A 281454-nucleotide genomic window follows, 5' to 3' on the forward strand; every position below is an offset into this window, starting at 1 on the left:
CGAACGAACATTTGTATAATAAAGGCTTTGGCGAACTGTAATTGACTTTACAAATATCTGCCTACAAGTTTACTTGTGTTTAAATTTAAATAACTTAACTGTATTATCATCATCTGATATGAGAAACATCATCTGATATGAGAAGTTAATATATTAACTCTAGATGATTTACGCGGTCGCTTATGAAGAGATTTATGAGATGGGTGAAGGTTTTTGCAAGCAACTGTCGTCAGTGCCGAAAGGTTCCTGTGTTAGGACTATAAGACGGTATAATATCATAAATAATTTGATATAAATTCCTAAACGGTTGTACAAAATTTACAAAGATTTATGGTGTAAGTATAAGTATATTTTAGAGTTTGATTCCGAAATCTGTTCAAGACAAAATTATAATAATTATATACATATATATATATATAGCTTAAAACACTGATGACAGCTATAAGAGAGTGAATAAAACAAGTTACATGTAGGTTATTTTAAAAAGTTAATAGAATGCCTAATGTTTGTCCAGTGCTTGTGTTTGGTCTAAGTAACGTTTTGTTAAATTTTGTTTTATTTGATTTTACCTCGCTACTTTCGAACTTTTTAAGGTATACATATATATATATATATATATATATATATACGTACATAAAAGTCTCTTTAGTACCCTCAAAAGAATTTAGACTTTTATTTTACTTTTTATTGTATAATTTATACAATGATAAGTTATTTTCAGCCGATGAATGTTCACTGCAAGACATAGATCTACCCTCAAAAATGGCCACGATGACCTGGTCTCCGCTTCCCACATCTTGCGACTTCCCGCGTCTTCAGCTATATCGTCGGTCAACCTGATGGGGACTTACCCACATCACGTCTACCACCCATGCTTTCCATTACCAGTAATTAATATATACAACAGAAGTGTATTTACTCTGATATAAAACAGGATATCAAACAAGAAACACATGTTAATCCATATCCTGTCTCGTCTGGAATATATAACTCTACGAGGGGCGGCAACGAATTCGTTTCCAAAAAACATTTTATCTAAGAGACGTATATTAACAGAAAGACGCGTATTTTACATCTACTGTACTATATTTATACTGTATATATATATGTATATACTGTTTGTTTGTTTGTATTTAATACTATCTGTGCCCGCGACTTTGTCCACGTGGAATTTAACAAAGAAAAACTAGTTTCATATTTATTTATTTCGTTAAATAAACAAACATAATATAAATATATAAACCATAGTCTGATCCCTGTTTAGTAATGTTTTTATTTGTTTTTTCATTGTTTAACGATAAATCATTATATGTTCTCAGTGAGATAGTTATAAGGTAACAACTGTAAATAATTTTATATTTCTAAGCTTCTAAGTTTGTACTTTTTTACTGCCTTTTGTTACTGTCTATCTCCAATAAAGTAAATAAATAAATCATTTTTCTAAAATAAAAGTAGTCTAAGTTACTCCGTATTACATCACTTACCTGCCAGTATAGATCCAGTCAAAATCGGTCCAGCGATTTCAGAGATATGACACACAGACAGACAAAAATTTTAGAAAAAAATATTTTGGTAGATATACACAGTATATATACCAAAATAATTTTTAGGTATGTAGTAAAAAACGGATTATTTTAATGATACAAACAGGCACTCTGTTGTATTTCTTTGTATAGTATTGATATACGATTTAAATTAATATATATTAAATAAATATAGGGTGAGAGGTTGTAAGTATAAAAGCCTTAAAAGTTCGAATATATTTGCTATAATTTAATACAGAGAACACCCTGTACAAATAACAATGGTTGCTGTAATAATAAAAAACATAATGAAAATATTGTAAAGAAACGGTTGCAGGAACAATGTGTTCTGACCACTACACTTCAGATGAATTCTTTCTTTTTTTCGACAATTCTTTGAACTACATATATAACACAAGTACAGGAACCGGTATATATACGTTTGTTTATATTTGATCTATGATTTGCAAGGTAATTATAAAATCATAAGACGGCTTGTTGCAGAACAATGCGCTAGTTAGGCAAGAAATAATATCTAATTACTAGACTTCTCTTTGCTTAATTAGCTGTCTGCAAAACTATGTACACATCCGACGTATCTTTCGAGAAACTCTACTAAAATACGTGAGGGGCATCGGATGGTCATAGTGGCAGCTCTGGGTTAGGCTCCAGGGAAATCGCTGCTCACCAGAGCACTAGCTAAGACTCAAAGAGTCCCTGAATCGACTCTTAGATAAGTTAAACAATAGAATAAGACATATATTCTTGTATAACTTTTTTTAAAGTCTCAGATATATGAAACCTAACTGTGTAGTGTATAAGTGTTTCATTTATTTATTTTTCTCCGTGGTCACTTTCAAGAACCTATCAGCCATAGAATGCAAAAGAATTCGACCTCTCAGTGAGCTAGAAACACAGAGTGACCTTGTGTCTCCTTATCCATAAGTCATCACTGACAACACAGTGGTCAAAGACCTTCGTTCATTGCAGTATTTTGGACAATTTGTAACGATTAATAAACTAAAGTTGATAAAATATTAGTAAATGAATAATGACATCTTGATAATAAAGGTCACGTCTTGTTAGTTGCCGTAAGATGTATTGTAAAATTGATAAATGGCGCTCCGGTCAAGGGTTTCTTGATTTAAAATAAATTGAATTAGCGAATGTTGGATGGAGAACCAGATATTGGCGTAGCTTCGAAGTCCAATTTCCGATTCGAACGACGCTTTTCCACCCACGCGATGATTTCTAATTAAAATTTACTACTCTGAATTTATCCTCACAATTTCATCTATAATATTTACGAGTATTTATTTTCTTAACATACATACATATGTAACTCAAGAAAAAAAACTCTCGGTATGATGACGGCATATAAATAGATATATCATCGTTGTCGTTTCAGCTGAAGTAACTCCTCTTCTTGTCGTGGACCTCTCTCATAGATTCCCAATAGGAACGCTAGGAGACAATATGCAATCAGCTTCTTTAAACGACGCTACATTTATCAGACAGTGTTCACTACTCCAGAATCTTAATGAGTGTTAATAGCATAATAGATAACTAGTGTTGTACAAATAAGAATAACTATTATATAAGCGCAAAATAACAATAGATACTCGTATATTAGATAGGAAGGAAATGTATAACTTTAAGAAATTTAATTGTAACAGAGCCGACGGCGGGGGGTTTTAGTCAATAAGAGTCTGACACTACCTGGGCCCTCCATTTCCAGGCGTCCATTTGAGGATTCCCCCCCCCCCCCCCGGTATAGAAATTGTAATTTAGAAATATAGGCTCTGACTATGCTAGAGGAAAACTTTGTAATATTAAATTTAAAAAAAAATCTTAATGAGCATTCATCTGTTCCACGTGATATGTTAACTATATCATCACCATCATAATTTCAATCGAAACCTTCATCTGATCTTAGCAAAATCATCTGTCCACCATATGAGTGAACATCTAACATTGGACTTGCCACGTTTCAATTCATATCAGCGTGAACTATCACGGCGATATATGAAATTAATTAGAATGACAGTGGCGCAATCTATTGAAAATTGATTATACCAACATAGAAACCTTTATAAGTTGAGGTACAACAACTTTGTTAAAGACCTTCACATAATCAAATGCATAGTTTATAATTCTATAAAGGACATACAGACTAACGTTCATTTTTTATATATAGTTCACTTTATCGTACATGTTTGTGTGTATTTTATTAATGTTTTCAATGTTGTCATACTTTTCTATCTGCAGACATCTAATAACTTTATTTTTATGTGAAAGTATAAGGAAAATATCAAGGAGTATATAAAATACAGTACTTAAGTTATAGAGAAATTAGCATTTTAATAGACACACTCTTTTCCACTGCCCTTCTCGTCCTATTCCTCAATTAAGATCGTGCTTCTAAGTTTAAAGATATTAAAACAATTATCATCCTAGGATCAGCAGATAGATGCCCACTCTAAGGCATGGTTCTTCCCCAAATATCTCCGCAATGGTTTTGCACTACCTGCATTCAGCAACTGCTCGAGAAATTTAATAATAATAATGAATAAATAAATAGAAAAAAAATTAGAGTTTAACACACGTTAATTATTGAGAGAAAAATGAAGAAACCACATATAGATATTCTACAAGAGAACATTAAACCAGAGGAGCAATTTAAAACGCACTGATTTGAACGAAACGTAAAATTTTCGGGGTAAAATCAAACGAATCGTGACAAATTGCAGCCGCGCGGACAGCGAGCGCAATTCGCGCCGTAATGGACCAATTAAACCCCAATTGTACGGGGAGTCCCCACTTCGGTTCACTGTAAATCATTCGATAATGTGAAAATTTGCGAACGCCGGAAAATTGGTCTTAAACCTGACCGCGCCGCATCGGAAAAGTGGGTAGTTTGTGAGGCAAAAATAAAAGATAATCTGAGTTATTGTAAATTGATATTTTTCGCTCTAGATCTACACTACCACAGATAAAGTTGGGGGGATTACCCCCCACTAGATGTCAGTAGGATACGGCAGCGCACGACCGATCATCTTGGCAATTTTTTAGAAAGGGCGTCTTGCAATGAGCGTCTAGTGCAGAGTTCCCCAAATTCTTTTGTGTCGTAGACCCCTTGCCATGTTTTTTCCGTGTTGGGTAGACCCCCTACTTATCTGATATTGATTTCCTGTAAATTTCTAACTATAGTGAAGTTTAGTGTTAAAAACTTAAAGTAAAATCACGTGTTAATTTATACATTTATTAATTGAATTTAAATTAAAACTACACAAAATAAAATTTTGTATCTGTTATGTAAAATATACGTAACATTAAATAAACAAATTTTTTACTTCATAGGTACTTTTATAAATAATGTAAATGTTTTGATATTATAAGATAGTATGATATAAGTAAATAGGTACTATCAGTGTATGTGTTGAGATCCACTATCATGGACCTCCCATTTTCATTTCATTAACCCCCAAAAATTTTTTCGCTGACGTAGACCCCTTGCAGGTTGTCATAGACCCCTAGGGGTCGAAATAAACCACTTTGGGAATCACTGGTCTAGCGCAGCGTTTCCCAACGCAGGGCCCACGCTCCACATATTTTTTTAGTTGTTAAGAGACGCAATTCAGAAATGAACTCGACACGAGTGTAGTCATTACGCTTTAATATAAATAATCTTTTATTAAAAATTATATAAATACAAGGAAAATCATAATAACTTTAAAATGGGGCATGTCAAAAAAGGTTTCGAAACACTGGTCTAGCGGCTGTAGTAATATAAACCAGGGGTGAGCAACCTTTTTAATCAAAGTTCAATTTAATTTATAAAATTGTTTTATATGCTGCACATAAAGTAACAATTATTAATAATCCACAAAGCTTTATTTTATAATAAAAATTACACTAAAAAGTGTAAAGTGTTGATTTACAAAATCTATTCCAAAAAATCGTCACAAATGAAGTATTGCGTATTACCATTTTATTATAATAAGTTTTATAACAATGTATTGTTGGGAGAGAGTCGATAAATTTAATTAAATTTTTGAAATTCTTGGTGTAGATGATGTGTGAAATTTATTGCAACAACGGCTTCACATCGGTATATAAATATCCCATAAGAATAAACATCTATTAAAACATTAGAGTTCATATCATACATGATATAGGAGCTTTTGACAATTTTTTAATGATATAATGGTGATGTTTTTGAATCATATCTTATATATATACATATATATATATATATAAAGTAAAATAATATATATGTATATATATAACTATACGTTCACAAAATAAAACCCGTCCGACTTTGTTGCGGGTTCTCCTTAGTCCAGGACGCGTTTGGAACCCTCGTACTTTAAGTTGAAAAATGCTATAGAGGTAGTTTAAATTGAATCAAGTTTCTTTTAACTTAGGCAGATCTTAAATTCTTATCATAACTTAAACAAGTTATCACTATAAATTATCTTAAGTAAGTAATGATATGATATATCTTCTTTTTCTTTCTCTGTACTATGAAACGTGATCATTTTTGAAAATTTTGTCGCACACGTTACGCCACCGCCAATGCGGTGTGTATTTCTTCGGCTACTGTGGTATCGATCGTGGTTTAGATCAGCGCATGCATGGTGGTGACCGTCCGTACATATATCTTCTGATCTTAAAGGGTTTTCAAAATTGTCATTTTTGTTGTACTACTTGTTTTTTCAGCCGATGAACGCCCATTCGAACACATAGACTAAATATCGACATTACTTATACTACGACACTAAATATCGATTTCTCGTGACCGAAACTATACCGTCGGTCAACCTAAAGGTCACTACGTAAGAAACTTTTATCCCCAACGTCCTATTTATTGAGAAAAGCTATTCTTCGAGCTACATCCGCATCCGCAGAAGAATCAAGATCATCTTAATTCTTCTGCAGATCTCTTGATTTCTGCTTCGATCTCGCAGCGAAACGAGCAAACCCCTCTCCATTGCTCTCTGGGCTATCTTGAGCCTTCTCATGAAGCTCATCGTCGACCACATCTCACATCCATATCTGAATAATGAAGTACTATTACGAAATATATTTGAAGAAGAAGGTGTTTTTGATATGTATAAAAGAATATATTAACAATCACTGATAGAGCATCCTCTAAATAAATGTTTCAATATTCAAAAGCGCTTTAACATTCAGAGCACGCTGTATATATCAAGTTGAATATATTTAGTGGCATCATGTGGAGAAATCGTTTCAATTTCGTGCGAAAAATGTCACGATTTCACGTCTAAACGACCCAACTTTGTACTCGCCGGAATTACCACGGGTCGTCGAATTTTTGATTTAGTTTATTCGATAATACATGGTAACTAAAATAAAGGTAGGATTACATGTACTAGAAATGAGGTTACTTAAAATATTATAATGTTTGATAATTAATAAATTACTATAAAAATAGTTAATACCTTACGAAACAGAAACATAATATATATTTTATTCTGACCCCATTTTCAAGTTAATATTAGCTCGACAAGTCAAAAAGTAGGCTGTTCTCCTGATTTCGAATGAATGTAACTGTCATAGGCAACTGGATTGGCAAGTTGAGGAGGTAGCTATATATATAACTACTAGAACTGACGGCCTGGGGTCTGAAGTAGAGATCGTGGACCTCCAAGCGCAGCGTTGGACATTCACTCCTAAGGCACAGGTTACCTCGTAAAGCGTAGTTAGAGGCTGTTGATGCAAGTCACTTCTACCCAGCCTTACTGGAAATCTACAAGGCAGGCCTATGACAGTCTATGGCTTGAATGACGTCATAGTCTACTTTGCGGGAAGTCCCTGGATGCTGGCTTTGTAAGATCGGTTACTGTAGCGATTTTTGGTGAAGGTTTATTTGCTTTGCAGTGGACGTTTAGTTGCAATGAATGAATTTTATCTTTTTATCTTTAATTTGATATAATAATCATTTTAGTTTTATAACTATAATTCTAGATATACATATAATTTAATTAATATTAAATTTAGTAAATATTGTAATACAACATTCGAACAAAAATTTTAAATGTTTTTTAAGTTTTCTTCCGAAAGAGATTTTCACTGGGTTTATAATAAAAATTTGTTGTCGATCCACTGTGATTCCGAGTTCGATATGGAAAAAAGGATCGTAGAAGGCAGCATCGTCTTCCTCATGGGCGAAGACAAATATCGCCCTATATCCCTAGAGTTCTCAAAAAAAAGTAAGACAATATGCAATAGAAAAAATAAGTCTCAGAAGTAATTAAAAAATGGTTGAGTGAGATCCCAAGCTAGTCATAAATAAATCTATAAACTTTTAGTAAATAAGAAAAGATAATTTAAAGGCCATAACTGTATCAAAATAAAACAAGAAATAGAAATTACAACAAATAGTCAAATATAAATGAAAAATTGAGTCAAAGCTGTGATAATGTAGTAAACTGTGATCAAAGAACGAAGATGAGAAAAGAAAAGTGATGCATGGGAGTCAATTCGAATCGGGAAAAAGATAGCTATAGTGAAGAATGAAAGGAGAAAGTGAAAAAATTATTTAACCAAGCTGTAACGTCTCTGCCCCAAAAATGCCAGAGAGGAACGAGCGGTTCCCAAAAAGGAAGGCTATTAAAACTAAAGAAAAATACCTAGCTGGTGAACTTCGGCTTAAAACATTAGCCGCCTAAGTAAATTAAAAATAAATAGTTATCTTTCTCTTTCGTACTATGAATTGTTACCTGTTACCAATCAGGATATTGTCTTTCCCTGGAAAGAAAAAAAACAACAACAATCCAATATTTACGACTCAACAACCGGAAAAAGGCTAGTGCAGATTTCCTCCCACTAACGATGTTTGTGTCTATCTGATATATATCCACCGGAAATACATGGACCCCGACAAGCGTACAGCGAAACGGAAAACAGAAAAAATACATTTCACGTTCTGAAAACGACCGTGCAACTAAATACTGTGGCAACTAAGCTGGGAATAAAATGTAGAAGAAAGAAAAATAAACCATCTCTAGTACATTACTAATGATTTATCATGATAGTAATATTAACGCATGTTAAACTTGGTAATAAACTTCTTTTTCAATTATAACTTCCTTTTAAAACACGTTTGATTAAATTGAATACAATAAAACATGTTTGTGAGCAGTAGAAAACTATAGACAAATAGTGACTTGCAATTTTTGGTCACGGATTCAATTCTGTGCATTGTTTGATTGTCACTACTTACTAACAAGTTTCCAGAGAATGGGCAGAAGTACCCTCTGCGTATTTAATGGAATCAGGCGTTGTTTTACGGAAGTCCATCCTAATTAAAAAAAGGTCCAATATTTAGCCACTTCCGCACATGCAGTGGTAGTCGTGCAACAATGTGCACCGCCTTCCAGCCGGCTGATAAATGCGCATGCGGCTAACAATGCGAATTACACAACGACCACCGTTAAATCACTCAAGACATGTTTCACACCTCCACGGGGCATCTACAGGAGTTATGTTACACCGATTAGTTCCAAAAACACAGTCATCTGACTCGACTACCACTGCATGTGCGAAAGTGGATAAATATTGGACCTTTTCTTACGTATCCTCTGCGTACCATATCACGACATTGCTAACATCAACCCGTTTGCGAAGCGAGGCGATTATTGTATATCCTTCCATAGATATCTGTGGGAGTAGCTTTTGCCTTGCAACAGGATCTATAGGATGTAAAATAAAGAAAGAGCTTCCCAATTTCGAAGTGAGAAAATACGTTTCAGTGACGTAAGTTATTGTAAATTACTAGCATGTAGAGATGCATTATTAATACGATCAGTAAATAAATAGCTTGCTATTAAAACTTGAATATATCTATATTCCACACATATTAGCGTCCTTGCCTTTATTTTTACAATCACATTTAATATTTCCGAATCAAATTTTTATACACGTTTTTTTCATGTAACAGTGTTTAAGTAAAAAAGTACGTATCTTAATCTATTATAACGACGCCATAACACTGTCGAGTTTTTAAAATTACGTTTCGTGCAACCACTTCCTCATCCCTACTCCATATCGGCATCTTCAGGCTGCTGCCAGTGTCTGCGGCGGTTGTCGTATTCACATCGATGAACCTTGCGATCGCATCTTGAGTCTCGTCCGTGCGATACACGCGCGAGTTCGTGTGACGTGATATTGCTACCACCACACGAACACTATTATACGTATGATGTCTGTTATATGCTCAAACCATCCATCCAAGGTATATCCCTTCATAGATATTTTCCGGGAGGTCTATGCAACGATCATTATGGGCTGTAACGAATAAGACGTAAGACAATCGTAATAAAAAATGTGATTTCTCATTGTCAGTATCCTTTGCATAAAATCGTTAAAAGACCTATGGAGAAGAATATACTTGATATTTTGATTTATTAAATGTAACCTTGAATGAGGAGATTAGATAGACTAATGTAGTCAACGTATAGCGCAGAGGATTTTTTTAATGGCGCACGATACAAGCATAAAAATTATCAGATAATATAATTAAAATAGTTATATAACAATGTCTGTAGAGATCACGGAATAGATCACATTGGTATTCTATTCAACTATAGGATCTAAATAAAATGTAAATTTAAAAAAACCAAGCGTGTTTTTTTTTAATTGCGCCGTTTTACGGGGCCGTATGTCCAACTCCTTTAGGTGGACAGTGTGTTTATTTACATTTCCATTCCCATCTTCGTCCTTCTTGATATGTTTCATTCCTTTCTTAACTTTCCTTCCATACATTGCATCACTTCCTTTGCCTTAAATCCAAAATTTATTTCTATTCTTTTATTTATTTATGATTTTTTATTCTATTTTCCTATTACCTTTTTAAATAACTCACTGTTAGATACAAACAGACATACTGAATAAATCCAACTTTGAAAAAGAAGTCAACTGTCATGTCCAATTCGGAGAAACTACGAGGTATGATAAAAAATACATTTAAAAAACTTTTAAGTTAAACGGATTTTTGATACCCATATTGTGGTGGTTGTGGAACTAGTCCGCCATATTGGAACTGCGTCCATCTTGAATTTTAAATTTTGACATAATCATCGTGTTTTACTAGTGTAGCCCTTTCATTTGATACCCATATTGAGGGGGTTAAAGAAAAATACGAAATCCGCCATTTTGTATCGGCGGCCATCTTAGATTTATAATGTTATTGATTCTATTATATTGTATTGTCATCTAAATTAAATGTGTGTACCGAATTTCAGATCAATCTGACAACGGAAAGGTGCTTAAATTTCAATTTCTAATTTTGACCCAAATAAACAAATTCCGTACGGGTCGAACTAAATAAAACCGTTTAAAAAATATGGTGACCAATTTATTATGAACAAAATATTAAGTCTATATACAATTCAAATTAATCACCTTAAAAGTACTCTCCTTGGGTAGCGATGTTTTTATCCCAACGTTGGTTTCACTATTGGAAAAACATTGAAATGCTTTTTCCGGAAGGCGATTCATCTGCTGTCTTAGCTTCTTCAATGTCGGGATGTTTTCAAAACGGTTTCCATTTAGATCGGTTTTTATTTTTGAGAACAGCCATAAATCGCTCATAGCTAAATCCGGAGAGAAAATCGAGTGTAGATAGACAGTCATATTGTTTTTTCCACAAACTCGTTGGCAAATTTTTAGGTCTCTTCTGTATATAATCTTACAAACGTACTCTCAGTACTCTTGTAATATGTAAAAAAAAAGACCAATATTTAGCCACTTCCGCACATGCAGTGGTAGTCGTGCAACAAAGTGCACCGCCCGCCAGCCCGCTGATAAATGCGTATGCGGCAAACAAAGCGAATCACACAACTGCAACCGCCAAATCACTAGACACGTGTTTCATACCTCCACGGGGCATCTTCAGGAGTTATGTTACACCGATTAATGTCAAACACAGAGTCTCTGACTCGGGCTGGTGCACTTTGTTGCACGACTACCACTGCATGTGCGGAAGTGGCTAAGTATTGGTCTTTTTCTTACTTAGGATGGACTTCCGCAAGGTAACGCCTGATTCCATTAAATACCCTTGTAATATCTCTTTGAACTTAGATCGCACTATGCTCTTTCTATCAAAAAGAAACTATAAGGATGACCTTGACTTGTAGTTTACTTTTTGTTTCAGGTTCATAGTCCTGTATTCTGGATCTTTATCAAGACAATCCATAGAAACCGACGCAATTTTCTTTCTGGTCTTCACTCAAAAATCTTAGAACAGGTTTCGTACAGATTCGTCACATTTGAATATAAGTTAAAATGCTTTGCACGAACACATACGAGGTGTTTAGTTAGTTGTAAATTCTCGAATCGTCTACCGTCTGTTTGTTCATACCATTTATGCAATTCTTTGCACGTTTTTGTTAGTTTTTGAGCTCGGTGTAGGCTCGATCTTTTTTCGTTCTCAACTGATTTGTTTCCTCTTTTAAAACGCTTGTACTTATAAACAGTCACTATAATATCACCAAACACTAATTTTAACATTCCATAAGCTTTATTTTTGCAACTTAATATAAAATACAGCATATATGACCTCACTTTTCTAGCTGTGGAAGCCGATAGACAAGTTTCTGTTTATTCGAATCTCAATAAATCATACCATCGAACGTATTTATCCAAATGAACGTATATCACATCTCATACGTAACATCTTCTCGTTAAACGTTCCTTTAGTGTCTTAAGACGAAAATCTAAAACCATATTGTCTTACAGGCGGTAATATACGTAAAATATGGTCCCATTCTGAGCGTTATAACGCTTGTTGTCTAATACTATCAATATCAATATCATAGTTGCCCTATATATAGGGACGGTTGATTTTAGCCGACATGGTCTAGCTGATTGGTAAGTTTTTAGCACATATACTACGGTATAGATGACCAGTGGGGCTTTAAAGTTCTGGACTATAGAACACTAACCAGTAAAGGCTTTTAAGGACATTATAGCTACATCAACTGACTGCATATATTACTACGCATTCCAAAACCAGCGTTCCTATTTGTGTATACCGTTATATATACCTTTCTCTATTGCACATATCTTCTATCGCTCTCACGCACAGTTGTGATTGGTTATAAAGTAATAATTGCGATTGGTTGAATAAATATAGTTTTAGAATTGGTTAACGTATCAAATTCAAATTAAAAATAGCTTTGTCCAATTAGGCATTTACTCGTCGATTATTTAAAGATTATCAGTAGTAAGCTGCCAGCTGCTTTTTCTAGATTAAATTTAACAATTTTTCATCTGTATATTATAATATTAAACATGTAAATAAGTCAACAAATCAAATTCCACTACATCGCAATCAGATAATAACTCTTGAATGCTATAATAAGATTTATTTAATAACATACTTTTATTTTAGATTTGAAACTAAGAAACGGAAGGTAAAAATATACATCTGGACCCAAGAAGGTTTTATTAACTTTTTGTTGACGAAGTTTTGGAGTTAAAATTCTATTTTTATATCTGCATTTATAATGTCTGTCATAATTTTACAAGATTTTAAATTATGACGCATAAATAATATTGTATTAAGAATGTATTTCGAAATAAATGTTAGAATATTAATTTATTTAAATATATCTCTCAAGGAATATTTTAAGTTATAAATAGCCTTTATAGCTTTTTTATGTAAATTAAATATAGCATTATTATAAACAGAAATATATATATAAAAACATAGTAAAAGGTTCTCTCTTCTATAAAAATACATATACTCTACCATCTATAACTTAAAGTTATGCAGGGAGAGTACGAAGTAACAAACTCAACTCGCTCTTTTTTATAAAGCCTTCACATTAAGTTTCATTACAAGATGTATTATATCTTGTAAGCATATGGCGTAGCGAATTGTATTAAATAATCTTTATATAACAAATGTACTTAGATCTTGCAAGTCAATGCTTTTTGACTAACATTTTTAATTACTTAGTGGAGCTTAAACTTAATAATCAAGTTGTAAAAGCTTAGATTGATAGAGGTAGTATGGCAACTAGAAATAAAAAAAAGATTTCTGACCTCTGCACAAGCGGTGAGGTTTATCTAGTATTATATTATATAGTATTATAATATAGTATTATATATATATATATATGTGTATATATAATTATTATTTTTATTGAAGCCTAGAGAAATGTATAACAACTTTGCTTATGCATCTTAATATAACATTTATTATAACACCGTTCTTTAAAGAGAAATATATTTGTAGAACCCTTTCCACTCCAATGTCGAGTGTCACTCGACACTGATTTTGTTCCACAAGCTCCACTGTCGAGTGATACTCGACATTGTGTAATAATTATTTTTGCGGAAAATTTTAAAACAGGAAAGATTTTTGTTACTAAAATTTTTGAATCACGAATGAATGAAACATTTTCTACAATCGCAAGATACTATAATGCAATTAAATTGTATCGATGCTACATAACAGCCTTGGAGTGGAAAGGGTTAATATCAAAATTTATTCAACAATTTACGTTTCGAACTTTCTCCATATTTAATCCGGAAGCTACAAGACAAGGTACTGTGGAAGTCCAGTCTTAAATTAAAAAGTTATTTACCGAGCGTTAATCTGGTACTTGCGTTACGATTGAAGGTATACAAGGTTTTTACTTAAAACTTATCTAAGTAATTGATATAAAGTACATTTAAATATGCAAGACCAGATGTATTGGCTTCAGTCTATATACCCACTGCATGGTAAAGGCCTCTACCAAAGATAATTATGGAGGGATATATTAGATTCTACACACTTGGTAGGCGGGTTGGTGATCTAACTAACCAAATAAAGTCGAGAAATTTGTATGAAAACATAGTTGATATATTATCACTATTTTTAAATAGTTTCCTATATTTTTATGTTGTCTTCAGTTTATCTTAATGGTAACTAAGAAACGGTTTATAAAATACGCATCAGAAATTGATTTAAACTATATTTATGTACTAATAAATAAAATTAATTCGAACATTTAATTAGCTATTCCTATATATCTAACGTTGTACGGTACAAAACAGTCTGATGTTGTCTCTAATTTCTTCGGAAATAAGTTCAAGAATTTTAATGAACGAAAACTTATAAATAGAACCTATAAATGTTAAGGTTGTTTACGGCGGGGCTCATAAGGTTCAAGATCACCCAGAGCAAGGACTTTCGTTGCGTGGTCGAATCAGTAATGAGATTAGCAGAATAATAAATATCACAGAAGTAGCTCGAAGAAATAATTGTCTGAAGTAGCAGTAAGGACACATCTCTCGTGGAACTAATGGCCTTTGGAATCGAAAGGCTTTCTATAAGGACGTGTTGAAGACAGGCCATCATTTAGGTTTACATTGTTCAAGTAATCGTGGCAATCTTTAATTGATGTATATGGTGGACCATAAATTTTTGCACTTTTGAAACATGTGTATAAATAAAAGTACAAATGCTATTTTGTTTATGATTTATTTACCGTAATTATCATTTATTAAAATTTATTTTTTAAAATTTACATCTTCGAGATGTGCTCCGTCTCGCCGTTGGCACTCCTGTAATCGACTATTGTTTGTGTGTCGTGTTGCTATTTGCAAAAATTTTTGACCCACCCTATATATTATATGAAGGCATATATAGGTTCTACAGGTTAAAAATAAAAAATTTTATGTGTTCCCATGACACGGTTCGTTAGAAACACTATCTTTAATATACAGGATACAATTATAAGTTAATTAAATCTAATTTTATGTTTATATCTAATTGAGACCTAGCATTTTTCAAATGACGTATGGCACGAATATGAATAAATCACATCATACTGTATAAACGTGTTGTGTTACTAGTGATAAACCGTTAAGTGTTCAAGACGAGAAGGAAGGTAAGGTATTGGAAGGTACATGAAAATTATAAATTCAGTTGACCTTATTGTGCATATTTGGACAGGAAAAAAATCTCATTTATTGTATATGTTATACCAGTGATTCCTAAAGTGGTCTATATCGACCTCTGTGAGTCTATGACAACCTGCAAGGGGTCTACGTCAGCAAAAATTGGGGGTCCATGAAATGAAAATGGGGGTCCTATTTACTTAAATCATACTATCTTATAATATCAAAACATTTACATTATAAAAGTAACTGTGAAGTATATATTTTATGTTATTTTATTTATAGTTTATTTTATGTTTATTTAATATTACGTATATTTTACATAACAGATACAAAATTTTATTTTGAGCAGTTTTAATTTAAATACAATTAATAAATGTATAAATTAACATGTGTTTTTAATTTAAGTTTTTAACACTAAATTTCACTACAGTTAGAAATTTACAGGAAATCAATATCAGGTAAGTAGGAGGTCTACCCAACACGGAAAAACATGGCAAGGGGTCTACGACACAAAAAAGTTTGGGGAACTCTGTGTTACACCATATGTCTTGCGCTCGCAACGTACTTCCTATATAACGCGTTTTGCAAGGACATATAGATTCCATTCTATTTTCGGACATCTCGATGTTTAGTTGTCTTTAATAACTTTTTAATGATCTTCAGATTATTTGTCTAATTGGTCTTACCTCGCCGACTCGCAAGTGATTTATTTAATATCAAAACTATTTCAGTGATTATAACGAGAAGTTCACCCCGGGAGCCTGTTAACAATTCTTCGAGTAACACTTCATTGTAAGTAAACTATTGCTAGATCATCTGAAACATAGGTTCTCAATCTTTTAAAATACATCATCATCAAATTTTATACTTTGCAAAGTCATAAATAAAATATAATAAAAAAATGTTGACTTTTAATAAGAGTTCAGTTGAAAGTTTCTAGATTAAATAAATGAATTTGATTTTTATCATAATTATTGCACCAGTAGAACATGCTGTATATAGGTCTCCTCTATATATTTAAATAAATTAATTGTATTTTATCGTCATTATTGCAACTATAGGACATACTGTATATATGTCTTCCCATAGGTTTAAATAAATTCATTGTATTTTTATTGTCATTATTGCAACTATAGGACATACTATCTATCTATCTATCTATATATGTATATATATATATATATATATATATATATATATATATATATATTTCCCCACTGGTTTAAATTAATTAATTTTATCTTTATCATAAATATTACAACAGTAGAACATGCTTTATATTGGTCTCCTCTATATATTTAAATAAATTAATTGTATCTTAATCATCATTATTGCAACTGTAAGACATACTGTATATATGCCTCCCCCATAGTTTAAAATAAATTAATTTTGTCTTTATCATCGCTATTGCTAAATTAGAACATGATGTATATAGGTCTCCCTCATACATGTAAATAAAATAATTTTATGTATATCATCATAATTGCTACTTTAGAACATGCTGTATATAGGCCTCCCCTCATAGTTTAAAATAAATTAATTTTGTCTTTATCATCGCTATTGCTAAATTAGAACATGATGTATATAGGTCTCCCTCATACATGTAAATAAAATAATTTTATGTATATCATCATAATTGCTACTTTAGAACATGCTGTATATAGGCCTCCCCTCATAGTTTAAAATAAATTAATTTTGTCTTTATTACCGTTATTGCTAAATTAGAACATGCTGTATATAAGTCTCCCTCATACATGTAAATAACAATTATTTTATGTATATCATCATAATTGCTACTTTAGAACATGCTGTATATTTGCCTTCCCTATAGTTTAAAATAAATTAATTTTGTCTTTATCATCGTTATTGCTAAATTAGAACATGCTGTATATATGTCTCCTGTATATATTTAAATGAAATTATTTTATGTATATCATCATAATTGCTACTTTAGAACATACCGTTTTTATGACTTCCCATAGATATTCTACCAGCATCTCGAATCATCATTGAGTTCCTCTGACATTCTCATATATACGAAGTGAATAGTAATGTGAATAAATGTACAAAAATATATTTATTATTTGTACTACACAGGCTGTTCTAAAATAGATGTAAACGCTTTCAAAAGGTGAATGTATTACTTTGAAAAATTATAAATTTTATCTATAATTCAGTATTAAATCAATTAATTTCTTTATTATTATTATTTCAAAATTCTTTTACTCTGTAATTGGATCCTGCTATAAACATTTTGAATTATGGATACCAAATTCATAGAGAGAGAGAGATTGTAAAATCGTCCTTGAAATAGGTAGTAGTTTTATCATCACCATATCAGCCGATAGATCATCACAAATCATAGATCCCTCTCTAAAACATCGCCACGATGACTGCTCTTGGGATGCGCGCATTCATCGACAAAAGATAGAATTCATTTATTCAATATTGAAATTTTTAACAGAACTCTTCTTGATCGTCAACTTTTTTAAAATCTATTTTATATTTTGACTCTACTCTGCAAGATTTTGAGAAGAAGAAGCAGGAAGAAACTTTACAACAAACACATCTTTGAATAGTTTAACAAAACAGATTTATACACATACTCTATCAGATATAGCCTAAATAAATTCAAAATAATTAAGCGATATCACCACCAAGGAGTCTTGTCATTTAAATATTCAATGGAATCAGGCGTTACCTTGCGGAAGTCCATCCTAAGTAAGAAAAGGACTAATAATTAGCCATTTCCCCACATGCAGTGGTAGTCGTGCAACAAAGTGCAACGCCCGCAAGCCCGCTGATAAATGCGCATGCGGCAAACAATGCGAATTACACAACTGCCACCGTTAAACCACTCAACACGTGTTTTACCCCTCCACGGGGCACACAAAGGTAAACACACATGTGACATGCAGAAACGTGAGCCAATAGTAATCGAAAATTTTCCACTTAATTGTTAAACATTAGGCACTGATTCAAATGCTAATGTCTGAGGAATATGGAAGAAAAAAATACTTAAATATTGCAGTCAACCAACCAGTTAACTTGTTCGTAACTAGAAATTCAATTATCAAAACGTGTTTTGAAACACAACTGTTTATTACACAGTCCGCTCGCGTTACTTGGTCGTGTTTTAGTGTGATTTATTGTTTTTTTAACGCCAACGGACTATTAATATGCGGCACCTTAGTTGAACTAGTGGCCAATTCCGGAAAGCTATGTACGTAAAGTGACTTTAGATGAAGAAAAAATGTTTTAAATTGCAAAAAACATTATACGATCAACAACAAGCTATTAATCCGGAAAAGGATGCAATAGAATCCGTCCTTAAATTCTTCAGGAAATTTGCACAATATGTAATTAGGAATAAAACATAGTTAAACATAAAATATTGTAAGTCTTATTATATATTTAATCTTATTAAGATGTACATGAGAAAAATAAATAAACTAAATAAACCTGTGATACTGTAATAGAAAAAACAACTGAAGTGTTTGAGGATGGATGAAAGGAATGGAATTATTGAGAAATGAAGATAGTATTATGGAATAATAGAAGGAAGAAAAAAAAGATATTGTGAACTATGGAAGACGAGGACGAAAATAAAAAATTCATGTGAAAAAATTGTTAACAAATAAAAAACCCTAAGTAAGAAAAGGACCAATATTTAGCCACTTCCGCACATGCAGTGGTAGTCGTGCAATAAAAAACCCTGTTCCCGACAAAATAGGGATGGAAGGAGAGGTCCCAATAGCGGAGGCCTCATAAAAAAAGCTATTAATCCAAATAACTGTAATGTGTTCAAATATTATTAACGTATTCAAATACCCGTAATGCATTCAAATGCCCTTAATGTATTCAAACAGTGCACACAAACGCTTTACGTCATGCGACCGAGTGCATGTGACAAATTTACGGTCATCATTCGTCGCGAACGACGGAGAGTCGGCCATGAATATTGATGTGAATGCGCGAACAATTTCACGTCTACCTGCTGAATTTCGGCCCGCTGTAAACGTAAACGATAATAATATATTTTTAACGTTATTAAGACCTCTTTTTAGAAGTCAAGTGACATATTTTAAACTGCTTTATTTAGTTCGACCCGTACGGAATTTGTTTATTTAAGTCAAAATTAGAAATTGAAATTTAAGCACCTTCCCGTTGTCAGATTGATATGAAATTTGGTACACACATTTAATTTAGATGACAATACAATATAATTAAATCAATAACATTATAAATCTAAGATGGCCGCCGATACAAAATGGTGGATTACATATTTTTCCTTAACCCCCTCAATATGGGTATCAAATGAAAGGGCTACACTAGTAAAACACGATGATTATGTCAAAATTTAAAATTCAAGATGGACGCCGTTCCAATATGGCGGACTAGGTACATATTTTTCCACAACCACCACACTATGGGTATCAAAAAACCGTTTAACTTAAAAGTTTTTTAAATGTATTTATTTAATTTAACATCTTCGGTGTAGCATCATCTAATTCTACCTTTACGTACTATCTCTCTTTACTGTAAGATGTGGCCCTTTTTGAAAAGTTTATCGTACACTACCTTTGCCGATCTTGAGCGGTGTATATTCCTTTAGATATTGTGGTATTGACAGTGGTCGAACCAGGGCATGCTAAGGCCTTTTGGTCACCGCCCGTATATATTCTCAGATCCTAAAAGGGTTTCCAAATTGTCATCGTCCTGGCTTCGTTACTGCAAGACATAGGCCTCCCGCAAAAATTGCCACGATGACTTTTTGCGATCTTCACAATGTCGTCGATCCATCTGATATGAGATGACGAATGTGCCATCAGAGCACTATTTGTTATATACTTACGTTATCTGTGGTATTTAAACATACATATAAATCAAGATTATTAAATCAACCGTTTAAATATAGAAATCTATTTCATCGAAACTAAATTTAAAAAATCAAGTAATATATTTTTGGCCATCTGACATAAACATTGTTAGAACAAAAAAAACGTATTTAAATTTGGAACGTCTTATTCTTATATGAATTTTAATTTTGTTTTCGTAATTCCGCACCAAAACTTGTTCAATTTTTTGTGATGTTAAAATGTAGATGGGTGATAATAATATCAGAATAAATTAAATTTATTTATAAAACATTACAAAAAAATTCTTTAATCAAATAACCAGTTTTTAAACCAATTCACACTCTCCGGTAATAAAATGATTTGAGAACATGTCAAACTCATTGAGAAATATTTCTAAATAATAAAAAAAAATAAGAACTTGATATTCTTTTTGTCTAAATTTAACATGACATGTGTCTTTTATCTCGTATTTAAATATGAAACTTTGAGGAAATGTTCAAAAATATTGGCTAAACCAACACATTATTTATTAATAGTTTTGTACAAAACGGCAGCGATGTAAATTCTAGTAACTTTTAATTGATTTCATGTTGCGTCTCGAAGACATCTTAATCATCAGCCGCAAGAAGGCCACAGCTAAACATAAGTTACAAGTAAGAAAAGGACCAATATTTAGCCACTTCTGCATATGCAGTGGTAGTCGTGCAATAAAATACCGCCCGCCAGCCCGCTGATAAATGCGTATGCGGCAAACAATGCGAATCACACAACCGCCACCGCCAAATTACTCAACACGTGTTTCACCCCTCCACGGGGCATCTTCAGGAGTTATGCTACACCGATTAGTGCCAAGCACAGAGATCTCTGCGCATGCGCATTTATCAGCGGGCTGGAAGTGGCTAAATATTGGTCCTTATCTTACTTATGATGGACTTCCGCGAGGTGACGCCTGATCCCATTAAATATAGAACATAAGTCACGACCAACTCGAAGTGGTCAATGCCCAGCGTCTTTTGACCTTAACAAGGTTGTCTGCCTTGGACCTTGAACATCTCCAATCTAGAACCTTCAGGTCTGCCCACTGCTATTTCAACTTGCCAATCCCCTGGACTATGTAAAGTTTAGTGAAGTGTGTGACCTATTTCCGCTGTAGCAAACATATTATTCTTCTTCTTTTCAGCCGATTTTGTTATCTGTTCACCTAGTGAGAGTCTACCAACGCCGCGTCTTCCTGCTAGTGGTCATCACTCTAGAACTCTTTCGGTTTTAATGGCCATCGTTTACACAAGCGATGAGTCCCTCCCACTGCCACTTCAGACAAACAGTTCTTGGTTCCATGTCATCTTGGTTCTCCTGAGGATCTTCCTATTTCTGATTCCTTCTCGCAGAAAAATTCCGAACTTCCGAACTCTTAATAATTAATATCCTTTGTATTCTATGTTGAATGCGACTCTCTAGTAGGTCCTGGAAGATTTTCCCTCGGAAACAAATAGAGACGCATCATATTTAGGTAGGGATAGTCTTAAAAAGTTTCATCTAGCTCATGCAAAATATGGCAGGTAAATTTTAAATCGCATCGGATCCAGAGTCCCAACGGCATGGCGCAATAATGAGAGTTCCGTTCCACTTCGCTCCGGTGCCCGCGAGGCGACGTGAATCGAAATGAGATAAAATCCAATACAAAATTTCACTCTTCATAATACAATCATAGAGAATATATCACATTGATCTGTGTTATCAGCTGTGAAAAAATTCCCCGTCTTTCGGGAAATTTTTGATATCAACTCTCTAGTCCATGGATGCACAGACCGCGGCCCGCCGGTCGAATACTGGTGGCCCGCCTACAACAAAAATAATACTCTTGTACATTCGAAAAATATAGAATTCTATTCCAGAATAAAACCAAAAAAAATTTAATTACCTATACTTCTGGCGGCCGGCCCGCCATCAGTTCATGATTTGCCCGAGTGGCCCCTAGTCTTAATAAGTCTGTGCAACCATGCTCTAGTCAATGTTGTAAAATATAATTCTATATATACCACTACAGACAGGTAACTTTTTTTATTACTCTTCCTAATTAAAATTCGTACTGCGATTTGAAATCTGTAGCTAGCTGTGAGATGAATTTTGAAATAGTATTTCGGCCAGTCACAAATATACACTAAGAAAGAAGTTCTTATATATTTGTGCACTGGTAATATTTCATCAGCCAAAAAAAAAAGTTTCCCTGACACTACAAGATTCTTGAACTTCTGGTTCCTGTATTACTTGCAGTTAAGGCAATGTCACACTTATGCTAACTAAGATAAGAAAACATGACCTTTATTAATTGTGACATAAACATAAGATAGATCGCATTAAATTATTCAATCAACAACTAAAAACAACTTAATAAATGCATAAACAGATAATTAATAAACAAATTAATAAGGGTATCTTTATGCCATACTCATGAACCCGCTTATCATATTTGATTAGTTGGTAATAATTTAAATTCGCATTTTAATTTCGAAACGCATCGGGGACCATTCTCAATTGTAAGTACACGTGTACTTTATAACATTGATGTTACAATTGTGATCGAGGTGTCCACACATGTGATAGCGAACTTAGGTCCGCCAGCCACACTATTTTTCTAAGAATTCCTCTAGAATATCCACCAGAACTAGACAAACCAACATAGGCTATCTAATCGGCAAATTGCGCTGAACACACCGAAAAAACAACAAGATAGCGAAATTCTTTCGGATATTTTAAATAAAACACCAAAATAATATTACTGTCCATTCACATTAGAGATAATTTTATCATTACTTGTGTAAACAATGGCTTTGTATCTAATGACATAAATGTAAACAATGTTTATCACGTCTGTTTGTATAATTTTATTAACAAAGCAGCATAGAAGATATACAGAGAATCTTGTTAGTTGTCAAAAATTATTACTGGCCGCTTCCTGTCCTATTGTAAATCTATGAAGCAGTTCCATGTCCAACCGTGGACATCTTTGTACCCATGAACGTAATAAAAATAAGACATTTATTATATGAAAAAAATCATAGCTTTAGTTGTTTTTAAATGAATGTTTTATAATTGTTCCAGATGCTAATACCGTTGCTTTCGACGGCGATTGTTCTGCTGGTGGCGTGGGTGGTGATACGCTGGTACAAAGTGAAACGGTACTGGGAAGAAAGAAATGTTCCGCATAATCCTCCGCATCCGCTGTTCGGAAGTCTGACCTTCTTGCAAAAGAAGAATCCTGTAAGAAATTCTAATACATTGTCTTTGTTACAAACAACTTATTTTCGTAACTAACCAATCTTGCGTTGGTGTTGGTTTAATGTAACCAACCAAGGAATCCAAGGTGATCTATGGAAAGATACCCAGGTGAACCAACTTCGGTGGTCCTGTATCTGTACGGTGTAACATAACTCCTGAAGATGCCCCGTGGAGGGGTGAAACACGTGTTGAGTAATTTGTTGGTGGCGGTTGTGTGATTCGCATTGTTTGACGCATACGCATTTATCAGCGGGCTGGCGGGCGGTGCATTTTATTGCAAGACTACCACTGCATGTGCGGAAGTGGCTAAATATTGGTCCTTTTCTTACTTAGGATAGACTTCCGCGAGGTAACGCCTGATTCCATTAAATAGTCCTGTATCTCTCCATAATCTCCTCTCTGTAATCTCGTCGATAACTGGGCATAACATCAAAATTAATTAATTTTCGTTTAAAATGCCACGATCAGTTAAAATATTCGTGACACGGATTCTAAATTAACATAGGCTAAATGATGTTGTTAGTGGAAAAATTTACTTTTGTTATTGCGACAGAACTAGAAATTGAATAAGAAATAATAAACTTTTTTTAAATTTAAAACATTATATGTTATATATAGATGTATATATAAATAGATGGAAAAGGTATTATGTGAGTGTGTGTATATATAAGTATTTTTGTATAAATTTATGTTTGTATGTACACCCAGAACTGCCCTCTCATTCATGTCTCTCATCTCCATCCAAAGGTTGTCTGGTAGAGATCGCCTCGAGCGATAAGACGACCTCTTGTGCTTCTATATAATTTTTAGTTATTATCTATGTACAATGAAGTACAAATAAATAAACATTCCCTTTAACCTAGACACGTTACGGGTGGAGGTGAATTAATTTCTTAAAGGCAAAATAACCAGTGCTTTGTATTTTTTTTACAAAATCGACCCAAATGTAATGACAGCGGTCTAATCACTCATGGCGTCTGAACTCAAACCCGTTCCAAATTTAAATTCAAACGCGAGAAAATTAATTAAAACGAAAAACATTATAACCTTAGTGGCCAGTAATATCAAGTGTTCTTACTTCAACGCTGCAATTTTGTAGCTATTGGGCCTATTGCAATTATATCAAAAATTTCATTTATTAAATTCAAATTAGATAAATGTGTATAAACAAACTAATTAGAACCTCCTTGTAGAATCACGATAGTCTCTTTCGACAGTTTAATTGTATGAAAGAGACTCAACCAGAATGAACCGAACCAAACATATCCAAACCAACAGGACTTTATATAGCCTCTTTCTTATCATTAACCTCATGTTTGGAACTGTTAGATGCTGGTAGCTGAGAACTTAAAGTTCTGGAGTAGTGACCACGAATCAAGCAAAGTATACGACGTCCACTAATAGAGAGACAACCGCAATACAAGCTTAGTCAATACCTATTTTTAAGAAAATGGTTAAGAAATATTTACTAGACCTATGATTATTTATTTTATTAATTGTATTTCTTTCTCTGTTTCTTTTGTATATATATATATATATATATATATATATATATATCCAATCTCCAACGTAGACCTCACGACAGCAGATCAAACGCCGCAAATGGAACTGGATAGGCCACACGCTCCGAAGGGACCCTGATCATATACCGAGGCAAGCCCTAGATGGAATCCTCAAGCAAAGTGGAGACGTGGCCGCCCAAAGCAAACCTGGCGGCGAACGATCCTAACAAAGACGACCTTAACAAGGTCATGTATCTAATGGCCCCAGTAGCTATCATAGGTATAGGCTTCATGTTTGCAAGCTTTCGAGATATCGGCATTTTTTGAAAAGCTGATTCGATACCAATACCTGTAGCAAATGACCCTTATCTAGCTTCTTCCAGTGACCTTAACAAAGTCATCCGTCTTATGCCCAGGTAGCTATTAGTCCTAAAGCATAATAAAACATCTTCTATGTGTTAATTAATCTTTAATTACAATAAATCAAAATGATTGTATATTTATTTTTCGTAGGCGTTATGGATGCGTGAAATGTACGAAGAATTCCGTTCACCTTACGTCGGAATTTGGCTGTTCTGGCGTCCGGGACTTATCATCAATTCACCGGACATAGCACGCAGAATCCTCGCCAAGGATTTCTCAATCTTCAGAAATAGGTTTCTTAGCTCTGGAACCAAGGATCCCATTGGAGGAAACAACTTATTTACTGTTAATGTGAGTACTTTTTAATTACCAGTTCCACTATCATCGTTATTTTTTTTTATGACCCCCGCTATTGGGGGCCTCTCGTACCCCTATCTTGTGGTGGGACAGGGTCTTTTTTGGGCAATTTTTTTTTTACTTAATTTTTTTTATTTCCGTTCTCTGCTTCCATTCCATTCTTTTATACCACATTTCTTCTTTCTTACCCTTTTGCTCTGTTCGTCTATCATTCTTCCCTTTTTCTTTTTAAATTTTTTAATTTATATTTTTATTTTACATTTTTTTACACATTATTACTTATTCTATAATTATTTCTATCACAGTTTTGTTTTTATTTACGTTTTTAATCAATTTATCTTTTTATACTCTGTTTGTTTTATTTCTTTCTATCGCCCTTTGGGCAAACTCTTTACAAAGGGATATGAACGCCTGTTTGTCATCGCCGCCTATCAGGGAGGCTATCATCGTCATTAGCCGTAGATACCCACTACTGGACATGGGCTTTCTTCACAGTATTCCAAAACGACCGCTAATAAGCGGTCTGCTTACATAGTCTTCGGTTTAACATCCTACGCTGGGCTTGCAAGTCTGTTGACTCTACTTCAGAACTTTAAAGTCCCTGCGGCTATCTTTTCTGTGTGTCATGTCCACTGCCACTTAGACCAGTTAATCCGTCTAAAGTTCGGAATTTCCGAGATGTGCGAGTATGGCCTTTTTTGAGATGAGGATGAATCTTCAGAAAGGATACAACATACCATGCTCTACTGAGAAAAAAAAGCTTGATGTGGGAACTCTACCCACTAAAACCACCTTGGTAGTCATGTTTTGTACCATTGGAGGGGTCGTTGGATCTACAGAACTCGCAGTTCCTTAATACTTTGCCAAGACACATCTGGTGAGGAAGTTGCGCCTCTTCCGGCATCCTCCTCGTACCGCAGCAACACGAGACCTTTGCGTGTCAGTGAAATCTAGAGTAAAAAATTACGTTCCAAAGTACAAGAAAGGAAGGCAAAGGAAAACGCTACTCTCAAATAAAAAAAATCTTTTCTGTTCTACTTATGTTAGTTTAATTTATACATAGATGCATTAATATTGTTTTAACATAATGCTATTAATAACTGCTCCTATATACTATTAATAAATATAAATCATCGTCATTTGAAATATTACAGGATCCGATATGGTCTGAAATGAGGAAACGCCTATCAGGAATGTTCACGGCAGCGAAACAGAAACATCTACATTCTTTTATGTTATCCAAAAGCGACGAACTGGTTGAGCGAATCAAAGCTGACATGAGAGAAGAAGGACGCGTAAATCTCAGGGTAATTACTAAGTACTTAAATTTAAAAAAAAACCGTAAACAGTCGGGGGAAATTTCGGGAAGTCGGCGAAAGTTGGCGTAAGTCGCGAGAATTTGACGGAAGTCGTCGGAAATTGGAGGAAGTCGCTGTATATGGGGTTTCTTTAAAAATATTAAACAAAAACTAGTAATAAAATCCTAGTCCAATTTCTAGTTACATTTTACTTTATTGACTTTTTTTTTAATTTTAAAGTGATAAATGTGAAGCCGATTACAAAAAAATGGTCAATAATGGTGACTTTTCTGGGATAAGAGCGCGTTTGAATATCTTGTGAGTTTAAGTTAAAGAACGTTTCATAATACATATGAGAAAAACACCAGACCCGACACTCATAGAGAGAATTCCATTCGCAGTGCCGGTCTCGCGCCGGTGCGTGACATTTTTGATTTTTTTATTTTTCAATTTAAATTGCCTTTTATATGCAAATAGTACTTAATTGATAACAATTAAATACTTTTTAACAAATAAAGAACAAAAAAGATAAAAAGATGGCTTAGTGATGCAATTAAGTTATGGCGACGTAATACGACAGAAGACGCAACTTAGGTAGGTTCACCATTACATAAACTGACGACCAAGGGAAGGTCGCGGAAGGTCACTGGATGTTGGCATCCAAGACCAGTCATAGTTCCGATCTTTGTGGGAGATCAATGCCTTGAAGTAAGGCTTTATAGACTGATGAATTGGCATTATTAAAGCATTCAATAGAAAACTTAATGATAAGTTAAGGTTGTATTATTTTATCAACAACATTATCGTTTACCTTCACAGGAAATGTTCAGCGATTTTACCACTGACGTCATCGGTACAACCTCCTTCGGCGTAGCAAGTGACGCAACTCTGACCGGAAATAGTGCACTCAGAACTGTTACAAGAGAGTTCATGAAATACAGCTTCTTTAGAGGATTGTGTTGGTCCAGTATCTTTTTTTTCCCGGAACTTGTCGACATATTTGGGTAAGGGATTGATATAAACGTTTATGTTTATCCATATAAGAACTATAGTCACTGATAGCTCGTAGAATTGCTCGTCAAGTGACATTGGGTAGGTTACATCGCTAGTGCGACTAATGGTGGTTGGGGCCGCGGCGTTGGTCCCCCACTAGCTGAGCTGATGACATGGGTCGTTGTAAATAGCTGAATGCGAGCAGCCAGTCTTGCAGTAGGCATTCTTCAACTGAAAAGAAGACGAGAGAAGTAGAAAGACAGTAGTAAACATGAATCGAGTGATTTAATGGAATCAGGCGTTACCTCGCGGAAGTCCGTCCTAAGTAAGAAAAGGACCAATATTTATCCACTTCCGCACATGCAGTGGTAGTCGTTTAATTTATTGTATGTATCAGAGTAAATTAATAAAAAATTTATGAAAAAAATTCTCGAATTTGAAAGAGTTAATTAATTATAAAAGTTAATGTTAATCGTTTTTATACATATCTAGATTTTTTAGAAAAAAAATTTAATTTAAATTTTTTTTATATAATTTTTATCAATTAAATTTTTATTAAAAAATATTTAATATTTTAAGGGATAAGCTTTAAAATAAAATATTATAGTATGGTTAGGGTTAATAATTTAAAATTTTAGAATTTATATTGTTAATAAATTATAATTTTTTATAAATAATTTAATTTATTTTAAAATTTTAAATTAAATATTTATTATTTAATTAAATATTGAATATTATATATATATATATATTTATAATTTATTGCACGACTACCACTGCATGTGCGAAAGTGGCTAAATATTTGTCCTTTTCTTACTTACGATTCGAGTGAGTCAGAAATGGATGTCTGAGTAAGACATTTAATAATTTATTATTATCCACATAAGAACCAATGTCACTGATACAGCTCGAAGGATTGCTCGTTTAAAGTGACAGTGGGCAAGGTAAATCGCTCATGACAAATACAATGTTTTTAAATGTTGCCTCAAGTCAAGTTTCAGAAATCCAAGACGTCTTTTTTTATGTTAATACAGGAATATATTTCTTATTGTACTATTTACTTATCTAAGACTCGATTTGGGGACTTGGAGAGTCTGAGGTGGTGCTCTGGTGAGCAGCGATTCCCCCGGAGCCTGACCCGGAACTGACACTGTAACCATCCGATGTTCCTCACGTACTTTATTTAATTTTCTTATAAAGGACTCGGATGTTTACATTATTTTGTCGACAGCTTATTTCGCAAAGTAAAATCTAGGAAATAGAGATAACTTCTTGCCTAGTTTACACATTATTCAGTGATAATCCGTCTGTTTTTTTATAACTACCATATATATTTGTTTATTTTAATACTAACAATTATCTACATTACTAACTAAATAAATTAGACATTATTAATAAATGTCAATAACAAATAGTTCCTATAACACTTTGTAATTTCTTTTTTTTTTTCTTTTTAATTTAAACACTTAAAAAGGAATTTTTTAAAATAGTTCTTTATGTGAAAAGAAATATCCGCCAAAAGAAAACACTGTGAAATTATTTTAACTTAAGTTTCTGTATTCAAAATCAATATTTTAATTTTAAAACTGGAAGTTTTTCGCTGCACTTGAAGCTTTGCAAAGTTTAATAATAATTTTCTGGAATTTTCTTAACATATACAGTTGATCACCGTAAATGATCATCGTTTTAGCCGTAGAATGTTTAATGCTGACCAAAGGATTCTTACACAGATATCCAATAAGACTGAATTAAAGCCTCCTACTTCCAGAGTAAGCCTTGTAGTGGAGGTGTTACTCTTTGTCCGAAGAACCTTATAAGCCTAGCGGCCATCTGATCTATATGACCTGACCATTTTATTGTGTTCATTTCAGATTCAGCTTTTTCCCCAAAAGTTCTATAGACTACTTCAGACAAGTCTACCACAAGATCGTAGCCCAGCGTGGGGGATACGACAGCATCAGCGAACATAATGATGTGATCGATATGCTACGAAAAATTAAACAGGATTATAATAAAGAAAATAAAGGTAATATATAATATTTCATTTATTTCTGAATATATTTGTAGGAGTGGTCGTGGTACGGTAGCTTCTTGTTCTTCGGTAGATTCTTGTGCTTCGGTAGTTCGTCGGTTGTATCTCGTTCGTCGATTGCTTCTTGTTCGTCGGTTGCTTCTTGATCTTCAGTTGCTTCTTCCTGTGTTGACCGCACCTCCGCTAGCTCTTATAATGAGCGCGGAGACTCTCAACAGCGCGATGCAGATTTTCGTTGCGTCTACTGTGGCGCCATCTGTCATGTATCTGTTTCACTGCCGCCGCCGCCATGCGATTGACGGTCACGTGGGGAAGAGCTTGGTGTTTGAGTGGCGCGCGATAAGCACGCCACATATTCAACTTAGTTATTCACGATCTTGATAAAGAGACATTGGATGCAGGTGGATTCTAATCGTTCCTTCTGGAAATCTATGAGGAAATTCGATGTCGTACGGCAAATATGATAATCATAAATAAGTTAAAAAGCTGACTACAATGTTGAAATTATTTACAACATATGAAGAAATATGGAGAAATGTTTATTAGATAAATATAAATTTTAACTAGAATACTAGATGTTTGCATAATTAATAAATGTCTTTTTTTTAGAGGGAGCGTCTAGTTCTCCTATCGTATTTGGGACAGAGACTATTAAGCAATAATCTTTTCATTGTTACTATTTTATTTTCTTCCTCCTTTCTCATCCTTCACAATTTCCGTTGCTATATCCTCTTTTATTCATCACCTATACTTTGGTTCCGTTCCTTTTATTCACATACGTTCAAGCCGTAATATATCTTACTGTATTGCATATATACATATATATTCGATTATTATTGGGAGCTATGAGTACATCTCTCATTAACATCTTCGTAGGATTCAGACTATTATACGTAATTAATCCTGACTTAACTGTGTTGCTCTTGTATGCAATAATCCTTGTAAAATTATACTGTGGCTTTGGACTAGTAGCGCCATCTATTGGATTTATCAGTATCACTCATGACAGACTACTGCGGGGCAGTCGACTACTAGCGCCATCTACTGGCGTTGTCTGTAGTACAGGCGGTTTATTGCCATTTTTATACGTACAATTTGATATACAAATTGATGACTTATCTGGCTTAGAAACTTTTAAAAAAGAATTTGTTGGTGCTGTCAAATATTTAGAAAAACATTTTTAGAAATTAATGAAGACGGTGACCTAATATAACATTTGCAATGTTCTGCGTTGCCTGTCAGATGAGCAATCCCTTACTACTTTATGTATGTAAGCATTTTCGGCTTTGTGCAGCATCATCATAATTGAGTTCACGCAAATAAAGGTCCATTAGCTGAAAACTTTACTCTGGTAAATCGTAATCCAGTTACAACGCAAACGTTTACTCGAAAATGGTCTATACCTGTGTGAGTGTATAGTGTTTTGACTGTAGTGTAGGGTATAGTATATATTTTCGAAGCGAGGTCTACGTGGCAGTCGGGAGCAATCCGACCCTGACCGCCCCACTAGGCCTCCAGACTGCCATTTATACTTCCGTACTATTGTTCGCCATCTAGATGAACCCTTAAAAGATTTCTTTCTAAATATTTATAAAATAAATATTATTAGTTTCAAATTAAAGTATTATTGGACAATTGTTCCCCGACCTTTACCCCCGCATTATACTTGCCAGAGCACTAAGAACTGTAAACTGAGCAGAAAAGCCTACAAGTCCTTAATTTTTTAATTTTCGAAAGTTTCGCGATCCCGAAAACTAAGCGCGGAAGGAAAAGAATCCTTCCTCAAGTTCTGCAGGTTGGTGGCAAAAATTGTGATAAAAAACTAAACAGACAAAAAAAATGAGAACCAGAATTAATTATCAGGAAAAGTGAACATGTAAGAAATAAAAACTCAGTAATCGTGATAAATTAAAGAACTGTGATATTATAAATAGTAATTAGTCCTAACTGCAATGATTGAGGATGTATAAAAGGTTTAAAGGGCGAAAGAGAAAAAAAGAATGAATTATTGAACGAAAGAAGAAAAAAAATAGATATTATGAGGAATGGAAGAATAGAACAAAAATAATATAAAGGAAAGTGACAAATTTAATATAGAAAATCAATTGCTGTTCCACATAAATAGGAGTGGAACGAAAGGTCCCCAAAAATGGGGACCATAAAAAAATACAAAGCGCCTGCGTTCAAAAACGTCAGATTAATTTTACTAAATATATCGACATATAGTTTGTATATGGACTGTATAGTACGAGAGTTGAATATGTTCTCCAAATGTAATAAAAATTATCTGCCATACCAAAATTGTGATATATATGTATAAGAGAAAATTATAAACAATAATTTGAAAAAAATTGTAAATAGTAAATAGACCTTACTGCAGTACACCAATACCTCGCTTTGCGTCGTTTCTTTTTGCATTTTTTTTAAATTGCGTCGCTGCTTAATTAGTACTTTTTTTTCACTGTGCGTCGTTTGATTTTCGAGGTTGCGTTGTTTTGGGTTAGAGTCTTTAATTTTTTTTCCAAAAGATGGCAACACCTTCGTTTCTAATTGCGCCATGTCATTAAAACTCGGGGATTCTCTTTCTACTTCAAAAACGCCATTTTAATACAGTTTTATTTTCACTTTGTTTTGCTTATTTTAGAGTTCAGTTTCAATTACGTGGTGTGTTGTGCTTTTTTTTAAAAGAAAATAATATATCTATTAAAATTTTAAATTGTTGTTTCTGGTTATAAAAAAGGTATATATTTTTTCAATTTATTTATTGACAGAGTTATATTATTTTTGTTTTTTAAATGTTTACTTTGTTCAATTTTCTTTTTATAAAGTAGTATTTTCGTAACCCTGGAACCTATCTTCGATCTTTACATGGTTTGCTATGCAAAATCTTAATTTATTTGCGGCGTTTCAATTTGCGTCGTATTTTTTGATACGTAACCACGACGCAAAGTAATACCTCACTTTGCGTCGTGATTAAAGATGGATTAATAGAATACAATGGAATATAGAGAGATAGAATTGCAGAGTGAAATAACAGAAAAACAGATAACGTGATGCATGAAAGAAGAGTACGGAAATAAAATTGGAAAGGGGATAAATTAATAAGAAAAATAAAAATCCCTGTACCCATATAAATATGGTTGGAACGCAAAAGAATAAAAGAAATGTGTTCACCACGTCCAAACGGCATGGAGATGGATTGAAAGTTTTTGAAACATTTTAAATTATCTTTTAATAACACGAGAACATAAGGTACATGTCGCTATGTATTTGAAACCATAAGATGTTTATATCCCTACAGAACTATAAAAAAACAACAATAAATCATTTATACTTAGTACAATTTTTTCTATTCCAAAATATATATCGTATCTTTCAATATAACCTATCGTATATGCATGTATGTAACATTTTTTATCACTTACTAGTCCGCCTTTGACCACCAACTCGCTTGTTTTAAAACGTCAACGTGGTCATAAATAACACAAGCAGACGCAATAATTACCTGTTCTTTTTTTAAATGGCTTCCTTTATTGGGGACGTCTCGTCAACCCCTAATTTGAGAAGGACAGGTACTTTTTATTCTATGAAATGATATTTTCACATACTTATTTTTATTTCTCTTTCTCTATTTATATTCTTGACAATTTCTTTCATTCGTCGTCTATTTCTCTTTACAATATCTTACTTTCTCCTGGCTTACTTGTCTCTTTATACTCCACCTTCATTACTTCTGCTCCTAAAATATTACAGTAGGGTACTTCTTTATATCACAGTAAGTAATTACATGTTTACTCTGAACTTAAAGAGACCTGGGTCATTCCATGTGGTCCATGTTCCATACTCGGACTATCTGGATCAGAAATATAGAATCAAAATGCTTAGTACGCTTTTAAAAAACTTCTACCTTGTATGTTAGATAGTGGGTAGTGTTTCTACTCATCCCCCTATAGGAGGTGGCGTAGTTAGATCTTCCGCTAGACGACGACATAGTTTAAGTTGCAGGAAGTCACAGGATACGTGAAACGCAGGAACGATCATCGTTGCGATCTTTTTAAGAGGCCTATACCTTGCTATAGGCTTCTATCGGCTAAAAAGGAGATGTACTAATTCGTTACGAAACTATTGATTTTAGAATAAGATTAGATTTTAAAATTGAGCCAATTAAAAAACATGTATATTTCGATGTAACTTCTCCTATGTATGTATAATATAACAATTTTTTTAAAGAAATCGACGAAGACATATTAATCGCACAAGCAGCGATATTCCTGCAAGGCGGTTTCGATACGACATCATCCGCTCTGGCGTTCTGTGTGTACGAACTGGCTTTGCTACCGGAATTTCAAGTAAGAATGCTTTATTACTACTGCGCTGTAAAACAATGTATTTAATAAATTAGACTACAATACACCTAAAATAGTAATGATTTAACTATTTTTTTTCCTTACAAAAACATTAATACAATTCTTGATAGTAGACAATAATTCACGACAAATAATTATTCACGTAATTTATTTGCCGTATGTCCATATTCATTTCAATTTGACAATCCACTGGGCCGTGTAGATGATTTTTCTTGTTTTTTTTTTATTGGCAGACTTCTTTTTTACATTTATATTTGTTTCAGGTACTCTTGTTTTGCATACTTCTTTATGTCTACCATTCGTTCCCTTTTCACTTCACATTACCTTTCATTTCTTCCCATACGTACATCGTTTCACTTTATTCGCCTTCTCCCCTGGATTCTAAACTTACATTTATTCATTTGATTAACTTGTTTCCTTGGTTTTTATATATTTAGTTTGATTTTTTATGTTAATTCTTATTTCTTAGTAAGAAAAGGACCAATATTTAGCCACTTCCGCACATGCAGTGGTAGTCGTGCAACAAAGTGCACCGCCCGCCAGCCCGCTGATAAATGCGTATGCGGCAAACAATGCGAATTACACAACTGCCACCGTTAAATCACTCAACACGTGTTTCACACCTCCACAGGGCATTTTGAGGAGTTATATCACACCGATAAGTGCCAAACACACACAGTGTTTAAAATTGCTGTGGCTATATATTGGTCCTTTTCTTACTTAGGACTTCCGCTAAATAATGCCTGATTCCATTATATTTTTATTTCTATACTATTTTTACTTTTAACAGAAATCTAGTAAAATCTGTCGATGATCCTCATTTCTTATCAATGCGGCGATGTTGTCCTCTATTCTCTCTGCTAGCCGAGACTGGCGTTCCATTCTTAACAACCTGAAGACGAAAAAGCTGGTGATCATATACACCACAGTCTGGTCCACGTTCGAGTCTTAGATGTAGAAGGGAATCTCCTAGAGCTTAAACCTGTAAAGGTACTCGGAGAATTCCGCGTGCCCCGAAAAAATTTTAACCAGTCTCATGCCTATTTTGATTCGACGTAGGACTCAATAGGCTTTGACGGCATCCAGGAAGAACTGTCGGTTAATTTCATTTATAAACGAATATCTCCATTGATTTGATCTTGCAAATAAATCCTGTGTAAAATCCTCTCCATATCTAGTTGAGTAACTGCGAACTTGCCAATAGGCAGGTTAGAGAAGTCTGTCCACTAGTGAACATAAATCCCACGGATAGTTTAGGTCTCCTTAAACACCACCAACTTCTGAAGTTATCACTTAACTTTTGTTATATTTTTCAGGAGAAGCTTTATAATGAGCTGAGAGAAGTTCAATTGAAGAAAGGCCTGGAAGATTTTAACTCATTGAATGATTTGATACACCTAAATTGTGTTTTAAAAGGTATGATGCAAATTAGACGTATGTCCAAAAAAAAACATTACTAATTTTCTCAAGATGATACTCATTAAACGTACTAAAAGCAAAAATAATTTTATGTATATAAAACACAACTTCATAGAGTTAAAAAACTTTTAAATCACGACTTCACATCTTTACCTTAAATTGCGAAAGATTTTTTGCAACATAGGATTAATAATTGTTTCAGTGTGATTTTTGTTTTCATTATTTGCTACACTATTTCTCATTTTCCTAATACGTTTATTGGCTCTAGTCTTATAGTTTTACATTTTTATCTTAGTGTATTCTAGTCAAATCTAATTTCTTATTATTTAATAATTATATTAAACTACTTTTATTTTTACATCGTTTATCTATTTATCTGCTTTACATACTAGTGTGGAAAGCCTTACGGCTTTTATGTCTACTTTACCACATACTACTTCATCTACCTTTATTATTATATTATTTCTGTATTTTTAATATTCTTATGTGTTTTTCATCTGTTCCCAAAATAGAAGAAGTTTGGTTTACTGTTGTATCTATTTTAGTTGACTCTTTCTTATTCCTATTTTTAATTCCTTCTTCCTTCTTCCTTTTCATTCTTTCTAAGTCCTGCCAGTGCTCGTGTGCAAGATTCTGTCGTTCTTTTCCAACGTTTTTGGGATTTTCTTAATTCATATGCTTTTGCAATAGGATCCTAAATAAATATTAGAAAACTTACTATACTAGATTTTATTTAAAAATTTTTTTTATTTAAAATGCAATAAATTGTTTCAGTGCGAATTGCAATTGTTTTCAATTTTAATAGCTTTTATTTTTAATTTTTTCTAAATCGCTTCACTATTAGGCACTTGAAGATAATCCATTAATCATGGAACACCTGTATAAATGGCGTGACTTCGTTGATTGACAGTAAAATAAATATTTTTATTATAAAATTGTTTAAACTGTAATATTGAAGGCATTACGGAAATTTATTAATACGAAGTTTTAATTTCAGAGACTCTAAGAATGTACGCCTCAATGGGGTGGTTGGACAGGGTGGCTGCGCATGACTACTGGATTGATGACAACTTAATGATCACAGCTGGAACACCTGTCTACATCAATGCGTACGGCATGCATTACGATCCAGATCTATTTCCAGAACCTACGAAGTTCAAACCTGAAAGATTTTTACCTGAAAACGAGAGTAATATTCAACCTTACACTTATATGCCATTTGGTGAAGGTCCTAGAAATTGTATAGGTAATAATATTTCTATTTTTATTATTCGACAATTAATTTTTTGATACAATAAGAATCCCACAAAGTAAATTGCTTTGTTTTAATACGGCTTTCAAAGTTGTTTAAACTATTAAAAACAATTGTTTAAGATGATCGCCGAAAAACTGTACAGTGCTTATTGTGGGCTTGAGTGTTGAATGATGTTATTATCACCGTCATTATCATCATTAAGTTCATGGATTTAAGTTCCTTGCCAATCGTCAGCCTTCTCCAAACTTAGACTTGACTATGTTGTAATTTATATATAATTCTAATTTATGTTAAACCGAATAGTGTGTGACACTAATCGGTGTAACATAACTCCTGAAGATGCCCCGTGGAGGGGTGAAACACGTGTCGAGTAATTTGGCGGTGGCGGTTGTGTGATTCGCATTGTTTGCCGCATACGCATTTATCAGCGGGCTGGCAGGCCGTGCGCTTTGTTGCACAACTACCACTGCATGTGCGGAAGTGGCTAAATATTGGTCCTTTTTTTACTTAGAATTTAATGGTGACATCACTTTACCCATCAATGTAGGCAGATAATATTTTAATAAACTAAGCAACTTGTAAAATCTTGTCTATTCGATATTTAGTACAACATGTCGAGACTTGTTTATTCAAATGTGCAAAGGGATAAAATATGACTTGCAGTGTTCACCAAACTCTTTATTTACACGGTAGATACATTCCTTAGAAAAACCTGCAAAGAATAGTGTAAAAAATACGTACACCAAAAAAACACTAACAAAAGAAGTATTTATTAAACGTAAACGATTTATTTTATAACGAAAAAAAATAATTTTAGTGTGCAATGGAAATTCAGTACATATTAACAAAATTGAAATTGAAATTAGGATGTATGTGTAAACTTTGAGAATAAATCATTATTGTCATGTCAGCTGACGTATGACCACTGCTGGGCATAGATCTTTTCCAAAGGTAGCAAAGGTCGACCTAACACTGCCTAAATTCAGCGACTTCCTGGTGATCACATCATGGTGCAGTTAACACAGCGAAAGAACAGGTAGATATATAAGCATTGCTGTAACTCTATCATCATCATGACAGGATCAATGATCACCACTATATCTAGCACTGCCCAAAACCAGTGACTTCCCTCAACTATAACATCCAGTGGGGGGGTTACCTTTTCCACGTCCACCGGCTTGTAGGTGAAATAAATTTCTAGATTATGATTACTAAACAAAAACCTCTTTTCAGGACGTCGTTTCGCATCACAGAATTTCCTCACCGGTCTATCTAAGATTATTCTTACATATAAGATCGTCCCAATGCCTGATTCGAAACCGCCATCGGATATATCGATTGAAAAGCGAGGACTGCTGTTGGCGCCTGGCGAGGAGATTCAAGTGAAATTCGTGCCTAGATGTACATGATAACTCGTGTTCATCGTCATATTAGCAGATTGACGCCCCCTGCGATGTCTCCCCTTCCTCGAAGATCGCAACGCTGACTGATCTTGCCCTACCCACATCAAACAACCTCTCTTCCTCCTTCTCTCTAAACCCTCTACAATAAATACTCTATTACAACAAGTTCCACTATATATTCATGTTCTTTATCATCATGGACCTGGACCCCTTCCTTTTGTAAAATGGAAGTGGCCTACATCTACCATCTTTACTTCATCACCAAACTTGTGTTAGTGATGTTGACATAATATAGCATGTTCAACATAAAGGCATAAACGGCATATATGCCGTTGTAAACTGAAAAACAAAATTATTTACAACTAAAACATAACATACAAATATATATGACACAAGACTGGATGCTGTGGTCCTTTCCTTCCTTCCTTTATGTTAATGATTATCATATTATTACTGTACATGTACACACACACATACACAACGACACGATATGTATATATAGATGTGTGTGTGTGTGTGTGTATGTGTATGTGTGTGTGTAAATATGGTGTCGTTGTCGAGTCTTCTTTGTTAATGTCGATTGCACCGCGCGGTGACCCTTTAATAAGTTTATGCTGAAAATATTAGCGCCATCTGTCGACGTCTGCAGAAACTATAGAATTCAAAAATATACATATATATATTGGAACTCTATACTACTCGCACGAATAAAATCGCTGAACTGCTTGCACGGGGTCCGCGGTGACCCTAATTTGTATGGATGAAATTTGATGATTCCTTTTTTTAATGAAACAAGCGAATAGTAATTATGAAAGTACTTTATTCAATCTATAACACATAAAAACCACAACTTAAAATACAATCTTCTAAGGCATAAAAATAACTAAAATATAAACTTCTACAATAATGAACATTTTTGGCACAACATGAGATCATGCATTAAAATTTCATGAATATTTAGGAACTATTGCAATCATCGTTGTTGCAGTTTTGGCAGTAAACAACGAAGTGCTCATTACACAAAAACTTTTTGCATTTACTGCATTTTGTGGATACTTTCCTGTCACTCTTTCTCGGGCAATTATAGCACCGCCCACGTTTAGTGGTAGATGGAGCAAGTGGGGTTTCTAAATCATGTACTTCCAATAGCCGCTTTTTTACTATTTTTGGAGTTGCGCTGACGTTGGTTCGACGTTTTTGATGACTTTCAACAAGTTCCGTTGCAAGTTGTCGCAAGAATACACGCCTTACGTGAGTACGTACATTATTTGTGTTCGCTTTGTGAACAACCAATGCATTTATGCATGTAACATTCAAAAAATGAAAAAACAATGCTAATGGCCAACGTTTGGTTCTCCTTCCAACATTATATGTCCCACACAATTGGTCAAGTTGTACACTTGTATACGAATTATCTGTGGTAATATTTCGGCCACTACCTTTAATTGGTTGTACAAGACGTTTTACTATGTCGCTTGGGCTATTAGAGACCTGGTAAGATCCTACTGGTTGTTTGCCAGAATAAACTTCAAACCCAAACAAATAAAAAGTTTTTGAATCCACCAGGGCCTGGATTTTTATTCCGTATTTATTCGGCTTATTTGGCATATATACTTTGCCTTTGAATCGACCACGGAATGCAATTAGCTGTTCGTCAATTGTTACATTCTCACTCGGTATATAAGCTTCTTTATATTTTGTTTGCAACATATCGCATAGCTCACGTATAGGGGCTAAATTGTCAATCTTTTGACGCTCAGATCGAGTTGCTTTGTCGTCAAACCGAAGCACACGTAACAAAAAAAGAAATCTCTGAGAGTTCATAGTTAGGTGAAACATCTCAATGCCACTACCATCAATTGCCCATAGATCTATGTAGTTTAGATGCGACGCTCTCAGTAACCCAGCCATTATCAACAAACCTAATAACGCTTTCATTTCTTCAACATCTGTACTCTTTGCATCTCGGTCTCTTTGAAATTGGCCTTTGATTTCTTCAATGTATTTATTTGTATTCGTAACCAGTAAATTTATAATATCTTCGGTAAAAAATAAACTGAAGCATTCTATTGGACTCTTTGCCCACTTTGCCGCTTGTTTGACACTCGGCAAATGCAATATGATGTTATGTGCACGGGTTCTAACTGTATTTGAGAGCGGCTCCTTATTACGTTTATGTTTAGGGCCATTTCTGTCATTATGTCTCGAAATATAAAAATTGTCACTTTGATTTGTAGAGTCATCTTCGTCGTAGTTCGGCAATTCGTTTGAAATTTCCTCAATTTCACTAGCTGTGTCGTGTTCACTATGAAGGACTTCCTCTGCTTCCGACTCTGAATCCGAATCCCCAACATCCTGTTCTTCATCAGGTACATCCAGTAGCCAATGCGCAATACGCTCGTCTCTTGCATCCATGTTTGATAACTGAGGAATAAAAAAAGACCTATGTAAGTAATATATTTGTACGAAAAATACAAAAAAAAAATTCTAAACCAGTAAAACGATAGAAATTATCATTCACCTATAATATTTCATTCAAAGTTATATCAATAGAACATAAAAAACTTACCTTTCTCAAAAAAGTTACGTATATACTCGCATGGGGTCACGGCTCGAGAGAACAGCGGCGTGACCTTCGCCTGCTGCGGCCTAAACGGTACTAAAGTATGTACTTTAGGGCATATTAAGAGGCTAGCGGGCGCGCGGGGAGGTTCCAACCGTTGCAAAGGCAATTTTTCGAAACGCGAAAGTGCGTTGACCCCATGCGAGCAGTTAAGGGTTAAATATATATATATATATATATACTAGCTGATCCCACAAACGTTGTTTTGCAAAAAAAATTAAAGTTCTTAATTAACAAATGTAAGATAAGGGTTGATCGTAGAGGGGTGAAAATTTAGGTTTGTATGTATTTTTGTATGCTGTATCATAATAAAATAAAAACCAAAAAAATTGTCTTAAAAATATAAAATAAAATTTAGGGGTGGAACACCCTTATCACTTAGGGGTATAGAAAATAGATAGTAGCCGATTCTCAGACATACTGAATACGCATATTAAATTTGGTAAAAATCAGTCAAGCCGTTTCAGAGGAGTTCAAGTTCGAACACCGTGACACGAGAATTTTATATATTAGATACACAATTATAAACAAAAGTAAATATTAAAAATAAAATAAATGTAAAAAATAATATTCTAGAGGTGAAGGCAAAGTAAGGAAAGTGATGTAAGAAAGGTAATTAAAGTATAGAAAGGAATTAAAGATAATGTGAGGAATAACAGAAAGTTGCGAGGAAGATTTGAGAAGGACGAAAAAACTCATTGAAAAAATAATGTCCCTGTGTACCCAAGACAGGGGATGTACGATAAGTTTCCAATAAAGGAACCTTCCGGCGCAAAACCACTTCGTGGTAATCTTTGGATAAGGCTTCTATGCCTTGCAGTGGGCGCTCATCGGCTGATATAACAAGGCTCTATTCAAAATTTAAGGATTTTAGAAATTATAGAAATTTCGATTTATTTCGGATTACTTCATATCAAAATTAATTACTGTTTGCTATCTATTCCTGTAAACTTTTTATATATTTAATGGAATCAGGCGTTACCTTGCGGAAGTCCATCCTAAGTAAGAAAAGTACCAATATTTAGCCACTTCCGCACATGCAGTGGTAGTCGTGCAACAAAGTGCACCGCCCGCCAGCGCGCTGATAAATGCGTATGCGGCAAACAATGCGTATTACACAACTGCCACCGTCAAATCACTAAACACAGACTTGCCTATTAGTGTTCTGCACTAATCGGCAACTATGTGTTTGGTACACTAATCGGCAACTCTGTGTTTGGCACTAATCGGTGTAACATAACTCCCGAAGATGCTCCGTGCAGGGGTGAAACACGTGTATGGGTATATGGCTAAATATTGGTCATTTTATTAACTTGTTATATAACATATATATACTATTGCAGTGTGAGATACATAAAACATATTCACGTAAGTGATTTTTGTTTTTCGAGACGACAATTGATAAACTGATCGCTCCGAAATACGTTCCCTTCAAACTGATAACAACTGTAACAATAGTAAATGGTTAGGAGTTATCTCTATATGTCGCATGTGAAAAACATTATCAACTTTTAGATTATGTATTAGAAACATTTGAATAAAAATTATCTAAGATACAGGATGTTTATGTTTGCTTTTAATGTTTAATTTAATTTTGAAATAGCAACATTATGTCATTTTCTGTTTAACTTGAATTCTCTATTTTTTGTTTTTAATAAATAAGAAATATTCAATAAGCTGTTTTATTTTAAAAAATGAAAGTATTTACTTTCTTCTTTAAGTCTTATTTACATTCTTACGCTTTTTTAAAACCTTTTATTCCCCCATCTTGTTTTCTGGACAGGTATATACACCCTCCTACTTTTATCCTGCCTCTCTCACTCCTTACAGTTTCTTTATTCCCTCATTCATCTTTCATGTTTTCCATCATTCAGTTTCACGCATCGCCCATCCCTCACCACACTTCGTGTTACACGGTTTTGTTTTGCCTAATTACGTCACCCACCACCCTCCAACAAAACCGCAGGAGAGTGTGACTCTCCTCCTCTTCCAAAAGGGAAGTGATGGTGCGGACAGTGTAAGGCCGTTTTGGCTATTTTGAAATCCTTGCAGTGGGCGTCCATCGAAAAAAGAAACGTGACCACAAATAAAGCCTATCTGAGTTTGAGTTTGTTTCTATCGAAATGGGCTTTTGACTGGTACTTCTCATTACATAAGTGTTCAATTTAAAGGTAGCATCTTCAATAATAATTCATGAATAAATACCAAGTTTTTTTTATGAATAAACCGATGAATAACAACCGCTTCATTTACTCGAAAAGAAACACCAAAAAAGATACGCAATAGAACAGGCTGTACCACTGAGAGAAATCCACAGTGGATCCACTTACTATATAACCGCCACACGTGTCGTGCTCCGCGAATATTTTTTTTTCAAATTTAAATTAACATATATATATTACATTCGCCTTGATAATATATTACATTGCTTCTAAATGTTTTTTACATTATTAACAAGTTTAACAGTGTTGATTGTGTTATGGATTTTCTGGAAATGGAATCGAACCCGGAGCTATTGGAGGGAGAGGAATGTACCTCACGATCCTCCGCATCCAGTATTAGGCAGCCTGACATTCCTTCTCAAACAGAACCCTGTGAGTACAAACGTATATGACAGTACACGCTATAAATGTTCAGTGATACAGTATGTTCGATTACAGATGTAAAAGCAATCAAAATCACACATATAGAGTGATCAATCTTACATATGTTACTTCATATACTTTCTAGCAGTACAAAGATTGCAAGGGCAGATATTGAACAATTATTAATTTTAATATGTAGTAATACAAATAATTTTATTACACTTTGTTAATATATTGTAATTAAGTTATTTATTATTTCTGCAAAAATACTTTCACCACTTTAAAGTTTTCACATCTATATGTAGTTACTCTGTTTGTGTAGATTTTAAAAATGCAGGACAACAACTCAAAACCCGTTTACCTTAAAAACTTGTTTTTTGGTACTTGTAAACATTGCGCTTTCACTTTTATTGTATTAACTAACTGTATTGTTTGTGTAGCTGTCAATAAATAGTATATATATATATGTATGTATATATGTATATATATACATGATTAAATTAAACGTATTTTAAAGACCAATTCAATGTCACTATCGTGAATTTTATTTGGTATGGACTTTCAATGCTGCTCGAATGGCATTTGCAGTTTCCGTTGGTTCGAGGTGGCAGGGTGCAGAAGGCGCCTAACCTTGTACCTCTTTAGGTAGCGAAGCTCGACGGCTCCCAGAGGTGCTTCGGCTCAGTGTGACTAGAGTCAAGGTTGTCCATGAGAGGATCTTGGCTACGGCTGTCATGCGTCGACAATACCCGCTTAGCGTTCCGACATAAGGCCTTCTAAGAGGGCTGAACCTCGGCTTGGGCGGTTGCTATTGCCTGCCTAATATCACTACTATTTCGGAAAGCCAAGAAGAAGTAGCGAAAGAAATTCCACCAACGCTTCTATCTAGAATAATTTTTCACAATTTCAATGTTCTTTTTAGATAAAACTAAAAGATTTATGTAATCATGTTTTTTTCTCAATTATTTCTATTTTTTTTGTCTACGTAAAAACTTGTGCGTGTAAAGTAAATTCCAACCGGTATATCATGACACGTTTCTGTTGATAAGATAAATTCATATCACGTTTTAAAAAGTTAATTAACATAAACTATATACATAAAAAACGTATCGTTAAAACTAGTTGAGAACGAAAACTCCGTAATGGGTAGACCGGTACATATTTCTATTTAATTATGGCAATAAATTTCACATACAAACTATAGAATAAATTGAAGTGATCATCATTTCTACCATAAGACGTCCACTGTTAAATAAAAGCCTTCTTAGATTTACCAACGACCTTAGCGAGGCGATAGACCTTATGAGTGGACCTGTGCTCAAGCTATGTCTAATAAAGTGTATATTTATAAATCTGTGTCAAAATTTTATTAAAAGATGAGTAGTTGCGGAGTTTCTTCCCGTTCCGAAAAGAAAATATAAAAAACATATGCATATTTACATACATGCATATATATATATATATATATATATAAATATATATAAATATATATATGTGTATTTATATATATATATATATGTATTTATATATATATGTGTATTTATATATATATATATATATATATATATATATATATATATATATATATATATATGTTGTGAATCAAATATTGAAAAGGACGATAAACTCCTAAAAAAATAATGTCCCTGTGTAACTAAGACGGGGCATGTATGATATGCCTCCAATAAAGGAACCTTCTGGAAGTGAGCGGCGCAAAACCACTTCGTGGTAATCTTTGGATAAGGCTTCTATGCCTTGCAGTGGGCGCTCATCGGCTGATATGACAAAGCTCTATTCAAAATTTAAGGATTTTAGAAATTTTGATTTATTTCGGATTACTTCATATCAAAATTAATTACTGTTTGCTATCTATTCCTGTAAACTTGTTATATATCTAATGGAATCAGGCGTTACCTTATGGAAGTCCAAACTAAGTAAGAAAAGGACCAATATTTAGCCACTTCCGCACATGCAGTGGTAGTCGTGCAACAAAGTGCACCACCCGCCAGCCCGCTGATTAATGCGTATGCGGCAAACAATGCGTATTACACAACTGCCACCGTCAAATCACTAAACACAGACTTGCCTATTTGTGTTCTGCACTAATCGGCAACTTTGTGTTTAGCACTAATCGGTGCAACATAACTCCTGAAGATGCCCCGTGGAGGGGTGAAACACGTGTATGTGTATATGGCTAAATATTGGTCCTTTTCTTAACTTGTTATATATATATATACTATTGCAGTGTGGGATACATAAAACATAATTGATTTTTGTTTTTCGCGAAGTCAATTGATAAACTGATCGCTCCAAAATACGTTCCCTTCAAACTGATAACAACTGTAACAATAGCAAATGTCTAGAAGTTATCTCTATATGTCGCATGTGAAAAACATTATCAACTCTTAGATTATGTATTAGAAACATTTGAATAAAAATTATCTAAGATACAGGATGTTTATGTTTGTTTTTATTGTTTACTTTAATTTTTAAATAGCAACATTATGTCGTTTTCTGTTTAACTTGATTTCTCTATTTTTTGTTTTTAATAAATACGAAATCTTAAATAAGCTGTTTTATTTTACAAAATGAAAGTATTTACTTTCTTCTTTAAGTCTTATTTACATTTTTACGTTTTTTTAAATCCTTTTATTCCCCCATCTTGTTTTCTAGACAGGTAAATACACCCTCCTGCTTTCATCCTCCCTCTTTCATTCTTTACAGTTTCTTTATTCCCTCATTCATCTTTCATGTTTTCCATCATTCAGTTTACATTCAACATTCATTCACTCACATTACATTCACGCATCGCCCATCCCTCGCGACACTTATTGTTACACGGTTTTGTTTTGCCTAATTACGTCATCCACCACCCTCCAACAAAACCGCCGGAGAGTGTGACTCTCCTCCTCTTCCAAAAGGGAAGTGATGATGCGGGCAGTGTAAGGTTGTTTTGGTTATTTTGAAGGCCTTGCAGTGGGCGTCCATCGAAAAAAAAATGTGACCGCAAATAAAGCCTATCTGAGTTTGTTGTAGACGATTCTCAGATCATAGCTCGTTTCTACCGAAATGGGCTTTTGACTGGTACTTCTCATTACATAAGAGTTCAATTTAAAGGTAGCATCTTCAATAATAATTCATGAATAAATACCAAGTTTTTTTATGAATAAACCGATGAATAACAACCGCTTCATTTACTCGAAAAGAAATACCAAAAAACATACGCAATAGAACAGGCTGTACCACTGAGAGAAATCCACAGTGGACCCACTTACTATATAACCGCCACACGTGTCGTGCTCCGCGAATATTTTTTTTTCAAATTTAAATTAACATACATATATTACGTTTGCCTTGATAATATATTGCATTGCTTCTAAATGTTTTTTACATTATTAACAAGTTTAACAGTGTTGATTGTGTTATGTATTTTCTGGAAATGGAATCGAACCCGGAGCTATTGGAGGGAGAGGAATGTACCTCACGATCCTCCGCATCCAGTATTAGGCAGCCTGACATTCCTTCTCAAACAGAACCCTGTAAGTACAAACATATATGACATTTCACGTTATAAATGTTCAGTGATACAGTATGTTTAATAACAGATGTAAAAGCAATCAAAATCACACATATAAAGTGATCAATCTTATATACTTCATATACTTTCTCGCAGTACAAAATTTGCAAATGCAGATAGTGAACAATAATTAGTTTTAATATGTAGTTATACAAATAATTTTATTTCGCTTTGTTAGTAAATTGTAATTAAGTTATCTATTATTTCTGCAAAAATACTTTCACCGCTTTAAAGTTTCACATCTATATGTAATTACTCTGTTTGTGTAGATTTTAAAAATGCAGGACAACAACTCAAAACCCGTTTACATTAAAAACTTGTTTTTTTGGTACTTGTAAACATTGCGCTTTCACTTTTATTGTATTAACTAACTGTATTGTTTGTGTAGCTGTCAATAAATAGTATATATATATATATATAATGTATTTTAGAGACCAATTCAATGCCACTATCGGGAATTTTATTTGCTATGGACTTTCACCGCTGCTCGAATGGCATTTGAAGTTTCCATGGGTTCGAGGTGGCAGGGTGCAGAAGGCGCCTAACCTTATACCTCTTTAGGTAGCGAAGCTCGACGGCTCCCAGAGGTGCTTCGGCTCGGTGTGACTAGAGTCAAGGTTGTCCATGAGAGGATCTTGGCTACGGCTGTCACGCGTCGACAATACCCGCTTAGCATTCCGACATAAGGCCTTCTGAGAGGGCTGAACCTCGGCTTGGGCGGTTGTTATTGCCTGCCTAATATCACTACTACTTCGGAAAGCCTTAACGCTGTGACGTGTGTAACGATACGTTTTTTATGTTCATAGTTTATGTTAATGAACTTATTGAAACGTGATATGAATTTATCTTATCAATAGAAACATGTCATGATATACCGGTTGGAATTTACTTTACACGCACAAGTTTTTACGTAGACAAAAAAATAGAAAAAATTGAGGAAAAAAAAATGATTACATAAATCTTTTACTTTTATCTAAAAAATTCATTAAAATTGTGACAAATCGTTCTAGATAGAAGCGTTGGCGGAGATTCTCTCGCTACTTCTTCTTGGCTTTCCGAAGCAGTAGTGATATTAGGCAGGCAATAGCAACCGCTCAAGCCGAGGTTCAGCCCTCTCAGAAGGCCTTATGTCGGAATGCTAAGCGGGTATTGTCGACGCGTGACAGCCGTTGTCAAGATCCTCTCATGGACAACCTTGACTCTAGTCACACCGAGCCGAAGCACCTCTGGGAGCCGTCGAGCTTCGCTACCTTGAGCATACACTATCATGATGCCATCGTCCTTAGTAGACGTGGTTTATAATCATCACGGACCGCGGAGAGTGCCCAAAGTCCCCTTACTCTCCAAGCGGAAAACGCATTGTGCCGAATTGATGGTAAATGGTGAATGCCAAGGTGACGAGTTTGGGCAGCAATCACCGGGGGCTCGACAGCAGCGCATAGAAGACGCTAGTGAGCGCCTATTTCTGGCTTAAAAAACCAGCAATCAACTCGTGCCTCCCGGTCGGTAGGGAGAGTCGAAAGACCTAAGCCCGAGCCCATTACAATGGGTTTCGCCCACCGTTGTCGTACGCCCAACCCGAAAGCAACGGCTAGACTTGAGGGAAACTTGTGCTCCCTCATCTGGGCTATCCGAGCATTTCAGAACTCGAACCTGGCACGGGTCACGCTTCGCCGTGAGGCTAAGCGCTCGCGCATGCCGGGCGAATCCAGCAGACCCGCTCACAAACCTGACTAGCGCCGTAGGTCAGAGACAAACAGCACTAGTGGAAAATGCGCTTTTGGTCCTCGCACTGTAAGAAGGTGCCAGTAGGATGTAGTCCTGCAAACAGCCACCACCAGGACTACTAATTTAGGTCCTCCCCCCCTTCCGGATTAGTCGAAAGCAGCGGCGCCTTGTGCAGGCCCCGGTTAGGAGTTGAGAGAAAAACCTCCGCCCCACCGGAGAGAGACGGACGCCCGAATCCCCGTTGCTAGCCCCGATACGTGTAGTTATACTAGCGATCTGAGGCCGGCCGTCGAGCCCCGATCGGCTACCGTCCCATGTATCGTGAGCTAAGAGCAAAAATGTCGTCTCCGCCCGTTAGAGCCCCGGCGGTGAAGGCAGTTAAGAGAGTCATCTCTCCCGCCTAAAGAGGTATAAGGTAAGCGCCTTCTTTACCCTGCCACCTCGAATCCATGGAAACTGCAAATGCCATTCGAGCAGCAGTGAATGTCCATACCAAATGAAATTCACGATAGTGGTATTGAATTGGTCTCTAAAATACGTTTAATTTAATCATGTATATATATACACACATACATATATTTACATATATATATATATATACTATTTATTGATAGCTACACAAACAATACAGTTAGTTAATACAATAAAAGTAAAAGCGCAATGTTTACAAGTACCAAAAAACAAGTTTTTAATGTAAACAGGTTTTGAGTTGTTGTCCTGCATTTTTAAAATCTACACAAACAGAGTAATTACATATAGATGTGAAAACTTTAAAGCGGTGAAAGTATTTTTGCAGAAATAATAGATAACTTAATTACAATATATTAACAAAGTGTAATGAAATTATTTGTATTGCTACATATTAAAATTATTTATTGTTCACTATCTGCCCTAGCAAATTTTGTACTGCGAGAAAGTATATGAAGTAATATATGTAAGAATGATCACTTTATATGTGCGATTGTGATTGCTTTTACATCTGTAATCAAACACACTGATTCTACTCTCAACTAATCCGAAATAAATTGAAATTTCTTATGATTTCTAAAATCCTTAAATTATGAATAGAGCCTCATTATATTAGCCGGTAGACGCCTACTGCAAGGCACAGAAGCCTCATTTCCAGAAGGTTCCTTTATTGGAGGCATATTATTTTTTTTTAGTTTTTTTCGTCCTTTTCAATATTTGCTTCATATCACATATATATATATATATATATATATATATATATATATATATATAGGAACGCTGTAGTTTCGGCACACGTCGACAGATGGCGCTAATAATTTTCCGCATAAACTTACAACTTATGTACATATATATATATACATATATATATATAAATATATGTGTGTGTGTGTATATATATATGTATATATATATATATACATAAGTTTTTTAAATATTTTATTTACGTCTCTTCTCTTCTCTGCCCTATGTTATAATTGAAAAGAAACTTTGACACCTAACCTAACCTAACCAACAATAAAGTTTGATTTATAAACATACACTTTATTAGACATAGCTTGAATAAAATCAAAATAACTGTACATAACTGTAAATAACTGTTCTTTGATATGAAAATTTAAATGTAATATTTTAGGAGAGAGACGGAAGTAGACGGTGTGTTTTAGAAGACAAGTAATCCAGGAGAATGTAAGATATTGTACAGAAAAATGAATGACGAATAAATGACATTGTGAATAACGTTTAAAAAAATCTCTAATTCATTTGTAGTAAACGGAATCAGATTTTTAATAAAAACTCGCAAAACGTTATTGGACTGCCATTTGCAAAATTCAAAATACTTGCTAAAAGTAAATTGACAGAAAAGGCTTATCATTCAACAAACGAATATTTAAACGACAAGAATCCTTGGCAGCGATGTCGCCTGCTTACTTTGATTTTATTCAAACTATGTCTAATAAAGTGCATATTTATAAATCTGTGTCAAACTTTATTTAAATATGAGTAGTTGTGGAGTTTTTTCCTGCTTCTTCTCAATTATAACACTTTACAGAGCAGAGAAGAGACGAAAATAAAATATATAAGAAAAGGTGTACGATCAATAACAGTTCTGTAAAAGTTCCAATTTTGAATAAATTAAATTTATCTTTATCTTCATCATTGCCGGTGATGACAGTCGTGGCTGTAACTTGCTAACAAAATTTCTATATTTTGATTATCATTGTTTCAGCTGCAGAACGTTCTTTGTTAAACATAAGTTACTCCCATAGATTTTGAATAGAAACGGTTGAAAACAATCTGCACCTGGCGTCTCCTGATGACTTTAACCAAGTCCACCATGTGGGTAGACGTCTTCCGCTGGGCTTACCGGTCCGTGATTTCCGCTCTAAAACCTTAAGGCTCCAGCGGCAATCTATTCTGCACTATATTGCTTACCTTCTGCCAATTCAATTGGCCAATTTGAAGATGAGGAAAGAAAGGCGATGAAAGCAAGAAGGAATGAAAGAACAAAAAATATTGCAAGATATTGTGAAGGATAAAAGAAATTGAGAAGAATGAAAGTGAGTGTAGAATAAAGATAAAACCCTGAAAAAATTATTCGTAAATAAAGTCCATGTCCCAAACAAAATAGGGGTACGAGAGGCTCCCAATAGCGGGGGCCATTAAAAAAAACTGACCAATTTGTATATCACCACACCTACGAGAAAAATTTGACTCTCTAACAGACAGTAAATTCCACAGGGTATTTGGATGCGTGAAGTATATAACCGTTTCAACACTCCGTACGTTGGTATCTGGCTGTTCTGGAGACCAGCGCTGATCATCAACTCCCCGGATATAGCGCGTCGTGTCCTCGTCAAGGATGCAGCACTATTCCGCGACAGATACCTTGCTGGTGGAAAGAATGACCCCATTGGATCCCTGAATCTATTCACTGTTAAGGTATTCCTCTTCTTTTTAATTACAGCCGTTGATTTTTTTTAAACTATTTGCAGTTAGATAGATAACGGTTGGTATCCTAACAAGCAAGCATTCAATCATTCTATCGATTTATTCATCAACATCATTGCTGTGAAATCTAAGAACGATTGTTAAAACAACATACTGAAAATATATCAAACAAGCAATGTATCTACATCATGAATGTCAAAACATATCGACATCTGACGTTATTTATAAAAATTAAGACGCGTTCACTTTATAACTAAGTAAAAAAGGACCAATATTTAGCCACTTCCGCACATGCAGTGGTAGTCGTGCAACAAAGTGCACCGCCCGCCAGCCCGCTGATAAATGCTTATGCGGCAAACCATGCGAGTTACACAACTGCCTCCGTTAAACCACTCAACACGTGTTTCACCCCTCCACGGGGCATCTTCAGGAGTTATGTTACACCGATTAGTGTCAAACACAGAATGAGCTCAGTCCGTCGCCGCTTTTTTATTTATATGCCACCTTCTCCCACTGTTGCACGAATATTACTGCATGTGCGGAAGTGGCTAAATATTGGTCCTTTTCTTACTTAGGATGGAATTCTGCAAGGTAACGCCTGATTCCATTAAACACTTTATAACATTACTTTTGAGCCTCGTGTTATATAAAACAAAAATTCTCAGCACTGCAGTTGTTTATACTCTTCCATCTAATGAGATTTTTTTTATGTTTGTTGCACCATCGATACAGGATCCGCTATGGAGTTCGATAAGAAAAAGTCTGACTCCTGTGTTCACGTCAGCGAAACTCAGAAATTTACAAGCCCACTTCAGCAACAAGAGTAAAGAACTTGTTCAGCGGATTAAGATGGATATGAAGAAACATCAGCGAGTCAATATAAGAGTGAGTTTGTATGAAATTGCTAACAAACTAACATCTATTCACAATGAATATATCTCTTTCTCTCTACTTTTCATACGATAACCAGCTTATAAAGGCAATTTGGTTGCCTTCGAGCTATGTGGCAGAAGTAACCGGTAGGAGCAGATGCGATCTTGAGTAACGTCCTTCGTCAGCACCATATTTTAAGTGTCAATCTCTCTTCGCTCTGCCATGCCAAAAAAAAAATATATATATATATATTAAATTGCTGGAATACTCATTGAAGTCTCATCATTTGGAGACTTCTTTATTAAAACATTTGTTAAATATTATGCATGTTGATCTTATGTGCCGATTTTAGGGATATGTTTCTAATGGAGAACGATTCCTTTTGAGTGAATCTTGGGGCTCTATTTCACTATGTAATGAAAATTGTATAACATTGCACGCACTGTCACGAATCGAAAATTTTAAAAGCGTGAAAACAGTACGAAATATATATATACATATAAATTACAACCTCCTACAAACAAATTGATAAAATTTTAAAAAGCGTAAAGTTGTAAAACAGGATTATATTTTAAAACATCGTAGTACTATATATTTATTCTGGACCTTATCACTTGCTTTTTTTATTTGTTGTCCGATATATTGGTTTTGACTTGATATATATACATAAGTAAGTTATAATAGAATTTGAGAGACGTCCAGTAGAAGGCATACGGCTCATTTTAAATTCGTCTCAATGACCGTTCTTGCTGTACCGCCTTTGACTCTTTCGTTGGCGCATCTAGTTCGAAGTCTACCTACTCCACGTCCACCAGCTGCATTGTTTACAAGAGCGATGTTCCACGCTCATCTGTAACTTTGACTTTTCTACGGATCTCGTCAAACTCCTAGCATGTAATTCCGATATCACTTAAAACTCTCATACATATAAAGTTTACATCTCTGTGGCTAAATAGCAAATTGCAAAACGATATGAATTAAATAAAACTGGATTCACTGAAACATGTATACATTTGATATTACTTTCTGTTGTAACTATTTCAATCATTGACGAATAAATATCAATATAAATTTTATTTAAATTCCGATGTAAGCCGACACATTTGATAATAAATCACGCTGTTAAAATTCAATGATTCGTGACAATGCGTGCAATGATATACAATTTTAATAACATAGTGTGCTATCATGTATAATTCGTGTTGCAACTAATTATATAAACAATATGTTAGGACGGAAACTAGACGCATATAGTTCCCGGATTTCAAATCTCAACTTCGTGTCGTTTATTGAGTCCAACGCTAAATTAGCTGTCCAATAGAACAAGTCCTGTCATGTGTAGAATAGTGTAGCCATGTGAATAGATTGGTGAAGTACCAGCTCAAAGCTTGGGACTCCAGAGATAAGCCAAGAGGTTGGAGCATCTTTGCTTGGACTGCATTTTGGACAGATTCCCCCATCTCCTTTCTTCCATCGGACAAAAACACCCACGGATTCACGACATACGTACACGGTTGATATTCCTTCCACCTTTACTAAGTGTTTTGCTACTACTTTCATAGTGCAAACTGCTAATTAGTAGGACAGCCTATTGGCGTCATTGTTTCCAAACAATTATAAATTACGAGTGTTTAAGACAAGAGTAAATAGATTTTTAAGGCAAGCATATATCACCTTAGGTCTTGTCACTTGTAACTTCAGATGAGACACGAGTTAAATGCTTCGCCTGTTATGGATAAAAAAAATATCAATAATTCATTTAGGGTCTAGAATAGTTCTTATAGGTGAAATAATTAAAATAATGCAAGGAAAATATTAAAAAAAGTTGTTACAAGAATATCTATGTAACACTTATGTAGTTCCTCTATTTAATACTAGATGGCGCTAGTTGTGTTTAAAATTCGCCTGGTCATTGATATGCAGACCGTAATAACAAACTACGCAAATTATATAATATTTCGCAGCATAAACGAACTCTTGAGTATATTTTACGAATCTCTGAATGTGCAAAACTATCAAATCAATGCATTAATAACTAGATTAGACATTTTACGACACTTTAGAGATGTTCTAAGGTGGTTTTTTCTTGCCATAATGTCATTATTACGAAATTGTAACATATTAGCTCTATTTCATATTACCGTTATATGTTTAATAGCGTTTTTTTCGTTATATTTATATATTAGCTAACTATTGCGCCTCCGGTCGTATTCCACAGAGGCTTTCACTTTAATATTTAGCGGACTGTAATGTGACACGTGGTGTTAGCTCTTAAAAGAAACTCGCAGGACGATACAGTTAAGACACTCCTTTAAATACACGCAAGAATGAATTAATACAAACTAAATATGCTATATCACGAGGTACCGCATCCTTTCTTAAATCCACTATAGCCTTCGCACTAGTGGGAGAGATCCCGTCTGGTCATTTCAGTGAATCTCTCGCCTGGGACGTGTCTTTGGGTTCCATATGCACGCGTATAGTCAAATACACTTAATTCTATACCATATATGAAACTTATGTGAACTTCCATACAGGTTTTGTTATTAAAGTGCATATTTAAAATAAATAAATTGCTGGAATACTCAGTCAAGTTTTATCATTTGGGCATTTCTTTATTAAAACATATATTAAACACTATACATGTTGATGTTATGTACCGATTTTAGGGCTCCATTTCTAATGAAGAACGATTCCTTTGATTAGATCTTGAGAATCTGCGAGTATAAGCTAGAGCTCTGGTGAACAGCGATTTCCTGGAGCCAATGTTAGAATTGACTCTATCATCATCCGATGTCTATGGCGTTGTTGACTTATTTTTCTTGGACATAACGTAAATTTACACCATCTTACTGTCAGCTTACACGCCAAAAAATTCTAAGACATATATATTATCTCTAGCTTAATTTAAGCATTAATCTGCAATAAGCCAACATCTGTCTTTAAAACTACCTACCTTGTATAAGTGGTTCCTCTTAACTAATTTACTTTTTCAGTGTGCATTTATTTTCTTTTGTTTGTTTCACTAAGACAAGAAACAAAGAATATAGTTTGACTACTTCGCGGCATAAAAGCGCTATGTTATTTTATGCTGAAAACTGCGGCGCGGCGCTTTTGCGCTGCTAATTTTAAAAAAGGATATTATATTCAAAACATATTTTAATATCTTTTTTATTACACCTCTACTTGAAACCATCGTTATAATAAATCTTATGTAAATAATTATTTAAATTAATTGATATTTTTCTAAATGAGAGTGTTTTATTTGACAACATCAAGTCGAAATATATTTCGCAATTTTGCTTAGCTGTCAAATGGTTAAAAGAAGAGTTCTTTGTTTCTTGTAAGTTCTCCTCGGACTTGGGCGCATTATGAATTTTAATTTAAGATGAATAATGCAACAATAGTGGTTCAAAAGGATTTTGAATTTTTCCCGTAAACGTGTGGTCACCGTAAATGTTCCTATGTGAATAATAAAAAGCTAATCTATTTATACTAGATGGTAATTACTGATTTCACGACGGATGTGGTGGGCAATACGTCGTTCGGAGTCAAAAGTGATGCGACCCTCACTGGGGAAAGCCCACTTCGGACCATCACCAAGGAGTTCATGAAGTTCAGCTACATACGAGGCTTTGCCTGGTGCAGCATATTCTTCTTCCCCGATTTGGTTGACATCTTTGGGTAAGAATTACAACCTATTTGGTAACTTACACGGAGGCGTGCGAGATTCGAATTATTTCTGTCAAATTCAAATTCAAAGTACCTTTATTGAAGTATGCATTAACACAATTGATGAAAACAAAATAAATAAAAATTATTTTAAGTTTAATTACGTGAATTTATATAGTTATAATTTTAATAAAAATATTGTCGGATCCGAGTGGTCGGCACATAGCATTGGGTGGCAAATTCTTAGATCCGAGTGCTATTTGTATCGCGAGTATGTTTTTGTTTACTAATATGTCAGAAGGTTGACAAACCTGCGTTTTTCTATCAAATTCCCTATGGCGATCTAAATTATTTGACATAAAATTTTGAATCGGCATTTAACTTACCATTATAAGTAGTAAACTATCAACTGTCTGGAGTGCTGATTTGTTTAAAAGAGCGAAAAACTTAACAGATTGTCTTCTTAACATGGTACTGTTTGCAGGCGAGTTTCAACTAGTAAATTGTGAGGTCATACAGACCCTAAGAGAAGGTTTCATTGCGTCGTGACACTGTCAATCGATAAATCATTTAAACATTATTGTTAAACGGTTTTATATTTAGTTCGACCCGTACGGAATTTATTTGTTTGGGTCAAAATTAGAAATTTTAATTTAATCACCTTCCCGTTGTCAGATTGATCTGAAATTTGGTACACACATTTAATTTAGATGACAACACAATATAATAAAATTAATGACATTATAAATCTAAGATGGCCGGAATCAAAATGGCGGATTACATATTTTTCCTTAACCCCCTCAATATGGGTATCAAATGAAAGGGCTACACTAGTAAAACACGATGATTATGTCAAAATTTAAAATTCAAGATGGTCGCCGTTCCAATATGGCGGACTAGGTACATATTTTTCCATATCACCACAATATGGGTATCAAAAAACCATTTAACTTAAAAGTTTTTTAAATGTATTTATTTTAATAAATAAACATAAATAAATGGAACAGTCATCTCTTTCTAGTTCAAAATAATCACTAAGATATTGCTGCCGCAGTGAGGGGTGAACGCTAATTTTCTCCAAGCACACGACGCAAGATATGCGTGGGTCAATATGACCACGTGCAGCTGTAACCATGTTAAATTTAATTTAATAATTTTCTAAATGTACATTATAATATCAAGTCAACAAATCAAGTGTCCCACATTTAAACTTCAGCCTGAAACTCGAGTCACTGAAAATCATTTTAAATGCCTAATGTTACAATATTATCATGAAATTGTATGAGAATGTAATTAGACAATTAAGAGATATATAACTAAAGAAGAATTAAATCGTACTGTGATATAAAATTAACTGCTGTGATATTTTAAGAGAGAAAGAGAAGCAAGAAAGGTGATGAATAGAAGAAGACAAGTAAGTTAGAAGAATGTGAGATATTGTGAACAAAAATAGAGAAATGTCTGACTGAGACTGTACGGTATAAATAGAAGTGAAAATATTATTGAATTGTAAAATCCCTGTCCATTCAAAGAAAAGGCACAAGATGAAGTCCTCAATAAGTGGGGGGGGGGGGGCTGCAACATAAATAAAACAGATATGATCATTGAAAATATGTTATATTTCAGATTCAAGTTATTCCCGCAAGCAACGACAAATTATTTTAGAAAAATTTTCCAACAAATCGTATCTGAACGCGGAGGGTACGAAACAGTGTCTGATGATTACAAGGATTTATTCGAAGCACTTTTGAAGATTAAACAGGAAAGCGACAGGAATAATGAAGGTATACCAATATTAATTGACCACCAACTTGTCCTTTAATAGACCTGTACCATTTAACACGTTCACTGCGGCTTGAGGTCGATTCAGCCTCATGGTAAACTTTGCACTGGTGCGGCGCGTAAAACTCGTGTTTTCTCTCTAGTGCGGCTGTTTACACTCAACCGTATGAGGTATGACAAAGACAAATATAGCTTTCTTTATGTCTGCGAAGCATTGACTCAATATTGTAAAAAAATATTGATGAACATGAGGCAGAAAAGGCCTCAACCGCACTACTAGGAAGTTCAGCTTGAAGCTGATTCGACCTCAGCCGCACCAGCTGAAAGTTCTTCAAAATTGGGCCCGCAGTGAACGTGTTAATGATAAGAAATGTGGTGAACATGGCGGAACACACACACAGACACACACACATCGCACACAATAGACAACTATAGCCAGGCCACTTATACAGGCTCGTGGTCGTGGTGAACCTTTCCGCCCCAATACCCATCAGTTACACCTTGTACCCCGCCCGCTACTCTAATAAACAATTTTTCTAGCTACATCGATTATCTTAGTTCTTTTACGGATCTCCTCTGGGTGACTCTGTCTTTTTATGAGTCCTATCACAAGTGACCACGTTTCGGATCCGTCATAAGTCAACACGATCTACTACGCTCTAATAATGAAATAAATACAAGATTATTTTTAGAGCTACCCGAAGACTTGCTGGTGTCGCAAGCACACACACACATTGCACACAATATACAACTATAGCCAGGCCACTTATACAGGCTCGTGGTCGTGGTGAACCTTTCCGCCCCAACGCCCATCAGTTACACCTTGTACCCCGCCCGCTGCTCTAACAAACATTTTTTCTAGCTACATCGATTATCTTAGTTCTTTTGCGGATCTCCTCATTTCTGAAACTCCAAGCATAGCCTTCTCCGTTGCTATCTTGGTGACTCTGTCTTTTTATGAGTCCTATCACAAGTGACCAAGTTTCGGATCCGTCATAGGTCAAGACGATCTACTACGTTCTAATAATTAAAGTAATACAAGATATATTTTTAGAGCTACACGAAGACTTGCTGGTGTCACAAGCAGCTACGTTCCTGCAAGCCGGATTCGACACAACCGGATCAGCTCTAACGTTTTGTATTTACGAACTAGCACACCAACTCAGCATTCAGGTTATATTATAGATTTAATTAAATATTAAATATACCTAATATCTCTATGCACTTGTGAGTGAATTTTACAGTTAAGTATCAAAATAATCGTAATTAAAAAGATAATTAATACTTTATAGGAGAAAGTGTACGATGAAATAGTTGAACTAAAGAAAAGCATCGGGGATAAAGACTTCGACGCGGATACATTAAGAAAAGCTACGTACTTAAACTGCGTTATAAAAGGTAAGTATGTAAATATAAACAGCCTTATGCGCAGAGATAGTATCTCCTGTCATCATCATACCAGCTGATAGACGGCCAATAGCTGATAGTCCTCTTCCAAAGATATTTATGGGAGATATACGGTAATAGCCACGCATGGCAGGTGAATTGGCGATCACAGTCTGGTATTATAGTACGCAAAGGACGATGTTGTCTACCCTTAATAACTAATGTACAGTGTCAAAATTATACATAGCATAGAATTATACATAGTCCCCTAGTCATCCCTACTGCCGAACGTGGCTACTATGATATATCTTCCCATAGATATATTTATGGCGTATGCCTTGCAGAAAGCCTCTATAGGTTGAAACGACTACTATATTTTATTATAATTGTGTCATCGGTTCTACTAGTAGATAATAATATAACTTTCTCGTAGCTAACTTTGCAAGAATTCCATGGAAATCTAGTAATTATGGCAATTTTTGAAGGAGGCCTATACCTTGCAATAGCGGTAAATCTAAAAATAGAAAGTATATAGAATGGAAGATATTATGAAAGACGTGAAGTGAGAATGCTAAAAAGAATTAAATAGAAAAATTAATACGGAAATATTCCCTAAGTAAGAAAAGGGCCAATATTTAGCCACTTCCGCACATGCAGTGGTATTCGTGCAACAAAGTGCACCGCCCGCCAGAGCAAAGTTACACCGATTCGGTGTAACATAGCTCCTGAAGATGCCCCGTGGAGGGGTGAAACACGTGTTGAGTAATTTGGCGGTGGCGGTTGTGTGATTCGTATTGTTTGCCGCATACGCATTTATCAGCGGGCTGGCGGGCGGTGCACTTTGTTGCACGACTACCACTGCATGTGCGAAAGTGGCTAAATATTGGTCCTTTTCTTACTTAGGATGGACTTTAGCAAGGTAACGCCTGATGCCATTAAATAGAAAAATTCCCTGTTATACCTATAGGATAAGGGAACGAGAGGCCAAAGAGCATATTTAAAAAAACTGGTGGTCTACCAGGTGATACGACGATAATGATATTAATTATATAGTGTGATTTCTTCTTCTCGGTTGCTTTTTCTTATATTAACTTTAATAATTATTAATTTTCTTTGAATAAAATTTTGTAGAAAGTCTGAGGAAGTATCCACCAATGGGTTGGTTGGACAGGATAGCGGCAAAGGATTATGAAATTGACGAAAACCTCACAATCCCGGCCGGGACGCCTGTTTACATTAACGCTAACGGAATGCAAACGGACCCTAATTATTTTCCAAATCCGGAAAAATTCGATCCCGAAAGATACTTGCCAGAAAACGAAAGAAATATTAAACCTTTCACCTACATCCCGTTCGGCGAGGGACCGAGGAATTGCATTGGTGAGATCATGAAAGCCTTTCAACAATAAATACAAATGGTGGAGTTACACTACTGGGTATTCTCCCCCCCCCCCCTCCATAAATCGATAAACGTCGATACAGGTCATTGTGATGATCAATCGGCTGACGTAATGATGATGAAATCATGTAATAGAATCAAGCGTCACCTCGCAGAAGTCCATTCTAAATAAGAAAGGAACTAATATATAGCAACTTCCGCTATGCAGCAGTAGTCGTGCAATAAAGTGCACCGCCCGCCAGCCCGCTGATAAATACGCGTGCGGCTAACAATGTGAAACACAACTACCATCGTTAATCGTGTTTCACCCCTCCTCGGGGCATCCTGAGGAGATATTAGACCGATTAGTGCCAAACACCGAGTCACTTCATTGCACGACTACTGCTGCATAGCGGAAGTAGCTATATATTAGTTCCTTTTTAGATGATGAAATCAAAATACATTAATGATAAAACATTACATACGTTTCCATAATGTTCTTCTTTGGTACCCGTGATGTATAAAAAGATGTATAAAATATAACGTATAGGTAAAATAAGTATTCATGAAGTTAGAAAAAAATGTAAATTATATTTCAAAGTGACATCTCTAATTTGATTTTGTTGACTACAAACACGCTTCCAATAAACACAACACACATTCGGTAATAATTATTATATATATTAAAAAAAAATTGCTCCTTTATTCTAAATATCTTCACATTAAAAAAATAATGATAATCAAAAATATTAAATAATGTCGTGATTAATAAATCGTTGCACCTAAAATCAATTGACTTTCCGTTCTCATGTACTTTTGCGCGAGCATACATAATAATTTTAATATTTAATTGTAATAAACAAGGATTCTTTTAAATTTCTCTGAGACTTACTAAGATATATACCTTTTTCTTTCTTTCAGGCGATAAATGCCCACTGTAAGGCATAAGGATCTTTTAAAAGTCTTCACTTATATATAGATATATACATTACCGTTTCTCATTTATAATATTTTGCTTTAGTTAGCTCAAAAATATTCCAAAATATCAACAGTAAAACCTACAATAGATCTATACATGATAGAATAAACTTAAATGTATTTCGTAATTTCAGGTTACCGATTCGCAATGCAAAACATGCTGAACGTTTTAGCCAACATTATACTGAACTACAAGATATATCCACACCCAAACGGACCATTGCCGAATGATGTCAAAATCGAAGAAAAAGGGATTTTCCTGTTCCCAGGAGAAACACTCTACACGGAATTCATCGCTAGAGAGATGAATTTACAATAAATAATGATAATGTATGCTTATTAAAATCGCTATATTTACTGATCATCAATTCTTGACATCACCCACAGGCATATGCCTTCTATAAATATCACCACTAAAAACGGTCATCATTATCCCCTGACTTTGAATGAATGAATTTAAATAAAATAGTTATTTAAATATTTACGATGTACCATATCAAATGTTTTACTGAAATCTAAAATAATTGGGATTTTATTGTTATTAATTGATTTTATTAAATTTTTCAAATATTTTATTGATATTAATATTTTTTTATTTTTCATTTCTAGCATTATGTTAAAATTAACATATAAACTTGTTATGTTTATATGTTTGTTTTCTTTACGCTCTTCTTACGTGCTTAGCTGTTGATCATGAGGAACCACCCATGCACTTGTTTTGTATCATTCATCGACATGGTTTATTTACATGTATCCCCCTATTGGGGCCCCCGTCGGGCGCGATACACCTGCCCCGTACCCACACCCATGCGAGGGTCAGGGTCTACCTGCATTGCTGCCAACCTCCGAGTAGTCCTCCCTTCGCAAACCAATACAGTCACAACACTATACACCTACTCAGGAATAGTACAGTTTCTCTTCGTGTAAACGTCATCATTTTTAGTTCGTAGATCTCCTGTTTCCGCAAACTCAATTTCGATGATTTCATCTATCACATCTATGGCGGACAGTCCCACTACGTCGGACTGTCCTGTCCGCGGCGGCAACATGTGCGCCCTAGCACATGCACACGCAAGCCCACTGTAATAAACTCTCGCTCCGACGCGCCTACCTTTGTGTAGTGGTCGTGTGAACAATAAAATAGGATTTTCTCAATTGCATCCGTTTATTTCATTTCACCACCACACATCAAATGCAAATGCAATTACATATATACATAGACTATTTACAATGGTATACTGATTACAATTGATCTGAACATAATAGCGAATATCTCACTGATGCTGTTCTAATTCTGCCCTGAATTATTATGAGAGAATATATTGCGGTATAATCACGTGAGCTCTACAAACAGTTTTAATTATCCATATATGCTATTGGAAATTGCGAACTTTGCTATGCTGGGGAGTGTAATCATGCTGGTGCTCCAGCTTAAGCTTGAGGTCCTTGACAGTGTAACGGAAGGACGACACTTCATCATCTGCTGGCAGTTTGCAGACGGGTTCTGCGTCCATAGAACAGCGCGCAATCATCCGTCGGTATCTTGATATAGTGAACCAGCACACCGCTCTGCGGTGTGGTCTCGAACCTTCGGGGAGGGGGGGCATATGACTCCAGCTGGAGAGTCACTCGGCTTCATAGTTGCCTGGACTAAAGTACTTTGTCTACTGCATGAGTGGTTGGCACTGGTCATTGGTGTTGGATTCGTAGTGACTATTTGGTTAACTCCAGATGTTAGACAAGTTCGTTTGCCTGGTTTGGTCTGTAACTGGACGTCACGCGTTGTGGGTGGTCGCCTTCACTGGCGAACAGGCCACATGGTGGGTGTGTTGCAACGGTATGTTGCAGCTTGGATACATGCAGCTCAGGTATATATGCTGGATACTATCCACTGCAGCCGTGTGTAGTTTAAGCTGAATCCCGTGATGAAAATCGGGAATTGAGTGTGTCAACAACTCAGGTAACATATCCAGACAATAAGAGAGTCTGGTGTCCCGGATGAGGATTGAATCGTTGGTGCGTTCTTGGTGACGTGCAGGAAGTGAGTGTGCCTTACTCCATCACCTACTTATAGAGTGAGGCAATGCGTTCACACGTGTAGCACTAACCTTAAAGAGTACTGTTATCAAAGATGGTGAAAGCAAGACGGGTTCTATTATATATATAGAAGGTGTGTTCCACAGACGTTAGCGTCCGTGCCTTTAATTTTACATTTACGTTTGATATTTCCGATTTTTTCGCCCCTTTTTTACAAATATATATATGCATATATATATATATATATATATATATATATATATATAAATAAATAATATATATATATATATATTTGTGTGTGTACAATGTTTCAATCTCTTAATTTTTTCTCTTAATTAATGCGAATTACACAACTGCTACCGTTAAATCACTCAACACGTTCTTCACCCCATCATCTCCATACTCGCATTGTTTGCCGCATACGCATTCATCAGCGGGCTGGCAGGCGGTGCACTTTGTTGCACGACTACCACTGCATGTGCGGAAGTGGCTAAATATTGGTCCTTTACTTAGGATGGACTTCTGCAAAATAACGCCTGATTCCATTAAATAATTATAATGATTTTTAAAAAAATCATTAATGTCTTCTTGTTCGTTCGACCACTTCACCATCCCTACTCCATATTGCCATTGAGTTATGCGCCAGCGTCTGTGCGGTTGCCGTATTCACATCGATGAACCTTGCGATCGCATCTTGGGTCTCGTCCGTGCAATACACGCGCGAGTTCGTGTGACGTGATATTGCTACCACCGCACGGACATTGTTATACAGCCCGATGGTGTCTGTTGTTCGAAAAACAGTAAGAATGGATTTTAAACTTCCACACTGTTTCTGGTCAATCTCAACATAAAACTATTCTGTAGTTTTCTGTTAGTATCAAAATATAATCACCATTTTTAATACCATACTAACTATAATTGAAATACAAAAGTGAAGAACAAGAAATGAAACAATTATTATTGTACCTAATACCATGAATCTATTTCTATGAAACTATTACATTAATCCCTTGTTATAAAATCAACGTATAAGTTCTGACCGGGCCCTATGAGCAATCCGTATTTCTGGAATCCGATTTTTGATGGCAATTCGGCGTTCTTTTTCGGCAATATCTTGTAATTTAATAACACATGAGCAAGAACGAAAGTCATTGTCTGTATCGCAAGATGCCTAGCTGAAAGGAAAAATTAACATTTAGTAATATTTAATATATTAGTGTTCTATATGTGTAAATTTATACATAAACATCTAAAAATATATAAATAAAAGAAACACTATGTAGTTTGTAATACTACTCCGCTAGCTCAATGACCCAAAGTGGGTCTTGGCCTCCGAAGCGAGAGACTTCCACTTTCCTCTATCTTGCGCCATCGTCTGCCATTGGTTGACATTCAATTCGCGCAAGTCTGCCTCAACGCGATCGATCCAGCGATACCTGGGTCTACCCACTGGTCTTCGACCCCTCGGTTTTTCCAGGTACGCTACCTTCACGCTCCGATCTGATCCCATTCGCTCCAAGTGACCAAGTGACCAGTTTGTAATACAGTAAAAATTTTATAAAACTTGACTGTACACATCTCAAGTGGCGTGAATTTGTGGAAGCGCGCTATTGACTTAGTGAACCTTTGTTTATAACAGACATTTTCAATGCACCTGCTTGCCGCAGGACGAAGATTCATTACCAGGGAGAACGATCCTGGCTGATCGTGTTCACAATCTACGTGACGTCTTACACGCCGGCGCTAATATTTATTTTCACTATAAATTTTTATCTCGGTATTTCAAATTTTACCTCGGGGCATTATTAAATTGACACCACAATCTTTGTATCGTCTCGTACCCCGATAGGATTTTATTATTAAAAAGCCTATAGTCATTGAAGTCGATTCCGCTCGTGCATCGCACCAGTAGGAACGAATTCTACCTTAGTAGGAAAGATGCGCTGATAGTCCAGCGCTCCCCGTGCCGACCTGCTGCCGCCTGACCAGTCTCGGGAAACCGTGTGGCTTCCTACCACCACCATCAGGGGAGTACCGATCTATAGTCCAAAATCAGTCCAGGCTTTCTGCCCACTATCCTCTTTTTTTAAATATTTTCCGAATTCACTGGTTTTTTTTTTACCTCATCATACTAAGAGCAGCGAACCAGTACAAGATCTTTTTAACAAAGAAAGGGACTAATATATAGCTACTTCCGCTATGCAGCAATTTCACATTCACTCTACACGTGTTTCACCCCTCCACGGGGCATCCACAGGAGATGTTACACCGACCATTGCCAAACACTAAATCACTCGGTAGAGTAGATTAACAGTGGTAGTTGTGTTTCGCACTGTTTACCGCACGCGCATTTATCAGCGGTCTGGCGGGCGGTGCACTTCATTGCACGACTACTGCTGCATAGCGGAAGCTAACTGGACTAACTATGTCTGAGATGATGTTCAACAAAACATGGTAACTCACCAATACAACTCCTTACTCCTTCTCCGAATGGAAGATAGGTAAAAGGTTTCATTCTTTTCTCGTTATCTGGTAAAAATCTATCCGGATCGAATTTATTAGGGTCTTTGTAATAATCGGGATCGAAGTGTATTCCAACTGCATTTACGTACACTGGTGTTCCAGCAGCTATAGTTAGATTATCGTCAATCTTATAATCCTTGGCGGCAATCCTGTCTAACCATCCCATCGATGAATATTTTCGGAGGGTCTCTGAAATTTGAAAAATTTTCAGGATAGGTGATATACATTAGCACAATTGTCAGCATAATGCTTTTACACCTCTTTCCCATCACCCTTCATCTAAAATTATATTATATTATATTATATTATATTATATTATATTATATTATATTATATTATATTATATTATATTATATTATATTATATTATATTATATTATATTATATTATATTATATTATATTATATTATATTATATTATATTATATTATATTATATTATATTATATTATATTATAAAAAAACAAACCTTTAACAACGCAGTTCAGATAAGTAGCCGTTTTAAGAATGTCCATGTCGAAATCATTATCTTCGATCGATTGTTTAATTTTTACAATTTCATGGTATACTTTCTCCTACAAAAATTATGTTAAAATAAATGTATTAGAAAATATCTTAGGTAACGCAAGCCGTGAGGTAGCAGGGGTGTTCCTCTATCAGCCTTCGACCATCGTTCGATCTGCGCAAGCAAGAGAGGGGTAGGTTGTCGCTGTCCGAGTGTCTTTTTAAATCATTTAACCCGTGTTTACTAAAATATGGCGGTAAAGGTATCCCCAACCTATATTAAAAGGCAACTAAAAGAGAAACTACTGGCACAGTAAAATTTAATTTCACAAAACAGCAACCGTTGAATTCCAGCCGGCTCTTCTCGGCAGAACGGTATTTCAACCCAGTGGTACGTCATCAACATTATCATCTTTTGTTAATCATCATCATTATTATTTCAGTCACAGGACTTCCACTGCTAGGTATATGCCACCACCATAGAATTTCAATAAGACCTGATAGAAGCGTTTTGAGTCCATTATCTTTCCGTGACGTAAAATAAAAATGTAAAATGAAAAAATGTAATAAGAAAAGAGGAAAGAATGATAGATGAACAGAGCAAAAGGGTAAGAAAGTAGAAATGTAGCACGAAAGATAGATAATAGACCGAAAGAGAAAGTAAAATATGAAAGAAGAGAGAGAAAATAAAAAATCATGTGAAAAATTAAATTGCAAATAAAGTCCCTGTCCCACCATAAATAGGGGTACGAGAGGCCCCCAATAGCGGGGGTCATAAAAAAAAGAACCTAAAATTAAACTAAAGAATACAATATAGATTAAAAAAGTAAATATCACCTGTAAGTCTGGCTGGAATGCTAATTCATATACACAAAATGCTAATGCAGTTCCAGTTGCATCGAATCCGCCTTGAAGAAACGCAGCCGCTTGTGCGATCAGTACCTTCTCTGGTAAATCTAGATTTAAACATAAAATTTCATAATCATATTTCAATAGAGTCCTTTAACAGTAAATTCCTTCCGAGTCGGCTCCGAATGCTGAATAGGCAATAAAATCTGCTATCAAAGTTTCTAAGAATATGTAGAAAAATTGTGATAAACGTAATAAAAACAAATGAGAGTCAATAATCTGAGAAAAACGTAGATGAAATAAAACGAATAAAGGCAAAATAATAAGTATGTAAATAAATTATGTAAAAAAAACTGGGAAAGGAGGTGATGCATGAAAGGCATCGGAAAAGAGGGGAAATGGAATGAAAGGGCAAGACAGATGAAATATAGAATGTAAGGAAAGAATGAAAGATCTTAACCCTTAATAACCTAGATTTTCAATTTTGATACCAATCTTTTAAACCGAATGTTCACATTACTATTAGTTTTAGTATTTTACTGTTGTATAATATTCTTTCCAACGAGATTTAAAAAAATATCTATTTTACCCTTCATCTAGACCCTCAAGCAAACACAGTAATATTAAAAAAAATCACTTTAGTAAATCAGGCTACTAAGGGTTAAGATGCATGGAAGAAGTGAGCAAAAATAAAAATATTATTGATTAAATTATAAAAAAGAAATATAATGTCTTTAGCCCATAAATAAGTTAGGGGTACGAGAAGCCTCCAATAGCGGAGGCCGTAAATAGATAAAAAAGTAAATTCTTCGGGAGTTTCTATTACTCCTTCAAAAGTACCACAGATAAGGAATTTATTTATTACAAAATAAAGTTAGACTACATTCACACACTCATTAAGTTTTGTTAATTATATATATATATATATATATATATATATATATATATATATACACACATATATATATATGTATATATATATATATATATAGACCTTGGATAAGCCACTAGCTGAGAAAATGATACATATATATATTTACATATATAAATATATGTGTGTGTGTATCTTTTTCTCAGCTAGAGGATAGTCAAGAGGATTTTTTAACCCAACAGCCATCATTTATAAAATGTGATCTGAATAATATCATGGAAAACAATATAATTAAATATCTAATATCACTTCACCTTCTTTATTCATGTCGCTTTCTTGTTTTATCTTTCGCAAAGCATCAAATATGTCTTTTCCCTCGTCAATATTCACATCGTAACCGCCACGTTGTGCCAATATCTTCTGATATACTTCCTTCAAATAACTGGTCGCGCGTTTTGGGAACATGGTGAACCTGAATGTTTTAAATATTATCAACAAAGTTTACAATATTCACAATCATTAGGAACTAGATGGCTTGTTCGGGTATCATCAGAAATTCAAGGTAAGATGCTAAGTCGCTGCCAACTTTTAAAAAGATGATAAGAGAGCAGTTCTATTGACTCTAAAATAGAATTTCGTGTAGCATTTGTTATTTATTAGTATTTAGATAATACCTTTTCCATGTGAAATATATGCAAAAAAATATTTTTAATTTTCAATTTAAAAATAAGGTTTGATCGTAGAGGGGTGAAAATTTAGGGTTGTATGTATTTTTGTATGTTGTATCATAAAAAAATAAAAACAAAAAATTTCGTCAAAAAAATAAAAAAAAATTTAAGGGTGAACAACCCTTATCACTTAGGGGTATGAAAAATAGATAGTAGCCGATTCTCAGACCTACTAAATACGCATATAAAATTTGGTAAAAATCGGTCAAGCCGTTTCAGAGGAGTTCAAGTTCGAACACTGTGACACGAGAATTTTATATATTAGATGTGTAGTATGAATAGTAATGAATGTATTTGTATGTATGTATATGTGTATATATGTGTACAAACTGCACTCTCCTTCACGTCTCTCATCTCCAACCAAAGGTTATCTGTAAGAGAACGCCTCGAGAAATAACATTACCTCTTATATTATCTACATTATTTTGTTACATTTCTTTTCCGTTTTTTATTTCTTATATATAGTTTTGGTGTACCATAATAAATAATTCAGCGGTAAAATACCTAAATAAAAATTCAATTTCATATTTATAACTCAAATTAAAATTCAAATTCAAAAGTCACATTCAAATTCATTATTTAAATTTAACATTCAAAATTCATCATCGTATTAAAAATTCAATTCACATTCAAATTCTAATTCATAATACTAATACTCATTCAAAATTCAAATTCAGAATTCTTATCCAAAGTTCATTATTCAAATTCAAAATTCGAATCTAACATTCGAATTCAAAACAACTTTATTTAAGTAGGCATTTACATGCACTTTTGAAACGTCGATTACTTTAACATTATAATCAATAAGCTACCACCGACTCGAAATGTTAAACTGCATAAAAGCAAGTCAACAGCTGTACAGATTTTTTAAAATTCGAAGGGGCTGACATACACGTCTTCCCACTTGTGGGTTGAGATCCTGTTCTGCGTTTGATAGTCCAAGATCTCCACTTCAGATATCACACCCTAGCGGTCTTCAGTTCAATATTAAATTTAAAAAAAACATACTGTATTTCTGAGTGATGAAAGATTTTTAACAAACAATTATGATTTAACAGATTCATAGTACATTTGCCCCTACCTAACATACACACAATACACACACAAATTTTAATTTTGATTGACATCAAATGTTTGATAACTAAAGACATTTGATTAGTTACCTATATGTTATCCTTCACTTCCCACCTTCATCATCAATCCAGCCTTAAAAACAACCTTAACCGTGTCGCCTGTCTGCACTTTTTTTATTAGGGACCTAATGTACAACCTTTTGTCTTTGATACAGAAGTACTGCTTTTACTTAATCTTCGTTTTTTACTATCTCACTTTTATAGTTCTTAGTATCTCTATCTCATTCTTCTTTTATACGTCGCAATATCTTCTATTCTTTTACCTTTCATTTCTCGTCTTTCACCCTTTACCGTTCTTCCTCCATTGCTTCTTTACAGTTTTCAATGTATGTATTTATTTATTTTGCATTTTGTTGCATTCTAATTTATTATTTTTATTGTTTAACTTATCATCCTGCCCACAGGTGGACATATTAGACTGCGCTTGCAGATCTATGGTCTCCACCCCAAAATCTTAAATCCCCAAGACCATCTGTTCTGCCATTTCAACTTGCCAACCCGCTGGACTATATCCACTAACTTAGTTCGTTAAGGGATCTCCTAATGCAGATAGAAAGCAATTCATACCCGAAGACGTCAACCAGTTCAGGAATGAAAAAGATGCAGCACCATCCAAAGCCGCGGAACAAGCTGAACTTCATGAAGTCCTTGGTGACGGTTCTGAGTGGACTCTCCCCGGTGAGGGTCGCATCGCTGTTCACGCCGAATGATAAGTTGCCAATGACGTCAGTGGAGAAATCAGTGAACATCATCTGTTGTAAACCATGTTAATCATTTCATTTAATCATCATCCGTTAGAACCCCACTACAAGGGATGGGCATCCCCCAAAGATCACCACGTTGACCTGTCGTGCGCTGCACGTATCCATCATCTTTCAGCTACCTTGACTATATATTATGAACGTTTTTTAGTTCATTCGCATTAAAATCTGCCGGATTAGACACTATATATCAAATTTAAATCGTATTTTTCACCGATAACATTGATATTAAAATATAAAGTCAAAACTTAGCTAATCATGATATAATATTCTTCATTATTAATCTATTTATTATGTTTTGTTATTCAGCAATTTGATCTCAATAATTTAAAAAAAAATTTAGTTTTGGGAATGCTGTTAAACGTTCTCAAAGAAGCTCACGTCACTTTTGCAACCGACGCATGTGCCGTCAGATTCTCTAATTGCCACCACAAGCTGGTAAAGGTAGTGGAGGTAGATCCCCCCCTAAATGCATTGACAATACAGCTAAGTTCGCTGAATGTTGGCAGCGCAGGAGCCGTCATCGTGGCGATCAGCCTTATATAGATGTAAGAAGAAACATTTAATGCAATCAGGCGTTACCTTGCGGAAGTCCATCCTAAGTAAGATAAGGCCCAATATTTAGCCACTTCCGCACTTGACTCTGTGTTTGGCACTAATCGGTGTAACATGACTCCTGAGGATACCCCGTGGAGGGGTGAAACACGTGTTGAGTGATTTGACGGTGGCGGTTGTGTAATTCGCATTGTTTGCCGCATGCGCATTTATCGGCGGGCTGGCGGGCGGTGCACTTTGTTGCACGACTACCACTGCATGTGCGGAAGTGCCTAAATATTGGTCCTTATCTTAAGTATGAAGAAACATCTTACTCTTATGTTCACTTGCTTGTATTTCTCCATGTCTATTTTTATTCGCTTCACGCATTGCTTACTCTTGGAGCTGATTTCTCCTTGAATATTTCTTAGTTTACCCGTCGTGAGCTCTGGAGAGAGACGCCTACGGATTGCACTCCAAAGGGGTTCCTGGATACATAAAATTTATTAATTTGTTTTACATAGATATTTCGACAGATATATGATATTTAAAATGTATGTTTATTTATTTCATTTAATTATTAAATATGTTTACTTATAAATGTACATAGCCTTGGCTAGTTACTGCCTTTCTTTGTTTTTTTTTTATATAGCCCCCGCTATCGGGGGCCTCTCGTACCCCCTATCTTTTGTGGGACAGGGACTTTACGGGCAAATTTATATTATTCACATAATTTTTTATTATTTACTTTCTCTTCTTTCATACTTCACATTGTCTTTCGGTGTATTCTTTCATGCCACAATTCTGCTGTCTTTCCCTTTTGCTCTGTATCACCTTTCATTCATTCCTCTTTTCTTTTTACATTTTCATAATTACATTGTTATTTTATATCACATTTTTATTACTTAAATTGTATAATTATTTTATATCACAGTACTGTATATTATTTTGCTTTTTATTTTGTCTCTATTTATCTATTTATTTGCAATATTTACGTCGCCTTTCTTTGTTACTTACTTAACTCTACATTAAAACCCTATGAATTAAAAAAAAAACATTTTTTTTTCAGCAAATGGATCTCCAGCAAGATATAGAGCATAGTTGCACAGACTTATTAAGACTAGGGGCTACTCGGGCAAATCATGAACTGATGGCGGGCCGACCGCTAGGAGTATAGATAATTAATTTTTTTGGGTTTTATTCTGGAATAGAATTCAATATTTTTCGAATGTACGAGAGTATTTATTTTGCTGTCGGCGGGCCACCAGCATTCGACCGGTGGGCCGCGGTCTGTGCATCCATGGTACAGAGCAGAGTTCCCCAAACTTTTTTGTGTCGTAGACCTCTTGCCATGTTTTTCCGTGTTTGGTCGACCCCCTACTTACCTGATATTGATTTCCTGTAAATTTCTAACTGTAGCGAAGTTTAGTGTTAAAACTTAAAGTAAAAACACATGTTAATTTAATAATCCTACAACTTACACAAATTTATAAACATATACAATTATTTTTTTACTTCATAGGTACTTTTATAAATAATGTAAATGTTTTGATGTTATAAGATAGTATGATGTAAGTAAATAGGTACTATCAGTGTATGTGTTGAAATCCACTATCGTGGACCCCCATTTCCATTTCATGGACCCCCAAATTTTTTTTCGCTGACGTAGACCCCTTGCAGGTTGTCATAGACCCTTAGGGGTCTATATAGACCACTTTGGGAATCACTGGTATAGAGTCTCCCCCAAAGTTACGCTACCGGTCTTACGCTCCCCTCATCCAGCTACTTCCAGTGAACTCTACTATCTTCACCGCGTCTACTGACTTGTGATCACCACTCGAAAACCTTCCAGCCCCTTAACACGTTCACTACGGGCCCAATTTTGAAGAACTTTCAGCTGGTGCGGCTGAGGTCGAATCAGCCTCAAGCTGAACTTCCTAGTAGTGCGGTTGAGGCCTTTTCTGCCTCATGTTTCAATCTTTTTTTTTACAATATTTAGTCAATGCTTCGCAGACATAAAGAAAGCTATATTTGTCTTTGTCATACCTAATACGGTTGAGTGTAAACAGCCGCCGCACTAGAGAGAAAACACGAGTTTTACGCGCCGCACCAGTGCAAAGTCTATCATGAGGCTGAATCGACCTCAAGCCGCAGTGAACGTGTTAAGCTGTCGGTTACACGAGTGATGCGCAGCTTTGATATTCGCGTATATTATATTCTCCCCATCCGTGATTATACAGACATCAGCGATCTAGACATCGCTGAAACCTAAATAAACTTGAACGCCTTCAAAACTACTGTATTCGTTTCATATTTGAACTCATATATAATTATGTTTCGTAATTTCGCGCTAAGATCAATTGGTTACCCATAAGGCTTCGTTAATTCTCACATCCTTTATCTACTAAATAATATCCTTTTCAATCCGCTCACTCCTTATCAAATCAGGTTTCAATTTTTTCATAATACACAAAGGAGAGTCTTTGATATCATCATAGAATCTGAAATTAAAAATGCCGGTGCGTTCTTCTAGAGCCAAATCTTTTACTACAGGCCGTTCGATTGTGGAATGATTTACCGCTGAATAAAAGACGTGCTAATTCACTACCTATTTTTAAGAAAATGGTTAATAAATATTTACTAGATCTATGATTATTTATCCGTTAATTTATTTCTTTTCCTTTCTTTATTTCTTTATTCGTTCTGTGGCACATTTATAATATATATATTTTACTATAATATGCATTATACATTATTTATTATAAATATATATGTTATGTACATATATATGTTTTGTACACGTTAACTACTCGTTCTTTATACTTCTACCTTTTTACATACTATGGTTATATGTATGAGATCACCTCGCTTGATAAGACCGTCTATTGTACTCTTTTGTTTATTATATTTACTACTTAAAAGTATCCTAGCGTGTACAATAAATAATATTAAGTAGATATAAAATAAATATATGAATATATATGTATATGAATGAATATATATGTACGAACGTACTTTAAGTGTAAATATGTTGGTGCCGGTGGGGTCGTTCTTCCCAGCGCTGGCGAACCTGTTCCTAAACAGCGCCGAATCCTTTACGAGAACTCGACGCGCGATTTCCGGCGAGTTGATGACCAGCGCTGGCCTCCAGAACAACCAGATGCCCACATAAGGTGTCTTGTAGCGGTCGTATACTTCACGAAACCATATAGCCTGTTCACAAAGATTTATTGTATCATTTGTATGTTATTATTAGTATGGTATATATAGGGATTTCACTTAAATATATGACAACACTTTTAGAAATTCACCAAAATGACAAGCGATGTTTAAGACAGTCCGGAAGGCTGGCAAAGAAATGCTTTTCTAACGTGCTTCACAGAGAGCTGCACATGTAGTATATATACATACATATATATATATATATATGTGTGTGTAGGTATATACATGCATATACATATGTATGTATGTGTTATATTACTTAAATTACATTACAGAGAGAGTTAAGTAAATCGAGTCGGAAAGGCTATATATAATACTTTGATCAAGAAGTAAAGTCAATTTGTTCATAAAAACATAAAAAAATATTTATTCCTCCAAATCATTCTCATTCCCTCCAAAGCATCTCTGTTCGATAAAACACACTTTTGCCAACGATTTTTCAAGTCTTTGAAATAGTCGAAATAGTCTTTTGCCGGTATAACATGTAAGACATTTGATTCTATTTTTATCTCCTCAATTGCTTCAAAATGACGTCCTCGCATTAGCAAGAAAAGAACCAATATTTAGCCACTTCTGCTTCCACTTCCAGCTGAGCGTGCTGGCGGGCGGTGCTATTGTTGCACGACTACCACTGCATGTGCGGAAGTGGCTAAAAATTGGTCCTTTTCTTACTTAGGATGGACTTCCGCAAGGTAACGCCTGATTCCATTAAATATGTCCTCGCGTTAGCCTTGTGAGTTTGTTGAAAAACCGAAAATCGCATTAAGCCCAATAAGGCCACCGTATTCGGTGTTTACGGAACGATAAGTTTCAAGTTTTTGGCATAAAGATACCGAAGAACTAATGCAGTGTGACATCGACCAATCGAGAATTGATGCGTTTTAAACACAAAACATCCTTCAAAATGGTTTGAGCTGAACCAAATGATATTCCAACACTTTCAAGCACCAAATCTTCGTCTGTTTTTACTAACGATTGCAACTTACTTTTTGGTCACAGTAGTATTATTATTAAAAGTATTATTTTTAGTATGTAAAGATATGATTTTTGTTATTGAGTCTGTTCATTTTTCATTGCCGTTGTCGTTATGTGGTGCTGTTGTCGTTATGTGGTGCTGTTGTGTCGTTATGTGGTGCTGTCTTCGTTATCCTTGTCGTAATGTCTATGTCGATGTTGTCTGTCCATCTTTATGTTGGACTATCCAACAATTTTAAGTTATTCACTCTACCCCGGACATGAAGTCCATCTATCTTTTGTATTTTGTTTTTAAAATCAAATTTTCTATCAAGTTTGGCTGGTCAAACGTGAAGTTCCTGGAGAATGGAGATATTAACGCACAGCTGAATCTTCAATATTTTTTTAATCACCGACAAGTGTTTTTGTAAATCTATAGAGAAGGCTGATAAACACTTTTCATATGAAAATATTACCCTTTTTATAAAATCAAATCAACTTCAGCATACTTACAACGTTTTTTCTAAACAGAAAAGTCATGCTGCCCAGAAACGGATGCATTGGTCCATGCGGAACATTTCTTCTCTCCCAATATTTTCTCGTGTGATTCCATTTTCTGAACAGCCAAAACAATCCCAGACCAAGTAGACACGTAAATAAAATGAGAAACATCTGGAAAATATGGATATACAGAATGATTGGTTATGATTATCAAAGATTTAAAAGGGTCGGTGTGTATATCATTTGTCATCAAAAAGCTTCTACGCCTATTTTCGATCATTCTATATGTAAACACATTTAAAAAACTTTTAAGTTAAACGGTTTTTTTGATACCCATATTGCGGTGGTTGTAGAAAAATATGTACCTAGTCCGCCATATTGTAACGGCGTCCATCTTGAATTTTAAATTTTGACATAATCATCGTGTTTTACTAGTGTAGCCCTTTCATTTGATACCCATATTGAGGGGGTTAAGGAAAAATATGTAATCCGCCATTTTGTATCGGCGGCCATCTTAGATTTATAATGTTATTGATTTTATTATATTATATTATCATCTAAATTAAATGTGTGTACTAAATTTCAGATCAATCTGACAACGGGAAGATGCTTAAATTTCAATTTCTAATTTTGACCCAAATAAACAAATTCCGTACCGGTCGAACTAAATAAAACCGTTTAAAAATGATCAACCAAAATACTTAATTAAGGTTCATAGATTACCACTGTAAGGTGTAAGTGGTGTGTAATTGCGTCTTCTCCAAAGATATCTATGGGGGGATATACAATATTTAATGGAATCAGGCGTTACCTTGCGGAAGTCCATCCTAAGTAAGAAAAGGACCAATATTTAGCCACTCGTTGAGTGATTTGACGGTGGCAGTTGTGTAATTCGCATTGTTTGCCGCATACGCATTTATCAGCGGGCTGGCAGGCGGAGCACTTTGTTGCACGACTACCACTGCATGTGCGGAAGTGGCTAAATATTGGTCCTTTTCTTACTTAGGATATACAATAGGACGATGACGAACAAGAGGACGCTGCTAACCTCTTCAATTTTGTTTATGATCAGTGGTAATCCCATATAATTAATGCACAAAGTTTGAATTATTTAATATTGTATCCCGGGAAACAAAATCATGATCTATGATCGCAAGTCTAATGCCTCTACAGTCAAATAATGATTTCGAAGTACTCACCGTAATTTTGTATCTGCTTGTGAAATGATATGCGTATAATAATAGATAACAGTCAACCCTTTGAAATAATATACGATAATTTAAAATTAAAACAAGAATAATTGTCAATTTAATCTGTAAATAATCTATCGAACACAGTTAGACGAATGAAAGAAAGAATGGAGAAATGCGTTAATAAACACAAGATGTTTTGTTGTTTATTGTATTCGTGTATATCACGATGTAATTATAAAATAATTAAAAGTAACATAATACATGCATGTTCTCCAAGGTAAACCGCAATTGCATAAAAATATATATCTCGTTTGGCCTTTGGTATATCGCCTTTAAAAAAGGAAATATAACCTTATCGAAATTCCTTTTTTAAACAAAAATCTGATATCTGTATTTATAGTACGTTTTTTTATATCTACGTTTCTGTTTTTAAACCGGACTACCACTGCCTGCTTAAGTGGCTTTCACAATTACCACGTCAGTATACAGTGAAAGCGTAGCTTAAAACCTCTTTAAAGGTAACAAAACTCTAAAGCTCCCGATGGTGCCTCGATTTTTGTAGTTACATATCGATATTTCGGATAAAAACATCATATATATAGTTGACCTATAAATATTATGAGAAACATGCCAAAACTTGAACGAAAGTATGTATAAAACAAATCTTTGAGTCTACCTTCTCCCACTCAAATCCCTTCATAGCGAGTGCTACTCTCAACTCAAAGCAACATAGATCAAAGCCAAAACACGACGACCTTAAGACGTCATCTTAACTCCAAACTTATGGTTCCCACCATCCAACCACACACGCAGTAGACACTCACAACACTGCAAGCGCTAACAACACAGCATCAACAGCCGCTGCACCTACAATACCGCACACTACACCATGTTCTTAACAATAGACTATCACCCACCACATCACACGATCCGTATTGAAGAAGTTCCTCCCGCTTCTTAATCACAAACAGCGTGGGCGATCCGGAAACGGATCCGGATCTTTCCTTGGGTAGCCGAGTGGCCCACTCTGCCGTTCCAAGCCGCAAACACAACAATCACACTACACACCTCCACACAGATAGAGCGCCTTCTTACGTACGAGCGTCATCGTGCTATTGGAATGTTCCGCCCCCTAATTGCGAACAGCGTGGGCGATCCGGAAGAGAATCCGGATCCTTTCTTGGATCGCCGAGTGGATCACTCTGTCGTTTCAAGCCGCAAACAAAACAATCACACTACACATCTCTACACAGATAGAGCACCTTCTTACGTACGAGCGTCATCGTGCTACTGGAATGTTTTTCCCCTTAATTGCGAACAGCGTGGGCGATCCGGAAGAGGATCCGGATCCTTTCTTGGGTCGCCGAGTGGATCACTCTGCCGTTCCAAGCCGCAAACACAACAATCACACTACACACCTCTACACAGATAGAGCGCCTTCTTACATACGAGCGTCATCGTGCTACTGGAATGTTTCGCCCCTTAATTGTGAACAGGGTGGGCGATCCGGAAAAGAATCCGGATCCTTTCTTGAATCGCCGAGTGGATCACTCTGCCGTTCCAAGCCGCAAACACAACAATCACACTACACACCTCTACACAGATAGAGCGCCTTCTTACGTTCGAGCATCATCGTGCTACTGGAATGTCCCGCCCCTTAATTGCGAACAGCGAGGGCGATCCGGAAACGGATCCGGATCTTTCCTTGGGTAGCCGAGTGGCCCACTCTGCCGTTTCAAGCCGCAAACACAACAATCACACTACACACCTCTACACAGATAGAGCGCCTTCTTACATACGAGCGTCATCGTGCTACTGGAATGTTTCGCCCCTTAATTGTGAACAGGGTGGGCGATCCGGAAAAGAATCCGGATCCTTTCTTGAATCGCCGAGTGGATCACTCTGCCGTTCCAAGCCGCAAACACAACAATCACACTACACACCTCTACACAGATAGAGCGCCTTCTTACGTTCGAGCATCATCGTGCTACTGGAATGTCCCGCCCCTTAATTGCGAATAGCGAGGGCGATCCGGAAACGGATCCGGATCTTTCCTTGGGTAGCCGAGTGGCCCACTCTGCCGTTTCAAGCCGCAAACACAACAATCACACTACACACCTCTACACAGATAGAGCGCCTTCTTACATACGAGCGTCATCGTGCTACTGGAATGTTTCGCCCCTTAATTGTGAACAGGGTGGGCGATCCGGAAAAGAATCCGGATCCTTTCTTGAATCGCCGAGTGGATCACTCTGCCGTTCCAAGCCGCAAACACAACAATCACACTACACACCTCTACACAGATAGAGCGCCTTCTTACGTTCGAGCATCATCGTGCTACTGGAATGTCCCGCCCCTTAATTGCGAACAGCGAGGGCGATCCGGAAACGGATCCGGATCTTTCCTTGGGTAGCCGAGTGGCCCACTCTGCCGTTTCAAGCCGCAAACACAACAATCACACTACACACCTCTACACAGATAGAGCGCCTTCTTACATACGAGCGTCATCGTGCTACTGGAATGTCCCGCCCCTTAATTGCGAACAGCGAGGGCGATCCGGAAACGGATCCGGATCTTTCCTTGGGTAGCCGAGTGGCCCACTCTGCCGTTTCAAGCCGCAAACACAACAATCACACTACACACCTCTACACAGATAGAGCGCCTTCTTACATACGAGCGTCATCGTGCTACTGGAATGTTTCGCCCCTTAATTGTGAACAGGGTGGGCGATCCGGAAAAGAATCCGGATCCTTTCTTGAATCGCCGAGTGGATCACTCTGCCGTTCCAAGCCGCAAACACAACAATCACACTACACACCTCTACACAGATAGAGCGCCTTCTTACGTTCGAGCATCATCGTGCTACTGGAATGTCCCGCCCCTTAATTGCGAACAGCGAGGGCGATCCGGAAACGGATCCGGATCTTTCCTTGGGTAGCCGAGTGGCCCACTCTGCCGTTTCAAGCCGCAAACACAACAATCACACTACACAACTCTACACAGGTAGAGCTGCTTCTTTCGTGCAAACGTCATTGTGCTACTGGAATGTTCCGCCCCTTAATTGCGAACAGCGTAGGCGATCCGAATGCGGATCCGGATCTTTCCTTGGGTAGCCGAGTGGATCACTCTGCCGTTCCAAGCCGCAAACAAAACAATCACACTACACATCTCTACACAGGTAGAGCTGTTTCTGTCACGCAAGAGTCATCGTTTCACTGGAATGTTCTTTGGACTTCTTTCTTCTTCTTTGTTCACCGAACTCAGTTCCGATGAAGCTGTAAAAGCCACCGGGGTAACAGCATCAATATCTACTGAAATCATTTTATGTATTTGTATTTAGATGTCATCAACATTGAATAATAATTTAGTTTCTTTTTGCCTTTATAACAGTTGTAATTAATTATGCAAAAATAGATTAAAGAAGTAATTAACTGACTGTATATTTAATTAGAAAGTTCGCTCGACAAATGAACCACAAATAAATACAGCCTTTTACTGTATAACGAATATTGTAGAATCTTTCGAATTATAATTGCAGAGACATTTTGAACGTTGATAAATAGCATCACTGTAACGTTGCGCGCCGTTAGAGGTTTCATAATTAAACCGCAACATTTCGAACGTAGGCTTCGCTTGCATTTGATTTTATGTGAAAATATTTCATCCGTTGGTGAACACATTAATTCCGATATTTGCGGTGATACGTGATAAGTACACAACCAGAGTAATTTGTTCATACGTTCTTTTTATTCCCGTTGTCCTTACTTTATTTGGGGAAGGGATGTTACAATGCTCTTTCTCCTTTGTTTCCTCACAAATTCTTTGTCTCTTATCCTTACATTCTTTATGTTTTGTTCTTTTGATGATTCGTATCTTTACCATTTCGGTGATAGCTCACGGTATTAAAACGCGGTTTCGTCACTCAGGATATGATTTTTAAGCTGAATCGTTCAAAGAGACACAAAGAGCACATGGCTCAGGATTTCTCTAGAAGATTGATTCTAGTATGAGGAATGTAACGAACGTACTTTATTAAACACAAACCTATCTTTGTATATATATATATATATATATATATATATATATATATATATATATATATATATATATATATATGCGTGTGTGTGTGTGGTGTATATATATATATATATATATGTTTTGTCTATACGTACAGCTTAACTACCGCTTATTAATAATTCTACCGTTTCCATACTATGGTTGTCTGAAAGAAATTACTTTGTGTGATAAGACTGCTCATTGTACTTTTATCTTTACTATTATACAACAATACATATATATATATAAACAAAGAAAGGTTTGTGTTTAATAAAGTACATTCGCAATTATATCAAGTAAACACAATTATTTTGAAGAGAGATACGAACATATACCAAATTCTATTTAAATATCGAGATATGTATATTAAATCTTCAACGAATCCGGATCATAGAGCATTGTTGTTCTCAGCGGTAGACTTTCTATGGCTGAAAATATGATGATGATAGTGGTAGTAGTGGTGATGATGGCGATGACGGTGTAATAAAAATCATGATGATGGCGGCGGTGATGATGATGGTGATAATAACGATATTATGATGGTGGTGATCGTGGTGGCGGCCATGGTTGCGATTATGATTATATTGGTGGTGGTGATGATAATGATGGCGGTGTTGATTGTAGTGGTGGCTATTATGATGGTGGTTATTTTGATGGTGATGATGGTAGTGGTAACGGTCATGAGAATGGTGGTGGTGTTGGCGGTAGTAGCAATTATAATTATAGTGGTGATGGTGATAATGATTATGATCATGGTGCTGGTGGTGGTGGTGGAGGTGATGATGAAGATGTTGGTGGTGATGATGGCATCGTATGGAACAGTCATACGTCACTTCACAAAAAGATGTTACATTTCAGTATAATGAGATGTGTCATATAAAATAAGTCGCAATTGTAAATAAGGTACAAGCAAGATTTGTTCCACCAGTTCAGACGGTCATATTCAAATTTTTACTAACTCACGTTGATTTTAGATTTTATGTTTGTTAAAAAAACGTCTGTCAAAAAGACATTCTATACCAGAATTTATTTTATAAACATTTTATTAAAACTTTAATATATTTTTGTTCTGTCGTTCAACCTCTCACCCCTGTGGCAGCGTCTTCATTTACATAATAATTATTTTTAATTCCATACTCATGTTTCATCTTTCTCATTGTCTTTCATTATTTCCTCTAATTTTCTTCACAATGTTTCATTCTTTTCTACATCCTTCCATAAATCGCCTCAGCTCTTTGCACTGTCATCTAAGTTAAGAAACTATTTATATCTTTAATTTTAATCTTCTGTTCAATTTTGATCTGTACTAATTAATTTTTTGTGGTCATTTGAACAATATTTTAAAAAGTACTAGAGTCATTTCCAAGCTCTTTTAACAATAATAACTGTATTAATATGTAATTAACTTTTTAGCTATTTTTTTAAATGTACTTTTTTAAATATAAACATAAAGTTCGCTTATTCAACATTGGAACTTTTAACAGAACACTTATTGATCGTCAACTTATTATCTATTTATTTATATAATATATTTTATATATGACACTACTCTGTTTTGTAAATGTTATAGTTGTGAAGAAGAAGCAGTAACAAACTTAACAACACATCTTTTAATAAAGTTTAACAATACACATTTATACACATATTGTACAAAATCAAAATAATCAGGCGATATCACTACCAAGGATTCTTATCATTTAAATATTCGTTACATAGCTATACCTACTTATAAAATAGCTTGTTGGAATATGAAAAAACTTTCTTGTAACGACGGCAAAGTTAATAGTTATGGCCCCGGAGGGGGAGGGGAGTCAGGCCTAGGGTACGCCCCTGTCTCTTCTTTAATGCATTTACTCCTGTAACCAATTACCACGAATCTATTTATAAACACCAACTTAACCTCTTTTTTATAGATATTTCTTATATATTTGTTTTTAGGTAAAGTAAAATTATAAATGAAATTATCAATTCACGTCGAACGTGATCCATTGCCGCTACCGCAACGTTGCCAAAGTCGTTACTAGCTAACGCGACAGATAAGGTAGGTTGCTTTTTTATGGCCTCGCGTTCCCTATCTGCATTAACAACCTCCTCGGGTAATGGAAAAAATATCATCAGTAATAAGTATATCTAAAGTAAAACCTTATTGGCGGCTTTTAAAAAATATATCGTCAATTACGTAATTTCAGCATTAGAATGGTAATTACCCCCACCACAAGATCGTCTGCCCTTCTGGTGTGTGAATAGATTATCAATAAGATAAGTTAATTTACTACAATAACTTATATTTCGGTAGAGAAGCGACAATTGCGAAGAAAAAAAATTATTAAACTGAAAATTTTTTGGCCCAATAAGTTTCCTAACCTAAATAAATACATTTAAAAAACTTTTAAGTTAAACGGTTTTTTGATACCCATATTGTGGTGGTTGTGAAAAAATATGTACCTAGTCCGCCATATTGAAACGGTGTCCATCTTGAATTTTAAATTTTGACATAATCATCGTGTTTTACTAGTGTAGCCCTTTCATTTGATACCCATATTGAGGGGGTTAAAGAAAAATATGTAATCCGCCATTTTGTACCGGCGGCCATCTTAGATTTATAATTTTATTATATTGTATTGTCATCTAAATTAAATGTGTGCACCAAATTTCAGATCAAGCTGACAACGGGAAGGTGCATAAATTTCAATTTCTAATTTTGACCCAAACAAAACCCGTACGGGTCGAATTAAATAAAACCGTTTAAAAATGTTTTTTTGTTTCTTTTTTATGGTCCCAGCTATTGGGAGTCTCTCATACCCCTATCTTATTTTTGGGATAGAGATTTTTATTTTCATTTAATAATTTCTTCATTTAATTTTATTTTCGTTCTCCTTTCATACTCAGTTTCTTCTGTTTTTCACCTAAAACATGTTAGGGATGAACAAGAGATTCTCTAAAACGGAGGCAATGTAAAAAACCTAGGCAGTGATAGCACAGTGGTAGTGGACTGAGATTTGCGATCGTAGGTCGCAGCTTCGATATTCTGTTTACTATCTTATATAATTCAAACTTTTTGCATTAATTACTTATGCCACTGTTTACAGACAAATTTTCGGAGAAAGGGCATTAGCGTTCTCTGCATAAATACACCACTCTGCGATCGCCAACCTACCTATCAAGTGTGGCGATTATGGTATATATCCCCATAGATATCTTTAAGGGAGGTTTATACATTACTGTGGGTATAAAAGGTTAAAATGAACAATACTTTTTGAATGAATTTACAAAATAGATTCTAAGAATTATATTCGACCAACAGAGTAAATACGTCTTAAAATATAACGATGTAATTCCTGTCTTGTTTCGTCAGTGTTTCGTTATTTATATGACAAACATTACATTTGTTCGTCTATCCTTTATAATTACTTTTACAAAGTGTACACGAAATACATGTCAACCTAAAATGAATTCATACAATTAGCCGATTTAACGTGGCGGTCACGATGTACGTTTTTTTTGTCTCCTATATTACGAGATAAGATCCAAATTTAACATATTCTGTGACCTCTGCTAAATTTAATTTTTATTTTGAAACACATGTAAATTCCCTTCCATTACTAGAAAGGAATCTTTTTGCAATTATATTACAGATGATGTTATGTAAGATATTCATAATGAAAGGAAGAAAAAAAATTGAGAGCAAATAAGATGTAGTAACAGAAATTGTGAAGAACGAATATTTAATGGAATAGGGCGTTACCTCGCGGAAATACATCCTACGTAAGAAAAGGATCAATATTTAGCCACTACCACACATGTAGTGGTCAATGCCAATGTGCTCACTCTGTGTTTGGCACTAATCGGTGTAACATAAATCCTGAAGATGCCCCGTGGAGGGGTAAAACACGTGTTGAGTGATTTAAGGGTGGCAGTTGTGTAATTCGCATTGTTTGCCACATACGCATTTATCAGCGGGCTGGTGGGCGGTGCGATTTGTTGCACGACTACCACTGCATGTGCGGAAGTGGCTAAATATAGGTCATTTTCTTACTTGTGAAGAACGAGAATGGAGATCGAAAAACGATTGCAAATTAAGGTCAGGTCCCTTAGACCAAGAAAATTATAAAGGATACAAGGTATAAGGTCGGATAAAATAAAGTAAAAGTAAGAAATAATTGAGAAGAAATTAAAAAAATAGGAATTTTAAGTTATAATCTAAGCGTGATACCAAAGAATGTGGTGAAGGAAGAGAGGTGATGTGTGTAATTCATAATGAAAGGAAGATAATAAAAGAAAATGAGAGCAAAGAAGATGTAGTAACAGAAATTATGAAGAACGAAACTGGAGATCGAAAAACGATTGCAAAATAAAGTACCTGTCCTGAAAATTTAAACCACGGATAGGCAAATGAAGCAGGACGTGCATACACAAAGTGAAAATTACATCTAGGCATGGTCGTCGGAAGAGTCTGGAAGCATGCCGTTACCTAACGATCTAATTTGAAATACAGGAGACTTGTCAAGGAAGGGACATTTTCTTGATTGAAGCGATTGAATTGGTTGAAAATAAATAAGCATTGTAACTAGCGTAAATAATTAACTATGTACACAAAACATTGTGTTACAAAATGAGTTTTATTATTAACGTTATTAGTATCATTGTCAATAGAACTTATGTCATGTACAGTGTGAAACTAAGTTTAGTTACACTCACCGTTGAGTATATATTGCAGCGTGAACTAACCACGTACTATGGATCGCCGCACTCATACGTTGTGTAAAGTTTGAAAGTAAATTGTCTAACTAAATCATCACAAAGCGGATGCGATAGATATACTGCACCGGCAACAATGTGTCATAGTCATTAAATCGGTTTAGTCTGTGAGATAACGCGCCAATTGCATAAGTAGTGGGGGTGACCTTGTGAGGATCTATTATGGTAGACATACGTGACGGAAGTCGGGCAAAATGCGAATTATTTATGACCTCTGTATTTTGGGGATCCTCTCTTGCTTTCCCGCTGCAAGCTTGTCACTATTTACAATAAATTTTTTAAAAAATAAATTGTAATTTACATCCCTCATTTCTTTCTTAAGATCTTTCATTCATTCCTCTGTTGTCGTTCTCATTCTCTTCCATTGCTTTCCATACCTTGTTACCTTTTATATATCGCATCTCTTCCTTTGTCATACAATTCATGTTTGTTTCAGTTTTATTTTCTATCCATCATTTTATTAACCTTTCGGATCTACTATGGTAGACATACGTGACGGAAGTCGGGCAAAATGCGAATTATTTATGACCTCTGTTTTTTAAGGACCCTCTCTTGGTCTCCCGCTGCAAGCTTGTCACTATTTAAGATAATTTTTAAAAAAAAAATTGTAATTTCCATCTCACATGTCTTTCTTAAGATCTTTCATTCATTTCTCTGTTGTCGTTCTCATTCTCTTCCATTGCTTTCCATACCTTGTTACCTTTCATATATCGCCTCTCTTCCTTTGTCATACAATTCATGTTTGTTTCAGTTTTATTTTCTATCCATGATTTTATTAACCTTTCGGATCTACTATAGTAGACATACGTGACGGAAGTAGGAGAAAAATGCGAATTTTTAATGACCTCTGTTTTTAAGGACCCTCTCTTGCTCTCCCGCTGTAAGCTTGTCACTATTTACAATAAATTTTTCAAAAACTAAATTGTAATTTCCATCTCTCATTTCCTTTTTAAAATCTTTCATTCATTTCTCTGTTGTCGTTTTCATTCTCATCCATTGCTTTCTATACCTTGTTACCTTTCATATATCGCCTCTCTTCCTTTATCATACAATTCATGTTTGTTTAGGTTTTATTTTCTATCCATCATTTTATTAACCTTTAGGATCTATTATGGTAGACATAAGTGACGGAAGTCGAGCAAAATGCGAATTTTTTATGACCTCTGTTTTTAAGGACCCTCTCTTGCTCTCCCGCTGTGAGCTTGTCACTGTTTACAATAAATTTTTCAAAAAATAAATTGTAATTTACATCACTCATTTCTTTCTTAAGATCTTTCATTCATTTCTCTGTTGTCGTTCTCATTCTCTTCCATTGCTTTCCATACCTTGTTACCTTTTATACATCGCATCTCGTCCTTTGTCATACAATTCATGTTTGTTTCAGTTTTATTTTCTATCCATCATTCTATTAACCTTTACAATTTTATATTTCTTTATCACAATTTTAATCACGGTTTTTTTATATATTTGTACACAATATTTATCTCTTATACTGACCTTCTTATACTTGTAACTGTTTCGATTACCCTCCCACATTGCTCCAGAATGTTCTTTCGTTCCTCCTTTTGGATGATTAGCAAGACAATGTTACTTTTCTCTATCCTATTGTGCAATCGACACTGACAATCAATTCGCGGTCAAAGGCGATTTGAACTTCATCAATTTTCCTAACTATGGAACATTACGGTAGGCTCATTGTATATTAGATATTAATATGAATCATCGATTTCTACCTTAAGCTACCAACCATCATCATTTTAGGTGAAGCACATCCATTGGTGAACATAAGCCTGTCCCAAAGGTTTCATCAGCTACCAGCATCAGCAATCAGCCTGAATCCAGTTTAATGTCTTTGGACGTGGAGGTCTTACGTTTGCTGGTGCGTGGTCTCTACTCCGGAAAATTATAACCCGTGCAGACATCTGAATTGCGAAAGGAAAATTCCTTTCAAATTTTTCTATATTTCCAGACTTATTGTGACGGGTCAGCGAATAGGTGCAAATAGCTTTACGTGAATAGGTGATTTCTCAATAAAATTTTTAAGGCTTTTATACGTATTTTCAATCAACCTGTATAAAATGTTTATTCTGAAATATGTTACAATTTTTTATATTGGTATGCGATAGGTCAATGTCTTCAGTACAAAGTCTGCAGACATATAGTTAACAATAATTCATTTTAATATGTATAATAGTCATATGAATTTTGATCATACATTTTCTTACTATATTAATAAATATATATATATATATATATATATATATATATATATATATATATACGTGTGTGTGTGTGCGTGTGCGTGTGTACGTGTGTGCGTGTGTGAAAAGAAGGGAAAGTATGCGAGCATTATCATTACGATATTTACATTTGAAATCATTGATATTTGGAAAGTATGTTCGATGCTTTATTAGTAAACGGACTATATATTAGTCTTGTACGAAAATAGTTTAATGGAATGCAAACACTATACGATAAAATTCGGGAACGGAATTTTCTCTAGTAGTCATAAGAGCAATTACGATATTATTCACAGGAAAATGTTCGATAAGTTACCTGTAATAGATGTTACTGACTACTCTTGTACTTTATTAAAATATATTTACAGTAACTTGTTACCACCATGATCTATTTTAAAGAATCGATCACAAATTAAGTCAATATCTCGAAAAAAAAAAACTGTAAAAATCTTTGCATTGAAGTTGGCAGAAATGTACACATGAACAATATTGTATTGCAGTTGACAGTCAATATCAAATTCCACACTAAAAACATCGTAAAGGAAATTATTCTGAAAATCCTTTAAATCTATTTACCGTAATAACTCAGAAAATATTCAAGATCACCGCCCTTTGTATTTAATTTGTCAATTCCTTCCGATTTATTTTTGTTTCTTGTTTGTATATAATAAAAAGTCAATGAATATATCATATGTTTTGGTAGAAAGATCGACGTTATATATTTATCGTCTTAGGAACGTTACAAAAACTCTTTTTTCCTTATGAAAAAATATCAATTTAACCTCGGTAACCTTTAACAACTAGTTCTTGTTGAAACCTAATCAGTATATATTGCCTGTTATACACGACTGCGTAAGGAAAAGTGTAACAGCGGCGTAACATATAAATAAAAATAGAACGAATAAATAAAATAGTAAATAAATAAAAATTATATACATGAATGCAGAAAAAAATTAGCTTTGATTTGATATATAAATGAACCTTGTATGTTGAATATAATAGAAGTTATTAAAGAAATTAGGTTTTTTGTTTCTCCTGTGAAATCAGGTTTTTGCGATAACGGATTTATTCGGTGCTTGGGACGATGTATCGCAGTTTAATTACATCAAACCATTAGACATTATCTTGTAACCATGTATACAATAAACAAGCTTCTAAATATGAAAACAACGCTAAGAAACTATAAATAGTACTAGCTTTAAAAAAAAACAGAGATCGTATTTGAAAGTTTGTCTCACAAATCTGCCGGCAAAACATTTAATATAAACCCTTTCCACTCCAATGTCGAGTGTCACTCGACACTGATTTTGTTCCACAAGCTCCACTGTCGAGTGATGCTCGACATGATGTAATACATCTTTTTGTGGAAAATTTTAAAACTTGAAAGTTTTTTGTTACTAAAATGTTTGAATCACGAATAAATGAAACATATTCTAGAATCGCAAGATAATATAATTCAATTAAATTTTATCGATGCTACATAACAGCCTTTGAGTGGAAAGGTTTAAAACTAGGTGTATGTACATGTTCAGGCGTTGTGCTATGCATCTAATTTAAAATAAATCTCAACAAAAAGGTAGCTTTGATACGGCAATTAGAATTTGTAATCTATCGAGCACAGACAGACATATATTTATTTTTTTATATATATATGGTCTTAATATTATTCGAAGGCCACACACGTATAGCAACAGTAAACGAACGCAAATAATTAACATGTATTTGACTTGAATCGAAGTAATTTAATTGTAAGATATCTCCGGTCATTTATATTGAAACATTTAGAGGTCATTGAAATTGTCATTTCAGCCGTAAGTCGTCCACTTGTGGGCATAGACCTCCAAATTGGACCGGTTTTAAACAGTCGTCCATGGCAACCTTGACAAGGTTGGTTCTGGTTTGCATATGCGACCCCAAGGTGCAGGAGCCGATACACTAGGGCTATCCGTCCAGGCAGCATGGGGAAGGCCTGGAGTCAGAGGTGAGGAGAAGGTTGGACCCGGAAGACTCAGATCGCTCCTTCTTGCTTTCATAGACCAGTTCATAAAGGATTTACTGGCAAGGAATAATAGCACAAGGTTTTCTATAACTAAGCCGCTATGAATTAAGCAAGAAAAGGACCAATATTCAGCCACTTCCGCACATGAAGCCAAACACAGAGTCCACTAATCGCATTAATGGCACTAATCGGTGTAACATAACTACTGAAAATGCCCCGTCGAGGGGTGAAACACGTGTCGCGTAATTTGGTGGTGGCGGTTGTGTGATTCGCATTGTTTGCCGCATACGCATTTATCAGCGGGCTGGCGGGCGGTGCATTTTATTGCACGACTACCACTGCATGTGCGCTGAATATTGGTCCTTTTCTTGCTTAGGATGGACTTCCGCGAGGTAACGCCTGATTCCATTAAAAAGCTACGAGTATGAATTAAGGTTGCATAACATAGGTAGATAAGAAATTAGTACACAAGACAAAAAGCTAATGTGAATTTTATGTGAAAACGGACTTAAGTCAATAGATGTAAATTAATTAGATATAGATAAGTGAAACAAATAAAACAAGCTATACAAGCACGCCATCTTAGACTAATTGATGCCATGCATAATTATGTACTAAAATTAATATTCACATAAAACAAAGATGAATGATAAAGTTAATTATGTATAGCAAGTAGGAGATTAAGAAAAAAAAAGTTGTAAATTAGTTAGTAAACGATCTTTGCCGTGTAAAAAAATAAGATTGGAAATGCTTTTACCGATCCATTCCAGGAATGACCCAAGGTGCTTTCAGTTCCATGCGCTATTTACCTATATATGGTTGAGTATGCAAACCTCGCATTGATTTAGGAAAAGATATAAAATTTTAACTTCTGATAGTGTTGTTGAAAACCGATAAAAATATATTTCGTCCTTACCACAAAAACTATTATGTAAAATGTTTATTCATATTTTAAAAAATAATTAATATATAACACCTCCAAGTCCACGATCCAACGATAAAACATTTATAATTCGACATGGACTCTCCGTGGAGAACCGTGGCTTCCTTCTGTGATACCGTCATGATCCAGAAGGAGGCTGTCGAAGACAGATTCCACTTGGATGCCGTCAGCGCAGGCGCAGGCCTCGTGATGGTCATCCAGAGCATAATGAGCTCCTACCAGAAAAGGGGTCTTTGGAATCACGGCTGTTTACGATGGAGACCCTAAACTGGATGACCCTAGCTTCGACGACTCTCTCTGTATTCTGGTTGATGTTTCCGTTGTTAGCCTTGTGGGGTAACAACTTCCACAACTTCGTCAGTTTCAGGGTCTTCACGGCGACTCTAAAGCAGACGATAATTGGAAATACCCTGGATGTGCTATCAAAAAATAGCAGAGTGTGGGAAATTGTGGAAATGATAAAAAGATTGAGGTAGCGCAGTCCCTCATGAAGAGCAAAAGGCTACCAATGGGTAGGATTTCCAAATGACCTTGTACCATAAAAGCAGGTGTCTTGAACATCCGGAAAATTTGACCCGTAGCCAAAAAAATCCTGTTCCCATAGATTTTCAATAGCACCTGTTGGCCTGCAACCAGGTTCTTCCAACCCCAGATCGGATTGATAAGACTCACTGGAAATAAGTAAAACTGCAATATAAAATATATGTTTTTTAAAAAGAAATGTTTTAACTATCTATTATATCTGTTTTAACTAACTATCTAATTGTAAAAACATAGTTAAACATAAAATATTGTAAGTCTTATTATATATTTAATCTTATTGAGATAGATTTATTAAATTAAAATAAAAAATGGAAAATTGATGTACATGAGAAAAATAAATAAACTAAATAAAGCTGTGATACTGCAATAGAAAATACAACTGAAGTGTTTGAGGATGGATGAAAGGAATGGAATGATTGATAAAGGAAGATGGAATTATGGAATGATAGAAGGAAGAAAAAAAGATATTTTGAACTATGGAAGACGAGGACGAAAATAAAAAATTCATGTGAAAAAATTGTTTAGAAATAAAAACCCTGTTCCCAACAAAATAGGGGTGGAAGGAGAGGTCCCAATAGCGGAGGCCTGATAAAAAAAATCTTATTGTAAAACTAGAAATACAATGTAATATAAAAATTAGTCATAAAAATCTGCGATATGTTATGTAAAATTGTGAACAAGGAATGCAGATGAAAGAAGAAAGGCGATGTATGGAAGAAGATAGAAAAGATGGTACATGTGAAAAAAAGGAAAGCATAAAGGATATCATGAAAGAAGGAAGAAGTATGTTAATAAAAATAAAAAAACTCATTTACATGAAATGTAACGTCCCTGTTCTACACATGGCATCCTTCCACTATGTGGGAAAATGTAATATATGCATAACACAATATTAGATTCTACTTAAGACGTCAAACTTACACATACTTGCTAAATAGTAATATTTATGATTCGGATTTTTCTGTTTACAATTACATTGTTTGTAGACGTGATCACGAAACCACCTTCAATAGTTACTAAATATTATTTTTGTTCTCTTATCAGAGTTACGCGAAATACAACACTGACAAGTTCTTTTTATAATTTCTATGTCTCTTGAATGTTAAAGATAAATAAAATGTATATATTCAAACTTTCAACAGAAGTCTTATTGGTCGTCAACTTATTATCTATTTAGTTTTTAAATCTATTTTATTTTTTACTCTATCGTGTATTATAGTTGTAGAGAAGGAACAGGAAGAAACTCCACAACAACACATGATTTTAAATGCTTTTATTTAGTTCGACTCGTACGGAATTTATTTGTTTATTTGGGTAAAAATTAGAAATTGAAATTTAAGCACCTTCCCGTTGTCAGATTGATCTGAAATTTGGTACACACATTTAATTTAGATGACAATACAATATAATAAAATCAATAACATTATAAATCTAAGATGGCCACCGATACAAAATGGCGGATTACATATTTTTCCTTAACCCCCTCAATATGGGTATCAAATGAAAGAGCTACACTAGTAAAACACGATGATTATGTCAAAATTTAAAATTCAAGATGGACGCCGTTCCAATATGGCGGACTAGGTACATATTTTTCCACAACCACCACAATATGGGTATCAAAAATCCGTTTAACTTAAAAGTTTTTTAAATGTATTTATGTTTACACATATTTAGTTTAACAATACAGATTTATACATATACACTCTAACATATAGCCTACATGAAATCAAAATAATCAAGCGACGTCACTGTCAAGCCTTTCCTGTTATTTTACTTTTTTTGTTAATGTCAGTCCAAAAATATGTTTTGCGGAATTTAATTAAAAACCTGATTCTGTTTATAACAAGTAATTGGAGACTTTTTACAGTTGTTACTACAGTATGGACGTCTTGTATTTATTATTTTAATTTCCTACAATTTTTATAAACATACAAATTGTTATCATAAATATATTGTGCGGCCACTGTAAGGATATTGATTTAATATCTATAAAAAAGTAAGGGGATTTAGTTTGTGTAAAATAATTGTGGATTACATATAAACAATAAAGTGTTCAAGCAGACCGAATCAATGGTTTTCCTAGGCCTTACTTTGAATAAGAAGCTTCTGAGGAACCCTCATCTTTAACACGCAGCAAAATCATCTCTACTGAATTTACAATTAAAAAAGTAAGTCAAATAACTAACGTTAATACGACTCGACTCGTACATACTTTTTAAAAAACTTTAACATATATTCACATCTTTAAACTAGTACATTTGCTGCTATTCAACATATAGTATACTCTTCATTTAGTCACTAGATTGGTCGATGATGCAGGCAGTGCAATTTTTAATTAACAAATGTAAGATAAGGGTTGATCGTAGAGGGGTGAAAATTTAGGTTTGTATGTATTTTTGTATGCTGTATCATAATAAAATAAAAACCAAAAAAATTGTCTAAAAAAAATAAAAATAAAATTTAGGGGTGGACCACCCTTATCACTTAGGGGTATGGAAAGTAGATAGTAGCCGATTCTCAGACATACTGAATACGCATGTAAAAGTTGGTAAAAATCGGTCAAGCCGTTTCGGAGGAGTTCAAGTTCGAACACCGTGACACGAGAATTTTATATATTAGATATATATATATATATGTATATATATATTAACATAGAAAGAATAAGTGTTTTCATAATTCAAATTACTACTTATTAAAATTAATTATTGTTACCATCTGTCCTTGCAAACTCTGTACTGCCTGAAGGCATTGACCTATCGCATAGCAGTATAAAATATATTATAACATATTTCAGAATAAACATTTTATACAGGTTGTGACGCACACACGAACACACGCACACATATATGTATATATATATATTTATTAATAGTAAGAAAATGTATGATTAAAATTCATATGACTATTATACATATTAAAATGAATTATTGTTAACTATGTTTGCAGACTTTGTACTGAAGACATTGGCCTATCGCATACCAATAAAAAAAATTGTAACATATTTCAGAATAATAATTTCATACAGGTTGATTGAAAATACTTATAAATGCTTTAAAACTTTTACTGAGAAATGACCTTTATATTCACGCAAAGCCATTTCCACCTATTCGCTGACCCGTGATGATGTCTCTGGAATTATAGAAAAATTTGAAAAGGAATTTTACTTTCGCAAATCAGATATCTGCACGGCCTTTAATTTTCCGGAGTACAGACCACGCACCGGCAAACGTAAGACCTCCACGTCGAAAGACGTGAACTGGATTCAGGCTGATTGCTGATGCTGGTAGCTGATGAAATCTTTGCGACAGGCTTATGTTCACCAATGGATGTGCTTCACTTAAAATAATGATGGTTGGTAGCTTAAGGTAGAAATCGATGATTAATATTAATATCTAATATACAATGAGCCTACCGTAATGTTCCACAGTTAGCAAAATTGATGAAGTTCAAATCGCCTTTGGCCTCGAACGGATTGCCAGTATCGGTTGCAGAATAGGATAGAGAAAAGCAACATTGTCTTGCTAATCATCCAAAAGGAGAGACGAAAGATCATTCTGGAGCAATGTGAGAGGATAATCGAAACAGTGACAAGAATAAGAAGGTCAATATAAGAGATAAATATTGTTGTACAAATATGTAAAAAACTGTGATTCAAATTGTGATATGGAATTATAAAATTGTAAAGGTTAATAAAATAATTAACACAAAAAAAAACTTAAACAAACGTGAATTGTGTGACGAAAGACGAGAGGCGATATATGAAAGGTAACAAGGTATAGCAATGGAAGAGAGTGAGAACGACAACAGAGAAATTAATGAGAGATCTTAAAAAAGACATGAGAGATGCAAATTACAATTTGTTTTTTGAAAAATTCATTGTATATAGTGACAATCTTACGGCGGGACAGCAATAGAGGTCCCAAAAAACAGAGGTCATAAAAAATTCGCGTTTGGTTCGGCTACCGTCGCGTATCTATGATCCGCACAAGGTCAACCCCACTACTTGTGTAATTGGCGCGTTATCTCACATACTAAACGGTTTGATTAGTACATTTTTGCCGGCGCCGTGTGTCTGTGTCCGAATGCTATTCGTTTTGTGATGATTTATTAAGAAAATTTACTTTCAAAATTTATACAACGTATGACTGCGGTGATACATAGTACGTGTTTAGTTCACGCTACAATATATACTCAGAGTGTTACTAAACTTAGTTTTCACACTGTACATGACGTAAGTTCTATTGACAATCATACTAATAATGTTAATAAAACTCATATTAGTCTAAACTTAACTCGCTATTGGGGGCCTCTCGTACTCCTAACTTTTTGGGAGCAGGGACTTTATTGCTCAATAATTTTTTTTTCAGTCTTTTCTTTATTTATCACTCTCTTTCACGCGTCACAATATCTTTCATTCTTTACTTTTGTCACTTCACAATATCTTTTGTTTTGCTCTTTTATACCTTCTTTCTTTCCTCGCCTTCCTTCCATCATCTTCTTACTCTAAGGTGGCTAGGTACATTTTATTTATTTTTATTCCTTAATTTTATCTTACATTTATTTTATCTTTATTTACACATTTATTTTACTTTCTTAATTCTTTAATACACATTTCTTTTTCTATTTCTTATTATTAGTTAACAAATTTATTTTGTGCAGAGTTTATTAAGTACCTTATTCTATACAGTTTTATTTCTTTCAACCATATCAATCGCCACCCCACGAGCGAAAGATAGGAATGATGGGCGAAGGTTGTCGTCGCCCATTATTACGGCAATGCTCTCTATGTCTATCTTTAGCTTTGTTTCAGTCTCTAGGGCACTGCGCATACGCATGTGCGGGACATTAGGCCACAAGATTGGCCACGGTCTGGTCCACGCTCGGTTCGCAGTAGCACGAGGGGTCCTCCTTGAGCTTGAACCTATGAAGGTACTCAGAGAACCCCCCGTGCCCCGTGAAGAGCTGGGCCAAGACCGCGTCCACCCCGACCTTGCGGAGCACGCGATAAGACTGCGATGCTTATTTATTTTCAACTAATTCAATCGCTTCAATCAAGAAAATGTCCACTGCTTGGCAAGTCTCCTGTATTTCAAATTAGATCGTTAGGTAACGGCGTGCGACCAGATTCTTCCGACGACCATGCCTAGATGTAATTTTCACTCTGTGTATGCACGTCCTGCTTCATTTGCCTATCCGTGGTTTAAATTTTCAGGACAGCTACTTTATTTTGCATTCGTTTTTCGATCTCCTGTCTCGTTCTTCACAATTTCTGTTACTACATCGTCTTTGCTCTCATTTTCTTTTATTATCTTCCTTTCATTATGAATTACACACATCACCTCTTTTACTTCACCACATTCTTTGGTATCACACTTAGTTTACAACTTCAAATTCCTATTTCTTACTTTTACTTTCTTTTCATTTTATCCGACCTTATATCTTGTCTTCTTTGTAATTTTCGTACGGTTTCTAAAGGTTTTGTAGCGGCATTCTTTATCTTCCATTAGGGTGTCCAATTTTTAATGGCCTCCGTTTTTGGGGACATCTCGTTCTCTCTGTCAAGGGCAGAACAGAGAAGTTACAAAATTCAGGTAAAATAAGTTCTACGGTTTTAATTTTATTTTATACTACACTTTTTTTTAACTTTCACATTATCTTTTATATCTTCCTTTCCTCACTAACAAATTCTCTTTCTTGCGTCGCCTTATACTAGTTCCTGTTTGATAAAGTTATGAATAAAATTCGAATCTTATAAATTTTGGACCGTCATTATCTATGATAATGTTTTACATGTTTTTATTTCACTGATTATATTGATACGTGAATGTTTATATCGCATTCTCTGCGTACCATAATACCGAACTGCGATATATACGCCTGCCTTTATATAATATCTTTTGGGAAGGTCTATACTTTGCACTAGTCTGAAAGCTGAAACAGTCTGAAAAAGTCGAGTGTTATTCTCAACACAACTCGTGTTATTATATCTATACAAATAAATAAAATATAAATGTCTGTTTGTAATATTAATATAACTGCTTTTTACTACATACACTATTATATTATATATAATACATCAATATTATATATATTAAAGGTAGATACATATAACAAAATTGTATGTTATATAAATTTTTTGGCTGTCTGTATGTTTATTCCGGCTAAAGGCAAAAAAAATTAGCTTCACGAGTGAACACCAACATTTAGTTCCACGCATAAACATAAGTATCGAATTCTTGGATAGAATAATTATTTTTTCGTTAATTATTAATTTTTATTTTTATTAATTCCTCCAGTGCCAGATCTGAAAGTACTTTATATAATATGGAATTTTATTATGTATACGTATAAATGCCATAAACGATTTGTTACATTTTTGAAAACAAAAAGTAGAAGCATATAGCTTGGAGCAGCATATAGCATTTATATTTCTTGTGTTAACACTGTGTCCATCAGTTTTTTTTTTAAATAATTTTGAATGTTTTCCAGATATATATATTACACATAGTTCATATAAATCATCATTCTTTTGGAATCCCAAATGGAATGATATGATGAAAGACTGGAAAGATGATGGTTTCAAATATTAGAAATTATTATATTGTTCATTATTTTTGAAAACATTTATTATTAAATAGTGTGTTTAACATTAATCGAACTTTTATAAACACAATAGTGTAACACGCTGTACATAAAAACATTGTTGGTAAATGTAGTTTTTAATTCTACCTTCTAATCAATATATTTCTTCTCTTATCAATGTAATTCTTATACATAAAAAAAACAATTATTATCTTTTTAAATACGTCCACAGATAATATAAACAGTTATTCTGGCGATAAACACAGTTATTATTAAAAATATCACTTTTAAATTTGGAATCATAAATTTTTAAATTATTGCTTTTTGTTTTCTTATTTTTCGCTAATATATATTGTGAATACAAAAAAAATGTTTGTGTGCCGAGCTATTGATGCCACCATAGCATTCAATATATAAAGTTAAATGCTAAAATAAGATAATATACAATTATGTGATTGATATACAAATGTTTGCGATTGTAGAGTTTGGTAAAGTTTCTGGCCGACTCTTCTTAGCAGATCTGCATTCCAAGCTAGTGATAGCTTACTCTAATACTGACTGATCATTTAAAAAAGTAAAAAAATAATTAGCGATTCAAAAATGCATATAAATGCCAGTAACACAAAATGATAAACAGAATCCATCATGTTTATTTAAAAAAGGAAGATGAAAGTAATGTTAGATCAAAAACAAAGGCGTGAGGTTGAAAGGCCGCAAAATCACTGTTCCACTAATCGGTATGTAATATGATTTCAGATGCTAGTCTTTCTGATACTACTGCTGCTTGCGCTGGCAGCGGCTTGGCTGCTCAGCGGCTGGATGCGCACGCGCAAGTATTGGAAACAACGCGGAATACCCCACCAACCCACATACCCGCTCATCGGTAGCTTCACTTTCCTACTCCGGTACAATCCCGTGAGTACCTTGCCTGTGTTATTGGACTAGTATATATTGTCTGTGTTGTTGGACTAGTATTTTTGTATTGTATTTGTATTAAATGAAAAAAAATATTGTCTCCGCTATTTGGAACGTTTCGTTCCACCCCCTATTTTGTTGGGATCAGGGTTTTGTTGGGGCAATAATTTTTTCAGTTGTCTTTCATTTTACATTTTTTTTTCTCTTCTTCCGCTCATTAACATTTTTCCTATTATATTTTTCATTTATCTTTATTTCTTTTATTCATTATCTTCTATCCTATCCTCAGTCACTATTATCTAGGCATATTTTATTGTTACAATGTATTACATTTACATTTTTACTTATATTATTTACATATGTAAATGTGTGTGTGTACAGTTTTTTCTTCAGACTTTTATGCATTCAGTATTTTATTTACATTTAGTTTTGTTTCCTTATTCTGTATAAATATTATTATTCACATTTACATTTTTATTGATGATTATTTACTATTAGCCGACCGTTCTAACCTAAGTTTTATTTCTTTCTATAATATTTTCTAGGACCCTCCTACAATGAAACATATTTAGCATGTCTTTCTTGAATACGATAATTGAAATTGACCCAAGAATACTGCCTTGAGCTACATAGCATCTTACAAGCAGTGCGGCGCTGAGATTTGTACTTACCTATTTTAATACATTTAGACATATAAATAGCCCTGAAACTATTCAAGAGCGACAACCCTGAAAATACTATGTTAGGAGTGCTACGGGATATCAAAATTTTTATGTTTTTTTTTTTTAATGAGAACAATTACTTTATTAAAAGGACTAATGAGATGTGTAAATAAACGTTAACAACCTTATAGCTATTCATAGCTATTTGACTATATATATAGTAAATCAGCCCCTTCTTTTATCATTGATTTTTTGTCCAAAATCAAATTGGTCTTTTTAAAACCATTTAGGGGCCTCTCGTACTTCCCTTATTGGGTACACAAAGACTAATTTCATAAAATATATACATATTTCCATCATATCATTTATATTCTCATCTTTTTTCTTTCATTTATTTTTTTCCTAATCCTTTCATTCGTCACCTCCTTCTCGTCTCCTTTAGTACATGTTTATATTTTGTTCCGTTTTGTATTATCTTAATTTCTTTGTATGCTTTATTTTTACTTTTACATTCGTTTATAATTCAATTCCGACTTTCCTATTTTCATACTTCATTTATTTTTTTAAGTATTTATCTTGACTGTCTTATACACTTTTTTTGCCATTTATTTTAATAGTCTCTCCTATGATCCTTCTGAGATCTAGAAAGCTCCGCGACGCTCCTCATTGTCCATAAGTGAAGATATGTTCCTTTCTTAGAGTCCTTGCTGCAACAAAATTGCAATCAATAGTTAGAGAAGGCAATGTGGGTCGTGCATTCATAAGGTTTACAGGTGATCCTATCAAGGTTGCAGAAAGACTGTAGTCTGTAGAGAAAGAGAGTTGAAATGATGAAGATGATGGTGATGTAGCTTATAATGATATATTTCATAGTTCTGATTGAAGGTTAAATAAACAAATTTATATCAATTCACACATTAAAAAATGTATTTATAAAATTCTCCTTATTGTCTGCTTATAAAATTCCATATCTACCCAAATATCAGAGAGGCAAAAAACAATCTCATTTTGTTAATTTGCTTATCATTTTCATATATCCTCTAAGCGGGTAACAACATCATACCTTATCTCGAAAGATGATATAAGTTCTTGTACGGAGTAGGAGGAGTAAGAGGGTGATGTTTTGTGCAGGCAGTATGGATGCGCAAAGTGTACGCTCAGGGCACAGAACCATACGTGGGCTGCTGGGTGTTCTGGCGGCCGGCGCTGATCATCAACGATCCAGAGCTAGCGCGCCGAATCCTCATCAAAGATGCGGCTGTGTTTCGAGACCGTTTCGCCTCTTCCCGACCCGCTGACCCAATTGGCCATCTCAACATGTTTACTGCTAAGGTAAGAGAAAACAAATTCCAGTCAAACATGCACAATAGCGCAGAATACATAGCCTTAAGGTTTTGGAGACCTCAATGACAGATGACCTTGCTATGACCGACGGGAATCCTAAGCCTAGACCGCTTTCTACAGACCTCATTGAAAATAAGGTAAGACCTGTGTCCACCTGTGGGCGTTCTACGGCTGAGACGATTTATATATAGAAGCTACCATATAAACAATGGTTCTCTTATGTGTTCCTTTATTGGTGACACTACATTAAAAACTTATTTTATACAACATTGCAGAAAGATCAAACCGAATCAAATGAAAATAAATTGATTGAATAAAGATAGAAGAGATAAGTGATCGCACGTAAGAAACATCTGACTTAAGACTTTAAACACCAAGAGATCTCTTACTTTGAAAATGTTTCGTCAAGTGCAATCATCTTCAAGACTTATGATGATGATAATGGTACAGATGATCACAATAGAAACAGGTTTCTCTACAAACAAAGTCTCAGAGTAAAAACTCGAATATCATTGGCGAATATAAAGCTCAACGAATCCGCTGGCTTGGTCACTTGGAGCGAATGGGATCGGATCGGAGCGTGAAGGTGAGGGGGTCGAAGTCCAGTGGGTAGACCCAGGTATCGCTGGATCGATCGCGTTGAGGCAGACTTGCGCGAATTGAATGTCAACCAATGGCAGACGATGGCGCAAGATAGAGGAAAGTGGAAGTCTCTCGCTTCGGAGGCCAAGACCCACTTTAGGTCACTGAGCCAGCGGAGTAAGTAAGTAAGTGAGTAGTAAGTAAAAACTCGACTCCATCATCTTGATTGTTCACCTGTAACGTCGTCATCATCAGGGCAAGCAATGGTCGTCGGTGCGACGCCGGTTGACGGCCGTGTTCACCAATGCAAAGATGAAAGGCCCGTTCGACCTGATGCGCACCAAGTCAAAGGAGGTGCTGCAGAGAATTGACGCTGACATGAAATCGAAGCAACGTATAGAACTCAGAGTAAGTATACGGATAAAATTATTTATTTTATATATTTATTGTACACGCTAGGATACATTTGAATAGTTGCATAATAATATAATAAACAAAAAAGTACAGTGGGCGGTCTCATCACAAAAGACGATCTCTTACAAACAACCAATGGGTAGTTAACATGCATAAACCATACATATATACTTATAATAAATAAGATATAATACATATTATAAATATAATACAATAATAAATAAAAACATGAAACTGGTTTGGATCACACTTGCCTCAGAAATAATAAAGAAACATAGGAAGAAAAAATAATGAATTAACAGGTAAATAATCATAGTTATTTAATGGAATCAGGCGTTACCTTGCGGAAGTCCATCCTAAGTAAGAAAAGGACCACAGGGCATCTTCAGGAGTTATGTTACACAAAGAGCACTCTGTGTTTTGGACTAATCGGTGTAACATAACTCCTGAAGATACCCCGTGGAGGGGTGAAACACGTGTTCAGTGATTTGGCGGTGGCGGTTGTGTGATTCGCATCGTTTGCTGCATACGCATTTATCAGCGGGCTGGCGGGCGGTGCACTTTGTTGCACGACTACCACTGCATGTGCGAAAGTGGCTAAATATTGGTCCTTTTCTTACTCAATAATTATAGGTCTAATAAATAGTACTTAACCATTAAAAAAATAGATTGAAATTAAAAAATAATTAGTGTTTTTTATTCAATAATCAATCATCCGGTATGTTTGTGTTAACATTATTGACTTGCCTATAACTATTAACAGTTCCATTACAAGAATACTTTTGTATCGATTGCAGACGATGTTCACTGACTTCACGACAGATGTGATCGCGGGTTCTGCCTTTGGTCTAGCTGGTGATGCAACGCTGACAGGGAAAGGCACGCTACGAGCTGTCACCAAAAGCTTCATGGAGTTCAACCTGTTCCGGGGACTGGCTGGGCTCAGCATATTCTTCCTCCCTGAACTCATCGACGTTTTTGGGTGATCAATCATGTTCCTCATCATCAGTCTCATCATCATCTCATCAATCTTTCTCAAAGATCGCTGTAATGACCGGTCTTGCGCTGCTCGCTTTCAGACACTTCCCGCGAACTGGACAATTTCGTCCGGTCTAGCAAGGTGCTTGTGTTCTAATTCAAGTATACCTATCCCCCGATTTACACGGTAGATACGTTCCTGAGAAAAACGTGTAAATCGAAAATTTAAAATTTTCAAGTCAAAACCGTGTAAATCGAAAAACTTGCAGAAAATGCATAATTTTGCTATTTAAAAGTTGTGATTTTTTTTTTCAATATTTTTTGGTGTACACAGAAATAAAAATAAAATGCATTGACAAGTTAAAATATTTAATATATTAAATATGTTACAGAAGAACAAAAAATAAAACCAAAGATGTTTTATTATCCTTTATCACTGTCAGAAATTACTCTCATTCTTTTTTTCGGAATCGAAGGTTCGAATTCACTTTCATCACTCGAAGTTATTTGTGCCGATTCGATGTTTGAAGCAGAAATATTTACATTATGAGTGATGGTAACAAAATCGGTTATTAAAACAAAAAAAACTTATTTCGAAAACCGTGTAAAAGCGAAAACGTGTAAAACAAGTACCGTGTAAATCGGGGGATAGGTGTATTATTAAAGTTTAAGCTGTATGTCTACTACTGGATATAGATAGATCTCCCCTATAGATTTGCAGTAGATCCGGTTTGAAAAAGGCATCCAGTACCTTCCGACGATTTCACAAGGTTTTAAACCTTGTAAGTGGACGTGCTACAATACGTTTGCCGATATTGATATGTATTTCTTTATCAGACATGTAGTCAAAGATAGAGTAATAAATTTTAGATACGTTTTATTAATAAAGTTCTTTTCATATCCGATACAGTACGAGTACAATTCGATCGAAACAGCGTATTTAGAATAAACAACTAAGGAAAATTTTTCCAGATTCACAGCGTTCCCGAAAAACACAACAGATTTGTTCAGACAGATCTTTAGCACTATTCTCCAGCAGCGAGGAGGGTATGAAACGAAGATAAAGGAGAACAGAGACCTCTTTGATGCCCTCATTAAGATGAAACAAGAGAGTGCAGGAGACAATGAAGGTACGAACTATGTTGTTCCACCCCTCAATCATTTAACTGTGATTTATCCTCTTTGTTGACACAAGCAGAAGCGAATCAAGTATAAATTGTTACAAATTATGATTCTAAGGAAGAAAGCGATTAAAAGGTACATTTTTACCTCCTTCTTTTTAGCTGATGAAGACCCACTGCAAAATATAGGCCTTTTTTCCCCCAAGATTGCTTTGCCAAAGATTGAAAACTATGTACAGTGTAGTTGAGATTTCTCATTTTCTCATACATCTTCTTTTCCGCCGATGGACGCCTACTGCAAAACAGAGGCCTTTTTTTCCCTAAAGATTGCTTTGCCAAAGATTGAAACCATGTGCAGTGTAGTTGAGATTTCTTATTTACTCATACATCTTCTTCTTTTCCGCCGATGAACGCCCACTGCAAGGCTCCTCCTCCTCCAAAGATCACCCCGATGAAAGGTTCTGCGCTTCCCGCATGCAGGCCTTTTTTTCCCCAAAGATTGCTTTGCCAAAGATTGAAACCATGTACAGTGTAGTTGAGATTTCTTATTTACTCATACATCTTTTTCTTTTCCGCCGATGGACTTCCACTGCAAAACATAGGCCTTTTCTTTCCCAAAGATTGCTTTGCCTAAGATTGAAACCATGTACAGTGTAGTTGAGATTTCTCATTTTCTCATACATCTTCTGCTTTTCCGCCGATGGACTTCCACTGCAAAACATAGGCCTTTTCTTTCCCAAAGATTGCTTTGCCAAAGATTGAAACTATGTACAATGTAGTTGAGATTTCTCATTTTCATCACTCGAGAACCTTCCTGAATTATTATCCTAATGATAATGATAGAACGATTAAATCAGGAAGGAATGCTTTCAGAAATGAGCGAGGATATGCTGGTGGCACAGGCGGCGATTTTCCTGCTGGCGGGCTTCGATACCACCGGGTCTATTCTTGCGTTCTGCGCATACGAGTTGGCGTTCAACCAGGAAGTACAGGTGAAACCAAAACTGTTTGTCTTTTGTTGACGATTGAACGGAATTGTTGAAGCAATATTTAGCACATCTTCTGTGTCAGTATACGTATATTTGTAGTTAGGTATATCTGTGTATTCCATAATAACAAGTGATGAACACATTTATTTATTTTACTATCCAAATTGAATTTTATATCGATCATCATCGACATTTTTAGTTATATAAAAACAAAATAAATAATATACATATGCAAATTTTACCCTGTTAACGTATATATATGTAAAAACATTATTAAATAGAGTAGATCAAACCGACTGTTTAGATCTATACGCGCTTGGAACCTTGTAGATTTATTTGAAAGGTAAATATGGAGTATAGTTAACGAACGAACATACATATCATTTGACTTCTTATTAATATTTGTGACCCTTGAAGACTTCTTCATGAGGAACTAACGAAATGTCTACATAAGGAAATTTTGAGGCTAATTCTATATTGAAATGTCTAATCTAATCCTGTCAATGATTTATCCCAGGACAAACTGTACAAGGAACTGATCAAGCAGAAGGAAAAAATCGGTTATGCCGACTTTGATGTCGAAAGTCTCAGCGAGCTGAAATATCTTGATTGTATCATAAATGGTAATTGATTTTTATTCAGAATTTGAAATTTCCTTTATCACGCCACAAAACATAGAGTTCGTACAAGACAAAATTCTCTGTGAACTTGATTCCTCTTTTAAACCTGGTCATTCTCTTCCAATTGCAGATTCTATTGATTTTTTATTATGGCTTTATTTACCTGTAGATTACTGGTTGTAGATTTTCTAATTAGGTGCTTAGATATCGCTAGATTAAACCTAATTAATGACATCTTCCACCGAAGAACAAGAAATCCAAACGAAATCCGTACGAATTCATGAAATCCGTATACGGTTGAAATTTCTCCCACCTGGACTAAGTGTTTTGCAAATACTTTTATAGTACTAACAGCTGAGCGAAACAACCTACAGGCGTCATTGTTTCCAGACAATTATTACATATGAGTCATCAAGTCAAGAGTGAAAAGGTTTCTAAGCAAGCATGGAGCATTGTAGATCTCGTCATCGCTTGACATCAAGCAAGACAGAGGTCAGATGCTTAGATAGTTATCTAGAGAAGGCTGTAGATTCAAGTTTAGATATTCACAAGCAATATTTTAATAAGTTTCAAACCAATTACAGAGACACTGAGGAAATATCAACCTATGGGATGGCTAGATAGGATAGCATTGGAAGACTATAAGATAGATGACCACCTAACTATTGAAGCTGGAACACCTATCTACGTCAACGTCATGGGTATACATTACGACCCCAAGTACTATCCGGAACCGGAGAAGTTCAATCCGGACAGATTCCTGGACAAGCAAGGAGATAACACGAAGGGATTAATCTTTGTACCATTCGGCGAAGGTCCCAGAAGCTGTATAGGTATCTTTTTTATTCTATATCTTTTGTTTTTGTCGCCCATTATTGCTTGGTTTTTGGTTTCAGTTGAATTTATAGCTTATTCAGAACTGAGTTCAAGAAGCATAAGGAGCTGTGAACTTATACCTATTATTAGCGACCTCTCATCCATCCCTTGTCTTGGGTAGATAGACATTATTTTTCTTAATAAGTTTTTCAGTCATTAATTCTATTTTTATCCTGATTTTTTGTCCTTATACCTTCAACACATCTTTCTTTTATTAGTCACATAATCTATCATTCCTTTCCATACTATATTTTCATTTCTTACATCACCTTCACCTCCAGAAGCCTACTTCATACATTTTTATTTTTGCTATATACATTTACTTTTGTTTTTTATACACGTCGTATCATAGTCGAGTCTTCTTTATTTATGTCGGTTTTACCGGTATACGTTAACGAACAACTAGCGCCATCTGTCGGCGACGGTCGATACTACAGAGTTCCGACATATATTTTATTATGTTTACTTCTATATTCCATAGTTTCCAAATTTATACCTCGCTCTGTTTATGGGTGAGATTTAACTGAAGTATGTCATCACTTTGTAAGACGTCCACTGATGGGTATAGGCCTCCGCTATTTATTTCCAATAAGACAAGAAACTAAAAAGCTTAGGAAATGTGCATTTAATTTAGAACCGTCTTGACTAGCTGTTTGTAAAAAATAAAATAAACCACAAATTTATCCGTTAAAAATAACTAACTTTTATGATGGTTGATTCATATGTAATGGAACATTATATCTTATCACAGCACCATAATTGTGATGATTCTCATAGTAGAATATCATTTCAATCCAACGAGACATCATCTATAACTCTGTAATATTTTTTAAACAATGATCCTTCACAATTTCATCATCGTAAACATTTTAGTCATGGGTCGTCTGTCTGCTGAACATAGACCTGCCCATCCTCCCCTCTCCATAAATTTTCAGAAAAATTGATTGAAAGCGACCAGCTTTCATCATCTCCAACAACCTTAAGATGATTTTAACAAGGTAGATCTTGTGGGTGAACGACTTACCCTTCGTCTACCTATTCTACCTCTTCTACTGAAATACTCGGGAGACATTACATTGAATTTGTTTTCCAGGTAGACGCTTCGCAATGATAAACCTCCGTAAGGTGTTATCAACAATATTCCTCAACTACGAAGTTCGCCCTCTACCGGGAACCAGGAAACCGACAGACGTGGTGATCGACTCTAGAAATCTCTTCCTATCTCCGGGAGAGCCTCTTCTAGTAGAGTTCGTTAAGAGAACGAGTTAAGATTGAATAAAATACATACTAGAATTATAGGTATCCATGCGATTTATGAAGGCAATAAAAATATCGAAGTAATAAATATATATACATATATATCGTTAATATACTTCAAATGTTGTATATGTAATAATTTTATAAATATTACGTAGTTATTTAATTTCTGATTTTTTCTTTTTTTACACTCAATAACCATTCAACAACCTGTATAGGTAACGCATTTTATAATATATTAAAGGGACCAGAAAGTAATGTCGTTTCTGTCGACATATTTTACAGAAAAACCGATTGATTTGTTACCGCTCCGGCATTGATTTTGTATACTAGATGTCAAAAGGTTGTCGATAACGAAGGTGAATATATTGTTGATTAAAAATAAAAACTTAATAAAAATGTAGTTGTGTGAATTTAACTTGACAAAGCGAGTTACTTTTCGGTCCCCCTGATATATTATATGATTTAAAATATACTTAATTACTTATTTAATTATTACTATATATATATATATATATATATATATATAGCGTGTGCCGTTTAAAGAAAAATATATATATATTTAATTAATTAAGGGTAGTGAATGTTGGCATTAAAAAAAAGGCACACAAAGAAAAATATATATGTGTTTAATTAATTAAGGGTAGTGGGCAGAAGGCCTGGTCTAATTTTACACCGCAGCTCGGTACTCCCCTGATGGTGGTGGTGGTCAGCCGCACGATCTCCCAGGACTGATCAGGCGGCTGCAAGTCGAGAGCAGGGAGCGCCGGTAGGTAGCAGGATGTGATGGTTCCGGTGAAAGTTGATATGAATTTCAACAGTGTAAAACTCGAAGCGTAAAACTTGCAGTATAAAAGTCGTAGTATAAAACTCGCAGTATAAAAGTCGCAGCATAAAAGTCGCAGTGTAAACTTTGCAGTGTAAACCTTGCACCTGTGAATTAATGTCACAGTTATGATATACATATATAAATATGTGTACAATTTGCTCTGCTGACAGTAAACCCGGAGATGGCTTGCGATGAAGTAAGGGCAGAAACCGAAAGCAGTTGATGTGATTGTTTACTGTCAGAACGGAGTTACAAAATGTAAAGCATGTAAAACAATAATAGGAGAGATAAACAAATTAAAAAATAATAATGAATACATAATGATGGAACTATGGACACAGACAAAATGTTGAGCTCTAACTTATAGATAAAGGCTACCTGATAATGATGTCTTTATAATATTTGTTCAACACTTACCCCTTGGGGTGCGAGACGATGTAAAGGTTGTGGCGTGAACTAAATGATGCCCGGAGAATGAATAGGACCAAGGCGTGAATTTATAACGTAAATTCTAATTGGCCCCGGCGCGTATGAAGACACATAGCTGGTGAACGCAACCGACACAAAGAGTGTGCGTCGGTGCGTGAGACGACACCTAGCTAGTGAACGCGACCGAGGCCTGGATCCTTCTCCCGAGCACTGGTGTAAACTCTGTGTGCTGGTGCGCGGGCGCATTGGAATTTTTGTTATAAAAACAAAGATCCGTTAAACCAATAGCATGCTCCCACGACCCCACGCCACTTGAGACGTACCGTTACCCGCTAAGGGTTGAACAATTTTTTGCTGTATTGCGATTTATGAGACGTTTCTCGTGATAATATTTTTTTTGTTATAATTTTAACTAAGATTTATGGGACGTTAACTTGCAACGTTACAAGTGTCCTCTCGTAGTACCTTAACGTTAAAGGTGCAGCGAAGGACGAGCCTGTGTAATATATATGAATTGTAATTTTTATAATTTAAATAAAAAATCGTAAATAATTTTATTACAGTGAAAAGATTTTTCACGCATGTAATTTTTGAAATTTCAGAACATTTTTATCTATCACCTATATATAAGATATTTTAGCACCGAAACCTTTTCTCGTCCGAAAAACTGCAATGTTTGAAGACGAAGGTCAGTGAACGATGCTTGTTGTCGGTGATGACATACGGATCCGAGACGTGGTCACTTTCGACGGGCGTCATAAGAAAGTTCAATGTCACCCTGATAGCAATGGGCTGTGCTCAGAATACTGCGAGATGGAATATGAAATGAGATAATCCGTAGAAGTACCAAGAACACTAACGTAGCTCGAAGAACTGGTCGTTTGAATTGGCAGTTTGACTAAAAATTTCTTGTGTGGGAACCACAAGCTGGTAGACGGGGCGTGGGTAACCCATGGTAGACCGATGGCATTGTTAAGGTCTAATGGATTCAAGCGTTATTTTGCGGAAGTCCATCCTAAGTAAGAAAAGGACCAATATATACTTACTTCCGATATGCAGCAGTAGTCGTGCAATAAAGTGCACCGCTCGTCAGCCCGCTGATAAATACGCATTCGGCAAAGAACGCGAATTACACAACAACCACCGTTAAATCACTCAACACGTGTTTCACCCCTCCACGGGGCATCCTCAGGAGTAATGTTACACCGATAAGTGTCAAACACAGAGTTTGTTGCCATTGGCTGGCGGGCGGTGTACTTTATTGCACGACTACTACTGCATAGCGGAAGTAGGTATATATTGGTCCTTTTCTTACATAGTTTAGGTCGCTGGAAGCCGCTGAATGCAGGCGGCGCAGGACTTGTCGTCGTGGCGATCTTTCAAGGAAGCTTATGCCTTGCAGAAGCCGTCCATCGGGTGAAAAGAAAAATATATCTGAGGAAGTGAAAAATCTTAATTTTACTATACATGGTTTCTATCAAATTCGGAACATTTTCAAATTCTTGTCATGATTTAAACATAAGAACATTATAAATAATTCTTACATCCAACCCATGTTTCTAACAATTCACCAATTGTTTAGCAGTTATAACCCAGCGGTAGGGGACTCAGACTTGAGATCGTGGATCGTGGGTTCATTACCTTTGTGCATCAATTATATAGATTGCCATTACTCACAAACATGTTCCCACAGGATGAACAGCAGCGACCTCTATGTACCATAATACTAAAATGGTGTATCCCCCCTTTAATTATCTTTGGAAAGGGCCTATCTATACCAGTGGGCATGTACGCGATAAAACGACAATAGAAGAATCGATGATATAGTAAAAAAACATTTACTTTACATTCGTATATTACAACATATATGTTTATAAATTTAACCATTATAGAACCTTTAAAATATTCAGTCAAAATAAAGGTAAGCAACCTCCAGTTGATATACAAACATACATTACTAATGATAACATATATATTTAGTTTATTTATTAATGATATGTTGGTCCGACGGTCAACGACCGAAAGGTTAAGCCAGTACACACAACTTGGATAGGCCTCCCATTAGGTGAACTTACAATATAGTCAAGGTCAAAGAAAAAGTTGAAGACAAGTTATCGTGGTGATCTTTATTGGTGACATAATGATGATGAAGGATAAACAGCATTCTTAGCTTAAATGTCTACGTCTTCTTTCGTTTTACGAACTGCACCATGAGGGGATCACCAGGGATGAAGGTCACACTCTTCGCCTCCAAGCTGATGTCGTCCGGCTTCGGTGATTGAGGCAGTGGGTGAACTTCGTACTTTAGGAATATTGCTGCGAGCGCCAGTCGAAGGTTTATCAGTGCAAAGCGACGACCTGAAACAGAATAGATGTTCATCTTCAAAGTTCAATAGCATTTACGTAAGAGCACTCCGTATTACAAATGCTCATTTCGCTTTGAATTTGGACGCTATATGTCTGTGCTATTGTATTCGGGTCGAAATTAAAAATAATAAATATTGTACACAATCCCTGTATGTTGAATGACTTATGATTTATATATATGAGTATGATGACGTATTTATATATTTGTATATGTATATATATATTATATAAGCGTATGTGCGTAAACTTTCCCTGAGGGTTCCATTCTAGGGCTATATATATATATATATATATATATATATATATATATATATATATATGTATGTATGTATATATATATATATGTATGTATATATATATTTATAGTGTGTTAGTCTAGGGATAGACAGCTGAGACTTTCGATCATAGGTCACGTGGTTCAAATCCCCGGAATACAACCTCACATAACTCCTACTGGATGCATTGATTATATAGGATGTTCAGAAAAGAGCTTCCAGAAGATAGTCAGCTGTATCCTCTGCGCACTAATACCACACTGCGATCGCCAACTCGCCTGCCAAGCGTGGCGATTATGATATATCTTGCAGTGGGCATCTGTGGCCTAAAACGACTAACACTGAAATATTTTTATAAAATACATTGTCACATTATTATTTGTTTCACACTGCTTCAATTGTTAAAACAATCGACAATTCAAAATGCGTGTAAATCTAAATTTGAATTGAATTCAATAAGAATATATACCAATGCAGCTTCTCGGTCCATCTCCAAATGGAAGATAGGTGAAAGGCTTGATGCCATCCCCCTCGTCAAAGAGGAACCTCTCAGGGTCGAACTTGCTTGGCTCGGGGTAGAGCTTCGGGTCGTAGTGGATACCGATAGCGTTTACATAAACGGGGGTTCCCGCTGAAATGGTCAGCTTGTCGTCGATCTGATAGTCCTTGGTCGCAACTCTCTCCAGCCAAACGATGTTCGCATACTTCCTCAGGCCCTCTGTAATCATATTAACAATTAAGATAAGCCTATCTCTACCTTAAAATTTCTGTATGTTACATATAGTATGTATGTTCCACGATCAAAGAGCTTCGATGCGACATCGTATCATAAACGAGAAGATCCGTAGAACAACTAAGGTCAACGAAGTGATTCGAAGAATTGTTCATCATCTGTAGTGGCAGTGATCGAGACACATCGTTGGTGTAGCCAATGGCAATTGGTGCTGAAAGGTTCTGTAGTGGCGACCACGAGCCGGTAGACATGGTGTGGGTAAACCCCCCACTAGGGACACCGATGACATATTCAAGTACGTGGAAAGTCACTGAGTGCAGGCAGCATAAAACAGATAATGAGACCTAGTCACATAAAGATTACATTGATGTCAACTACTGTATTGTAAATATTTAATGAAATCAGGCGTTACCTTGCGGTAGTCCATCCTAAGTAAGAAAAGGACCAATATTTAGCCACTTCCGCACATGCAGTGGTAGTCGTGCAACAAAGTGCACCGCCCGCCGGCCCGCTGATAAATGCGCATGCGGCAAACAATGTGAATTACACAACTACCACCGTTTAATCACTCAACACGTGTTTCACCGCTCCACAGGGCATCTTCATGAGTTATGTTACACCGATTAGTGCCAAACACAGAGTGCTATGAAATGTGATAGAGAAATTTTCTTACCAGTTAGGATGCTGTTCAGATACTTCAGATTGGACAGCTCGCCTACGTCGATAACTCCGTCAGTCACACAATTTGCATCCACCAACTCGTTATATAACTTTTTCTGTTGACATAAATAATACACCACTTAAAACATTAGCATAAAATCATGCCAAACCAGTTGAATGTCTAAGCCTGGGTCATAAATCAGGAAAATCCGTAGAAGAATAAATAAGATAAATTGGCTTGCTTGGTTCTGTAGTAGTTACCATTCACGAGGCAAGGGGAATTCCCCGAGTACCTTCATATGTCTAATCTCAAAAGATCCCCTCGTGCATCTGCAACCCAGGCGTGGACTAGACATTGGGTCACGTAATCACGGGCTGTCCTATATTTAGCGCGGAAAGAATAGATTTGCAGTTTCCGTTGCAAGATAGGAGGAATGCTACAAAACCTCGCTCGTTAGTCCAGAAGAAGGACGCGGGATCTTTCTGGAATATTCTAGAAAGATAATGGGTACAGTAGTAGTACATAAAGAGAAATAAGAAGTTTGTCAATAGAAAAGAGATAAACATTGTGAAACTAACTGATGATTCTGAAATGCAATTGTAATATTTATATTTACTTAGTAAGACACTAGGATCAAAAATATTAATTTAGTACAATATTCTAGGGAGGGAGGCAGAGAAAGAAAACCGATATGTGATAGGTAACAAGGTATGAAAAGGAGTGAAATAGAATGAGAAGCAGAAGGAATGAATAGGAAAATGAACACAAAAGCGGAGCGTGGAAACCACAAATTTTTCTTTGAAAAATTGTTTGTTAACTTAGAAATTAGTACCTTCTTACACATGGCAATTGAGTTCGATAGGCCCACAAAAATAGAGTTCATATAAAAAAAGAGATTCAGAAAGTTTCCCACCAAAAAAATCAGTTGTAATCTATTAGACATATAAATAATACTAATAATAATACCAATACTGATCGAAGTCAGTTAGATGTTTTTATTTATTATTGTATTATATTTATAAAATGTATTAAACCTTACATATTATAAGTATATATGTTATATTCGTATGTATGTATGTTTAAGTATGTATGTCCATATTATGGTTTCCATACTTTTACATTTTTTACATTTTACATACTATGGTTCTCTGTAGTACTTTTTTTGTGTATTATTGTAAAACTTATTAAATGTATCTTAACGTGTAGAATAAAGAATACTAAATAAATAAAAAATTAAAATAATAATGTTATTATATATAAAAACAATGACATTTAACGCGGATACATCCTGAAAAAATACCTGAATATTTGGATGAAAAGCCAATTCGTAGACGCAGTAGGATAGTACAGTAGCTGTGGTATCGAAGCCTCCCTGAAGAAATGCAACGGCTTGCGCTATGAGTGTATCTTCGGATATTTCTGTAGATAAACATATATATTCATATCACAGTTCAGTCATTCAGTGTATAAAAAGTTAATGTTATTTGTGACCTTGTATTGCCAATAGCATTTTTAAACGCGTAACTCAAAAACTATTGTAACAATTAGTCAACTTTTTATATTAGTTAAATCATTATAGACTAAAAATATTTTTTTTCCAAAAATCTATGCAAATTAATAAAATTATAGTGTGTATTTGTAATATTAAAAGAACCCGATTTCAAATACACATGAATATATATACGCTATATATGGGAAAATTATTTTTTTAAAATTTTGGTGTTTCTGTTTGTTCCGGCTAATGTCTGAAATGGATGGACTGATTTTAATACGACATACTGGCAGATAGCTGATATAATATGGGGTAACATAAGCTATTTTTATTAAAACAAAAACAGCTGCAATAGCTGAAATGATGATGAAACGAAATATGATCGCTGGGACCTTAAGATTTTGTAGTACAGATAACATATCAACAAGCACAGTAGTAGAATGTCCATCGACATAGTGGATAGTCTAGTTCAGAGTTCCCTAAACTTTTTTGTGTCGTGACCCTACTTACCTGATATTGATTTCCTATAAATTTATTTGTTTGTCCAACATTCGTATTTATAGAGTGACGAATTGAACAAGTCAGTGCAAGGTATCGAAGCTCTGAGACTGCGACTCTCAGGTTTTTACAAGTTCAAAATGTATTGCGACCACAAAGCGAATACCAACATCTTGCAACTTACACAATTTTATAAACATATATATTATTTTTTTACTTCATAGGTACTTTTATAAATAATGTAAATGTTTTGATATTATAAGATAGTATGATGTAAGTAAATAGGTACTATTAGTGTATGTGTTGAGATCCACTATCATGGACCTCCATTTTCATTTTATGGACCCCCAAATTTTTTTTCACTGACGTAGACCCCTTGCAGGTTGTCATAGACCCCTAGGGGTCGATATAGACCACTTTGGGAATCACTGGTCTAGAGATATGGGTGTTGCTTATATCCAACAGGTCTTACAGTTAAAATGATGATGAAATAGAAACTATGATACAACTTTATTTCGATAAGAGAAGAGAGGTTGAAGGTGTGTCAGGAGTTAAGGTTCTGTTGGTGTACTAACCTTCGTTGTCTCTCTCGCAGTCCTGTTTGAGTTTCCGCAGCGCGTCGAGCAGGTCTTTGTTCTCTGTTATTTCAGCGTCGTACCCTCCGCGCTGTTCCACAATCGTGTGGTAAACTTTCCGGAAGTAGTCGGTGGCGGATCTTGGAAACATTTGGAAGCTGGAAACATATATAGTATTGTATGTATGTACAACAAAAACTGCCCTCTCCTTTATGTCTCTAATCTCCATCCAAAGGTTGTTTGGTAGAGATCGCCTTGAGCGATACCGCCTCTTGTACCTAAATATTTTCGTTTTGGTGTACAATAAAGTGTAAATAAGAAGATTAATAAAGCAACTTATTTAATTTAACATATATTCTCTACCTGAAATTCTACGAAAAATATATGATATACACAAAACTTTACACAATAATAATATTCTAGATGTTTAATACATTTAAAAATGTATCTTTCTCTACCAGAAATTCTTGGAAAAGTTGAGATTTTTGGTATCTAATTTTTTTTTTCGTTAAGATATTATTATCGTGCAAATACATTTTCACCTGGAGACATTCTCGTCCTGACCGCATTATCAATTCAACCGTAGGACACCCTATTCACTGCAGGACATAGACCTCCCCTACAGACCTCCAATAGGACCCGCGGGAAGGAAGCGGCCTCGTAAGAATTCTCAACTACCTCAACAACCCTTCTTTGCATGGTGATGGAAATTTCCATCATAACATTTAGTCAACAAAAAAAGATACTCAAAACCCTTGTAACGTAAATTTGTTGTTGCTCGCAACTTTTTAAGGGACTATTGCGTACAACAAAACGCGGTTGTCGAAAAATAGCAAAGGTCACTGTGAATTACCAGACCTAGAACTAGTTATTCTGCTGTTTGTTGAGACTGGAAGAAAGGAGCGAGATTTTAAATTGTTTTATGGAAATAAACGGAGATATAAAACACAATAAAAAATGAAAATGAGTGGAAAAAAGGTTTGTTTTCATGTTTTTGTTATTTTATGTACAATTTATATCAAAACACTATAAATGAATGTCTCAAAACGTTGTGATAGAAATTTACATCACTATGCAGTAACTTCACTTGTAATGTATGGGAAATTTTTTTTGTAAATGTCTATTTTATGTTGTTTTTTGGGGAAACTTGAATGAAAGAGATATTGCAGATTATCTTTGTAAGTTATAAGGCGGTTGGCTCTCAGAAGATGGCCTTAATGACCAAGATTCCGATGATGAAAACCACGATGCTGATGAAATTATAAGTGTTGCAGGAGGAGAATGATGATGACGATGTGAATGAAACTGCTGACGTTGAACCTCTTCTTGTAAAACCAGACGATCAAGAACCCTCTCACACATTAAATTTATCTAATTTGCAGTCTTTATCCAGTTTTCCATTTGACAAAAGAAACTTGATTTGGAAAAAAAGGAATCTGGTGTGTGACACAGATAAAATTACTTTCTCGGGGAGTTCTGCTGCTTCAGGTGGTCTATCACACCTAGAAACTCCATATCAATGTTTTAACCATTTTATCACTGAAGATTTTATCAAAACATTACTAAAGGAGACAAATTTATATAAAAAACAGAGTAATCCCAGTTCATCTATATCATTTACAGAATATGATTTTTATAAGTTCTTTGGTATATTATTATACATGCCAGTAATAAAATTTCCTAGCACAAGATCATACTGGTATACATACTGATATTACTTGTCCGTTTATTGTCCAAGAATACAATAAACATATGGGAGGAGTAGATCTCATGGATAGCTTTTTGGGCAGAAATCATATAAAAATGGGGTCTAAAAAGTGGTATTTGCGTATTTTTTTCATCTATTTGATCTTGCTATTATAAACTCTTGGATTGTTTATAAAAAAAAATGCTCAAGAAAGTGATGAACCTAAAAAGAGTCTGCTTACAATGGGCCAATTCAGATATGAATTGTCCTTTGTGCTATGCAACAAAGGAACCACCAAAGCAGCTAAAAGAGGGCGTCCTGGTACCAGTGTACTAGAAGAAGAATTACAATCAAAAAAAGAAAAGGTTCTCCAGCTCCACCACCTCCAAAAGACATAAGAAAAGATGGTGCTGAACATTGACCAAAAGTAGGTGGGTCACCCCGGTGCAAATTTCCCAAATGTAAAGGCTATTCTACAATTTCGTGTAATAAATGTGGCGTCAATTGGTGCTTAAATAAAATAATTATTGTTTTTTGAATTATCACTAAAAAAAGAAGACTAAGCAAACAACTTTTTTTATTTATTTAGTACCGGGCTAAATATGTGAAACTGCATGATGATGTAAATTTCCATCATATTGTTTTTTACATAATACATATTTTTATTCACACTAGGATTTTTTTTAATATTTTTCCTTTAATCTAGAGCATTAATTACATCACCCTGATTTATTTTAAAAAAATAGTAAAAATCATGCAAAGAAGGGTTAAGTTGGGTGGTCAAAAACATTTTTGTTTTTTTTTTCTATGGCAAAAAAACAGTTTTTCTTTTTAACATGGTAACCTTTTTTAAATTATTATTAATATTATATATATATTATAATAGTGTAAGTATTAACCCATCAGATTTTTTAATAAAATTCCACAAAACATTATTGGACTAAGTACTATATATTTACAAAATTCAATGCGCCTATTAAAAGTGAATTAACAGAAAAGGTTTATTATCGCTTGGCAGTGATGTCGCTTGATTATTTTGATTTCATTTAAGCTATATCTAAAATAGTGTATATGTATACTTCTGTGTAGTTAAACTTTATTAAAATATGTATTGTTGTAGAGTTTATTCCTGATTCTTCTCCACAACTATAACACCTTGCGAAGCAGAATAAAGTCAAAAGTAAAATATATTAAAAATATAAATAGATAATGTGAAAAGTGTTGAATAAACGTATTTCATATGTATTTATTTTGACTTATCTGTAAAGCTATGGTAAAACTTTAACTATCCAATGCTATGTTAATGGAATAGCTATCTATGCTATGTTTTTCGTTTTTCTTCTATGTTCGTTCTACGTTCTTCTAGATATGAGCGCTACAAGAATACCTTTCATCGGCCCAATAATCAATTCTTGATACAGATCTCCAGACTTTGCACTACAAGATTCTAAATCATAAGCCTTTATAGCTATTGTAATAGCTACCATGTTACAAGTTGCTATAAATGCTATTTTAATGGTTGGATCCATGCTTATATTTACTTTTTAACAAACAGAATAAATAAATTTTTTCATCATAAATGTAAGCATAAATACATCTATTGTTTTTTTTTAATTCTTGCAATATATATTTAAAGACATTTTAAATAAAAAAATTTAAAAAAAGTATTCAGTAGGAACAACTTACCCACACAAGTCAACAATTTCAGGCCAAAAGAAAATGCTCAACATGCTCAGGCCTCTAAACACAGTGAACGCCATGAACTGCTTGGTGATGGTACGGAGGGGACTCTCACCGGTGAGGGTTGCATCACCAGCTACACCAAACGCAGCCGTGCCAATCACATCTGTCGTGTAGTCAGTGAACACCATCTGAAACCCACCAACACATTTTATTTACAGAATAGACATTGTTTCAGATACTGAATTTCGGTCTAATATACTATCTATAAATTTTGACAGCTGTAACATAAAGCGAGCGATGGATAAAGCTATTTGCTAAATCAGAACTTGGCAAATATATCATGCAAAATAGCAAAATAAATTAAACACAATATTCAATTTATAACAAAGAACTTTAGCGTTAAATACGCAACGATTCTTGACTATCCTAATATCGAGGGGCAACGCGTTCCACAGAAGAAAAGATTGTATTGCAAAGAAGGAAAAAGAAAGAAGAGTATAGTCGGTACTGTATAGGGAGAAATAAGCAGACGATTGCTCAAAGAGCGAAGTATTTTTTCGTGTGGACTAGCTGCGACCTGGACTTGAGTTAAATAGACAGAAGAAGTGAGAGAAGAGAGAAAAATGTAGTACACGCAAAGAACGATAGAAAGATATAGTCAAATTTGCGGATATTGTAAATTAATCGAATTGAGTTGTTCAGAAGACAGTCTAGTTTGTTGAGAAGGTCTGTATTCAGATCAAAATAGTACACAGCACTATAGTCAATTATAGGCAGAATGTGTGATTGTACAAGCATTGCCTTACTTCTGGAAGGAAGAAGAATTTCTTATTATCCTTCCATCTAATACCATCGTAAGTGACCAGATTTTGTATCTAAAATCAAAAGAATTGATAATTTTAAAATGACTCAAACTTACCCTTAGTTCGATTTGCTTGTGCTTTTCCATTTCCATATCAAGCCTTATCATAAGTTCGTCAGTCTTCGTCCTCATATGTCCGAAAAGGCTTCTCAGCTTGGCAACCGTGAACACAGATGTCAGGCGACGTCTTAAAGATGACCACGGAGGATCCTGATGTCCGAGTAACATTAATAACAGGATCAACAATGTATATATGGATATTGCTTTTTCAAAACCGCCAAATGATCTACTAACTTGACTTCTTATGCATATATGAAATACTGTGATCAAAAAGTTAGATGAATATGTTTATAAAATGTAAATACTGTTTTTAATCTCCCAAATCAATTTCATCCTTTTCAAAGTAATCCCAGTCTGATAAATCGCACTTTTGCCAACGTTTTTTCTAGTCCTCAAAACAGTCGGAATAGTCATATTCTAGCATAGCCTTAAAAACCTTCTTCGATTCGGTTTTTACCTCCTCAATCGTGTCAAAATGTCGTCCCAGCATTGGTCTTTTTAGTTTACTGAATAGAAAGAAGTCGCACGAAGCCAAATAGTTACGGAACGATATCAGTCGAGTACTTGGCAAAAGATAAAGAATGCCAAAATTAAGACTTTAGTAGCACAGCCAAATATCATTGGTGAATATAAAACTCAACGAATCCGCTGGCTTGGTCACTTGGAGCGAATGGGATCGGATCGGAGCGTGAAGGTAGCGTACCTGGAAAAACCGAGGAATCGAAGACCAGTGGGTAGACCCAGGCATCGCTGGATCGATCGCGTTGAGGCAGACTTACGCGAATTGAATGTCAACCAATAGCAGACGATGGCGCAAGATAGAGGAAAGTGGAAGTCTCTCGTTTCGGAGGCCAAGACCCACTTTGGGTCACTGAGCCAGCGGAGTAAGTAAGTAAGTACTTAGCAAAAAAGTCGTAAAGAACCAATGCATTATGACATCGATCAATCGAGGCTTGACGAGTTTGAGAGACACAACATCCTTTAAATAATCAAGCTTTGGCAGACAGACGCTTGGCAAATATTATAGACAGTACTACCAACCGTAACCAAAAAATTGCCAGCCTTCCTAGTGCCCGGGAGTTGTAAAATACATTTTAACCTTAATTTTTAAACATAGTATAACAGTAAGAAAGCACATGTCGTTATATACATCTTTATAAATGAAAATAAAGGGAATAACTCAAACAAATTGAACTTTTTTATATATTTTTTTTTATTAAAAACGCGAGAAAAATATTAAAAACATCATATTTCTTATCAAATATAAACGACGGCGTAAATTAAAACTGACTATCTTTCAAACAATTGACTTTTGTTCGGATTAATTATTGCTGTACTCGTATAATAATAAATAGATACTCATTAAAAACAAGTCTATATAAAGAACAGGTTAATATTAAGTTTCTAGACATTATTTAATTAATAACCTTCATGTACTGGAGTAATAAGAAGAGAATACAAGACTGAATAGAGTAGTAGATTTTCACATAATTATTATTCTAATTTGTAAGGGGAAATGTTTGAGTAACAGTTTCTAAAATGGTCAAGCGGGAAGAAAGGATCACACGGTAACTGACCAACCGTCAGTTCGGCTGGGCCCGCGTACCGCAAACGTCACATATAGAAACACCTTCATTGTAATAAATGCATCAAAATGTACTCTTTTTTACTTACATTAATGGTGAAGAGATTGAGTCCACCCATCGGATCATTGACACCCGAACTGCTGAGTCTGTTCTTGAAAACCGCCGCATCTTTAACCAGAACTCTTCTCACGATCTCCGGGTTATGGATGACCAGGGCTGGACGGAAGAATATCCAGAATCCAACGTACGGGGCATTGTACTTCTCGTACATATTCTTGAACCATAGCGACTGAAAGCAAAAGTTTTTTTTTTTTATTTATTTAGATACACCAGTAGTTAATTCAAAGTAACCCTATTAAATAATGGTTCTGTTATGTGTTCCTTTATAGGTGACACGACATTAAAAATTTAAAAACATTGCAGAAAATTCAGACCACATCGAAACAAAAAAAAATGAAAAGAAGTGATCGCACGTAAGAGAAAATATCTGGGTTTATTTAGACACCAATAACAAATAGATTCTGAATTAGAAACCTTCATTTATTCATATAAAATCCACATAAGTTCATTTACATTTACCGCTTATACGTGAGAAGAATTGAAGAAGAATACAATTCGATAGACCATAGAATCAGATTGCACTCTTCTATATGACATCCTAACTACTAACTAACGACCCTTTGAAGCAGACAAAGGAAGGTGACCAAAAAGTCTTTAAGGATCAGGTCTGCTCTCAGCTACGAAGAAAACTTCTCTAATAAAGTTACAAACCCCACTTTATCTGAGAAAAGTCCACAACAAACTAAGCGTGTTTTTGTGGTCACATTTCTTCTTCTTTTCAGCCGAAAGACGCCCACTACAAAACGAAGACCTCTACCAAAGATGAGCAGTCTTATGCTACCCACATCCAGAAACTTCTCGCGATCATATCTACCACCTAATGGAGGGCCTATCCACGTCGCGTCTACCGGCTCTTGTTCCCCACTCGAGAATTTTTTGGCCCTAACCAAATTTGCACGAGCGATGTACCCCAGCCGCTGCCACTTAGCACAAGCTAGCAACTCATCGAACTACGTCGATCGTCAATGATATAAAATTCTTTACACTAATATAATAAATAATTCCTTTAAATTAAAGTTAAATAAATGATCCAAAATATAGAATAATGTAAACAAAAGTCGTATTACTTACAGGGTTGTATCTCATGAGGAATGTCATACTCCCGATCAGAGGATAGAATGGTAGACTTTGCACTCCTCGCTTCGACCAGTACGTGCGGAGGGTGAGCCATTTCAGCAGCACCCAGGCTGCCAAGCAGCCCACGCATGCTCCCAGCAATGCCAGCAGCATCTAAAACAATCCCACATGAGGTTCCTGAAGACTTCATTATCATTTCAATTGTTAGATACCTATTACAGGACATTACCCTCCCCCAAAATATCCCCTGCAACAATAACCCCAGGAACTAAAAGGGGCGTCAGGTTTGAGAGGATTAAAGGTGAGGAGCTTCATCGTCCACTCAAAATGAAACTACGGAGAGAAGCAATGCGATGTGGTCTTGAGTCTTGGTGAGAATCTTGGAGGTGAGAATCAACCACCCCTCAGAATGTACCTTGGCACAGTACTGTGAGATAGCTGCAAGAGATACGAAGAATGACCACGAAAGGGATTTTTAGGAGTAGTAATCTAATGTAACCTTGTCCTTCTCCCAGAGATTAGGGAATCTTCTATTTGTCCAGATAGACACCGGTGAAAAGCGTCCTGATTAAGGATGTCCACTGACATGGTGAACTAATATCTTTATTAATATCTTCAAAAGACGTTGTCCGGTAGTAAAAATCCTACGTTTAAAATGGTGATGACCATTAAGTGATATTAAACAAAAAATACCAAATCTTAACACTGGTGCACATATATAGGTGATTACCTATAAGATGATGTAATGATACAATCAGTCTATTGATAAGGATTATGTTCTTTCATAGGATGATCTAACAGATGAACAGATGATCTTCACGATCATTGGAAGGGTGTATATATGCCGCTTCTGGCAGGGTCCCATTGTAAATCTATGAAAGAAGTATATATCGAGTAACAGACGTTCATCTATGATGATGTGTATTAACAGAATCTTATCTATGATGCCCATCTTAAGCATCTTAAAATGAAAACTAAGCACATCTAAGTAATAAGTTACTTACCTTATTACATTAACTAAATTGAATGAATGCGCGGTCGAAGCCGCAGAGGAAGGGTCTGCGGTAAATAACATCTCGTATTTGGTTTTATCCCAAAACTAAGTAATTTTGTCATTAACGATATAATCATTAAAACGTACTAATGATAATAACTAATGATATCGCGTAACGAGTTTTAATGATTATAATAATTTTATGGTTAATAGGTTAATAATTTTATATGTTTATTTATTAATAAATATTTTATACACAAGCAAATGTTTTTAAAAGAATCTAATTATAATTAATTTTGACTGCGCCGTCGAATTAATGATGTCTATCATTATTTTCATCATCATATCAGCCGCGAACATCATCAGAACTGAACTTAAATGTCGATCCAACTTGTGAGAAACTTACGCCTTACTAATCATCCTTTGATCACCAAATCCTCTGTTGGTGTGATGATGTCGTCGAAGGTGGAGTTGACAGACTCAGCAGGTACCTTTCCACTTATACCTTGAAGAGACAAGGATCGTCGCACAAGAGAACCTTTCTGCCCCAACGGCTACAGCCTACTGCCATTTCAGAAGAAAAACTCTTCGAGGTACATTGATGATCTTGATCACGTTTATTATATTCTGACTTAAAGCAATCCATTCCCAAGCTGCATCATCACTTCAAAAATTATTTATACTATACCAAAAAAAATTCCAAGTGTTTATTTAAAGAATTTCTTAGATTTATTATAATTTAATATCCTTTATTGTACACGCTAGGACATTTAAATATTTTCATAATAATAAACAAAAAAATACAATGGGCGGTCTTATCACACGAGGCAATCTCTTACAGACAACCATAGTATGGAAACGGTAGAAGTATAAATAACAGGTAGTTTACGTGTAAAACATACATGTACATAAACGTACATAGGTATATAACATATATACTTAATAAATAAGGTATAATACATATTAAAAATGAGATATAATAATAAATAAAAACATCAAACTGACTTCAATCGCACTTGCGTCAGAAAGAATAAAGAGATAGAGAAAGAAAATAAAAGAATTAACGGATAAATAATCATAGGTCTGTTATCTGAATTTACAGTCTGTTGCACGTGCCATTTGCCACAAAAACTGTCACTTCAGTAAGCATTTTTAGAAGCAATGTCAATGACCATATTATACATATTATAGTATATGACACCATATCTTTATATTATTGCTATCTTTAAATATGCAACTTAAACCCTTATGAAGCAATAATCAAATACATCAGACTCTAGTTCAAATTATTTAAAGAAGTTCATACCACTATCTTTTTAGAGGCTTGCCGTGATAGCTTTTGCATTGTCTATCGATTCTTCTTTCTTTTTTCTTTTCTTTTCGAGATCAATTGACTAAGGTCTTTTACACATGATTAAGCGTTATTAAATGACCTCTGGAGCTTGAAGGTTTTGGAGTGGAAGCCACGGAGTAACGCAGCAACTTGTCGTCCACCCACAAAGCAGACGAGCTTGTTAAGGTCATTAAAAGGCACTAGATGCAGACTGCTTCCTATTAGAATTCTATATGGGTGGCCTATGTTCAGCTGTGGGCGTCCTGTGGGCGAATGATAATAATGTTTTGAGTTTTAAAACGTATTCCGTGTTGTAACTACTCTAAAAATATATATCGTTAACAAATATTGTGTCTATGTTTATTGATTCAGCGGGTTTGAGTGGCCTTTATGTGAACCAAAATTCGAGAGCGGCTTTGCTTTTTAAATTATTTATTTCACTGGATTGTACAGGTGTGGTGTTACGCAGGATTATGGGCGGACCGAATCGATCAAACAAAAACCCTGTTACGTCATTCTAGTTTTTTTCTTAATCTTAGGTAAATTATAATAAAGTGTCTTTATTATAGTCGTTAAACATTTTTTCCTTTTTTTATGTATCTAAATAAAATAATTACCAAAACAAAAATGTTAAAAAAACATTACGCATTGTAAAACAAGTTTTGTATGGCAATTGATTTTAGCGCCATCTTTTGGTATTTTAACGAACTACATTGCATTTTAATAAACCTGTAACCCTTAACTTTCATTAATAATGACACATTGTAATAGAAAACTTTTATTCGTTTTCATGAATTGTCATCTACACTGGTTACGTAGATGGCTGTGAAATATTTTAAAAGTCTGAAAGTAATATGAGTTACTAAAATAATCCATTTCTATTACATTTTTAATCAAATTAGCGTACGTAAGAAACGGAAAAACTTTAGCCTTTTACCAGTAAGCGCATTTTTATATTACATAGAAATCCGAAGAAAAATCTAGCAAACTAAAACTTTTCTACATTTACATTTTCTGTATAAAATTAACCCTTTGACAAACAATATTTTTACTTCACTATACTCATTGACGAATAATCTAATATTAGTCGTATATCGCAAGAAAAATTAACCTATTTAATAAATGATTTTTAATTACTTCAATTAAAAGATCGACACGTGATACGAGAACGTGTCGTTACTTTATTTATAGCAAATTGATTTATTTACAATGTCCAGTTTTGATAATTTATTCAACAATGCCAGAAGTGGGCAATTTAATAGAAACTGGAATTAAATGGTGCTAATTCAATAAATCATCTCTCAACGTGAAATATATTTCTATTAATTTAACAATATTGAAGCCTCCTGTCTGAGACGATATTGGGTATATATATTTATTAAATAAATGACTAACCTACAATTGTTTAAAATAAAAACTAATATATGTTAATGTTTTTACGAGTTCTATGTGGGCGGCCTATGTCCAGCTGTGAATATGGAGCAGATCCTAAGGCTCAAATTATGACGACAATGTTTATAAACACAGATAAAAACTAATATCTATTATTAGTAACTTTAACGATACTTTGGTTAAAGTAATACAGATAAAAACAATAATGTATATAGGTCTATCTGTACAACATTTTTATCAGAGCAATTCAAAAAATTTATATTAATTAAATCAAAAAGTGAAAAATGCTAGGGAATAAACAGTAAACAAAAAAAAATATTTCATAACAATCTTAAATCTCCAGAAACGAGTTCAAAATCACTTTACATATGCTTACTATATTATCAATAATTTATTAAGAACTTAGGTTATCTTTACAAATATAAAAATTTGTTTGTCTGTTTGTAATATTAATATAACCGCTTTTTACTATATTCATTTGAATATATGTATGGTATATATACCAAAATTACATTTTTGCCACTCTATTTGTTTCAGCTAATCTCTGATTTTTTTTAGGAAACTATTTTTTTTTGTTAATTTCCAATCGAAGTCGCGGACACAGGTTATTTATAAATAAAACAACATAAATATTTATTTCTCTATATTTTTCTACTTGATAAACACACCTTTAAAATATCGAACTGAAACATGTTAACAAAATTCTTTTCACATCTATAGAATAAAAATCATAAATATTGATTTGTTTAATGTTGTTAGCTTGGTATATTGTAGCTTGAGTTTTTACTCAAATACAAGCTATGAACCAGCTAATTACAGTGTCATTATTAGATGATTTTTACATTTTATTTTGTCATTGACAGCATTTGAGGCAATGGTCATATGTGAAATAAGGCCAAAAGTACTTTAAAAGGACTAAGCTAGACTACTACCTCATGAACCTGGACTTGTAATTATTTCAAATTAGATGGCTGGAACAAAACAACACTTTAAGTAGAATTTTTGAAATAGTTTTGTATGAGTTCATTTGAAAAAAAGGTTTTATTGTAAACCTTGCTTCAAATAAAATTAACAATGACATGAATTTCTGTACGAAAAAGGTATTAGAAATTAAATATTTAATGGATTCAGGCGTTACATTGCGGAAGTCCATCCTAAATAAGAAAGGACCAATATCTAGCCACCTCCGCACATGCAGTGGTTGTCGTGCATGAAAGTGCACCGCCCGCCAGCCCGCTCGTAAATGCGCATGCGACAGACAATGCCAACTACACAACCGCCACCGTAAATTCACTCGACACGTGTTTCACCCCTCCAAGGAGTTGTTACACAGATTAGTGCTAAACACCGGTGTTTAGCACTAATCTGTGTAACAACTCCTGAAGATGCCCCGTGGAGGTGCACTTTCATGCACGACAACCACTGCATGTGCGGAGGTGGCTAGATATTGGTCCTTTCTTATTATTAGAAATTAAGCTTTGTACACATCAGTGTGTTTATAATTGATCTTCTTGTCCAGACCAAGGAGTTGTCTGATTATGAACTCCGGCAGGCGCTTGTGCTTCCAACGTGTAGGCAGTGGGGTGTGGTTGGCTTTGTCCAGCTTCCCCACCACATACTGCTCAGCGGAGAAATCATTTGCTGCTTTGATCATCGCTAGCAGCTCATTCTGGAAGATTTTCTCTTTCACTTGACGTCTACGCTTTTTAATCTGTTAACACAAAATTTCATATGTCAATCATTTACCATCTGTACAAAATAAGTAAATAAAGTCTAATTTTTTAAATTAACCTGTGCTTTCTTACAAAGTTCTATTTTTAAATAACCACATTCAATAATCACTGATATTATATTTGACTTATTTTTACTTTATGTTATGCAAGGTTCTAAAACCAAATGCATAAGTTGAATTAAAAAAATTAACTTCACATCAATTCATTGTAATATAAATTTTATAACAACACAGTATAGATATAATTTGAAAAACACAAAAATTACAATTAATCAATGTCAGAACAAACTATGGAAAGAAAATTATTAGGGGTATAAGAAGTAATGTCATTTTTGTCAATATAATTTTAGAAAAAACAATTGATTTTTACCGCTCCGGCAGTGACATTTTGTGTACTAAATGGCAAAAGCTTGTTGATAATAATGAAGGTGAAAATATTGTTCAAAAACCTTTAATTTTGTAAATTTAACTTAAGAAAGCACCATTACTTTCTAGTTACCCCTCATAAAATTAAAATTGTAGTAAACATTCTGATATATCATTATAATTATATTCACCAGGAAATAGAGTATATTACCCAAACTACTAATTATAAATCATTCTAGATGCTGTTTTAAAAGTCCATTCTATAAACAAACTGACAGTTGCCCCATTTATATACATAGCTCATTAGAATGATTGCATTAATAAAATAGATTAACCCTTAAGCATCCAGAATTTAGAAAAAAAAAACCAAACATTCAAAGAATTATTGAGGTAACAAATAATAACAAGTTCTGTAAAGCAGTTTGGTCATTAAAGTAATTTTTACTATTTGAAGTTACACTGCCTTTTGTTTTGGCTGTGTGCAGCTTCTTCGGAAACAACAGTTTGTGAGTGGAAAATTTTACTCCAGCAAATTGCATCCCAATGATAAAAATTATTTACACAAAGAGAGACTGGACCCATACAGATGTATAGTATTGTGACTGTAGTATAGTATAGTTGCGCAAAACAAAACTAACTAAACTACTTAGCAGTCGGGAGTAACAGGGGCCTCTCCTGCCCACCATCACTTGAACATGGGTGATAGATACAGCTAACAGTGTCTTAAGTACTAGTGTGATATGTGTGTAGTGCATCACGCTCTACAGGGCAACAATGTGAGGTGTAACATAGTATTGTAAATTAGGAATTTCTATTATAAATTTGTCATAAAGGTTAAATCAAATTTTCAAAAGAAACCATTAAGGAAAAAAGAAGTATTTGTGTGATCGCCTCATAATATAAGTATAAAATTTATGTCACTAATTTGAAGATAACAATAAATAATCTAGGTTTGTTAGTATTAGTATTTATACTAAATTTAATTTATACAACACTGACCCGAGCCCAACGGTGTCGCATCCGTTTCCAAAGCTTCCTCCTCTGATGCTTCTTCATCTTCTTCCGTCGAATGACAATGAGCCTGACTGCTTGCTTCTCTTCTTGTCTGATCGCCGGCAGACCGATCTCATCTTTCCTCCAGTTGGTATCAATGACGGGTAAAATTGATCGAGGATTTATTATTGGTATATAGGCGAGCGGATCACGCTTCACGCGGTCTTCACTCGGCTTATCTCTTATTTCTAGATTAATGCATCTTGGGCTAAATACTATTCCGCTGTATTTTGTAATATCATTAACATTTTTTACACTTTTCGGTGTTGTCTTACATTCCTTCAGAGTATTTAACGCTGTTTTAATATTAATGAGCCGTAAATCTGAAACGCGTATATAAGACAATTATATAAAAATGGTTTTTAGGATAACCTATATAGAAAATAACCGACACACATACTATTCTACTTACACTTTACGGTATTATGAAATGAATTCATCATGTTTCTTTTTGTACAAAACCGTTGCTACATTATAATATTTATTTATATTTATTATTAGATATTCAACTTATTTAACGAATAAAATTAATCAAAACCAAATATTTAAAGATATGTCATATAATGTCAAGGACCACAGATGGTTTAGATTGCCTGAACCACAGATTAACAATTTATTACAATTCAAACTTTTTAGTATAAATCTTTGTTTAATTTAACTAAAAAGGAAATATAAATATATGTCGCTGCTTTCGCAAATAATTTATATTATGACAACCACGAAACAAAAAGAGAAAATTAAACAAATGTAATATTTGTTAGCTACATCTTTAATGGTTTAAATTGGCTTATTAAAGTTTATAATGAAGAAAAATCGATCAAAGCATTTCTGATAGCGTGATATACTTTTTAAAAAATACGATATTATCTAGGCTTTACAATTAAAAATATTTTGGGCTTCTTACATAAGTCGACTAATAAACTGAAACAAGGTAATACAAAACTTGCGACAGATATAAATGCAACATTTATAATTTATTCGTCATCTAGAGCGTTTCTTATTATAGATTTTTCTTTTGGTACGTGATCCTGTCGTTGACCAAAAATTATTTAAGATGCATATATCATAAGGAGCAATAAGGGAAATGATTGAATTATTATTTATTTTTAAATTTTATTCAACATAATTAGTGTTTATAGAAGATTTTTAATTAAATCTACATCGGGTGGCACCGCTGACGTATCACCCACAACTGCAATCGCCATATAGGATTCTGTAACAAAGGCCAAATTAATGTTTTTAATATTGAAGATATATCGAGTTCAGATTAATTTAAAAAAAAAAGTTTATTAATCTATCAAAAAAAGAAATAATAGGTTAGGATTTAATTAATTTTTTTTCAAAAGGTTTAGTTTACGTGAGATTGATGCTTAGTTTAGATTATATGTATTTAAGGCTGTTAAAAATGAAACAGTAATAAGTGATTTTCATCATTGAATATTAAAATGGTGATGTATATAAAAGGTTACGGCGACATGTCAAAGTCGCGGCAATTCATTGGATGTGATGGCAGTATAAGACCGATCATTGTGGCGATCTTTGAGGGAGGCCTATGCCTTCCGGTGGGCTTCTATCAAGTGACCTGATGATGGTTATGATGATGAAAAATTACTACTATTCTACCGATATATTGTAAATACATTTTAATAGCTTATTATTTAAATAGGTTAGGTTATGTTGCAATAAAAATATTGCGTATTTCACTCTCTTAGTTCTTTTTACCATAAATAAATATAAAACTTACGTTTACTGGATATCTCATTAGCAGTTAGCAGTATTTCTTCATTAGGTATAGAGTCTATAATAGAGAAATATTGTTGCGTCCCGTCGATTTGTACATCATTGGCTATTTGCAAAGCCATACCCTCGGCAACCTGTACGCAGTCCTCTTCGTGGAGAGCGAGGTTTAGTTCTAAATTAAAAAAAAAACGTCATTATCATTAACTGAATTTAATTCGTAGTGTTTTAACGCCATCTAGCGGACGAAGTGTACACTACTGTCGTTCCTCATAAATCAGTTCCTTTTGTTAAAAAAGTGACTTTACACTTTCGAAATTAGAATCTTAAATTTTTGTTTTTAACCTTCTCATAAACGTAAACGGTTGGAACCTTAGGACGCAGGCCGCGCATCCTAAGTCCTTCGTTCCACCTTCATCATCATAACTGTAGGAGCTATATTACGTCATCGTCAGTGGCGAATCGAACAGGGGAATCCCACGCTAGAGAGCTCTGTAATTACGTCGGGCCAATGACAGCGCTCTAAAATACTTCTCGCCTTCTGATTGGCTGGCGGTATTTATTGGTCGAATATTGTTTTCATAATTTTGAGACTCATTTTAAATATCGGCTAAGTTTAGATGTACACACTTCTACTTTGGACTTCGTGTTGTAATTACTTACAAGACCTACCTACCCTAGGAAGTATCAGAATTCAAAGATTACGTCCAACGTGGACAAACGACTTTGAGAACTTCGGAAGAAATTTGTTTATTGATTCAACTTCTTTAATAAATAGGAGTGCTCGAAAGCGGCCTGCAACCAAGGCCAGCTCTAGCTCGTGTAGCGCCCGTGTGCATTAAAACCATGGCGCACCCTAGGCCTGACACCCCCCCCCCCATCCCCTGCGGCTATAACTATTAACTTCGCCGTAGTAACAAGAAGTTTTTTTCATATTCCAACAAGCTATTTTATAAGTAGGTATAGCTTGGAGTATGGTATTAGTTACGGCCTTTCTTCTTATGACGGCAGAATAACACTCATTGCTCCGCGCTGTCTGGTTGGCTGGTGAAATAAGGTTTATTTCCAGTTGAAAAAGCCGCCCATAGGGTGCTCGCGTTTGATAACTGCCACCACCGCGGCAGCTGACCGCTTCTGTCATATCATTGTTGTACGATGATGGTTTAAGACGATGCTCTTAGCTGTCTCTGGGAGCGCCGCGGTGCTCCCTGAGACAGCGGCACCCGTGTGCATTGCACACCCTGCACTATAGGTTAAGCCGCCCCTGCCTGCAACCATCGTCTTCCAACATCCAGTAGAAGTACTACGCTGGACTTGCTGGACTGTTGTTTCCATCTCCCGACCCTTAAGAACCCAGCAATCTGCGCTATGAAGCCTGCCCACTTCAAATTGCCAATTTTCTAAGCTATGACGAATAGGCAAACTGACCTAAAATATCTTAATAAAATAATACCACACAAACTGGTTTTTTTATGCCTCCATGTTTCCTTCTTAAGTTAAAAACCTACTGAGCCGTTTCTTGGCGACGTCTATATGGTCCGCGTTGAGTTTGTCCACGTTGGAGAGGAACGCTACCACCACACGAGCTACCTTCTCCGCGGTCGAGGGTCGGGTTCTCGCCATCACACCTGTGATATATACAACACCGAGTGAGATCATCCATAAATTCCAGACCAAATAAAATGCCTTAAAAAGATATGGTACCCGGCATTTGATTTGGCGCATCTATACGTAAGTTGGGTTAGATTATGTAGAACGTTGTCTTTATCGCAACAAAGATGAACCTAATCGAATAACTCATTCTTGCTTCCGAAGTGCCAAATCAAATGCCGGATACTTAAGACGGATAACTATATAAAATTTCTCTTAAGTTTTAAAAGTCTATGCATTCTTCCCTATGATAAACTAATTCATTACTTTGGTATACGAATTTAAAACTCTCAAATATTAAAACCATTCAAATTATTTCTATAACCAGATTTTCATGGGGCATGAAGTATTTTCCGAGTACCTTCATAGGTTTAAGCTCAAGGTCATCTAGGCAAGCTCGTTAGGCATCTGTGATCCGGGAGTGGACCAGACCGTCGTGCACCTAATTACTGGCTGTTCCGTATTTGACTCAAAAAGAGCGTATTACCAGTTTCGGTTACAAGAAAGGATGGTGGTGGGATCCATCGCCTCACTAGTGAGCAATAAGGAAAGTCGCCAGACTTCTGTAGGAAGGTCATAAGACTGGTTATGATTATACCGAACATCACCTTACAGAACCTGTTCCAAATTTGTTGATTATACTTTCACCAAAGTTCCCAACCGTTATACCGACGGGTTCAGTACACCCTTCCTAGAGCAGAGACCTATTTACGGTAGATCTTGCCTCCACCGTCTCCGACGCAGTACTCTTTAAGGTGAGTAAGAGCTCCAAGCAGATGTTGGACACACGGCACTTTCACTCGTACGCCAAGAATGCACAAACGGTTCAATCCTCGCTGGAGACGCCAGGTAGGGTAATCCCTGGATATTGAACTGGAATTGTAGGTACACTCACTTCTCTATTTTTTTGGCCCCCGCTATTGGGACCTCTCGTTCCACCCCCTATTTATTTGGGAACAGAGATTTCTTTTATCATCTTCCATTCTTTATCATTTATACTTTACGTTGTTTTCATTTTTCCATCACCTTTTATCCCATCCTCAGACATTACAGCTCAAGTGTATTTTATTCTTCGCTTTTACTATATATATCTCAGTTTAACCACTTCTCCATTCACCGTCACGGAATCTTAGTTACTCCCTGCTGCGGTGGGTATTGTCTACCAAGGTCATACCGAAGAGTCCAGTTTCGGAGTAAGAGATATTGAAGGCTCTGTATTCGGTGTAGAGGTCGTCAGCCATGGAGCAGAGAGGTGTTTGGGCGATGCGGTCAAGGGTGTGCTGCCCGACCTGGGCATAATCCACGCCGCAGGCCATTGCCACCAGCGCGTGTTTCAATGTGGAGCTAAGAGGAGAACCATAATCAAGGATTAAATAGAGAAGAAGTTCCTTCTGTCCAACACCATGCTCAATACTTCTTCAGATATAAAAAAACTCTGGAAGTAAACTTTAATTTTATTTCCAAAAATTAGTACTTAAGTTTTATATTAGCTAGATATCGAAAATTATCTGAACAATTTACAACCGAGCCTGAAGAACGAAATTAAGAAATGTTTCGTGAAATAAAACGCATTATGTTCCATACGGAACACTATCACAGAATGATTGGATTACTTAGTTTTTTATTATAAAATGTTCCCACATTCACTAGACGTATATATGTTGCGCCAAATTAAGACTAGAAATAAATTGACATATTTAAAAGTCACCAAATATCGCTGGTCCCAGCCCCTGGCACACCCACCGCCACCCAGGTATCAGAACCTTGCCCCAGGTCGTAGTACTCGCAGTCACCTCGAGGGAAAGAGGTCATCGGCTCTCTACCACAGGTCTTATCCTGAAAACGAAGACCAGAAAAGACTTGACTATATGGAAAGAGATACCACAATTCGGAAATTAATTTACTAACTGAATTATTAAGAAATAAAAGAAAGCATTGATCAAGCTACCAAAGGCCGTTAGGATGAAAGATTGACAACCACGACGTCATAGTGAAGGTTGCCGGAAGTAGCTGAACGAGGACAGATGTAGACCGATCACCAGGCCATCTTTAAAGGAAGGCGACTTTGATTATCTCATCGATCCACCCAGTAGGGCGAATTTAGACCATTCCGCGGTTGATACTTGATAAAATATATCCCTTTACACATGTAAAGGGAATTAAATAATTTTCGTATCTACTAACATAAGTAAATTCCATGCTTAAAGATTCCGCAAGCTTCATGGTCTCTTCAAAAGGCAGACCAAAGCTGGCGATGGAGCAGTTCTTAGTACCGAAGTTCGTCATGTAGCCCTTCAGGTGGTCGGTGGTCATGTGTCCAATGCGGTCCTCCTCACAGAACATGGAGTTTCCAAGTGGACCACCCCATAGCGCTCTCTGCAGTAGATCTAGCAAGCGCTGCTTGGGGTGGATCCTCACCAAGTTGTCCTTGATAAATGGTTTGATGTCTTCCAGCTCCCATTCATGGAAACAGCACCTGGTATATAATTATTAATGGCATAAAACCAACGCCTCAATAAAAAAAAATTATCTATGGTTCAAGGAACTGAGAGAAATTATTATTATAGCTTGATTTTAAATATATTAAGTGTGTATTATAAATAATCATTTGTTTTAGTGGTTTGTTAAGTGATAAAAAACTTTAAAGAGGTGAATATGGAGTCCATTTGTAAGCAGAAAATGTTTTAAATCAATTTGCAATCAATCTATATAAAGTGATCACTGTGAATTACGTTACATTATTTTTTTTATATATTACAATGCGCGAGGTCATTAAATAGTTATATTGTCGTTTGGAATCCACTGTATGCAGTCTACTAAAATAAAATTGAAAGAGTACAAAAAAATTCCTTCGTATTCTGAACTACCGAATGCAATGCAATTGCCTGCAATGCCCCGAGATTCTTATAAAATGTTTTTAAACAGACACCGAATGTTATCATTGAAGGATCGACGTTCTCGAATGGACGCCACTACACTTAAAAATATTTGTGGTGGCAATGTTAACTGTTCGGAACTTTTGTCCGAGGTAAACTTTCGAATTCCTGCAGCAAGAACGCGTTCTAGATCTCTCTTTTTATCAACGGCTAGGACAAATATCGGTAAACATGCACCCTTATACAGAATGTGTGACCTCCACAACTCATATGTTAGTGATATTGATATATTCTCGTGCTGTTTCGTATCTTTTAAAAAACAATTTCGTTCGAAATTATTGAGTACATACAATGCAATTTAAACCATAATATAAATATAATATAAATATATACACTAACATAATATAAATATATAAACCATAGTCTTTGATCCCTGTTTAGTAATGTTTTTATTTTTATTTGTTTTTTCATTGTTTGACTATAAAACATTATATGTTCTCAGTGAGATAGTTATAAGGTAACAATTGTAACTAATTTTACATTTCTAAGCTTCTAATTTTTTACTTTCTTACTGCCTTTTGTTACTGTCTATCTCCAATAAAGTAAATAAATAAATAAATATAGCTCTTGGCAATACAAAGTCTGCTTGTACAGATGGTAAATATTTTTTAAGTTATATGTAGATACAAGAATTTTTAAAATGCTTTTTGTTACTATATTATCATTACGCTATTTAATATTTCTGAATTCATTGTATTTTAACAGAATTATTTTCTGTTTAAATACAAACTTATCGTTAATAAAATTATGAAAACTAGTTTTTCTGCCTTAATTAAAAAAAGATTTCATACGTTAAAATATTTTAAAAAGAAATTACAAAAAGTTATCAACTGGTAGGCCCCGACGAGATTCGAACTCGTGATCTCCTGTTTACTAGACAGGCGCTTTAACCAACTAAGCCACGGCGCCGTTGTGATATGTGTTGAAAAGTATAATCATATTAATACATAACTCTATTTATACATATATATTCATACGTATATATAAAGTTTTTTTTTTTTATTTTTACATTAAATAATTTTTTCGATAACAAATAATTTCAATATTTTTGATATAAAGAATCTTTTAACAAATTAATACATCTCTTCTTAATATTTTATTATAACATAAATATAACTAACTAAAATTATAATATCATAAAAATAAAATAATGAAACATACATTGCTAATTTAATAATTTACCTGATTACCAAGGTGTCAAAGAAACAATAATCTGCAATCTATCGTTTTAATACAACGCCATCTAGCGGCAAGTTACGTCAAGTTGTGTACATTAATTTTAATTTGATTGTAATACTAATATTATCATACTGTAACAATATTACGTCTTTTAATAATGTTTACATCTATACAAGTCTGTATTCTAAACGAAAGCTGTTCGAATAATCTCTGATATAACATAAAAACCACTCTTTAGTTAGAAAAAACTTGAAGAATGAACTTTGACCAAAAAATTTAATACATGTTTACCGGCACATGCTAGATAGAAGCATTGCGGGAGTTCCTTCCGTTTCATTTTCTCCCAGCACTAATTCTTTCTGAAGTGGTAATAGTCATATAAGCCAGGAAATAGCAACCGGTTAAGCCGACTTTCGACCCTCTTAGCCACTCTTATGTCGAAATACAATAATTGTAACCGCGTTTTAAAACTGAATTGAAGGAAAATACATATTATTCTATAAAAGAATACTTAATTGACAGGAAACCTTGTCAATTATTTAGGCTAAATTTGACAGAAAGCGTATGTGTATAAATAAGCATATATTGTTAAATTTTAACAAAAATTTTGTTGTGTGTGTTTAGCATTGTAGAGTGAAAAATAAAAATATTAAAATAAAGTTGACGATCCATAGGAGTTCTGTCAAAAAAGTGAATATCGAATCAATGAATTTTATTTTTATCTTTGAATATAAGAAAAGTTCCCACAGTTGCGCAGCGCATAAGTTTCGATCGGGAATCGCAGGTTAACAAGCGACCGATAATAATGGTTCAAGTGGCAGCTGCAGTTACATCAGCATTACGTTTATGTTTAGGTACTTTCACAGTTTATTTGCAGTTTCAGTGCCATTAGCATCGACACCCCAATAAAGCCTTCCTGCGTGGGCCCCATAATTGGACAAACGTTGGGTTACACTCTCCTATCTTATGAATGTGCAGTTCTTATAACAGAATATTTCAACAATTGCCTGCCAGAGATATCTTTCGCGGTTATTACAGTCTTTAGTAACCATTTTATTAATTCAGTGTATCCATAACAGATTTTCAATTTTTATTGAGTATTTTAAGCACCCAGCCTTGAATATTGCGCGCCGGAGGAAACATTTTCATACTAAGAAATCTCTTGGTGTTTAAATTTATACGCTCAATATTTTTTTTAGTACGATCACTTTTCTTTTAATTTTTTTATCTTTCTTTCTATAATATTCTACATAAAATTACAAATAAATATTTGTAAATTAAAAATTATTAATAAATCATAGAAAATAGTTGATGTAATAAGATTCAAATTTAACAAGGAATTTAGATGAGGAATTTGAGGTTATGTGCTAAAGAATATCAAAATGTGATGAATGAAAGAAATTGTGACCGATGTAAGAAGAAACATTAATTTAAAACATATATATAAATACTGAAAAAAATATTTAATTCGATATTTTAACGTTTCTACCCCTTACAAAGTAGAGGGTAGGAGATGTTACTCACAAATAGAGGGAGCCACTAAAAAATTATGATAAAGTAAATTTTAAAATTATGTCACCTATAAAGGAACACATAACAGTCAATATTTTAACACATAACAGTACCATTATTCATACGGTAACTTTTAATGTACCTTTAACTTATATGTACTGCTGATGCATCTAAGTAAATAATTGTTAAGTAAATTAGTATAAACGAGCCAAGCTTTAGTCAAGAGCGATATTACCTGGAGACAGCAATGATGGTGTCGTTTGATTAAATGATACAATGTGGATACAAATATAATAATTTACTTAATGGCGCACACCTTTACCAGAAGAGAAGTTGTTTTTCCAAACAAAACGATCTCTTTTAGCTTAAATCATGTTGTGGGATTCCTCCTAGGATCGGTAGATCTAGTGTAGTGATTCCCAAAGTGATCTATATCGACCCCTAGGGGTCTATGACAACCTGCAAGGGGTCTACGTCAGCGAAAAAAAAATTGGGGGACCATGAAATGAAAATGGGTCTACGATAGTGTTATCTATTTCTTAGTAATTTATAATTAAAGCACAGGTTCATCCTTCTCACTAAAAATATTGACATATGCTTATGTTATTTTATTTATAGTTTATTTTATGTTTATTTAACATTACGTATATTTTACATAACAGATACAAAATTTTATTTTGAGTAGTTTTAATTTAAATTCAATTAATAAATGTAAAAATTAACATGTGTTTTTAAGTTAAGTTTTTCAGGAATAGGAAATCAATATCGGGTAAGTAGGGGGTCTACCCAACACAGAAAAACATGGCAAGGGGTCTACGACACAAAACAGTTTGGGGAACTCTGGTCTAGTGGGTAATGACAACACAAAGTCCAAAGTAGCAGTAATTTAGTGTGAATATGACTATTGGTTAGCGCATGGGTAAAATCAAGTGAACCAGTTACCTGGCAGCTGTATCTAGCAAGTAATATTTCATCTCGGAGAAGTCATCTAGGGGACAGCGAAGAGTATAGGCGATGCTCTGGCGGTCGGAACTGCACGTCAGGTAGCAGCCGCGCTGGTGAAGAGTTCGCATCTTGCCGTACCCGGAGTACGCTCGCCCTGAGCTGCCGGACATCGCGCGGATGAAGTGCGTGGCACCCAACTCACCGTCTCTCTCCACCCGGGATCCTGCCTATGAAATGAATTATTCTAGAAATTGCGCATTCACGTTCCAGGAATTGGATCAAAACCGCGCTAGTTGTTGGATCTCTGGTCAGGTATAGGTCTCCCCCAAAGACCGGGTAAACTCCGATCTTGTACTACCCACATCTAACAACATACCGTTACCTTGACTTATGACTTCAGTAAACTTAGAGGGAAGACTAACCACACCGGGTTTTCGGCTTCTTGTCGCCACTAAAGAATATTTAGGCCCCTTCCAAAACGCTTAAGTAAATAATATAAAGTGATGAATATATAAAATATGTAACTACAAAACAAATGCAATCAATCAAGAATAAACTTGGCTTAAAAACAAATAAAAGCGTAAAGAAATATATCCATATTTTTGCTGCCTTTTGAGTTATATATTCCCCTTCTTAAAATATTTTCATATTATGAAGAACCAAAGTTTAAGATAAAGGTGGATAGATGGCGCTAATTTAAATACACAAAATTTTATATAAAATCAATAGCTGCGATCTGTTGACGATTCAGGAACTTCCATCATTAAATAGTGGTTGATCGAGATTCCTTAGTCGCTTAGTACGAAAATGAACTAAGCTTTTGTACTTTTCCAGGGTAGACTAAATCCCGAAATTTAAATTCGCGTGGGGGTCAAATTACTTGATATGTGTTCGTGTAGAACACGCTGCGTGGACCAATATAGTTTATTTATCATGCAGATAATAGAATTGTACACATTTTAAGGACCTGGAACATGACGGTGCAGGCTCCCATCTGCGATCCAAGGGGATGGACTGCCGCCACCTGGATTCCGTTAAGCATGTGCGACCGCTGCACCTGTTTGGGCCCGTAAGGCTTCTGCGAATTCCTGGACCAAATATATATGCCTCTCGCCGAGAACTTCACAGATGGGTATCGGTTTAATAAACTAAATTTCATCATCACCACTGAAATATATTGTTATTAAACAAAATATATATTGACAAATATGTCAATGAAACTGTTGACATATGTCAATGTAATAAGTTTTTATTTTTTATCAACAATATATTCACCTTCGTTATCAACAATCTTTTGCCATCTAGTATACAAATTTTCAATGCCAGAGCGGTAACAAATCAATCGGTCTTCACGGGGCATAGGTCATTCTCCGATTACCTTCACCGGTTTTTAACCCAAGAAGGTCTCTTCGTGCTTCTGTGAACCGAGCGTAGACCAGACCGTGGTCCAACTGGTAGCCCACTGTCCCGCATTCGGAGGAGTCCGAGTCGACTACAAATGCCGGTTAGGCAAGAAGATTGAGGAGGCGACCATCACCTCCATCATGTTAGAGGAAGAAGAAAGATAATCCTTCCTCAACTACTGTAAGAAGATAGCCAAAACAGCAGTAGAAAGAAATAAAACTTAACTATAGGCTCAAATATTGTCAGATTGGAAATTAAGTAGCACTAAAAAAAGTAAAGAAAGAAACAAAATTAAATAGTGAATAAAAATGTTGCAATAAATAAAATAAAAGATAAAAACTGTGATAAACATATGTAAATAACGAAATGTGAGGCTGCATAAAACTGAGATATTTAAAGAAAATTGTAAATGAAGATACCTATAATGTAGTGGTTGAGGATGGATGTATGGCGAATAGAACAGAAGATAAGGACTGGAAGAAGTAAAAAGATAATAAAAAAAGAATAAACGACCCTGTACTTCCCAAAGATAGGGGTACGAGACACCCCAAATAAAGACGGCGGTCTGGAGAGGCCCGTATCACTCCCGACCTTCGAGTAGTCCTCGCTTCGCACAACTTACACTACACCTCATTCACTACACTATACATCAGAGTTCCCCAAACTTTTTTGTGTCGTAGACCCCTTGCCATGTTTTCCGTGTTAGGTAGACCCCCCACTTACCTGATATTGATTTCCTGTAAATTTCTAACTGTAGTGAAGTTTAGTGTTAAAAACACATGTTAATTTATACATTTATTAGGTTTTTACAAGTTCAAAATGTATTGCGACCACAAAACGAATACCGACATCCTACAACTTACACAATTTTATAAACATATATATATTTAAACATATTTATATTTTTACTTCATAGGTACTTTTATAAATAATGTAAATTTTTTGATGGTATAAGATAGTATGATGTAAGTAAATAGGTACTATCAGTGTATGTGTTGAGATCCACTATCGTGGACCCACATTTTCATTTCATCACTTGCAGGTTGTCATAGACCCCTAGGGGTCGATATAGACCACTTTGGGAATCACTGCTATACACCTACACGGGTATAGTCCCTCCACGTGTGTACGTCTTCCTTGTAACTGGGGTACGACCACCCAACGTAAAATTTTAGTCCGCGGACCTCTTGATTCCTCGGACTCAATATAGATAAAGCTACACAAAGCCTAGATAGGCTAGCAACATAACTTCAAACGCAAAATACAAATCAAATACAGATATAGTATTAAATAATTTAATTGCTCATAAAATATTGTTCAATTTATCTGATGAATATTCTAAATTGCATTAAAGTTCATTCATATTTGACCTGTACAAAATTAATTATGTATTTTGAGAGAATTTCCTCATTGTTATTTGTGTTAATTGCCTGCAATAAGCGATATGATATTACTAATTATATATTTCGATTGTAAGATCAGATCAGATGTCAATGCAATTGACGCTATACAGGATGATTAGTAATAGGTTTAAAAACTTTAAAGGAATGAATTTATAGATCATTTATTGTCAATTAATCTGTGGTTCATGCTATCCAAAAATCAACGGTGTCATATAACGTAATGATAATATAACAAGAAAAAACATTATTAAAATTAGTATTTTTAAACGGTTTTATTTAGTTCGACCCGTAAGGAATTTATTTGTTTGTTTACTTGGATCAAAATTAGAAATTGAAATTTAAACACCTTCCCGTTGTCAGATTGATCTGAAATTTGGTACACAAATTTAATTTAGATGACAATACAATATAATAAAATCAATAATATTATAAATCTAAGATGGCCGCCGATATAAAATGGCGGATTACATATTTTTCCTTAACCCCCTCAATATGGGTATCAAATGAAAGGGCTACACTAGTAAAACATGATGATTATGCCAAAAATTAAAATTCAAGATGGACGCCGTTCCAATAGGGCGGACTAGGTACATATTTTTCCACAACCACCACAATATGGGTATCAAAAAACCGTTTAACCTAAAAGTCTTTTAAATGTATTTATTATGTATAAAAATTAATTATGGTTTATTATCTGTCCCTGTAAGTAGACTGTACTACTAGAAGATATTAGTCTGAGGCATTCAAAAAAAAAATAACGTAACATTTTTCAGAGTGATCACTTGGTCCAAGGTGATTGTGTGTATAAAAGCCTTAAAGTTTTTTTTGCTGACACATTAGCGATACATCCACTCCTTTTTAATTTGATATCTCTATATCATGTATATACCATCGTCATAAATATAATAAAAAAGTAAGACGAATTTGTATATTAAATTCTTTATCTATTATTACAAATCATTTCATCCTTCCTTCACATCAACACATCTTCTAATAATATTTACAATACAATACAATACACATATTTTAACAGATATAAATCAAAATAATCAGGCGATATCACTGCCAAGGATTCTTGTCATTTAAATATACGTTTATTGAATAATGTGCATATAGTTAAATCATTTTAAAATTCATCAATCACAAAACATATTATATTCGATGTAGTTATAGTATTCTCTATCTCTTGTTATGTATTCAATTTAATAATAAATATAAATCGATCAGAAAATATCGACTATAATTAAAATGGTAAATTATGTACAAGTATATAAACCTTCTTATATTTTATATCATTAACCTTTAAAACTAACGTGATTTTTAAAGGTTAATAAGATTTCTAAGATATATTTTACAGAAAGTAATATTTAAAATTTTTACGATTCGATTTACGATTACGATTTAATAAAATCGTGAATATGTGATAATGAAGCGCATCAATAATAATTTATAAATATTCGCGATATATTTTAAGTATATTATTTATGGTAATCGCACTAGGGATGTACCTATGTCGAAAATTATCGATAAATTATATTGTAACAAAAATAAAAAGTTATCGAATTGCGATCACTAGCCGGTAAATACAGCGTGGGTAAGTCGCCCACTAGATGGAAAGATGATTTAATTCAGGTCGCAGTAAATCGCCCATCGCCCACTAGATACTGGCCGCGGAAAACCTGTCATCCAATTTGACATGATGATAACATTCAAAAATGTATTTAATTCTTCATGTATTCAATTTTTATGTATTCAAATGTTAAATCATTAGTTTTAGTAGCTGTTTTGGGTCACCAATGTTGCGAGTTTAAAGAGAACAGAAAAGTAAAAGAACTTTCAACCGCAACGGACTTCGGTTGCACGAGTGATGTGCTCCGCTCTCTTTGAACAACATCTATGAATTAAGTTCTTCACCTCCATCTCTAATTAGACTTCGCAGTGAAGATAGGAAGCATAGGCTTCATCTGTCTGTGTCAATATATCAAGCCCAAAGCATTGGAAACTTTCAATATTTTTTATCTTACGAATTTGAAACAGATACACATCTTGTTTGGCTAAATCGACAATTTTTGATTTAAATGTTTATTAGAAAACTAAATGTGCATATAATATTATTGAGAAAATTTGTAAAGTCACTATAAAACTGGTAATTCTCCACAATGTAGGCTAATAACACATTTAAATGTCGAACAAGCAAAAATTTGCTTATCGTTCTCTTTAGATAAGACATAAAAAATTAAACATAATTAGCAGTTGAGTATTGGAAGTTTTTCCTAATGTTTGTCGATGCTTTTTCAAATATATTTCACCAAATTTGGTCATCGACACGCGAAGGTTCCTTTTAGTATTCATATGAGACGTAATCAGATATTTAAAAGCATCATGTTATGGATTCCAAAGTAACCTGAAGTAATAAGTGACAGTTCATCATTCAGGCTGGTATAATGAAACTGTAGCGTTCACACTGCATATTGTTGGCCACTACGACCGTCGATCTAAGGATTCCAATTTGAATGACGATTTGAATTCGAACGCCATCAGTGATGTGGTTGTTTCCGTTGTATTAGGGTCGTGTAAGTAGTAAATACTCTTTATATTGGTATGGTCTTTGTCTTGAGATGGTATATAGACATATATATGTCTATATACCATCGTGGTCACTCTTGGCTATCACCTTCCTCACCAATGTGCTCCAACGGTAACTCATCTCTGCCAATCGCGTATAACTTCATCGAAGGAAGATCAGACATGTGATCAGGTGGTAACTCAACCTTCCGATAATCACGTATAATATGTTGTTACAATTAGATGAATCTAAATTAATTGATCGAAACTCAAAAACGCAGTTGCGTTTATAGGTTCCTGAAAATAAATATATAGTGGTGTCTCAAAGGCTCTGTTTGACAATTTTTATAGCTGATGTTTCCATTAAGAATTCAGAAGCCTTGCTTATAGAAATTAAAAGAGTAAGAACCATAGAGAAAGAGATGGGTACCGCGTTATTTGGTCGGATTTATTCCAGGAAATAAGAAAATCAGAAATGTAAGTTAACTTATCTTCATGTATTTATAAAATAAAGTTAGAGAACAACGTCAGCAGAGTTCTTCTTCATCAGGACAACGTATCAGCACTGGTCGATACCAACAAACGAATTTTTGACTAATATCAGGTGTTGGAATTGTTTGGTCGTACCGTTTATAAGCCCCATCATGTAATATAGGCTTTATTTCTGCGACTAAGTACTTATTAGTGTACTAAGAGGTGAATTCTGCTAAACCTCTCCATACATCACACTCCCGTGCCCCCACGCATCCATAAGGATCCATATCCCTGGCAAAAGGTTTCGTTCTACCTTTTACAAGGTCGTCGTTCTCTCCTTTTCGTATCTCAAGGTACCCACTTTGTAAGGCACTTTGCCCATCTGGTGTTGTTAATACTACAGACGTGATTTTCATTTATTACCAAAGTTAAAACAAAAAAAATCTGAGTAGAAAGAGGTTTTTGATATTATAAATTCTGAAAACTTTTTGGGACAACTCCTGCATTATAACGACTTTTATTAAAATAATTAAACATCATATGTATAAATATTATCCATTAAGTAAAAAAAAAATAAAAAAAATTGCTCATAAATATTTTTTAATTAATATCGATATTTGAATATCGAGTAGTGGTGCAGCACTATACGACACTCACACAAAAGCACAGGCGTACGTCGATCCATTTTGTTCTGCGGTCCCTGAATTACGCGATAATAATAATAATGTATACAAAAGTATTCATATTTTGTCATCTAGATGAATATTCGAACGCGGACGGATACACGAACAAATCCGATTAGATATATTGTACGTAATAATATATTAATCGTAAATAATTTATTTAAAATTGACCACGAATGAGATATTTTGTGGGTAAGAAAGGTGAAGATGGGTTATAATTTCAAAGATGATGAGAATTATCCAAAGGTATTGGACGAAAAAGATCCTTTGAGACATTTCAGAGAAAGATTTTATCAAAGAGACGGTGAAATTTACTTGTGCGGCAACATCTTCGGTCTAGCTTCCATAGACGCGGAGAACTCTTTACTCAATGCCCTAGACATTTGGAAGAGAGAGAATTTTAAAATATTTAGTGAAAACGAAGGCAAATATTTATACTATCCCAGCCACCTCGCCAAGCTCATGGCGCCGCTGGTAAAAGCGATCCCCGAGGAAGTCACAATTACAGGCTCCACCACCGCCAACATTCACCAAGCCATCAGTACTTTCTACAAACCTACAAAAACCAAGTATAAAATACTGATCGAAGATACCAATTTCCCGTCAAATCGCTACGCGGTGGATAGTCAAGTTCTCTTAAAAGGACTTGATCCACAAGACGCTGTTAAAGTGGTCTACTCCGAAGGTAAGTTCTTCGACGAGGATCTGATCACACAAGCCATGACGCCTGATGTCGCTCTGGTACTTCTCTCCGCCGTGAATTTCAAGAACGCACAGATCCTGGACATGAAGCTAATCAGCGCGGAGGCCAAGAAACGAGACATCATCATTGGATGGGACTTATGCCATGCAATTGGAGCGATAGAATTGGATCTGCCCTCGCTGGATGTAGACTTTGCCGCGTGGTGCACGTATAAGCATTTGAACGGCGGAGGGGGATGCCCTGCCGGTCTTTATATCAACAGAAAGCATTTCCATGTCCGTCCAGGTCTTGCTGGATGGTACGGCAACAGGAAGGACACCCAATTCCTCATGCTTCAGGAGTTTGATCACCAGAAAGATGCGGATGGCTGGCAAATCGGATCTCCAAATTTATTTTCCATGTCAACCTTAGAAGGTACCCTTCAGATGTTCAACGACGCAGTTATGGAAAATATAAGAAAGAAATCCTTACATATAACTGCGTATTTGATGTACTTAGTTGAGTCTAAGTTGGGGCACTTTGGATTTACTTTTGGAAATCCTAGGGAAGACTCAAAGAGGGGAGGACACGTGTGTCTGGAACATGCGGAGGGTAGAGAGATCGCGTTGGCCCTAGGTGCCCGTGGTGTGGTGACTGACTTCAAGCCTCCGATCATGATTCGCTTAGGTCCAGTCGCTTTATACACCAGCTACACTCAGGTCTACCGGGTGGTGGAAATATTGCTGGACATCATGAATAGAGAGACCTATAAGAGTTATAGGAACGATCAGGAACAACTTCTTTAAATCTATTTATGGTATCATTTGGTTATATATTGAAATAAGTATAAATGGTTTTTAAAAATAGAAATCAATTGGGGACCAAGGGATGGTAACAGCTTCATTATCTTCAGTATCATCATCAGGTCAGCCGATACTCCCATTACAAGATGAAGGCCTCTCCCAAAAATAGCCATGATTACGGGTCTTGCGCTGCAAGATTCCAGCAATTTCTCCTGATCTTGACTATATCATCACTCTACCTATTGCTCTTCAATTGTATCTAAAAAAATGAAAATTAGTTTGGTTTAGTACAGTGAGGAGTCTGGTTGGTAAAAGTGGAAGATCGATACGTTGCAGGGATGCATACTTAAATAGGGTCCGCGGGTCGTCAGCCCCGAGAACCGTAATCACCCGTCTCCCTACAATGCATCGCACTCGACACCCGCACGGTTAATCCATATATTATAAAGGTGGTTTTTAGTAAGATTTACTAAGTGTGGACAAAATATTCAACAATAAAAGTACAATAGTGTCTAGAATATTGGTACTCGTCTTATTGAGATCATGTCTAAATATTTTCTTTTATTTTTATTTATAGTAAAATTTTTTAGCGGAACTAGCTAAGACTTCTGAGGTCACAAGCTGATTTAAAAGGAAGTTAAAGCTCTATGTCCCCTGCGCTGCCTCTCTAAGCTCGCGGAATATAAACGCACGTAATGCAACAGTGACAATAATTTAAATCAAGTTATGTCAAACTACGAATATTACATATCCTTGTAGCCAAGCAGCACTGGAGATTACAGATAATCCGAAAGGTTTATTACAATTTTAAAATTCGTAAATAAATGTCTATTTAAAAGGTATAGAAATACGGTATTTTTTTAAATATATACATATATAATAAGTAAAACTGTATATCTTTCCTTATTATCTATATCGTAGTATATTTTTAATCGACTTTTAAAATTACCACAGTTTATTATCATTTTTCTTTTTAATTTTTCAATTATACTTTTAATTTATTGTCTGTAATCGAAGATCTAATGACCTTTCTAGAGAAGTCTAGAAAGCTCTGACGACTCTTCTTGTAGCTCACGAGGCGTTGGCTCTCTCCTCTCTCTTTTTTGCAACCGAAAATGATAATCTGTTCTTTCCGCGCCAAATACAGGACAGCCGGTGGTTAGATTACAGGTGCAAGGGAAACTCTCCTTGAGTTCCAGGTTTAATCTGTGAAGGTACTGGAAGAATCCCCCGTGCCCCGTGAGCATTGGGACCAGTAGCGCGTAGTTGAGCTCAACCCTTCTGAGGATCTTAACCAGATCGTCTGTCCACCATATTTTACAGAAGAACCGATTGATTTTTACCTCGCTTTGCGTCCTTTATTTTTTTTCGAAGTTGCGTCACTGCTTAATTAGTACTAATTTTCACTGTGCTTCGTTAGATTTTCGAGGTTGTGTTATTTTGGGTTCGAGACATTAATTTTTTTTTAAATTTTCTTTTCTTCTAAGATGGCAACACATTTGTTTCTAATTACGCCATGTCATCATAACTCGGGAATTCCCTTACTAACGAAAAATCAACGCGATTTTAATACAGTTTTATTTTCACTTAGTTTTGATAATTTTAGTACAGTTTCAATTACGTAGTGTGTTGTGCTTTTTTTAAAAGAGAATAATAAGTTTACATAAATTTTTACGTGTTATTTCTGGTTACAAAAAAGGTAAATATTATTCCAATTTATTTATGGGCAGAGTTATATTATCTTTTTTTTTAAATGTTTGCTTTGTTCAATTTTCTTTTAAAAAGTAGTATTTTCGCGACCCTGGAACCCATCTTCGATCTTTACATGGTTTGCTACAGAAAATCTTAATTCACTTTGCGGCGTTTCAGCATGAGGTGTTGGTGACTAGATGGCAAAAGGTGGATAATGCTGAAAATATTGTTGATTAGAAATAAAAAATTTTTAAAAATGTTGTCGTGTAAATTTAACTTAAAGCAACATTACTCTCCAGTCTCCCTTACTCCCCCTGAGTCTATTTTTCCTGATGAGTTAAACTCTGGAGCCTTTAAGAGCAGAGTGAATAGGTTTCTTTTGGATGGGAATATACAACCTTTATCTTCAACTACACTTTCCATCAGGTGTGACGGAAGACTATCGCCTATACCATTACAACTATATCTTTGAAGAAATAAAACTATAAATTCGTTTTTCAATCTTTTATTAACTTCTGGTCTCTGAACACTTCTGTAATTTTTATAAAAAAATCTCATTCTACCCTACCTTACCAAAAACAATTTCGCTACGCCGTCAATTTGCCGGTATTCCGAGATCTTTAACATAACCTGTATATACATCAACATATATATATACATCTACAAACCGGTATTTAGAAAAACGAAAAATAAAAAAAAAAACGTCATAGTCCGCTAGATTTTTAGTTCTATTTATTTAATTTTTTTTTAATTGTAAATTGACTTAAACTATTTTTTAACTAATTCGATTTAACCGTAACTTACCAATTTAACTGTCCTAACCGAGTTTTAACCTATTTTTATGATCTAACATATTTTACGATCACATTTGTCCGCATATCCACCGCGCGTCGCAGAGTTTCAAACTATCATATAGTCTATGATGAACAAGGAAATTTTATTTTCTCACAGGGTTGCCAACCGTATGTTGGGGAGGACAGACTAAAAAAATTGTTATTTTTTTTATTAAAAACCTTAATTTATAATTTGGTTATTTACAATAATTTACAATGTACTCGCAACGCAACATGGTGGTGCATGCCACGTGATCAATCATACGTGTTCGTAAATAATTAATTTTCTTTTAACCAAGGAACTAAAGATCACTTTAACGACGAAACCATTCTTATAACACCATCTCTGCGAGAGCAAAGCCTTCCACATCGAGGTCCGCTAATGCCTTTCTTAGTCCACACTTCATATGCTGATTGGAAAAATTGAATTACGAACTACCGAAACCGCTTTACCGCGCCTGAGGAAAGAAAGAAATCGCGGGGAAGCGGGGAGAGATCGGAATAAGTATCAAAAGCCGAGCTTTGACGGCGACATTACTGAACGGCATGTACTCCCCCGCGTCGTTGGATATACATAAGGCGCGGTACAGCGTTCCCGGTAGCACTATAGCAAATTTACGCACACTTTCTGTTAATGCCGTCTATAAGTCATTTTAAATAAAATCAAATATATATTAATTTTTCGATTTCGCATTAATTAAGTTATTTTAAATATTCCAATGAGCTAAACTTTTAATATTTTGGACCTATGAAACAATTTCAAACTTCTCTCGCAAATATAGATCACCTGTAATCAACTTTCACTTAAAATAATTTAAATTACAATTGATTGTCTAAAATTACCGCGTGGGTAGTACGAAGAAATATATTCGTTTCGAATTTGAGAGGTACAGTAAGTGGATAGGTTAAGGGGGGTATGAGGGATGTGGAAGGGGGCGTGGGGGGAGGCACGGGGTCCGCAGCGCGGGTCCTTCGGCGAGTTCGTTCGTGCGTCTGTAACCGCCATACTTGTCTCCGCTTGCAGCGCTCATTCAATGACAGATGACTGGGACATAGCTCGAGCTCCTGTAATAGATACACGACTAATGAGTCACTATGTGGCAGAATAAGTCCAGCCATTGTGGCAAAAACCGCTTGTTCAAGGATCTTGAACTTCCTGGAGAGAACTTGTTATGGTAGTCCAAAGACACTGGTAGCGGGTCGCTTACATCCGGTGCTATTTGGAAATATATGTGACAGGCCCACGCCCAGCAGTGAACTTCCTCCGGTTTAAATAATGATAATGATGAATACATAATTATACCGTAATTACACAAGGTAATTTTTTCTAAGGACTCTCTCTCTCTCCCCTAAGCATTATTATTCCCATCTCATCATGGGGTCTGCTTTCCTTATCTTCTTTCTCCACCTCGCGCGATTGGACATTTCATTCGCGGAAACTTTGCAGGTAGATATACAGACATACAGGCAGACAGACTGGCTAGAATAATTTTTGAGTATTTAAAAAACACAACGATCGAGTCATATATTATATTTCATTATTTTTGTCTAATGAATATTTTTCATATTAAAGCGAAAGTTTTAAAGTCGTATTGAGTCAGTTTTAGAACTGCCCCCCTGTGGGGCGTGGGCCCCACGTTGGGAAACATTGGTCTAGTGTTAAGTAATTTTAACAAATTGAAGAAGACGTTATTTTACGTGTTAATTAAATCTACGGACAATCTACCGCAAACGCTCGGGTGACAACGCATTTGTATTTTTTTTTAAATCGAACTTATACTGCTATCCATTGTCACCCGCAGAATATTCAATGGCATTGAATATTCAGCGGGTTTAACCCTTTGGGGCACGCTGGTATTAAAAATGTCCCATCTTTTTGATGCGTAATAACGCACGATGGGACATTTATCGACCCACCTGTAAATATTGGAATAATTGCGCGCTCATACATTCTTTTCTGTACTTTATTATTTAAAGTAATTGGCAGCCCCATTAGCAATTGTTAAAAATATACTCGATTGCGCTGGACATATGACAGGTTCATCAAGTGTTGAAACCGAAAATTTTTAGTAGTTAATACAGAATTAATTTTTTTTTCGTCAAATAAAATAAAATTTCTGTGCAACATGGGTATTTTAATTTTCTAAAATTCCGTGCCTCAAAGGGTTAAAAGGTAAAACACAGATAGCGCTTAGCATAAAACCTTTTTTAATCAAGCTAATGGACCGCCTGAGTAGCCACGTCTTGTTAAATACAATTTCACTAGATTAGGAAGCCGAACTTTACCGAACGCGAGACAGAGTGTCTAGACTCAAGGTCCCCTACGAGAAGCTTGAGCTAACATTACTATGACTCCGTACGTAATTTACCGCTGGGCGAAGTGGCAGAAGAACAATGCCTCTATCTATAATGTCAGGGGGTGTGTACTTGTATGTTACACATGTACTTTGTACTCTATTGTCACCGATACTTGCATAAATAAATGTGAAATGATTGTACCACATCATCCGGCCGGGGACCAAAATCATTCGAGCGCCATATACTGTGTGCTGGTTCGCGACGGTGTCCGGTTCACGCAGATCACCGGCAATCATTCAGTGGGTTTCTTATCACTAAAGAAATAAATAAATAGTTGGACGTCCGATCGTCTAAATGATCTCTCGCTATGTAAGTAAAGGTGACAACGTTTGTCCCGGATTTTTAAGCGGTTGCGTTGTCACCCTAGTTTGAATGAGACTACCTTATCACCGCTCATATATTGTACCGCGAATTCAAATATAAAGACTACAATATTTAAATATAAATAAGATGTAATTGTAAATAAATATAATCCACTCGGTACAGTCGCGCATATCTATCTCCCGGTAAATGCTTCTCTATATCATAGTACAATAATATTCTTGTATCAAAATGTACAATTTATGTACAGTCATGCACGGAATCAGACATTAAAATACGTATCTCTGTAAAAATGTCGGTGTGGTCCAATGTACTGTCGCGCAAAAAATTTCGTGGTACAGTCAAACATATTTTAAACAAAAAAACTCAGTAACTAATGTCGGTACAATCAAGCACATAGTGTTTTGGCACTAAATAAAATGTCGGTGTGGTCCAATGTACTGTCGCGCAAACAATTTCGTAGTACAGTCACAGACATATTTTAAATAATAAAAAACAGTGACTAATGTCAGTACAATCGAGCACATAGTGTTTTGGCACTAATCTCAAACTTGTACACTAATGAAGATACAGTCGCGCACACAACTTTATAGTACAATCGCAATCATATGCTCTTTATTGCTCGTCAAACAAATGCACTTTCTTAATGTCGTTAGTGCCACTTCAAAGTACAGTCACGGTCATATGCCATTTATTGCACCTCACTGCGTGAATTATGCATAATATAGTTTTGTAGATTAAAAATGATACCAACAAATGTACAGTCCTGGAGAAAATTTTTTTCTTGCGCCATTGCGATATAATCACGCGCTCACTATCTTACAGTACAGTCACGGCCGTATTACTCGAACTCGAAATAGTAAAGCACTTGTACAATATATAAATCGCGATACAGTAAAACATATGCGACTTCACGGTACAGTCACAAGCCAAATATTAATCTTTTTAAATAATGTCGATAGTCTTGCGTTACAAATTCACATGCGGTACAGTCATGCACGCAAAATGTGTTGTCATAACAGTGTCATAGTTAATTTCTAAGGAAAATTTGTAATACCGGTACAATCGCGTACAACGGTGTAGATCGCTTGCGTGCAGCAGTGAAAATTGCAGCGTGATACAGATTTCCGTGCGGTACAGTCGCGTACAGAGTTCAGATTTTCGTGCAGTACATTCGTGTACAGCGGTGCGTTACTTTGCAATACAGTCGCGTACAGAGTTCAGATTTTCGTGCGGTACAGTCGCGTACATAGTTCATATTTCCGTGCGGTCCAGTCCCGTACAAAGTTAAGATTTCCGTGCGGTACAGTCGTGTACAGCTGTGCGTTACTTTGCGGTACAGTCGCGTACAGCGTTCAGATTTCCGTGCGGTCCATTCGCGTACATAGTTCAGATTTCCGTGCGGCCCAGTCGCACACAGAGTTCAGATTTCCGTGCGGTATAGTCGTGTACAGCGGTGCGTTATTTTGCGGTACAGTCGCGTACAGAATTCAGATTTCTGTGCGGTACAGTCGTGTATAACGGCGTACGCTACTGCGCGGTACAGTCGCGTATAACTGTGTACGTTACTGCGCGGTACAGTCGAGTACAGAGTTGTGATTTCTATACGATACAGTCGCCTAAAACGGCATATATCACCGCGTAGTATATTCGCGTACATAGTTTAGACGTTTATACAGTAAAGTCGGGTACAGCAGTGCAGATCGCTGCACGGTACAGTCGGGTACATCAGTGCAGATCGCTGCACGGTACAGTCGGGTACAGCAGTGCAGATCGCTGCACGGTACAGTCGGGTACAGCAGTGCAGATAGCTGCACGGTACAGTCGGGTACAGCAGTGCAGATCGCTGCACGGTACAGTCGGGTACAGCAGTGCAGATAGCTGCACGGTACAGTCGGGTACATCAGTGCAGATAGCTGCACGGTACAGTCGGGTACAGCAGTGCAGGTCGCTGCACGGTACAGTCGGGTACAGCAGTGCAGATAGCTGCACGGTACAGTCGGGTACAGCAGTGCAGATAGGTGCACGGTACAGTCGGGTACAGCAGTGCAGATAGCTGCACGGTACAGTCGGGTACAGCAGTGCAGATAGCTGCACGGTACAGTCGGGTACATCAGTGCAGATCGCTGTACGGTACAGTCGCCTAAAGCGGCATATATTACCGCGTAGTATATTCGCGTACATGGTTTAGACATTTACTGTACAGACGGGTACAGCAGTGCAGATCGCTGCACGGTACAGTCGGGTACAGCAGTGCGGGCCGGGTACGCTACGTACAGTTGTGCAGGCGCACGGAGGGCCAGTCGTGCAGGTCGCGCTCGCGCGGCGGCTGCCGGCGCGTCACGCGCGGCGGCTCGCTGCGCTGCACGCAGCCCTCGTGGATGTGCACCGACACGATATCAGACCCGGGGATCTCGAACATTACTTCCAGAAGTAGGTTCTCCTACAAGTAAACGGAACATCTTGTTATATATGTAAATATTAGTGAAGTAAAGTATACTAATACAGGGTGGGCCAAAAATTTTTGCAAATAGAATGTTGCGAGATGCAACAAGATGGTGCAACATGCCATACCTCAAACGTGACTTTAACAGTGGTCAAAGAATTGTTTCCTAACAAATTGATTTCTCGCAGAGGTGATATCCCATGGCCTCCCAGAAGCCCGGACCTTACACCTTGCGATTTTTTCTTGTGGGGATATCTGAAGAGTCGAGTATACCTTAATAAACCGACGACCATATCTCAATTAAAAGAAAACATCCACGAGGTGACAGCCGCGATTCCTCGCAGCATGTGTCAACGAGTTTTCCAAAGTTTACGTAGTCGATTACAGGAGGAGGCTGGCGGGCGGTGCACTTTGTTGCACGACTACCACTGCATGTGCGGAAGTGGCTAATTTTTGGTTATTTTCTTACTTAGGATGAATTTCCGCAAGGTAACGCTTGATTCCATTAAATATTTCTAATAAGTCAAGTTTTAAAAGCGTAACAGTTATCGAGGATTAGTAAAAACGTGAAGAGGTAGGCGTGGCCTGTTGTTAGTGGGTGTGGCCAGCCGTGGGTGGGCGTGGACTGTTGTGAATGTGGCCTGGGCTCACCATGATGGCGCGCAGGCCTCGGGCGCCCGTCTTGCGCTCCATGGCGAGCGCGGCGACGGCCCGGAGCGCGTCCTCGCTGAACGACAGCTCGCACTTGTCCATCGCGAATAGCAGCTTGTACTGCGCCACCTACACGCAAACAAACAAAACATACAAATCGTGAAGATATCTTTTATTTGTACGGTATATGACATATTATTGTAATAAATAAAAGATATATTTTATGGCTAGATGGAGGGGTATTATATATATTTATTTACATTTTTAGTACAGCACAGACAATGACTAGAAAAAAATAAACAATTTATATACAGGTGAAAAAGGCGGTCTTATCGCTCGTGGCGATCTCTATCAGACAACCTTGGGACGGAGATGAGAGATGTGAAGTAGAGGGCAGTATAGGGAGTACATACATACCAATACATATATATACACATATATACATATATACATATATATATATATATATATATATTGCCGTAAAAAAGGTGTTACATAAATACGAATAAATAATGATACACAATAAACTATTTTAGAGTCCAGATAAGTGCTTTTTTGGCATCTTTTTAAATGCTGACAGCGTGTTATATCTTCTGGTAACTCATTCCATAATCCTGACAGCGACAATAGTGAAAGATTTGTATATAAATATAGTAGAATTAGCAGGCATTATCAACTATCTCAATCGGTAATATCAAGATCCATTTTCAAAATAGGTGTTTTAAAATTAAAAGATTTATTATTTTTAACCCATTCGGGCAATACATACAAAAATTATAGAACTCTGGAGCAAGGCCAAGGAAGTGAGGCGATGTAAATAAGGAAAGTATTGACAGGAATGAAAGACATTGAAATAGACAAAAGATAAAATAGATATGGAAGTCAATAAAATTATTTAAAAATTACAATATAAATAAATACCCTATCAACCGATGGGATTTAGACGAGTGACCACAATAATTGGCCCAGAAAAAATAAGACATACTTGACGTAATACGAAAACAAGCCAACATACAATAACATATATGTACCAAGACTATTGTCAGGTTACAAAGGTTCATTATATCTATAGGAACCTGTTAAAAACTCAATAGTTACTCATTTAACAAGAATATCAGTATTTATTACTTAAGTAAATCAATTTGTCTCGTATAAAAAACTAAAACAAGACTATATATAACATATTTTGAACACTCCGTATGAACTCACCATAGCGTTCTTGGGTTCAGTTAGTATCCGGACCAGCAGGTCCTGGTTTAGACTGTGGAAAGGCACTAGAACTGGAAATCTGCCCACAAACTCCTGAAATAAAAAAATACATATTTAGTTAAGATATGTTCAATCAATCATTCATGTTCATTTTCTTTCCAGTCATTCATTCAATCATATCGTCATTTATGTCATTCATTAAATTATACACTATGTTTATTCGTTTGAATCCTTTCTAATCATTGCTTCAATCATTTCTTTTACCCGTACGACATTAATTGTACACATTCACTTAATTATTCCCGTTCCAATACCAGATTTAATCATTCGCATATATTATTGTTACTCGTTTATGTTTATTTTTTCATTCAGTCGCTCATTTATGTCGTTCATTCGATCATACACGTTCACTCATTCATTCCGATTTATCGATATACGTTCTTTTCCCATTACAAATTCAATCGCTCATATACAACGTCGCTGCACGTTCATTTTTATTTCTTTTCAATCACATCTTCAATGACGTCACAAATTAAATGACTTCATTCATCGCGACCGATTGAATGTATGGAATTCATACAAGGTATAAACCCAAACCACATACATTAAACGCTGTGGGGGTATCCTCATGTCATTGTCAAAGTGGTACTGACCGGTATCATGCCGAAGTCGATGAGGTCGCGCGCCTGCACCTTGCGCAGCCAGGCGTCGCGCTCGTCGCCCTCAGCGGCTGCAGATTGCAGCGGCGACGCGTCGGCGGCTGCAGCGGCCAAGGCGGCGCGCCGCCCGCCCGAGCGGTCCCACGCCCCAAACCCGAGGTACTTCTCGTTGCTGCGCCGCTGCACCAGCCTGCGCACGCGCACACCTTACACATCTGCACCGGGAGACTACCGAGCCTTGCGATGCCTTTTATTATATATGATGGGCACGCAATCTTCATTTATCACCAACCCGCCCGCCAAACGATACGAAGCAGTAGTAGCCCAGCGGTGGAGGATTGAGACTTGCGATCGTAGGTAGCGGGTTCAATTTCCGGGATAGAATCTTATACATTTCACACTTTTGTGCATTAATTATAGAGGATGAACAGCAGCGTCTTCTGTATACTGTAATACAATACTGCGATCACCAACTTGCCTGCCGATCGTTGCGACAATGGTACATCACCTCATAGATATCTTCTATAGGCTAATACGACAATCGCCTTACAAATACCGCTAGCTCTAGCAGCGAATAAATCCGGATATTACAAATCACTCTACTTGTGCCTATTGTATCAGTCGTCATCATTTCAACCATAGGATGTCCACTGCTGATAGAATCATTCATAATGGTCGATGTAATCGAACGTCATTGCACAAGAAGACCTTTTTAAAGACAGGAATGTGGCATCTATTATGGGTGACGAGGACCAAAGACCTACTCTCAAGTACAACAGTAATAGTAAGAAAAGGACAAATATTTAGCCACTTCCGCACATGCAGTGGTAGTCGTGCATGAAAGCGCACCGCCCGCCAGCCCGCTGACAAATGCGTATGCGGCAAACAATGCGAATTACACAACTGCCACCGTTAAATCACTCAATGAGTGGCTAAATATTGGTCCTTTTATTACTTAGGATGGACTTCCGCAAGGTAACGCCTGATTCCATTAAATACAACAGTGATAGTACAAGAAATAATTAAGAAATAAAAATGGTTGAGCATGATCTAGACCGTATAAAAACCAAATAAGAAACAAATTCAATGAAAGTCATAATAACATAAAAATCATAAAAAAAGAATCAAAATTTAATACATAAACCTAAGAAAACTAAAATGAGCAAATTGTACTGTATCTGTGATATTATGAGAATCGTGGAGAAGAATTAGAGGCTACATTTGAAAGGCATGTGGAAAATTTTAAAGAATATTAGAATGACAAAGGAAGAATTAAGAAGAATATAAAATAATTAAAGCATGAAAGTCGAAATAAAAACTAAAACTGAAAAATTATTAACACTACGAATAATAAAGTCTCTGCCAATACAGTTGTTGAACGAGAAGCCACAATAACGGAGCCATAAAAAGAAGTCCTCCCTAAACCTGCCAGTGTTTACACCTGGAACACAATTGACCTGGTACACCAACGGAATTCTGAAATATAAATACATCTTTTATATAATCATCTCCAAGTACCTGTCAAGACCATTGTAGGCTCCACTGGCAACGAACAGTATGTTGGTTGTGTCAACGTGAACAGCATCACCTCGCAGTTTACGCGAGTTCCTCTCTGGCACGGACACTACTGCTCCCTCCAGCATCTTCAGCATGCCCTGCTGAACACCCTCACCTGGAAACCATAAGTTGTTAAGTGAATTTACTGAAGATATGTCACCATCAGACATGGTCGTTGTCTGTTCTCTAGAAATATAAATAGGCTTGCTACACCTTTCTCTAGGTTTTGATGTTGGACTTATAAATGAGAAATCAAGTCATCGAATATATTATATAATACAAATTTCAAGACGTCTGAGAGTAGTGAGAGAAATATAACTTGTCTATTTCTGCTTTAATATTTCCCCCAGCTCGTGGTCCTTAGCAATATCTATATTTCTACAACCAGCAGTGGGCGTCCCAAGACATACGATGATGATGGAGATGGGTGTGCTGTTGATAATTATCTGGTCTCTAGTGACGTGGATATACAAGGTCACAAGTCAAGAGAGCAATGAAATCACCGTGGCGATATGATGATGAATGTGACCGTACCTCCAACATCCCGGAGCTGATGTATTCCAGGAACTGCTCCGATCTTGTCCACCTCGTCGAGGAACACGATGCCCGTCTGCGCTCGCTCCACGCTGATAAAATATAAAATTATAGTAGAGTTAGAGAGAGTATAGTTGTTCTGTGCTGGATTTTGGATTATTTTTCTACTCTACTCTCTTCTACTCTTATTCCAGCTTCTATCTGGAAGTCCGTTCGGTGTTCGCCAATACGGGGCGTTTTTTTTTCTTTTTTTTTATTACGGGACGGTTAGTCACTGGGTGCAGCATGGTCTGCTCTACCGGAGGACCACAGATGCATAAGGGTCTCTGCTTGGGTTTACACTTGTGCAGGTATTCTGCGAATCCCCCATGCCCCATGAACAAGAATCGCCAGCTCCACTTTTAGAAGTGCGCGATAGACCAGTATGACGCTTTGGAATATACTCTGTGAAAAGTATGTATGTACGAAGTATCGCATGTGTGCGTGTATCATAGTGTGGGTAGTAGGAACTCACTTGAAGTTTGCATCCTGAAGCAGTTTGGCGATGACGCTCTCGATGTCCTCGCCGACGTATCCCGCCTGCGTGAGCGTGGTGCAGTCGCAGATCGCGAAAGGCACGTCCAGGCATTGCGCGATCGTCTGCGCCAGCAGAGTCTTCCCTGCAAACACCACCATCATCAGTAACCCCAAGCTTTCATTGCAACTATGTACGATAGCAAATAACCTAACCACGGTATCGACAACGAGAAGGTTCCTCCCGGGATCGCCTATCGTGTACTGTGCACAATGGTGCTGTACACGTGTTTTGCTCAAATGTCCACGGGGCACGGGGGATTCTCAGAGTAACTGTATAAGTTTAAGCTCAAACAGAGTCCCTCGTGCGTCTGTCACCCATCGGTGGACAAGACCTTGGTGCACGCGATCACTTGTTGTCCCGTATATGGAGGGCTTAGAGTGACTTGCGAACTGGAAATGAGTCGGACCATTACTTGCGGCAAGATCCCTTCCCTTTTGGAACAGAAGTTGAGCCGCCACACTTTCTTGCGGTTATGTTGCAGGGTGGTGAGTGACGTAACTATGTAAAAGAAAACCGTGTAACAAGAAGTGTGGCGAAGAATGGAAGGCGATGGGTAAATTTAATGTGGGTGGATGCTGTATGTTAAATGTATGCTGACTGATAGAAATTGTGAAGGATGATAGAGGGAAGATGAAAGGGGGGTGTATATCCCTGTGTCTCTAAAATAAGATGGAGGAAAAAGTATTTAAAAAACAAGCTAACCATGATAATGATTGTACATGTAATGTAGTGACTTAACAAACAGAACAAGTCGTCTGAATAATTTCAACGAATACCTTCGGGTTGAACCTTGAATCTATTGTGACAGCGTGTGGAATTGTAAGTGTTCCTTGACTTGGACAAACTGGAGTTTTAATCTGACCTTCCAGATGTTCAAGATACAAGGTGTCTCTTTAGGAAAGACTACCCCCCCTCTCTTCCGGATGTTCAAGATACAAAGTGTCTCTTTAGGAAAGACTACCCCCCCTCTCTTCCGGATATGTTCAAGATACAAAGTGTCTCTTTAGGAAAGACTACCCCTCTCCCTTCCGGATGTTCAAGATACAAGGTGTCTTTATAGTAAAGACCCCTGTAAGTAAGATGGTACTGTGTTGATAGAAGACAATGTAGGTGATTTATAAGGTATATAGCATTTAGCACGTGGAACTTCTATGAGGAAAAATTTAGTAAGCAAGAGGAGAGTATGGTAAGCATAAGGAGTATGTGTAGAAAGCCTGGGCAGCGGAAAATGTATGTCGGTAGAGGAAGAAGAGTTGAGAACATGGTACGAATAGTACAATGTAGATTTGGTGGGTAATGGAAACATATAGGAACTGTATGGATAGTAGATAAGACGGTTTAGGGTTGAATACAATTTATGGTGTCAGACGGACTGTCGTCAATCATTTCCGCACGCCCGCCTCCTCTATTTGTGTAACTTATGTCCGCGAATTAATTAAAGATAATTTCAACTATTTCCAAAAACTTTCATTGCATCTCCTCACTGAACCCTTACACTCTACAACAGGCACAATGTATACTTCATACACAAAACACATCATACAGGATTCATTCATACAAGAACAGGTGAGAAGTTGAAGAGTTAATTTGATGTACAAACGCGCCTGGTCAGCTACGCATGCTGATCTTAAACCTCTAATGGATGCGGTCGTTATTTTGCAAGTCCATCCTAAGTAAGAAAAGGACCAATATATAGCTACTTCCGCTATGCAGCAGTAGTCGTGCAATAAAGTGTACCGCCCGCCAGCCCGCTGATCACTCCTACCACCGTTAAATCACTGAACACGTGTTTCATCCCTCCACGGGGCATCCTCAGGAGTAATGTTACACCGATTAGTGCCAAACACAGAGTCCTTTACTTTATTTATCAACTCCAGAGTATTTTGTAAACTATATTAGTACTATATGAAGAGTGTCTGATCGTACCTGATCCAGTGGGTCCAAGCAGTAGTACGTTGCTCTTGTCAAGACGCAGGTCGTGGTGCTGTCGCTCCAGCACCTCGGCCCCACCGCCGCCGCCATGGCTCACGTGCAGCAGTTCTGTGGACAGTCACCACACAACTACAGTACCAAGAAACACTTTCTAAAACCTACGTTTCGTATTCGCAAAAGAAACATGTGAGTGAAGTAGAGCTGAAGGAACACCATCACGAAAGAGAAGAGACACCATCGTCTTCATTATGGCAGATAAAGTACGCCACCGCAAATTCCTAGGTTATTGTAAGAAAGTTATCAAGGAGGTTATAAATAAAAATAGAGATTATATTAAAAATATAAGGTCAAGTATGATTACATTAAAAAAAAAACACAAATGAGAAATTTGCAGGTAAAAATTGAGTATGGAAATAAGAGAACAAAAGAAAATGAGATGAGTGTGTAGCGAAATAATCACAGTTGTCAAAATACTTTCGTTTATATGTCAATCCATCTGTCTACGCATGCGCAAAAACTAAGGACGCGCGGCGTATGATTTGTAGGCGGCTGTCAAAACCGCGTCTCACGCCGAAAAATATTACGAAATATAGTAATGGCGAACGGAGTCAACTGACATATGTGTTGTTGTTTGTGAATTCGTATTAAATCTTTAATGCTGTGATGGTATATGGAATATTTACTATCTTATATCAATTTTAAATCAATGTTTAATATTTACAAATGAGTTGGTGTATCTGAAGTTGTAGGCGGATGACTTTTAAAATAAACTTTCTATCTTTCATCTAAGCGTTTTAATTTTTTTGCTCCAGCTCGTTAGGTGTTGTCTCTAACATTGCCTATCTAACCTGTTAAACTCCACCACAAGTGAAAGAGAAAGTTGTAAGAGATATTGAAGAGGATGAGAGAGGAGTACGAAAATGGAAAGGGAAGAATAAAAAAGTTATTGCTAAATGCGGTAGCAGTAACGTGAAGCCCAGCTTACTATTAACCTTTTACGAAACCTTAGAAGAACACCTAATTTGTAGTGTCATCAATAAATGGTAAAAATTTTACAGATGACAAACCAATTGACGTACAACATATGATGCGTATGAAAGCGACTTGACCTATACACCGATATCCTTCCGTCTATACCTCCTCACCCCCCACCCCCGTATTTATCAGGCTCGGTACAGCGCTTTCGGTTGCACTATAGATTGACGACTAAATTTTTGTTCCTTTCTATTAACAAGTATTAAGATAAAATGTATAAAAAATAGACAAAAATATGTATAAGGTTGAGTAACAAAAGATTTGTTAAATTATAAATTGTGATACCAAAAGAATCGGGCGATGCGTGAAAGAATTATAAATGAAAGAAAAGAATATACAAGAAAATGAAAAGATTGAACGATAATATAGTAAAAGAAATTGAGACGACAGAAGATAACGATATCAATACAAATTGCTGAAAATTATTGAAAAAAGTCTCTGTCATAAATTTAAGATAGGGAAACAAGGAGATACCCATGAAAAGGGGAGCCAGTGAAAAATTAAATCAGCATGTATTTCCATCTTACATTGCTGGCTGCATCGATATTCTTCACGCCTTCATAAAGTTCGCACCTATAAGCAATCAACCTGTAGATAGGCACCAGCGAAGCAGAACCTGAGGTGAGAGTGTATCTAATTTTGTCATCAACTTGTTGCTTTTTATTGTAAATACGTTTTCTTTAAGGTACTTAGTCTAAATATCTTGAAGCAGTTGAAAAGTATATTTTAGAGAAATAAAAATTATGACTGGATATATACATGGAAACCTTGTAACTTTTGAAGGCAACTGTAATATGACTACACTACTACTACATGTTGAAACTAAAGAACAGAACCTCATGCACCTGTGACCCTGCGGTGGGACCAGACCGAGGCACACCTGATCACCAGTTGTCTCTTTGGTCTGACTGTCAGTTTTACCTCGACTACAATCGACACTCGTATCGAAGTGTCTGATCAACTTGGGGGATTCTTCCCAGGACCGGCAGGTCTTGAGATAGTAACAACACTAAGTCCGAAGTACAAGTGTGAATATTCGAGCTTCGCCCTTATTTATACAGATGTAAATGAACAATTTAATTTCTGTGGAATTCCCCGCCGCTGACGATGACTTAATGTTGGCCTTGCAAACTTTTTAAAAATGGAATTATAATGTAAACGATTTAATGTACGTGCTTTTTTTTTTATGGTCCCCATTGTTGGGGACCTCTCGTTCCCCTATCTCATGTGGGACAGGGACTTTTTATTTCTAGTAATTTATACATATTTTTTATTATTATCATTCTTCTGTTTCATATATCATCTTATCTGTCGTACTGTTTCTTTCATTCTACAATTTTCCCAGTCTTTCTCTTTCATTCCATTAGCCATACATCCATCCTCAACCACTACATTCTGATTTAATGTGGTTGTGGTGATGGTAGTAATTGCGGTGTTAGCGTTGATGATGTCTGTGGTGGTGGGGATGGTCGGCTCACCTCGGTGCGTGTGGTGCAGCGGGTGATGCGCGTCGGCGGGCGCGCCGCTTGTCACGTTGTTGTAGATGCGCTTGTAGTGATTGTAGACGGCCACCGACAGCACCTTCTTGGCGTACTCCTGTCCCACCACGTGCTTGTTCAGGTATTCGAATATCTTCTTCGGCGGCGGCGGCGGCTTCCTGCGAACCATACCAAGAAACTATTGTAAAAAATTGTGAACTAAATTATGATAGTAAAAGAATGCGGCAAAGGAAAAAATTCCAAGTGTGTAAAGATTGTGAATAAATGAAAAGAGTATTCAAGAGAATGTAAATAACGAAAGAAGATACTTGAGAAGGACGTCAGAGAAGAACGGTAATAAAAAAATTACTGAAAAATATTTGAAACCAAAGTCCTGTCATTCATTAAAAATAGGGGAACGAAATATAAAAACCAGAGCAATAATCACCAGTCATCTGCTTTACTACAACGAGAATGAAAAGGCTACCAAGGAAGAGACTCCGTTTCCATTGACTTAAACGTGAAAAAAAACCCAAAACGAGTGATAAAATAGCTGTGATATTAGAAATGTAAAATAAATACCGTATTTTTAATAAGTAAATAAAAATGAAGAACTCGAATTCAATGAATCAAAAATAATAAGACCCATAGATAAACTAATATCACAGTTGTTTAAGTGGGAATGGACAGGGTACATCGTTCGTACAACCGATGGACGATGGTGGCGTAGATTAAGGTGTAGAACATGGTTTCACAGACTTATTAAGACTAGGGGCCACTCGGGCAAATCATGAACTGATGGCGGGCCGGCGACCAGAACTATAGGTAATTAATTTTTTTTTATTTTATTCTGGAATAGAATTCAATGTTATTCGAATGTACGAGAGTATTATTTTTGCTGTCGGCGGGCCGCGGTCTGTGCATCCATGGTATAGAATAACAATTTAATTGTTATCAACATCTGATATATCCAGAACATATTATAAAGTGTGATCCGTAATGTATACTTTCTTTTTTTATATTTTCTTGCAACTAAACTTGATGGGACTTAAAAGGCACACGGTCAACGAGTAAGTAATGGAGAGGCATATCCTCAGAGCTGTGAGAGTGTGCTGCTCAGAGTGTGTGTGTGCTTTTACATTTTTATTATTTTTTTTCTCTGTAGAATTATTATAATATTAACATAATCTGGAACTACATTTAACCGCTTGCATTGTTGGTTAAACCAAACGTTTTGAGCCGTCACCAGATGTAATTTGATGTACAAACGCGCCTGTTCAGCTACGCATGCTGATCTTAAATATTTAATGGATTCAGGCGTTATTTTGCGGAACTCCATCCTAAGTAAGAAAAGGACCAATACAGTAATACCCCGCTTTACGTGACCCCGTTATACGCGGTTTCACTATAACGCGAATTGCAAATTTCGCGATCAAATGCCTCGAATTACGCGAAAGAGTGCGTATAAATATAATGTAGTCATCAACTTCTCTATGGTGTCTTAACCATCTGTCAGACAATTAAAAACTGTGTTGGGTGTTATGAACGTATTTTACAAGAACGTAAACAAAACGTTACCCAAAAGACAATAGATGTATTTTTCCGTAAAAAATTAAAGAGTATGTATTGCATAAAGTGTTCCTAGAATTAAAGTGATTGATTAAAATGATTTGTATTTTTTTGTAATCATTTTTGACTATGTTTAATCATAAACCTCGTTATACGCGAATTTCAGTTAACGCGATTTTTTTTGGAACGTATCCCATATAGCTACTTCCGCCATGCAGCAGCAGTCGTGCAATAAAGTGCACCACTGCATTGGTGTGCGGACGTACTGCACTCCAGAACATTAAGACCTAACCCAGCCATCTGTCACGCTATGGACTGTCCACTGCCCCCCCCGCCCCTCTTTACCAATCCACTAGACTATTTAGGTTACTTTCTTTCGTCTTATATCTTTAACCAATTATTGCAACGCACGAAAACTGCACGAGTTATTTTTAATTGATGTTGTCAAATAAAACACTAATTTAGACAAATATCAATCAATTTTAAATCATTTTTTTCATAAGATTTTTACCCTTGCAATGGACAAGCAGTGATGTGATAAAAAATAAAACGAAATATGTTATGGTTGTACCCATCGTGGGAAGGCATACATGTAGGAGCAACAAAGATATATTAAACTCAGTACATTAGTTGTGTATATTGTTTATTTGAACATAAAAGCTGAATACTAAATGCCAAATGCGTTTCTAACGTAATTATCTACAGTAATACCCCGCTTTACGCGAGGGATACGTTCCAAAAAAAATCGCGTTAACTGAAATTCTCGTGTAAAGAGGTTTATGATTAAACATAATCAAAAATTATTACAAAAAAATACAAATCATTTTAATCAATCACTTTAATTTTAAGAACACTTTATACGATACATGCTCTTATTTTTTACGGAAAAATACATCTATTGTCTTTTGGGTAACGTTTTGTTTACGTTCTTGTAAAATACGTTCATAACACCCAACACTGTTTTTAATTGTTTGACAGATGGTCAAGACACCATAGAGAAGTTGATGACTACATTATATTTATACGCACTCTTTCGCGTAATTCGAGGCATTTGAGCGCGAAATTTGCAATTCGCGTTATAGTGAAACCGCGTATAACGGGGTCGCGTAAAGCGGGGTATTACTGTACATAATTAGGCTGTTCAATATGGGGTATTTGAACAGCATCCTTGTTTGTGGCCAATTCAATCTCATAAATAAATCCGAGTACAAACCTCCCCATAACCCGTTTAGCTATTTATTTATTACTTCATTCAATTAGAATATTACAAGCACTTTCATCATTCAACATAAAATGTCGGCATTGTTGTTCTTATAGGAAGCTACCATCTCGGAAGGCAGTTCTGCTGAGAGTCAAGAAACTCAACAGTTGCTCTTTACAAATATAGTTTTATAAAGAGCGCGCGACAACAACTGAGTGAGGTATCAACATTCTATTCCACGTTACATCAATAATAACTTTTAATATGAGTTTTAAATTTCTCCAGCATGTATATCTTGTGTCATAAATATTTTATATAACAAGGAGTACACAGCTTATTTTTATTTACTATTTTTTAATAATTTAGAATGTTTTTACGGACAAACAAAACATTATTATAGATATACTAGCTGATCCCGCAAACGTTGTTTTGCAAAAAAAAATGATATTTTAATTTACAAATAAAAAATAAGTGTTGATCGTAGAGGGGTGAAAATTTATGGTTGTATGTATTCTTGTATGCTGTATCATAAAAAAATAAAAACAAAAAATTTCGTTAAAAAAATATTTTTTTTTTAAGTGTGAACAACCTTTATCACTTAGGGGTATAGAAAATAGATAGTAGCCGATTCTCAGACCTACTGAATACGCATATTAAATTTGGTAAAAATCAGTCAAGCTGTTTCAGAGGAGTTCAAGTTCGAACACCGTGACACGAGAATTTTATATATGAGATTGTGATGCAAATGTAAAAATATCAGCTATATTAAAAACTTCTCACAAAGAATCCCATTATACGAATTGTCGAAGTAAAAAAAGGCGACATGGCAATACGATTTCGCAACCGTTCCAAATTTGAAAATATCGTCGAGTCATTAATGTCGAAATATGTATCGTGCGGTGTAAAAAATATCGCATACGAAGCCATGTCGAAAAAGGCACGCCGCGCAATGTCGTGCGATTACAGATTAGGGTACTTTTCCGTTTCCATGACACGGATGTATATTCGAAAGCACACGTAGGACACGATAAACTTGTTGCTGTTCGTGTGATCGTGGTGGTAATGTTCCCACTGATGGGACTTCTCTCAAATTAAAGATATTAGATTATATACAGTCACTGACGCTAGATGCAAGGTATAGGCCTTCCGAAAGAACGTACAAGATGCGACCCTATGTCGTCAGTCTACTTATTAAGGTGTTGGGCCTTTGAGTTAAAAATATTAACAAGAATATAAGAAGAATGCACGTGAAAAAATAATTAAATAAAAATTGTTACTGTCAACCGCTGATGGGGAAGATTGAGGTCCCAAAAAATGTGTGCCATATTAACAGTTGACGGCCCCCAACACAAAAGAACATCGTTGCCTAATGCCCGTGGCGTCATCGCACGCGATATTGACTTCAGAAACAGACTCATAACAAATAATATTAACGAATAAAAATAGATTCTAGAAAGTTTTGACTATAAGAAAAATATTTAATGGAATCAGGCGTTACCTTGCAGAAGTCCATCCTAAGTAAGAAAAGGACTAATATTTAGCCACTTTCGCACATGCAGTGGTAGTCGTGCAACAAAGTGCACCGCCCGCCAGCCCGCTGATAAATGCGTATGCGGCAAATTACTTACTTAAAAATATTTAAATTCGTATTCCTGTAAGAAATATCCTACCGCGTCCAAAGTCGAATGTGACTCAACATTGCTTTGTGTTCTGATGTACTTTCCATTTTTATTTTATATATCTACTAATTTAAGCGGACTGGTGAAATCTGTGCGGACCTGATGAAACAAAACGCTGTTCACCGTTCTGTAAAGTTCTGGAGATAAGACCACGAACAGGCAAACGTAGAGTTGGATGTCCACCCTTAATTAGATCAGACGACATTGTAACTGTTGCTTCAAACTTGTCCTATTGGTATTTAATGAAATCAGGCGTTACCTTGCGCAAGTCCATCCTAAGTAAAGGACCAATATTTAACCACTTCCGCACATGCAGTGGTAGTCATGCAACAAAGTGTACCCGCCCGCTGATAAATGCATATTTGGAAATCTAACGGGAAGACCCTAGAGTCTCGTTCTGTAACTGACCTGTAGAATCCAGATTTGTTCTCTGCGTTGTCCTTGATGCTCTTCTTGGTGTCGACCTCGCTGAGCACCACAAAGAAGTGGTGGCACTTGTCGCACTTGACGAAGCGCGTCGAGCTGACGAAGGTCTCGACGTGCGTGCAGGGATCGCCGCACTTGGGGCAGGTCAGCACGCCGCTGTTGCCGGAGCCTGATTTCTTGCCGCCGGACGCCTGGCCTCCTGGACCAGTGAATTACATTTAGTTATACTAGCTGTGGCAGGATTAACCACTGTCGGTAATACACTGTGATCCAAAAAAAATTGTATTGTCTCTTAAAGTAGAAGAATGAATCCATGGCCAATGGAAATAGGGGTTTATTTCGATTGCCTGATCTTGCGCTATGCGCATACAGTGACTTTGTTTATGTTGTTAGTCCACCTAGTGGACGAGGGGGGGGGGTGGCGTAGCTAATCTGCATGAACCGGATATTACAAGATAAGATAAGAAATAATTTATAACTAGGCTATGTAAACAGCAGCGACACCGATTTTATTAAATCGATTCATTAAATCACTGCTATTTTCGAACCGTCTACTAAGCTACCATAGACTCGGAAATACTATCTGTATAAAAGAGTCGGCCAAAAACTTAAAAGTTGCTCTTTTATATTAAATATAACTATTTTTCATTTGTACTTTATAACATCAACCATGTAAGTAAATGAAACAACAGACCGAGTTTCATTCATTTCGATCAAGTAATAACCCTTGAAAGCTATAATTAAGTTTATTTAATGATATACTTTTAACTTTAGATTTATTTAAAAACGGAAAGTCTATGATATTTCGTGGAAATTTTGTAAGACATGAAGGATATTTTAAATTTTTGAAGTCGAAATTTAGTCGTATTTATTACCTTCTTAAAAACCTAGGGTTAAAATTTAAGATACTGTTTGAGGATACATTCGTTAGGTGTTACAGTGATTGTTGCTAACCTGCGCTGGTGTCTTTGGGGGTGCCGTGGGGCGTGCCGGTGGTGCCGGGCGGCTGCTCCGTGGGACTTTTGCATAGCACCGAGCAAGTGTTCAGCGGCCGCAGGCAGGCGCGCCGTATGGACCTGCACGACTGGACTCCACCTGCAAACACACATTGTTTTACATACTCCTAAACATTTCAAACTCGAAATTTACAATCTTTGCTTTTGCCAACCTCATTCGAAAATATTACGTCACAAAAGTTAGACACGCACAACCTTGTTAAACCGTAACCTCTCGTCACACCAAGTGACCTCCTCCCTTCTTTCCCTACCATAAACAGATAGTACATCATGAATTTAGTCATAAATCTATGCGTTGTAATGCCTCAATGGTGAACAACAGATGACCACTAAGGACCTAAAGTTTTGGAGTAGAGTCCAAGGACCAACGTGCGCAGCATTGCACCTTGTTAAGATCCTCGGAAGACGCTGTATGCAGACCGCTTCAAACTCATCCTATCGGTTATCTCTGTGAAAAGCCTATGTTCAGCTTTAAACGTCTTACAGATGCACCAGAGATAGAGAGATGGACTCTGTGTTTGGCACTAATCGGTATAACATAACTCCTAAAGATGCCCCGTGGAGGGGTGAAACACGTGTTGAGTAATTTGGTGGTGGCGGTTGTGTGATTCGCATTGTTTGCCGCATACGCATTTATCAGCGGGCTGGCGGGCGGTGCATTTGTTGCATGACTACCACTGCATGTGCGGAAGTGGCTAAATATTGGTCCTTTTCTTGCTTAGATAAAGAGATAACGAATGTAAAGAGGGGATCCGCCTCCCATGACTACTCTGCCAAAAGCATGTCTATATCTGGACATGTTTTTGCTATCAGCCTGGAGGGGTTTTTCAGCTTCATCCGAATCGAGTTCATGGAACGAAAGGGTCCTTGGACTTAAAAAAACTGGGCACACGTGTTCCAGTTCTATATATATATATAAATGTATAGTTTAATGTGTGTGTGTGTGTGGCGTGAGATTGCAGCGTGGACCACTCGACAATCTGAGGAAGGATACGGATCCTACCTCGGATCATCCACGCTGTTTGGGGCTTGACGGAGGCTGCTCTAGGATATCTAGGATAACCTTCATTTAACTTTGTCCTCGTCATTAGGAACCTCTCGTTCCCCTAATTTAGTTACCCTTTTGAGAAAGGGATATGTTTTTCAAAGACTTTAACATTTACTTTAATTAATTATTTCCATTCTCTCTCTCCCTCTCATTCTCTCTCTCTCTCTCATCCTCATCTCTTTAGTTGTTCACTTTATATTCTACTCTCGCTGTTCACATTGTATTTATGCTTCATCTTTCATCCTTTACCACACTTTCTGCAGTTTTACATTTACGTTTTTAACTTTTTCTTTTATATTTTCCTTTTTTATATCTCTATTTCGTTCCGTTTTGCATCGTACTACATCTTCCACTACTTTTTTTTTCAAAGCCGCAAAAATGTGACGGTTTCCATCACCTCCTATGAGTGATGGTATACAGCCGCTGATGTCCTTTACCCTCATATGTAGTGATAGTTAAAACATAAACAAAATTATTAAAATTAACTCAAGGTGATATAAAGGTTAGCGAAATATATACGCGCTCAAAGCGTGAAGGTCAAACACAGACATCTCAAAGTCAGGCTTTGTTTCGACGTTCATCACCCCTACGGCTTGTTCAGCGACCGTGAGCTTCGCACTTGACATGCTGAACTAACCAAACACTTGCTGGATAATATAAAATTCAAAAGTCTTTTATTTTTATTTAATATTCTTTATTGTACACGATAAGAAACATAATATACACATACAATAATATACAGAAAAATACAATGGGCGGTCTTATCACACAAGGCAATCTCTTACAGACAACCATAGTATGGAAAAGGTAAAAGTACTAATAATGGGTAGTTCACGTGTACAAAAAAATACATGTTCACAAACAAATGAACATAAATATACATAAACATACATAGACATACATACATACGTATATAACATATATACTTATAATAAATAAGGTCTAATACATATTATAAATATAATACAATAATAAATAAAAACATCTAACTGACTTCGATCAGTATTGGGTCATTGAGGATAAGAATTTATTGCACAAACATTAATAAATAAAAACGTATCTTAATACAAATCACTACCAATAGAAATAGGTAAATTCAAACCAAGAGTTTCATTAGGAATTAGAAAAGATTCAAAACATCAACCTATATGTTCCAGAAGTACATATGCGCGGTGTCGTACGACTAATAATGTATCCTAACAAAAATCGTCGTATCTTATAAATAGATTTAGAAATAAAACGTGTTTACTATCTGTCCTTACAGATCGCATTTTAAAAGTAAAAATAAATAATATGTAACACGATTAATTTTTTCCTAACCAAAGTTAATAAAACTTATTTAAACATTAGTTACAATTAAATTTATATTTCGATTTTAAGGAGTTAGACGAAAATAATAAGGAAAATCAAAACTAAAATTATACGAATGTAGCAACAATGTGATTTGCTTCACGATAAGTAAAATAAACCATTTATATGCATAAACGTCTCAGTGCAGGGGTGTCCAACTCAAAGGTTTAATTGAACCCTATACACAATTATGAAACAAACTTTAGATGGGCCGCAAAAGAAACAATGTTCATCGAAATAAATATTTTTTTTTGGACCTAATTGAATAGTGGCTGTGTCTCCAGTGGTAAGCACTGACACTGACTGACGTACATATTATATCATATATATATATATATATATATATATGTATATATATATATACATACATATATATACATATATATGTGTGTGTGTGTGTATGTATAATATACAGGATGATTGGTAATAAGTAGTTAGTTAAAATAGTAGTAAGTTAGTAGCTTTAAATAGCCGAATCTATAGCTCAAGTACAATACACCTATCCCCCGATTTACACGGTACTTGTTTTACACGTTTTCGCTTTTACACGGTTTTCCAATAGTAAAAGTAATAAAAAAAAGTATAAAAAGTATGGGTGTACATTATATTGCACACTCTACCCCGTCAATAGTGGTAGTTTTTGTTATAGAGGACTGAGACTTGTGATTGTGCGTCGCGGATTCTAATTCCGGTATACAAACTTAAAATTCAACATTCATTTTACTCAATTAATTCACACTTTGTTCAATAATTATATAGGATTGTCATTGCTCGCAAACTAGTTAAGAAAAGGACTAATATTTAGCCACTTCCGCACATGCAGTGGTAGTCGTGCAATAAAGTGTACCGCCCGCCAACCCGCTGATAAATGCGTATGCGGCAAACAATGCGAATCACACAACCGCCACCGCCAAATTACTCAACACGTGTTTCACCCCTCCACGGGGCATCTTCAGGAGCTATGTTACACCGATTAGTGCCAAACACATTGACTCTGTGCGCGGAAGTGGCTAAATATTGGTCCTTTTCTTACTTAGGATGGACTTCCGCGAAGTAACGCCTGATTCCATTAAATACGCAAACTAGTTTCCAGAGGATAGGCAGCGGCGTTCTCTGCGTAACATAACATCACACTGCGATCGTCAAGCCGCCCGCCTATTTTGGTTTATCTCCTATAGATATTTTAGGTGTAGCCCTATGCAGTGGACTTCTATGGGTTGAAACAACGAGTACCTTATAATAAACATAAATACTTTTTACGTCTTGATATTTTTTTTTACAGAGGCCCCCGCTATTGGGGGCCTCTCGTACCCCTATCTTTGGTGGGACAGGGACTTTACGGGTAATTTATTTTTTCACATAGTTATTTATTATTTCCATTCTCTCCTTTCGTTCTTCACATATTCTTTCAATCTATTCTTTCATTCCACATTTCTGCTATCTTTACCTTTTACTCTGTGACCTTTCATTCCTCCCTCATCACATGTTACATTTTACCTTTATTTCTTTTCGTTTAGATTTTTATCACATTTTATATCACATTTTGAGTTACATTTTATCACATTTTTCTATTTAAAATTTTTGTTATTTTCTCTAATTTTTATTTTTTTGTATCACTTTTTTAATTATTTTCTTGCAGTATGAGAGGAATTCTTCCCTAGTATCCTTTCCGCCTATCAGGGAGGCTATTGACTCCTCCCTGATACGTCCTGATATTGGACATTTCTTTTGATACTGTCTTTTACAATTCTAGAGAAATTATAAAGGCCGAGATTACTTTCAAAATTGATCCAACGGATAAAGACATAGCGGAGGACAAAAGATGAACATGAAAATAAAAAAAGTTTAAAAAAATATTAAGAATATGTTCCGAGAGTTTAACACCCCTGTCTAAAAGGTTAAACTTAATTATCTGGCATTTTAATGATGACAAATTTCTTCATTAACACATCGTCTGCATGCACTTTTAAAACATATCATTAGTAATAAAAATCATTACTCTGTGAATAAATATCCTATTCATGCATATAGCTATATTTGCATCATTATATGTCATTAAATCTGCAATACAATGTCTAAAATGGTCATAATTTAACATGTCTAAAACGCAAGGCCGAGCGAGAGAGGTCGTGATCAAACGTTCATTTGAATTCATTAATATATAAATTGGCAACATATGAATAGATACATAGCAACAGGGGTAAGCAACATTTTTAGTCAATGGGCCAATTTAAATTTAATATTTTTTGTGCAGACTGCACATAAAGGAACATATATTAATAATTTACAAGACTTTACTTATAATTATCATTATAATTAACATTTAATGTATAACAGCAAACTTATTGCCGAAGGCATTTACCACCAATTAACCGTTTGGGCGGATAGAGAAATAAATAAATGGTGAAACATATTAATATAACATAACACGCGAGAAAAACCTTATTTAAATGTACTAACACTACTGCTAAATATATATTAATGTATATATAATTCTTACAATATATTTAAAATAATATTTTATACGTTTAAAATAATTATAATACACCGTAAAAATTTCTGTACCAAAGTTTCAACTGCAAAAATCTGCAATTCAATTGTTATAAACAGAATCAGATTTTAATTATAAAATTCTGCATTTGCTCATTTACATACACATAAAAATATATACGTCAATATTATAATTTTTATAACGAAATACTTTTTCACATGTATCCAAACATAATAAAAGCAAGCATAATTCTTGGTTTTATGTCATATTTTGCATTTTATTGCATATTTTCGCAACTGTCACTCGTGGATTTTAATAAATAAATTCTAGGCGCAAAAGTAACGTCATAATGTGAGCTCGGTCTAATTTTTTACAAATTGCTCCACTGTTTCTTTGATATTCATAATGTAGATATAGAAAGAAACAGTTTCCAACAAGGGATGGAGTATTTAGCGCTATTTGTAAAAAATTAAGTCACGTTCACATTATGACATTACTTTTGCGCCACCTGTCAGAATTAAATTCAAATTGACTTTTCTGATATTCGCATTATGTAAACTAAAATGGTACTATAAACTTATTCCATGTGGAGAGTGATGTAAATGGTAATGGTGTACATAATATCTAATTACCACTATTTTAAAAAACAAGCATGTGATATGTACCGATCCCTTTAGTTGAACCACGTAAAGCTGGTTGCACAGACTTATTAAGACTAAGGGCCACTCGGGCAAATCATGAACTGATGGCGGGCCGGCCGCCAGAAGTATAGGTAATTAAAGAATTGATTATAATTAGAATTCAATATTTTTTGAATGTACGAGAGTATTATTTTTGCTGTCGGCGGGCCACCAGTATTCGACCGGCGGGCCGCGGTCTGTGCATCCATGACGACTAGGCAAATAGTCGATCACCATACGCCCATGAACACTTCGCAAAATCGAAAACTCAAAGAAAACTTACATCGACGCACAAAACTAGGTGACCAACTATGTTAATAAACCAATTAACGCTACACGAATTTCTGAGCGTGTTTCGCAAAATTTTAATTTTCCAAACCGCATGGAGCCATGCACGTGTAAATTGTTTTTATCTACACCAGGGGTAATCAACATTTTTGGGATTGTACAGCTTGAGATGAGTTGCGCTGACAACTCACCGACACTGTGGGGAATGACCTATCGTTACCAGGCTTCGTCAAAGTGATGGTACAGAACAGGCAGTCATGGAGCGCTGGTATAACCCATTCGCTGCCAAGCCCAAATTATATGAAGTCATCCCCATTGCCATTTATATTTTGCGCGTTATTGTTTACCAAAACGCTGTTATTTCTTGGTAAAAGCACATATACTATCATACATAATCATTTAGAAGGAGAAAACCAAAGACGAGTATACTCGTCTTTTTTTATTTATTATTATATATATACTATTTTATTCATATTATTTATAGTATTTTTAAGTCTTTTAAATATTTATATTATGTCTGTGGCAAAAAATTTGCTTATTCAAAGGCAGCATGTTATAAAATATTTAAAGTAGGACGAGTACACTCGTCTTGGCAATGCGTCACACCCTGTCAAAGACGAGTATACTCGTCTTTGACTCGAAAAACTGACGTTGCAGAAGGAGGCTGTGAAGAGAGAGAGAGAGAAAAAACATCTGAACTCCTCATCCGCAGACGGAGAACGTGGAAGTCGGAGGGTGTTATACCGCGCCTTCCTCCTAACCTTATCATGGTCTTAGCGACGGATTAAGGGTCATTCGCCTGCAAGTATGTCCTGACCCTGCGATGACACACGAACTAAATCTCGTGTATTCATGACGGGTGGGAGACTGCAGCTCTAGTCTAAGGAGTTGTTGACACTAGGTCACCGCCGTTGAAATTAAAATAGTACGCGAAAGGTTTCCGTAGTTTTAACAAAAGGAGATGAAGATCGTGAGGTTTTAGCTGGTAGGAGTCCGGTATAAACGTTTCGTTCTCTACAGCAGAGGGGTACCTCATGCTGGATTTCACCACCAATAAAAGGGATGAGAAACACATGGTCACTTAAACATGTTAATGCGTCCTACCAAACATTTCTAAAATTTAATTTATTTCATCGATTTTCTACCATCAATATATTGTTAAATAAATAACTAGTTCATAAAGTCTTTCAATTGGAAGTGTGATTATAGCAGTGAGCATCCAAACTTATTATAAAACTTGTGTGAACTCTGCGAAATTTCCGCTTTTGACATAAAATTATCTCTCTATTAGCATAACGAAGGCTTTCAAAAATTATTTTCCAGAACCAAATTAATTAAAAATAACCACAAAATCAAGACTAAATAACATATTTACATTGTAAAGAAAACACTGCCATTTTTATTACAAATAATTAGTAATTTCGCTTCACTGTTCTTGTTCGTTTTTATTGAAAATAAAAATATATTAAATCTTTGTTTATTGTCAAGTTAAGTACTTTTTACAGACCGCAAAAAAAATTAATATTTAAATTCGCCCGTTGATTTAAAAGGTTGCACACCCCTGATACACAATGTATTGTTAATAACACTAAAAATAAAGATATACTGTTTACCTTCCTCTAGTTCAGTGTTTCCCAATGTTGGACTCACTGCATACAGCGGGGTAATTTGATTGTCTAGTGAGACAATTCGAAAGTGAACTAGACAGGTGTTTAAACACTTCATCTAGCTTCTTCCGAAGGACCTAGACAATCTCATCCACGCTGCGAGTTTCTTTTTATTAGAAAATAAAACTAGAGATATGATTTTAATTAAACGGTTTCATTTAGTTCGACCCGTACGGAATTTGTTTATTTGGTTCAAAATTAAAAATTGAAATTTAAGCACCTTCCCGTTGTCAGATTGATCTGAAATTTGGCACACACATTTAATTTAGATGACAATACAATATAATGAAATCAATAACATTATAAATCTAAGATGGCCGCCGATACAAAATGGCAGATTACATATTTTTCCTTAACCCCTTCAATATGGGTATCAAATGAAAGGGCTACACTAGTAAAACACGATGATTATGTTAAAAATTTAAAATTCAAGATGGACGCCGTTCCAATATGGCGGACTAGGTACATATTTATCCACAACCACCACAATATGGGTATCAAAAACCGTTTAACTTAAAAGTTTTTTAAATGTATTTATTTTAATTTGACAATAAAATCAAAATCTCGATCGATAAACGAACAGGAAAGTCGGGAGTTTCCCGGTGTAGTAGATTTCAACATTCGAAATTTAAATTTAAGCAAGCACGATCGAATCTGTATGTTTTTGATGGTAAACAATGATTGACAGTACAAAGGTGCACCGGGTGGCGGGCTGCAGACAAACTTTTATATTACGCGCTTTTGCAATAAATAATTGAGATGAAACACGGCGCCGTGCAGCGAGTGTACACATTCGCTTTCGTGATTTGAATACATTCTTCGGTTATGAAAGCCGATCGTAAAGCTGCTCGCACACTAGAGTGAAACAAAAACCTAATCCTTCGCGATCTTAATACAGTAAAAGCTCTTCATTTGTGCTTCCTTTAAAGAGTTTGTGTCTTATTAAAAGACGTTTAAAAAAGAAACAAATAAAAGAAACAAAAGTAACAAAAGGTCTGCGCCCGCGTCACCGGTGCGTGCATGTGCCCGCTGCACTAATTCGGCACACTAAGTTCGCCCGTCGGCTACGCTCGCCCACAAAATCTTACACCTATTATTCATTCAGACATCACGTCAGTGTATATACGACTCTCACACCTTTATTTAAGTTTTCTTTATTCACTGACCTAATAAGTACACAATAATAAAAGGATTCAAATAGGTATCCAACCAAATGTCCTTTATAAATAAACTAATAATTAAAGTAAAATAGATCTTATTACAACCTAGCCTAAAGTGTGTTCTTAAATAATATCGCCGAGGATTTTGGTAAGCCGCCTTCACCGCAATCGGTGTTTTTGAGAATGTAAACAGAATGAAAGCAAACTTTTTACTCATAGAAAAAAGTAGTTTTTTAAAAGTTGCGTTTCCGTTTTATTGGTATGGAACGCCGGTAGAAATTTGACATAGCAAAATGCATCGTAAAAATATAAATCATTGGAAGAACTGAAGCCACTCTGAACACACTCTGGCTCTGACTGCGGAAAATGATGAAGAATCTGTGAAAGTTCAAACTTTGACTGCAAACACAGCCGAAATTACGAATGAAATAGGACGAACAAGATAGAAACTAGTGAAATTCAAGAATTGCTTGAATCGCAAGAAGATTTGACTGAAATCAACTTAGAGGAAATATTAAATTCACATCCCATTGAAGACAAGGCTTCAATCTATGGAAGCGTGACATATTTACTAAAATCTCCATGAAGGTTTAAAAATGGCACTGAGGTTTGAGATTTCTTTACGAGTATTGAACAGTCTATGGAACGAAGTCTTATTTACAAGAGGCAAATTGCTAATACGACTGCTGCGTGTTCTATTGGGGGCCTCTCGTACCCCTATTTGTGGTGGGATGGAGACTTTATTAGCATTTAATTTTTTCACATTATCTTTTATTTTCTCTCTCTTCTTTCATTCTTCACATTCTCTTTCGGTCCGTTTTCTATCTTTCATGCTACATTTCTACTTTCTTACCCTTTTGCTCTGTTCGTCTATCATTCTTCCCTTTTTCTTTTTACATTTTTCAGTTTTTATTTTTGTTTTACATTGTTACTTATTCTATAATTATTTTCTATCACAGTTTTGTTTCTGTTTACATGTTAAATCTATTTATCTTTCTATACTCTGTTTGCTTTATTTCTTTCTATCGCCCTTTTGGCGATCTCTTTACAAAGGGATATGAATGCCTATTTGTCATCTCCGCCTATAAGGGAGGGTATTGTCTCCTCCCTGATTTCAACGCCAGACCGGCACTTAAAGCCGTGCCGGAGTCCCCCGAATGCGGGACACCGGGCCACAAGGTGGATCACGGTCTGGCGTGTCAGTCTGAAATGAAGCTCCTCCACGAGGCATCCTCAGGAGATATTAGACCGACCAGTGCCAAACACAGGTGGAAGGGTGGTGGGAGTGGTGAAACACGTGTAGAGTAGATTAACGGTGGTAGTTGTGTTTCGCATTGTTTACCGCACTCGCATTTATCAGCGGACTGGCGGGCGGTGCATTTCATTGCACGACTACTGCTGCATAGCGGAAGTAGTTATATATTAGTCCCATTCTTAGTTAGGATGGACTTCCGCGAGGTAAGGCCTGAATCTATTAGATATTCAATTAAATTGATTTTCTATGTATTTGTTTTTATGATCCCATATAAATTACTATTCTTTATTCATGGTGTCTGTATTTCTGACATATTTATGGAACATATATCCCGTTAAAAGAGCTTTTACTGCATTGCTTTTACATGGGAATGGAAACAATCATAACTTTCAATTCAGCCGTAGTAAGTCCACTGAATAAAACTCTCTCATAGATTTCCAATAAGACCGGATTTAGGGACTTGCATCCAGGGTCTTTCAACGGTCTTATTGACATTGTTTAACTGTCTTCTGGATGGACCTCCTTCACTGCTAGTATTTAAAACTTTTATTACCTAAGCGCATATTGATATAGGGCAGACCATTAAATTTAAATTACATATTTTTTAAAATTATATAGTTAAAGGATTTTGCTGAATGCGTGTGTATGTGTGATCAAAATTAAAACATATTATCATATAACAGAAATAAAAGTTGTTTTCGTGTTCTAAAATTAAATAAATCATTTATGGCACTACATATACGTTTGTACAAAACAATAAAGTTCTACAAAACAAATGTTCTGCCACTAAGATATAAAACCAATATTAAAAACATTTAGAAAAAAGTACATTATTGTGTATCCAAGAATACTATACTGATGTTAATGCGTGGAACTAAATGTTGTTGCTCACTCATGAACCTAATTATTGCCGCGCGCTCTTTATGAAACTATATTTGTAAAGAGCAACTGTTGAGTTTCTCGCCGGCTCTCAACAGAACTGCCTTCCGAGCTGGTAGCTTTCTGTAGGGACAACAATGCCGACATTTTATGTTGATTGACGAATCGAAAGTGTCAGCATATTTGAATAAAGAATATTTTGATTTTCGAGTTTTCCGAATGGTGACCACGAACTTGATGTCTCCCCGCTAGGTGATTCGACGATGTAGTTAAGATCGTCCATCAGATAATATGATAATATTGTGAACGTACTCTGCAGACCTTCGAGAACATTCCTTACCAACACTGAAGCTTTTTAACAACACGCCTGTCTTCAACTACTGCAGGAAGGTGGTAATAAATGCAATAGGTAAAAATAAAACAAACACTAAAATATAGAAATAAAATAAATAAAGTAGTACCAAAAATAGTGCAATAAATAGTATAATATAAGATGATAATTAGAAAGAAAATACGTGTTAAATATTTGAACAATAAATGTAATGTTGCAAATTAAATATAAACCTAGAATGTAGTGGTTGAGGATGGATGTATGGCTAATGGAATGAAAGAGAAAGACTGGGAAAATTGTAGAATGAAAGAAACAGTACGACAGATAAGACGATACATGAAAGAGAAGAATGATAATAATAAACAATATGAATAAATTACTAGAAATAAAAAAATCCCTGTTCCACATGTGATAGGGGAACGAGAGGTCCCCAACAGCGGGGACCAATAAAAAAAAAAAACACGCCTGCATAACACTGTCAGAACCACTCCATGTCTTATCAAATGTCATATTTCATCTCAGCTCTTGCGATGCCGTTGTAAAAATAACAAAGCGAAGTCCACTCAACGTAACCTTGGAGTCTTCAAGACAAGAGTGAATAGGTTTCTAGGCAAGCATATAGCATCGTAGACCTCGTCATTGCTTAACATCAGACGAGACAGAGGTCAAATGCTATGCCTATAGTTGATAAATAATAAATACAGTTAAAAAAACTTTTAAGTTAAACGGTTTTTTGATACCCATATTGTGGTGGTTGTGGAAAAATATGTACCTAGTCCGCCATATTGGAACGGCGTCCATCTTGAATTTTAAATTTTGACATAATCATCGTGTTTTACTAGTGTAGCCCTTTCATTTGATACCCATATTGAGGGGGTTAAGGAAAAATATGTAATCCGCCATTTTGTATCGGCGGCCATCATAGATTTATAATGTTATTGATTTTATTATATTGTATTGTCATCTAAATTAAACGTGTGTACCAAATTTCAGATCAATCTGACAACGGGAATGTGCTTAAATTTCAATTTCTTATTTTGAACCTAAAATTATTGATTGATGAAATTATTTTGAAATAAATTCTGTATGGGTCGAACTAAATAAAACCGTTTAAAAACATGGACACATTTCTCGTACGACCTTTTATTCTAGCATAAGAAATGTTGTTTGTAAAATTCGATCGTCTAACCTTTCTTTCAATTCCTCCAAACCTCATCATCTGTTTCCATTTTCAATCAATAATTGTACAAAAATCGCATTTCAAATTACCGATAAGTAGTAAATACTACAAGTACAAGTATGTACCACATTATGATTCTGGTATCACTATATACCAGTAGACGAACCGATTTGTAAAGTATACTTGTAGCTTAACAAACAAGCTATGAATAAAAAAATCTTTGAAATTCATGAGCTCGATATGAAGTCTAAAAACGGAATAACTTATAGGAGATAACTAAGAAAGGGACTAATATATAGTTACTTCTGTTATGCAGCAGTAGTCGTGCAATGAAGTGCACCGCCCGCCAGCCCGCTGATGTATGCGCGTGCGGTAAACAATGCGAAACACAACTACCACCGTTAATCTACACGTATTTCACCACTACACGGCGCATCCTCAGGAGATATTAGACCGGCCAGTGCCAAACACCGAGTCATTTCATTTTTAGTATATAGTTATTTCCTTTCTTAGTTAGAATGGACTTTCGCGAGGTAACGCCTGAATCTATAAGATATTGTATCCTCACGAAACTTGTAATAGCGTGTCATTAATACACAATGAGTGAATTATATAAGATCGTAACGCGGGAATCGAATCCGCGATCTGCGACCACAAGTCTCACACGTCTATCGGGCCACCACTACCACTACTAATGCTGAATGTTTACTAAATAACTTATCAAACAAATATCATTTACTTATGCTTCCACTGTTTACCAATATTATATTTTGTATTTCTCTTTTTAATAGCCGCTCTAACAAGATGCGCACTAGTGTAACACCACCTTTACAGTTCCGAGCGGCGCCGGTTACGTGATTTTGTTTATTACGTTTATGTTCAACCATCGCACTGCATTATCCTCTTAGCTCTACGTAATCCACAATCACGTTCTATTTCCTGAAGATATCAAGGGAAAATATAATTTAGTAATAAATATATCAGCTGATAGGTCACGACTACATGGCATAGCCTCCCCCAAGATCGTCGCGATGTCTGATGGAAATTGACGCTGACAGCAATTTCCAGCGAGTTTGACTATATCGCAGGGTATACTTAGTTGGCCTTCCAATGCGTCGTGTACAAGCTTGCGGTCGCTAGTCTAAAAGCTTTCGACCGCAATGGAAGTTTTACACGAACAATATCCGCCGGCAATAATAATAACGCCTAGGCTAAGCTATATATAATGCACACTTATAGACATATATAACATAAGAAAAGGACCAATATTTAGCCACTTTCGCACATGCAGTGGTAGTCGTGCAATAAAGTGCACCGCCCGCCAGTCCGCTGATAAATGCGCATGCGGCAAACAATGCGAATTACACTACTGCCACTTCTTACATTTCCCTTCTTTCTACATTTCTTCTACCTTACCCATTTATGGATTACCCCGTCGTTGATACGTTACGTTGTTACGTGAGACGATTTTGGAGATTGCGTTAGAATTACATCAAGTATTTCCATTCCATCATCTCCTTTCTTCCTTTAGACAAAAAGCAGAATTCAAATCATCCATACACGGTTGAAATACCTTCAACTCGCACTAAGTTTTTTCATACTACTTTTATGATGGAAATAGCCAAGTTATGGAACAACCTAATGACGTCCTATTTTCCAACTATAACTTAGTCTTCAAGTGAAGAGTTCATAGGTTTCTAAGCAAGGATTCACGTCATCACAAGCGATATACAGGTCAAATACTTTACTGAACTATTGGAAATGAGCCTTTGGTAGGTTTCCCATAAGACCAATTGGAAACAACCTGTATACAGTGTCTTTAGACGAACTTTACAAAGTAATCATTGTAACGTTGCAAGTTAACGTCCCATAAATCTTAGTTAAAATTTTAACCAAAAAAATATTATCACGAGAAACGTCTCATAAATTGCAATACAGCAAAAAATTGTTCAACCCTTAGCGGGTAACGGTACGTCTCAAGTGGCGTGGGGTCGTGGGAGCATGCTATTGGTTTAACGGATCTTTGTTTTTATAACAAAAATTCCAATGCGCCCGCGCACCAGCACACAGAGTTTACACCAGTGCTCGGGAGAAGGATCCAGGCCTCGGTCGCGTTCACTAGCTAGGTGTCGTCTCACGCACCGACGCACACTCTTTGTGTCGGTTGCGTTCACCAGCTATGTGTCTTCATACGCGCCGGGGCCAATTAGAATTTACGTTATAAATTCACGCCTTGGTCCTATTCATTCTCCGGGCATCATTTAGTTCACGCCACAACCTTTACATCGTCTCGCACCCCAAGGGGTAAGTGTTGAACAAATATTATAAAAACATCATTATTACGTAGCATTTATCTATAAGTTAGAGCTCAACATTTTGTGTGTCCATAGTTCCATCATTATGTATTCATTATTACTTTTCAATCTGTTTATTTGTTTATCTCTTCTATTTTTGTTTTACATGCTTTACATTTTGTAACTCCGTTCTGACAGTAAACAATCACATCAACTGCTTTCGGTTTCTGCCCTTACTTCATCGCAAGCCATCTCCGGGTTTAGTGTCAGCGGAGCAAAATGTACATATACTTATATATGTATATTATAACTGTGACATTTATTCACAGGTGCGAGTTTTACGCTACGAGTTTTACGCTGCGACTTTGATACTGCTATCTTTACACTACAAGTTTTACACTGTTGAAATTATATCACCGTGCACCGGAACCGACACATACTGCAACCTACCGGCGTTCCCTGCTCTCGACTTGCTGCCGCCTGACCAGTCCTGGGAGATCGTGCGGCTGACCACCACCACCATCAGGGGAGTACCGAGCTGCGATGTAAAATTAGACCAGGCCTTCTGCCCACTACTCGACTTAGATAATTAAACATATATATATTTTTCTTTGTGTGCTTTTTTTGTCGCCATCTACTACTACCCATTTTTATTATAAATACATATATTTTTCTTCTTTTTATAACGGCACATCATTTCACTTACAGTAATTGCACCTAAACAAGCGGCCGGCATTATTGTGCTATCTACACAAATTAGACGCTCTCTCCTCTTGCGTACCGTTCTCTGTACCGTGTCGACTGTCATATTTTTATATTAAAATAAATATAAAATTCTCGTGTCACGGTATTCGAACTTAAACTCCTCTGAAACGGCTTGACTGATTTTTACCAAATTTAATATGCGTATTCAGTAGGTCTGAGAATCGGCTACTATCTATTTTCTATACCCCTAAGTGATAAAGGTTGTTCACACTTAAAAATTTTTTTTATTTTTTTAACGAAATTTTTGTTTTTATTTTTTTATGATACAACATACAAGAATACATACAAACATAAATTTTCACCTCTCTACAATCAACCCTTATTTTTTATTTGTAAATTAAAATATCCTTTTTTTTTGCAAAACAACGTTTGCGGGATCAGCTAGTATTAAAATAAATAGTCATTTTGCACTAATTCAAAGTTCTTTTTGTAACTGAGCATTGAAATCATTCATTTAATGTTCCGTTCATTCTCTCAATCCATTCTGTTCAGGAGTGTAAAAGTTACTGGTTTGGTGCAAAATATCACACATTTTTAATAATTAATGTATTCCCTGATGTTGTTAGTCTTTAATATTTGTATTTATCTGTCTAATTCAGTGATTCCCAAAGTGTATATCGAGCCCTAGGGGTCTATGACAACCTGCAAAGGGTCTACGTCAGCGAAAAAAAAATTTGGTGGTCCATGAAATGAAAATGGGGGTCCACGATAGTGGATCTCAACACACACACACTGATAGTACCTATTTACTTACATCAGGTAAGTAGGGGGTCTACCAAACACGTAAAAACATGGCAAGGGGTCTACGACACAAAAAAGTTTGGGGAACTCTGGTCTAATTCATTATCCAATCTGAAATCGGCTTTAGTGTTTGTGTATCGTATTAGTAAATAAAAAAATCAACATCGTGTTTAATCGTTCAAACTACCCAAATTATCTTAAACGACGATTAACAAGAGATTAATCGTCGATTAAAATTGATTGGTCTTTCGGGTGCGGCGTAAATCACAAATCGTGTAGCACGAGTCACAATATAACATAAATAACGAGCAATGTACAACAATTAGCCGCCTCGAAACGTTGCAATCTAATTCTAATTTTGAAAAAAAAAAAAAGTAAAAAGAAAATATTAATTAAACAAAAAAATATTATGATTTTATTCAATAGATCAGATGAGATTGTGATATTTTCCAACTACATTAATCCATTGCGTGTTTAGTATGTTTATTCCGATAGCATGTGATAGTAATGTCATCAAAAATCAAGACGAAATTGTCATTGATTAGTACTGTCTATAGCATTTGACAAGCGTCTGTTTGTTAGAAGTTGGAATGGAAATACCATATGGCTCAGTCCCAACGATTTTGATGATGTTTTGTTTGTGAAATAAGTCTATTGCCGTCAAAATCGCTGTTTGGAAAAATAATGTCAAAAACTTGATTGATGTTCGCAACCACCGTATTAGCCTGATTCGTCTCCGTGAGACTTCTGGCTATTCAGCAAACTCAAAAGATCAATGCTGGGATGCCGTTGACACGATCGAGGAGATAAAAACCGAATGGAAAAAGATATTTAAAGCTATATCGTGAAAAAAAATATCCTGACTGTTTCGAGTACTGAAAAAATCTTTAGAAAAAGTGCGTTTTTATCGAACATAAACGAGATTTAGTCACCAGGCACTGCATTTTTAAGTCTGCGAGATTTGTAAATGCCAATCCCTTCAATATACGTTCAGTGTTAATGCGAGATATTCGACTTGCACTGCAATACATTGCGTGTTTTATTAGTTAAATTAAAGCTGTTACTGCACGTGTCAAGGCGACGAATTGGGTAAGCGAATACCGCATCGCGTCGTTAAAGATTGGTGCCCTTAAGGCAAGGGCAGTACAGTCGCGAGACAAAAGTCTGTGGTATTTAATAAAATATTACGTAAGTTATCATTATAATGCACTCACTGTGTTTGGCACTAATCGGCGTAACATAACTCCTGAAGATGCCCCTTGGAGGGGTGAAACACGTGTTGAGTGATTTAACGGTGGTAGTTGTGTAATTCGCATCGTTTGCTGCATGCGCATTTATCAGCGGGCTGGCGGGCGGTGCACTTTGTTGCACGACTACCACTACATGTGCGGAAGTGGCTAAATATTGGTCCTTTTCTTACGAAGGATGGACTTCCGCGAGGTAACGCCTGATTCCATTAAATAAAGTTTTGTATAACTTATCTGCCCGTCAGTTAGTATACAAGTATAAAAGGTCGAAAATTTGATTTTTTCTTTTTACAAGTTATATTCTTATGTTTTTATATATTTATGTTTTTTTCTTACTTAGGTCAATGGTGATTCTGTTTCGTAAGATTCTGTGAGATTCCCAGAATAAGGACGCCAACTCAGGGTGTGCGTTATCTCCTTGGACGAATATATTCCCTGCTAACCTTATGTACATCACCTATATATATGTATATATATCATACTCCGTGCAATAATTCTATGAAATTGCCATTGCAAACAAATAAGTTTCAAAGGATGGACTGCAGCATCGTTTGCGTATCATAATACCACTTTGCGATAGCTATCCTACCTATCTAGGAAGGCAATAGGATAGGCATAGCCTCTTAGTCGGCGGCTATGGGCTGTGTGGCGACGATTATAGCCATAATTATGCTAGCTTATTTCTAAACGTTAAGAAATGAATAGAAAAAGTGTTGTGAAGATTAATAATAGAAGAAGATAGAAGACCAAGAAATATCGTCTTTTTGCTGCACAAGGAAAAAATGATCTGATGACCCTCGTTCCTGAAATTCAGCAGAGGTATCATACAGGTTGCAATCAATAAAAATAAAACGTATTACAAATAATTGTAAAAGAAAAAAAAATAGACTAGACTATATATGTATATATATATACGTGTGTGTGTGTATATGTTATGTACATTATCTGGTACAAACAAACTGTTAATAGATAAGACTTAAGCCAACAGCGATAAGCGTTCACTATAATATCCCACTACACCGAGTGAATTCCGCTTATTTGCAATTATTTATATATAGTCATATTTTTGATGAAACTTCTCTTTCAGATTCAAGGAGCAGTTAGTATTGTGCTACCGAAACCTTCGTACCGCGCTTATGAATGCTCGGGGAGGGGAAAGTTTTCTTATGACACCATGTTTTTGGGGACCTCTGCTATTTGTCTGGCAAGAACGTTACAATTTCGGGTAAAATAATTTCTTCACTTTTGTATGTTCATTAATCTTTCTCCTTTCTTTCTTCATATTTTTATTTATCACGTACTGATCTTCTTTCACACATCACCTTTTTTCGCTTATCTAAATTCCTGGTAACGTTTAGTTTTTATTAGCACATCTTTTTATTTCGTTTTCTTTATTAATAGTTATTTCTACTTTTACTTTTATTTATTTATTTTACTACACCGATCGTTATTTCGATCTTTTATCTTCGAACTCTACACCACCCTTTATTTTTATTCCTTTCCATAATCAGCTGTGCTATTTGTTTACAAAACCTGAGGAATGCTTTATAACGCCAAAAGAAAGCGCGGGGAAAAAGGTGACCGAAGTAAAAGGATCTAATGGATTCAGGTGTTATTTTGCGGAAGTCGAATATTCACGAATATTCACTCTGTGTTTGGCACTAATCGGTGTAACATAACTTCTGAAGATGCCCCGTGGAGGGGTGAAACACGTGTTGAGTGAATTAACGGTGGCGGTTGTGTGATTTGCATTGTTTGCCGCATACGCATTTATCAGCGGGCTGGCGGGCGGTGCACTTTGTTGCACGACTAACACTGCATGTGCAGAAGTGGCTAAATATTAGTTCTTTTCTTACTTGGGATGGACTTCCGCGAGGTAACGCCTGATTCTATTAAATATATATACACACATGTATATAACTCCCAATGGGTGCATTGAATATATAGGATCGCCACAGTTCAAAGAGCTTCCAGAAGATAGTCAGCTGTACCCTCTGCGTACTAATACCACAGTGCAATCGCTAACTCGCCCGCCAAACGTGGCGATTATGGTATGTCTTGCAGTGGGCATCTGTGGCCTAAAACGACTAACACTGAAATATTTTTATAAAATACATTGCCAAATTATAACTTGTTTCAAACTGCTTCAATTTTTAAAACGATAGGCAATTCAAAAATGCGTGTAAATCTAAATTTGAATTGAATTTAATTAGAATATATACCAATGCAGCTTCTCGGTCCATCTCCAAATGACAGGTAAGTGAAAGGCTTGATGAAATCTTCCTCGTCAAAAAGGAACCTCTCAGGCGGAAGTAGCTATATATTGGTTTATTTCTTAAGAAGAAAAAGGAGTTTAGTGTCACCACTGATCCCTAGAACCGGCGCGTGTATGGAAGGCGCGGTGATATGATTTAAAATTTGGTAAACATTAATATGAATTTTGATATCATCATCATAATTTCAAAAGCAGTACTCCTGCGTAACAGGTTGCATCCAAAGACATGCAACAAGACCGATCTGAAACTGCCCATGTCCACCATGCCATAACAACCATAAAACATTCGTCTCTTCGTCTTTTGGGTGGAAGTCCTTCGCCACGCTTGACGGTATCTTGTCTCTACTCCAGAACCCTCGCATCCAAACGTTCCACGCGACTTTTTCTGGCCAGTGCCATTAGAACTCCGCAATCAGCTAAGTTACTTCCCTTCATCTGATCCAATATTTTTCAACCTTTTTAAAATTCTTATGTAACATATATGTCGAGTTTATTTTCGAATTGCCGAAAAAGTCGTGATGTAAAACGGTGATTCCCAAAGTGGTCTATGACAACCTGCAAGGGGTCTACGTCAGCGAAAAAAAAATTTGGGGGTCCACGATAATGGATCTTAACATATACACTGATAGTACCTATTTACTTACATCATACTATCTTATAATATCAAAACATTTACATTATTTATTAAAAGTACCTATGAAGTAAAAAAATTATTATATATGTTTATAAAATTGTAGGATGTTCGTATTCGCTTTGTGGTCGCAATACATGTTTATTTAATGTTACGTATATTTAACATAACAGATACAAAGTAAATGTAATAATTAACATGTGGTTTTAGTTTAAGTTTTTAACACTAAACTTCACTACAGTTAGAAATTTACAGGAAATCAATATCTGGTAAGCAGGGGGTCTATCCAACACGGAAAAACATGGCAAGGGGTCTACGACACAAAAAAGTTTGGGGAACTCTGATGAAAAAGAAACGTATGTTTAGCTAATAGTCATAAGTCACTGGATGCAGCAGCAAGACGGCACGCAGCGCTGGTCATGATGATAAGTTGACTTTCGAATTGCCCAGCTGAAGGGCGTGGGCCTCTCGTTGGGAAACATTTGTCTAAGATCTACCATTATATTTCAGTTACTTATAAATATACCTGGTTTACCCCAAGACGTGTACATATTGAGAATAGCTATATGCATTTTCAATCTTACTCTATGGCAACAATAATATAACATTTCAATGAGGTCATATATACCATTGGGTAATAAAAAATTCCACTCCACGAGGTTATTTCGATATATAAAACACAGTGAAGGCGAACTTCATTTGTTTATCTTTATTGAAAATTGCAATAAGGTATATAATGGTGTTAACCCAATATATCCACTGATAAGCCCAAGACGCTTGCATTATTTTGCGACCTTGCCCACTTATGGGCACAGCCCTTGACATACTAATTTATCATTAAAAATTAAATTATCTTTAAATATTTAGTGTTACCTAAGACTAGTTTTTAGTAATTTATGTTTCTTTCTTTATCTTAGCCTTTCTAAAACACTTACACTGCTCTATGTAACAAATATAATCTTTATATTATTAACTTTCGAGTTGCTCCACTGTAGGGCGTGGGGCACCACATGAAACATAGATTTAGACCCACTTTGGATGTAAACCTCTTCAAGTGTATTCCACACCATCTGTCTTTTACTTTGTCCACTTAGTACCTTCCTTTGATTTTCAAAATATCTTTCCGCCTTTTTTATGGCCGATCAAGTTTTCTTTCGCAAATTAGACCATTCCATTTCATTGACAGCGTTGTAATAAAATGTAAAGATAAAAAAATGCATTACAAATATTATCAAAACTATTTAAGTATGCTGAACAAGAACTTTGACCAACTAAACGAAATAAGTACAAATAAATTCATTGCTTGGATACCTGAAAACGACTCAATTATCCGTATGTCAATATATTGGTAGAGAATGCCTTCCACATTAAGTCCATGTCGTGTATACAAATATATTCATATGCAGTAAATGCATATGTAGTAAAAACCGTTTATTTTAATATTTCAGATATACTAGCACAATATACTGTTACGTATTGTTGGTTCTGACTCGAAATAAAACACCACTGGTTCGCAAGGAGTCCTTTATTCATAAATCAGATGGTCACTCTACTTTAACACAAAGTATACTTTCCCTTAGTCCAAACTACGCTTCCAAATCGGTCAAGAAATCACTGTCCAAATAACTTACCAAATAGTCACTATGTATCACTGATCGTTGATCTTAATCTTATAATTCAAAAAACAACACTGAACGTTCGACATGTGGAGTACGCTTATTTATATTACGGAGAAGCTTCTAGTAAGTTCGAGATAATACACGATTAGAATTTCCGAGAAGCAAAAAATTATGAATAACTACAATGTCACGCGTGTTCTCGATCCTAGGATTCCGTTTTTATTGTTTAGAGGGTTCTGTGTAAGAAAATGACCAATATTTAGCCATTTCCGCACATGCAGTGGTAGTCGTGCAACAAAGTGCACCGCCCGTCAGCCCGCTGATGAATGAGTATACGTCAAACAATGCGAATTAGACAACCGCCACCGTCAAACTACTCAACACGTGTTTCCGATTAGTGCCAAACACAGAGATCTGACTCTGTGTTTGGCACTAATCGGTGTAACATAACTCCTGAAGATGCCCCGTGGAGGGGTGAAACACGTGTATGTGCGGAAGTGGCTAAATATTGGTCCTTTCCTTACTTAGGATGGACTTCCGCAAGGTAACGCCTTATTCCATTAAATAGAGGGTTCTGTAACTCGTGCTTTGTAACAATGGGGGAAGGCCTATGTCCATAGTGACGTCAGCGAAGCTAGCAACATACAAAAACACTAGAGGTCATTTCTCCGACGTATATCTATTTAGATAATAACACCTTATCTATTCATGTTTATTTTTATGAGTTATTTACACCAAATAATATTTCATAGTGTTATCAGGTCGTCTGTTATTCAAACATGTTTATAGATACGCGGTATCTTTACGTAATGAACTTGTAGAATAATTTACATACATTTATTCGAAAAACTAATAAATACAAGAAAAAACACCTAAATTTCGTGTTCAAAAATTCAACATATCCTTTCATAGATTTTAGTGTACGCATATATAAATTCTCCCAAGATATCTTAGACATTACGTCTTAAGTTTTCAATCTAAAATTAAAAGTATATCATGAAATAAATCTTATTCCAGCATTCAAATGTTAGTTGAAAATGCGTGAAACTTGGTTTGTTGGCTCATTTATATGGTTGTTATTACAATGTATATATCAGAGTTCCCCAAACTTTTTTGTGTCGTAGACCCCTTGCCATGTTTTTCCGTGTTGGGTATACCCCCCTACTTACCTGATATTGATTTCCTGTAAATTTCTAACTTTATTTATAGATTGACGAATTGAACAAGTCAGTGCAAGGTAACGAAGCTCTGAGACTGCGATTCTCAGGTTTTTACAAGTTCAAAATGTATTGCGACCACAAAGCGAACACCAACATGCTACAATTTACACAATTTTATAAACATATATAATAATTTTTTTTCTTAATAGGTACTTTTATAAATAATGTAAATGTTTTGATATTATAAGATAGTATGATGTAAGTAAATAGGTACTAGCAGTGTATGTGTTGAGATTCACTATCGTGGACCCCCATTTTCATTTCAAGGACCCCCAATTTTTTTTTCGCTGACGTATACCCCTTGCAGGTTGTCATAGACCTCTAGGGGTCGATATAGACCACTTTGGAAATCACTGGTATATATCAAAAAATTAAATTTCATTTAAAAGAGCAACTGGTTGGTTTTTATCTGAACATCAGCATGCCGAACCAATGTTGGCTTATTAACACCCATTCTTAGGGGGCGGTCGCCCGCTACCACCACAATCAGCGTGGGTGAACCAAGGTTGGATCCGGATCCCTCCTTGGCTCGCCTGTGGTCCACGCTGCCGTCCCAAGCCGCATACACAACATCAACACTACACAGCTCTACTCGGGTAGAGCGGTTCACTACGTGGGAACGACATCGTACAACAGGAACGCGTCTCTCCAGCTTCTGTTTTATTTTTAAGTTCACCGACCCTTTCGCTAAAAGCACTCGAACTAACAGCAGCGGCGATTTAAAAATACGCGTAAATAGTTCATTATTTTTTTATCGTTTATAGGCGAATCATTTAACCTCTGAATTTTAATAAATCTTTATAGCATTGAACTTTTATTCAGTTAAAATGTGTTGACCATGGGTTATTGACTCATTTGCATGGATAATATTATAATGTACACATTAAAATTGCTAAATGCGGCTATTTCAAGCAGATCACTATTCATAGTCGGTGGTAGCTTACTACTTATAATGTTAAAAATAATTAACTGCTTTTTTTATTTCTCCCGCTATTGGGGGCCTCTCGTACCCCCTATCTTTTGTGGGACAGGGACTTTACGGGCAAATTTAATTATTCACATGTTTTTTTATTATTTAATGGATTCAGGCGTTACATTGCGGAAGTCCATCCTAAATAAGAAAGGACCAATATCTAGCCACCTCGGTTGTGTAGTTGGCATTGTCAGTCGCATGCGCATTCACGAGCGGGCTGGCGGGCGGTGCACTTTCATGCACGACAACCACTGCATGTGCGGAGGTGGCTAGATATTGGTCCTTTCTTGTTTTTTTATTATTTACTTTCTCTTCTTTCACACTTCACATTGTGTTTCAGTCTATTCTTTCATGCCACAATTCTGCTGTGTTTCCCTTTTGCTCTGTATCACCTTTTATTCATTCCTCTTTTCTTTTTACATTTTCATAATTACATTGTTATTTTATATCACATTTTTTATTACTTAAATTCTATAATTATTTTATATCACTGTGCTAATAATTAACAGTTCAAAATCACACGTGAATGACTCCATGAATAAAGTAATTTTGAATTTCGGACTATAGTTAAAATACATTAAAAGTTGCCGTATCACTAATGTTAACATTTCTATTTAAAACATACAAATCAGGGGTAAGCAACCTTTCATCAACGGGCTATTAATGTAACATTGATAATTAACAAAACTTTATTTTTAATAAACATTAGAATAAGAAAATGTACAAATTTAAATGCAAAATAACAATAAACAAGATAGGAACAAAAACGAATATACTTGTAAATTGTATTGAGAAGTGACAAACTTTTTCGTTACAAGCCTATATATAATATTGTTACGAACAGCGGGTTCTGATTTGGAATGAAACATCACTGGTTCACAAGGAGTCCTTTATTCACAAATCAGATGGTCACCCTACTTTAACATAAAGTATACTTTCCCTTAGTCTGAACTACGCTTCCAAATCGCTCAAACAATCAGTCTTCAAATAACTCACCAAATAGTCATTTTGTATCACTGATCGTAGATCTTAATTTTATAACTCGAAAAACAACACTGAACTTTCGACATGGAGAGAACACCTATTTCTACTACGGAGAAGATTCTAGTAAGTTCTAGATAGTACTAGGTTAGAATTTCCGAGAACCGTACACAAAAATTTATAAATAACTTTAAGTTGACGCGTATTTACGGCACTTTTGGATCCTAGGGTTCCGTGTTTATTGATTAGAAGGTTCTATAACTCGTGCTTTGTAAAAATATGTACTCAGTTTTATAATTAATTAATTGTTTTGGTTTAACATACTCTTTCAATTTTTGATAATTATTTCACAACAATATATTGACGAGAGAAAGTCTATAAAATAAACTCAATTTTATAAATACTTCACGAGCTCCATAAACATATTTAACAGGCCGCGTGTTGACCATCCCTGGTATAAATAAACATCGTATACAAAAATGTAACCCATGGATGCACAGATCGCGGCCCGCCGGTCGAATACTGGTGGCCCGCCGACAGCAAAAATAATACTCTCGTACATTCGAAAAATATAAAATTCTATTCCAGAATAAAACCAAAAAAAATTACCTATACTTCTGGCGGCCGGCCCGCCATCAGTTCATGATATGCCCGAGTGGCCCCTAGTCTTAATAAGTCTGTGCAACCATGATGTAACCTCACGTAAGTGGAAAAATCTGACTTTAATCTTCACAAAAATTGCTCAAATTTTTTCAATTAAAAATTTATCATGCATAAAGGTATATAACGCAGCAATGAAAAGTTTCTCGCATTTGAATAGACTGTATTAAAAAAGTGTTTAGCCAGAATAAAAAGCCGATGAAAGGTTTTTCACCGTAACAAATGTCACGTTTACTTTTTAATACTTTTTAAATGCGGGTAGAAATGAAATTGACTTTTTGAAACGCTCTCACCTCGCGATCGTTTTGAAACTGTCTTGACCGAGTCATATTTTGTTTGGACACCGCTGCAGGCAAATTTCAATCGCATCGTTACGCAATTGGTGCGCATTAGGGCGTACAATCGCGTGCGAGCGCTGCTGACAAATCCCAGGCGCCACTTTCGTTTTCTTGTAATGGGATAATAATGGCGGTAATTCAGAAAGGCTTGAGGAGGCTCGAAGTTAGAAATTTCTTTTACGAATATATATTTTAGACATTCATTTAAACTGCTACAGTTAGAGCAATGATTCCCAAAGTGGTCTATATCGACCTCTAGGGGTCTATGACAACCTGCAAGGGTGGTGAGGTTCCATGAAATGAAAATGGGGGTCCACGATAGTGCTATTTATTTCTCAGTAATTTATTATTAAATCATCAGGTTCATCCTTCTCACTAAAAATATTGACTTATTGCTTATGTTATTTTATTTATAGTTTAATTTATGTTTATTTAATGTTACGTTCATTTTACATAACAGATACAAAATTTTATTTTGTGTATAAATTGTATAAATTAACATGTGTTTTTATTTTAAGTTTTTAACACAAAACTTCACTACAGTTAGAAATTTACAGGAAATCGATATCAGGTAAGTAGGGGGTCTACCCAACACGGAAAAACATGGCAAGGGGTCTACGACACAAAAAAGGTTGGGGAACTCTGAGTTAGAGCATTATATCTATTTACATGATGATAGGTGGTAGGTGTTGCTCAATCATTATTGCTCATGAAATGCCAACTCGGATGGACAGCGTTCAAGAAGCTCCAAAACCTCTTCTGGTCCAAAATACCGCAATGTTAGAAGACGAAGATTTTTAAATATTACGGTATTTTTTGACTCTTTGACCCATGTGTGTTTTCAGTGATGACATATGGATTCCGTGACGTGGTCACTTACGACCAATCATCGTGGTGATCTTTAAGAGAAGACTATACCTTACAGTGAGCGTTCGTTAGTCGAAAAGAAGAGAAATAAGAATGCTGCTGCTTTGGGTTTTGCAATTGCAACGTTATTTTTAGTAATTTTAGGTTAAATAATCTGGCAACTCTCTTCTTCTGCACCTGTCATTGTGTTTATGCACATAAGTGCTGTAATTTTGTACAAGTTCAAAAATAAAAGGAAAGAGATGCAAGAAAGGTGATGTATAGAAGACAAGTAAGCCTGAGGAATGTGAGATAATGTGAAGAATTGAAGAATGTGTGACTAAAATTGTGACGAAAAAAAATATAATTAAAAGTGAAAAAATTATTGAATTGGAAAAACAACCTTCTTAATATAGGGGTAAACAAGTATTTGAAATATATATATATGTGTATATATATATATATATATATATATATATATATATATATATATATATATATAAAAATCAATTGTGACTGTAGGGCGACGAAACAAGTTAATGGGAAAGCGGTTGCGTCTAGTAACCCTAGGCAATCACTTTCGAGGCTGTATCAGATGAGATAGATAGGCGCCGGCGCAGCACGCGGGTCGGATGCGGTGACGTAACGGAACTTTCACTTTATGCGCTAAGACAATTACTAGATCTAGATAAAACTTAAAGCCCGCCACACACTGCTGCGATCAGAAACATCTTGAAGCTAAAATGTTGTATCCTATACCTCGGATTCGATTTTCAAAAGACTACGTACTATATTTTATCTACAACTACCTGTCAAAATATTTTTTTATACGAATAGGCTGTAAAATTAGAATTGTCAATCAACATAGAATGTCGGCATTGTTATCCCTACAGGAAACCACCATCTCGGAAGGCAGTTCTGCTAAGAGCCGAGAAACTCAATAGTTGCTCTTTAAAAATATAGTTTTATAAAGACCGCGCAACGATAATTAGCTTCCTGAGTAAGCATCAACTTTTAATTCCACACATTAACATAAGTATAGTATTCTTGGACAGAATAATATACTTTTTTAATATTGGTTTTAAATCTCTCTCCCTAAAATGTGTCATAGTGTGGTTTAGATTATATTTTAGTTAAGCATGTTTCTAATTTTGGTAACTTTTAGTTGAAGATGACAACACGGTGTGAAAAAGTCGAAGGACGGTGTAACATGTCTGTGTCGAAAGATAATTTAAAAAATGCTTAACGCTAATTGCTATTAAATTTGCTTTGAAATTAGTTTTCAAACTACATATATATATATATATATATATATATATATATATATATATATATATATATATATATATATATTTATATATATATATATACGTAACATAATATATAGACATAACAATATTATTGGTATATATATATATATATATATATATGTATATAAGTATATTATGATACTTAAAATCCTTCATTTCATACAAAATGTAATATGATATAATTTAATTTTTATGTCAGCATATTTATCATTTAATATATGCGTCTACAGGTTTTAAGTTACAACTGATAGGGGTCAGACATGTGATTGATTATTTATTCAAATTAAATTGAATTCATAACAATTGTTAGTAATATACAACATAAATCGACAAAGCGCTCTAATGTGCATTTCAAATAAAACATATTTTAAGGCTCTCTTCAGTCACGCCCACTGCAACGCAAAAGCCTCCACCAAAAATCGTCACGATGAACGTTCTTGCGATGCCTGAATCGACCTATGTCAAAAACGCAACAAGTAGCTTCTTTATGGCTCCCGCTATTGTGACCACTCTTACCCCAATCCATTTTAGGACACAGACTTTCATTTTATTTAATAATTTTTTCATGTAACATTTTTATTTTCGCGCTTTTCTATCGTTCATCCTATGATCTATCATTCCTTTCTTTCTACAATTCTTGTTTTTCCCTTTCTTTTCATATCGAACCATTCTTTCTTTCATACCTTAACAATTACAATTTATTTATATGATCTATTGTAAGTATACATTTTTATATGTATTTTATTTACATGCCTATTTTAACACTTTTAATTTTAACTCAACTGTTTCTTTTGTATCACGTTTTCCGCAATCGTTCTGCACATTTAGGAACGTTGGTCTTGTTTGACAAGTAGTTTTGGGAGACCTCTCCTGATCTTAACCTGATGAAAACCTAGAGAATTGTAAAGATACCGAAAGCGGTCGATATCTGTGCAGAACAGTGCTATATGCTAAACCCCAGAGAACTTCAATTGGTGTTGTTATACCTGATTTTTGTGAATCTTTATCTTGTGTGAAGCAGGAACGTTACATTTGGAATAAACGATGTTTTAAAGTTTCTTCAATATCTATTCACATACTCCTTCCTTCACGATATCTTTTATGTCTTCCTTATGTCCGTCACATGTCCTATCTCTCCTCATTTGCTAATTTTCTTCCATGCATCGCCTTTCTTTCCTCATCTACATTCTCTGATCACAATTTCACATAACATATCACTGAAGTTTAAGAGTCATTTTTATGTAATACATTTTATATCTAGTTTTACAATTAGTTAAAAACGATTCATTGGTTTTAATATGCTTTTAATCACAGTTTTGTTTATTTTCGGCCAGTCTTACCCTTAATATCTAGGGTTAAGTCTTATTTCTTGTGATCTGCACCACATTTACAATACTCAAGGAATAGAGGGCGCGGTGGTCGCCGCCCATCAATGAGGCGACGCTTGCGCATTCTTTCTCCCCAACTCGACCTTGGAATCAAAGCGAAGTCCTCCAAATATAATACAGCCCGTAATGACATGCACTACAAAAGGACTAATTGGAAATGTTCCCCGCATACAATTTCTTTCGAGGACTTTAAAAATGTCTGTCCCACCTTGTGGGTGGACGTCCCACGCAGCGCTTGCTGATTCGTGGTCTTCACTTCAAAACATCAATGCGACAACTTCTATTGCCATATCAACTAGCCAATCCAATTTATTAATATCAATCACTCCAAAAAGTTTGAATAAAAAAGTTTCATTATGACATTGGACGCAAGTGGAGCGCAGCTACCAAATAGACTAAATAAATCGACCATTTGATCATTTCAATAAATTTGACCGACAGAATTACTAATAAATATGGCGGGAAATTTCGTGACATTAAGGTACGGGAGAATATTTTTTCAGAAATCGATTTAATCCGAGTCCATTAAAATCGATTGCCCTCAAAAAACTTCTTAGTCTTCAATGACCTTTGACCAGATATATAATTGGTTTTTTTTTTCTAACTCGAAGCAAAACTACCATATAGACTACATAAATCGCGAAATTGATAATTTCAATAAATTTGACAGACATAATTATCAATAAATATGGCGGGAAATTTTGTGACAGTGAGGTACGTGAGAATTTTTTTCGGAAATCGATTTCACCAGAGTCCATTAAAATCGATTGCCCTCAAAAAACTTCTTAGTCTTTAATGACATTGGACTAGATAAGTAATAACTTAAATTTTTTTTTGTAACTCTGAGCACAACTACCAAATAGACTACATAAATCGCGAAATTGTTAAATTCAATAAATTTGACAGACAGAATTATTAATATATATGTCGGGAAATTTCGTGACAGTAAGATACATGAGAACTTTTTTTTCGAAAATCGATTTCATCCGAGTCCATTAAAATCGATTGCTCTCAAAAAACTTCTGAGTATTTAATGACATTGGACTAGATAAGAAATAACTTTAAATTGTATCCATGTTTGTGACTCAGTACAAAATAGATTAAAACACATATAATAAAAAGATTGAAGATTTCGCCTATCCAAAAAAAAAACCCGAACCATATCTGGCATTAAAATGGCGGGACATTCTTTTATAGAATGATAACATCTTTTTGGACAAGTAAATTGGTAATAAAGAGTTGATTTAGATCAGTATTTCCCAATGCTGGGCTCACATCTCTCAGGGAGGCAATTCAAAAGTGCACTCAACACGAGTTTAACCCTTTCGCTTTAATATAAAAAAAAATATACATGTTACATAAAAGCTTGAAAAATACTGTATTAGATATTTGTTTCTTACTACATTTTTAATTCATGCTCCACTAGTCAAACAATATTATAAACCAGGGGTGTCAAACTCAAAAGCCAACTTGAGCCTAATAAAACATAACTTCAGGGCCGCAAAAAGATCAATGTTCATAGAAATATTTTTTTATTTTGACTGGAACATTGTAATAAATTTATAAAAAATTTAATTATTATTTACACATGCTGATTTCCTTTCTAATTGAAATTCAAATTTTATTTCATTTTTTAGGCATCGGATACACCATCACCTCACACTTTTCACAAAAAAGAAATACAACTGAAATTGAAATGACACAAAGTGAATTAAGATTTTCTATAGCAAACCATATAAAGAACATTAAAAAAAAAAAACAATTTAAAAATTTTATTACATACATACAACAACAAAAAAAGCATATTCAATTGAAACAAAATAAACTATTCAATTCATTTATGAGAAATTAAATTAAAATTAATGACTGTCTGATGAATCGAACAGGTGCTGTTGGCCTTGTGGTCTTATACAGCATGAAGCCACACTAATGATCCTCATTGCAGAGTAAAAACATTCATCTAGTGTTAATTTAGGATAGTGGTGTGATATAGCATAGTCCGAGTGGTTGGAATGATTATAAATTACTGACCCATCAGTGCGTGAAACAGTACCGAACCCATCATTGCAATGCTTAGCATTCCAGCGCAAGTGTTGGCATTCTTCACAATTACATGATTTGAAACAATCAGAGCATAACTGTGTGAACAGACATACAAGTCCAACTTTTAATGTACAAAATATTTATTATTACTTAAGTAAATATATTGTATAATATATTTATTTAAGTATATTATATATATATATACACCTTATAGCTACCATATAAATATATGGTAGCTATAAGGTGGCTTACGAAACTCCTAAATCTTGTCCTCGCGTCCGGTACAATGCCAGACTCCTGGCGGAAGAGCTACTTAATACCATTTTACAAGCATAAAGGAGACGTTTCACTTTGTGGAAATTACAGGGGGATAAAATTAACATCACACACTTTTAAACTCTTCGAAAGAATTATTAATAATAGACTGCGGCTGCTAACAACGGTCACGGAAAACCAATTCGGCTTCACTGCTGGTAAATCAACGTCGGACGCAATTCAAGCCATGAGAATTATTATGGAGAAACATAGATGCAATAAAGAAGATTTACATATTGTCTTCATTGACCTGGAAAAAGCTTTCGATAGAGTGCCAAGACAACTTGTATGGCAAGCTCTCAGGTCTCAAGGCCTCCCCGAAAAGTATGTCTCCATAATAAAAGACATGTACTACAACTGCGCGACCCAGGTGAGAAGCCCGGCAGGACTCAGTGACCCGTTCGAAGTAACAGTTGGCGTTCATCAGGGATCCGCACTTAGCCCATTATTATTTAACTGCGTCATGCATTACCTCACAAAGGATATACAGAATGCCTTACCATGGTGCCTTCTATATGCAGATGATATTGTTCTTGCAAACAAATCAGCGGATGATTTGCAGAGAGACCTGAACCTATGGATTAGAGAACTAGAATCCAACGGCCTCCGCATAAGTAGATCCAAAACGGAACACATGCACTGTGCATTTGCACCAACACAAGGCCATAGCAATCTGAACATCAGTGGCATTCCAATACCATCCGTCACTAAGTTCAGGTACCTAGGGTCGACCTTAAGTATCGATGCAGACTCAACCGCTGATGTCAAGAACAGGGTACAAACTGCATGGATGAAGTGGAGGGAAGTGTCAGGCGTTCTATGTGATAACCGTATGCCCATTAAGACCAAGGGTAAAGTCTACAAAGCAGTTGTCAGACCAGCTATGCTCTACGGCTCGGAATGCTGGACTGTAAGTCAGAGACACGAGCAAACACTTCATGTCAATGAGATGAAGATGCTTAGATGGTCGGGTGGCGTCACTAGAATGGACAAAATACGGAACGAATATATGAGAGGTTCGTTTAAGGTAGCTCCGATCCCCAGCAAATTACAGGAAAAAAGATTACGATGGTATGGCCACATTCAACGGAAACCAGATAACCACGTAGTAAAAACTGCCTTAAGCCTCCCAGAATTCCCAAGAGGGAGAGGGCGTCCAAAAGCTACGTGGTGGTCTAATATCAGAAAGGAACTGGAAACCCTTCAACTTGATGCAGGGACAACCCAGGATAGAGTGGCCTGGCGCAAATTGATAAGGAGACCCGACCCCAAATAAAGGGAAAAGGGAAAGAAGAAGAAGAAGAAGTAAATATATTGTATGTATTAGGTCACCAAAAAACATACTTTTTTTCCAACTAAAAACTTACTGTTTCCAGAGAACCAAATGTACTCAAAGACCACACAAAGTATATCTAGGAATAAATTATTAGTGAGTTTATATTCTGTGAAGGTATGGAAGAGAAGTAAAACAGGAGTAATCTCTCTATAATCTGGTGAAGAATTGAGACAGGTCTAGAGCGAACATCAACAAAGTTTCCTACTTGTAAACATATACATTAGGCATATAAAACACCTATATATACATATATATGTATATATATATATACATATATACATGTATATATATATATATATTAGATAGTTTCTGCCAACAGTGCAATGTACAATTATTTTTAATTAATTATATTAAAAATATCGACCACATTTATTATTTTCTGATTAAAAGTGTATGAATTATTACTTTCATTATCTACATAAGAAATAATTGTTTACATCATATTTCAACATAGACACTTGTTGTCTTACATAAAATTAATAGCTTCATATAAAGACATGTAATTAATCAATATTATATATTGCCTTGGTTCATTAAACAATTATTACACAATTATTTTTATATTCATTACAATTTTATAATTAGAGATTGGAAAATTGCATTTTTACCTTTAATATCATTTCACTGAATAATTATGGTGGTTAAAAATGAAGTTAAAAGTGAAGCTAATCTCAGTGTCTTAATTTTTAAATAAGTAATGAAAGTTATCGGTCTCAAGAATCTAGTCCTCCATAAGGCATAGGCCTCCCTCAAAGATTGCCATGATGACAAATCCAATGCTACCCATATTTAAACTTCCTTCAAGACCTTAACTGTGACAAAAATGTGGCAAGTATTTGTGAGACCCTCTCCCGATGTTAAGATAACGCTTAAACAATTTTGAAGATGCCAAAAATTTTGGAAATCTGAAGGCGCTAGAACAGGGCTATATGCTGAATCTTCATTCCTGGATATAAACCTCTCTCAGAGAAGTTCAAAACAACCACATTACTTTTGGCCCCCATTTTTGGAAACCTCTTGTTTCCCTGCAATATGTGGGGTAGAGATGTTACATTTTGATGTAAAAGTGTTTTTCAGATATTGTCGTGTTTATTTCTAAACTCCTTTGTTCTGTCACAACATCTTTCATGCCTTCCTTTTGTCCTTCACATGTTCTATCTTTCCTTATATGCAAATCTTCTTCCATACTTTCCTTTCCTTTCTTAGTTCATCTATATATGATAACATGCTTTTTATACAATTTTAATTAACAGGTTTTTTTTTACTTCCTGCAAGACTTACCCAATCCTTAGTGTCTAGCGTTGAGTATTATTCTAATTTAAAATGATCTCACCACCTTTTTACAATACTCGAGGAACATAGGACATGGATTGTCATCGCCCATCATATGGTTAAATATGTTAAATTTATTAAGAGCCAATTTTAGGTCCATTCCTATTGGAAAGCAATTTCCAATAAGTCTAAGTTAAAACTTGTTAACTTCTTGTTCTAACAAGATATTGGTTGTTTACACAATCCTGACAGCTTACTTGGTAAACCGAAGTCTAAGAAATAAAGGTTATCTCCTGCTTGCGCATTGAACTCCAGCAAGCCATCTGCCGTTTTTATAATTATCTGTCATTGCAGACTTTATACAACCAAAAGTTATTAGGATGTCACATTGCAATAGGAAAATACATCAATGTCATATATCCATTTGCAAATAGGTTTAATGTTTTGAAAATATTTGCCAACAAATTAGCTATACATTCACCCGCTTCATAGGTTTTACATCTATAATCTGTATATGAATATAAAAATGTAAATTATTCAAAATTTTTTGTATCGGAATAATTTGTATTTTAATGGGAAAGAGCTTTCCCATTAAAATACAAATTATTCCAATGAGTTTTTTCAAATCTGTTTACATTTCATATTTAGAACCTAAATCATTCTTTTCAGATATCTAATAGATTCAGGTGTTACTTTGCCGAAGTCCATCCTAAATAAGAAAAGGACTAATATATAGCTACTTTTGCTATGCACGACTACTGCTACATAGCCGAAGTAGCTATATATTAGCCCTTTTCTTACTCATTCTTTTTAGCCCATTTTAAAAATGTGAGATGGCTATAGAGTATAAAAAGAAGTACATGTGCCTCACAACCCTTGGTCTAGATAACCAAGGGTTGTGAGGCACAAGTACTTCTTTTTATACTCTATAGCCATCTCACATTTTTAAAATGGGCTAGAGACTATCTAGACCGGAGCAAGAATCTAAACTTTTTGCCAGTACATACAAAAACGCATTACATTTTCATATATTCATTGAGATTTCAACAAGGAAAAAAAAAACATAACTTATTTAATATATGTTAGTGGCTCAAAATTCAATTGTTACAACATATAATGCAAATTCATAACAGCTATTCCATATTTATATAAGACTATCTTAAATGATTTCATTATGCACATCCAATGAACGATTTATATTCGAAAGGCCTTAGGCGCCAATGTCAAGCTCAAATTACACAATTCTAATGTTAATGACCTTGTTTTCACGAAATCTTCCATAAAACAACTCGACCCTTTCACACCATAAATTAGAGAATGGATCCAAAAAGAAAAACAAAGAGAAACATTAAAATACGCGATGTCATGTTATCAAACAAATAATATAGATAACGAATACATTGAAAGATTAGCTGCGACATAAGTTTGGGCCGCGGCCAGGATGGAAATAATGTTAATTGCAAAGCCACTCACCCGATGTCAGATGTGGATTTCTCCGGGCCGCCATCCGTCCCACGGACACGAAGCTGAGTCGTATGCTGCTCATTTTAGATTGTTCCTGTTCAAGTAATGCACTAAACACATCAGCCCGCGACCAACCGACAGTAGCGGCAGCAATGCGAACGCAACTGCAACATACAAGACGCCTTTTATTCGTAGCCAGCGATTCTTGTATTTGTTTGTCAGTGAGAGGTCTGTTCGATCATGACGCAACACTTTTAGTCAACATCAACACCGAGCGTTCCAAATTCTAACCAGAACCGTCGCGAACACAGGAATTGCACTATTCTATTTGTTTGAATGATATGTTAAACGAAAAAACAATTTTATTTTGCGGATAAATGAGCGGCCATACTGATCACAGCTGATTTTGATGTGAGGGAAATTGGAATTTTCTTGTACCACGTTGTTTTATCGGTGTCGCCATCTACGTTAAGTCTGTAAAAAAATATTATATTCATAAATAGTAGCTGGTCACAAAAAAATTAAAAATTACAATTTACCTACTTTTAAATATTTCTAATAAATCAACAGTTTATTTACTAATCCATTATTCTGCCAACTATACACTAACAAAAGGCTTAATGCAAAAATATGGTAACACTTTAATATTTACTGATTGAATTAAAAATTAATTACAGTAGATGTACACTAGTAAAAACACTACTAGTAATTACTAACAAATTATACATTACCTAAATAAAAAACTGCAACTATATTCGCCGATAGAGTTTCTATGCGATCTTTATGCGATTAATTAAAAAGTAGTATATTTTTTTAATAATTTCATTAACAATTGGTTCTTATATGATCATTGACAGTATGTTTGTTTCTAACATTAATAATTTTTTCTGTTAATTATTCTTTGTAATAGTTTTGCATTCCTATCTCTTTATCCCTAATTAATGAGGTATATTTTGTTTTTCCTGGTGTTAAATTTGCCCGATGAATATGCACAAATTTTTTTATAAATAATTTGTAATCGGAATTTGTACATCCGCCTAAATATTATTTAAGAATATCATGGATATTAATGACGTTAAATACTATTAAATTCAATTTTTAAATAGTAGAATTATGTATGCTATTTAGAAAAATATAAACAGATTGATATTATGTTTTGAATTACTTTTTGCTATTTATCATAAAAATAATGTGATTGTTATTTGTTAAATTATGCGTAAATTAACGTTTTTATTCAGGCAAACATTTCTTAAATTATCTGTGGTACTAATGCTTCTGTTTAAAACGCCGTCAGCGACGTAACAATAAATTAATGTCATCAGTAGTTAAAACTGTCCAAAATGGCTGAGACAGAGACTGAGAATAACAGTATTGTTAGACCTGATAGAAACAAGGGGCCGGTGGAAAGCAATGGGCCGCGGCGTGTTACTATATATAAAACCGAAACGGGTTTCGGTTTTAACGTGCGGGGGCAAGTTTCTGAAGGTGGGCAGTTGCGGTCCATCAATGGGGAGTTATATGCACCGCTTCAGCATGTCAGCGCTGTTTTGGAGCAAGGCGCTGCTGAACAGGCCGGCATAAGGAAAGGGGACAGGATCCTTGAAGTGTAAGTACCTTTCACTTTTACCATTTACACGATGTAGGCGTAGGCTATTGACTTCTACAATAACATAACGATAAATAAAACTTTGCTATTTTAACTATAACACCTCTTTGGTTTACGTTGAAGATTTTATCTAATTATATCTGTGGCGTAAATCTTTAAACAATTCTCCGGAAACTAGTTCTTTAAACTGTCAGGTAGTGATTGGAGTATGAACTGATTTAATTCAACCCCTAAAATGAGTTTTTCGGGGTGTTTAGCTAATTAGTCGGTTTTATAATATACTTTAATGCGTTTTCATAACACTCATACATATGAGTGTGAATGATTTTTATAACTTTGTAAGACAAGCATAAATTTACGTCAAAGTCGATGCTTATATTCAGTAATGTCTCTTAAAACACGGTAGAATAGTTCCATGTTATAGGAAAATGCGGGGTTTGGGCCTTTTGGTGTAATTTGACTTGAATTTGAGAGTAATGGTTCATATGTAATTTATATAGTTAAAGTTGGTTTAAATTGAAGTTATTTAATATTGTATAAACACAATATAGAGTAATGGAGAGGGCTATGTTCGGAGTTACGCTGTGCGATCCAATCAGAAATGAGGAGATTTGGACTAGAATCAAGACCACTGACTTAGCTGAAAGAATTGCATGTCTAAAATGGCAGTTGGTGGAACACATTGCTCTTGCAACCTATGGCTGTTGGTTAAAGGTTGTGTGGAGACACAAGCTGGTAATTGCGGTGTGAATAGGCCCACTACTAAGTTGAATGATGACGTAATAAAGTAGCTGGATGGGGACAGCGCAGAACTGGTCATCATGATGATCTTTGGTGAAGGCACATGCCTTGAAGTTGACATTCATTGGCAGAAAATGAGAATAACCACAGTTAGCATAATTTGTAGATCTGAAATTTGTTATTAACTGTACAAATTAATAGAAATTAGCTAAGCTGATGTATGCCATTGTGAGTTGAATCTGACTGTACTTTCTATCAAATTGGGCTCTTCAACCATTGTTACCTATATATATGTTAGTTGTTACTGTGAAATATCTTGTGTATAATAATATAAATTTATAAAATGTAAAGGAATTGCAATAAATTTCAAAGAACAGAAATTACAAGGGAAATATGTGTATTATAAGAGTGGATATAGTTGTTATATGAGGGCAATAAAAAGACAAAATACTGTGTGTGAGGGTTTACTATATCTTGAACAAGTGTATATAGTTGTATATTTATTTGAAATAGGGTCATCAATAGTAGTTGCTATTATGAACATATACTAACAATTAATTGAGCAGTAGTCCAGCTGGAGAAGACTAAGATTTGTGATTGTAAGTCATAGGTTAAATTGCCAAGATACAATTAAAACTTTGTGCATTAATGATATTTTCACTGCTTGCAAACTAGTTTTGAGTAGATGGACAGCATACTCTGATTACCATACTACAATACTAAGCTTTCCAAGCATGGTAATTGTGGTATAACCTCCCATAGATATCTTTAGACCTACACCTTGCAGTGGATGTTAATGGGCTGAAACAATTGTATATTAAAATTTATTGTTTAAAACACATGTTACATTTCAATAAGAAAAATATATTATAGATAAAAAGAATAATAAGAATATATAAAGAAAAATATATATCATTTGGAAGCTTTGGACTGTTTACCAAAGAGCCCATAGGTTAATTAACAATGAAAAGCTCTTAAATAGCAGACTAAACACCCTAGAGTACCGTCATCGATTTGCCAGCTTATTGGTTTTTTATAGGATACACTGGAGAGTGCTCAAAGGCTCTTTTCAAACTGATTGAGCCATGTCTGTCCTTTTATCGGACTACTAGGCATAGGCAAAAGTTCATCCATATGTTGTTGACATACCCAAAAGTTGGACTAAATGGTTTGACAGCTTGAACAACCTGCCTTGGTCTATTTTTCCTGATAAGTTGAACTCTGGAGCCTTTAAGAGTAGAGGGAACAGGTTTCCTTTGAATGAGTGTGTACCACCTATGTATTTATCTACACATTGCATCAGATGAGATGAAAGACAAACACCTATTCCATTACAACTATATAAAAAAAATATAAATATCACATATTTTAGAGTGATAACTTTTACAGGGTGATTGGAAATAGGTATAAAAACTTTAAAGATAACATGTGAGCAATACACATTTTTAAACCTCCTATGCCTAAAACTAAATATAGTTATTATGAATTATATACAAACTAAACTGTATCACTATTTTTTTTTTAATATTAGCATTTCAGTTTAACCATATTTAATATTACAATTAAAGAACTAAATTATTGAGAACTAAGAGAAGGTAGCAAATGTCTTAGGATTTCTTTTATTTATTTATGTTATTAACGACTTTGGATCACTTTTAATGATCACTTGTCAAGACACAGTTCTCAGCTGCCTGGTTGTATTACATTAGGGTTCGCCTTATTTAAACCAACAGAACTCCTTGAGATGTCCCAGTAGACTATGTCGGCAATCTCAGAGAGGTACCTCGATGATCTAAGATGGGTAAACCTATAGATTGCTATCTCTGTATGCCAAAGTATGTGGACAGCAGTCACTCGTGTATACCACATGTAATTGGTCCACCTAGTGGGGTGCTTCCACTGCATCTATCAGCTCAAGAGCGTCAAGCTTAAGTCCTCTTTTGAGTTAACTAGGCAAAAAAAGGAGAGCAGAAGTGTCTCAGCTTGGATTGCTACAATTTTTTTATCGCTTATTGGTGAAGCATTTGCTCCCTGCGTTGCCTGATTTTAAACAATAGCGATTTTGCTGTTTAAGGAGTAGAAAGCTGATGGCTGTTACACAATTTGTAAATAGTATAGTTGCCAATGACATACTTGAATTAAATATATAATATATAAATATAATTGTACATTATAAATGCCATGCAAATGACATCATAGCATATATGTGGAGCAACATATTAAATGATAAAAAAATCAATTTAGATACAGGAAATTCAGCAGTATGCACTCTGTGATAGGCACGGAATTACCCGAAATCTCTTAGTCTTAGTCTGTGAATTTTAAATATGTCATTTTTTTTTAAATCTCATAGATTCTTTACGGTGATTTGTTGAATATCTATAACACTTCAAAGGGGTGAATAAATACATCATATTCTGACAATTAATGTATGTATATGTATATGTAAGTAAAAAAAGCATTTTAAAATTTCGATTGATGTATATTAAAATTAATTATTAAATATCAAAATCACCCTATATACATGAATCCAGTGATAAGCTAAAGTATGGAAATAAGACAACTGTAACAAGTAATGAAGATCTTTAAAAAAAAAAAAACAAAATGGCTACCATATTATTTTGGCGGGAGAACAATAACAGTTTATGATTTGTATAAGATTAACCTTGCAACATTACAATACCAGGCGATAAACATTGCACATCGACCTTTAGAAAGAGACAATCGACTAATTTCGGCTTCGTACAGCGTTATGTCTGTCGCACGATTGATATAGGAAGTTTGGGACAGGGATAATTTCCTACGAAGCCGAAATTAGCCGATTGTCTCTTTGTCAAGGTCGATGTGCAATATTTATCGCCGGGTTGTAAATAAAGGTTCCACGCTAATTGCATGGATAATAAAAGATCGATATAATTTTAATAAGAAAAATTGCATTTAAAATGTTAATGTGTATTAAATTTCCTGTTCTATAAAGGCTGAAAACAATATGGCTTCCCACTAGGCCTTGACACGAATCAATAAATAGATTTACGTGATATTTTTATACGTTGTTATGCAACTTTGTATATATCAATGTTAGGTATAATGCTCCGGCCATAAATACAGCTATAATTAAAAATAAACAAAATATTACTTTTGAATCTGTCATTTTTATTTTCCCGCCAATATGTTTCAAAATGTTTTGTGATATTAAAAAGGAGTGGGATGATAAAGAGAACCGAATCGCTGCAATTACATTACATGACGTAGATATGGCGTCAAATACAATTTTTAAAATCCTTCATACGCTTGGTATTAGTCAATTGTTCGTGTAACGGGCTATTGACATGTGCAATGAGACCTCCTCTGTTTGTGACAGAAAAAGATCTTGCCGACCATGTAGTGTTCGAGTGTCGATCAAAGCAGTAAGGAAAAGGATTCGAAGAAATCCTGTCCAAAAGCAAAAGATTTTATCTCAGGAGATGAAGATAGCACCTGGAACCAGGTCGCGTATTTTAAAAGTTGACTTAGGACTTGCAGCCTATTAGAGACGCACTGGTCATATCTTTACTGATATTTTTTTAAAAAGGTGGTTAAATCAAAACAACTAAAGCGGCACGCAAAGGAAGGTCAAGTCAGGAAAATTTGGTTTACGGATAAGAAAATGTTTACAATCGAACAATATAATATGATAGCTCTAAAGAAGCTTCCTAATTATTTAATGGAATCAGGCGTTACCTCGCGGAAGTCCATCCTAAGTAAGTTTCCAAGTTCTAAGTAACCATAAGTGGGTTTGGCACTAATCGGTGTAACATAACTTCTGAAGATGTCTCGTGGAGGGGTGAAACACGTGTTGAGTAAATTAACGGTTGCAGTTGTGTAGTTCGCATTGTTTGCCGCATACGCATTTATCAGCGGGCTGGCGAGCGGTGCGCTTTGTTGCACGACTACCACTGCATGTGCGGAAGTGGCTAAATATTGGTCCTTTCTCCTTAAGCAAGACTCGACGCCGGGTCATATAGCTCAATCCACCCAATGTTGGCTAAAAACGAACATTCTGGACTTCATCAGAGCTGAAGACTGGTCGTCATATAGTCCTGTTCTTAATCCACTGGACAATGATTTATGGTCAGTTTTATAGAGTAAGGCTTGCTATAAACGCCATCATAATTTGCTGTCCCTAAAGCAATCCATACGATTGACAATGAAGAAATTTTCCATAAAGTGCGTGCTGATATTGATAACTGGCTGAATTTAAAGGATTGTATTGCAGCCAATGGAGTCGACTACGAATAAGCTTTATATGTAAGAAAAGGACCAATATCTAGCCACTTCCACACATGCAGTGGTAGTCGTGCAATGAAATGCACCGCGGTGGCGGTTGTGTGATTCGCATTGTTTGCCGCATGCGCATTTATCAGCGGGCTGGCGGGCGGTGCATTTCATTGCACGACTACCACTGCATGTGCGGAAGTGGCTAGATATTGGTCCTTTTCTTACTTAGGATGGACTTCCGCGAAGTAACGCCTGATTCCATTAAATACTTAAGCTTTATATATTTTATACAGTTTAATAAATGATCCGTACAATTAAAAATGTTGTTTTTATTTCAAACATGTATAAAGCTTTTATTTTAGGTTTATATTTGTGTTCACATTTACAATATCTTTAATAAAGTGGTAGTGCAATTCATTGTAAAACATTTAAAGGTTTTATCATCAATGTAATATACATTTGTCTAATAAGAGGTAATGATTTATGGAGCATAGAGAATAGTTTAACCCTTTCGTTACCAACGCTGAAGATAGTCAGCTTCCATTGGACACGCCGCTTGTACCAGCGCCACATTTATGTAGCATCCATTTGCCGTTCCTTATATTGCATTGTTATTGAATTGATTTCTCTAAGAGCACAATCATGTAATTGAATGCGCCTTTACTCAAAAACTAATCCTAAAGTATAGTATGTATTTGGAAACTAAAATTTAAAATATATTACCGCAATAATAATCTACTAAGGTTGATCGAAAGACATTTTACTTTCAATTTATAAATCAGTAGAAATAAATCGAAGTAGAAGGTGCGTTGTTTGCAGTGCAAATGGAAAAAGACGGGAATCTAAATATGAACGTAAAAATTGTAATGCGGGCTTATGTGTAGATCCCTAACAATTATCCTAACTTCAATTTTTAATTTATATATCAGTGAAATCTTTAAATATACAGTAATACTCCGCTTTACGCGACCCCGTTATACGCGGTTTCACTATAACGCGATTTGCGAATTTCGCGCTCAAATGCCTCGAATTACGCGAAAGAGTGCGTATAAATATAATGTAGTCATCAACTTCTCTATGGTGTCTTGACCATCTGTCAAACAATTAAAAACAGTGTTGGGTGTTATGAACGTATTTTACAAGAACGTAAACAAAACGTTACCCAAAAGACAATAGATGTATTTTTCCGTAAAAAATAAGAGTATGTGTTGCATAAACTGTTCCTAGAATTAAAGTGATTGATTAAAATGATTTGTATTTTTTTGTAATAATTTTTGACTATGTTTAATCATAAACCTCGTTATACGCGAATTTCAGTTATCGCGATTTTTTTTGGAACGTATCTCTCGCGTAAAGCGGGGTATTACTGTATAACAATTAAATGAGAAAATTCGAATATCAGCCTACCGCCATGCAATGTACACACTTTGCGGCACATGCCCGGTTCAGTAGCGTCACTTCGGAACGTACTGCGGCAAGGAAAGGGTTAAATGATCAAATACGTGCAATTAAATGTGTAATTAAATAGAATTTACGCAAGTGCAATGACTGCTACTGTTTTCAGATATTTCAATGTTTATTCACTGGTAGACGCGAACAAAAGAAAATGGTTTCGCTTTCTCATGACTATACAAAAGATATAATCGTGTGAAATAACGTTGTTGTACACCGTATCGGGGACGATATGAAAGTAATTATAATTTTCTTTTATACACCCTGTCGGGACATGGTCGTTTACGATGGGCCATATAAGAGAGTTGTGGTTAGGGGGCACTCCGACTTTTTTTTTTGTTTCGGTGGGGGAAATCTTCCGGTATTCAAGAGGCCCTGCCTCTGGGGGGAGGACAGGGGTATGTGGAATTCCTACCCACTAACAACAATAGAACAACGATAGCCCGTCCCGGGGTATGCGTGGATACGCTACCCCCGAAACCCTCGTGGTTCTATCACGATGGTTCGAGACCACGTCGAACCATTGTCCGCCTCAGAGTCGCCGAAGCTAGTGGGAGTTTAGGGCCCCCACCCTAAACTCCCGCGACTCTGAAGGCCTCGTTTATGGTAGGAACTGGCACTCCGACTTATTTTAAGTAGGAAAAGGTAACCTCTGTAGTCCAGGCGATGTTTGGGTGAGGCCTTGGTCTTTGTGTTTAAAGACGCAAATAAAGTAATTTTTCATTGAAAAACGTCAGCCCCAAATTCATTGATTGTATGTGCCGTCACGTACGTATGATCACATCCGATACATTCAAACGCCGCAATGTTCTGATCGAGACATGTACTCGAGTTTGCAGACGACGCGACGACTAGAAGATATGCCACGTACACTTCACACATTCATCATCGCCATTCAATAACCAATCGGTCTCGTTGAGAAAGAGGTCGAATCGTTTGGGCTGCCCAGGGTTCCGTATCGCACACGCTCGCGGACTGCCCGGCGTGGCAGTCGGAGCGGCGGATCCTGGCGGACGAGATCGGACAGGACCTTTCCTTGCCAGTAGTCGTGTCGGCGATGCTGAGCGGGTTATCGGCGTGGAGGGCCGTGGCCTCTTTCTGTGAGACCAGCACGATCCAGAAGGAGGCGGCCGAACGGGATCGGCTAAAAACAGATCCCGCTCGGAGACGACGCCGTCAGCGCAGGGACGCGCCCCGCGACGGCCCTCCTGTGATTGGGGTTCCCCTACCATAAACGGTGCCATCGGAGTCGCGGGAGTTTACGGTGGAGACCTTAAACTCCCACTAGCTTCGGCGACTCTGAGGCGGACGATGGTTGGACGTAGTCTCGAACCATCGTGATAGTACCACGGGGGTTTCGGGGGCAGCGTATACACGCATACCCCGGGACGGGCTATCGAAAATAGCACGGCGCGACGGAAGACCCCGTGGCGATCCCTGACCGGGAGATACCGCATTCCCTCGTACAGCGCAGAGGGCGATCACCGGGGAGGTTTTTGGATGGGAATCCCACATACCCCTGTCCTCCCCCAGAGGCGGGGCATCTTGAATGTCCGGAAGATTTCCCTCCTGAAACCAAAAAAGGAAAAAATGAAATCGAATCGTATATCACAGGGGATGCCAACCCGACCATACTAGATAGAAACGTTGCTTGTTTCTTCCGCCATTTCTTCTAGCGCTGACGCTTTTCGAAATGGTGTTACTAGCCAACCAATGGCCATCGGCCAAGCCGAGGATCGACTTCGTAGGCGCTCTTGGGTTTAGTCACCCCTTGGAGTTTTCATCGTAACTAGAATGTCTAGGATCTCGGTGGCGTTCCAATCCGGTACAAACTATATATTAATATTAATTGTTGTGTTGTTTACCATCTGTCCCAGCAGACTGTGCTGCCAGAAGTTGTCGTCCTGTCGCAATATCCAGGTACGGTCGTCTAGGGCGCCCTTGTGTCTAGAATGTTAAGCTGGTATTATCGACGAGTGACAACCCTAGCGGAGGTCCCCGTTTAATAAGCGAAACTCGAAGGCTCCCGTGCCCCAGCCCGGGATGTTACATACTACTATTTTGCCGGAGTAAGAAAGGGACTAATATATAGCTACTTCCGCTATGCAGCAGTAGTCGTGCAATGAAGTGCACCGCCCGCTAGCCCGCTAATAAATGCGCATGCGGCAAACAATGCGAATTACAATTAACAACATACATACATTAAAACATTACACCGGTTGTTTATCTGACCCTAAACTTGCCGGTCTCTGGGAGTCCAGAACCATAAGGTTCCACCTATATGTTCTGCCCGCTATATCGTCTGTTCGTGGTCACTTTTTGCTACTCCTAGCGATTATATTTACGTACGTACTCCATGGCTCGAGCGACTGAATTTACCATTAGACCAGGGTAACCACGTTTCAGTTCAGTAAGTGGTCATTGGTAACAAACATTGGTCAAGCTACATGGCTTAGTTATTACGATAAGTTATTAAGAACACCTCTCCGGCTCGCTTCTTTTCAGCGGATGGAGGCTTAATGGAAGGCATAGGCCTCTCTTTAAGGCTTCCTTAGGTTTAACTTCCTGAAGTCTTAACTATGTCGGGTAAGGTACACTTAGTGGGGGATTTCGACACGGCCTCTTGTCTGCTGGTGTCTTTAAATCCATTGGGCTATCAATTCATAGATTTTAAAATAATTTCATTACAACTTGTTAATTTATGTTTGTATTTCGAAATAATTTTTCGCCTATTTTACTACTATAGAAATATGGTATGTATTAAAAATAGCGGAACAACCAACCCTATAAAGATCAAACAGTGTTTCATTACGGACCTCTGCCCTAATTATGTTAATTACGTACTAATGAGCGTCGGTAATGAGATTCTGTATTGAATACACCGTCCTATATAACGTCTTATCAGAAACTAAGAAATGCTACACCCGTTGATGTCGTCGCATTCTCTACTGAATAATTTTTAGGTTATATTTTTAATAGATTTCTAACTAATTTTAATGTTATTACGACTGTATAATATACATGGTGATTCATGAATGAATAGATCATTTGCAGTCTGTTAATATACTCTTCTTCTTGAAGGCCGAGTACAATTGTGTATATTCGTATTTGTATCGTTAGTGTGAAGTTTTTACTTTTAGCCATAAGGCTTTTACAGCTTAGAAGTAGAAGAAGTAAAGCTCCAAGATCATTTTAAAGTGGATAGAGCCTTCTGCCAAGCTTGGCAATTATGGTATATTCCTACATAGATGTTTGTGGTAGGTTCAGTTACTGCAATGGGTGTCTATGGTTACTGTAAATTTTATGCTGTTAGCCATAAGGCTTTTACAGCTTCATCGGAACGGAAGGGTCCGTGAACTATAATAAACTAAGGCATTAGGGTTTCCGAAACTGCATTAGACACGAAGATGGAAGATGAGGCAGTAGAGGCGAGGCTTTCCTGCTCGAGTCAGTGTTGCTGTTCGAGTACTGAGTGTGGAGTGAAAGTATGGAGAGCAGCATGGTCCACTCGGTAATATAAGGAAGGATACAGATCCTACCTCGGATCGGCGGATACGAAGGCGGCGTCGGGAGGCCGTCGCCGTTTACGTAACGGACGGTAGGAAGTGTGGTGAATGATATTTGTGCATCGCACGCGTTTTTTCGTGCGATGAGCGGTTGCTAGCGAAGTGGTTGTTGTAGATGGTGAGTTATCGCTTGCAGTGTAGTGAGTGTCTGAAGATAGGATTAGTAAGGAAGTCTTTAGGACGCCTTACGAGGTTTCTGAAGGAGCCGGGGGTGTAGCGAGAGGAGTTCGCTATGGGGGGATTGGGGTGGGAAGAGGCCTTCGCGAAGTAAGCCTTTGAGCATGCCTGAAGGAAGTCTTGGACAGTTTCTAGTTGGTCACTGTGGAGATCGATGTTACGTTGGAACCACCTGACGCCGGTCGAGAGCTGGGTGAAGCGGTTGTGTAACGTCTGTAAGGATTGCAGTATGTGCGCCGGGGCGCGGGCGAAGACTACGTTTGCGTAAGCGAACACGTCTTACGAGTATATTTTTTTTTAAATGACCTCCGCTATTGGGGGCCTCTCGTGCCCCTATCTTGTGGTGGGACAGGGTCTTTTTTGAGCAATTAATTTTTTTCACTTAGTTTTTTTTTTATTTCTTCTCTATTAGTATTCTATATTAGTTCTCTGCTTCCATACTTTACATGATCTTTCATTCCATTCTTTTATACTACATTTCTTCTTTCTTACCCTTTTGCTCTGTTCGTCTATCATTCTTCCCTTTTTCTTTTTACATTTTTTTACAAGTATATTCGTCAAGCTTAGCCTATATTTATACCGATTTAAAACTGAAGTCAATGTTTAACCTATAAAAACCGTCAGCCAATCACGAGGCGAGAAATATTGTAAAGCTCTGTCATTGGCCCGATGTATATAACTAATTGTCTGTCTGGGATTCCCCTTTTCGATGCGCCGCTGGCGATAACGTAATGTAGTTCAGGACAGTACAATTCCAGATATAATATTAATCTATAATAATATTTTGTTTGTCCGCATAGTGAGAGAAACGGTGTTATTACAAGGTATAAAAATAAACTGTATGCTCCCAGTTCTCGTCTCCAAAAATTTAATAAATCGTTTATAGCACCAGGTATATGTATATGTATATAATGAAATCCCACAAACAATGGATCTGAAACTGGAGAATTTGAAAATTAATATTAAAATAAAATTATTGATGTTAATGCGAGGAATGAAATTTTGATGTACACTCAGGAAGATTATTATTGTCGCGCGCTATTTGTAAAGAGCATGGATGCACAGACCGCGGCCCCGCCGACAGCAAAAATAATACTCTCGTACATTCGAAAAATATATAATTATATTCTAGAATAAAACCAAAAAAAATTAATTACCTATACTTCTGGCGGCCGGCCCGCCATCAGTTCATGATTTGCCCGAGTGGCCCCTAGTCTTAATAAGTCTGTGCAACCATGGTAAAGAACAACTGTTGAGTTTTTCGACTCTTCTCAGCAGAACTGCGTTACAAGCTGGTAGCTTCCTGTAGGGACAACAATGCCGACATTTTGTGTTGATTGACTTGAATTTTTTCGATTTTTGAATTGATTCGAAAGTACTTTTAAATGCCATTTGGGCAGCAGTGATAGTCCTGTCCAAAGGTTAACCAAAACTCTGAGCCTCCAACTGCAATGATGTAATTGATATTAAAAATTTTTTTTAAAAATAAATATACATATATAAATAACATTAAATATGGTTCAGATTCTAAGTAAGGAACTCTAAATGAAGGACCCTATGGTAATACATTCGAGTTTACAAAACTTTATTTTGAATCTTAACCTTGTGTTCCATATTAACACGTTGACTGCCACGCGCGTTTACAGTGAAATCCCCGTCAGGCCACGCGTACTGCTATACGGAGCGTATTCCGATATTTAAAAAATGTGAATCGTTTATTGTCCCGAGAACAGCTCTCCCACCCCATTTGTTTGCATGGTATGATGCTCGGTTATTTATTTTCGCTACTTCGCACTTGTTTCTTATTTCGGTATTGTATAGGATCAGTTTGACACCATATCGCCGTTCGAAAAAATGATTCCGGAAGAAGCATTAAACGCGCATGCAAACAGTGTTATGCAGATAAAAGTCGTCAAATGGGCAGATCAAGAACACGAGATAATGTAAAGAAAACAACAACTTATTGTCCAAGTTGTCCCAACCAACCCCAGCTTTGTATAGAATGTTACAAAGCTTGGCATTCTCCATAATTTTCTTCATAAACCATTTTCAATTAAATTCATAATAATAAATATAGTTTATATTAAATAATATTCAATAGATTTGTTACTTATTCTGCGAAATATCTTTCCAAACACATACGAATGATCTGCGCAAGTAGTCAAACAAGCGTCACCCCAATACGAGTGACGCGGCCCGATCCGAAACTTGACTGTCACCCGAATACGGTTGACGCGGCAGTCAACGTGTTAATATCCACGTCTATATACGCTAGACAACGTTTTTATAAATCAACAATACAGTTCGTAAACGGTATGAAAAAATAAAACGTTGCAATAATTTAGACGAGTTATACATAGCGTGACATTTACTTATCAGTTTCGGACGCATCGGTCTTTATTGCAGAAAAAAAAACAAATCCAACGGAGGAACTGATAAGCGAGGATAGAGGCTGGAGGGCGTAAATTGGCTTCCAATTGCCGTTGACCTCATTTCAGATAACCGAGGGAATAAAGCCAATAGTCGTTCCGTTATATATGCATTTCAATATATTTACGATAAACATTGTTTTTGAATTAAAAATATACCTATAAATAGGCTTTAGGATAAGCTCATCATCCACGAGGCTCAGGGGCTAAAGAGAGACGCGGTCATCATTGTTGAATGAACGCCCTTGGGCTGTACAACGGTGTCAATGTGGCGGTAGCAATATCACGTCACACGAACTTGTGCGTGTATACACGGATGAGACACAAGATGCGATCGCAAGGTTCATCGATGTGAATACGACAACCGCTGCACAGATGCTCCCGCACAACCTGAGGATGACAATATGGAGAAGAGTTGAGGAAGTGATCATTGTTAGGGCGTAAACACTGGAACATGCAAAAACGTAACCAAAAAGGCAATGGCATGGATGCCAATGTCTGTGGAGTATAGATCCTAATAGTAATAAAAATTTAAAATACCTTTTTTTTTGGCCAAAAAACTATGCATTGAAGGTAATCCGGGAAGATATTGCCAATTACTGATGGCCAGTCACCCAGCTGAGTCTGGATTTTAGAGACACGTGAATTTGTATCTAGCCACAAAAACGAATTTCAAATTTGCGGAAATGGAAAGAAAAAAATAGAGAACTTTTAGATCATCAGATTTCCTAATGGACATGAAAAGTATTTCCAAGTTCGGAGGCATCAGAATTGAGATATTTTTCTAGATGAAATTTCCCTTGTCTTCAAATATCTACGATTTAATAGGGAACAAAATTGTGAGCGAAATGTTCTCGACTACGAGCCAGTAGACGTGGCGTGGGTAGTCTCCACTAGATGGACCGTCGTCATAGTTACAGGAGTCGCTGGTTACGAACGCAAATCCATTCATCGTAGTGATCTCTGAGGAAGGTCTATGCCTTGCACTGAGTTCTAGTTCTTACCAGTTATTCTTATTTAGTATTTCTAGTTTCTACCAGCTTTAAGAAAAAAATCCATACATGGTTGAAATCACTTCAAACCACACTAAGTTTTAATACTACTACTATAGACTGAACAGTCAAGGTATGGATCAACCTACGGAAGTCGTTGTTTCCAGCTAAACATAACTTAAGAGTCTTCAAATCAAGAGTCAATAGCTTTCTAAGCAAGTATGTAGCATCGTAGACCTCGTCATCACTTAACATCAGGCAAGACAGAGGTCAAATGTTTTGCTTATAGTCGATATATCTTTAAGTTCACTGGCATCAAAATTGAGTAACTTCAAAGGATCTTGAAGGGAGTTTTCATTTATGGTGATTAAAAATTAACACAGTATACGTGGGCGTTGGATTTGGAAAGATTTTCGAGATGAGATTTATCCTTTGGCCGCAAAAACTAGATTTTAGTTTACGGTCGTCGGATCTGGAAATTTTGTAACGTTTGCGAATTGTGATTTGATTTGTGGCCGCAAAAATTAGTTTCGAAATCGAAATTTGAAATTATAGGTTTTTAAATCTATGTGTTCCTTTTATGATTATAAAAATTACCTTCTTTCTACCTCTTTCATACCTTCTTCTTGAAATATGTGATTTCCATTGATAGGCAGAAGTAATCATAATATTACAGTGACTAGTCAAGCTTCAATTAAGGATTATTGAGAAGAAGATCAATGCTAGTTTAACAGCTGAAAATAGATACACCCTGTGCAGCAAGTCTAAGCTAGCTATTTACAAAACGAAACCTGGACAATGACACAAAGACGAAATAAAACTAGCAATGTATCAGGTTAAGATCTTGAAAACAATTTTCGGTCCAGCACGAGAAGGTAACGGCGTGTATTTTGTAAGAATATCTGACGAGCTAAATGATTTGATTTACAATGGTTATCAGGTTCTGCATGTCACAAAGGCTTAGATGCGCAGAATACTTGGAAAGAATAACCAATACCAGGGCTGCTAATACCATCTACAAGTGGACCACGCAACAAAAACACACATAAAGCACAACAACAACAAAAACAATAGCAGGAATGTGTAGAAGAAGAGCGCAAGAGTATAGAAAGGAAGATATCTTGGCAGAGAACAAAGATTTGAGTGAAATGGAAGAGTATCGTAGAGTTGACCAAGACTTACAAAGGTTTGTAGCGCCAAATGAAGAAGTAGCAGAAGTAAAGTTCCAAGATCATTTTAAAGTGGATAGAGATTAGGCCTTTCTAAAGTAGACAGGCAACCTTTTCCCCTCCTGCGCCAAGCTTGGCAATTATGGTATATTCCTTCATAGATATGTTTGTGGAAGGCTTAGATTTTGCAATGGGTGTCTATGGTATTTTTTTTTAATTTTTCCCCCGCTATTGGGGACTTCCCGTTCCATCCCTATTTATGTGGGAACAGGGTTTTTTATTTTATTATTATTTTTTTCACATTGATTTTTATACCTTTTCTCCTCTTTCATACACGTTATCTTTTTCTCCATTCTTTCATTCTACAATTCTGTCTATTTTTCCCGACCATTCCGGTGTGTATGGGTTGTCGTAACACTGCTGGGAGAAAAAAGATTCGTATCAAATAGCGGCAATCATTTCCCAATTGTCTGCACTCAGTAAAAGCAAGAAAAAAACAATACATTGTAAAACTTTCCTCATATATCTGCCGTCACTGTCTCAATAACTGCACATCGAATGTCTAAATCACATTCCTAAACGGGAGGTCAATCTCTTTCGGTAACGTCGCAATAGATACCAGTGTAAATGTTTGTTGTTTAGTTAGTTCATTTATAAAATTAACTGTATAATGTTTGGTTCATTTTTAACTGTGAGCTTTATATATTAACCTGTCTAAATCGGAGTACAGTGTTTTAAAATTAATAGTGTTTATTTTTATTTACAAGATTTATTAATGTGAAGGTGATACAGGCTGATTGGTTCTGGGTGTAAATGTTTTAAAGATATATATGTAGGGATATGCCATAATTGTCACGTTTGGCATGCGCGTTAGTGTGGTATTATGTATGACTTTATCGTACATCCTGTGTAAACTTGTTTGTGAACAGTGACAATCATATATAATTAATGTACAGATTGAATTATATAAGATCAGTGGCGTACCTAGAACTTTTGCCGCCCGGGGCGATCTCCAGTTTGCCGCCCTTTCTATCATAAATCAATTAAACAGTGTTTTTTATAAATTAATACACATAAATAAATTATTAAGTTATTTAATCAATATTAATTAATACACAGAGTAAATTTTTTTAGACATATTTGTATGCACTCGTAAACATATTTATATAATACCTACTCTTCTAGCTTTAATACTAGAGAAATCGTATATAATGCCCTCAAAATTTATATTATTTGTATTTTCTTGTTCTATTGACATTATTGCAAGATTTTTTAGTCTTAATTGACTCATTGTAGAACGTAGATAATTTTTTATCAACTTCAATTTTGAGAAGCTTCTTTCGCAACTAGCGACACTGATTGAAATTGTTAAAAAAATTCTTTACAAAATTACAATGTTGGAAACAGAATTTTCATTTATTATTCAAGAAAGAAAACAAATATGAAATGAATAAGTTGCTTTTTACAACTATAAGTAAATATAAAAATGCCGCCCCAAGGTAAGTGCCGCCCGGTGCGGACCGCACCATTAAATCGAAAATCGTCAAATACCGCCAAGGTGTTTTTTTGCAAATATTGTCAGTAAAACCCTGAAAAATAATGGGCGACTTACGGAGACAGCGATTTACCCATTATTTTTCTGCGGGGGTCACATGCCTTGGTAAAAACAGTCGAAACACTGTCCGCTGGCTCCCTAGAGGCTTCTGAAGTGATCGAGGGCATGCGGACACATGGTGTCCGACGCGGCCTCTTGGACCCAACATGATGGCAGTCACATGGTGTCCGTCGCGGCCCACTCAACTAAACATGGTTTTTAGTCTGGCGTTCAACGTGTTAATTATTGTAATTGTCCTGTAGCAATTCAGGTTCCCTCTCGGTTGGTCGGAATTCTTAGCGGGTGTTATCGTAGAGTGATATCCTAAAACGAGGTCTCCTCATGTGGACCTTGAGGTTTGGTCAATCCATGGAGCGTTTACCGAATCGATCTAAGATCTTGACCGCCCAATCCAGAAGATTAGTATGTTACGACCTGAGTCCAGACTGCCTCAGGAGCCATCGAGCTTTGATACTTTAAAAGAGGTTATACGCTAAGTGTCATCAAACCTGTAGAACCTCCTAATGTTATTTGGGCAGCAGTGAGATTCCGGTAAAAAAAAATTGTAACATATTATGTTATAGTGAGAATAGCATAGTAATTAGAAGTGTATGTTATTACCTTGAGACTTTTGCTAATGAGCTTTACATCCACCCCTTTAAAGTTTTTATATCAATAACGGAATTTTTTGCGGAAAATTTTGCGGAAGTCGATACTAAGACCATAAATCATTGTCCAGTGGATTAAGAACAGAACTAGATGACGACTAGTCTTCAGTTCTGAAGATGTCCAGAACATTCTTTTCTAATCTAGATTGAATGGATTGAGCTTTATGACCCGGCGTCGAGTCTTACTTAAAGGAGAAAGGACCAATATTTAGCCACTTCCGCACATGCAGTGGTAGTCGTGTAACAAAGTGCACCGCCCGCTAGCCCGCTGATAAATGCGTATGCGGCAAACAATGCGAATTACACAACTGCCACCGTCAAATCACTCAACACGTGTTTCACCCCTCTACGGGGTATCTTCTAGGAGTTATGTTACACCGATTAGTGCCAAACACAGAGTCAACAAGTTGGTACCCCTGCATGTGCGGAAGTGGCTAAATATTGGTCCTTTTCTTAATTAGCTTATATAATGTTAAATGATTTGGTTTTAATGAGAATTTTTATCATAGTAAAGATGGGTAGCTCGCGAGCTAAAGAGAAGAAAGATATATTATATCTTTGCAAAAGATATAATCACACTCCAGCGCGCGCGTTTCAATAGTATCTCTATGTTTTTACACTTAAGACTCAATTTTCGTCATGATTTACGGTTCGTTCAGAGTTTGAGAGAAAGAGATGGGCTTATATAGCAATTTACATGTAAAAGATAGAGACTGATAGCTATTGCATGTTTGTATTAAAAATGTAAACTACGGATTTTCGGAACGACATCACGCGTATAGCTTTTTTGTATTTTAAGACTAAAGACATAAAATGCTTAATAGGTAGCAAATGCAATCAAAAAATCTCACAAATTCGCCATAATTTTCAAGGTTGTATTATTTCAATTTCACACGTTTTATTCCGCCTTACTGAGTTCTAAGTTTGAGCTAAAAGAATCGAAGATATGAAGGATATATCTTTAGTCTCATCTGCCTTATTCTTTCTCCGAACCTTACTGAGTTAAATGAGTTAAAGATATAAGAGTGTTATATATCCCAAGATCGAAAACATAAATCACTCTTCTTATCGGGTATACATTTTATATATCTCTAATATGTAGTTTGATCAATAAAATATATATTGTGAACATTACGTGGTGACAAATCTGTTGCCGTGTCTATGGTGGGTGGTCACGATGACCCAATTGGGAGGCGTCGAAGAGTTCTGCTACCAGTTCTACCAATGTCCGAGCACGGGTTTCGAGATATACGACCTGGTTAGTCCTGGACGGGTCGGGAACATCACCAGGTGAAAACTTGTAGTGTTCTATTTTTAATTTACAGAACTTTCTTTTACCTTTATATCACCAGGTAGACTCCTGAAAAGCTTGGGCGTCTTTGAAAGATCATCAGGATGTTTGGTCTTACGTTGTCTGTATCTAGTTTGAATTTATTTTATCGACTTTCAAAATAATTACTAGACATGCAGTAAACATTGAAATTTTAATAAAAACTTGTCCAAGTCTTGAGAAACTCGCTTTTTGACGTAAAAGGATGTTATTGAAATACGAACGTTTTAAAAGATATTTTTTCTTGAAAGCAATGATCACGGATCGACACTGAGTGACGTCATCAATTCAGGTCAATATTAATTAGTTTGTATCGAAAAAACAGCGTCAAATGTATCATTAAAATTTACAAGCGATTTAATTTTTTTGCTTTTTTTATTTTTAACACATTCCATGCCATGTGGGGCGTGAAGAATCCCTGCTGCACTTTCCGTTCAGGCCATTTGCAGTTCTCATTGAAAAACAATGGATTCTTAAACAAATGAATCGCGTGCGTAATGCATTTTGAAATTTATAACTTTTTTCCGTTAATTATATATGTAATTATTTTGCAGTATTGAAAGTGTAAAGCAGAGTTCGCCAAACTTTTTTGTGTCGTAGACCCCTTGCCATGTTTTTCCGTGTTGGGTAGACCCCCTACTTACCTGATATTGATTTTCTATAAATTTCTAACTGTAGTGAAGTTTAGTGTTAAAAACTTAAAGTAAAAAAACATGTTAATTTATACATTTATTAATTGAATTTAAATTAAAACTACTCAAAATAAATTTTATATCTGTTATGTAAAATATACGTGACATATTAATAATTTTTTACTTCATAGGTACTTTTATAAATAATGTAAATATTTTGATATTATAAGATAGTATGATGTAAGTAAATAGGTACTATCAGTGTATGCACCCTCAAATTTTTTCTCGCTGACGTAGACCCCTTGCAGGTTGTCATAGACCCCTAGGGGTCGATATAGACCACTTTGGGAATCACTGGTGTAAAGCATATGTCTAAAATGACTTATTAATTTTTAAAATATGGGTCGTATACGCCCCACGCGGTCTAAATGGAATATCTTAAAAAAATGATGTATCATGGAATGTGTTAAATAAAAAGAGTGTGAGTGTATTTATTTAATCTATATTAATTGTTTAATTTTTATAGTTAGTTCTGATAATAATAAGTGTCTTTTCACGTGCGATTTCGTTGCGTTGACATTACTGTATATTAGGACTGGTATATATTGACATAGCCGTCTCCCGATAAAGGAATTAGTCATATAGAATAAATATAAAATATAACTAGTAGTAAGATTCAAGAAGAAATTGCCTATTTTATTTAATATTCTTTATTGTACATGTTAAGATACAATTAAAAAGTTTTACAATAATACACAAAAAAGTACAATGGGCGGTCTTATCACACAAGGCAATCTCTTACAGACAACCATAGCATGGAAAAGGTAAAAGTACTAATAATGGGTAGTTTATGTGTACAAAAAAATACATATTTACAAACTAACATAAACATACATAGACATACATACATATGTATATCTAATATATAAAATTCTCGTGTCACGGTGTTCGAACTTGAACTCCTCTGAAACGGCTTGACCGATTTTTACCAAATTTTATATGCGTATTTAGTAGGTCTGAGAATCGGCTACTATCTATTTTTCATACCCCTAAGTGATAAGGGCTGTTCACCCGTAATTTCTTTTTTTGACGATATTTTTTGTTTTTATTTTTTTATGATACAACATACAAAAATACATACAACCCTAAATTTTCACCCCTCTATGATCAACCCTTATTTTTAAATTGAAAATTAAAAATATTTTTTTTTGCAAAACAACGTTTGCGGGATCAGCTAGTAACATATATACTTATAATAAATAAGGTTTAATACATATTATAAATATAATACAATAATAAATAAAAACATCTAACTGACTTTTATCAGTATTAACCTAAAGTAAGAAAGGTAATATAAAAGGTTTTATTGTTTTTTACGCGATAAACTTGCGGCAATATAACGATTGAACAACACTTTAAAACTAAGGTTTTGTGTTTTTAAATCGATTATTTTACTTGAGATTTATACTTGCGTAATTTAACTTATGACACTGTGATAAAAAAGTAAAGCTAATTTGTTTATAAATTATAAATTCTTTATTTATTATGTTTAATACTAGACAAAAATAATTACGTTTAAAAAACTTTTAAGTTAAACGGTTTTTTGATACCCATATTATGGTGGTTGTAGAAAAATATGTACCTAGTCCGCCATATTGGAACGGCGCCATCTTGAATTTTAAATTTTGGCATAATCATCGTGTTTTACTAGTGTAGCCGTTTCATTTGATACTCATATTGAGGGGGTTAAAGAAAAATTGTAATCCGCCATTTTGTATCGGCGGCCATCTTAGATTTATAATGTTATTGATTTTATTATATTGTATTGTCATCTAAATTAAATGTGTGTACCAAATTTCAGATCAATCTGACAACGGGAAGGTGCTTAAATTTCAATTTTTAATTTTGACCCAAATAAACAAATTCCGTACGGGTCGAACTAAATAAAACCGTTTAAAAATACTACCATTATGGTGTACTTACATGATTAATTATAATTACCAGGATTAAGACAGTAATTTGTTGAATTATAATGCAATATATAGTAATAAGTCAGTAATTGAGAAATATTGCTTAGACCAATGATCATTTCTCCTGTATGAACAACACTGCGTCATTATCAGCGGCGAACACGGGGAATTCCACAGAAATATATTTTTTTCATTTACATCGATACATGAATATACACAATTCTACTTCGGACTTTCTGTTCTTATATACAGGCGTCCCTCGTTTAACACGGTACTTGTAAAACACGGTTTCGATATTACACGGTACAAGAATTGAGATTAATATAACACGGTTTCGATATTACACGGTAAAACACGGTTTTGAAATACATAACACGATTTTGAAAAATATGCATTGGAAATTTGAATTTTTTTTCCGTTCAATAAGGGAAATTTTTCGTTGAAAAAGATCCTTCAGTTGTACGTAGCGGAAAATTTAAAAGAGAATTGAATAGTTCTTTAGCTCCTTATAGAGAAATTCTGAAAGAATTGCAAGATCGAAATAGGCAGGTAGTTGCTACTACGTCAGATAACCTTTGTCATGATGGAGAAATAACTAGTGAAGAGGAGTTTCAACCAACCTGGAGAAAAAAAAGTAGATTAGCTGTAATTTCTGATGAGAGTGATGATGAAAATTAATTTTGTAATCGTAATAAGCTGTTTCTACTTGTTTTATAGTATGTAATTATAATTATTAGTCTTTGAATATATTTTTTGTTGTATTTTTTAATTTTTGTATTTCATCATAAAATTGAATTTCATTTATTTTTCTTAATAAAAACTTGAAGGTAACTACCTTTTTCATTTATGTAGTATTTGGAACGAAATTTCAGCTATCATAAAATTTTACACCTTAAGATTTGGTTTTGATATAACACGGTACACATTGCCTTTATTTATATTATTTCAAGGTTTCGTATAACACGGTTTCGATATAACACAAGACAAGGTCTTGATACTACACGGTATACCTTGTTTCGAATAACACGGTTTCGATATAGCACGGTACGAATTAACCGTGTTATACGAGGGACGCCTGTACATACTAACCTACTGTTTCTTTATTCTCTCTGTGATAAGTGCAATCGAAGTCATATTATATATATTTTCTACCGTGTATAATAAAGATTATAAAATTACATTTAAAAATTACTATTAACATATGTAGATATGTGAACAAAATGATCGTAAAATTTGTTACATTTTTACGATTGTGTATACCCTGTAATAAATTAATATAATTGCTTGTTACAGCAATGGGGTGAACGTCGAAGGAGCGACCCACAAGCAAGTGGTCGATCTGATTAAATCCGGTGGCGACTGTCTCACTCTAACAGTTATCTCTGTCACACAAAAGGTGAGACTAAACAAGTATTTATGTAGAAATGTAAATCAAGTTTTATTGTTGACGTAAATATCTATGATGTGGTGATTATCTGTGGCAGAGTTCCCCTAACGTTTTTGTGTCGTAGACCCCTTGCCATGTTTTTCCGTGTTAGGTAGACCCCCTACTTACTTTGACTTTGATTTCCTGTAAATTTCTAACTGTAGTGAAGTTTAATGTTAAAAACTTAAAGTAAAAACACATGTTGATTTATACATTTAATAATTGAATTTAAATTAAAACTACTCAAAATTAAACTTCGTATCTGTTATGTAAAATATACCATACATTAAATAAACATAAAATAAACTATAAATAAAATAACATAAGCAATGAGTGAATATTTTAGTGAGAAGGATGAACCTGATGCTTTAATAATAAATTATCAACATTTGGCGTCAATTTTGTAAGGGTTAATCTTAAATCTCCTCGGCTGATGATGTCCAACATCCTACAACTTACACAATTTTATAAACATATATAATATTTTTTTTACTTCATAGGTACTTTTATAAATAATGTAAATGTTTTGATATTATAAGATAGTATGATGTAAGTAAATAGGTACTAGCAGTGTATGTGTTGAGATCCACTATCGTGGACCCCCATTTTTTTTTCGCTGACGTAGACCCCTTGCAGGTTGTCATAGACCCTTAGGGGTTGATATAGACCACTTTGGGAATCACTGATCTATAGGTCTAAGAAGACACAAGGTCACATCGCTTGTGCAACCTACTGTCGTTGGGGCCGAAAGGTTCTTGAGTCGCGACCACGATCAAGTAAACGTGGCGTGGGTAGGCGCCCAATAGGTGGACCAACGATATCCATGGATGAAATGTCACAGACCTGAGAACAGGCTGATGAAACTCCGTGGACTTACATATATATATATATATATATATATATATATATATATACATATCATTTCCAACTTGTGCCATTTTCTATGAAGTAATTTACGGTGTGGAAACTAGTGTGTGTGTGTTGTATTTTTGAATCTAGCAATGGAAGATTCTTGAACACGGGAAAAGAAACCAAATCACAGTAAATTGGGGAAATAAAAAAGTACAACTATAGGTCAACCGATGGCTGGTGGGGCTGAAAGGTTCTCCGGTGGCGACCAAGAATAGGTAGACGCGGCGTGTCTCGTGAAGTCTTTATCAAGACCGGCTATCGTTGTGATTTTTGGAGAGGCATATGCATTGATGATGAAAATTAGCTTTGCAAATTAATGATGCTTCAGGAGGCTGAGCGGCTGGAGCCGGGTGATGAGTCAGCGCCGGTGGGCGTGATCGGCGGCGCCGCCAACTCGCGCGCCGCGGTTTACCAGAAGTACGACTACACGGACAAGCGCTCGCTTCCCGTGTCCATCCCGGACTACCGCGTGGTGATGGAGCGCACCACGGGCCGGTCCTTCGTGGCCTTCAACGTGCACATGGCCGGCAGACACCTCTGCAGCCGCCGCTACAGGGAGTTTGCTGCCCTGCACCAGCAGCTGAGGAAGGAGTTCCTCGGTAAGTTCATTATCATGCATATCTTCTTTTCTCTATGTGTCGTAGACTCTGTGTTTGGCACTAATCGGTGTAACATAACTCCTGAGGATGCCCCGTGGAGGGGTGAAACACGTGTTGCGTAATTTGGTGGTGGCGGTTGTGTGATTTGCGTTGTTTGCCGCATATGCATTTATCAGCGTGCTAGCGGGCGGTGCATTTCATTGCACGACTACCACTGCATGTGCGGAAGTGGCTAAATATTGGTCCTTTTCTTACTTAGGATGGACTTCTGCGAGGCAACGCCTGATTCCATTAAATCTCTATGTGTCGTGTTCATTACCGAGATCGTGACCCTCGTCAGAAAGTTTTTACCCCCAATAGATTGCTCTATCTGTGCCGATATAGTATACAAGATACATTGTCAATAACAGTAATAACAGTATACAGTACAGTACAGTAAACAGTAATAACAGTCAATAGCGTCAAGCAATACATAAACAATAAAATACAAAACAACGTGTCGATGCTGAGATAGATTTACGAAGGCAGTGGTACAATTTCAAAATATTACAAAGACTTGATGTAAAGTTCCATTTGCAGGTTTCAACTTCCCGAAGCTGCCCGGCAAGTGGCCGTTTACGTTGAGCGAGCAACAGCTGGACGCTCGGCGCCGAGGTCTCGAGCAGTACCTGGAAAAGGTGATCACACACCCCTTAATTTACGTCATCATCCTACCAAGGTTTCTTTGGAATAGCTTGTAAGCATGGCTAAAATACCAATATACAAATAAAAATACTATAAGGTGTGAAGACGAAGGTTTCTGATCAGTGTGTGTTGCTGGTGATTACATGGAGCTGATATGTGGCTGATTGATGGTCATCCAGAAAGCAAAAGAAAGAACTATGAGGAAACATTCGCTGCAAGATCGAAATACAAATGAGATCCGCAGAAGAACGAACATCACCAACGTTTCTCGAAGGATTGCTCGTCACATCATCAAGGACATGAACATCCTTTGTGACAACTGCCAAAATATTCTCGAGTGGCGAGTTCGCCACTAAGTAGACCGATGACATACAGTCAAGGTCGTGGAAAGTCCCTGGGTACGGGCAGCGCAAGACTAGTTATTCTGGAATCCTATGCCTTGTAGTGGGAATGATGTTGCAGTTGCATTATATTAGTGTGTATTGCAGGTGTGTGCTGTGCGTGTGATTGCGGAGTCGGAGGCGGTGCAGGAGTTCCTGACGGAGGGTGAGGAGTCATGCGCGTCGCCAGTCGAGCTGAAGGTGCTTCTGCCGGACCGCGGCGTGGTGGCCGTGGGCGTGGCGCGATCAGCCAACGCCGACCACGTGTACCGCGCCGTCTGCGACAAGATCGCGCTCGATGCTAGCCTCCGCCCTTACTTCTACCTCTTTGAGATCGTTGAGTATAACTTCGGTAAGTTTCCAACAATACTTACCTAGTCTTTTATTATACTTGATGCATAAAAGCCATAGAGCCAGTCGAAGTAGTGAACTAATATCCTTAAAAGATGAGGATAAAAAATATTCATTCAACTTTTATTAGAACTCTTAATGATTGGACTCTTTTTTTTTACTTTGCTTCAAATGATGGTGGTATGGTTGTGGTAAAGAAACAGGAAGAATCTCTACTAATTAAAAAAAGTTTATACAGATTTTCTTCCCCACTTCCCAAAGTACTCCAGATGGATCCAAGGGTTTCGAGGAGACTCGATTAAGATCTACATTGGCTCATCAAAAAATAGAGGTCCACAATTGGGTACAAGAAAATTTATTTGATTTCGTTAGCGAATAACTTGAAACTCAGCTAAAATGGCTGCCTATCTTTGGGGTAGGTATTTCCTTATAGTGGGTCTTTTCGGTTTATGATGATAATGAAACTTTTTAAATAAATTTGATCTAAAAATCTAACATACAGGAAATATTTTTGTTTGTGTGTAGAACGAAAGCTGCAGCCAAACGAATGTCCGCACTCGCTGTACGTGCAAAACTACTCGACTGCGTCGGCCAGCTGTGTGTGTGTTCGTAAGTGGCTGTTCTCCCCGGAGAGGGACGAGGCCCTCGCCCGGGCTCATCCTGCCGCTGCTGCTTTCCTCTTCTGGCAGGTGAGATTTACATCTGGCACCATGGTGAAGTTGTAATAAATGACCACAATACCACACAGTAGCCCTGAAATTGCAGAAGTATGTCTGATCCCGTCTTCATAAACGAGGTAAAATCTTCATAACCTATCCTTGCCTCATGGACAAGCATGAGAAAGCATTTTTCCCTCGCAAAACATCGATGGTAGACCGTCGGGAACAGAGTATGAGTTCCACGATCGAGCCAATCGGGGCTGACGGCGCGATATCAAAAAGGTATAGGTGTGGTATTGAAGACAATAAAGATATGCGATATTGTGCATTATTCACTATAACATCTTTTAATTCGGATGAATTAAAGTAAGGACTAAATAGAAGCTTGTCTTTCAAGTGGCTTTGTTTCTTTACTTCACCCCACCAACCTGCGTCGAACCGTACATATGACCTCATCAGCGATACAAAGTGAAGATATCTTTGTCGAAGTGAAGTGTTTGAGGAGTTAAGAAGTATGCGAATTGAAAATATTTTAGTGTTTATACTCGGCGCCGTGAAATAGAAGATAGAGATGGAGTTCCAGTGGCTTTTTATTTTGAGCCTTTTTTTAATTGTTGTGTGGTGGTTGCAGGCGGTGGAGGACGTGAACCGAGGTGTGTGCGTGGCCGGCAACCGTCTGTACCAGCTGAAGGCTCTGCAGGACGTGCGTCGTGCGGGCGACTATCTCGCTCTGGCGCGCGCGCTGCCCGGCTACGGCGACATCGTGTTCCCGCCCGCGCGCACCGACGCACGCGCAGCGCCTGCGCTCGTCGTCGCCGTCGGTTAATACACATTTCTTTTTTTGGGGGGGGGGGGGGGCTTCCAGATGTTCAAGATACCACCAAGGCTCCACCCATATTCTTCATATAGAAACCCACTGCAAAGCATAAGCCATCCAGCGAAATCCCGCGACCGTGACTATGTGATCGCTCCACCTACTGCCATTAGAAGAACCTTCAGCCCCAGCGGCGATTGTCACAGGCAATGTGGCCCGCCCACTGTCATTTCAGACGAGCATTTCTTCAAACTACGTCTTTAACCTTGTAACGCAGTCTATTATGTTATACAAGACAGCAAAGGTTTAAGTATGGATTCATGTCCTGTAGTTTTTTTTTTTTTAAATTTCGGATATTTTGTATGCCCCTCACCAAAGAGATCCTAAATAGTCCTTTATAGTTTACATAAATTATAAAAATCATATATTTTATTACTCTCACTGTGTGATACTATACTTATACTATAAATATTAGTAACACCCTGTGTATGACTATTTTTGAAATTAATAATTATAATTAATAAATACGTTGAGCAGGTTGGAACGGTTTGAAGCTGTCTGCATGGAGCGAGACGGAGGGCGAAGGCCGGGAAGGAGAGGCCGGACCTACGTTGGAGCTGGCGTGGCGCGACGTTCGGGAGTGGCGAGCTGATGATGCAGCCGCCGCCGCGCGCCTTCTCTACCGCCGTCCGGACCGCCCAGACCGCCCGCCCACAGCGCTAGCCCTCCACACGCCCTACGTCAGTACACATAATAACATTACTCTATGATTGATATATATCTCCAAGACCACTATCAAAATTTTATATATAGAATTGCATTTCTGACGTGGCAATGAGCGAAACATATCGCTCGTGACAGCAGCTACTGGGAACGAAAGGTTCTCGAGCTGCTACCAGCCGATAGAAGGGATGTGGGCACGCCCTTCATTAGATGGACCGACGACATAGTTAAAAAGAAGTTAATTATTGTCACACATTCCCTATAATACTATATTTGTAAAGAGCTACTTTTGAGGTTCCCTCTTAAGGCTCTGTTCACTCCGCAGTATCGAGGTGGACACGGTCTCGGCCCAGCTCTTCACGGGGCACGGGGTTCTCTGAGTACCTCCACAGGTTCAAGCTCAAGGAGGACCCCTTGTGCTTCTTTGAACCGGGCGTGGACCAGACCGTGATCCACCTTGTGGCCTAGTGTCCCGCATTCGGGGGACTCTGGCTCGAATTCGAGTGCTGGTCTGGCGTTAAAATCAGGGAGGAGATAATAGCCTCCCTGATAGGCGAAAAAGAAACTAGGAAAGAATTCCTCGCTTGTTGCAAGAAAATAGTTAAAAACGTTATACAAAAAAAATAAAAATCCAAATATACAATAAGAAATGTGATAAAATGTGATAAAATAAAACTCAAATGTAATATAATGTATTATAGAAAATAAGTAAAAATGTAAAATAAAAATGTAAAATGAAAAAATGTAAAAAGAAAAGAGGAAAGAATGATAGATAAACAGAGCAAAAGGGTAAGAAAGTAGAAATGTAGCATGAAAGATAGATAATAGACCGAAAGAGAAAGTAAAATATCAAAGAGAGAGAAAATAAAAAATCGTGAAAAATTAAATTGCAAATAAAGCCCTTTTCCCACCATAAATAGGGGTACGAGAGGCCCCCAATAGCGGAGGTCATAAAAAAAAAGGCTCTGTTCACCAGAACTGCCTTCCGAGCTGGTAGTGTTCTATAGGGACAACAATGCTGACATTTTATGTTGATTGACGATTCAAGTGTCATAGCCTATTCGAAAAAAAAAATGTATTTCAGAACCAATATCTAAAAATATATTGTTTTGTTATTACAGTATCAATTCCTGTGCAACTGCATGGATAGAATAGCAGAAGAGGCGAGCTGGATCGACACCGGAGAATAGACGGAACCACGTCGGCTAGCAACTAAGGAATTACAACGGTATTATGAACGCGGGCCGCCATTTTGCGTGCGACGCTAAACAAAATGGCGGACACGCGCGTGGAATGGCGGCACGAAAACTCTTGTTACACTTATAGTAATGTATTAGATTAATTTTGTTTAAATGTGATTATTTATCGAAAATTTTTTAGATTTAATTTGTGTGGGGATGTCACGTGCGGGGTTGCCATACCGCGGTCGACACTGTGATAGCAACACTTTCGGTTTCGTTGTGTACTTACGAATTATTTAAGATTTAAATGATTCTTAGGATTAGGCGCATCGTCTTTTTGGAAGTATGGTGGTACAATGTACACATGAAGTATAAATGAAATATCAAGTATACTAAACAAAATACAAAGGTTATCGTGAAAAAAAATTACGGTCGCGTTCAGGGGACTAGAATCTCCAGTTTTCATTTACAAAACTATTTAGTTAAATTAAAATGTAATCAAAAATCACGTAGATAACACGGAACAGTGTTAAGTGTTTTCATTAAAAATATTTCCCAGCTCTATATATAGAGATTTCACTACTAAAGTATTTACATTATATAGAAAAAAAAAGTTTTAACATATGTAGTTATACGACTCGTTCGCCATCATATTAAAACTATATAGTAGAGGTTATGTAAGTTTTCACTGCATTATCTGTTTAGGCGCGCTTTTCGTATACGTCAAACTGACAGATGTCACTTTTGACAGGTCAAATTTGACAGATGTTATAGTGATGCACCCGCCTCCCCGTAATAAACATCGATACTGTATGTTTTTTTTACTTTTATAAAATATAGATTTTTTACACATGTGCAAATGTGTCTTGTATTCGATGAATTATGTGAAACAGATTGTTTTAAAAGTAATGTATATTGAAAAACGCGTCTTTATAATGAATTGAGTCTAAGGACTAAGTAATATATTTAAAGTTAAGCGAAATGTCTTTAGATTAAAATTAACCGCCTTTATTATCATTAATTTTAAGGTTTATCGCGATGGCGGGTTTATTAAGTATAACGGTCTACAAAAATGTGTTACAAACGGAAAAGTTTTTGGAAATCTAATTTAAGACATTAAATCAATTATAAATAACATTAAATTTAAGTGGTTTTAAACTTGTTTATCACTTGTTTTATCTTTAAAATCACTTTAATTATCTATGCACATTGGCTGCATGTCAGTGGTGTCCTTTGCCTTACTTAAATTTTTGGTATATATAAAATTCGTTATTTGTTATCTATTATGATTATACTGTAGAATTTTTGCTAAAATTATAACCGGAGAAGGTTGATACCTGTAATAAACTTTTAATTACTGTTTTATCTGTTATACAAAAATCCAATTTTTTTATTTTGTCTATGGCATTATGTCAATGGTGTCTTTTGCCTCATATTTAACTGGTTTAAAATTCGTTATGTGTTATCTGTTAGTCTTGCTTATACTGTGAGTATAACTAGAAAAAATTAAACATTGAATGTTGATAATGTTATCTGTTATATTGGACAGTCAATGGAAACTGGTTAAAAATTATTTTTTGACTAAATGTGTCCGAGGACCTTGCTGGGAATGGTCTATTACCACTGGTGGGTTGCACAATCTTATATATAATGAATTTTTGTGTTAATATACCACATATATGAAAAATATACGAGTTAAACATATACTCAGAAACATTTCCAAATCAAGTTATATATATGTTAGGAAATTATGGAGTCGGCTTTTTATTTATTTTATTCTAAATTCAAAACTAGATAAATAGTATTCAAGAATCTTTCACATTTTTTGGTACTATTTATCTATTTATATTTCTTGCTATACTCAGTCTCATCACGATATCTTTGTTAGCATAAAACACAGAAGTTTAAAATTTCGAAGGAATATTCCTTTTGACAAGTACAGGTCAGCTAACAACAGATTTTATGAAATAGCACTCGCAACGTTTGAAGGGGCGTGTCTACCAGGATAATAAGGCCTTGTGGCTATTTTCTTTGTCGTCTCACTCGCACATGCATATACAATTTTCCTTCTCACTCTAACTCACTGGACGAAGTATGTAAATAAGAATTTGTTACATAGTCTTATACGTCAAGATAATACGGAGACGGATTCTTATCTTACTCTATATAATAAATTTCGTTTGAGGTATATTTTACACATTGCGGTAATATTTACGAAATATCAACTAGGTTTCCCTCGCACTCGCACATTTTTGAATTTTTTATGCCACTTAATTTATCGATCTAGGAATCACGAAAAGATTTCTATACAAAAATGTATTCCATAGTATCTAACACATAAACGTATATAAAAGTTCTCTCCTTTATAAGCAAACGCTTGTATATCTGAATATTACTGTCAAAAAAAAAGTAATCAATATTTGCAACTGAAACATGGTGTATGGACCTTATTAACGAACTATGGAGAAGGCTTTGTTCTATTTCTCTATGAATTAGATAGGAGATCCGAAGATGAAGAAAAGTGATGTAAATAGTTCAGCGTATTGGCAAGATCTGGCAGTGGGCGTGTCATAGCACTAGAACAGATGATCGCTAAAGCCTTAAGGTTCTAAAGAAGTGACCACAGACCTGAAAGTGCAGCGTAAGATCACACTCACCAGGAACGATGAGGATATATATAACAGTATCTAAAATTAAAAGTATATATACAGATCTTAGCATTCAAGATTTTTTAGTCGATCGAAATGTGTTGAACTTGGTTTGTTTTTTTACAAGAATATATTATAATGTATATCGGAAAAATATTTAAATTTGATTTAATATAGAAACTATCCAGTTTCTGAACGGATTTTATTAGATCAACAGTAAGAGACGGTGGGATCTAACAATATATATATATAAATATATGTTCACTTCAATGTACAGGCCTTCCCCAAAGATTGCTACGACCGTCGGTCCAGCTAGTGGGCGACACCTGCCCACCTCGTGACCACCACTCTAGAACCTTCCAGCTCCACCTGTCATCGATTGCACGAGCGATGTGCCACGCCCACTGCCACGCCCACTGCCACGCCCACTGCCACTTCACACGAACAATTCTTCAAACCACGTCGGTGGTCGTGGTTCTCGGAAATCAAGTCTGTTCAGATAAAACCAGAGGTTAAGGGAGAGCTCTGGTATGTGCGGCAATTGCCGTATTCACATCGATGAACCTTGCGATCGCATCTTGAGTCTTATCCGTATATGCACGTACGACGTAATTCGTGTGACGTGATATTGCTACCACCGCCACTGTTATACAGCCTGAGGGTGTCTCACTCTATCCATAAGCCTTGTGAAAGCCTTAATGAGAACTTGTTTATCGACTTCGTTGTGAGTTAGATACAGGGTGTTTCTCTGTTTGAAGATATTCCAGCACATCTAATTAGAGAGTCCACCACCTTCTTGAAGAAATGTGCTCTACTATAAATTGCTTCGTATCCTATAATTTGACCATATGGTCTTATTCCAAAACTGTCACTGACTTTGATATCAAAGTTTTGGAACTCTTGTAAGACTACCCGCAATAAAATGGCCCGTGATAATATACTTTTAGATAGTGAACCTGAGGAGTAGGTACAGCATCTTTTATCTATATCCTTAATTAAACAAAATATTGCTGTACGAAGTAAACCACCGTGACTTTTATCAAGAAACCCTATGGGATGCTTATATATGCCGGTAGGAATATTATCTGGGTTCCCATAGTTGGGCATCGCTGTTGTGTTTAGTATTTAGTCGAATACATCTGTCACATTTATCGGTGTATGTATACCTCCGACACACAAACTTAGTTTAAAACCAAGAGAATTTATCGGAGTCTTTTTTCTTATCTGAAATATTCAATTTTTATCAACTTTGCCGTTTATCGTATTCGAATGCGCACGAATCTGCATTTTTATATATCTGTCTCTTTCTATTGTAGTCGACGCTACTAATCTAGCGGACTGTCAGTTTCGTCAAATTGAGTTAAAAGATAGAGTGGGTTGTGAATAATTGACCCGTGTTCGCACGAAGGAAGTGCTTTTGATTTATCTCTCAAATATTGTGTGACTTTGCTAAGATCAAAATGTTCGATATATTCCGAGATAAAATGTGAACAGTTTTAACTGTCCTTCAGTCGTGTTCAAACAAGACAATTATTATAAGTAAGAAAAGGACCAATATTTAGCCACTTCCGCACATGCAGTGGTAGTCGTGCAATAAAGTGCACCGCCCGTCAGCCTGCTGATAAATGCGTATGCGGCAAACAATGCGAATCACACAACCCCCACCGCCAAATCACTCAACACGTGTTTCACCCCTCCACGGGGCATCTTCAGGAGTTATATTACACCGATTAGTGCCAAACACAGAGTGAGCACAGTCATTATAATGTCGACACTTGCGACTTTTTTTTCTAACTGACCCTGTTATTTGAGACGTCTTGTTCCTCTATCTTATTTTTGGGCCAGGCATACATTTGTCAATAATTTATTCATTCGTTTTTTGTCTCTCTCATCGTTCACAGTTTCATTTATTTTTTCTCTCTTTCTTTTTTCACATATTTATTAGTTATTGTTTTTCACAATTTCCTTTATACAATTTTTCATTGTTTTAAATTTTTTTATGCAACACATGCTTATATATAGTTAAAGTAATTCCTTATTATAGTTATCACTGTTTTTTTTCGCCTGTTTAATTTATGCGATCACTGTTTTGTTTCGTTTCACATTCTCCACTAATTTTTTGCAAAACGGTAGAAAAATGTGCCGGTTCTCATTATCTCCCATGAGGTATTCTATGCTGCCTTTTCCCTCACATCTGCTTCACAGTCACCTCTTATTCCTCCATATACGGGACAGCGCTTGCCATACTCACAGGATAGTATATATGTACATACATATATGTATATATATTTATGTATGTAAGACAATTTCCGACCTTTTTTTTCCGACCGGCATAACATCCATCATAACACCATTGTTAACAGCGCCATCTATGAAGCGTCAAGGTTAAACAGACACTGCTTTACCGACATCAAATAAGGGCGGATCGATACAAAATAAAATTATTATAGAAACTGATTTATATATATGTCAATATAATGTGGTGTACAGTGGATAAAAAAATTACTTCTAAAAAGAATAAACTCTTGTTTTACAATGCTTCGCTGGTATTCATAGAAGTAGCTTCCTCTTCTAGCTCTATGAACTTCTCTTAAATGCTAAATTATCGCGTTCCAAATATATCTAACTGCCCTCCCTGGCCGCGCTTATATATTGAACGAATTAAATTCTAGAAACATTCTTCATTTCCACTGACCATTAAGCAATTCGTATATTTTGAAATTTCTAGAACTATTTATCTCCCGATGGAGTTACATGTGGATATATGATCACCGATGTAGCTCGAAGAAAGACGAGCAACGTGTTAAGTGGCATTCAACAGGCATAACGCTCATGCAACGAGTGGCTTTGAGACGGTAGAAGTGGAGTGGGTAGACCAGACTTTAGGTAGACCGACAGCAAAGTCAAGATCGGGGGGTGACACGGTCAGCGCAGGACCTGTCATTGTGACAATCTTTGGTCTATACCTTGTAGTGAACATATATTACCTGAAAAGACGATAGAAGACAACCCCGAACGCCAAGCGGAAATCGACCTTAATCCTTTAGTTATAAGGTCGAACCTAACTCGTGTAGTACATCTATATCTATCTATGTATGTACAAAACATAACCAAAAACGAATAAATTTGAAACACCCTCGCTATCTTCCGTTACAGTGTTCATACGTCAATATGTTTCCGAGTTAAAATTTCGAAACCATATATCATTTTTAATCGATTGTACATATATATGACAGTATTAAAATATGTATTAGTGCCATATTGTTTCGTTTTAGTTGATTATTGTTTCACAATTAATATGAACTCTAAATTGATTTTTGAATATAAACAAATGGTAAACTAGCGGTAGAGGATTTGGATTTGTGATTATATTTTTCGGGTTCGATTCCGGAGATACAATTGTAATTAAGTTTATACAATTATATAGATATGCCTTACAAAGAAGTTTCCAAAAGACTGGTAGCAGCGTCCTCTGCGTACCATAATACCACACTGCAATCGCCAATCCGGCTGCCAAGCGTGGCGATTATGATATATCCTCACATAGATATCTTCAGAGAAGGCCTATGCTGTCTATAGGCTGAACGATGTATAATTGGAAAGTCCATCTTTTTTTCCCACTCATATATATATATATATATATATATATATATATATATATATATATATGCCGATAACAGTAATATTCATTATTTAGTACACAAATATTAAGTATTTTAAATTTTTTACATTGTATATATCTATACATATTACTTGTTTCCGTCATATCATATATAAAATAGAGGATTTCCATGTCTTGTTCAAATTTTAATTTTAATATAGAAAACAATTTCCCATATCAGTTACTGTATTTTAAAGCATATATAAATAAATCACGTCTATTCCTAGACAGGTACGACCAATGAGAGAATGAACCTTGTAAATAGAAATTTACATGCATGTAATTGCATGTTTGATTCGATATTACGCAATTACAATATACAGTACAAGTAATTATTAACTATTTGTATAAAACGATTGTCTAAACATCATTCTGCAGCTCATTCTGTTGTCAACAAAAAAATGTGCATAATTCATTGGAATTTTTTTCATACCATAGCATTGAAAATAATAAAACATGTTTGTAAATAGAATATATTTGTTTGTCTATGAATACATCATCTAGCTCTCAATTCGCTTATATATCTGGAATGAAAATGTATATATATACATGTTATGACAATTCCATAATTATAGACAGTATATAGACTTATTGTTTAATTTACACAAATTTTCATTATGGTGTCCAATATAACATGCTAGTTATTTCAGAAAAATACAATACGGTTTGTACAGATAAATATGAAATTGGATTTAATCAAGTGTTTTTGAGAAGTAATATGTGATTATTGGTAATATTTTTGATGATTTGATAATTTTGCATTTTGATATTCAACATGACATGCTAGTTATTTCAGAATAACACAATGCGGTTTGTACATATAAAAATGAAATTGGATTTAATCAAATGTTTCTGAGAAATAATATGTGATGATTGGTAATATTTTTGATGATTTGATAATTTTGCATTTTGATATCGAACATGACATGCTGGTTATTTCAGAAAAAGACACAATGCGGTTTGTACATATAAAAATTAAATTGGATTTAATCAAATGTTTCTGAGAAATAATATGTGATGATTGGTAATATTTTTGATGATTTGATAATTTTGCATTTTGATATCCAACATGACATGCAGGTTATTTCAGAAAAACACAATGCGGTTTGTGCATATAGAAATGAAATTGGATTTAATAAAATGTTTCTGAAGAATAATATGTGATGATTGCTAATATTTTTGATGATTTGATAACTTTGCATTTTGATATCGAACATGACATGCTAGTTATTTCAGAAAAACACAATGCGGTTTGTGCATATACAAATGAAATTGGATTTAATAAAATGTTTCTGAGAAATAATATGTGATGATTGCTAATATTTTTGATGATTTGATAACTTTGCATTTTGATATCGAACATGACATGCTAGTTATTTCAGAAAAACACAATGCGGTTTGTGCATATAGAAATGAAATTGGATTTAATCAAATGTTTCTGAGAAATAATATGTTATGATTGGTAATATTTTTGATGGTTTGATAGCTTTGCATTTTGATATTCAACATGACAAGCTAGTTATTTCAGAAAAACAATGCGGTTTGTGCATATAGAAGTGATATTGGATTTAATCAAATGTTTCTGAGAAATAATATGTGATGATTGGTAATATTTTTGATGGTTTGATAACTTTGCATTTTGATATCGAACATGACATGCTAGTTATTTCAGAATAACACAATGCGGTTTGTACATATAAAAATGAAATTGGATTTAATCAAATGTTCTGAGAAATAATATGTGATGATTGGTAATATTTTTGATGATTTGATAATTTTGCATTTTGATATCGAACATGACATGCTGGTTATTTCAGAAAAAGACACAATGCGGTTTGTACATATAAAAATTAAATTGGATTTAATCAAATGTTTCTGAGAAATAATATGTGATGATTGGTAATATTTTTGATGATTTGATAATTTTGCATTTTGATATCCAACATGACATGCAGGTTATTTCAGAAAAACACAATGCGGTTTGTGCATATAGAAATGAAATTGGATTTAATAAAATGTTTCTGAAGAATAATATGTGATGATTGCTAATATTTTTGATGATTTGATAACTTTGCATTTTGATATCGAACATGACATGCTAGTTATTTCAGAAAAACACAATGCGGTTTGTGCATATACAAATGAAATTGGATTTAATAAAATGTTTCTGAGAAATAATATGTGATGATTGCTAATATTTTTGATGATTTGATAACTTTGCATTTTGATATCGAACATGACATGCTAGTTATTTCAGAAAAACACAATGCGGTTTGTGCATATAGAAATGAAATTGGATTTAATAAAATGTTTCTGAGAAATAATATGTAATGATTGGTAATATTTTTGATGATTTGATAACTTTGCATTTTAGAAGCCAACATGACAAGCTAGTTATTTCAGAAAAACAATGCGGTTTGTGCATATAGAAGTGATATTGGATTTAATCAAATGTTTCTGAGAAATAATATGTGATGATTGGTAATATTTTTGATGGTTTGATAACTTTGCATTTTGATATCGAACATGACATGCTAGTTATTTCAGAAAAACACAATGCGGTTTGTGCATATAGAAATGAAATTGGATTTAATAAAATGTTTCTGAGAAATAATATGTAATGATTGGTAATATTTTTGATGATTTGATAACTTTGCATTTTAGAAGCCAACATGACATGCTAGTTATTTCATGAAGTTATTAAGTCTATTGGACAGAGAAATATCAAATTGGATTTAATCAAGAGTTACTTATACATAATGTATGATGATTGATAATATTTTTATTGATTTAACTATATGCGCCAATATTCATTTTTATGGCACCATATTTGTTAAATATTTTATTTCGTTAAGCAATGCATTAAGCTTTTTACTATCCGTGCTACTTTAAAGACTGTCGTTTTATTTTTTTGACAATTACATTTGTATTTCTAGTCCTTATTTCATTTTAAACTATTGTACACGGGGATTTGGATCTTTATGGAATTGATATAGATATCAGAGTGGAATGAATATAGTGCATTCAAGTGTTAATATCGGACTGAACTTATTTGTGGTCTTGGAATATCCTAATATTCCTTAGTCCGTCGAATGTAATAAACGTGTACAATGAATATCATAAATAACAGGGATCGGATATTTGGAAGTACATACATGCTTGGAGATATGTAAAGCTAAGAAATTATGGAGGCTACTTCCGAATAGATTAATAGATAATAAACTAAGGAGATTACTTTCATAGTTTATAAAAACTTAAGCACGTATTTAATTGAATCAGTCCGTACCTCGCGGAAGTCCATCCTAAGTAAGAAAAGGACCAATATATAGCCACTTCCGCACATGCAGTAGTAGTAGTGCAATAAAGTGCATCGCCCGTCAGCCCGCTAATAAATGCGTATGCGGCAAACAATGCGAATCACACAACCGCCACCGTCAAATTACTCAACACGTGTTTCACCCCTCCATGGGGCATCTTCAGGAGCTATGTTACACCGATTAGTGCCAAACACAGAGTACACTCTGTCTACCATTGCATGTGCGGAAGTGGCTAAATATTGGTCCTTTTCTTCTTAAGCACGTGTTAACTTGCTCTCACTCGCCCATTCGGATATTATTACAAAAGTGTGTTCCATAACAAGCCAACACTTAAACATTAGGTATATATGGATCCAAATATCCGGTCTTCGATTATCAATGACAGCTAGTTGATATTTTAATATGTAATTAAAAATTTTGTATTATAATATTTTTAAGGTCACCAATTTTGTATTTCATTGCGTGTATCCGAACGTCTCTATATACACTAATTTTATAATCTGTGTTAATTATTAAACTTAGTTGAAAATGTATTTGGTATATATAATCTGTATTATTTAATATAAAAGACAATTTTGAATTACATTTTGTTGTTAAATTGATTCGATTATAGCATTAAAATAGATTGTTGACTTAATATTCCTAACATAAGACCACAGAGCAATAATAAAGTAATCGTAAAAATTTTCGTCTATGTATTTATAATGTTGTCCACAGTGTATATAACTAGATTTATGTCAATGTTTTTTTATGGTTTACTTTTTTATTTACTCGAAATATTCAGTTAATACTAATCTGTATTTTATAGGTTAACATATATATATCCTGTAAGGTTCAAGGTCACCCAGATAGATGGCGGAAGGTATGCGTTTCGATGCGAGATGGAATCAGAAATGAGATCTGCAGGACCAAGGTCGTCTGTAGTGGCAGTGGACATGGTATCTCTCATGTAAGGTGGTGATGATGATAGACTAGGCGTGGGTAGATATGATAACGTCCATACAAATTTTAAAGTACTAACATATATGTCGAAATATCATATATACATATAAATAAAATTGGAGCGTCTTTTTATAATATAAAATTACCGCTTTTTACTACAAATTAATATATATATGTACACACATATACACATATATATATACCAAAAACACAAATTTTTATCTCTGTCTGTTACAACATATTTATGATACGACTGGATCTATTTCGACGGGACTTATATTGGTAGGTAGCTGATGTGATAAGAGAGTATACTTGGCTACTTTTATTCTAGAAAAATTAAACGAAAAAAAAACTATTTTTTTTTGTGGAATGCCCCGCAGTCAAAGTCGCGGGCAATGCTAGTGGGATTATGAAATCATGTATATATATAATATATATATATATATTGTTTTGTATCAGTTGGTATATCTGCGGTTATATACACTGTGTCACTATGTTAATGTACTTCGCATTCCTGTTTCAATAATATGTAAGTTTAACACCTATCGTTATATTAGTCGAATGGCGTTACAGCCTTTTGAACTTATTCAGTATATGTATAGTTTTCGCTTAAATAAATGAATTGTATTTAAATGTTTATTATTTTAACCTGTTTACCTGATCGCCTGTAAGGTATTTTTGAACATGGCTTTTCCTGAAAATCGCCACGATGGTCATACAGGCATTCAAAAGTCTAGATCAGTGATTCCCAAAGTGGTCTATATCGACCTCTAGGGGTCTATGACAACCTGCAAGGGGTCTACGTCAGCGAAAAAAAATTGAGGGTCAATGAAATGAAAATGAGGGTCCACGATAGTGGATCTAAACACATACACTGATAATACCTATTTACTTACATCATACTATCTTATAATATCAAAACATTTACATTATTTATAAAAGTACCTATGAAGTAAAAAATTATTAATATGTTACGTATATTTTACATATCAGATACAAAATTTTATTTTGAGTAGTTTTAATTTAAATTCAATTAATAAATGTGTAAATTAACATGTGTTTTTACTTTAAGTTTTTAACACTAAACTTCACTACAGTTAGAAATTTACACGAAATCAATATCAGGTAAGTAGGGGTCTACCCAACACGAAAAAACATGGCAAGGGGTCTACGACACAAAAAAGTTTGGGGAACTCTGGTTTAGATACAGGCAGCACGTCGTGTATATATATGGTAGTGGTAGGTACTATGTCGACGGTACAATATGTTGGTGAAAAGGGAAGGGATCTACCCAAGCCGTATTTACCGGTTCGTAAATTAGGGGCGGCTCTAGCTCGTGTAGCGCCTGTGTGCAATGAAACCCTGGCGCCACCTAGGCCTGACCCCCTCCCATGCAGCTATAACTATTAACTTTGCCGTCGTAACAAGAAAGTTTTTTCATATTAAAACAAGCTATTTTATAAGTAGGTATAGCTTACAGTATGGTATTAGTTACAGCCTTTCTTATGACGGCAGAATAACACACAGTTTTTATGCCTGTAGCACATCTCTGTTGCGAAACTAAGCGGCGAACCGCGATAGATTCCGATAGAAGATAGATAGAAGACGATGCTCTTAGCTGTCTCAGGGAGCGCCGCGGCGCCCGTGAATTGCACACCCTGCACTATAGGTTATGCCGCCGATATAATAGAAACTATATGTATGTTCACAAAGACATTAGCGATTTTAACTAACAGACATATATCGCAAACATGTAATTGCAGTGTTTTATATAAGGTTGTATCCCGGGAATCGAATCTACATATGATCAAATCATAGTTTGAATTGCATTCGCATCGCAACTGGATCTAGTTATATAGGCAAGTGCATAAAACAAGCGATTGGTTTCCTTACTCGTACAGAAGACAGTGTTCCAATAGCTGTGGTCAAAGGTTCTATTATCAAAAAACTTGATTTATTTTTTCAAGTTACAAATGAGTTGTTTATATAAAATAACTAGCTGATCCCGCAAATGTTGTTTTGTAAAAAAAACAATAATATTTTTAATTTACAAATAAAAAATAAGGGTTGATCGTAGAGGGGTGAAAATTTAGGGTTGTATGTATTTTTGTATGCGGTATCATAAAAAATAAAAATAAAATAAAATTAAAAATAAATTAAGGGTGAACAACCCTTATCATTTAGGGGTATGGAAAATAGAAAGTAGCCGATTCTCAGACATACTGAATACGCATATAAAATTTGATAAAAATCGATCAAGCCGTTTCGGAGGAGTACGGTAACTAACATTGTGACATGGAAATTTTATATATTAGACTAGCTGATCCCGCAAACGTTGTTTTGCAAAAAAAATATTTTTAATTTTCAATTTAAAAATAAGGGTTGATCGTAGAGGGGTGAAAATTTTAGGTTGAATGTATTTTTGTATGCCGTATCATAAAAAAATAAAAACAAAAAAAAAATTGTCAAAAAATGTAAGGGTGAACAACTCTTATCACTTAGGGGTATGGAAAAAAGATAGTAGCCGATTCTCAGACATACTGAATACGTATATAAAATTTGGTAAAAATCGGTCAAGCCGTTTCGGAGGAGTACGGTAACTAACATTGTGACATGGAAATTTTATATATTAGATAAATGACGAAATCACATAACACAAGAGATATATACCATTACCATTTGACTCAGATAAATATATGAAGCTATGTTAGCTGTGCCGTAGAGAACAGACTTGCGATCTTATGTCACGGATTCGATTTCCTTCACAAGATAAGCATCAACTTTCTCTGCGTGTTATAAAACCACTGTGATCGGGAACCCTTATGTCAAGCATATTGATTATGGTTTATCTTCCATAGATATTTTTGGAGGATGCATATGCCTATATACGAAGCTATTGCTTTTGATGTTTTGGCACAATGCCCACGTCCACCCGCTGGACATAGACTTCCTCCATAGATCAGGACCGACTGGTAGTCATCAGTTGGAATTTCACAAGTTATTTGTTTAACATCTGAACCAGTGATAACATACTATAGGATTAAACACACTGTCATTATTATAATGTTAAAAATATTATATTGCATATTAATGCTTACTTGATTAAATACTTATTGAAGGTGTGTAACAACATTTACTGATATATATCTTAAACTGCGCTTGTCGTTCCGTGGTAAACTCTTCAGAAATATATTCTTTACGAGAAGTTTTTAATACAGCTGGTATTAATATGTAGCCACTTTCGCACATAATTCGCATTTTTTGTCGCATGCGCATTTATCAGCGGGCTGGCGGGCGGTGCACTTTGTTGCACGACCACCACTGCATGTGCGGAAGTGGCTAAATATTGGTCCTTTTCTTACTTAGGGTGGATTTCTGTAAAATAACGCCTGATTCCATTAAATACAGCTGGCATTCTTTCAATTGCGGCGCAATACAACATATAACAATGATTTATTTTCTCGCAAAAACATACAAGATTATTTATACATAGTGATAGAGTCTAGATATAGATGCGGCGTGGGTAGAACTCTTGCTAGGTGAAGTGACGGTTGGATGCAGGCAGTGCAAGATTGGTCAAGGTGGCAACTAGTGGAGGCTTTTGCATTTAAGTGGGCGTCCATCGGCATAGAAGTGATAGACACGGTGTTAATACTTATAATAAATCGTTTATGACATAAAATTACACAAACAATATTATTATATTATATCTAATATATAAAATTCTCGTGTCACGGTATTCGAACTTGAACTCCTCCGAAACGGCTTGACCGATTTTTACCAAATTTTACATGCGTATTCAGTATGTCTGAGAATCGGCTACTATCTATTTTCCATACCCCTAAGTGATAAGGGTGGTCCACCCCTAAATTTTATTTTTAATTTTTTAGAAAATTTTTTTGGTTTTTATTTTATTATGATACAGCATACAAAAATACATACAACCCTAAATTTTCACCCCTCTACGATCAACCCTTATCTTACATTTGTTAATTAAAAACTTTAATTTTTTTTGCAAAACAACGTTTGCGGGATCAGCTAGTTATTTTATATAAACAACTATATTGCCTCTGTATAGATTTAACCATTAAATGCATAATAATGCAATTCTGCAACATACCACTTAAATGGTATAAGTAGCAGTAAATAGCGTGTTGCATAACTGTAACTAAGGTTTTCAAAAAAAATAAGTATAAGAATATTACACATATATAATAATATTTTCCTCTGCATTGTAGTGTACCTATCTGCAAGACATAATTTTTTAAAAGTATAGATAAAAGTCGTGCATTTAAGGGTTTAAGCCAAAAGAAAGTATTATTTAATATATATTATTGTATACAAGAATACTATACTGATGTTAATGTGCGGAATTAAATGTTGTTGATGCTCAGGAAGCTAATTATTGCCGCTATTTATAAAACTATATTTGTAAAGAGCAACTGTTAAGTTTCTTGACTCTTGGAACTGCCTTCCGAGCTGGTAGCTTCCTGTAGGGACAACAATGCCGACATTTTATGTTGAATTCAAAAGTGCTTGTAATTACCTATTCTAGTATAGAATATTTTGATTTTGTGCCTTTTCAGCTGCCGTCTGTTTTGACCACTAGTTGGCCAGCTTTGGTATGTTTGATACTGTCGTTCATCTACATATCTCCTCATTCCATCACATATAGAAATCCAAAGCACATCTTCTTCCATAGGTTACTGTGTCTTAGTTTGCTAATGAGGTCCAAAGTGAAAGACAACCTTTCAGAAGTCATAGCTGCACTAAAAATTAATTTAATTCAAACTTTTATCCGAAGTGCCAAATCAAATGCCGTACGTTATTTAACTTTAAATCACGAAACGACCTTAACAGAAACGGTGTGCAACATCACAGACGGTAAGTATACTAATGTTTTATTGATATAAACCTTATATAGTTGATTTTAAGTTCAATTTTGTACAGCATATGCGACGTATCAGCTGATCGTATCACGTGGCAAGTTCAACACGCGCTAAATAGATTCTCACGAACAACTAACACCTTGGTAATAGAGTACGCAATAGGTTAATATAGCTTCAACACGGTGTATAATTATATTTCAAATATATTAAATATGCCGTTTAGGATATTCTAGATCAGTGATTCCCAAAGTGGTCTATATCGACCCGTAGGGGTCTATGACAACCTGCAAGGGGTCTACGTCAGCGAAAAAAAATTTGGGGGTCCATGAAATGAGAATGGGGGTCCACGATAGTCGATCTCAACACATACACTGATAGTACCTATTTACTTACATCATACTATCTTATAATATCAAAACATTTACATTATTTTTAAAAGTACCTATGAAGTAAAAAATTTTGTTTATTTAATGTTACGTATATTTTACTTAACAAATACAAAATTGTTTTTGAGTAGTTTTAATTTAAATACAATTAATAAATGTATAAATTAACATGTGTTTTTACTTTAAATTTTTAACACTAAACTTCACTACAGTTAGAAATTTACAGGAAATCAATATCAGGTAAGTAGGGGTTCTACCCAACACGGAAAAACATGGCAAGGGGTGTACGACACAAAAAAGTTTGGGGAACTCTGTTCTAGATATTAACGATAGAGTTTGCTGGAGTTTCAAGCAAAAAAACTCGGCAATCACAAGTCGAGGAATATTATATGGCGCGCTCTTTCGCTCGATATATATAAAGAATATTTCTGTAGAATTCCCATTTTCGATGCACCGCTGACAATTTCGTAATGTTGCCCGTATTTAAAATCTGGGGAACGGAAAGGCTATATATTTATTGTCTATTTTAAATTGCGATAGTTCAATATATTTTGACAGTACATACTGTCGAGATATTTTATTTCACATTTATAGTAATCGAAATCTGTTTATATTCAAAGTTTTAAAGCTTAAAATTAGTTTTTCATATTTGCGTATAATTACTACGTATCTCAAATCACTCTGTTGGTGTATTAAAACATTAGTTGCATCAACATTTCTAGATTGCTATTTGAATTTTGTTCTTCGTATAAAACAAAAGTCGTGGGATCTTTTAGATCTCATAACGTAATGTACGTGTTAATATAGATATATTTACACAATTAAACTAAGGTTTAAGGTATATTATGCAATCGATACACTAGTTTATTGATAATGCCTTTGTCATCTAGTATCCTACGGCTTTAATTGCCATTACTTATATATATATATATATATCTAATATATAAAATTCTCGTGTCACGGTGCTCGAACTTGAACTCCTCCGAAACGGCTTGACTGATTTTTACCAAATTTTACATGCGTATTCAGTATGTCTGAGAATCGGCTACTATCTATTTTCCATACCCCTAAGTGATAAGGGTGGTCCACCCCTAAATTTTATTTTTAATTTTTTAGACAATTTTTTTGGTTTTTATTTTATTATGATACAGCATACAAAAATACATACAAACCTAAATTTTCACCCCTCTACGATCAACCCTTATCTCACATTTGTTAATTAAAAACTTTAATTTTTTTTGCAAAACAACGTTTGCGGGATCAGCTAGTATATATATATATATTTTAAATTACATTTGAAAATAGCACTGTTGTGTTTGGAGCATCTTTTTATTCCTTATATTTCATAAACGTATGTTTTATTAAATAAATATAAATGTTTTAATTTTTTCATTTATGTAAAATTACGGGGCGTGGATAGGCTTCCACAAGATGAACCTATAAAATGTATATAACGTTTATATACTAATGTATATATAACACCATAAATAGGGGCAACACCTACAAAGCTGTGACAAGACATTATAAAGGCGTTAGTATCCAATTACGTTAATGTGTTACGAGTAATATTAATACTTCCTGTACTCAACACACCACTGCATTACCGGCTAGTTCCTACCGTCTAGCTCCAGATAGTTTTAAACAAGGTTGTTAAATAGGCCAACATTATACAGGATGATTATTATTTTTTTATGGCCCCCGGCTATGGCTATCTTTGGTGGGACAGGGACTTTACGGGCAATTTATTTTTTCACATAGTTATTTATTATTTCCATTTTCTCCTTTCGTTCTTCACATATTCTTTCAATCAATTCTTTCATGCCACATTTCTGCTATCTTTCCCTTTTACTCTGTAACCTTTCATTCCTCCCTCATTACATGTTACATTTTATCTTTATTTCTTTTCGTTTACATTTTTTTCAGATTTTATATCACATTTTGAGTTACATTTTATCACAGTTTTTCTTATTGTCTATTTAAAATTTTTCCTATTTTCTTTAATTTTTATTTTTTTGTATCACTTTTTTAATTATTTCCTTGCAGTATGAGAGGAATTCTTCCCTAGTATCCTTTCCGCCTATCAGGGAGGCTATTGACTCCTCCCTGATTTTAACGCCAGACCGGCACTCGAATTCGAGATTGTTTATATTTATAAAGGAGTTTAGATAGGTCAAAAAAGCTTTAATTCTTTTACTCATATTTCCAAAAATATATATCAGGGGCGGCTCTAGCTCGTGTGCAATAAAACCCAGGCGCCCCTAGGCCTAAGCCTCCCCCCCTGCTATAGCTATTAACTTTGCCGTCGTAAGAAACTTTTTTCATATTCCAACAAGCTATTTTATATGTAGGTATAGCTATGTATGGTATTAGTTACGGCCTTTCTTCTTATGACGGCAGAATAACACGCATTGGTTTTATGCCTGTAGCACATCTCTGTTGCGAAACTAAGTGGCGAATCGATATAAAGTGAAAACTCTGAAATATGTTACATTAATACATTTTTAAAACTCGAATGAGATAGGACCGTAAATTTTTATAGTACAAACAGATATTAAACTATAATTAATTCTAGTATGTAATCCGAAATTTAACCCTTAAATGCATGACTTTCACTTATACTTTTAAACATATAAATTTTGCAGATAAGTAAACTATAATGCAGGGTAAAATAGAAATATACTAGCTGATCCCGCAAACGTTGTTTTGCAAAAAAAATTAAAGTTTTTAATTAACAAATGTAAGATAAGGGTTGATCGTACAGGGGTGAAAATTTAGGTTTGTATGTATTTTTATATGCAGTATCATAATAAAATAAAAACCAAAAAAACTGTCTAAAAAATTAAAAATAAAATTTAGGGGTGGACCACCCTTATCACTTACGGGTATGGAAAATAGATAGTAGCCGATTCTCAGACATACTGAATACGCATGTAAAATTTGGTAAAAATCGGTCAAGCCGTTTCGGAGGAGTTCAAGTTCGAACACCGTGACACGAGAATTTTATATATTAGATATATTAATAAGTTTTATACTTATTTATTAAAAAAAACCTTATGCTGCAGATGAACAGTGTGCATTTACTGTACACTATTGTATTCGTAGTGATATGTTGCAGTTTTTCATCATTATGCATTAAAGGGTTAAAAACGCTTTTTCTAAACATTAATTATTGGATAGAGTGTTACGTACATTATTGCTCTGGAGTCTTCAGGTATGAAAAGATCTTGTGTAGCGACCACGAGACGGGAGACGCGGCGTGGGTAGCTCCCCCCACTGGTGGACTTACGACATAATTGGGCATCATAAGGCCAGACATCGTTGCGATATTTGGAGGAGGCATAAATCTTGCATTGGACATATATCGACTTATATAATGAGCCTTTATATATATGACATACATTTAGATATACTTCATGTATTTTAAATAGACATATAATGATATTTTGATGTACATAAAAGTGTTAAATAAATAAATAAAAAAACTTAATTTAGTTCCTTGTGTATAACTATGATCCTATGTGATATTATTTTAAAGAGTAAATACATAAAATGATAATATATGCACCAACAAAGTGACAAACCTTGTATCTATAGTTAATCTACTATAGAACTACCGAATCCGTTGCACCGCGTCTTAGGTATGCGCTCGGTGAAACGGATGAGTACCGTCAGCCCCGATGTGTTCGATTACAACGCTTGCTCACGCTCTTCTCGTCGCGAATTACTAAGGTGCGGTACTATAGTTGCGGTAGTATATATTATGGCTGGAATTCTAACCAAATCTTAGGTTGTGTTATAAATTAAAAATAATATATAAAAACAAAATAGACCGTAGTAAAATTCGACGAGATCAGTTGTATTTCTTAATTAAGGTTTTAGTAGTAATACGTTCATTGCAAGACTTGGCGATCTATGGGGTTACTCCAGAACCTTGAAGCGCCAGCAGCTATCAGTTCTGAAGCGATATATGGTCTGTCCAATGAAAGGGGCATTTGCCAATCCTCTGGGTTAAGACGATTAGTTTCGTACGTCAAATAATTTCGTCATTCTTAATTCGAATTATATTCGGATACTTCTAACAAGTTGTCGTCATAGTTTTTGCACGAGTTTTTTTTATCCCGTTTGAATTATTTAACAGATGGCGCAAAAGTAATGTCATATTTTGAACATACTTTAACTCCATTATATGTTGACAACTAATTCTCTATATATCTGCATCAGGGGTAAGTAACATCCGGCCCGCTAAATATGTTTATGCAGCCCGCCGTGCATTTGTAAAATTGAATTTATTTTTTCAACTTTCTCTCTTCAATATATTGTTATGAAATTAATTATAATTAAATGGTAGAACATGCTAAACCGAAATTAATTAATAAAAACCACTCAAAACTGAGTGATACGTGATTAGAAAACTGTATATGTATAATATATACGCTTATATCGACAAAACGTGCATGATTTCTTATTAAAATTTTCTTATATTGTTTATTTTCATATTGCATTAAAATTTGTATACACTCTTATCTAATGTTTATTAAATATAAAGTTTTGTTAATAATTGATATGTGTTATATTAAGTGCGGCCCGCCAAGAATAATTAAAATTTATATTGTCTTGACCAAACAGGTTGCTCACCTCTGAACTATATCAAAACGTCATAGCACAGTGACATTTGGCGCCATTTGTAAAAATTAAGGCGCGTTCACATTATGACATTACTTTTGCACCACCTGATGTAATTATTACGTGAATTAAAAACTGAAATCAGATGAAACTAGCCTATTACATGTTTCAGATTAAAGCTAAGGTTTTCAGATGCTGCCTAATCTAAGTAACGGTTCACAATTCTAAGTAAGAAAAGGACCAATATAGCTACTTCCGCCAATGCAGTAGTAGTCGTGCAATAAAGTGCACCGCCCGCCAGCCCGCTGATAAATGGGCATGCGACAAACAATGCGAATTACAAACACAGTTTACAATTCTGAAGGATCTTAAGTTTTGTAACCACTTTTACAATATATACTAAAGCAATATAGCAATTGATTGTCTTGTTTTATTATACATAATTTAACAATTCATCACACTTATAACATTCATCTAAATTTTTTGCTTAGTAAACTTGTTGAAGAGGAGAATCGAGAACTGAACCTCCGAAGAACCAAGATCATGGACGTAGACCAAAGAATTGCTCGTATGAGCAGTGGGCGGGGTACTTCGCTCGTGCGACCAATGGCGAGAAAGAGAAGAAGAAAGAGATTATCCACGACCACGAGCCGGTAGACGGCGTGGGTAAGCCCACCAGGTAAACTAACGACATTATTAGGGATTAGGGAAATTTCTGGATGCTGGCAGCACAGGACATTCCAGTAGGCGTCCATCGAAAAGAAGAGGAAACTTATTAAATGTACATAATATCACGATAAGATTACACGAGAGTGTATAAACAACTGTGTACATAAAAGAATGTTAATTCTATGAAACCTAAAGGAAGGTTAACAAGCTTGCCTTTATTCATGAACTGAAGCGATAAGAGAAATAAGTTCGACAAATAATCTGTTATTTTATTCTTAGCACAAATCTGAATTTGTTGATTCTTCTTTTATTTGTAAAAGAGGTTTTGTTTCGGAACAACCTTCATGGTACGTGTTTGATATATAAGTTTACTCACTCTCTCTTCTTGTCTATGTTCTACTTTAGAGTGGACTTCCTCTCAGTATTAAAGGAATTTTCCTTTCAGCAAACCGGTATGTATTTAAAAAGAAGGTTCCAGACCTATTGACGGAAGAATCGACAAAACTATCTTATAACAAAATTTGTATAGGGCATATGTATACAGTCAGTGTATTTTATATAAATAGCATATATTATTAAAATTTAATATTATATTTGAACACATGCCCACTAATTGTCTCTACTCTGGGTTGACTGGTAGAGAATGCCAAAAGGCATTAAGTACATTACATGTTGTAAAAAGGAAAAATAAATAGGTAAATGAATAAATAAATCATTATACCAGATCTAAATTGTCCACATTGGTATATATTTTTTCGTACATATATAGTGTTACGTATAAAGACAAGATTATCGTTTGTATATATTACATAGTAGATATATAGTAAGGCTTTATTTTTTTTACAAATAAAAATGGCAAAATTAATTTGTATATTATTATATATGATGTTTCGTTCTAGGCGTAAAATGTGTAAATGGTAATTTTTAACCAAAAAACCTTAAAGCATTTACATTTAGGGCTTACAATACCGAACTAAAATCTGAATACCGGTATTGGATATTTGAAATACCGGTATTAAAACCGGTATTATTAATAAATAGTAATAATAGTATAGTTATATTTTTACTTACCTCAGTTGTCATATTGACTTGTTAGCAAATAGTATATTAAATCCAATAAATATTGTTCTGAAATGAGTAGATATTATTTATTAAATTACATTGAAAGTATGAGTAGATAGATACAAAAAACGTGCAAGAAAAAAGTACATCTTAAATACTATGTTACATTTCACATATAATAGGCTCGTATGGTATTATATAATTAAAGAAAAAAAATACAATTAAATTAAAATTATTTATGAAATAATATTAATAACTTGCGTTTTGTATGTATAATGTATTACTAAAATACCGGTATTTTTACAAAAATACCGGTTTTTAATACCAAACAAAAATCATCAGGGATTCCGGTATTGTAAGCCCTATTTACACCTATCTCCCTTCCTGTTTGATGTGACAGCTCTGAAAAGTGTTACATTTTTTTTTTTTAATTGTAATAGAGACCAAAAGTCAACGATAATTAATTTTAATATGTACTATATCAATTTTTACACCCGTTTTTTTACTATATTATCATTTATATATAATATTTATTATTTACAAAACTATTCCAGTGTTCTATACATGATATATATATACACTCCGCGACAAAAGTATAACCCACCCCCCCTAATTTTTTCATATCTGATAAAGAATTATAGTTATATTAATATATTACTAATACATAAAATTTGGGTGTTAGTAAGTTTATTATACTATCAATACATTATTTATTAAATGCATAATTAACCAAATACAAATGCTATTGGGTTTTGCAGTGCGACAAAAGTATAACCTAGGTAATGAAATTTAAATAAAAATTCGAGAAAAATATAACAAACAATAATCATTCATGTAATCTAATATTTAGTAGATTCACCACTTTTACTTATCACCTCAAACATTCGGTCCGGTAAACTGTCATATAGCTTTTTTAATAACGTCTTGATTTATATTTTGCCACTCGTCAACTATGACCTTTTTAACTCTTCAGCAAAAGTAAATTGTCTTGATCCACGATAGACAGCTCGTGATAAATTTCCCCAACAATTTTCAATTATGTTCAAGTCAGGAGAATATGCTGGCCATTCAAGAACTTGAATATTTTTTTCACTAAAGTAGTCTCTAACTACCTTTGCTCGATGGATACTGGCATTATCTTGTTGAAAAATAAAATTAGGACCAGCAATTCGCACTGCGTGAGAGTTAATTTGCTTGTTTATTACTTCTATATATCGTCTACTAGTTATTTTTCCAGAACAGAAATTAATATCCATTTTACCTGATATCCAATGCCAGACCATACCATTACACTACCACCTCCGGCTTGCCGACGGCTCAATATAAAATTATCTTTTCTTAAATCGTGAAAATAGTAATTAAAACCATCAGGTCCATCCAAATTAAACTTCTTTTCATCAGAAAAAATAACTATTCGCCACTTTTTTTTTCATTAAACGTGATCTTTTGCAAATTGTAATCTAACTAGTTTATGTTTAGCAGACAACGATGGTTTTTTTGGTAATTTCTTACGTTTTAAATGCTCACACTCACGTATAATGCGTTGAACGTTTCTTAAATTAGTACTAACACCAGCCTCCGCTGCGATTTGTCTTGCGGTAAGCGTAGAATTTGACGCAACTCTTAGAATTGACCTTCTTTCTCGTGGTGTAGTTGCTCTCGGTCGACCTGTCCGTTTTTTCTTACCATAGTTGTCGGGATCTTTTAAAAAATTTCGCACAACACGATGACTTCTGTTGATGATTTTTGCGATTTTGGCCTTAGAATAATTTTCAGAATGCAATTTTTTAATTTAAGTTTCGTTTAAGTGTTTTCCCCGTGGCATTTTTAATAAAAAATAGACAAATATTAACTTAAACAATTAATTTATACGTAAGAACTTACGAGTTACACGAAACAAGTATAAAAATGAATTGACATGTCCAGTGCACCGAGTTGCTTGAGCCAATGAGACGACTGGGTTATACTTTTGTCGCGCTATCAAACCAATAACTTCGCCGCTGCGTAACAAAGCAGCATCAAAACGTAACTATATATATATACCATAGTATTAGAATCAAGAAAACAATGCTGGCGCGTTAGGAATTTATTAATTTGTATTTAGTTTTACAGTAAATATAAAAAAATTCGAGGGGTGGGTTATACTATTGTCGCGGAGTGTATGTAATTAGGTTATAAAACCTTTTAAATCTTTAACACCTATATCGAATCATCCTGTATAAAACTTAGGGGATTTTTGTTGACCTGCTGTGTCTAAATAAAATTAGTAAGATAAATTGTCAGAAAATTCTTGCGGATTTCCTTGTAACTTTTTATAAAGTAAATATTTCTTTTACCTCGAGGAAAATATTTTCTTTTGTGATCTCATTTTAATGTATCGCGGCATGGTCACCGTCAGTTTTCCGCTGATGTCGTGTGCGTTACGGATTGTAGTTTGTGAGGTAAAATAATAGATAACAACGGGGCAGCGAAGATCGCGCGCGAGTTGCCGACCGCCATCTTTGAATTTCTTTTTTTTTCATACTTATATTTCTTCCTGGCCAGTGCTGTGATTGTGATTACATTGTGTATTTTTTAACTTTCGGTATGTTTAATTAATTTATTATTTTATAATTATTTATGAGAAAAACCTATGAAAATTAAATATATATTTTTTCTTAATAATTTTGAAAGAATAAAAAAAGTTGTTACTAAACTACAATTTTTTTTATGTCTTTGCCTCCGGTAAATCATTTTTTTATCTGTAGAGGACTCCGGGATACAATCTTATTTAATTCACTTTGTGCATTAACACTAAACATACCACATGGGGTCAAATGACCCATGGATCAAAAATGATTAGTATTTGCGTTTGTAAACGAAATGGTCAATATACTATTTTGTTTAATTTTAATAAATTTAATTTTCATTTCTTTCTTAATAACCATACTTTATACATTCAAGCAGTAAACATAAAGTCGGGTCATTTGACACACTATGGTAGAAATAGGTACCTGGTAATTGTTGGTATGATTAGTGTTAATTATATAGGATTGTAACTGCTCACAAGTTCCAATGGCAATCGCCAACCAGCCTGTCAAGAATGGCGATTATGGTATATCCCCATAGATATCTCTGTCTGCGGGGCATCTTATTATCTAATTCATACAAAACTTATTATTTTGTTAATTATTGCAATAGCAATTTTTATATAAAATTTAATATGTGTGATATATGTTTATACATCATGTTTGATATCTAAATTATCATACTCGTAATTCAGATACTTCTATTTTAATTATTCTCATTTTATAAGTTAATGCTAATAAATTTATTACAGATTATAAAATATGTGCATACATTAATCATTAGATGTGCATAAAATATAAATTTTGGAATAATAAGAGTTCCTATTTGAATCTCAAAGATTATTAACATAAAATAAAATAAATAACCCACAATTCTTATAAAATATTAATATAATTTGTCTTTTATATTATTTATAAATTATAAATGAGTATATGTTTTTAGTATTGAATATGACTTACTTTCACATCGATTTATTTAAATTAATTTATTTAACATTGGAACTTTTAACAGAATTTTTATAGTTTCTATCTTATATTTATTATTTTTTTAATCTATTTTCTTTTTCATATTATAGTTGTGGAAAAGAAACAGAAAGAAACTCCACTTTTATAAGATTAATCAAAATTAGTCCTTTTCTTACTTAGGATGGATTTCCGCAAGGTAACGCCTGAATCTATTAGATATTCAGCTAGAGGCCTTAGGAGTCTCAGTTAGTTTAGTTAAATACTCTCATACCTGATTAGGAGGCCTTTTAGATCGCTTGAAGGAATAAAAACGTGAATTTAATCCCTTGTTTATGAGTTTTTATCAGATCATGCGAGACGATCACGTCAGATTGTGACGTAAAGTCTACATTAGAATTTTTCCTAATTTATTGCCTTTTCGAAGTCTATATGTGCGCTTAACCAAGGTTATATCGAGGTAATTTAATAGATAAGAATGATTTAAGACTTGATATCACTAACCTTACTAGATTCTTTGTGGGATCTTTTAAAATATGATCGCTTTATGACTTTCTTTGGTACTAAAAAGGCGGTCTCAGCTTCCAGGTTATTCAACAGAGCGTAGAAGGCACCCAGCCTCTTTTTTAACATCTTTTATTGTTTTTAAAATCTTCGGCTCCTGGAGCCTGATCGAGGACGACTTACCATAAGGTCACTAGCCCAGGCCCTGCTGCGAAGGGATTTCCATTTGGACTATTTAATGGACTCAGGCCTTACCTCGCGGAAGTCCATCCTAAGTAAGAAAAGGACCAATATTAGGCCACTTTCGCACATGCAGTGGCAGTCGTGCAATAAAGCGCACCGCCCGCCAGCCCGCTGATAAATGCCTATGCGGCAAACAATGCGAATCACACAACCGCCACCGCCAAATTACTCAACACGTGTTTCACTTCTCCACTGGGCATCTTCAGGAGTTATGTTACACCGATTAGTGCACACTCTGACTCTGTGTTTGGCACTAATCGGTGTGGAAGTGGCTAAATATTGGTCCTTTTCCATCCATTTGGAATGTCCCTCGTCGATAATACCCGTTTAGTATTCCGACACAAGGAAGCCCGAAAAGGTTGTACCTTGATTTCGTTGGTTGCTATTGCCTGACCACTATCATTATTACCACTTCGGAAAGAGTTAGCTCTGGTTGAAGTGGTGGAAACTCCAGCAATGCTTCCATCTAGTATGATCAGGTTGGCGTCCCCTGCGATATACGATCAGACGTCGTTTAAAACCGGTTGATTATCGAATGAATATTTATTTACCTTATTGGAGATAAACAGTAACAAAAGGCAGTATGAAAGTACAAACTTAGAAGCTTAGAAATATAAAATTAGTTACAGTTGTTACCTTATAACTATCTCACTGAGAACGTGTTTTATTTGAAAAATGCTGTTATATAGGAAAAAATTTTAACTATTCACTATTAAAGTAAGCTTTTCTTTCATTCTTATATATATAACAAACATATAATATGTTTACATCTGCCTTAAACATAATTCAATACAGTCATAATTAAACTATTATACAAAACATAGAATATACACCACGTAATGCAACAATTTTTAAACATGAAAAAAGATTTAATGGAATCAGGCGTTACCTCGCGGAAGTCCATCCTAAGTAAGAAAAGGACCAATATTTAGCCACCACAGAGTCAATCTCTGTGTTTGGCACTAATCGGTGTAACATAACTCCTGAAGATGCCCCGTGGAGGGGTGAAACACGTGTTGAGTAATTTGGCGGTGGCGGTTGTGTGATTCGCATTGTTTGGCGCATACGCATTTATCAGCGGGCTGGCGGGCGGTGCACTTTATTGCACGACAACCACTGCATGTGCGGAAGTGGCTAAATATTGGTCCTTTTCTTACTGAAAAAATATTTACAAGAGTGAATGTGTTATTCATTTACAAAATGCTTTTTTTATCGCCTGCGCTATTGGGACCTTTAGTTCCATTCCCTATTTAGTTGGGGGTTTTGTTGGGACAATAATTTTTTTAGTTCACTTTTCATTTTTGTACAGTTTAGTACAAAAGGCTTTAAAGTGTATATTTCGAATCACTCTGTATACTCTGAAATTTGTTACATTATTTTTTTATTGAAATACGATAGCAAAATAACTTCTTGCAATACAAAGTCTACAGGGGCAAATATAGACAATAAATAATATGTAGTTATCGAAATTTTAAAAACGTTTTTTTCTATTTATTATAATTCAATTCATTGTTTTTTTAGATAGGCTGTACCATATACTAATTGATAATTTTACACCAATAAGCGTTCGTCTTAGCGATCTTCGAACTGGGCGGTCTATTTAAGGCTCTGTGACTCTAAAAACAAATTTCAAGCTAAATACAAAAGAAATTATTAAGTAATTTTTAATATTATTCCAATATAAGATGTTTTAAATATAAATACTTGACTTCATTTCAGCAAAGACGCAACCAGCAAGGTATAGGCCTCAATCACATATATGGATGGATATACCATATTCGCCACGTTTGGCAGGTGCCTTGGCGATTGCAGTTTGATATTATAGTACCAAAATTAAGAATGCTAAATATCTCTAATTCATTTGTAATAAACAGTATTGGACTATCTAATATATAAAATTCTCGTGTCACGGTGTTCGAACTTGAACTCCTCTGAAACGGCTCGACCGATTTTTACCAAAATTTATATGCGTATTCAGTAGGTCTGAGAATCGGCCACTATCTATATTCCATACCCCTAAGTGATAAGGGTGGTCCACCCCTAAATTTTTTGTTTTATTTTTTAGGCAAAATTTTTTGTTTTTATTTTTTTATGACACAGCATACAAAAATACATACAACCCTAAATTTTCACCCCTCTACGATCAACCCTTATATTTTATTTGTTAATTAAAAACTTAAGTTTTTTTGCAAAACAACGATTGCGGGATCAGCTAGTTATTTATAAAATTCAAAACGCATGTTTAAATGACAAGAATCCTTGGCAATTATGTCGTCTGATTATTTTGATTTCATTTAGGCTAAACTAAAGTGTATATGTATAAATCTGTATTGTTAAACTTTATTAAAAAGATGTTTTGTTGTGGAGTTTCTTCCTGATTCTTCTTTGCAACTATAAAAGCAGAGTAGAGTCAAAAAATAAAATAGATTAAAAAAAAAGTTGACCATCTTTGAAAGTGTCAGTTTTAATGATAAATAAATGAATTTATTTTTCGTTTTTACATTATAAACTCAACAATAAATTGAAAAACAGTTATTAATATATACAATAATATATGAATATTGTTATTATGTGAAGTAATCTCATATTTGCAAACATCTGTATACGTTGTACTACTTCCAGCTGACTGAACACATCTGCAACTCGCATTCAAGACGCCATCTTTGATTTTAGAGTATCAAGTTACATTTTGATACCAACTCTTTGGTACAGTTTTATAAACAAATTTACTTAAATGCAACTTAATACAACTGTGATCAAAATGAAAATTCAAATTGTCATTTTAAACTCCCGGGCATTAGGAAGGCAGGTATTTTGTCAAGCGTTTTTTTGTTAAATATTTAAATATCATTTGGCATGGCCCGATTCATTTTGAAGAATGTTTTGCGTCGGTCAATGCCATACTGCATTGGTTCTTCGCAACTATTTTACTAAAATCTCGACTGATATCGTTCCGTAACCACAGTATTCACTTGATTCGGCTCCGTACGATTTCTGTCTATTCAGCAAACTCAAAAGGACAATGCGTAGACGCCGTTTTGACTTGATTGACGAGATTAGAATCTGTACAAGAATCAGTACTGGTAAAAAAGGGTTGGTAAAAGTGATTTTATTGGACGGGAATTACATTAAAAGAGATGAAATTGATTTGGAACAATAAATCAAAAATTTACATTTTATAAACATAACCTTACTTTTTTATCGCAGATTTTAATCATTGTTAAATTATCATGTTCCTTTCAGTAGTATCATATGAATATTCAACTGAATAGGTACTAAAATCTAATTCAGCCTTTTTATAATTAAGAAAAGGTCCAATATATAGCTACTTCCGCCACGCAGTAGTAGTCGTGCAATAAAGTGCACCGCCAGCAAGCCCGCTGATAAGTGCGCATGCGGCAAACAATGCGAATTACACAACTGCCACCGTTAAATCACTCAACACGCATTTCACCTCTCCACGGGGCATCCTCAAGAGGATAATTTTACACCCATTAGTGCCAAACACAGAGTCCTTTACTTTATTTATCAAATCGAGAGTACACCTATCCCCCGATTTACACGGTAGATATGTTAAGGAAAAATATGTAATCCGCCATTTTGTATCGGCGGCCATCTTAGATTTATAATGTTATTGATTTTATTAAATTGTATTGTCATCTAAATTAAATGTGTGTACCAAATTTCAGATCAATCTGACAACGGGAAGGTGCTTAAATTTCAATTTCTAATTTTGACCCAAATAAATTAACAAATAAATTCCGTATGGGTCGAACTAAATAAAACCGTTTAATAAAGGTGCGATGTAACTGCACAGGATGTCATGCATGCATAAATACTGCATTTGCATGTTAATGCGATCTCTTGAAACAATGGCCGCCATGTTGCATGGTGCATTTGATACAACCGCAGTCAACGCATCCCCGGAGACAACTCAAGGCAACTCCCGTGTTTGGACTATAAAAGCTCTTCTATTTATATAATCGCAGTTATATTTGTATCGGGCTTTTAAATATTTGCAATCTACGCATTCTAATACACCTTGTCGATTTTTAATATAATTTTCTGCCTAAAAATGGCGGAGATAGGCAAAGTTATCTATTTTTTCTGTATATAAACAAGGTAAAGTAGCAAACAAAAATAAAAAAAGATTATACGTTAGAGTAAAAACTGCTTCCGTTTGGCATGCTAAGAATAAATACTGATGCGTTTTTATAAATATTTTCTCTGGTTTATGTCGAGAAATTTGATATTTAACTATATAATTCAATTTTTGTTTATTCGGTTGGGTTATATATATGTAAATGGGACCGGAAAGTAATTTCGTTTCTGTCGACATATTTTACAGAAAAACCCGATTGATTTGTTACCGCTCTGGCATTGAATATTTGAATACTAGGTGACAAAAGGTTGTTGATATCGAAGGTGAATATATCGTTGATTAGAAATAAAAACTTGTTAAAAATGTAGTCGTGTGAATTTAACTTGAGAAAATAACATTACTTTTGGGTCCCTCTAATATATATATATATATATATATATATATATATATATATATATATATATATATATATATATATATATATATATATATATATATATATATATATAGAAAGTAAGGTTAGATTATATGTGTGTGAGGAATAAAAGAACAAAAAATAATTGACATAAAGATGGAAGAAATATGATGATGTATATAACAGAATTTTGTGAAGAAATTATTAGTTATGAAATACAGGGATTTTTGGGCGACTGGTCATTGAAAATCTGTTTAAATTTTTAATTGTTTTTTAATCTTTATATATTGACAGTTTGTGTCGCTACGCAGTTGTGTTTGTTAGTTTGTTCTGTTAGTCTATTACGTATTATTTTACTGTTAACTAGTTTTGAATAATCATAATTAAATCACCAACATCATTCACACACACGCCGACAATCCCTGTATTCAAGACAGAGAGAGTACGAAAGGCCTCTAAATACGGCAGACAAATAAAAAAAACAATTGGTAACTTTTTAAAAACAGTGACAATTTTTAAAATAAGAATTTAAATTTTGAGGTTATAAATAATACATTATTAAATATATAGCTGTCAGAATAACAATTCTTTTTTTAAAATCTCTAAAGGAATTATAGTTTTGTAAATAACCGGCATTAACATGTAGTCACATGTTCAAGTAATGAGAAAACGTTTGCGCTGAACTTGTTGTTTATTGTAATGCGCCGAGGCAAAGGTATTAGCTGTTAACAGCCTCTGAAACAATACAATGGGTCTTTAATGAACGAACGAACATAGAACTTATATTTACAATTATTTATATCCTGTATCCATTTGACAGATGAGTGAATTATCTACAAATGCCATCGAAAAGTAAAATTAGATTCTTTATAAAATGTAAATTATTTATTTATTCTTCCGAATCAATTTCATCACCTTCAAAGTAATCCCCGTTCGATGAAATGTATTTTGACAACGATTTTTCCAGTCATCAAAACTGTAGGAATAGTGTCTTTTCAGTATAGCCTTTAAAACCTTCGGTTTAATTTCAATCTCCACCACCGTGTCAAAATGGCATCCCCGTATTGTCCTTTTGAGTTTACTGAATAGCATGAAGTCGCACGGAGCCAAATCAGACGAATACGGTGGTGGGTGAGTCGAGTTTTTGGAAATAAAGTCGCGAAGAACCAATGCAGTATGACATCGACCAATCGAAACTTGACGCATTTGAGACAAAACATCCTTTCAAATATTCTAACTTTTGGCAAACAGACGCTTGGCAATTGTATATACCAGAGTTCCCCAAACTTTTTTGTGTCGTAGACCCCTTGCCATGTTTTTCCGTGTTGGGTAGACCCCTACTTACCTGATATTGATTTCCTGTAAATTTCTAACTGTAGTGAAGTTTAGTGTTAAAAACTTAAAGTAAAAACACATGTTAATTTATAAATTTATTAATTGAATTGAAATTAAAACTCCTTAAAATAAAATTTAGTATCCGTTTTGTAAAATATACGTAACATTAAATAAACATGAAATAAACTATAAATAAAATGCAATTAGTCAATACTTTTAGTGAGAAGGATGAACCAGATGCTTTAAGGATATATTATCAACATTTGGCTTCAATTCAATCTGTTTTAATTTTATTAGATAGTATGATGTAAGTAAATAGGTACTATTAGTTTATGTGTTGAGATCCACTATCGTGTACCGCTATTTTCATTTCATGGACCCCCAAATTTTTAATCGCTGACGTAGACCCCTTGCAGGTTGTCATAGACTCCTATGGGTCGATATAGACCACTTTGGGAATCACTGTTATAGACAGTCCTACCAACCTAAGAAAAAAATTACTTGCATTTCTAATGATAATTTCACTTTACTTTTTGATCACAGTAGTGTACAAAAATGCTTAGCCAAATATATTACCAACAAAACTCGAAAACGGTTCAATCGAAGTACTAAATTCCAAAATGTCGTATTTAATTACAATATTAAACTTCTGCTATATGTTTGTTTTGTCCAGTTTACAGCTGGGCTATCACGAACCTTATTGTATTTATAATAAATTCTTTACACTGTATAAAAGTATTTTTAACTATATACAGTTTTTAATTTGTTAAAATGTACGAGATAGTTATTAAAAATCACTGATTATGTTCAAATATAATTTAACACTGCATATCTGTTGGTAAAAGTAAAATGTATACATTTAAATCAAAATCAAAGATGGCCGCTTGTAAAATAATCATGTTATTATTTGTTATCAAACATATGAAACGTAAATAGTTTATTATTGTAACTGTGCGTGTATAATAATTATATTTTTTTTTCTTCTCAATGTGATATATATAGCTGACTTGTCGGAAGTGACTTGCATAGACATATTTGTATATATATCGTTTAAATTCGTTACTAAACATTGATAGCAGAGAACTATATTAATTTAACTTAAACAGGGGTATAGCTTAGCGGGTTTGGTCGAAGTGGCAGTTGCCAGGCTACGTAGGGCAGAACAGATGGCACTGAGGAGTTAAGGTTCAGCAATAGTGACCACAGATCACATGGTGATAGATGCCTAGTCATTTCATCTTGGAGGATGACGTCTTGCACTGCGTTTCGTGTGATGACTTCTGTAACAGCCCGGAAGTCATCTGTTCTACGCACCACGTGTACTGTCCAGTTCAACTTGCCAATCTGCTAGCCTCATTATTTTCAAATATAAATACGCGTAAAAACACAATTAAAATTAAATATTTATTTTATTAATTACTATCTATATATCTGTCAAAACAATTCATATACTCACAAGCGAACATTTTTGGTTTTAAAACAAATTCCTGCGTCCGATGAATTGTTCTATTTACAAATTTTAAAACTATTATAATTCCAACATCACATAGAGAAATAGTCCGACGAGAATTAGTAATACTACACCATATATCAAATAGTCTAAATAAAATATGCACCAGAAACATTTCACTTTGCCGCTTGGTATTCCGTTTTCACAATCGAAATTCATTTTCGTATATATATGATTTATATCTATGTGTACATAAAAATGTATAATCTGTAAATTAATGAAAATAATTTTCTCAACAGACGACTTACATAGAGCACGTATTTAAAAAACAGCATAGAAACATATAAATACAGACTTTTGTAAAGTCGTGCAAGCAAAAAGTTTTAATGTAAATGAGTAATTTTAATAATATATATAATTAAAATACACGACTGGCACTTCCGGAGTACGTAATAAACTTGTATGTTTCTTAATTACTACAACTTATATTTATTTTTAAAGATGGCCGCTTGCTCAGTACAAGTGCAAAATACGTGCTCTATGTAAGTCGTCTGTTGAGAAAATTATTTTCATTAATTTACAGATTATACATTTTTATGTACATATAGAAAATAATGTCTTCAGTTGCTTATACAGGGTTTATTACATTCTAAGTCGCAAACTTTTTAATGGGAGGTCATAAAATTTTAGATATTCTACAGAAGCGCATTTTGCCATTTGCATTTTGAATTAAAACTTTTAATAATAATAATCTTAAAAACATTATAGTATTAAAAACTTGTGTGAAATTTCAGTACATTACACAATAAGTTACAAATTACATTTCACCTATTAATTTACATTTTTAACGTAATTATATTGTGCTATATATTATCTATATTGACGGACCCTCTGCGAGCCGGAGTTGACCAAGTAAACCAAAGGCTGGCATCCCAGCGAAAGACTTCAACCAACAAAGCGAAGAGACAACCTTATTTAAGTAGTCGAAAGATACTGGATTAAGTCAGTTTCCAAACGATCTTTTGTTATAACTTATGCCCAGCGGTGGACGACCTGTAGTTGGAATGCCGATGTCAATGAACTGAAGCCTTTGAAAGCATCTTCCAGAAATACCTTTTGATGTTCGAGATATATATACATACAGAAGATTATGAATAAATCTAATATATAAAATTCTCGTGTCACGGTGTTCGAACTTGAACTCCTACGAAACGGCTTGACCGATTTTTACCAAATTTTCCATGCGTATTCAGTATGTCTGAGAATCGGCTACTATCTATTTTCCATACCCCTTAGTGATAAGGGTGGTCCACCCCTAAATTTTATTTTTAATTTTTTAGACAATATTTTTGGTTTTTATTTTATTATGATACAGCATACAAAAATACATACAAACCTAAATTTTCACCCCTCTACGATCAACTCTTATCTTACATTTGTTAATTAAAAACTTTAAATTTTTTTTGCAAAACAACGTTTGCGGGATTAGCTAGTAAAATATAATATTACAAAATTGACCATAGACAGACATAGCCCATAATTGGTTAATTGAAGTGACAGTTGACAGGCTACATAGCGCGCAGGAGACGAGTCTCCTGGGACCTTATGTTTCTGGAGATCTCGGACCTCTGAGCGCAGTATAAGACGTCACGGGACAGACCTTGTTAAGGTCGTAAATGCTAGCTGTAGTTTGCATACTGTCACTACTATGTAGGCGGTCCATGTCCAGCCGTGGGCATCCTACAGCTAAAATGACGATGATGATGATAAACTAAAATTTTCGTTAAGAGGAAGTTGTCGTGATATACCATTAGTCAATTAAAATATATAGAAGATAAATAAATATATTATGTAGCAAATTAAAAAAAAATGGATGAAATCAATGTATCGATTTTAAAAGAAGAACGAATAAAAATAAATTAAATTAAAAATGTTAAACGTAAGCATACGTGTAATATTAATGCAAAGAATAATAGCGTAATATGCTAATTTCAATAATTAAATTATAACGTTTCCTGAATGCTATTAACGCTATTAAAAGTGTGAGTAATGGGTCTCATGATGCTCGAATCGAATTTGTTATTAGTTGCTATTTAGTCTGTGATGTAATCTCGTGTTTGCCTTCGACAGTTTTAATTGTGCTAAAAAAAAAGTTATGCGAAAAATTAACTGTCAAATTTCCCGCGCTTACGTACGTCATATATACGTCAAATTTTTTTTAATTTACTATTTCATTTAAACATTAAGTCTTTTAATTGGTTTTTATAAATAAATGAGTATAAATAAATTATATATATACGAAAATGAATTTCGATTGTGAAAACGGAATACCAAGCGGCAAAGTGAAATGTTTCTGGTGCATTTTTTATTTAGACTATTTGATATATGGTGTGGTGTTACTAATTCTCGTCGGACTATTTCTCTATGTGATGTTGGAATTATAATAGTTTTAAAATTTGTAAATAGAACATTTCATCGGACGCAGTAATTGTTTTAAAACCAAAAATGTTCGCTTGTGAGTACATGAATTGTTTTGACAGATATATAGACAGTAATTAATAAAATAAATATTTAATTTTAATTGTGTTTTTACACGTATTTATTATGTATTATAAAAATGAGGCTAGCAGATTCGCAAGTTGAACTGGACAGTACACTTGGTGCGTAGAACAGATGACTTCTGGGCTGTTTCAGAAGTCATCACACGAAACGCAGTGCAAGACGTCAACCTCCAAGATGAAATGACTAGGCATCTATTCACCTCGTGATCTATGGTCACTATTGCTGAACCTTAACTCCTCAGTGCCATCTGTTCTGCCCTACTTGGCCTAGTAACTGCCACTTCGACCAAACCCGCTAAGCTATATCCCTGTTTAAGTTAAATGAATATAGTTCTCTGCTATCAATGTTTAGCAACGAATTTAAACGATATATATATATGTCTATGCAAGTCACTTCCGACAAGTCAGCTATATATATCACATTGAGAAGAAAAAAAAATATAATTATTATACACGCACAGTTACAATAATAAACTATTTACAACGTTTCATATGTTTGATAACAAATAATAACACGATTATTTCCTTGTATTGTAATAATATTATATACGGAATAAGGCTCGGAACATACTAACAGCGAAGCGATAGCGATGCTATATACGGAATGGTTATCGACGTAAAATCTGTAAAAATTTAAATGTATAGCTAGCGACGCCTCTTTCCTAAAGTATTTATATTACAGGCAAATTGACCTCTATATATATATTTGGGACCGGATCGTCTCTGGTCCAAATGACATTTGTAAATTCCACGGGTTCAAAGTAGCAAGACGTCTGGCGTTAAAATCAGGGAGGAGACAATAGCCTCCCTGATAGGCGGAAAGGAAACTAGGAAAGAATTCCTCTCATGCTGCAAGAAAATAATTAAAGAAGTTATACAAAAAAAATAAAAATTTAAATAGACTATAAGAAAAAAGGTGATATAATGTAACTCAAATGTGATATAAAGTGTGATAAACATGTAAATGAAATAAAAAAGATAAATTGTAACAAGTAATGAGGGAGGAATAAAAGGACACAGAGCAAAAGTGAAAGAAAGCAGAATTGTGGCATATAAGAATAGAATGAAAGTAGAGAATGAAAATAAAAAATTATGTGAAAAAAATTAAATTGCCAATAAAGACCCTGTCCCACCTAAGGTAAGGGTACGAGAGGCCCCCAATAGCGGGGGCCATAAAAAAAAGAAAAAAAAGGTAGCAAGACGTAGAAGACCTAGCTTAAGATCTATTTTAAGGTTGCTAAACTCGAGGCCTTTCGGAGGAGTATCAGCTCTTTACATACTACTATTTCACCAGGACACAGCCGAGTTCTTAGATCGCTTCTATCATGCTATAGAGTAACCAGGTTTACCCCGGAATAAGGAATACCTATTTAATGGAATCAGGCGTTACCTTGCGGAAGTCTATCTTAAGTAAGAAAAGGACCAATATTAAGCCACCTCCGCACATGCAGTGGTAGTTAAGTATAAAGTGCACGACAACACGTGTTTGGCACTAATCGGTGTTACATAGCTCCTGAAGATGCCCCGTGGAGAGGTGAAACACGTGTTGAGTGATTTAACAGTGGCAGTTGTGTAATTCGCATTGTTTGCCGCATGCGCATTTATCAGCGGGCTGGCGGGCAGTGCACTTTGTTGCACGACTACCACTGCATGTGCGGAGGTGGCTAAATATTGGTCCTTTTCTTATTAAGGAATACCCACTGAGCATTCCAACATAAGGACCCCAAGAGGGTTGACTCGAAAGCGCTTGAGTCTTGACTTCTTATTGAACTATATCTAATTATTGCACATGAAAATAAAGAGTTCTATTTTCAAATTTAAATACCTTCTTTTTTAATATTATTTATAAATTGGACAGTGCTTTAAACTTTGATTTCAATGTATCCGACGTTATTTATAGATCGTATATTCAAATTTAAATCCTTTGAAAAATAAAATTCGTCCTTAAAAATCCTTATACACATGTAAAGACGTAGAAACAATTTCTATATACATATCTCTACCTGTATACCGACTCATCACGATATCTCCGAAACCATATAACTAAGAGAATTAATATTTTGTAAAAATATTTATTTTGACAAGTAAAATTCAGCTAAGAAATGATTTTACGAAATTAAATTCTAAAAAGGATTAAAAAGACGTTCATATTAAAAGGAAATTTTGAAAACAGACTTTTTTCAAAATTTCCTGTAAATTTGTAAACAAACTTAGATTAGTGGGTTAATTTAGTAAAATTCATTTATCGTAAATAATTACGAAAGTTGATAATAACATTATTTTTATCTTTACATTCTACACCACACGAAGCGCGAAGGTGTTAGCTGGAACACAATATTACATCATTGTAGATATTGTGTTATGTATACATTAAAATATAAGGTGTTGCTAAATGCTTAATTACACGAAAGATAATCCCACAGTTACTGTATGCGTGGCCTTGTTGACTGCGACCTTAGAGGTGGAAATGAGATTATCTACATCATGACTCACAAAAATTGTGAACATTTCACATATATTCACTAAAATTCTCTATTCTATAGTATATCATAAATATAAAACAACAGACAATATTACTTTATGCACCTATTAAAAAGATTGATTTAAATAAAAATTCACTGCACACAAACCGTTTCAGTCCTAAATATATATATTTTGACGTTGTTATAAACGTGTAGTAAGGATAAGAGACATTGTAATGGTGTCATGAACAAACAAACAAGATAACAATGATTCAAGAACCTTAGATTTAAATTAGGAAATATTTTAAGACTAGAGTAACTTTGCTAAGTAACTAATCGAATCGAGAAACACGGGTATTATCAAAGAGTGACAACCCTGGCCGAGGTCTTACTTATCTCATCGCCAACGCTTTATGAAATAGTAGTGTTATAAGCCAGGAAATAGCAAAGAACCAAGTCAAGGTTCAGACCTCTCGGACGTGCTAGTGTCGGAATGTTAAGCATGTATTATTGAAGAGTGACAACCCTAGCCGAGGTCTCACATCTCTCATCGCTAACGCTTTATGAAATAGTAGTGTTATGAGCCAGAAAATAGCAAAGAACCAAGTCGAGGTTCAGACCTCTCGGGCGTGCTAGTGTCGGAATGTTAAGCATGTTTTATCAAAGAGTTACCGCCCTAGATGAGGTCCAATGGTGAGGGCGTTTGAGACAAATCACTACATGGAGCGACACCGAAGCGATCTAATATTTCTATGACCTTCCAGTGCCGTAAAATATTTGAATAAGCAGCCTAAGTAGAGGTTACCTCGGGAACTAACAACCTTCTCTACTTTGAAAAAAGATCTTTAGGTAGACTCCCTATACGCTCTGCTACTTCATACCCGAATCGTTTTTTAAAATAGTTAAAGATTTAAGTTAGTAAATAGTTTAAGAGACGTGAATAACTTAGTTTAACATAAGAAAGAAAAGGACCAATATTTAGCCACTTCCGCACATGCAGCACAAAGACTCTGTGTTTGGCACTAATCGGTGTGGCATGGCTCCTGAAGATGCCCCGTGGAGGGGTGAAACACGTGTTGAGTAATTTGGTGGTGGCGGTTGTGTGATTCGCATTGTTTGCCGCATACGCATTTGTCGGCGGGTTGGCGGGCGGTGCATTTCGTTGCACGACTACCACTACATGTGCGGAAGTGGCTAAATATTGGCCTTTTTTTGACTTAGGATGGACTTCCGCGAAGTAACGCCTGATTCCATTAAATATTTAGTTTAACATGCAGGAACGTAAGCAAAACAAAATTCGTAAATATTAAATGTAATTGTAAAATCAGGCATGAACGCTTATGTCTGTGGAATATAAATTCAATAGATAAATAAAAAAAGACGTTAGCTGCCTCCATATCTCTACTAAAATAGGTGATTTAAAATCATGTTAAGGCTAATATACATTCATATATTTTATTAACTTTATTAAAATGAATAGAAGATGCCTACTCTGGTAGACGAAACACGCTGAAAGCTATGGCGGAGGCCCATGTCCATTAGTGAAATTCGTATAACTTAAGTGATAATGTTGACAATGAACACTAATTATAGATAAATACTAAATAGGCATTTCAAACTATATTGTCACAAAAAGATTACTTCTGTAATATGCTTATAGTAAAGCCTAAAGGGTCACTAAAAATCTTGTGACCATCTAGTTAAATTGACATTAATGACAGGTGGCGCAAAAGTAATGTCTTAATGTGAACGCATCTTAATTTTTACAAATGGCGCCAAATGTCACTGTGCTTTGACATTTATGATGTAGATATATAGATATATTTCATTGCTTGTTGATAACTAATCTTAATATATATAAATCTAGTGTCACAATGTTTATACTCAATGGACTTCTAAACCACTTAACCGATTATTATAAAATTCGCACACCATGTGCAGTTCGATCTAACTTGAGAGATAGGATAGTTTAAATCTCAAATTATAGTCGCAATTTTAATTTATTGCTAATTATTGTCTGTTATTATTTGACAGTCACAATTATCTGTTAACTCCAAATGATTCTAACAGATGTCGATACCTTTCGACTGGGTTGAGTAAGTAATCAATAGATGGCGCTGCTATGGTAAATCTACGAACGTGTCATATAAGCTACATTTTAACAGCATAATTACCACGTGTTGTTGACGCTATAAAATTAATTAAATTTATTTTGTAGTGAACGAAATACCGTATAATTCAATTATTTCCACTTTTTAAATTTTCACAGCAACGCGTGGCCGGGTCAGTTAGTTCTCTATATAGCTCGGGTCTATGTTCTCGAGTGGCGGCCGTGAGACGGTAAACGCGGCGGAGGTAGACCCTCCACCAGGTAGACCGTCGTCTTAGGTTCGCAGGAAGTCACTGGGTGTGCTGGACAGCGCAGGAGCAGTCATCGTGGCGATCTTTTTGGATCCTATTCCATGTAGTAGGCGTCCATCTGATAGACTGACAGACAGGGGCGGCTTAACCTATAGTGCAGGGTGTGTAATGCACACGAGCGCCGGCCTCTTAGGGGGCGCTGCGGTACTCCATGAGACAGCTAAGAGCATCGTCTTGGACCATCATGTTACAATAATGATATGACAGAAGCGGCCAGCCAGCGCAGTGGCGGTAGTTATTAAACGAAAGCGCCCTATGTGCGGCTCCTTTTACGAACATTTTGTTTCAACACAAAATAAACTCTGTGTTTGGCACTAATCGGTGTAACATAACTCCTGAAGATGCCCCGTGGAGGGGTAAAACACGTGTTGAGTTGTTTAACGGTGGCAGTTGTAATTCGCATTGTTTGCCGCATACGCATTTATCAGCGGGCTAGCGGGCGGTGCTCTTTGTTGCACGACTACCACTGCATGTGCGGAAATGGCTAAATATTGGTCTTTTTACTTAGGATGGACTTCCGCAAGGTAACGCCTGATTCCATTAAATACGAAATAAACCTTATTTCACTTATTTTTAGTTTAGAAGCGGCCAGACAGCGCGGTGCTGCCCTATAAGGGAAGAAGGAGTTAAAATGTAGAACACTTCTTCTCTTGTTACAACGGCAAAGTTAATAGTCATATCCACGGGGAGGGGGGTCAGGTCTTTACAGCGCCAGGGTTTCATTGCACACGGGCGCTACACGGGCTAGAGCCGCCACTGCTGACAGATGATAGAATGTATGAAATTGCAGCGTAATAAATTAATATAAAAATGTTGAAAGTTTTAAGGCATGTTTAGTCTAAAAACGAGGTTTGCGGTCGTATAGATTCGTAGCTCTGTGACGCCTACGCGACAACGTTCCGAGGGATCTGTTGCTGAAATAAATAAAATCGTTATCTTTTTATTTTAACGAAGTAGAATATAGAATGAATGGATCATAAATTTTATCGGAGAAATGTCTAAATGTCAGTTTTAATTATATGCGCTATGTTTCAATAAGGTCACTGAATTAGCTTGGATTGAAATAAAATTTTAATAATACACCTATCCCCCGATTTACACGGTACTTGTTTTACACGTTTTCGCTTTTACACGATTATAAATAGGTTTTTTTTTTGGTTTTTATCGCACTCTACTAAATGCCACTGTGATTGAACACGTGTGCTGTGTTCACATTTCACGGGGAATCCCGAGCTTATGTGCTGACTTGGCTCAATATGAAGAAGTTTACAAAGATCTTACAAAAAATTCGAAACAATTGTTAATAACCGATTTTATTACCATCTCTCATAATATACATATTTCTGCTACAAACATCGAATCGGCACAAACAACTTCGAGCGATGAAAGTGAATTCGAACCTTCGATTCCGGAAAAAAGAATGAGAGTGATTTCTGACAGTGATAAAGAATAATAAAACACCTTTAGTTTTATTTTTTGTTCTCCTGTTTAATGTATTGTATTTAAATAAAAAAAACAGTGTTTCCGTAATATATAAAAAATTTTAACTTGTCAATGTATTTTAATTTTAATTTCTGTGTACATCTAAAAATATTGAAAAAAATCACAACTGTTAAATAGCTTATATAAAATGACGGAGATTTTTATACCAGTTTATTCCATCATTAATGTTTTCCATTAAAAGCCTTTTAAATAGTGTAATGAACTTCATACGGTAAATCGCTATTACGAAATACTCGAATGTGGAATCGAGTAAGAGCGAGTACTACATTGTTCGCGGGAATAATGTTCGACAAGATTCCAGTAACCCATTACTAGAAAGTTCTCGAACATTCCCCAAGATACTGGCCACTTTTGTTACATTTTTATGAATATATTTACAGTAACGTGTTACCACCATAATCTATTTCAAAGAATCGATCACAAATAGAACAAAAAGCCAATATCTAGAAAAAAATTGTAAAAACCATTCTTCCGTTCATTCTTCAATCATTTCATACTTCACTGAAGTTGTCAGAAATGTACACATGAACAATATCGTATTGCAGCTTAATTGACGACGGTCAATATCAAATTTCGCACGAATATCGTAAAGGACATTACTCTCAAAAACAGGAAAATATATTTTCATTAATAACTCTGATAATTTTCAGAATATATGC

The 281454-nt window shown here is 35.4% G+C and overlaps 10 protein-coding genes, 1 long non-coding RNA gene and 1 other non-coding gene across 12 annotated transcripts; 5 read left to right on the forward strand and 7 right to left on the reverse strand.

The window, feature by feature from the left end:
* The first annotated feature begins 16065 nt into the window (after window positions 1-16065).
* LOC137923151 (cytochrome P450 6k1-like) lies at window positions 16066-41014 on the forward strand. Its single transcript, XM_068766300.1, has 10 exons — window positions 16066-16238; window positions 23408-23566; window positions 25600-25800; window positions 26961-27113; window positions 27924-28108; window positions 29969-30123; window positions 34360-34478; window positions 35813-35912; window positions 36913-37161; window positions 38404-41014. The coding sequence occupies exons 2-10, from the start codon at window positions 23408-23410 to the stop codon at window positions 38577-38579; spliced, it is 1497 nt and encodes a 498-aa protein (XP_068622401.1). The 5' UTR covers window positions 16066-16238; the 3' UTR covers window positions 38580-41014.
* A 2617-nt stretch (window positions 41015-43631) lies between these two features.
* On the forward strand, window positions 43632-62393 carry LOC137923447 (cytochrome P450 6k1-like). Its single transcript, XM_068766706.1, has 9 exons — window positions 43632-43790; window positions 51796-51996; window positions 52738-52890; window positions 56378-56562; window positions 58177-58334; window positions 59387-59505; window positions 59625-59730; window positions 60850-61098; window positions 62209-62393. The coding sequence occupies exons 1-9, from the start codon at window positions 43632-43634 to the stop codon at window positions 62391-62393; spliced, it is 1515 nt and encodes a 504-aa protein (XP_068622807.1).
* Window positions 62394-64994: 2601 nt separating this feature from the next.
* On the reverse strand, window positions 64995-73313 carry LOC137923448 (cytochrome P450 6k1-like). Its single transcript, XM_068766707.1, has 8 exons — window positions 73263-73313; window positions 72347-72499; window positions 71284-71468; window positions 69170-69327; window positions 67973-68091; window positions 67101-67206; window positions 66571-66823; window positions 64995-65282 (listed from the first exon to the last, which is right to left on the reverse strand). Exons 1-8 carry the CDS (start codon window positions 73311-73313, stop codon window positions 65114-65116), a joined length of 1194 nt encoding a protein of 397 aa, XP_068622808.1. The 3' UTR covers window positions 64995-65113.
* Window positions 73314-75134: 1821 nt separating this feature from the next.
* On the reverse strand, window positions 75135-86736 carry LOC137923359 (uncharacterized). Its single transcript, XR_011107553.1, has 3 exons — window positions 86636-86736; window positions 76701-76859; window positions 75135-75224 (listed from the first exon to the last, which is right to left on the reverse strand). It is a non-coding gene; the product is annotated as an uncharacterized lncRNA (long non-coding RNA).
* Window positions 86737-96434: 9698 nt separating this feature from the next.
* Window positions 96435-108796, forward strand: LOC137923224 (cytochrome P450 6l1-like). Its single transcript, XM_068766413.1, has 10 exons — window positions 96435-96654; window positions 99762-99920; window positions 101714-101914; window positions 102764-102916; window positions 103720-103904; window positions 104873-105030; window positions 105895-106013; window positions 106528-106633; window positions 107215-107463; window positions 108600-108796. Exons 1-10 carry the CDS (start codon window positions 96565-96567, stop codon window positions 108773-108775), a joined length of 1596 nt encoding a protein of 531 aa, XP_068622514.1. The 5' UTR covers window positions 96435-96564; the 3' UTR covers window positions 108776-108796.
* A 3394-nt stretch (window positions 108797-112190) lies between these two features.
* On the reverse strand, window positions 112191-122783 carry LOC137923449 (cytochrome P450 6k1-like). The gene is made up of 9 exons (XM_068766708.1): window positions 122589-122783; window positions 120912-121064; window positions 119996-120180; window positions 116623-116780; window positions 115358-115476; window positions 114503-114539; window positions 114070-114195; window positions 113133-113381; window positions 112191-112379 (listed from the first exon to the last, which is right to left on the reverse strand). Exons 1-9 carry the CDS (start codon window positions 122769-122771, stop codon window positions 112201-112203), a joined length of 1389 nt encoding a protein of 462 aa, XP_068622809.1. The 5' UTR covers window positions 122772-122783; the 3' UTR covers window positions 112191-112200.
* Window positions 122784-128883: 6100 nt separating this feature from the next.
* Window positions 128884-131066, reverse strand: LOC137923395 (uncharacterized). Its single transcript, XM_068766638.1, has 3 exons — window positions 130980-131066; window positions 130514-130890; window positions 128884-129127 (listed from the first exon to the last, which is right to left on the reverse strand). Exons 1-3 carry the CDS (start codon window positions 131008-131010, stop codon window positions 128888-128890), a joined length of 648 nt encoding a protein of 215 aa, XP_068622739.1. The 5' UTR covers window positions 131011-131066; the 3' UTR covers window positions 128884-128887.
* Window positions 131067-131700: 634 nt separating this feature from the next.
* On the reverse strand, window positions 131701-147057 carry LOC137923451 (cytochrome b-c1 complex subunit 2, mitochondrial-like). The gene is made up of 11 exons (XM_068766709.1): window positions 147030-147057; window positions 146621-146769; window positions 145995-146104; window positions 141494-141614; window positions 140524-140753; window positions 136139-136430; window positions 135663-135790; window positions 135129-135298; window positions 133813-133932; window positions 132312-132479; window positions 131701-131780 (listed from the first exon to the last, which is right to left on the reverse strand). The coding sequence occupies exons 1-11, from the start codon at window positions 147055-147057 to the stop codon at window positions 131701-131703; spliced, it is 1596 nt and encodes a 531-aa protein (XP_068622810.1).
* TRNAT-AGU (transfer RNA threonine (anticodon AGU)) lies at window positions 137726-137799 on the reverse strand. Its single transcript has one exon. It is a non-coding gene; the product is annotated as a tRNA-Thr (tRNA).
* A 205-nt stretch (window positions 147058-147262) lies between the features above and the next one.
* Window positions 147263-148543, forward strand: LOC137923452 (kynureninase-like). Its single transcript, XM_068766710.1, has one exon. It carries the CDS (start codon window positions 147263-147265, stop codon window positions 148541-148543), a length of 1281 nt encoding a protein of 426 aa, XP_068622811.1.
* Window positions 148544-151673: 3130 nt separating this feature from the next.
* ClpX (Caseinolytic protease chaperone subunit) lies at window positions 151674-208218 on the reverse strand. Its single transcript, XM_068766306.1, has 13 exons — window positions 207770-208218; window positions 171652-171792; window positions 170680-170896; window positions 165823-166001; window positions 163304-163417; window positions 161315-161459; window positions 160801-160892; window positions 160228-160381; window positions 158704-158899; window positions 158051-158143; window positions 156842-156970; window positions 156022-156187; window positions 151674-152130 (listed from the first exon to the last, which is right to left on the reverse strand). Coding segments are annotated over exons 1-13 (1701 nt in total). The 5' UTR covers window positions 207843-208218; the 3' UTR covers window positions 151674-152128.
* An 842-nt stretch (window positions 208219-209060) lies between these two features.
* Window positions 209061-238588, forward strand: Snx27 (sorting nexin 27). The gene is made up of 9 exons (XM_068766510.1): window positions 209061-209366; window positions 231637-231739; window positions 233010-233280; window positions 233860-233957; window positions 234453-234696; window positions 235221-235384; window positions 235986-236175; window positions 236706-236908; window positions 238013-238588. Exons 1-9 carry the CDS (start codon window positions 209101-209103, stop codon window positions 238079-238081), a joined length of 1608 nt encoding a protein of 535 aa, XP_068622611.1. The 5' UTR covers window positions 209061-209100; the 3' UTR covers window positions 238082-238588.
* The last annotated feature ends 42866 nt before the right edge of the window (window positions 238589-281454 follow it).

Source organism: Battus philenor, unplaced genomic scaffold (assembly GCF_028537555.1).
Source record: "Battus philenor isolate CCGP_79_NKW_IND1 unplaced genomic scaffold, ilBatPhil1.0.hap1 SCAF_21, whole genome shotgun sequence".
In the NCBI taxonomy this organism is placed as follows: Eukaryota; Metazoa; Arthropoda; class Insecta; order Lepidoptera; family Papilionidae; genus Battus; species Battus philenor.

Excerpts from the sequence above, each read along its gene's own strand:
- LOC137923452 (XM_068766710.1), top strand. The coding sequence starts at position 147,263 with ATGGGTTATAATTTCAAAGATGATGAGAATTATCCAAAGGTATTGGAC.
- ClpX (XM_068766306.1), bottom strand. The coding sequence starts at position 207,842 with ATGAGCAGCATACGACTCAGCTTCGTGTCCGTGGGACGGATGGCGGCC. Across the intron at positions 170,897-171,651 it reads CCCCAAAGACACCAGCGCAG|GAGGCCAGGCGTCCGGCGGC; the intron begins GTTAGCAACAAT and ends TCACTGGTCCAG. Across the intron at positions 158,900-160,227 it reads GCCTACAATGGTCTTGACAG|GCTGGTGCAGCGGCGCAGCA; the intron begins GTACTTGGAGAT and ends GCGCGTGCGCAG.
- LOC137923448 (XM_068766707.1), bottom strand. The coding sequence starts at position 73,313 with ATGGATGCACAGACCGCGGCCCACCGGTCGAATGCTGGTGGCCCGCCG. Across the intron at positions 67,207-67,972 it reads CATTCCAGCCAGACTTACAG|GAGAAAGTATACCATGAAAT; the intron begins GTGATATTTACT and ends TAATTTTTGTAG. Across the intron at positions 66,824-67,100 it reads TCTGAACTGCGTTGTTAAAG|AGACCCTCCGAAAATATTCA; the intron begins GTTTGTTTTTTT and ends TTCAAATTTCAG.
- LOC137923449 (XM_068766708.1), bottom strand. The coding sequence starts at position 122,771 with ATGTACGAGAAGTACAATGCCCCGTACGTTGGATTCTGGATATTCTTC. Across the intron at positions 114,540-115,357 it reads CTTTTCATCCAAATATTCAG|AAAGATCCCGCGTCCTTCTT; the intron begins GTATTTTTTCAG and ends AGAATATTCCAG. Across the intron at positions 112,380-113,132 it reads TGGACCGAGAAGCTGCATTG|GTCGTCGCTTTGCACTGATA; the intron begins GTATATATTCTT and ends ATTCTGTTTCAG.
- Snx27 (XM_068766510.1), top strand. The coding sequence starts at position 209,101 with ATGGCTGAGACAGAGACTGAGAATAACAGTATTGTTAGACCTGATAGA. Across the intron at positions 234,697-235,220 it reads GATCGTTGAGTATAACTTCG|AACGAAAGCTGCAGCCAAAC; the intron begins GTAAGTTTCCAA and ends GTTTGTGTGTAG. Across the intron at positions 235,385-235,985 it reads CTGCTTTCCTCTTCTGGCAG|GCGGTGGAGGACGTGAACCG; the intron begins GTGAGATTTACA and ends TGGTGGTTGCAG.
- LOC137923451 (XM_068766709.1), bottom strand. The coding sequence starts at position 147,057 with ATGGATCGACGTACGCCTGTGCTTTTGT. Across the intron at positions 135,299-135,662 it reads GCTGGGACCAGCGATATTTG|CTCCACATTGAAACACGCGC; the intron begins GTGACTTTTAAA and ends TTCTCCTCTTAG. Across the intron at positions 131,781-132,311 it reads TAATGAGATATCCAGTAAAC|AATCCTATATGGCGATTGCA; the intron begins GTAAGTTTTATA and ends CCTTTGTTACAG.
- LOC137923224 (XM_068766413.1), top strand. The coding sequence starts at position 96,565 with ATGACTGCGGTGATACATAGTACGTGTTTAGTTCACGCTACAATATAT. Across the intron at positions 103,905-104,872 it reads GAACTCATCGACGTTTTTGG|ATTCACAGCGTTCCCGAAAA; the intron begins GTGATCAATCAT and ends AAATTTTTCCAG. Across the intron at positions 106,014-106,527 it reads CGTTCAACCAGGAAGTACAG|GACAAACTGTACAAGGAACT; the intron begins GTGAAACCAAAA and ends GATTTATCCCAG.
- LOC137923151 (XM_068766300.1), top strand. The coding sequence starts at position 23,408 with ATGCTAATACCGTTGCTTTCGACGGCGATTGTTCTGCTGGTGGCGTGG. Across the intron at positions 23,567-25,599 it reads TCTTGCAAAAGAAGAATCCT|GCGTTATGGATGCGTGAAAT; the intron begins GTAAGAAATTCT and ends TATTTTTCGTAG. Across the intron at positions 28,109-29,968 it reads GAACTTGTCGACATATTTGG|ATTCAGCTTTTTCCCCAAAA; the intron begins GTAAGGGATTGA and ends TGTTCATTTCAG.
- LOC137923395 (XM_068766638.1), bottom strand. The coding sequence starts at position 131,010 with ATGATGAATTCATTTCATAATACCGTAAAGT. Across the intron at positions 130,891-130,979 it reads ATTTCATAATACCGTAAAGT|ATTTACGGCTCATTAATATT; the intron begins GTAAGTAGAATA and ends TACGCGTTTCAG. Across the intron at positions 129,128-130,513 it reads TGCGACACCGTTGGGCTCGG|ATTAAAAAGCGTAGACGTCA; the intron begins GTCAGTGTTGTA and ends TTGTGTTAACAG.
- LOC137923447 (XM_068766706.1), top strand. The coding sequence starts at position 43,632 with ATGTTTTTTACATTATTAACAAGTTTAACAGTGTTGATTGTGTTATGG. Across the intron at positions 43,791-51,795 it reads TCCTTCTCAAACAGAACCCT|GGTATTTGGATGCGTGAAGT; the intron begins GTGAGTACAAAC and ends TAAATTCCACAG. Across the intron at positions 61,099-62,208 it reads GGGACCGAGGAATTGCATTG|GTTACCGATTCGCAATGCAA; the intron begins GTGAGATCATGA and ends TCGTAATTTCAG.